This window comes from Rhinoderma darwinii, chromosome 4 (genome assembly GCF_050947455.1).
Source record: "Rhinoderma darwinii isolate aRhiDar2 chromosome 4, aRhiDar2.hap1, whole genome shotgun sequence".
Classification (NCBI taxonomy): Eukaryota; Metazoa; Chordata; class Amphibia; order Anura; family Rhinodermatidae; genus Rhinoderma; species Rhinoderma darwinii.
The window spans coordinates 249,751,409-250,039,766 of NC_134690.1; the positions used below are offsets into that span (position 1 = coordinate 249,751,409).

The 288,358-nt window shown below is 43.2% G+C and overlaps 1 protein-coding gene across 11 annotated transcripts; it reads right to left on the bottom strand.

Moving 5' to 3' along the window:
- Window positions 1–7,617: 7,617 nt before the first annotated feature.
- On the bottom strand, window positions 7,618–199,680 carry EPB41L2 (erythrocyte membrane protein band 4.1 like 2). Of its 11 annotated transcripts, XM_075862371.1 has the most exons (23): window positions 199,381–199,680; window positions 146,875–147,344; window positions 143,699–143,914; window positions 110,173–110,277; window positions 102,122–102,164; window positions 85,158–85,233; window positions 84,290–84,508; window positions 81,916–82,003; window positions 80,997–81,149; window positions 64,668–64,765; window positions 61,719–61,891; window positions 54,222–54,385; window positions 51,996–52,619; window positions 48,194–48,229; window positions 45,666–45,812; window positions 41,317–41,466; window positions 36,136–36,189; window positions 35,416–35,949; window positions 34,458–34,580; window positions 31,528–31,626; window positions 31,142–31,222; window positions 22,214–22,331; window positions 7,618–8,850 (listed from the first exon to the last, which is right to left on the bottom strand). In XM_075862371.1, exons 2-22 carry the CDS (start codon window positions 147,328–147,330, stop codon window positions 22,221–22,223), a joined length of 3,750 nt encoding a protein of 1,249 aa, XP_075718486.1. In that variant the 5' UTR covers window positions 147,331–147,344; window positions 199,381–199,680; the 3' UTR covers window positions 7,618–8,850; window positions 22,214–22,220. The 11 variants fall into 11 exon arrangements, with proteins under 11 accessions (XP_075718486.1, XP_075718487.1, XP_075718488.1 ...); XM_075862372.1 differs by lacking the exon at window positions 48,194–48,229; XM_075862373.1 differs by lacking the exon at window positions 36,136–36,189.
- Window positions 199,681–288,358: the final 88,678 nt, after the last annotated feature.

Sequence of the window (288,358 nt, forward strand, 5' to 3'; positions counted from 1 at the left end):
TGGGGACATTTTTACTGGTGCGTGCGATGGCCCTTTAGTAACATGCACCAGCACGCGCCCTATGGGCACAGTCCAGGGGGGAGAAGTCAGAGCGCCGGAGGCCCAGGAAAGGGAAACGCCGGTGGATATTCACAGTCCTGTGGCCACAGCTGCTGGTAAGAGGGGAATGCCAGCGGTCAGCAACCGTGGGCATCACAGTACCCACCACCCTTACACTCACTCTTCTTAGGTCCAGAGAGTAGAAGGAATTTCTTGTTGAGAGCTGGGGCATCAACATTTTCTTCAGGCTCCCAAGACCTCAGGACTGAAAACCCTTCCAATCCACTAGATAAAAAGGTCCTCCCCTCCTACTTTCTTGTAATTCAGAATCTCCCTCACCTCAAAGATATATGACAAACCGCTACGAGCAGTTGCAGAGTGAGGGTATGTTCACACGGCTTATTTTCGTTCGTTTTTCGTGGCGTAAACGGCCGAAAAATCGGAAGCAGAACGCCTCCAAACATCTGCACATTGATTTTAATGGGAAAAGGGCGTTCTGTTCCAATGGGCCGTTCTTTTACACGGCCGTTTTATCAAAACGGCTGAGTAAAAAACGGCCGCGAAAAAGTGCATGTCACTTCTTGAGCTGTTTTTGAAGCACTTAATAGACTGTATAGAAAAACAGCTCCAAAAACGTCTGTAAAAAAACGCAGCGAAAATCGCGAGTGGCTTAAAAAACGTCTGAAAATCAGGAGCTGTTTTCCCTTGAAAACAGCTCTGTATTTTGAAACATTTTTTATTTTGTGTGTGCACATACTCTTAGGGCACTTGCAGTACTGGTTGAGAACTACATTTCCCAGGAGAAATACGTGGAAGGAATTAAAGTGGTTGGCCACTAGTGGGCAACTGATGTCCTATCCATTGGATAGGTCATCAGTGTGAGTCTGGTACCCGGACCTCGCACTGATCAGCTGCCTGCGGGTTCCGGATGTCATTGCACAGTATGCAATGTACTGAGTTGGAAGCAGTTAGCTCTGTACATTGCATAGCGGCCGTGCTGCCGAAGGGCAGCTCTGCTCCTATTCACTTGGCATCTGCTTCCGGCATGGATGTCTGGTGCCCGGTGGCAGCTGATCGGTCCGGGGGTCGCACCATCACTGACTACCTATCCTGTGGATAGGTCATCCGTTGTCTGGTAGTGGACAACCACTTTAAGGATTTTAAGGGTAGCAGGCAGGCGTAGTTTATAGGACACAGGATTGACCTGTTGTATCACTTCAAAAGGACCGCAAAATCTGGGAGCAAATTTGTAGGAAGGAACCTTTAAACAGATATTCTTGGCGGACAACCAGACTCTCGTTCCGGGGGAAAATTGAGGAGGTGGCCTTCTCTATCAGCATATTTCCTCATCCACGCCACCGCTTGCAAGATCGCTGACTTGGTTGTTGCCAGATTTGGAGAAAGCTTCCGTAAGAAAAATTTGCTGCAGGAACTTCGGAGGTAGCAGGCACAGGGAGAGGCACACGAGGATAATGGCTGTAAACTATGAAAAACAGAGAAGTAGAAGTGGATACGCTTGTATGATTATTATATGCAAACTTGGCCCACGGAAGGAGTTGTGCCCAGTTGTCACGTTGAGCTGAAATGAAATGGCGGAGATAGTTTAAGCACTTGATTCATTTTTTTCCACTTGTAACTTCATTGGCTCGGTGAAGAACAAAATTGGGTCAGGCAACACATAGCCATTCAGGGAAGCCACCACTAGAGGTTTCTTTAGGGAAGCCTTGGGTAAGTGGAGGCGGTCTACTAAGGCCTGGTGTATGAAGTTCCCGGCCACTCCAGAATCCAGATAGGTAGAGACGGAATGTGACGCTTCACAAACTAGGATAGAGTCTGGGAGCGAAAGTTTAGGAGAGGATTTTATAGAAGACATGGGTTCACCTAGGTTAGCCTCTCCTATCAACCCTAGGTGCTGGAGGATACCAGCTTCTAAGGACACTGACGCACATAGTGACCCTTTCTCCCACAGTACATACACAAGCTAGCAGTGCGTCTGTGCTGCCGCACCTGGTCTAATATTCTGATCCGGTCAAATTGCATAGGCTCTGCAGAAGCAGTAGCGGAAGAAGGCAGCAGGGGTCTTTGAAACTTAGGCACCAGGCTAGAGAACTTTCTCTGTGGGTTTCTTGAAACCGCTCTCGGAACCTCAGGTCAGTTCGGGTGGCCAGCAGAATCAGGGCACCCAGAGAAGATGGTAGATCACGACCTGCCAGTTCATCTTTGATCCTACTGGCTAATCCTTGCCAGAAGGTCGCCACCAGAGCCTCATCATTCCAGGCAAGCTCTGCTGTGCATACGAAATTGGATGGCATACAGATATAGCCGTCTTTACCTTAACTTTTAACGCATTAAATAAACAATGGCTAGATCTCTTATCTTGACTTTTTCAATGGCTTTTGTCGTGTGATATCACGCTGCAGCAAGTTATGAGAATCAAGTTAAAGATGGCTACACCCGTACTCTCCCACAGTCTAACCTGCCTGTCATAAAGAGAGAATGGTAGTGGCGGCTCAGGATTCCTGGTTCCTCGAAGACTATATGGAAGGTGTCCAGGAAGCGCTTCACGTTTCAAGTGGAGATTCACCCATGCCAAGGCCTTGCCAGACAACACATTTTTGTCTGGTCTGACAGAAACAGATGAGAATGCAATTGAAAGTAGATCTTACATTGATTGAAGAAGCCTCGACAGGTTTTGGGATCCCCATCATAGCAGGCTGGAAGTGTAAATTAAATTCCAGCTCCAGAGCACACTGGAACTATTGCTGGCTAGCTAGAGCTACCACTTGTGGAGCTGCCAGAGTAGACACAAGAGCGATGTCCAGGCGACGGTATTAACCGCCTGCAGAAACTGGCCCTGTCGCAATTGAAGGTCTCGCATATAATCCTGCATAACTTAAACTGCAGTGTTGGGCTTGCCAGCAGGGTCCATGGCCTGAGTAAACTGTAATGTCCACCGGGGTTGTGGATCCACTGGGCCACTCTGCCCTAATGGAGCAGCAGCTGGCCAAACAAATGTAGAACAGTCACTGGTCAATGGTACCTTGATGGCAGGCTAGTGCTGGATTATCGGAAGCTGGTTTGTGCTGGATTATCAGAAGCAGAACTGATCTCGGACACTGAACTGAGATACTGGACTTGCGATGGATACTGGACATGGACACTGGAGTCAAGGCCACAGGTTTCAGGAACACATTACAGAACCTTCGCAGACTAAGACCTTATTCACACGTACGTGTCCGTTTTGCGCACGCAAAAAAAACACCGCGTTTTGCGCACTCAAATGTTCAGTGTGACGTGTATATGGTGCGTGGCTGCGTGATTTTTCACGCAGCCGGCATCATTAGGACACTCCCTTTGTATGTGACGAGAGTAGAGGAGGGGATTTTAGGTTTCCCTTCTCTTCTTTAACAGCTGTAGTGCTTCCGTGTGCCGTGCGCGATTTGCACGCATGCATTGACTTCAATGGGTACGTGCTGCGCGAAACACGGGCAAGTATAGGACATGTCGTGAATTTTACGCAGCGCACATACGCTGCGTGAAAATCACTGACAGTCTGAACTAACATAGGTACGCGCGTATCACGGACGTATAACACGTTCGTGTGAATAAGGCCTAACACTGTGTTCGCAAAAACATTGCTGAGGCACTAGGCTAGTGGGCACTGTTCCTTAACCACTTCCGGACTGCCCATAGACTATAAACATCCGGGCGGTCCGCAATTAACTCTGCAGGGCCGTTGCAGAACGTCCTGCAGAGTTAGCCACTCCCCGGCGGCATTTAGCTCCGTGATGCAGTTGTTTCTAGACAGATGTATCAAACAACTTTAACCGGAAACCACTCAGCGCTGGCTCCGGTCATGTGATCGTTATGACAACCTGTCACAACGATCACATTGCTCCTAACAGCAGCACGTACGAGGGCTGCGGCCCCTTCATTTCACTACTCGCTCACACTGTGAATCGCCGACACCGATTCAGTGTGACCGGAATGAAGGTCGTACGAGTGCTGCGGCCCCTTCAAAACAGCCGAATGGCGGGTCCCGGGAGTCGGACCCCGCCAGTCAGGGCTAATCTTACCTTCCTCTTCGGCCGCGGCGGGAGTTCTGTCGTCTCGATGCTGTGCGCGGCGCATAGCGCTGTGACGTCATGCGCTGCGCACAGCGCTTGACGTCACGACCGCCGCTGCGATCCGGAACCAGGAAGGTAAGTACTGTCTGTTACTATAGTAACAGGGGCCCACGGCCCGAGTTACTATAGTAACTATTTATTGATGTGGTGCGGGGGGCCCGGTCGCAATTGCGACCGCTGCGACCCCTGTAGCTACGCCAGTGGATGTGGCGGATTTACTGCAAATTTTACCTGCGGCTTTGCGCAGGCAAAGTCTGCAGCAGATTATAGTACAAGGCAAGTAGATGAGATTTTACACGGAAGATTTTCAAATCTTTGATAGGTCGTTAAATTCCATAAAATAATAATTTTTGGGTGTCAAAGGGGTTTCCCAGTCCACAAAAATTGATGGCCTATCCTCAGGATAAGCCATCAATATCTTATCAATGGTGGCCCGTCTCCCCGTAGGTCAGCTGTTTTGAAGGGGCCGCGATGCTCGTACGATCGTCTCTTCCCCTTCATTTCCTTTACTGCTCACACTGTAATACTGTGAACCACTGCTACAAGTGTGTCTGCGATTCACAGTCTGTTCACTCCAATGGGAGAAAGCTATAATACTGTGAACCGCCGCTACAAGTGTGTCCGCGATTCGCAGTGTGAGCTGTAAAGGAAACGGAGGGGAAGCAGCGCTCGTACGAGCACTGTGGCCCCTTCAAAACAGCCGATCGACGGGGGTGCCGGACCCTGGCCGATTAGATATTGATGGCCTATCCTGTGGATAGGCCATCAGTTTTTGTGGACTGGAAACGTCACCATCAGTAATGGTCGTATGGTGTCAGCGAACCAGCTTTGGACATTTTTGCTCTAAAAGCCAGTTTGCGCACCATTCATTGTAGGAGTTACCTTGCACCCAGCGTGTAAGAAATGCACACATATTTGGTATCATTGAAGTCGGCAGAAGTTGCCAAATATGTATTCATGTGCGTTTACCCAGTGGCATTTTTACTGGTGGGTTGGTTGGCCCTTTAAGAACATGTGCACGCCCCACGGGCACAGTCCGGGGGAGGAGACAGAGAGCGTTGGCATCCCTGGGTAGGGAGACACTGGCAGATATTCACAGTCCTGTGGTCGCGGCTTCCCGGTAAGAAGCAAATGCCGGTGGTCACCGATAATATGCATATTTACACCGTGTCAGATGTGACCACCGGCATCTGAGGGTTTTTGCTGCCCCTTTTGCTTCAGAGGCGGTGTACTCCTATAGCAGCTGGGAAACTTCTAAACGCTCCCAGCCTTGCTATAGGAAGATTGCTATTGAGACCTGCCTGTGCACTAACGCACTAATTTTGCCATTGACTGAAATATTGTGATACTGCAGTCTATGTCATAAGCTATCTAATGATCGCAGGTTCAAACCCACTTTAGGGGCTAAATAAAAAAACAAAAAGAAAATCGCTAAAAAAAATAATAAAAAACAAAATTATATAATAATCACCCCCTTCCCCTAGATCAACACATTAAGTACCCCAGTGTCCAAAAATGCCCGAACTATAAAAATATTTATCCAATATGGTGAGTAGCGCCAGTTTTTTTCCCCACTATAACCGCCACAAAAAAATTGAATAAAAAGTGATCGAAATGCCAGACATTCCCCCAAATGGTATTAAAAAAAAAACATCTTTCGATGTACAAATAGATGCTCTACACAGCTCTGTACATAGAGATCTAAAAAAAAAAAAGTTATGGTGTGTCACAATACGGCAATGCTAATTATTTTTTGTTTCTTTCAAGCTTTTCAATTTTTTTAAAAGTTATTAAAACATAACAAAAATGATATATATTTGGTATCACCGTGATCGTACTGACCCCCAGAATAAAGGTAGTGTGTTATTTTCACCGTACATTGAACACTGTAAAAAAGAATCCAATAAGAAAATGGCAGAACTACTTTTTCTTTCCAATAAAAATTAAGCCCTCATATGGCTGTCAATGAAAAAATAAAAATTATGACTTTTTGAAGGTGGGGAGGAAAAAACAAAAGCATAAAAACTAAAATGAATCTGGTCCTGAAAGGGTTAATGCTTGTAGGAATAAAAGTGGAGCTGTGGGAACGGTACAGTCCATACAGCCAAATGGTATAATTTTGATTAGTTTATTTGATAACTCAAAAGGCTATGCATTTCGATACCAGACTGGTATCTTCACCTTGCTCTGGCCTGATGAAGATACCAGTCCGTTATCAAAACGTGTAGTCTTGAGTTACCAAATAAACCGATCAAAACGACACAATGTGATTGCGTCGACTATTCCATTCCAGCAGCACCCACATCTCCACTTTTATTCCTACAAGCATCTACCCAGCGGTGGTAATATATCTCGCCAGCCGTCCCAAGAGAGGAGCAGCAGCCGACCGAACCAACATAACATTTATTCTATGCTTTTAACAGGGTCGTGCTTGCTGCTGCACAACTGCTTAGGCATATTACCTATTCAAGTATAACCACTATAATTTTTCACGGGATATCAAGGTTTTTCTATTAATCTGTACCTCGGAAAGGTTCTAAAATGAAAAGTTTTGAGTACGATCACACAGACCAGTAATGGTGTGGCAGAAAGCGCACAAATTTTTGTGATTTGGAGAAAACATTCTCCAAACATATGTTCTCAGAAAATCTTCTATAATGGAAAAACTACAGCTGGAGGTTTTTTCATACATCAATTGGGAAAACTGGTGCCAATCTGCTATGTACATAAGGCATGCAGCAGTTTACCAGAACTTGAAGACAAATGTATATTTGTAAGCGGTTTTAAGTAAAGAAAGATTTACAACAAAACAAATGTTACGTGTGGACTTTCCCCTTAGGCACTCAAATGTATCTACATCGCTACAGAGAAGTAGCACACAACAGTATATATAGAATTATGGGGAAAATCTTGATTTTTTTTATTTTAGCAGAAGGCCTCAACAAAACAAAATGTGAAAAAAGTGAAAGGGTCTGAAGTCTTTCCGAAAGCATTGTATACAGGATTGTAGCTGAGGAACATGGCCGGGATTATTTCCATCTGCCCAATGCATTTTTTCTTCATTAGATTTGGAAATATTTAAGGGTATATTTGCACGGCTTATATTTAGCCGTTTTTCGGGCCGTAAACACCCCGAAAAATGGCTGAAAATACGGAAGCTTAACACCTTCAAACATCTGCCCATTTACTTCAAAGGGGAAAACTGCGTTTCGTTCCGACGGAAAATGGCACATAAATAAATGCCCCGTAAAAAGTGAATGTCACTTCTTGAGCCATTTTTGGAGCAGATTTTCATTGCCTCAATATAAAACCAGCTCCAAAAACTTTTGTAGCTTTAAAAACGGCTGAAAATCAGAGGCGGTTTTCCCTTGAACACAGCTTTGTATTTTACAGTCGTTTTTAGTTTAGCATGTGAACATACCCCAACAAGCAGCTAAACACGTACACGTAATTCAATAGAATAAACAAACTTTATTTTAACAGTATTACAGAAAGCAAAATATTCTTAATACAACTTGTGGCTGCTATAAATCTAATTTGGCATTTTATCTATACACAGTCAACTGTAAATCAAGACGAGAGACAAACTCAATACAGATCTGCTAGTGGTAACCAAGGTGGGTGTAGTCATTGGCAAATTCAGAAAGCACAGTATCTTCCTGCATGCCAAAACATGTATTAATCATTACAAAGCATTGGAACGTACGTAAGTTTAGCTATGTTTGACAGCTCTACCATGAACACAAAGATAAAAACCAAGTGTTTTACATGTGAATTCAATAACAATGGTCTAATACGGACACTAAAACAGCACAACATTGCTTTAAGCTGCCAAATTTTTACCCCATTTTGGGAGAGATATTACCGGTGTATCACCTTTCCTGGAATGTTTGTGTTTAAGTTCTTTCTCCAAACGGGAGAGGCAGTGTTCATTGCTAGCTGGACAGAATTAAAGGGACAGATGTCTTATTATAAACCAGCTGTCTGTCGTCCCTTTGCTGGTCTACTTAAATAGGTATAAAATGTCCACTGGAAAGTTTTCAAAATGAGATTTAAAAAGTTATATTGTAACAGTTTGATCCCTCTCTTGTTTTTGTCATCTTGAAATAAACCTAACATACAAGTGCTGGTTAAAAAAACAAAAAACAACCACCAATGAATGTGAAAGTAGATTGGAAACTTTAAGAAAAGTGTACAAAAAAGTTGTTCCCTAAACATTTAGTTCACCTGAATATTCTGTATATATGTAAATGACCTCACAAAGAGGCTTCCATTAAGACAATGGTTAAAAAAAAAAAAAAAATATACATATATATATACAAAAAAAGTGGGAAAATGACATTAGTTACACAGATTTCGGCATCCTCGGTTCAGAGGTCTGTTTTGTTTCTTTTTAAAATGTTATGGTTCACAAACATACAACCAAGAATTACAAAAATAGAAAGTAGTTGTGCAAACAGAACTCTACCATAAAGCTATGAACGTTAGGAAGTGGTTATAAAAATGAAACAAGCAGAAAGGAGTGAAAAAGCAAGTCAGGTGTTAAGCTGAGGTTGTACGTTGGCATCTTAACCTTCAGGTGTCCCGTCATGCTTGCCAATCTAGGTCACATCTTTTGCAACATAAGCAGCAGGACATAGTCGTGTGGTTGAAATTCCTTCATACTGTAACCTGGTTTCTTGTTCTGAAAAGATACATAACATACAAGAAATTTGCAACGTTAGATACAGAAAAGGATGGAGGGCATAACAATCTTAGGTCCTGTTCACAATTGACGTATATGCTGGGAAAAGCTTGCAATGTTAATCTTAAAGAGGCCCTGTCACCAGATTCTGAAATCCCTATCTCCTATTGCATGTGATCTGCACTGCAATGTAGATAACCGTAAAGTTTTTTTGTTTAAACGTTCATTTTTGGCCAAGTTATGAGCTATCATATATATATATATATATATATATATATATATATATATATATATATATATGCAAATGAGCTTTGAAATGGACAACTGGGCGTTTTTTTTCCGTTATGTCCAACTGGGCGTGTTTACGTGTATGACGCTGACCAATCAGTGACCAGTCAGCATCATACACTCCTCTACATTCATTTACACAGCATAAAATGTGCAGCCACATACACAGAGATTAACGTTAATCAAGTGTCCTGATAATGAATACACATGATCATCCATCCTGTACGTCATGTGTATTCAGAATCCTGACACTTCTGACTCTTTTCTTTGAGATTTCCAGCAAGGGAAACGAAATCTCGTTTACCTCGTAATCTCGCGAGATTACGCGTGGCTTGCTGGAATCTCACAGAAAAGAGTCAGAAGTGTCAGGATTCTGATACACATGACGTCCAGGCTGGATGATCATGTGTATTCATTATCAGGACACTTGATTAACGTTAATCTCTGTGTATGTGGCTGCAAAAAACGCCCAGTTGTCCATTTCAAAGCTCATTTGCATATATATATATATATATATATATATATATATATATAATAGCTCATAACTTGGCCAAAAATGAAAGTTTTTAAAAAAAACAAAACAAAAAAAAAAACTTTACTGTTATCTACATTGCAGCGCCGATCACATGCAATAGGAGATAGGGATTTGAGAATCTGGTGACAGAGCCTCCTTAAACGTAGGCTGTGATGGGTGTCTGACAGTGGCATCAGTCGCTCATAGGCTAGATTTGTTATTTTTTTAACTCGCATGAACTCATGACCCTATGTTAAACGGATACCAATACAGCCTAAGGGTGATGGATACCACTGTTAAGTATCCGTTTAATGCAACCATCACCCATAGACTATAATGGCATCCCTTGAACAAGTCATGAACAGCCCATGATGTATATGTTTAACGGATGCATATCGAGGCATCCGTCATTCATAGGTTGCGAAGTTAAAAAAAAAAAAACGCATACGCTTAACGTATAGGTTTATATGACAATGGAGTCTTATGGACACATTCACACGTCGGGAGCTATCCAAACTTACACGATCAAAGTAAACCAAAAACGTTGTGTGAATGGGGCCTTATTCTGATGTTCAAGTGAAAATGGTCTTAGAATGCTCCCTTAACAAGTTCCAAAGTAGCAAACAAAAAAGTTACGATCCAGCACTTCGTAAATCCCAGGACTTTATTTTATACCGTGGATTTTTAATGTTTATAAAATAAAGTCCTCGGATTTCTTCACTAAGTGCTGGATCATACTTTTTTTTTTGCTACTGTGGAAGGCGCCTGGGCCAGGGCGAGGTCCGTGCACTGGATTACTAAAGACGTGAGCTGGAAAAAATCTTTTAATTTTACAACAACTTCCAAAGCCTGAAAGCACATGTATTGATTTCCTCAACATCAGTGCCAGACAGGGCTGCACTGCCTCAAATATATATGTAAAGATCTAAGAACAAGGACCGATAAGATGTAGGAATTGCAAGCTAGTGTAGACAGTACTGTACTTCGATCGTCTATGTGATGTCTGGTCCTAGGCTTACACAACATGCATTCTGCGATTCTAACAAAGAACTTCAACTCAACCCTCTGAAGGATAAAACTATAGCAGTCAGCATACATGAAATAAAAACAGTTTAAAGAGGCTCTGTCACCAGATTTTGCAACCCCTATCTGCTATTGCAGCAGATCGGCGCTGCAATGTAGATAACAGTAAAGTTTTCGTTTTTTTTAAAACTAGCATTTTTGGCCAAATTATGACCATTTTTATATTTATGCAAATGAGGCTTTCTAAAGTACAACTGGGCGTGTATTGTGTTCGTTACATCTGGGCGTTTTTACTTGTTTTACTAGCTGGGCGTGTATTGTGTGTGTACATCTGGGCGTTTTTACTTCTTTTACTAGCTGGGCGTTGTGAATAGAAGTGTATGATGCTGACGAATCAGCATCATCCACTTCTATTCACAACGCCCAGCTAGTAAAAGAAGTAAAAACGCCCAGATGTACGCACATAATACACGCCCACTTGTACTTTAAACACGCCCAGTTGTACTTTAGAAAGCCTCATTTGCATAAATATTAAAATGGTCATAACTTGGCCAAAAATGCTCGTTTAAAAAAACCAAAAAAAAACGTTACTGTAATCTACATTGCAGCGCCGATCTGCTGCAATAGGAGATAAGGGTTGCAAAATCTGGTGACAGAGCCTCTTTAAGTCCAAGGATACAGCACACATGCTGGGCAGTACAAGAAAGATACAGAAATAAAGGAGCTTTATAGTTCACCATACTCAGAGGATAGCAGAAGACAGAACAAAAGACCTGAGATTCCATAGTAGCTCGTACATAGAAGACATTTTCATTATTCTGTAATACCTATTATAAAGTTATAAATCTCCCTATGATCCTACATAATATTAAGACCCTAGTCCTACAACACTTGTCACCAGGGTCTTTTTCTTAGGGGTTCATTCACAAATAACCTATTAGACCCTATTGATTATCTTTCCTGCATGTGAAACAATAAAATGTATGATACAATTAAAAATGGACGACCAAATGTTCTGTATATGGATAGAGAAAATTACTAAGGACCCACCCTCTGTTAAGCACATTGAACCCTAGTCCGATACTGCATCCAGAGCAGTAGCTCTAGGGGGTGCAAAGGTCGCAGTCACACCCGGGTCCTAGAGCCGGAGGGGGCCCAAAAGCCCCGCATCTGCATAATAAATTATATATGGTAGATAGGGGCAGTTATAAATTTTGCATTGGGGCCCAGGAGCTTCAAGTTGCACCTGACTGCTTTCCCTTTGATTTAATTTACCTACTTACCCCCCCGACCTCCTCTGTATATATACGGCAGATGTCGAGAAGGGGTTGTGTGAAGCAGGCTCCATAAGAGGAGCATGTCGAGTCCCCTTATGCTACAACCGACACTTCAGTGCCAATGGTTGTCATGGCAGCCTGGGGGCCTAATGAAGCTCTGTTATCTTTGTGCTCCTGTTAAGCCCTGCCTCTAAAAATCCTGATATACTACAATACATTAATATCGATCTGACTATCGCTGGTTCAAATACCCTTGGAGGACTAAAAAACAAACAAACACTTGAATACTGTTAGAGTTTTTTTTAATATATAAATAAAAATATTAAAAGTAAAAAAAAAAAAAAAAACTACTGCAATATAACATTTAACCCGCATTGTGAATGTGGTAAAAAATAAATAAATAAAATGATTACTTACCGGTAATTACATTTCCTTTAACCTCCACGACAGCACCACCAGGCGGGTATCCCCGCCTCCAAAAAGGGACAGGAAACAGTTTAACCTCTTCCCGCGCTGCGCCGCAACTGTACGTCCTGGAGAGGGGTTGCTTCCCGCGCCAGGACGTACAGTTGGAGCAGTTCCCGGCGCACACTGTCTTTAACGGACAGTGTCCGGGTACCGGGAGGTTCGCTATCCCCGACAGCTGACACTCCAGTGTTGCCGATCACCGGACCATCAACGCTGATTTCGCCAATTAACCAAATAAATGCAGTGACCGATTGTGATCGCTGCATTTAAAAGGTTTGAAGCACATTTGCAGCCCCCACAAAGTGATTGTGGGGGCTGCCGATGCTTGTCGTGGCAATCGGAGGCCAGACAATGGCCTCCGGGCTGACATGTACAGAAGCCTAGGAGGAGCAGCCTCCAGCCGGTCCTCCTAGGCTTCCCGTCAGTGTGACGGTCACGTCACAATGACAGTTCGAATACATTACACTACGTAGGTAGTGTAATGTGTTCTATCAGCGATCAGAGCTGCAAGTCTAAATGTCCCCTAGTGGGACAAGTAAAAAAAAGGTAATAAAAATGTTTTTTAAAAAAAAGTGTAAAAATAAAAAAGTTATATAAAACAAAAAATGCATTTTTTTTCCTATAAGACGACTCATTATAGGAAAAAAATTAACACATTAAAAAAAGTACACATATTTGGTATCACCGCACTCTTATTGACCCCAACTATAAAACTATTATGTTATTTTCCCCGCACAATGAACACCCCCCCCCCCAAAAAAAAAAAAAAACAATAAAAATACTACACCAGAATCACTATTTTTTGGTCACCACCCCTCCCAAAAAACAGAACAACAAGTGACCAAAAAGTCGCCTGTACCCGAAAATAATACCGATAAGAACTACAACCCGTCCCGCAAAAAACAAGTCCTCACACAGCTTTTTTGACTAAAAAAATAAAAAAGTTATGGATCTCAGAAAATGGTGACATTTTATAAAAAAGTGATTTTATTGTGCAGACGCTGCAAAACAAAGAAACCTATATACATATGGTATCGCCGTAATCGTACTGACCCCCAGAATAAAGTAAAGTTGACATTTATAGCGCACGGTGAACGCGTCAAAAAATTAACTAAAAAACATTGTCAGAATTGCTTGTTTTTCGTCACCGAGCTTGCAAAAAAATGGAATAAAAAGTGATTAAAAAAAAAAAAATTGCATGTACCCCAAAATGGTACCAATGAAAACGACAGATTGTCCCGCAACAAATAAACCCTCACACAGCTCTGGTGTAGAAACAATAAAAAAAGTTCTGGCTCTCAGAATATGACAAAGCAAAATGTGCAGTGTGTTAAAAAAGCGGATAAGATTGGGCGCCATGTATCAGTGCGACACCGGCCACATATCTATGAAATATTGTGCACCGCATCTGAAGGGTTAAACAGGTGAGATCGATACTAATATCGATCTCACAGGGCAGAGCAGGGACGCCCCCAGCTGCCTCTGGCAGCTGAGAGCAGGGAGATTTCACGGCTCCCTGCTCTGTTTACTTTATTCTAATGCAGCGCCGTAGAATAGCAGCGCTGTAGAATAAAGCAAATCGATGACCGCCTTGAAAAGGCTAATCGGCGGTCATTAAGGGGTTAAAGGGGTTTCCCCATCAGGGACATTAATAACATATCCACTGGATAGGTCATAAATATCAGATAGATGCAAGTCCCACCCCTGGAACCCGCACCACTCTAGAACAGAGCCCCCTAAACCCCATTCTACCTCTCTGTGTTCCGGCTGATTTCCGACCATGAAGAAGAAAACCGCGTAGCTTGCTGATTCCATAACTACCATTCAGTTCTATGGGACTTATGGAAACCAAGTTTCTAAATTTTGGGTGAGGAGCAGGAGGGGGGGGGGGGGGGCAGATGGAGCCAAGTACTATCATTCACCACTAGTGAACGAGGATGCGGCGGTCTGAGTGAGGTCATTGCGTGCCGGCCCAGGAGTTGGCCGTCAGGTGACTGGACTGGTCCACTCATGGGCCGGCACGCACCAACCTCACTCACACTGCCGCCAGAGAGCTACTCACATTTGATGGAGCCAAGCAGAGAATGACACGGCGACAGCGACGGTCAGTGCGTGCTGTGACAGGAGTGGATAAGTCCAGTCACCTGATATCGCAGTACATGTTGAAGCGATACTAGGTTTAAGAGCTGCTGTGCTGGTCTATGCTCGCTTAAGAATACATTCTGCCTTTTATCCATGGGGTCCTTTAATAATCCCACGTCTTCAAATGGTAGAGAAGTACGTCTGAAAATTCTTGCTACCGGAGCATCAATCCTGGGGATCTTATCCCATTTTTCTAAATCTTCTTCAGCGAATGGGTATTTACGCTTGAAGTAATTAGCCTTTACTATGGGTCTGTCCATTCTTTTTTTAATTAATTCCTTAACTTTCTTTTAGACCGGAAAAAAACTCATTCTAGAGTCCAGCCCCTCAAACATTTGATCCTGGACAGACCTAGGCTCCTTGACATCCTCTATTTTCACAGTGGCTTTTAATCGCTTTAAGAAACTGCTTTGTATCTTCTGCTAAAAACAACGCTTTTCTGCGATTATCATTGGATGAATCCTCAGAATCTAATTCTCTCGCTTCCTGATCGATATCAGAATCTGACATTTCCTGTGGGATATATCTAGAGGTAAATGGCATAGGAGAGTGTATGGCCCTGAGATAATGCTGTATCCACCTGATCCCGTATCATACATCTGATGCTCTGTAGAAGGGATGGGGATTCCTCACTCAAAATCTTCTCCAAAAATCTCTGGCATAATGCTTTCTTCTGTGTAGCGGGGAAGCGATTTGGTGCAAATTCCAAATTTTTTAAATAGGTCTGACATTTTGAGATCCCTCTTTACCACCCTGAAAAATAAACAGATAAGAATTTTCCAGTAATCTACTGAGGATTTTCAGAGGGAGAGGGTTATATATAACCATAGTCTTACCAGGCTGGAGGCTCTAGATAGGTCAGCAGACTCTGCACGAGACAGTTCAGCTGAACTCATCAGAATTCAGCAAGTAGTAGCACTGAAAAACTCAAACTACTACGCATGACAAAGCAGCTCTGCTAATTTTAAAAAGATTTTGGTGGCGCCCAAAAAATGTGAAATTTGGACTCTGTACCTTTTGAGAGGCTGGAGCATGGTACGCACACGCATGGCCACCAGCCCGGTAGTTAGCGACGCCGCTCCCACATGGAGGAAGGGGATTTCCTTGTCCAAAGGAAATCCCTTAGTCTCCTAACAAAATAAATTATTCCAGCTTCCCAATATTTTATACCGTACAATAAATGGTGTCATGAAAAACTACAACTTGACCCACCAAAAAAGCCCTCATACAGCTATATTGATGAAAAAAAATAGAAAAGTTGGCGCTTTTGGAAGGTCGCAAGAAAAAATAAAAAACAGCTGCAGAGAGAAGGGGTTAACTACTTGGCAAAGAATAAAAAAAAAAAAGTAAAAAAAAAAAATCATGTAAGAAAAAAAACAGAAAAAAACCCCAAACAAAAATACTACTAACGTGCACTAGTCTGAACGCAAAAAACATACATGGAGTAAAAGATGTTGCCTCAAGATTGGTTATGCACAGATGCGATAAATGGGAAAGAAATACAGACAAAAATCATGTTCCAACCTGAAATCTTGTATCTTGTACCAGAAAAATGGAAATTGAGGGAAATTTGGGCTAGAAAGAACAGTAGAGACTGATGCCTATAACTAGCAACAACTATAGAACCATGTACATTTTTCATAAAAATAAATAAAAATGAAGCCCATTATTTTAGTAAAAGACCAAACGACTTGCCAAAATGAAGGCAGGCAGACAGTAATTTGGGTAAGGGACTTGCAAACCTTGTGTTTTTCGCTGTCAAACAAATTGCTCAAGAAAAGTAAGATATATATTTACACATTCTCATTCAGCATCTTAAAACGGTTATCACAAAATCTCCTTTTCAGGGATGTTAAGCTTAGCTGTCCGATAAATAAAGAGCCATAAACAGACAAAATTTTCCCCGAGGATTTTCCTGTTTGCTAATAAAAGAGAGATGAGTCTTGTGGTCAGGGGTTAAAAAACGGACAACGCAGTATTTAACAAAAAAGATAGAGGCTTACATTTATAACAAACAAAAAAATAAACAAACATAAGAACATTTACCATGACATAGAATTCCACAACCCAGTTCTGATTCAAATTGCAAACCAAATGCTAAAAACCTAAGAGGGGGAAAAATAGGTTCCATATACTTCCCTGAGGCATTCATTTTTTCTACATAGAGTAAATTATGTTCTTGAAACGCTATGGTCTAGTGTAAACGCTCCCGCTGGTCCGTCCATGGTCTAGTGTAAAAGCTTTATTTTCCATGAGAAAACCCCTTTAATAGTCTATGTGAAGAACATAAGACAATAGAACAGTCGCCATGCGGTGGTTGGATTCTGCAATTCATGCAATGAAAAAAGGGGATGAAATACTGGTTCCATTTTTCCCCAATCTTTTCATTAAGAATGTCTAATGATTGACACTGGCTTCTTTACCAAACATGCAATTTTATAACCGCTGAATTTCAGTGTGACCAGCATGGGACCTTACACAATTTTATAACCGCTGAATTTCAGTGTGACCAGCATGGGACCTTACACAATTTTATAACCGCTGAATTTCACACAGTGTGACCAGCATGGGACCTTACACAATTTTATAACCGCTGAATTTCACACTGTGTGACCAGCATGGGACCTTACACAATTTTATAACCGCTGAATTTCACACAGTGTGACCAGCATGGGACCTTACACAATTTTATAACAGCTGAATTTCACAGTGTGACCAGCATGGGACCTTACACAATTTTATAACAGCTGAATTTCACAGTGTGACCAGCATGGGACCTTACACAATTTTATAACCGCTGAATTTCACACAGTGTGACCAGCATGGGACCTTACACAATTTTATAACAGCTGAATTTCACAGTGTGACCAGCATGGGACCTTACACAATTTTATAACCGCTGAATTTCACACAGTGTGACCAGCATGGGACCTTACACAATTTTATAACCGCTGAATTTCAGTGTGACCAGAATGGGACCTTACACAATTTTATAACAGCTGAATTTCACAGTGTGACCAGCATGGGACCTTACACAATTTTATAACCGCTGAATTTCACACAGTGTGACCAGCATGGGACCTTACACAATTTTATAACCGCTGAATTTCACACAGTGTGACCAGCATGGGACCTTACACAATTTTATAACCGCTGAATTTCACACTGTGTGACCAGCATGGGACCTTACACTATTTTATAACCGCTGAATTTCACACAGTGTGACCAGCATGGGACCTTACACAATTTTATAACAGCTGAATTTCACAGTGTGACCAGCATGGGACCTTACACAATTTTATAACCGCTGAATTTCACACAGTGTGACCAGCATGGGACCTTACACAATTTTATAACAGCTGAATTTCACAGTGTGACCAGCATGGGACCTTACACAATTTTATAACCGCTGAATTTCACACAGTGTGACCAGCATGGGACCTTACACAATTTTATAACTGCTGAATTTCAGTGTGACCAGCATGGGACCTTACACAATTTTATAACAGCTGAATTTCACAGTGTGACCAGCATGGGACCTTACACAATTTTATAACCGCTGAATTTCACAGTGTGACCAGCATGGGACCTTACACAATTTTATAACCGCTGAATTTCACAGTGTGACCAGCATGGGACCTTACACAATTTGCCCCAACTAAAAACTTAAGTAAAACTAACGCTAACTCTAATGGTAAACAAACATCTAAACACGCTCTGAACCTCGGAGGGTATAATCTTGAAATTAAGGATTTTAAACCAGCAAAAGGTGATCTTGGAAGCCCAATGTTACACTGGGAATATATAGATCTCATATGGTAAATCATGACTATATGGTTGTTTTACTACCATTGTAATGGCACCTTCCAACAAATCTATAAAAACATACGGTACAAAGTAATTCTCATTTGTCACAACAAACCAAAAAACGAAAAATATTCTAAAATCACTTGACCATCTGTATAAGGCTCTGTTCACATCTGTGTATAGAACGTAAACCAGGAAACCGTGCCAGATCCGTTGAGCATTGACTTATAATGGGGTCTCTCATTATGACATGAAAAATCGCTTTGCATGCAGTGCTATTTTTCCCATCAGATATGACGGAATCTCCTAAGAAGAAACCGCTTTAGCTGGGAATTAAACTGAGAAAAAAAAAAGGTAAAAACAAGATCAAGAAAGTGTATATGAATCTTCTACATGGCTCTATATCAAGAGTCTATACACTTGTCTTTATTACTGAACTCAAATGTTTTGCTGCCACCTACTGGTGAAAATTTAATTATCTGTAAATGTTAATCATGGGCAGCCCATGTTGTATTTTACTGCCATTTCTATGTTCATAGTTTACCTATAATATACTGCTGAATTTGAGACATTTGGATAAAAAATACTTAAATACTTTCCATTCCTGGGTCATAACATTTGGATCGACTTATTTTTTGCCCAGAGATCTACAGAACCTGTGTGTTATTTTATTTGATTAAAAAAAAAAAAAAAAAAAAAAAAAAGGAAAGGAGACTTGTCATGTGAAGCCATTAACCAGTTAAGGACTAGGCTGTTTTACAGCTAAATGACCAGAGCAAATTTCACAATTTTGCGCTTCTTTAGATGACTATAACTCTGCAGGTGAATAAAGTTCATCTTTGAATTTTACACTCTTTTTAAAGGACAGATAGGGCTTTGTTTTAGTGGCATTTGTCAGTATATATCATTTTTATTTTTTTCTCTAAAGTGGGCAAGATTGGAAAAAAATTCAAGAATTTAGCAAATGCGTCAGTTTATGCTAGCATTTTTCACACACGGTATAGACCACGGCCAAAATTAATCTCCTTTCACATTCTACCAAATATATGGGCCTTATTATCACATAGAGATGTAGGAGGGCGGACGATAGAAGAAGATTATTTCACAAATCGCTTTTTTCAAAGCTGGTTTTACAAAACTCAACAGAGTTTCTATAACACTTCCAAAATATCTGCTCTTGAAGCAGAAATCCCAAAATATTCATCTAGGGGTATAATGGGAATTTATTTTTTTGGGTTTTCTAAAATAAGAAATTGCAGGTTTATGCAAATGGAGCTCTCCAGCAGATGAACTTTAGAGACTATGCAAACATGACATCCACCCCCCACCCATTCCCTCCCTCACCCTTGGAGTAAAATCAGGGGAAAAATAAAAAAGTAATGTAGGGCAAATATATTTTCAACGAATTAACTAAAATCTAATAATTCAGAACAGTGTGGTATTTTTTAAAACATGGCTCAATGCACAGGCCTGGTTGCGAGGGACATGAGGGACAGAAATATCGGGAATCTTTGCGGTGCCCGTCTTTTCTGCAGACGCGGCACTTTTTCTGGGGGTTGCTTCTGGTTGGTGTTGGGGGAATCCAACTGATGAAATGTCTTTCAGTCAGTCGCGTGACATCCTCAGACTGGGGGCATTCTCTGGTGTCCTGAACATCAAAAATGAGGCCTTCAATAATTTTTTCCTGGAAATCCAGGTATGTGTCTCTGCCTCTGATTTTTTTTTTTGTAGAGCACAAATGAGTTGTGGATGGCCACCTGTAACAGATAAATGGCCACTTTTTTGTACCAGGTTTTTGTTTTTCGCTTTACTAAATAGGGCTGTAAAACCTGGTCGCTTAAATCCACCCCCCCATGTACCAAATCAGATTGGTCCCTGATACTCTGCCCAGTGCCCAGAGCTGTTGGTAACAGCGTGGGCACAGGGCTGTGTGCACACGATCGCGTGCACACGATCGCGTGCACACTGTTTTATATGCAGAAATGCCTGTGATCGCTGTGATTGGTTGTCACAGCGATCACATGTTCAGGGGCCAAAAGATTGGCCCCTGACATTCTGCCCAGTGCCCATGGCTGTTAGCAACAGCCAGGGCATAGAGCTGTGTGCACGCGATCGCGCGTGCACAGTCTCTGAAGTGCTGCCGTAATTAGTCTATACGGCGGACTTCAGAGACCCTGACCGCTGGCCGTATAAATACGGCCAGCGGTCGGGAACCTGTTAAGCACCACACCATGCATGTCTATAATTACAGATTATAGATGAAAGATTTGTTTTTAAGGCTATGTACACATTTGAAGACAATGTTTTTTTAATAAAACAAGGTTTTATTTCCTTTTGAACAACTTTTTTATGTGTTTTAGTTTAATTTTTTTTAAATTGAGATCCAGCTTCTATGGATCCTGAATGCATAGAAGCTGTATCTTGCGGCGGTCAAACCTGAATCAGGACAGCGGGACCGCCTGCTTCAGTGAACGCTGGTCCTGCGTGTTTCGGACATGAAGGTTCCAGCTATTATAGATCACATCTAAGTTAATGAACTTAGATGTGATTAATACCAGCTGTATCCTGCATGTCAATCGGCGTTCACCAAAACCGTCAGTCAGAGGTCAATCTGACAACTATGTATCTTTTCAACAAAAACTAATTAAAAAGTTGTTCGAAATTATATATATATATATATACACACAGATATAGTTTTCAAAAGTGTCAAAAGATCTCCTTAGGAATCCTTTGACTTTAATAATCAGTGCGGTTCTTTGGTTATGGTTATGCCATTTCCAGTACAGTACTGATCTAAAATGTGAGGAAGAAAATCTATTAAAATATGACGAGCCAAGTTAAATGTTTAACATGTATTTGTTTCTAGAGAACTCCCTTGGCATTGGAAATACAGTAAAGTTTACAATAATTTGTCTTTTTAAATGGACTACAATAATTTGTCTTTAAATTGATACTAACATTTTAAACATCTAATAGTATACCTGATATAAAACAACTTTGTAATTTACTTATTAAAGTTTCATTGTTTTATCCATGCAGATTCTATTTACTACCTCTAGGTGTTCCTTCCTGTAAGTTGTTGTCCACCCCCTGTTAAGTAAAATTTGTCCCAAGTTACAGACAGACTGCAGAGGGTCTGTCTCCTCACAGTCTGACAATACAAGGGAGAGAGCGAGACGTTGCCAATACAAGTCTATGGAGAGGGTAGCAGGAGGAGGGAGCAGAGTGAGTCAGCCACTAACACTCTGCCCATACAAGTCTATGGAGAGGGGAGCAGAAGGAAAAACACAGAAAGACGCTGCAGATTCCTGGGAAGTGTTTTATCTCAACAGTGCTGGATTCTCAGCTACATTGCTCATTACGGCCATATATTTTCCATGTTGCTGCAGCACATATATACATATATATATATATATATAATCGTTATAGAGGAGCAGGATTCTCCTCTCTATGTGTGCAGTGCATAGAAAACATGATAGCAGTTAGTTGTCTGAGCTAGTAGGCAGAACCTAAGAATTAGAGAGAGCAGGAGGAAAAACCTGTTAAAAAAATGCATGATACAAGTCATATAATGCCCAGAAGTAGTGTTATTCCTCATATACACACATATAACCGCTTATTCTAAAAAAACATCCCCTGAAAAGTAGGGTACGCTTTAAAGGAAGACTCCACTGAAAAGTAGTTTCCCATGTGTTCCATTGAGGAATTACATGTGTCTGTTCCATACTGGTTTTATTTTTAAACAGAAACTCGGATATGCTACATACACGTGAAAAATTATTCACCATTTTCTTAAATTTGTGTTGCTTAGTAGATTTTGAGAAACATGTTCCTGATCACTTACGGTCTAATTAATCGTTTTCACCTTCTTCAGTAACCTCAGTCTCTTTGTGCACCACCACACGAGTTATTGACATGTCAGGGTGTTGCTCTTTGGCTTCCTTTATTGCTTGGGCTAATGCCTATTAAAAAAAAAAATCACAGTCTTAGGGTCACAACTCAAGTGGATTTCTTTTTTTAAATCCGTTTAATAAGACAAAATCTGAAGTCAATAAAAACCAATAAAATAAAGCAGTGTGTCTGCAAAAAATTTACACTGGAGACCTGGTAATTCTTTATCAGTAATAGAAAAACCTGCAAGCAGGGACAGAACCACTGAACCTTCTTTGATTTAGACACAAATGGAAAGACGGCGGAGGAAGATAAAATTCTTTGCCTGCTCTTTGTGGCAGCGTCAGAATGAACACAGATGCAGTTTACCGCACCAGTTTTAGTCAGAGGGGCTGTTATCTTGTCAGCACATGTCTCCAGTGAGAGAAAACAGGATGCCTAAAAAAGTTCCGGTGTTCTGCGGACCTCAAATGGGAAAGCAACAATATAAAAAAAAAATATGTAGTACTTGGTATACAAGACAAGCCAGTGCAAAAGTCTGTATATAATATTTGTAAAAAAACAGGGTCCAATTAGGAGAGCAAGTGCCCAGGGCCTCCCATCACTAAGGGGGACATAGGAGCCTCCACCAATACTGGGCCAGGAGTCTTCATGTCAGTCATACCAGTGCCACACAGCTCAGTCTCAGCAGACTGACAGAGAGGTTCAAGGTGAGCTGTGGCCCCGGCGATGCACTCTGTTCATCATGTGCGCAACGTCACACAATGTCCTGGCGCTGAGCGGCGTTTGGCAGTGGCATTTGGAGCAGGATGTACTTTTGCTTGAGTGGGTCTGATCTGAATTCATTTAAGAGAATGGATTCTGAAGTATTTATGGGGTCTGAATTTATTTATGGATCTGGAGTTTGAAATTATTTTAGGGTCTGAATTTTAGTGATTGGCCCGGGGTCTGAAAAAATGTTTGGGTCTGATCTTGTGTTTAAAGCCTCCCAGAACGATCTGATCATTTGAGTTAGGGCCTGGTCACATTAGCCTTCCCTTCCGTTGAGGGGTTCTGATGGAATATGCCGCTATTTATTCCGTCAAAACAATGGAACTCGTTCACAATGGTGACAAACGGAAACCATTAGCTAAGCTTCCATCACCACTGAGATAAATGGTGATGCAAATGGAAGCCAAGGTTTCAGTTTGCCTTTCCGTTGAGGGGTTAACCTGACAAACCTCAGACGGAACCCCTTAACGGTAGGGCAAAGCTGATGTGAACACAGCCTTATGATACCGGTTCTGTGATATTACAGCTTCCATAGTAGCCGGATGATTATCATCAATTGTCATGTTAGGAGTTACGGAATTTGTATTTTTTTTTTTTTACCATGTTTAGTCTGGCAAGTGTGCCCTCATTAAACGTTCAAAAGGAGCTGGCAAATGCTCTAGGGGCACTAAAAAAAATTGCTTAGAGGCCCAACATTTTCTAGATACACCCCTACTCTCAACTCTATCCGCGAACTCAGTCACTTATTTTGACAGTATAGTATTTGGGGGGATTGGGCAACCCTGTAGGTACAGTAATAGGGACACGTGGGGCAGCAGGTGAAAATTTGTGATCGCAGCAGGATGGGGAGTTTGTGTTATAGAGCGTGGGAGATGGGCTGCAGAAGCAAGAGGCCAAAAATGTCTATGCAGCAAACTCTACAGAGGTTGGGAGAAGTCATCATGTCGGTCAGCGCTGGATAGAGAACATAGGAAAGCAAACAATTCTAAACCAAGAAGATGTCACCTGTGAGTCACTGGATGGAATTTACATGTATTCTGATGTGAGTGTGCTGTATTCACTTTTTATAATCTACAGAATGTCTGCGTAGAATTGGTATCTGGTCACAGTAAAGCAGTATTATTGGTTATTATTAGTCTTTGTATAGTGGTATGATATAAAAGATTAGCAGTTGCTAGTTTCTATAGGGCCTAGTCTGTGTAAAAATGCCTTTTTCCACAATCTTACATTGTATATAGCGTAGCAGTCTTTATAGGGCATGCGCAAATGCAGTTATACACAGACTAGTCCCTATAGAAACCAGTGCATATGTTGAGCTCTATAATGTAAAATATATTTCTACACAGAATAATCTCTACAGAAAAAGGTTTTGAATTTAGCCTTTTTGTGCACTGTAGTAAGCCAAAAATTTGGTATTATGGGAGCCCCACCACTCTTAATCCGGCCCTATATAAACATCACATTCTGATGTCGGATTCTGAGTGAGTAAGTGCGGTTAAAATAATTCAAGGAAAGGAATCTCCCCATTGCTTTTCAAAAAGAGGGTGAATATTATAAAAGAGCAACTTTCTCCCAACTATACAATAAGAATATTAGAAATATTAGAACCAAGGAGTTCTGTGTTGAATATGATGCGTTACAATATTAACTCGTTCCCGTCGCAGACCGTTCCATACTTAATATAAATGGTATCCAATACATTCTTTGACCTGTACAAATGCACTCAGCCCGTGGCCTCGGTATTATCCCACACACAGTATATTATGGCACTGCTATAAACTTCATTGCTGAAGCACATTATGCTCGGTCTACTTTCATACACAGCTTGTGTGATTCACCCCTTCCCGTGTGCTGTCTCCCTATCTACATTATGATAAAGTTCAACTTGTCTGATCTGCCCTCCTTGAACATTTGGATGATCTGATCTGCCATGTACAAACTGCTCACACTACCTTCTCTTACACTGAATAAAGGGAGGAGAGCAGAGAGCCAACACAGCCATGAGTAGTGTGCTCTTGGATCTATGTCAGAAACAGAAGGACAATCAGCTAGGTGAAGGTGTTACAGACTCTACAGCAGCAAAATGGTAGAGAATTTTTAATAAAGACTATTTAGAAACTAACCAATTTTGCATTTTGGAAGCAGCAGAACAATTTCAGTGCAAAATGTGTATATATATTTTAACCATTTCCCTGCCAAAGACGTATTTCAAACATCCTGTCAGGAAGACACGTTCGCACTGAAGGATGTATATGTGAAGTCCTTGCTACTAACGACTAGCGTTAGATCGTAGTTCTAGCTGCAACCTAGCCGGAGTTTGTTCTAAATCCAAGATTCAAAGCTTTTAAACAAACATTGATCTAGCTGCAATCTAGCCTTCGTTTGAGCAGGTTGAAGTGGGAGCTGCGTATGTTTGCAGCTCTCAATTGAGCCGAGGCAATGAGGGCGGGCCAGCGGGGTCGTGCAGGAAGAGTAGGAAAAGCGGCCATCCTCCTAATGTCCCTGTATAGCTGTAGATGAGGAGTAACAAGCTTGTCACTTATTGGGGGACTGGACTTTTTTTTATTTTTCAGAAAAGGAGTGGGAAGATGAGCAGTGGCTCATCTAATCACCCCACCGTGCTTAATTAGGCAGTTTTTGGAAAATAAAATAAGTCGCACTAAGCAAATGCACAACATGCAATCAATAAAGTTGGTACATTTAATTTTGTCCATTCTGGACAGAAAATCCGCTGACCTCTTTTGTAGCGAGAATCAATTAGAGAAATGTCTAATATTTTTCTGATGGATGAAAAAGATTAACTAATTCCACAAGAAATAAAAATAGTCTGTATTAGTAAATGCATTAGATTAGGTAATTGCGATTATGGATTATGGTTGGGCTTTGTTTACATGTTGCGGTCAATTTTAAAAATTGTAGAAACAGAAAGCGCTTTGACTATGACGTTTGAACACAGCCTTAGAGTTTGGGGATTATATATCTAGATCATTTTTAATTCCTCTATGGAAAAATTGGTTGGTGTATTTCTGCGGTTCTGGCGTTTCTTTAACACATGCACATTTGAATGCAGACGTCTATTATATGTATTGACTCCTCACATATTACAGTGCTTTGCAGTGTATATTTTGTTTGCAGAAGGGGTCTGCTTGAGTAGTTTGTGCAATTTTTGCTTCTAATCATTCTTTAGTGCAATGATGTGTAAAAACGGTAGTTGTGTGTATAAAAGATGTAATTTATTTACATGGTATGCTGTGTGCTTTTAAAAAAAATTATATTTTGCTAGCAAAGTATGTTTGCCGAAGTGCTGGAGAGCGGTACAATAATGTGTCGGCAGACAACAGTGAAGCATGGAAGAGGTTCCTTGCAAGTTTGGGGCTGTATTTCAGTAATTGAAGTTTGGGATTTGGTCAGGATTAATGGTGCCCTCAATGCTGAGAAATACAGGCAGATACTTAAACCATCATGCAATACCATCAGGGAGGCATCGGATTGGCTCCAAATTTGTTCTGCAGCAGAACAACGACCCCAAACATACAACCTACATCAATAAGAACCATCTTCAGCATACAGAAAAACAAGGAGCCCTGGAAGTGATGATATGGCCCCCACAGAGCCCTGATCTCAACATTGTGTCTGTCTGGGATTACATGGAGACAGAAGGATTTGTGGAAGCCTAAATCTACAGAAGATCTGTGGCTAGTTCTCAAAGATGTTTGAAACAACCTCCCTGTCGAATTACTGCAAAAACTGTGTGCAGTTGTACCTACGTAGAAGAATTAATAAAGTTTGGAAGGCAAAGGCTGGTCACACCAAATATTGATTTTATTTCATCTGTTCATTCACTTTGTATTTTGGTAATTGATAAAAAAAAAAATTATTAAAACACTTCTATTTTTGAAAGCATTCTTACTTTGCAGCATTTTTTCACAACTGCCTAAAACGTGTGCACAGTTCTATATGTATGTTTAGTATGACATTTCATATTTTGTAATAAAGGTTTTATTTTACATGTCAAAAGTGTATAAAAACAGTCATGGAAGCCAGAAGTGCAAAATGTCCAAAAACCCCTGGCAGCGACAACATTAAAGGAAACCTGTTAGGTGATTTATGCAGCCCTATCTGAGGGAAAGAAGCGGAGCTCTGTACTATATAGGATTATATGATTTAAAGAAAATTGCTGAGTAAAAAAACAGAGTCAGGCCCCATGCACACGACCGTGCCCGCAATCACGGCCCGCGATTGCGGGCACGGCCGGCCGCTGACTGACAGCCGCATTTTCGGGCCGTGCTCCCATACAAAGTATGGAAGCACGGCCCGCAAAATGCGAAAGAACGGACATGTTCCATAATTCCCGGAACATTTCCACGGCACTGACACCCTTCCGTAGTGCTACGGAAAGGTGTCAGTGTTCAATGAAAGTGAATGGCTCAGTTTTTGCGGACCGCAATTGCGGTCCGCAAAAACGGAGGTTTTTTGCTGTCATGTGCATGGGGCCTAAATCCTGACAGGACTCCTAGAAGAGACAGTGAGAGTGCCGCTTACACACACAGTGATTGACAGCTTACCCTATATCAGTTTTTGCGTGTACAGAGTAGGCGGTCAATCAGTCTATGTGGCCTGGGAAAGCAGGACTCTCCAAAAAATACGTGGCGGCACAAATAAGTTTCTTTTTTTGGAAAAAGTGTTTTTATTGTGCAATTTCTTTTTATTTTATTTGGTATTGCTTTAATCGTACTGACCCTCAGAATAAAGCTAATATATAATTTGTACTGAACGTGCAAGTGAATGGGAGAAGGCTCGAATACTGTAAACCGCCGCTACAAGTGTGTCGGCGATTCACAGTACGAGCAGGTAGGAAATGGAGTGGAAGCAGCTCTCAGAGGCTGCGGATACAAGTGCAACGGCCCCTTCAAAATAGCCGATTGGTGGGGTTGCCAGGAGTAGGATCATACCGATCAGGTATCGATGGCCTTTCTTCCAGCACATCACGATGGAAGAATGGAGTCCGCACCAAGCCGCTGATTGACAGCTTTTTTTCCTGATAACTGTGCAGAGCGAGAAAACTTAATCAGCGGCTAGGCGAGAGGAGCGGCAGGTCATGAATACGCCAGATTTCTTCCTCCTAGCGTGATGCAACCGCTGCAACTTTCTAAATGTAGGTTCACAAAAATCACTAATCTATTAGATATAAGTGACAGACCGCTGAAATCAGAGTGTATGCCAGTACTTTATGATGCCCCCAGGGAGTGAGAGCCGCATAAAATGACTGACAGGATCCTTATTTAAATACCTTTTCCTGGGTTCAAAAACTAAGAACAATCATGCTTTGTGGCACATCTTCCACTGAGGTGAATACAGTAAATGTGCAGTTGCCATGTTTTTAGTCCTCAGATAAAATTGGCTCACACGCCACCTTCTTACTGCAAGATCTAAAGAACCTTATGATTCCAAAACAATTTTAGTTCTGGTTGAAATATTTATTTTTTACTTCATACTCTAACCACTAAATTAGCTTTTAATTTAAATAGGACACTCTGGTACATCCATAATTAGTAGCCCTTTCTCTCTCTAAGACTTTTCTCATACATCCTGGCAGAGAAGCAGTTCAATAGCCAAGGACATATCTGATACAAAAGGATAAACGGACCTAGCTTAGGCTAGTTTTGTGGATAGTGCCGCTATCTTAGTCTTGCATTAAAGCCAATACACCAGCACGAACTAGAGCAGGCTGAAGTGGGAGCTGCATAGATGTGCAACTGCCACTTGAGCAGGTGTGAAAGAACATAAGAGTGGGCTAGCAGAGGACATGCTGACTGCGTGCAGAGAGAGGAGTATCGGTGATCCTTCTACTGTCCCTGCATGGCTTTGAAAGACCTTTTGAGTGGGAATAATATGAACTTTTGTTCATGTAATTGCCACCATCAAATAGAGAGCATATTTGCTCACTGATTGTCACGTATGAAGCATCTTGTGAAGTTGGGCAGTGCCTTCGTTCTGGAGACGGTTGTGGCTCCCAATGTTTGACCCTCGTGAGACATTGTAGCGGATTTAGTCTGGATTTGCAGGTGGAAAATCAGTAGCGCAAGGCTATTGCAGACAAGTAAATGAGATTTTAAATTAAGTGTCATCCACATGCCGCAGAACATTTTTCACACAGAAATCAGAGAATGATGCAGGTTTTCAGATTCACAGCATACTCATTCTGTTCTGGATGTTCACTCTTTTCCATGTAAGGGGCGCAATGTGCAGCAAAATCCGCAAATACTTGCGGATATCGCTGCAGTAACCACTACAAGGCATATGTCATGTCGAATCTGGGAATACCCCCTTAAATTGTATTTTTATACATGGCATGTTGTGTGCTTCCTCAAAATAGTTTAGATTTTGGTAGCGTAGTAGTTGTTTGGGGTGAGCGCTAATGGTCAAATGCGCTTTTGAGAGCTCAAGTTTTTTTAAAGGAACAGTGTCATCACCCAAAAAATTTTTCATATGTTCAAGATGTTAGTGCTTTATTAAAAACGTTTATATTTATTTGTGTGTTTGTGTTTTACTTTTTCTTATTTTTACACTTTTTCTTCCCTATGGGGGCTGCCATTTTTTGTTCCATTTCTGTGTGTGTCGATTAACGACACATACAGACATGGAATACGGCAGCCACAGTCCCATAGGGACTGCGAACGGCTCCCGTCCCATTGACTGCAGTGTACGGCGTCTGTGTGGGAACTGCGCATGCGCCGCTCCCACACAGTCCTATTCGAAATTGGCGCCGTCCGGCGCCATTTTCCTGTGGACCGGAAGTCGCGGCCGGACAGTAATATTACTACTTCCGGTCGCGGCTTCCGGATTTGTGCACTTGCACCAGCGGCAGCAAACGGAGCGGACGGGCCGGAGGGAGCCGCGGCGGCAGGAGCAGGTAAGAGATTTCAATGTATGTTCGTGTTTGTGTGTGTTTACTACTGTATGTAAACCTACTACACTGTGGGTTAGCTCAAAAAATGGCGACACACAGTGTAGGAGGTTACATCGTTCAAACCCCTCGTTTATCCCGGCACTAGCCAGGATAAAGGAGGGGGGGATGCTGAGAGCTCACTAGAGCGAGGGCTTTTAACCCAATGTTGCAATGCTGCAATTTTGGGAACAACTCCATCTAGTGACCAAAAATGGGTAGTATTATAAATTAGAAATAATTTATAATATTTCCTGGACTCGTGCAAAAAAATAAAAAAAATTTGAACAATGTTTAATCACCCACACACTAAATGTTTAATTTTTTTTAAAAAAACATGTTTTTCTGGCAACACATTCCCTTTAAGTAGAACTTTGTGGTGTATATACAAACTTTGTAGACCTTGGTCTATTATTTTTACATTGTTTTTGTGTGTAAACCTCTGCTTGAATGGGGGTTTTAGGTGCAAATGTAGGGTCATCCATTTCGATTTGTCAAAGTTACATAAAAGGTGGTCATGGCTGTAAACAGCACAATAAGAACATTCAGGTTGTCTGCTTTCAGGAAATATATAGAGTGTGGAGGTGAACTCACTTGTCAAGGTTTGTAATCCTTGTTTTTTATACGTTCCTTTTTTTCCATTTGCAGCTTAGGCCAGATTTTTGGTCTTTTAAATTATGGCGATTATGTGAATATATGTGCAAGTAAACAAATGGCACAAGTGACATATGAACTCTAAAAAAATAAGTTTTTAGATGTGCAGAGAGGTGTTGCGTGTCTAATTTTGTACCTGGGTCAGATTTCAAGTCAAACTTAAATTTAGATGCATTTTTGTTTTTATTGGAAAAAAAAACACACTTTGACAAAATGCTAGGTATCTACTTTCAAAAAACATATGGTGGCTTAGTATGAACTTTTCTTTTTGTACATGCCTAAGGAGTGAAAATTGTCCCAGAAACAAAGGCAAAATGGCCGAAAAATTCCTAGCAGCGAAACAAATTGAAATAAGAATGCAACCTCACTGGTACCAGGGTATTATTTATGGATCATTGGCCATGAAGTCTGCCCATTCTATAGTCTGGAAACAAACATGTATATAAATGCATAGATATAGGCCCTCGTCGTTTTTGTTTTTTTTCTCTATTCCGTGAACATTTAACTTACCTCATCATGGTCAATGTCTGCATCTCCACTGATAACAATGCGTTTTTCAATTCTTGTTTCAGATATTCCACCTTTCCCAGTCTAAAAATGAAACACATACAGCACATTTAAAGTAGGAAAAGACACAACAAGATAAACCAGTTTTGTACGCTTTCACAAACATTCAATACGATTGGACAAATATATGAGACACAAATGATGTAATCCTATGGTGACTGGTATTGATTGTAGTGGTTGGCTGGTTGCAGCTAGAATCTTTAAATGAAGTAACCATCAGTACTGTAAACTTCACAAGCACATAAAAAGCAGATGATCTAGTTGTAGCAGACAAAGAATTATCTGGTCATTGGTAAATATGGGGTGTTTAAATACAAAGTTAATTTTACCTTGGTGATGTGTGTTGTTGTAGTGGTTAAAACTGAATCAGATGTGATTGTCTGAGCACTCAGTAAAATCCCTGGTTCACTGTCTCCACCACCATCCAGCTTCATCAGGAAATAAAGACAACATGAGTACAGAAATAAGCAACATACACATGCATTTCCTAGCTGAAAGAGAACCTGCCACCTTTCCTGAAATGTCAGTTTTAGTAGATTGCATTCCCCAAGAAATAACAATTGTGGACTATGTTTTTTTAAAACTAAGTTGTGCCGTTCCTCTGTTATTCCTCTTAGAAATGTATTAATAAATTGACAACTGGGCGCTACCAGTTAGAAGTGTGTCACTACAGAGACTGACCATGTCTAATCAGAGCTGACCGTGAGAATGTGTACGGACATTTGACAAGGGGAATGGTAACACCCAGTTGTGAATTTATTCATAAATTCCTTGTGGGAATAACCTAAAAATAGCACAGTGCAGAGTTCTAGGAAAATATGTTCTAGAATAGTTATTTAATGGGGAATACAAATCTTTACTAAAATATACATGTCAGGAGAGGTGACAGATCCTCTTTAATAAAAGGACAAGTTGTAAACTATTCTTAATAGGTGCAGAAATGATCCTACATGCTCCTTTAGATGGACACTCCAAAAAAATAAACCAATGCTTTAAACTGTACCCCATAAATTGTTTTGTTTTTTAATCCAAAAAGACCAAAAAGTCAATGCTGAATTAAGGGAGAGCCTAGGAGTTCACCGATTACGGATTTATTGTTAAAGAGTATCTATTACCACACACAGGCTATCAGTTTGTTTTTTTCTAAAAGTGACTCGTTAAAAAGGTAAAAAACAATACAAGAACTCTGCGTACCTGTATATAGTCTGTCAGTGTTTGGCACTGTGGTGGATTGTGGGGAGGTGCAGAGCATGCTGGAATCGTACAACCCGGAAGTTCGGACCATACTCATGCAGGGTGTCGGGTCAATTACATACATGTATGCAGTGTTTTTTTACTTAGAAAAATCGTTTTTTTGTTTTTTTTTTAGGGGGCTATTGTTTTTTTCTCTTTTTTACATAAAACGGATATCCTGTGTATGGTACTCTAAGTTCGAAAGATCTTTACAATTCCATCTACAGTAAGCTCCCCCTAGTGTTCGCTGCAGGCAGCCAGAAGGTTATCAATCAAACAGAACTTCAGCAAATGCAGAAATACACACATATATATACATATACACACACACACACTAATGTGATTAGTAACACTTTATTTAAACCCGTATACTAAATGTAAACAAATGCAGTGGGAGTTATTACCTCGGTATCTATTACGCTAAAAAATAATCAGTGTTGTTCCTAAGCAACGGCTACATGTGTTGTACTATATACGGAATGTCATTTATTATTTCTGCATTATTAATAATGCATACTCAGAGTCTGCTCAGAGTTGCAACTTTGGCACATTGCAACAAAAAATAAAAAAAATTGTCTAGTTATAGGACCAATACATTACCTTAAATCGTGGAAATTATTTTTCAAAAATAGATGTTCTTATTTTCCTCAGGCAGTACCTACATGGAACTACCGTACCATGCATAAAGTGGCATCTAATTGAAATTTTGTATCACACTATTTAAATAACCCGTTGACCGCCTCAAATGACTTAAAATTTTGCCTTTGGAAAAGGTGAAGCAACTTGCAGCGACAGGGTGTGCCTACGGCAGGAAACATTCACAAATATGTACAAGTTCCTGAGGGTTGTTAGAACTTAAGGCGGGATTCACACGACCGGGTCGTTCCCGAGCCCGAGTGTCGGCCGGTAAAATCGGCCATTTTGCCCGGCCGGTTTGCATAAAGTTATGCATCCGTGCCGGGCGGGCAGATCCGGACAGTGACATCAGCGGCAGCTCCTGAAGGGGAATCCCCATGTGTTCGGGGATTCCGCTTCAGGAGTTTCCCCTGATGTCACTGCCCAGATATGGACAGAGACATCAAGCGCTCTGTCCAGGAGCGGAATCCCCGAAAACACGGGGATTCCGCTCCTTCAAGGAGCTAAAGTGCGGCTAGCACATAGCAGAGCGGGGAGATACCTCCCTGCTCTGCTATAGTGGCGTCGCTGCAGTAGTAGCAGCCGCAGCTGCTGCTACTAGCGGCGCCATCGAAGGTGTCGCCGGGCCAGGGTGCTTTTAACAAGCAGGGGAAGGGAGCCAGCGCAGCGCTCCCTCCACCTGCTGTACACCCCGGCCCTGCAACACAGTGTACAGCGATGCCATTCGTCAGAATGGCATCAACTCCTCCTCCTCACATGCACTCTGCGCTGTGAGGAGGAGGAGATAGAGCGCAAGCGCCGGGAAACCCGGCCATCACTCGGAACACATTCCGGTGATGGCCGTGTAATACCCGGCCCCATAGACTTCTATGGGAGCCGGGCGGCCGGGTGCCCGGGCAAAGATAGAGCATGTCCTATTTTTTGACGGCCGGATTTCCCAGCCGTCAAAAAATCGGTCGTGTGAATAGCCCCATTAGGGGTCTATCATTCCTAATGCAGCCGGGTGCCGGCCGATTTATGAACGGCCGGCACCCGGCCGGGAAACCCTGCCGTGTGAATGAGGCCTAAGACAAATGGAGCAAATACAAAACAATTTCCTCTTGGAAAAAAAAGCATCATTTCAATAGGTAAAGCTCAAGATACCAAGTGCTTTTTTTTTTTCTTGTTCTAAAAAGAGGTTCGTAAAAGAAAAAGCGGTTTTGATTTCAGAAATACACAGCTTTCTGCACGTAAAGATATTATTATAATGCAGTGCGACACCTATTCGCATATGACATGACCAGGGTAGATCTGGTTGAATAACCATCATCACAGCCATGACGCATATATAGATTTTGCCATTACATCAGACAGCAAATATTAAAACATCCAGCCACCAAAGAATCTCTACCTGAGCAGATTCGAAGGTAATGGTTTTTGTCTCAGTTTGAACTATTGGGACTTCTTTTGTTGAAATTTCAGTCCTTTGTGTGGCATCAGAAATGGTGACCATCTCGGTTTTCACCACTGGAGGCTATAGAGAAACAAGCATATTATTCTTATACACAAAAACAGAACATACATAAAAAACTACTAGGCAGTTCTCTATAACCCGGGGAAGCCAGGCAATAAAGATTTAAAGGGTCAAGCTAATGAGGTCTCCTTCAAGAAGTACATCATTAAATCTTTAATCCTGTCATTTCAAGATCATTCAAATTAGAGAGTCGTACGTTTACTTGCCGAAGGCTTGATGATGATTGACCATACAAGTAGTTTCAATAGATCACCAAGAGGATATATATATAAACAGTGTAGAATTTAAAACACAGATTTTTTTTTTCCATATCCAAAAAGGCAGTGGCCTCTTAAGTCATTTATATATCTTGGGGGGGGGGGATATGAAGAATTTAGTAATATCAGTGTATACAGTAAAAAAGTATTTCACCGACGAGAGTAGACAATGGAAGAGATGTAGAAGAACTTGAATTCTAAGAAGCCACATAATTAGTAGTGATTAGGTACATATTCTGGACTAAAGTATACTTGCAGGTCAACATATAAAGCACAGGCATAGCACATTTAGAAAAGACAAGACACGATCTTAATGTATAACAAACAAGATGGAGAATTACGATGCAATTAACCATGGAAAAGGAAATATGGTATAATGAATTTATGGCCGTGTAAGGAATTGTAACAACTGGAAAGACACAGAAGCCATATTCACCAATTTGCCTTTTTGGAGAAAGGCAAATTCTCCTTAAGAAAAAAAAAAAAAATACTAATTTTTATTATAAGGGCAGTGGTAGCATCCACTGTAACAGAATGGCTAGGTATGTACTAAAACCCCATTCTGCTGACCCATTTACCTCAGAACAACAAATAATTTGGGCAGAAGCATCAACATCGATGTGAGAAACATCGCCATTAATTTTGTTTTGCTCCTCTTTGAGAACTTCATGACCTTCTTCAATTTTCTCTTCACTTTCAAAGTTACTAACTGTGATTTCCTGGGATATTACTTCACTCTTTTCTTGTATTTCTGTAACTGTTAAAGTCACAGTGTGGTCTTCACTTTTCTGAGACTCTTCAACTGGGACAACTTCCTTCACGCCTTCTGCACTTTCTTCAGGCTCTTCTGTTAGAACTTGTTCAGAAGCTCTATTTTCAGCTTTGTATTCTACCTCTTCATTCTCACTTTCGCTACTACTATCATAGGAAGACACTGACTGGGTGTCATTTTTATCCAAATCTTTTACTTCTGCACTCTGTTCATGGACATCATTATGGTGTTCAATATCCCCATTTATTCCAGATTTGAGGTCTTCCTTGCCAGTTTCAATTGTATAGTCAGAATCTGCCTGATTTTTCTCTTCCACTACGTTCTGTATCTCATCAGAGTTCTATATGAAAATGAATGAGGAAAATAAAAGTATATGAATAAATAAAATAAATTGGAAATAAAATTAAAATTTCCACATTTCATGGAGGACCAAAAAAAAAAAAAAAAAGTGACGAAAATTTAAAAGTGGAAAAATGTGATGGTGATCAAGATGAACATATTGGCACTTATAGTACAATCTGAGCACCTCAAGAGCATCACTCAGTCCAGTGCGCATCCCTCTTGTTCTGGTTAAAAGTTTCTGTGGGACACAAGTACACATAAAGGACACAATCAATACATATACACAATGACGCTAAACAGTAAAACGTACAATTTTTTCACCTCGTAAAAAAAAAAGAAAAGCCGTTGATCACGTAATACAACTTTAAACAAGTACAAAAACACAAATACATAAAACACAATGCTAGACAAACTTCAGGAGCTCAACCTGTAGGCAACATCGATGTTTTACAAATAGGCAGAGCTATTAACATCCGACCTATATCCACTGCATGTGATTCCATTACCTAAACATCTTAAGTGATCCCAAAAAGTAACAGAGATATACTCATACAGTATATATGACTACCTACTAAAGACAGTCTTTTAAGCTCAATATAAAAATAAATACTTCATTTCATATTCTTTAAATAGGCTCTGTCACCAGATTATAAATGGCCTCTCTCCTACATAATCTGCCCGGCGCCGTAATATAGATAAGTGGTTTTTATTTTGGAAAACTATAAATTTTCAGCAAGTTATGAGCAATTTTAGATTTATGCGAATTCGTTTCTTAATAGACAACTGGGCGTATTTTTACTTGTTACCAACTGGGCGTTGTACAGAGGAGTGTATGATGCTGACCAATCAGTGACTTATCAGCATCATACACTTCTCATCGGTCCAGCCCAGCTTCTCACTGCACACATAGCGATGTCTATTCACACTCCCGACACTTCGGTAAAGTTTCTGTGGGACTTACTGACACAGCACAGCGTGATCTCTCTGTGAATGACAGCACAGCGTGATCTTGCGAGATCACGCTGTATGAGCCGTGAAAGAAGCTGGGCTGGAACGATGAGAAGTGTATGACGCTGATTGGTCAGCATCATACACTTCTCTATACAACGCCCAGTTGGTAAAAATTGAAAAACGAATTTTCATAAATCTAAAATTGTTCATAACTTGCTCAAAAATGATCGTTTTTCAAAATAAAAAACACTGTTATCTACATTACAGCGCCGATCAGATTATGTAGGAGATAGGGCACTTATAATCTGGTGACAGAGTCTCTTTAAGAATGACAATACATTCAAAAATGAAACCACAACGACAACAAAACTACAGGGGAATTCGATAGAGAGATATATATATATATATATATATATATATATATATATATATATATATATATATATATATATATATAGGAAAAAGCAAAGTATAGGAGCTGCACCATAGCATGCAGTGAGTGTGCTATCCTCAGGGGACACTGGACATGAAACCCCAAATACGCATAATCGCAATCCAGAGGAAAAGAGGCAGCACTCCAATATTAGAAAGATCCCAAATTTTTATTCACCCAACATAGAGGCAACATTTCACCTTCCCATTGAAGTTTGAAAATGCCTTCAATGGGAAGGTGAAACGTTGCCTCTATGTTGGGTGAATAAAAATTTTGGATCTTTATAATATTGGAGTGCTGCCACTTTTCCTCTGGATTGCATATATATATATATATATATATATATATATATATATATATATATATATATATATATATATATATATATATATATATCCCACAATGAAATGAAATAAAGTATTTATACTCAGTCTTTACTAGGTCGTCAGAGCTGTTAACATGTCTCTCTGCCCTATAAATGCATGCCATGCTATAATGCTTTGCCTGAAAACTATGTAGTTCTATAGTTTTAAAGAAGTTAAAAGGGTCTATTCAGTAGTTTAGGTATGAAATACTTTTCAACTGTTCACAATTTTCTACTCTGAATAAAGCCACCAATGCAAAGAATGGATTTTTTTTTTCATTCTGGTTGTCATGGCTACATCCAGGAACATGTTTAGGCTCTGATCACATCTTTGCATTAAGTGTTATATACCGTAATTTTCAGACTATAAGACGGAAGTGACTAAGACGCACCCAGGTTTTAGACAACAAAAAATATGAAAAAGTTTCATATTTTACTTCTTTTACAAAGAAAAAACTATTGTTTAAAAAAAAATAATTTGTTCATCGTTTGAGCAGTGTGAGTGCTTAGTTTTCGTGGGACGAGCTGTAGTTTTTATTAGCACCATTTATTACTTTTATTTAATTCTGGGGTTTTAAATGTATTTTTTTTTTTACACAGTTCACAAAAAAAAAAAAAAAAAATTACACTACTGAAAATTTATCTCACTTTTTTTTTTTACACGTTATTAGTTTCCCTAGGGGACTTGAACCAGTGATCATTAGATCACTGGTACAATACACTGCAATACATGGATGAGTTAAGGAAACAGCATAACTCGCTGGGCTACCCAGTTTCCGTAACTCCCATAGTAGTGAATGGCAGTTACAGAAGCAGCGTAGCATGCTACGTTGTTTCTGTAACGACTATTCACTTCTATGGGAGTTACAGGAACTGCTTACCTCAGCGAGTTACGCTGTTTCCATAACTCGACCATGTAACCAGGAAGTGGCCGTTAGACAGCGGAGCCGGGTAAGACAGAACAGGGTTTAGGGGGCTCCGTTCTAGAGATAGATGCGAGTCCTAGAGGTGGGACCCTCATCTATCTGACATTTATGACATATCCTGTGGATATGTCATAAATGTCCTTCATGGGAAAACCACTATAAATGCTGCGGTCGTTATTGACCGCGGCATTTAACTAAACGGCCAGGAACAGCGCCACCACTGTTCCTGGCCATTAGAGCAGCGTGTCATAAGCGGACACCTGCAGTGTACGGAGCAGGCTCAGCGCGTGATCCCGCTCCATACATGATTCCCTACCCGCTCCATGATGTGCCGGCACATGTCGGGAAGGGGTTAAGTAAGGAGCGGTCAGGGGGCCCGGCGATTTAGTCTTGCTAAAAACTGCGTCTTATAGGCCAAAAATACGGTATTTAGCACGGCTGCCCTTACGAAATATCATACTCTATACTCCTAAGACAAGTTAAAAACCTTCATATTTTACCAGTTTTTACTTTACCTTATATCTACTGAGCATGCACTTTTCAGAATAAATGGCCAGTGGTCATAAAACCTAATAAGAAATCTAGAGCTATTTTAAAGGGAACCCGTCACCAGCATTTCACCTATTGAGCCAGCAATATCTGGTGGTAGTGGGTGATTTTTTTTTTTAATGTAACCTATAATTATCTTCTAAGTAGGCTCTGTACCTTCAGTATTCAGTTTTTTTTATAGTGTTCCTGCACTGTATGCTAATGAGCATAAATGAGTCATATCTTCAATGGAAAAGGGTCATATCTTCATTCCTCAAGCCTTTCTGAGTTAACCCCTCCTCCTTACTTTTGATTGACGACTCCTCGCCTATCCCCTGCACACACAAAATCCTGCACTTGCGCATTGATGTTCTTGTGCGTGTGCACAACGGGACATCACGGCACATGCACAGTAACTATATTTGAGGCCCGGACGAAGCAGGGAAGGGTGTCGGATCTTACATGACGGGTGCATCCGTGCTATCTTAGACACGATTTCAACATTCAGGGCGGGCCAGTTTTTGGAGGTGGGCGGGCATAATAAGAGGAACGAACGAGACTGATGGATTTTTACCATAAAAGGCGCAAAATGTTTGCAGATCGTTATTTACGGTCGGAGGAGGAGTTTAGGAGCAGGGATGACAGCAATGAACTTTTGACAGCAGCGGCCAGCGATGGGTGAGTAGAGTTCAATAGGTGAAACGCTGGCGACAGGTTCCCTTTAAGGACTCTCAAAGGACAATGAATCAAGATTAAAATTTAATTAGGCCTCATGCACACGACCGTAAAAACACCCGCTATTGCGGGTCGTAATTACGACCCGAAATAACGGGCCCATAGACTTCTGTTTTCTCACGGGAAGGTGCCCGTGCCGTTAAAAAGATAGAACACGTTCTATTTTTTTATTTTACGGGCCGTGCTACTATACTTTACAATGGGAGCACGGCTCGGAAAAATGGCCGGCTGCCCGTGGCCGGCCATGCTCGTAATTACGAGTCGTAATTACGAGAACGGTCGTGTGCATGAGGCCTTACTAAAGGAAATTTCTGGGATTGAAACATTAAAGACCTATCCAATGTTTAAACAGTGGGGACCAAACCTAGGAACCCAACTGTTCAGCAGAATCATTCTACTGATGTGTGGGTCCTGTGGTTCAGACCTCCACTCAAACATTGACGGCCTATTCTAAGGATAAGCTTTCAATTTTTAGAAAAGTACATATAAAAATAAAATGATACCCTATGAAACGTAAACAGCCAATAGTAACTAAAAGGTGTTGCCCAGTTCAGAAAAATCATTTGCATACACTTTACAAAACGCTGAGTTAATAGAGGGGGTCCCCTTTTCAAGATACTTATCTCTAAGGCAGAGTGGAAAGCAGTTGCAAAGAGTGCCTCCTGCTCTGGTGGACCTGTCCTTCACTACACAGAAAAACCATTGTTTTGAATAAGAACAGTGTAATGCTTAATTTCCTCTGTGGTAGTGCTGCAGGGAGATCGAAAACTGCCAGGTTTCTTCACAGAGAAGAGCTGATCGCTGGGGGTTCCAGCACGGGGACACACTGTGATCTGCTTATTATCAAGGAACTTTTCTAACAAGTAGGAATCGAACAAAGCGGAGAACCATTTTAATAAGAACAAATCCCTTTTTTAAAATGCAAAACAGAGTTGTACAGTATTGTACAATAAAATAGTTTTTTTTAGAGCCTGTAGCTGAATTCTAGAGGTTAGCAGAGTTGTCCTTCGCTACTGGTGACATACTAATAAAAAGTAATGCTCTTCACTGATCAGCAATATGATATGCAAAGATAGGCCTATAAATCGCTTCTCTTCTCATTTCCAAAACCAGCCAAGGACTCTCTAGCTCCACTTTGGAACTGGAATTTTGTTCCCTACCAGCCTCCAGTCCACAAGATAAATGAAAAGACAGAAATGTATTCTAGAATAGCCGTGTTTGCAGTGGAAGAACTGGAATCTTAAAGTGGAATACTATGGATCTTCACTTCTCAGCCTTACAAAACAGAAGCTATGAAAGAAATCTATTCTCTTACTGACAAATGGTCATATTATCAGGCAGACATTTTGACACTGTACAGAAATCCAAACACAAAAGGGACTGTAACGAAAGTGAAAACAGCACAGAGTATGAAAAAAGAAAGGGCACCTCAGACAGTGGTGGAGAGTGAGAAACGCAAAACGTGTCACTGGGTACACTATCATTCAAAACATTGCCATCTGTTGTCCGTTGGTTAGGAGACAAGGTGGGAAAGCGTTCTTTACTAAACAGAATGGAGGTTATCTCCTCTTCTAGGCTCTAGAGAAGTTAGAAAATGGAGAGCAAAGTTTTAAAAGAAAAGATTAGAAACCAACCAGAAAGTGAGGTTATTGTGAAGGTACAACAAAAGATTCCAAAATAAAGTGAAAACGAAGAGAGAACATTGGCAGCTACTATACAGTTGGAAAAAGATCATAAAACTGCTTAAAATTACAACTGTTCCAACAACATAACCACATAAAATTACATAAAAAGTTCCCCTGCATGTAACACACAAGAACTGGTATCAAAAATTGTGATGTTTTACATTTCAGCGTACGAGCAATCCATTAATCGTGCTATTTGCAGCAGCAATACGAACGACCCGATGTCCGAACACTGAATGAAACGGCTCCTTTATTTCACATCAGGAAGTCCTTGCACAACTCAACATAATAAGCACACTTATGCCACCTCATGGCTATGACGGTCCTACATATATTTAGTATTTTGCAAAAAACAAATGGTGGAATTCAGTAATAAAATTTGGCACAATCATTGTGCCTTATTAGTAAATCCCCTTTAATACATTTTTTTTCAAATTTGTCATACATGTTGCAGAGCCAGATGGAAAATAGCACAGACCTTACCACATTTCTAGAAACTAGAAATTTTCCCTAATACTTTTAGCTTGCTTGATGGCTGAAAACGTGGTTTACAGCAACTTTAGAAGTGACAACTTACTGTACGTCATTCTGAAGGTGTTCATAATACTGGAATATGGACTTTGGATAATTCAAATACCTATATATATATATATATATATATATATATATATATATATATATATATATATATATAAATATAAAAAAGAGAATATGCTAAAATCAGTGCCTTGTTTCAAGACTAGAAAAGTCATTACATTTTGAGAAATGCCTTTCCCTGAGAAAGTTGGAAGGGGTCCATTATGAACCAACTGTATCTCAAAAAATGTCACCAACTCAGAATGTCCCACAATTAATCTGCTTAAAGGGATTCTGAAAAAAAGTTAAAATATTTGACGTCTTTCTAGTTAGAACATTGATAAATGTTTCATTATAGCATTAAAACTTTAATTAATGGAAAGCAAATAGAGGATTAATTCGAATTTAAATGAAGGGAATAGTGTATTTTGAATATAGCGGCTATTGAAGTAGACAGAAAAAGGTTGTCCTTGGTTCTTCATGGACATCAAAGTAGGGCTGGTTGATACGGCCTTAAAATAAAATCTTGATTATTTTAAACATTATACATGTGGTTGAGGTGCTGCTATATTACTGGTACTATTATGGTTGGTAAACCGCTGTGATGCTGTTAGAACTGGTGCTAAAATAAGTACCAGTAATATAGAAGCATGATCCGATATACGTTTAGTGCTGGTCACTGGTGCTTATTAACATCAAAAGAAAAAATAAATGACATTGGCTGTTCATGGGGGGCACTCTGCTGGTGCTTTATATGGGGACATTCTGCTGGCACTTTTTATGGGGGTTCTACATAGATACACAGTTATAGATACAGACACACACACTTTGGGGTTAACTCCGGTGGGAGAACGGAGGTAATTGATGTACACACAGGCAGTCTGCCTGCATTCTGATTTATAAGCAGCCTTTTGAACACCTCAGCAGAATTCTTAGACACAGCAGTATTAGAGAACTGGTGACCCTCGGTAGCTGCATTATACATACCCTGCGCTGAGGGTCCTGCTTGTTACCCCTGTATTGCAGACATTGAATACAGGATCCACAGTTCTTCTGTAGTACTGCCGATAATACATTTATTAATATTAGGACACAGGCAGACTCCGTCCCTAGCGGTATATACAGCTCTGCCTTCTTCCCGGACACGGTTAACCTACCAGAGTGGTCTGTATTAGTCTAGGCAGGGGTTTAGTGAGGCAGATGTGCATACTGTGGGGAGTATCTGTTTATTAATAAAGCTTCTCCCTCCGCTCGCTCTCCTGCCATGGGCGCGGGGCTTATGTCGATTTAACGATTCCAGACAAACCCAGAAACGTTTTCACTTGAAGTGGCGAATTAAACGATATGATAAGTTAAGGAAAAAGTGGAGAAAAGATTACAGAAGTTGGACTGCACAAACCATGCCTTGCCTTTACGACAAACATATTTAAAGGGGTGCTCCAGCACTTTGCATGCATAGTGTCTGTGTAAACAATGAAAGGAAAGCTACATTGTGGGTTACCAGAGGTGGCATCCCCATCGAACCAACATTGATGGCCTATTTTCAGCACACATAGTTTGGGCCTTGCGCCGATTATTACAAATTCCCTCCAGTTTGTGCAGCATGCAATGCGGTGTATCCCTTGAAAAACAAATGGAATAACCTTAACCTTAAAGGTTTAAGAAATGCCACAAACCGCTTAGTTACTTTATGCTTGAAGTAAAAGTTAACTTTAAAAAGAGGCTCTGTCACCACATTATAAGTGCCCTATCTCCTACATAAGATGAGCGCTATAATGTAGGTGACAGCAGTGCTTTTTATTTAGAAAAACTAATTTTAACACTTTGAGCGATTTTTAGCTTTATGCTAATTAGTTTCTTAATGCCCAAGTGGGCGTGTTTTTACTTTAGACCAAGTGGGCGTTATACAGAGGAGCGTATGACGCTGACCAATCAGCATCATACACTTCTCTCCATTCATTTACACTACACTAGCGATATAGCTATATCACTATGTGCAGTTACATAAACAACCTATAACATTACTGCAGTGTCCGGACAGTGAATATAGATTACCTCCAGCCCGTACGTGATGTGTATTAAGAATCTGGACACATTAATCTTTTCTGTGAGATTTCCAGCAAGGCAAACGTAATCTCGCGAGATTACGATGTAAACTGTCATTTAAAACGAGATTACGTTTGCATTGCTGGAAATCTCACAGAAAAGATTCAGAAGTGTCAGGATTCTGAATACACATCACGTCCTGGCTGGAGGTCATGTATATTCATTGTCAGGACACTGCAGTAATGTTATAGTGTGTGTATGTAGCTATATCGCTAGTGCAGTGTAAATGAATGGAGAGGAGTGCAGGACGCTGATTGGACAGCGTCATACACTCCTCTGTACAACGCCCACTTGGTCTAAAGTAAAAACACGTCCACTTGGGCATTAAGAAACGAATTAGCATAAAGCTAAAAATCGCTCATAAAGTGGTAAAAATAGATTGTTTTTCTAAATAAAAAGCACTGCTGTCACCTACATTATAGCGCCCATCTCCTTATGTAGGCGATAGGGCACTTATAATGTGGTGACAGAGACTCTTTAATAAAAAGGCCTGCGTTTAGTAAAGTTACTTCTTCTAACCCCCTATGTTAATGTAATAATATTCATACCAGTCATGTCTTGATTCTAATGGATACAACATTGAATTCTTACTTTCAATTAATTTCTCAAGCAAGTTTAGAACTCCTAATAGGTTCAAAGGCTGGATTTAAAATAAACCTCGGCATTTTGTAGTTAGTGTCTGTTTAGGCCCCTGCTCTACATCTCAGAGTATTGTTAGACCTCAATTCCCATATATAGATCACTATAATTTCTACTAAAAACAGCCACACTGTACATAGACACTGCTATATGAAAATTAATAAAGCTAGAATGTAATCTCTTCACAGTACAGGGCTTTCTTGGCATATTAAAGATTTTATGGATCAACTTCCAGAAAATTACTAGTGGTATTGCAAGTTCTAATTAATTATGGGGAAGTACGGAGTTAAATTGATCTAAGGGAAGTCACTTTTAAGGTCATAAGGTACTACTACCCAGAACTACTAGATCTATAAGAGGTTGAGCTTACTGATTTGTCTCTTTTCAACCTATGCAACGGTTCTAGATCATATCTAGAACATAATTGTATCTCCTGATCAGATAAAACTGTCCAGATCTAAATGAATGAAGCTATAACGGATTTATGCCTCATTCACACATTGCAGATAGTCAGTATTTTGCATCAAAATATCAAAGCCAAAACCACAACTGGATACTAAAACACAAGAAAAATATAACGGAAAGATTTATACTTCTCTTCTTTGCATCTACTCCTGATTTTAACTTCAAAACACTTACCAAATCTGCAATGTGAATGAGACCTTAGAGGTAAATCCTTCATCAAATTACTCACACAGGTAAAGAAAATTAACTTTAACACTTAAACCACTAAACGTCACGACGCATGCACAAGCTAGATCTGTGACATACCCCGTGTGTCTGCAGAGGTAACGGAGTGATACAGCGTTTTTCCCATTCGTTGGGACGTGGCTCAGGTGTAGACTCCATGAATGTGCGCTTGAGCTCATTAATGCTAGCCTGATGTCTCAATACCTCATCTTGTGATTTATCCAGATCCTATTAATTGGTTAGGTAAAAAAAACAAACATAAAAAAACAAAAAACAAAAAGAAAGCTTGACAAGAACTTAAATTTGATGAAAAAACTAATTAGCCGTTTTTACAGTTAAAAAGTGTTAAAAAGACAAAATGTCTGACATCTTCTAATCCACAAAAAGGAGTAAATATCAAAAAACATGGGCCAAAAAGCGAAGATATTCACCAGACGCTGCTCAAAGTGTAGCAAATATGCTAAAGCTGCTGGAGAATTGATAGGATTTAGATAACAATCTTAAAGGGAACCTGTCACCAGCATTTCACCTATTGAACTTTACTTATCCCTCACTGGCCGCTGCTATCAAAAGTTCGTTGCCGTTATCCCCGCTCCTAAACTCCTCCTACGACTGTAAATAACGGTCTGCGAACATTTTGCGCCTTTTATCGTAATAATCCGGTGTCCCTTTGTGCGCACACACCAAAAGAGGACATCAGTGCATAAGCGCGGGATGTTGTGTGCTGGGGGAAGGCAAGGAGCTGTAAATCAAAAGTAAGGAGGCGGGAAAAACTTGGAAAGACTTGAGGAATGAAGAAGTGACTCTTTTCAAATGAAGATTTGACTCTTTTCAAATGAAGATCAGACTCTTTTCTGCTCATTAGCATACGGTGTGGGAACACTAAAACGCTAAATACTAAAGCTACAGAGCCGACTAAGAAGATAATTATAGGTTATATAGAAATTATTTTTCACCCACTATCACCTGGTATTGCTGGTTTAATAGGTGAAATGCTGGTGACAGGTTACCTTTAAGGTCACTTATTCAAGATCAAATCTGACTACAGGGCCAAAAACGTAAGGTTGCGTCTAGCATGCGGTTTGTATGCAATATATTTTTAAGTAATTCATATTGTAACAGTGCATCTGAAGAAGTTTGATCAAAATAATGGTGAAACTGGAATTTAATAATCTAGTATTTCGAAATTAAATATTCAGAAGTTACTACTATTCCAGTTGATTCAGTTCAGCTGCCATTATGGCTAATACACTGGAGATTACTAGCTTGATATCAAACTGAGTGAACATATGAGGTCAGACATTTCTCTTTGCAAAATGAATTGTTAAATCCTTATCAAAGTAAACTCAGACTTTCTACATGAGATAAATGCTCTTGTTATGCATAAATTAACTTCTAGGTAAAAATGGGAATAAGGAAATGCATGATTTAGAGTGCAAAAAGTCAGAGCAAATCTTTGATGCTTCAAAATGGTCTTCAAGAAACAGCTTATTAGAAAAGCTGCAAGAAGCAACCTCAAGGATTAGTTTGGTTAGAATAACTAAGAAATGACTTCGAGCAAAAAGTGGCATACCCACATTAAAACAATAATAAAACAAACTGTAAAATCCTGCTGCGACACAAAGGGGGCGGGTGACACTGTGTCCCACCTTGCAGTTTAATGTAATAGAATGGCCATATTTACAGCCAGTTTTTGAAACATGTGGCTAAGGCTCCGTCATGCACGCGACCGTAAAAAAAAAAATCTCCATAATTGCGGACCGTAAGACGGTCCGCAATTATGGACCTATCCGGTTCTATTGGCTGCGGACACACGTCCATACCGCTACTGATAGGTGTCCGTGCAGTAGAATCGTGCTGGGAATTATGGAGCATGTCTGTCGTCTCGTTTTTTACGGGCAGTGCTCCCCGAAAATGCAGCCTGCGGCCGTGATTACGGGCACGGCCGTGTGCATGAGGCCTTCGAGGTTAAAAGGAGATATGCAAACAGCATAACATATGTATTTCTTTTATCTTTAAGACAAAGGACTGGCTTTCTAAAGGGCATTGGGCATGAAGAACATTAGTAATCTCTGGGAGAAGTCTACACCTGGAGTCACAGCATGCACTCTGCACCCACCCCACCAGTCATGCATTTCATGCACTGTGCCGAGCAGCAGCCTGCATGTGACAGCCCCACTATTGAAGCGGTGGCAGACCAGATGGACAGGTTGCATTCATACAAACCTCCAACATTAAATTGCTATGCCTCACATAAATATTTTCTCCTTGTAATCTCAAGGACTTGCTCTGTGAAATTAAAATTAAACACGAAAAAAAATGAAGCAAAATAAACAAGCAAAATTTGGTATAAGTAGTTGGACTGACAACTTAAGCCGCAGACAAAATAAAGCCGCTTTAGACCTGTTCCGCAGATTGTGAAATGTCAACTAAAATTCATAAAAACAAAATTCATATTCCACAGGAACAAGTCTAGAGCTTGGCATGATCAATCCAATTAGAATACCAAGACTTCTAGGGGGTGTACCACACTGCATGTTTAACCACATACACATCTTACAGTATGGCATGGTTGGCAAGCAAAAAGGTCCAAGAGCAGCATTCAACACCTGTTTTACTGGAGTCTCATCCTCTTCTTTCTCCGGCTGGAGCCACGCATATTTAGTCACCAATAGTGAGAAAACAATTATTAGCTCTGGCTAATGTGAATGTACAAAACGTTACTCAAAAGTTTAGAATTTGCCAAGGCTCTTCATTTAACTTTAACAGGTTCACCTATGCCATGGCAGAAATGACAAGCAATTGTGAAGATGAAGTGAATGAAGAGCTCTACTACCTGCCAACCTAGATCACAATATTGTGTTGCATATTTACAACATATACGCTATACATTTACAACGTGAATAATATGCATAAAGCTTTTCAATTTAACCTTCGCTAGCCAGCGTTTTGTTTTGTTTTTTTGCAAATTTTTCCAAACATTAGTTATCGCCTTCAGGACCAAGTCTCACATTTTGAGAACCATATCTTATATTTTTTCGACGTAGCTATAGAAGGGCTTGTTTTTTATGCTATTAGTGGGATTTTTTTAATTGAACTATTTTTGCGTACATATCAACTCTTTGTGGGAAATGGGGACAAAAATGCAATTCTGCTATTGTTTTTTTGTGCGTTACAAATATTTCAGGGAAGAAAAAAAAAACTAAAAGTTTTTATGCTGCCACATTTCAAAAGCCATAACATTTGGATTTTTCAGTCTATGTAGCCGTGTGTGGGCTTGTTTTTGCAGGATGAGTCATATTTGTGGGGGCAGGGGAGGGAGAAGAGGAAAAAAAAAAGCAATTCCACCATATTTACTTTTGGACCATTTACAGTGTGGTATAACGCTATTATATGGGTCGTTGCGATTCAGGCGATTGCGAAGTTTTATTTTGCAAAAAGGAAAATAAAAATACACAAAGTGTTTATTTTTTTTAGTCCCACCAGGGACATAAAGCAATCATTTGATCGCTTCTATAATGTTTTGGTATACTCCGTATACCAAAGTATTATTGCCGGTCAGTAAAGTGCATCGTGAGTGGACAAAATGGCACCATTGGGAATAACTGATGTGGACACTGCGGAGCACCACGTGCCATTGATGTGAGAGGAGAAAGTCTGTTACGAAAGTGTGCGAGGGCCAAACGACCCGCTACAGTGGAGCAGCTCACCGTGAAAATAAACCAGGGGGATAACAGACGTGTGTCTAAAACAGTTCAGCAAACTCTACTGCGTATGAGGCTCTGAAGCAGACGCGTGGTCACTGCTCCTACGCTAACAAAGGTGCATCGGGAAAAAAAGGCTTCAATGTGCACGGCAGTATCAGATTTTAACCACTGATGATTGGCAAAGGGTTGCCTTCTTCAATGAGTCACATTTTCTTGCTTCATCGAAGGGATGCATATTGGCGTGTCAGGCGAGAAACAGAGAACAAACACCCTGCAACCATTGCTGGAAGAACACAAGCTGGGGACGGCAGCGTTCTGGTCTGGAGAATTTTTCCATTGCATTCTCTGGGCTCACTCATCCATGTGGAAGGCACTCTGAACCGATTTGGGTATGAATCTGTCATTGTAGATCACGTCCACCCATACATGCTCTTTGTCTTCCTTGGGGCAGATGGAATCTTCCAGCAAGACAATGCGACAATTTACACAGCTAGAAATGTCCACCAGTGGTTGGAAGAGCATGACCAAGACTTCCAAGGCACCCTAAATCACTAAACTTGAACCCAATTAAGGATCTGTGGGACCACCACAACCGTCTTATTAACCCCATGGATCCTCCCCCACAAACCATTCAGCAAACGTGGGATGCACTGCAGTCAGCAAATCTCCAGATACTTGAGACAACCTACCAGCACCTTATTGAGTCACTCCCAGCACGTCTAGCTGCGGGCCGCGCTGCACACGGTGGTTACTCTGGATATTAGCTGGTGGTCATAATAATGTGACGCGTGCGTATGTCTCTAGATGGCTGCTCCGCAGTTTCCACGTCAGTTATCCCCAATGGTGCCATTTGTCCACTCATGATACACTTTACCACAGTAGCACTCGAACAGTCCACAAACTGCGCTGTTTGAGAAATACTGCCACCCTTGGCCCGAAAACCAATAATCATGCTTTTTGCAACTCTGATAATTTTCAAATAGGTTTATACACAGACAATCTTAAAGAGGCTCTGTCACCAGATTTTGCAACCCCTATCTGCTATTGCAGCAGATAGGCGCTGCAATGTAGATTACAGTAACGGTTTTATTTTTAAAAAACGAGCATTTTTGGCCAAGTTATGACCATTTTCGTATTTATGCAAATGAGGCTTGCAAAAGTACAACTGGGCGTGTTGAAAAGTAAAAGTACAACTGGGCGTGTATTATGTGCGTACATCGGGGCGTGTTTACTACTTTTACTAGCTGGGCGTTCTGATGAGAAGTATCATCCACTTCTCTTCAGAACACCCAGCTTCTGGCAGTGCAGATCTGTGACGTCACTCACAGGTCCTGCATCGTGTCGGCCACATCGGCACCAGAGGCTACAGTTGATTCTGCAGCAGCATCAGCATTTGCAGGTAAGTAGCTACATCGACTTACCTGCAAACGCCGATGCTGCTGCAGAATCATCTGTAGCCTCTGGTGCCGATGTGTCCTCGCTCGTCTGACACGATGCAGGACCTGTGAGTGACGACACAGCGTGATCTCTGGAGAACACGGCTGTGTCTGCACTGCCAGAAGCTGGGCGTTCTGAAGAGAAGTGGATGATACTTCTATACACAACGCCCAGCTCGTAAAAGTAGTAAACACGCCCCGATGTACGCACATAATACACGCCCAGTTGTACTTTTACTTTTCAACACGCCCAGTTGTACTTTTGCAAGCCTCATTTGCATAAATACGAAAATGGTCATAACTTGGCCAAAAATGCTAGTTTTTTAAAAATAAAAACGTTACTGTAATCTACATTGCAGCGCCTATCTGCTGCAATAGCAGATAGGGGTTGCAAAATCTGGTGACAGAGCCTCTTTAATGATCGAGAGAAGGTTTGGACCTCTGCTGTGTCCACAGCAAAGCAAGGAATCACGTTCCTGTTCTACAGGTGCCAGCAAAAGATCTGAATATGGCCAACTCCAGGTAGATCACATCGTTGCCCTGCATGATAGGCCATATATGTCTAAAAAATAGGGGTCCCAGCTCTTGGACACGCATCTATATTGAGAAAGGGACTCACTTGACCCTCCTTTTCTGGCTGGTGAGGCGACTGCTGGCTGCAGATTCCAGACAGGAACTAGAGGAGAGGGGGCCACTTGCAGCAATTCTAATCTATGGGCGTTACGGAAATGGTCGAGCAGTGTTGCTCAACTGTTTCCGTAACTCCCATAGAATAGAATGGAGACCACTAGTCCCCACCTGAAATCTGCAGCCAGTGGCCACCTCACCAGGTGGATAGTGTTAAACCTGCCCACTTCAACACTGAATGTCTCAGGAATAGTTAGTAAAGTAAATGACAACATACCAAAAGGACTACGGCGGTACCAGGGGCATGCGTATTGCGCACATGAATTTCAGGACAACACATATGTGCCCGATGCTGCAAAACTCCTATCGGTAAGTTCTAAGTTACTTTATTAACTATTCCCAAAATAGTCTAAAATAAGACAATTTGTTTATGCAATCATTTCATTCTATTGCGCTTTGCTTGGAGAACAGTTTAAACCATATTATAGGACTTCGCCAAACACAAATTTTCCATTTAAGTGTTAATTTTACAAAAAATCTCAAAATGTTTTTCCATTTCATTTTTTAAATATAAATGTGCGCAAAATAACATACAGATGTGAAAACTAGGTGCAAGTGGCAGCTATAACAGTGTTACACACCTCTTCCCCTGCTTTCTCATTCAGGTCAGGGTCATAAAAAGAACCCAATGGATTCGCTTTAGGCTCCAGGTAGCAAAGAGACAGAGCAAGAGGAAGGGAAAGGATCAATGAAAATGGGACGGACTGAGAGGCTGAAAGGAGCAGCACAAAGATGAGGACAAGAGATGGTATGAAGGAAGGAGAGGTCAGAGGCACATAGCGCTGCAGACCTGATGGCAGGAAAGACACACATACTTCTGGGAGACTGGGCAAACTAATGTATCCATCCTCATCAAGCAAGGAAGGAAACTTTAAAGGGAAAATTTTACAAAACCTGAAGGAAAAGAAGCCACATCCCACTGCCTTGTACTTCAAAGACAAATGGCTATTGTAAACTGCCAGAGGGGAGAAACGGCTGCCTGCATCAGTGCTAGATTCCAGGATTTTTGTTAGAAAATCATTGTGGGCTGGTGTGATTTCATTCATAGTACGCTCCTTAAAATATATGCCATCACCACTAGGGGATATTTCATGTTCGTCCACTGTGTCATCGTCTGAAGGAAAGTCCATCTCAGGGATGGATGGCAGGTTTGCGGAAATGGTAGGACTGCAGTGAATGGGTGACTGTGATAATGGGTGACTGAGCTATTTCAACAACACCAGCAACAAGCAGGTGGATATGGGTGTGTATTAAAATGCAGTAGTGTAGAAAATAAAATGTGAAAAAAGAAAAAAAGAATTAAAATGTGCACGCATTAGGAACAGAGAAAGAAAAAGAAAAAAATGTTAGTAACAAATAACTTTAAAGAGATACAGAACTGTGCAATAAGAAAACAATTATTTCAGTATAGTGTAAAGGGAAATGTGGATATATATACATGCCACAAAACATATTCATGTAGAGCCCATGTGGTCCATCAAAAGATTGTGTGTCATAGTGGACACTTAGTGCCTCATGGCGGTTACACAAAATATAGCACGCTAAAGAACCCAGAAATGGTCCTCTGTTTCCTGGACTGGAGACAATAACTTGCATTGTTTATTGAAATATGCATTTATCGTTAGAGAACAATATAGATTTCTATTTTATCCAGACATAGAACTAGCATGTAGAAGAAGTAAAAAAAGATATGTACACCTTTGAAAGCCATATATATATATATATATATATATATATATATATATATATATATATATATATATATATAAAAAAAACAACACACAACAAAACACTATTTCAAAGGTGTACATAGCCTTTAAACCAGGATAACACATTGATGCAGGCAGGAGGGGAGTCAATCAGGTTTTGAGAATAAATGGATGTAGATGTTATTTCGTTATAAGAATCACGTTTGGCTGAGAAATAGTCTTAAAAAGGTTTAACTTTTTTTTTTTTTAAACAGGCCTTCAACACATTTTAGCATAATTCATTATTTGACAAGTTTAAAGAGAAACGCTAAAATAATTGTAACATAATGCAATGTGAGGCAGAGGACTAAGCTCTCAATACACAAGCGGCACAAGGAAACCTATAGGTACACACCATATGTGTTCAGAAGAGGCTTTTAGGCAAGGCAGAAGCATCGCCACTTGCAGTAGAAATCCACAACTGAATGTTTTGTAATACTAGTTTTAAACTGGGTTAACATTTTACTGCTCTTTACTTGTTGTTACTGTTATATAAAAGGCATAATGGATTTGGACAATAAGGCAAGTCATCAGGTTTTCATGTTTTTCCACCCTTACCGTCAACAAAAATGAGGGGTAAAGATGAAACATATTGCTATATGTACTTCCACTGGCTGTATAGTAGACCAATGTAGCAGGAAAGATCATTTTATGTGCAGAATTGTACAGTATATTGCATTATTCTGCATGTTAGAAAGATACACTTTGTTGTAGAAGGGATTAACGGATTACAAAGACTGTGCTCAGTGTGTCAACTATACAGATAAAAAATATAGCTAGTGAATAGTAGCAAAGCAGAACCTACCACAGGAGTATAGTAAAGCAAAAGAACACACTGTTTTATAGAGGTTTCTATGTATACAAGTGAGAAGTACTCCAAGGTAGGCATTTTTTTGGAATATGTACAATGAACGCAGCCATAGCAAACCGATACATAAGCACAAGTCGTCACACAAGTAACAGGACAAACACCAAGAGTGCCAAATAGTAGCTGGAATAGAAACAGCACTTTCCTAGCAGCCCATAAGATTCTCTTACACTGTTCTTCATTACACTTACCTTTGAATCATTGGGGAAAACTGGAGTACTGGGAGTTGATACTCCATTCAGAGCTTCTTGTGGCGCATTCTCTGGTCCGGACAATACACCATCGACGACGCTGCCTCCGCCAGGAACAGGCACATCCTTCAGGAGGCTTTGGTCTGTAATACCTCCAATTGGAGCTGTGAGAAGACCGGTTACATTAAAATATGGGCACAGTTTACTGCATCACTCATATTTGGATTAACGGTTATGAAAACAGTTTATAGAAGTCTTACAGCATTATTTCATTTTATCTAATATCTATGCGTGCTAAAATAAAATAAGCAGCAGGAGAACATTTTAAAAAAAAAGTCCAAACAAAAGTGCTCACATATTATATAGAATGCCTTACACACTGGAAAACTAGACAAACTGACTCATACAGTAACAAAGTATATTTTATCGACATGTAATATCCAGCAGGTGGCACCAAAGTATATAGAACCGAAAAGTTTCCACATAGCATGTTATGTAATACTTTATATGTTATATTGAATATCTATTATTATTTATTTCTGTTACTGATCTAGTGCTAACATTCCGCAGCGCTGTGCAGAGGTCCTTACTTACTCTCCCCATTTGGGCTCACAATCTAAATTCCCTATTGGTATGTTTTTGGGGTGTGGGAGGAAACCCGCGCAAACACAGGGAGAACATACAAAACTGTTGTCCTTGGTTGTATTCGAACATAGGACCCCAGCGCTGCAAGGCAATAGTGCTTACTAGCGTGCTGCCCTAGAATATTTAAAGTTTACACTTGGTGGACTTCTCCTTGAATACTAAGGAACTGTATTAGCAGCATTTCCCTATCAGATACCCATTATCAGAATTGTTTTGTGGGAGAAGTTTTTGTAAAAGTAATAGGAGCTTTTCTGCAGCCTACTAGCTCCATAATATACTTACTGGCAGAATTATTCTGTCCCCCGCTGTCGGTAATACTCAGTCCTGTGTGAGGACTAGGCCACAGGTCGGTTTCATCCATAGTGATGGATTGTAATGTACAGCTGTGGCCATTTTAATCAAATTGTGTGAACCCACCTGCCACAACGAGTAAACCTCTTGAATGGGTCCATAACATTAAAATACACAATATAAAGACCCAGAACAGAGGTGTATTATGTAGTCTTAGCATTTGCATTGTGCATTTTTCTTTACATGTATTGTTGGCAGTCACAGCGTACTTGCGCCTGCATTTTTCATTTTGTTAGGATGTGCTGACCAATTTTTCTTGTGTTGCATGTTGTATATGGGGGTTGGTGACTGCCTCCATTTTTGGTTGTGCACTCCTCCAATTTTGCCGAAGGGTACATTAATTAGCGTAAAGCTACCTACTCCGAGTATATTCTGCAGGCTAAGGGCTCATGCACACGACAGCGTTGAGTCCGCGATCCGCATTTATCTTACCGAACACAGTTCAAGGAGCCGGGCTCCTATAATCATAGTTACATATGATTCTGAGAGTCACTGCCTCCCCGCGGGACTACTGTCCCGTACGGAAAACATGTTTTCAGTACGGGACAGTATTCCTGCGGGGAGGCAGGGAACGTAGCGTCCTACATAAATGCGGCCGACATGCGGTCTGTAAATCATGGACCAAACACTGTCAAGTGCATGAGGTCTTAGACCCAGAACAGAGGTGTATTTTCAGGTTTGGGAGCTACTTAAAAGAGGTTGCCTCGTTGTGATCAAAATGTGCGTTAAAACCCTCACTTTTGTAAGTAAACGTAGTAGTAATGCATATTTGTTTATATATGGCGTATAAGGTAGTCTTAGCGTTCGCAGAGTGCAGTTGCAATGGTTTTTTCTTTAATGTAATATTTGGCATACTGTATGTAGTTTCAATATAAAATATAAAAGTTCCCAAAATGTTGTCACATTGTTAGTAGATATAAAGTTGTAATCCAAAAGTCAACAATTTCTGCTTATTCAGCAAGACAAGCAAGACCGGTGAATGACCATGGTTTCACTACCAGGGCCCTACATCAAGGCCATCAGTGTTGCCCTGACACCCTATTATAACTTAGGGACAGGGATTAGTGTACCCTCTGCGGAAAAGATGCTCCTGAGGACGTAGCCGCCAATTTTTGCACAGGAGTGTTAAGTGACTTTAGCAGCTTGCTGCCAACGACATTGTGGATATGCTATGACCTCCCTGCTGTCCCTCCCTATACAGCAGTAATCTGGACATAATGACACAGAGGATCTTTCCCCTTTCCCATGCATATAAATACCCAACGTATGTTTGGCTGTGCACAGATCTGAGGCGATTCTCCGTTCTTACACCATCCTTCTACTCGGGGTACTCCCATAATGGCACCCTTCAAGCAATCCAAAATTACGGACAAGATGGACGAGTCCACTAGTCCTAGATCTGGTCCCAGCGCACCGCGGCCTTCTGAGACCTCTGCCTCTCCATCCACTTCTGTCGACTCCCCTCCTGAACCTCTATGATACTCCAGTGGATATGTCATAAATGTCCCTGATGGGGAAAACCCCTTTAAGTCGGAACAACTTACTGCTGAGAGCAGTTCTTTTAAAAATTTACCAATACAAAGAGACTGTGCTCCAGGCTGACCAACGCAGTAGCATCATCATCAATACCAGCTAACATCACACGCCTCACCAAAGGGAAGCAGCTCCAGCCATCACATTAGAGGCGAGTGAATTAAATATTTGACCAAATATAGCAGGCTAATTTTTAAGTTGTTAATTTTGCATGGCCTGCAAATAAGGTTATAAATATCTAAATGGCCCTTTGCAGAAAAAAAAAGGTCCCCCACCCCTGCTGTACACCATGGAACATGTTCCTACCTTTGCTCATATGTAAAGATTTTGATCTACCTCGCTGATGTCTTCAGTCAATGATGGGTGTCGGGAGGTATACCAGGACTTGGATATATTACCCTAATTCGCCAGTCGTCCATGCTGTAGCTCTAGTGAGCTTATTAGTTTGATTTGAGAATCCTTGCTGCATTCTAGGAGAGTGGAGCTACCCTTACATGTTTTTGCCTTTCATACTTGTATATGTACATAATCTGCTTGTATATGTACATAATCTGCTTGTATATGTATAGATTCTATGATCATGTGGCCTGGTGATCTGATCTCTGGGAGTGCTGGAGTTGGAAATACCCATAGGGGGAACAACTTCTGTATGCAACCCCTTATATAGTTATCCTCCGGGACTGTATTGACCTATATATCACTCATGGAGATACTACGCCATCTTAAAGTTATCTCCTGGAATGTGCGAGGACTTAACAACAAATTTAAAAGGTCCTTGGTTCTCTCCACATATTATACTCATTTACTTGGTCCCAAATTGAGAGCTCTTGCAAGACCTTGGGTCTTATTCCAGTTACGCCTTTGGGATCCCGTTGCTGGTCCACAAATCTTTACAATGTGAGGTTACGTCTGTTAAGATAGATACTAGGGGGCAGATTCATTGTACTGTTATGCCAGATCCATTTTACATACTTTATTATAGTGAATGTCTAATCCTCCTCCGGTCACTGTCCACTTACTCACTGAATGATGCTGTTGACACAGTTTGGTCCTGCTCCTCTCCTGCTCCTAGGGGACATCTTTTGCGGTGCTCTAACTTAGATAAACTCTGGGGAGTCAAAGATGTGGTTCCCCTCTGGCTGACTGGGCCGCAACATATCACGGGAAATTTGGCGGGCTCGTTACCCTCATTCTGTAGATTACTCATGCCAGTCACCCGCCTATAGGTCCTTTTCCCGAATTGACTAGGCGTTTGGAAATTATGCCTTTTTAGTATATGTGGTAGATTCACAGAACCTCCCTCAGGGAACCTCGAACCACTCTCCCCTTATGGTCACTCTGGGATTCCCTGAAGATGCCAAACGTAAGATCTGGAGATCGAGTCCCCTATGGCTCTCCTATGTTGCAACCTCCTTAGAAAGAGAAATTACAGGTTTCTGCAGGGTTTGACAAAGGCCGGATTGCGGCCGAAACGTTACTTATCTCTGTAGATTGCCTCCTTCAAATTAAATCTATTTTCTGCATATTTACCTGAGGAATGCTTGAGTTTACCTTCTAAATACAGACAGGGCGGGAATCTTACTCATAGCACCCAGACAACGAGTGCCACAGATTTGATCTTTACTCTAAAGGTCTGGCAGGATCATTATTACTCCTTAATGCAGAAGAAGTGTCCTGTCACCTTGGGCACCATAACTGTGGCAGAAGCGGGTGGTACCAAAGGGAAGACTTCCTAACCCTAGTGAGTGGGCAACCCCGGGTATATTGACCTTGGAGGATGTGGCGGTAGAACATAAAGAAGCTACTTTTGTACAACTTCGATCCAAACAGGAGATCCCGACTCATATCAGGTTCCGCTAAATCCAGCTTAGACACGCTCTTTGGTCGCAATTTGCGGGATATAATGTCAGACTATGTACATCCCCGATGGAGGATTGGGTGACGCAGGCGACATTGGCAAAACCATTATCCATACTTTACAGACAGTTGTTAACTGTATATTCTAATAAACTTGATAGAGCCCTGGACCGAAGGTCTCAGACTCTCTTCCATTTCTACAGATGATCATAGGGAAATGCCATCTGCTTTAACAGGTCCCTTGATATTTTCAAGAGAACGACTTATCCAACTACAATTTTTCCACCAAATTTACTATGCACGTTCCAAGTTATTTAGAATGGAACCTATACCTTCTCCTGTCTGCCCACGTTGCCAAGAACTCCTTCCTACATATGTTCTGGGACTGTCCTATTAGTAATAATTTCTGTGCTGAGGTAATGGAATTTTTTGAGCTTAAAATTAGTACTCCCTCATATACTGGAACCCAGAACTTGTCTTTTAATAGTAGTAGAAGAAATTATACCTACTGTGGCGGTTAGGTCTCATGACATTTCTATTCTATGCTAATAAAAAATCCTACACTCCTAAATTGGAAACAGCCAAAGGTTCCAACGTTGTCAGAATGGATTGTGTTAGTTAATTCTACTTTGCCACTTTTTAAACTCCCTTATGAAGCACGTGGATGCCCTGACACATTTTTGAAGCGCGGAGCTTTGATAGCCAGCCCTCATACTAGCTCATGACTTGACATTGCTCGGGCCTGAAATTTGCTGACATATCGCTGTGGTCCCCCATTAAACTCTACCATTAACTGGTCCTCACCAGACTTTATTGTGCATTTTCTCCTGTTAAGGAAAGGCTGTTAGTTAAGGTTTTGTTTTTGTTCTCTAATATATATGCATATAGATATGTGAAGAAATGTATCCGTATTTTTTATGTTCATAATTGAAATTGTTTTCTGTATGACACTATTCAATCAGTGCCGTACAGCTCTCTTCCCAGCCCAGCAACACTGAATGATCATACAGTATACAGCTTCCAATCCCGACTGTGATATCTCCGGTTGTTTTACAGCTAGAACTGCGATCCTGGTGCCATATGAAAGATTAGAATGTCATCTTCCACTGTTCTAGGTGGTCCACAGCCCGAGATATGGATGTTTTAAGTAATCCCCGTTACCTCCAGCCTCAGTCTTCTCACACTGTGTGAAGCAGATTCATGCTGATAGGACAGCGTCAGAGGCTGTGAGGTAGCTTCACCTCAGGAGAATCGCTGGTGTTGATGCCCACTTGTCAAGTATAGCCTCATTTGCATATTTAGAAAAAAGCTCATAACTTAAAATATTAAATGTTTTGGGACACAATTTTCACTAGCATTATCAGTGTGACAGCGCCTAGTAGATTAGCTAGGAGATTGGGCATTACTAAACTTGTGACAAATACTGTTTAAAGCATATCTCTAAGGATATAGGAAAACTATTTTAACCCCTTAAAGACCGGGCCAATTTGAGTTTTCCATTTTAATTTTTTCCTCCCCGCCTTCCAAAAGCCATAACTTTGTTCCTTCGTCGACATATGAGGGCTTGTTTTTTTGCGGGACAAGTTGTAGTTTTTTATGGCATTTATTGTACCGCATAGTTTAATGGAAAGCTGAAAAAAAATTCATTGTGGAGTGAAATTGCCAAAAAACAGCGATTACGCCATTTGGTGGTTTTATTTTTGCGCCGTCCATTAGGCGCTAAAAGCTACACATTCACCTTATACTACAGGTTGATACGATTACGGCGATACCAAATTTGTCTTTCGTTTTAGGTTTTACCACTTTTAGGAAAATAAAAACAAAATTTGCTAAAAGGAAAAAAACAAAAAAAAACTGTGATACTGAAGGAGTACAAATATGGCAGACCTGGGGGCATTCATTAGGCTTCAGGGGGCCCCCCTGATTCTAACAATTTAAATGGAAGGTGTCACGGGAAAAAAATTTTTTTAGATGTTTTTGCTTTTAGTATGTTATTAAAATACATTTTATTTATTTGTGTTTTACTTTTTTATTTTCTTTTACTTCTCTATGGGGGCTGCAATTTTTTTTCCATCTCTGTATGTGTCGATTAACGACATACAGAGACGGAATACCTCACATACATCCCCATAGTGAATGCGAACGGGAGCCGTTCCATTCACTATAGCGTACGCCGTCTGTGTGGGAAAGGCGAATGCGCCGCTCCCACACAGTCCAAAAGGAAGGTCTTCGGCCGAGCGACATCCGGCGCCATTTTCATGTGGACCGGAAGCCGCGGCCGGACAGTAAGAGAACTACTTCTGGTCGCGGCTTCCGTCCATATGTTCAGAAGCAAGGACTAGGAGCGGAGGGAGCAGAGGCGGCAGGAGCAGGTAAGTTATGTTTGTGTGATACCACTGTATCTAATCCTCCTACACTGTGCATTCGCTCAAACAATGGCGGCACACAGTGTAGGAGGTTTGAACATTCAACCAGCCCTCCTTCTCCTGGCACTAATCAGGATAAAGGAGGGGGGATTGTTTGAGGACGCTAGAGAGAGTGTGTCTTCTCCAATTTTGCAGCATAAAGCAATGAGGTTGCTTTACCACATGCCAATGCTGCAATTTTGGGAATTGCTCCCTCTAGTGACCAGCACATGGAAATGTTATAAATTAGGAAATATTATAAATTAGATTCTAACTTGTGAAAAAATTAAAACAATGTGTAATCATTTATATACGAACAGTTTAACTTAAAAAAAAAAAAAATATTCTAGCGACACATTCCCTTTAAATGCCGCGGTCGTGACTGACCACGGCATTTAAGGTGTTAAACGGGTGGGATCAAAGTGCTGTTTGATTCCGCTCGTTGCAGTGAGTATGGAGCGCGGTCAGCCCGTTCCATACTTCCCCTTAACGGCTGATACGTACATGTACATGACATGTCATTAAGGGGTTAATGTCTAAGGAAGTTCCATATGCCTAATTAACTTAATAGAATAAATTAAAAAAATAAACAGCCTAACTTCTTCTATAGTCATTTGTCTAAATAGGTTTGCTCAACTCAAAAGAGGAAGATTAATAACTCTAAATAAGACCTTTTAAATCTACACACTGTATATGATCGTTTTACCTCCATCAAGACTCCTGGAAACACGCTTGCTGGATGTGCGTTCAAAATAAGGGGCAGGTCTGTCTATCCTTGTGCTCGCTTCTCGAGTCTGTGCCTGCGTGCGACCACTGTACCGAAACTTAGATCCCAGAGTCAAGAACCTGGCTTTAGGTGGCTGTTCCTGATTTGAGAGCCTGGAAGGAATATAAACGTAAGATAATGTGAGCTCCATCAAGGACATTCTTGCCGAAGCCATATTATTATTATACTGAACATCATTGTGGTCTAGAGCTGAGCATAACGGGCCTCAATTATCAAAACTAACAGAACTGCTCTCGTTTCCCATAGCAACCAGAGCGCCGCTTCAATTTTTCAAACGGATTTGGAGAATTGAAAGCTGCAATGAAGAGTTCTTGTTTTGTGGTGTTACTATAATGAGAAGCAGGTGATGCAATAAAATAAGAAAAGGGACCTCTCTAAATAAGACCCCTCGAAACGTATAACTGCAAGTGACTCAAGAAAACAAAAAAAGCTGTCCAAGAACTCGAAGGGTAAAGCAGAAACGCTGAAGATCTTCTGTGTGGATTGGTGCAGATAATTACAATGCCAGTCATGTGAATGAGATGTAACCAAATCTAATCTACAAGCAGTGCAGAATAAACAAAAACAGCAGCAAGTCAATTTCTGTTACAGATTTTAACGCATTTCAATATAGGGGAGTAAAATCTGCAGCAAAATTTCCTTAAATTTTGCTGCGGATTCCCAGAGAGAACTGCAGGCGGATTACCCTCGTGTGCGCTTACCCCAAACAGTATGACTAATAATGATAAACCATGCTTTAGGTTGCGTGCAGGGATCTTCCAAATTCATTGCAAAAGATGCACATGCAGAAGCGGGGGAGTTGGTAGAATAAAGCGATTAATACTTTCGGACTACGTCCATGGAAAAGCATAATTACTCCCTAAATACCAGAAAAACAACGTCTGAAGAAACTATGCAAATGTGGAACTCATTGTAAATGGCCAAGTCAGAGATCTTTAGGATTACTTTCTGCAAAACATTATTGGCTGCAATAGACGTTGGAGATTTGCTTCAGACCGAGTTATTTCCATTTTTCTGTTCCATAATAGGAATAGAAAAACCAGAGCAATGGCAGTGCCAGATACAACACTTGATTTTAATGGGATACGTTGGGTTTCCGTCACAGTGTCCATCACTTTACCAGAAAAAAATGGTCCTGTGTTACATGCAGATTTCACTGCAGATTTTGGTGAAGACATAAAAGCGGCTTTTACGCTTTGCATAAAAATCAATTAAATCTGCGGTATTTACATAACAGATAGGGCATGCTGAGGGTTTGAAAATCTGCAGCATGCCTATAATCCGCTACGCATTTTTTACGCTGTAAGCAAAAGGGGTTTGTTAAAACTGCATTCACTTACATTGTATTGCACTTTATTGCAGAAACATGGTGTGGATTCCGCAACAAATGTGTAATGAGTGAACATAGCCTAAAAATACAGAACTGTTGTCTCCGTCTGGCTTCTTAAGAGTCTCCACGCACATTCATTTGCTTAGAATCTACGTTGAAAATGTAAAATCATTCACAATTGGAGTGCTATTGTGCTAGACACCAATGGATAGTGGAAATAAATTAATGAGTAAAAAGACTTAGCAATTTGCTATTCTTAAAGAGGCCAATGTATCTGCTAAATAGACTAAAAACTATAAGGTTGCAAAAACCTCATTCACATGCATAGTACGGTGCTTTAATTGTGGATTTTGGGTGTGAACTCCGCACAGAAAATCTGCAACTAATCCGCTGCATGTGCTTATGGCCTAAGCCCTTCGCTTCTACCCAAACATATTGAATCACCTGTACTAACAGTGAAGGGTAGAGAAGGAGAGGGGCCCAACATGGGCGACTTTACCGTTTTATATTTTGATATTGGACAGATCAGGTTTTTGCCCCACTTAGGTTAGGCTAAATTCACACTTGCGTTGTAAAATCCGTTACTCCGATTCATTTTTAGATCAGAGTAAGGATAAAAACAGATCTGTTTAAAAGCTAATTGAAATCAATGATTTTTAATTGCATCTGTTAGCATCCAATTGTGTCTGTTATGTTAGTCATCTGTTTTATTGTATTCCGTTTGCATCCGTTCTTTTGATATCAATGGGATTTTAAACAGTTCCATTTTTATCCTTTTCCGGATCCAAGCAACGGATGATACAACGCAAGTGTGAACTTAACCTGATCTGTAATCCAGATGTCAATACAGTAGAACAAATACTTGTTTATGCATTACGCTTACTATTTAGATGTTTTTTGTCATTGGGGGACAACTCAGATTTTTTTACTGTAGCACCTGGATGCGAAGCTAGACCAAGTTTGGTGTGGGCCCTCGGACAAGTGGCTAAATGGTGGGCCACTTCCCAGTAAAGCATCAGGTTGTCTGTTGACCCAGTCTCATATGTATGACCAGTTTTAAGAGGTTTTTTGGGAGCGGGGAGGGCGCTTTGTTAATAAGGAGTGACAGGGAAACTGAAGGGTATTGGTTAGGTTAAAGTACATTTTCCACATACAAGTGCTTTAAATCCCCAGAAAACCCCTTATAAGTGCTGCCAAACAGCACTATTATTGGCCGGATCCATGGATAATCTAATGGGATTTGTCCGCTTTTGGGCATGTTGAGTTATAAACTTTGAATCTGGCAGTGGTTGCCTCTCAGTAGTACAAACTCCCATGTCAGTTCTCGGAAGGAGTGGAGTGAACTAAGTGGGGGAGGTAGGTGGAGGTTTCTCCTCCCTATAATCCAGTTCTAAATGAATTCTGATATGTATCGTTATAATAACCACATCAATTATTAACAAGCTGTTTAAAACCAATTAAGACCGTTTTTCATAAATGTAATGGGGAATTGGTGCAAAAATGCTTGAGCTTCAAGGTAACATAATTATGAACAATACCTGTAGAATGTATGATGTTCCACACAAACTTTCCACAATCTCTTAGCCGCACGATGGTTTGGCAGTTTGAACCCAATGGTACTCTCAAACTGTTCCAGCTAGAAGAGAGACTATCAATTAGACTTGAAAATTCAGGGAATATACAAGTTACATACACACAGACCTGTTTTATTGCTAACCCGACAATTTAGTTTTTCAATCTCTTAACGAACGCATTTATTCTTTTTACAGGTGACACACATTTTTACAACTCAAACTTTGAATTTGTTCATTGTTGTGTTGTGTTTTAAAAGAGGAACACACAAACCAGTTAAACAAGTACAATCATATTAGGCTTCGTTCACAACTGCGTCAAGGCTCCGTTCCAACGTTCCGTTGAAACGGAGCCCTGACTGACAAACAAACCATAGGTTTCCGTTTCCATCATCATTGATCTCAATGGTGACGGATACGGTGCCAATGGTTTCCGTCTGTCTCCATTGTGTAAGGTTCCGTCGTTTTGACCGTCGACTACGGTAATTATCCAGTCAAAATTACGGTACCCTTGCACAACGGAGACAAACTGAAACCATTGGCACCGTATAAGTCACCATTAAACACTGTCCGCGGTTTTATACTGACCCATTCAGTTCTATTGGCCGCGGACACCTTTCTGTATCGCTACGGCTGGGTATCCGTGCCGTAGAACTGTGCCGGCAGTTTTGGAGCATGTCCGTTGTTTCGTGTTTTACGGGCCATACTCCCATACAAAGTATCCTCAGGATAGCTGATGGGTCGGTGTCCAACTCCAAGGACCCCCGCTGATCAGCTGTTTTGAAGGGGCCGCAGCGCTCATACGAGCGCTGCTTCCCCTTAATTTCTTCTTGCTCAACGTTTTACACGCATTCAGTGGCAATTCACAGGTATTGCAGCCTTTTCTCCCATTCACTTCAATGGGAGAAAAAGCTGCAATACCTGTGAATTGTCAATAAATGTGTCGAACATTCACAGTGAGCAAGAAGAAATGAAGTAGCACTCGTACGAAGGCCCCTTCAAAACAGCCGATAGGCGGGGGTTCCGGGAGTCAGACCCCGATCCATCAGCTATTGAAGGCCTATCCTGAGGAGAGGCCATACATTTTTAAAAATCGGATAGAAAACCCCTTTAAGCCTCGTATACACAAGCATAGGGTACCATTAAAGTAAATGGGCTAGCCTGCACTTTATGCATACGAGTGGTGCTGTCAAGGTTGGATTTACTCTGATAGCGCAAAACAATAGGACCATTTGAATCTACGGAAAAATTTTAAAAAAGTTACGGCTTTTCCTTGTAAAAGTATTAAAATATAGAAAAAAAAGGGGGCGTGGCCTAGCAGCAGATGTAAGAGGACGTGTGTGGCTGGAGCTCCTGCTGTATTCATCCTGAAAGTACAGATTTTCCCTGAATTACCCGGTAATATTCACCGATCTGGAGGCTGGGAGGCTGGAGGAGTCGGTACCGCTTAATACAGCTACAATGACCCGTTCTAAGAAGCAAAAAACGCCGCCGGCGAGTCCGGGGCCGAGGAGGCAAGATGGCGCCGAGGAGACTGAATGCAGGAGCAGGCACATGCGGTCTGAGGCGGCAGACAGGCTGGAGAGATTTGCAAGAACCCCTCGTGCGAGCGGATCTGCAGCAGGCAAGACGTCGGTGGCTGGCAGTGGGAAGGCAGACAACTTGGCCTCCGGTTCCAGATACTCCGTGCTGGGAGAGGACACGGTGAGTGAGGAGGAGGAAGAGCTGGGGAGTCAGCGGCGGGACAGGCATGTGGAGGAAGATGGCGGCAAAACGCATAGCAGGAGAGACCAGGTGAAGGAGCCTTCCCTTGCGGATATATTCGCTGCGGTAAAGCAGAACTCCTCAATTTTATCTGTGCTGACCGGGCAGGTGGGAAGCCTGAAGGAAGATATACTGCTGTTACGTAATGACTTACAGAAAGTGGCAGAAAGAACCACAGTTATTGAGGGGAGAGTGTCTGAAGTGGAGGATGTTCTGCCGGAGCTCAGGCGGGATGTGCAGTCTCAGTCCTTGGCGGTGGTGGCCCTGCAGGCTAAGGCGGATGATTTAGAGAATCGGCTACGCAGAAACAACGTGCGTTTGGTTGGAGTGCTGGAAAAAACGGAGGGCAATAACTCGGATGAGTTCTTTGAAAAATGGCTGCTGGAGCAGTTTGGCCGGGATGAATTGTCTCCTTTATATGCCGTTGAAAGAGCGCACAGAGTGCCTACCAGACCGGGACCACCGGGGAGGCCCCCGAGGCCGGTCCTAGTGAAGCTGTTGCACTACAAGGACAGAGATAAGATCCTGAGGAAGGCAAGGGAACGGCAGGATATCTCCATCAATGGCGCCAAAATATCCTTTTATCCGGATTTCTCCGCGGAGGTGCAGAAGAAGCGGCTGCAATATTGGGATGTAAAGAAACGTCTGAGGAACTTGTACATACCATATTCCATGATGTATCCGGCCAAATTGCGGGTGGTTGCTTTTGGGACTGCTTCATTCTTTGAGAACCCCAGAGAGGCTGCAAGATGGCTGGATAGCAATGAGGCACGGTTGCGGAGACCGGCTGGAGAAGAAGATGCGTGAAAGCCCGCCTGGGCGGTGAAGTCTGGAGCCATGTTGGCGTTTATGGGACTGTAGCATATTATATGTTATTATGCAGGTCTCCGAAGTGTGTGAACACCCTTGTCTGAAACACCGCAGGGTGGTATCCTTTTAACAAAAATGGCCGCACCTGACGGCAATGTTATTGAGGGAATGTTACTGGGTACCTAATGTATCTGTAAACTCTGCTCATTGTGTGGGAATGTTTAATACATGCGAATAGCAGTGGGAGCCAGCGCTCACTGGAAGTGGTGAGAAAGTTAAACGGTTCAAAGAGAAGATGCCAGTAGGGCATGTTAAAAGTTCGCACTATGGTGCGTTTCTGCTGGATAGGAGAGACAGTACATGTCGCTCTGACCCTTTTCGGAGGGGAGGTTTTGTTGGGGGGGGAGGGGAGGAGGGAGGGAACGCACGGCCTAATATCTTGACTGGAGCAGGTTGGAGGAGTAACAGATTTCTTAAAAATATGACGCCTGATGGGATCGGTTAAATGTCTATCCTGGAACGTCCGGGGAATACGGGAAGCTAGGAAACGGCAGGCAATCTTTAACTGGGTTAAACAACAAAATGCCCTGATAGTGGGGCTGCAAGAAACGCATCTGACTAGAGAGTCTGTATCCTTATTGCAGAGAGTGTGGATCGCACATGGGTTTCACTCTTTTCATACGACTTATTCCAGGGGGGTGAGTCTGCTGATACACAGGAGTCTCCCCTTTGTCTGTCATTCATCCTTTTCTGATGAGGAGGGGAGGTATGTGGGAGTGCATTGTACTATATATCACTGGGAGTGTATTCTGGTAGTGCTGTATATCCCTCCGCCATATTCTAGCACTGTACTGAAACGAGTTACGGAGAAACTCTCCAGGTGGCCTGAGGTACCGCTAATTGTGATGGGGGATTTTAATGCAGTGATGTCTGAAGGGTTGGACAGGTTTCATAGAGGAGGAGGAGGGCAAAGAAGAGATCTGACCGCCTTTGGAAGATTAATGGAGGAATTGGGTCTGCGGGATATTTGGAGAGATAAACATCCAGGGGTGAGGCAATACTCGTGTGCATCATCCACATTTCAGTCACTTTCCCGAATAGACATGGTAGCATGCTCAGCTTCAGCGGTGCCGTACATAGCGCAAATAGAGTACCTACAGAGGGCATTGTCAGACCACTCTCCGATGGCGGTGACGCTGGAAGTGGGTGTAAGGCATACCAGGAACCCCGGGAATTGAAAGCTGAATGCGTTTTGGTTAAGATTAATGGATGGTGAGGAAATACGGAACCTGATAAAAGAATATTTTAATTTTAATACGGAGTCGGTGCCGCGGGGAGTGTTGTGGGATGCCATGAAAGCCTGGCTGAGAGGAGTATTCATTCAAAATATTAAACGAATTAAAACTAAATCCAGGCAGTTGGGAGAAAGTTTAGAGGAGCGGGTGACAGAAACAGAAGGGAGACATGTAGAAGAGGGGTCCGAGGAGGTACTCAGACATTGGGTGGAGGCACAGACGCTGTTAAAAAAATCACCAACTAACAATGGCGGATAATAAACGACTATTCCTTAAACAGCAATATTATGAAGAAGGGGAAATGGCGGGGAGATTACTCGCTAGGATGGCAAAACCGCATGGGGGCAATAATTTCATTCATGGCCTTAGGGGGGAGGGTGGAGACAGACACGGGGCAAATCCTGCAAATATTCCAGCGGTTTTATACTGACCTATATACATCCAAAGTGCATTACAACACACAGCAATTGGACGAGTACCTGGGAAACATTAATTTGCCTACCTTGGGCCGGGAGGACCGTGAAAGTTTGGAGACCCCTATTTCACTAGAGGAGTTGGAACAGGCGATAAGAGATATGGCAAATGAGAAAGCTCCGGGTCCAGATGGGTTACCGGGGGAAATTTATAAGGAATATGGGTCGGAACTAGCGCCAGAATATTTGAGTACTTTGCAGGATAGTTTTGACAGAGGTAAATTACCAGACTCCCTATATGAGGCTACGATAGTGGTTCTCCCAAAAGAGGGGAAAGACAGCCAACTACCGGAGTCCTACAGACCAATATCCTTGTTGACATCGGATGTCAAGATCTTGGCAAAGATATTGGCACTGAGGCTGAACAGGGTGGTACAGCATGTTGTGCATGAAGACCAATCGGGGTTCATGCCCTCCAAATCGACAGCGGTCAACCTCAGGCGGCTGTTTTTAAATCTTCAGGTGGCACCGGATGAGCAAGGAGGAAGGGCGGTGCTAACGTTAGATGCTGCAAAAGCGTTCGACTGCGTAGAATGGGGGTATTTATGGCGGGTAATAGAAAAGATGGGATTCGGCCCTAACTTCGTAAAGTGGGTACAGTTGCTGTATGTGGCCCCTACAGCCCGCATACGGGTGAATGGTACAATGTCTGAGAAATTTTCACTGGCCCGGGGTACACGACAGGGGTGCCCACTTTCACCATTACTATTCGCCTTGGCGGTAGAGCCACTGGCGTGCCTCATAAGACAGGAGGAACGTATAAGAGGCTTGCAATATGGGGAAATGGAGGAAAAAATTTCATTATATGCAGACGACATTTTAATATATATGACGGACACGGAGAATACACTGCAGGTAGTAATGGATACGATCACAAGGTTTGGGGAGTTCTTGGGATTAAATATTAACTGGACCAAGTCTGCTTTGATGCCACTTGATACAGTGAATATTGTAGATACTGGAGGGGGGATCCGGATTCCGATAGTTTCTGAATTTACGTATCTAGGGGTTAAGGTGACAGCTAGGGTCCAAGACTATATGTCTTTGAATGTCTCACCACTGCTGCTTAAGGTGAAACAAAAAGGTGGATGTCTGGAACAGGCTCCCGCTCTCTGCTCTGGGGAGGACTAACCTAATCAAGATGATCCTCATGCCTCAAGTTTTATACATTCTTCATAACTCCCCAGTATGGATACCTAAGCACTGGTTCAGACGCTTGCACAATCTCTTTCGGGATCTGGTATGGAAAAAAGGGGTTCCAAGGATTAAATTAGAGAAATTGCAATTGCCCAAAGATGAAGGGGGGGTCGGGCTGCCAAATGCCTGGATATATTACCTGGCTGCCCAGAGCCAACAATTTAAGGGATGGGAGGACACAGAGACTTGGGGTGCCAGTGCACGTTTATTGTCATACATGGGGGGAGGACATAATCCACTAGAGAGTCTGGAAGCGCATACCTTTAAGAGATTGGCGAGTGCTAAACCAACGTTACTCCTGATACATAAAGTATGGTGGCAATGCAAACAGATCCTGGGAGTGGGAATGTGCACCAAATATACTCCCCTATGGCATAATCCGGTCCTGTGGGAATTATACCAATTAGAGGGCATGCAAAACTGGGAGTTGGCAGGGGTTAGACGAATACAACACTTATATGATGATAACGGGCTGAGATCATTTCAGCAGTTGAAGGACCTATTTCCACTAGAGAACAATATGTTTTATCAATATTTGCAGATCCGTCATGCCCTACAGGCGCAGGTAGTGGACCTGACGGTCTGTGCTCTCGGGGTCCTGGAGTATGCGGGAAGGGCTGACACGACCAAAGGCCTGATCTCAATGGCGTACAGGAGCTTGCTGTCCAAACACCTGGGAAATCCAATGATGCTGGTAAAAGCGAAATGGGAACGGGATGTTGGTCCATTGACTGAGGAGGAGTGGGAGGAGATATTAGCATCCACATGTCACTTATCGCTCAGTCTGGCGCAGAGGAGATCACAACTCTTCCTGATACACAGAGTGTATCGAACCCCGTGGGTATTAAAGCAGATGGGTATTAGAGCGGATGCTAAATGTCCTAGGTGCACGGAAGAGAAAGCGGATATACTGCATATGTTTTGGTCATGTGAGGCTCTGAGGACCCTATGGGGGGAAGTATTGGATCTGATAAAACAGGTGTATGGTCGGGAATTGGCGGCAGACCCTAAAGTTATGTTGTTGGGAGTAGTGGGAGAAATGGAGAGTGACAGAATGGCAAACCTGGCAATTGCCAAGATATTATATCAAACAAGGAAATGCATTGCTAAACACTGGCTGGATGAGGAGCCACCAGGGATGAGGGAAATTGTAGGAATGGTGAACTATAATATCCTGATGGAGCATAAGATATTTTCTAAAAGGGGCACGGAAAAAAAATTTGAGAAACAATGGAGCAGATGGATGGCTTGTCCTGAGGTGCTGTCACCTGAACTAAACAGAATAAGGGCGGGAGTTGTCTGAGGAACTGGAGATGGTAGAGTCTGGAGCAAAAAGGGGTGGTGGGGAAACTTGATAAGAGAAATGTGCTCTGGCCAGGATTGGTACTAGAAACAAAGGGCAGAGATATAGTGGGGGACCGTGCGGGGAGGGGGGTAAGGGGGGGGAAGTTGGGGATTTTCTGATATGCTGTCATTATTGTATACGATGCTGGAAAATTGTAATGTGAATGTTACTATGTTATTTCTTTTATGTGTTCGTAACAATAAAATTGGTTTGATTTTAAAAAAAAAAAAATAGAAAAAAAAAAAACTATATATACACTTGGTATCGTTTTAATTGTACTGACCCAAAGGATAAAGTTAAATGGTTTTAATTGCACAGTGAATTCTGTAAAAACGAAGCGCAAAAAACAATGGAGGAACCGCTGCTTTTTTCCATTTTCTACGCCAGAAATAAATTTTTTCCCTATTATCTAGTATATGGCACAATAAATGGTGCTACGAAAAACTACAACTCATCACGCTAAATTCAAGCCCTCATAGGACTATAGATGAAAAAATGAAAAAGTTATGAATTTTGTAAGGTGGGGAGGATAAAACGAAAATCTGAAAGTTGTTTACGACGGGAAGGGGTTAAAGACCGTTGACAGACATTCACTGGTGTTTTGTATTAGAGCGGGGGTAATGTCTTGGGAAGAGGAATTGGGTGTCCTCAATGTAGAGATGGTACTGTAAGTCAAATCTGCTGATGGTTTGTTTAATAGGGGCTGTGTAGAGAGAAAAGAGGAGTGGAACTATAAAATGCGTACAAGCCATTATTGTCTAACACTGGGGCATTATATCAGAACTCTATGAAGTCTGCTCTCCACATACTCAATGTCTTCATGAGAATGTTGCTCTGAAAATATGAGCTTTAAAAGGTGTAAATAGATTTGCTTCTCTGGAAACCACTATTTAACACCTAGAGGTTTAAAAAAACGAAAGGCGAAAATAAATACTGGCATCTGAAATAGGTGCTTGTTGGTGGAAACTTCTTTGGGAGTAAATGGATTATCCTTATCTCCATGAATAAAAAAAACGACACTTCTCTGTCCTGGGGAGTGTAAAGGAATTTCCCTTTATGAATGTTAACGTTCTGTGCACATATTGTTTTCGTCATAGGATCATACTAAAGCCTTGGTTAACCTACTGATGTATGGGAGTTGCATATTACAGAAGTTTTCAGGAGTCACAAGCATGTTGAGGTTTTACAAAGTGCTGAATCATTAGTTGCGTGGCTTGATAGCTATTTGAGCAGACATGCAGTGACCGAGCTCCCAGGGACCGTTTGCTAATCCCGTAGTTATCCCTGCGATCCTGATCTTTACAACCTGCAATTACCTTGTGGGTGTAGCTAGACCAGCTCACCAAGTTTTCGTCTAATCATCTTTGTCTCCTTCCCGTTTACGGGCACGAAGTTCCCTAAGTTGCCATCCTTGTTAGTCTGGTAGTGTGAGCACCTTCCCTCTGGGACTGCCATTAACGGGACTTCCTAGTCACCCGCATGGCATCAAAGTACTCGGCTTCTTCTACTTTCTCCCTTCAGGGGTCCAGTGGCGCAGACTCAAGTGTTGCTCCTCGCAGCCGCTTCCTAGTAGGACAAATGAACGGCACACGAGCAGTGCTGTAACCGAACGTGATATTATTCTCCTGCCTCACAGTAAGCGGACTAGCAATCACCTGCTTGCCACTACTATAGTCTGCCGCCTCAGACATTCCTGCATCTGTCAGGTGGCGTGGGACTGGGCGGTACTTACCAACTGCCGATGCCATCTTGCTCTGGCCCAGCTGATGCCAGGACTGACCATAGACCACAGAGAGGCCTGGATACAGAACAGTGTGCAACTCCCTATCCCAGGTGACACCCTTTCCATTAGGAGTTGGGAGTGAATTCCAACCTACCCTACCTGAAATCCCCTTTAATTTGTGACTGTAAGACTTTAAAGTGTAGCTAAACGTTTGACAAACTTCTGACATGTCATAGTGACATGTCAGAAGTTTGGTGGGGGTCCGAGCACTGTGACCCCCACCAATTTCTAGTATGAAGCATCTGAAGTGCTCCTGTGAGCGCTCAGTCGCTTCGTGTCTGTTCGGCTTTTACCGGAAATAAATGTATCGGTGTACGGACTCAATAGAAAGTCTATGAGCCTGTACTCGATACATCGGCCTTCCGGAAAAAGCCGAAGAGACACGAAGCGGCTGAGCGCTCTCAAGTGCTTCAGCTGCTTCGTTCTAGCGATTGGTGGGGGTCTCAGTGCTCGGACCCCCACCAATCCAAACTTCTGACATGTCACTTTGACATGTCAGAAGTTTGTCAAGCGTTTAGCTACACTTTAAAGAGGCTCTGTCACCAGATTTTGCAACCCCTATCTGCTATTGCAGCAGATCGGCGCTGCAATGTAGATTACAGTAACGTTTTTATTTTTTTTAAACGAGCATTTTTGGCCAAGTTATGACCATTTTTGTATTTATGCAAATGAGGCTTGCAAAAGTACAACTGGGCGTGTTTACAGTAAAAGTACAACTGGGCGTGTATTATGTGTACACATCGGGGCGTTTTTACTTCTTTTACTAGCCCAGCTTCTGGCAGTGCACAGACACATAGCGTGTTCGAGAGATCACGCTGTGACGTCACTCACTTCCTGCCCCAGGTCCTGCATCTTGTCGGCCACATCGGCACCAGAGGCTACAGTTGATTCTGCAGCAGCATCAGCATTTGCAGGTAAGTAGCTACATCGACTTACCTGCAAACGGCGATGCTGCTGCAGAATCAACTGTAGCCTCTGGTGCCGATGTGTCCTCGCTCGTCCGACACGATGCAGGACCTGGGGCAGGAAGTGAGTGACGTCACAGCGTGATCTCTCGAGAACACGCTGTGTGTCTGTGCACTGCCAGAAGCTGGGCGTTGTGAAGAGAAGTGGATGATACTTCTCGTCAGAACGCCCAGCTAGTAAAAGAAGTAAACACGCCCAGATGTAACACACATAATACACGCCCAGTTGGACTTTAGCAAGCCTCATTTGCATAAATACAAAAATGGTCATAACTTGGCCAAAAATGCTCGTTTTTTAAAAATAAAATCGTTACTCTTATCTACATTGCAATACCGATCTGCTGCAATAGCAGATAGGGGTTGCAAAATCTGGTGACAGAGCCTCTTTAAGCCATCTTAAAGAGACCAAACAAATTCCACAGCCTCCATATTGACTGCCGACTCCCCCTCACTTTAGAAGTTACAATCTACTCCCCGTTTGCACGCTTCCCGAGCAGTTAATGTTTTTTTTCCTCAGAGGTGGTACAAATGCATTATTTTCTCATTGTTGGTGACGCCACTTCTCCGCTGACTTTGAGAGGGTACTGTGTTTAACTTTGTGCTCAAATGGTGGGAGGAAACAGACAAAAGCAGGTCTCGCCAAAATCGCTCTGCCATTGGGGCTGCAGCTTACTATGCGCTTGGTGAGGACCCAATGCCTCCAACTGACCAGTTTGTTACAGATAAATTATTATTTCTAAATGACTATGGTACAGTACAACGCATAGGCTCCAATGCAGCGGAGAGAACCCTCCACCTCATTATTTGAAGGCTTCCCGAGCACATCTCCACAACACTCCCCTTGCTTATCACAGCCTCCCTCCGGTCAAGTTGACCTAAGATTCTCTGAAACCCTTGCTGCCATAAATAGGTGCCAAAATATGCTGGTGACTAAAGTTGATGACCTCAACTAGCATTTTGTGACCCATAAGCACGACCTTCAGAAATTGCACGAAAGAAATAAAGAATCCGAAAGACGCATCTTTAATATAAAAGACGCCCAGAGACCTATCCCTGATCAAATATCCACCCTGCAGAGGGCAGCTTCCGTTGACCATGAAAAGAATTCTGAGAATCGACTGGCGGAACAATGTTCGGATTGTGGGCCTCCCAGAAAAAAAGGAGTATGAGATGACTAAGTCCCCTTTCTGGCTGAAAGTTTTGCTGGACAAGTCTATTTTTCCCCCTGTCGTCACCAATGGGATGGCACATAGTGTCTCAGCACGATCAGGCCCTACCCTAGACCTCTTCTTGCTAGTTTGCTATAAATCAGGATGCTATCCTGAGAGCGGTCTGTATAAAAGGTGAAATTATCTATACTGGATCTAGAGTCTCCTTTTATCCAGTCTTTTCTGTCGCTATTCGGAAGCGGCACACTAGCTTTAAGAAAGCTTGAAGTAAACTAATAGAAGATAATATATAAATAATCAGAGCAACACCAAATAATAGTCAATGGTGGGTGCAAAGCCCACAGCTTGTAGCCTGCATGCCTTAAGTATACAATAATATGAAGATAGGCAGAACTCCAAAGAGAAGTGAGAAAAAATTTTGGACTTTGGCAGCGTTTTTTGTCTTTGTGTCCAGGTCCTCTCGAGAGATATAGGGAGGGATCAGTCTTGTCCTTGTCTGCCGACAGCTGAAAAGAGAGCGTGCGCGCACACACACACTCTCCTCTCTCCAGCTCTTGCTCTAACACGGTCCATAGCGGATTGGACAATGTCACAGCCATAGTAACACGCCCCCTTGCCATTACACGCTCCATTGACAGTTCAGGGGGTTATTTAAATATTGGGCGCCAAATATAACGGCACCGATATCTAATCGGAAGAGGGTAGAAAAAAAAAAAAAAGTGCCCAAGGGTTTGTGCAGCCCTGCCCATTACATGCTGCACATGTATGGGCAGGTGAAAGGTTCTCTTTAAATTATAGTCCCAGGAGGGTTGCTAGAGTTTATTAGCTCAGACATATCCCAATCCTTTCCCTTGAGGAGAGGCACAAGGCATGGGTGTCCTCGACTCCACCCCCCCCCCTCCGTCCGTTTTCCATGGCGATCAAGCCATTGGCTGTAGCAATTGGTCAGTCCAAATCCACCAAGGGCATTCCCTGGGGCTCCATTATTGGAAAAGTCTCTGTAGGTTGTTGATACCCTGGTTTATCTCGAAGGCGCTCGTCCTTTCATGGTTTCTCTGTTGGACCTCATTGGACTGTTTGGCTCCTACTCTGGCCTTTGAGCCAATTGGTCCAAACGCGCTCTCTTTGTTGAGCCCGACAACCTCTACACTTTTTGTAACCTAATGATCTGCTTTATGTTAACCAATTAAACATTTAGGCGTTCAGATAGCTGAATTTGGATCTTCTCCTTGAGGCTAATGATGCTTCCTTTATCTCTGTTGGGCAGAACAAACCTCTTCAAATTATTTGTACCTCTCATGCTAGTCCGGTTTCCCTTACCCTTGCATACTTCCACAGAATAGACTGTATTCTTTGTTCAGGGGAAACCACACCGACTTAGCTTAGCGACACTAAAGGTGTCCATAGATACAGGTGGTCTTGCAGAGTCTAATTTGAGGTTCCATTTTTCGGCTGCCCAAATATTCTATGCTAACTGGGGGCTAGAGACAAAATTTGAGCAATGCTGCTACAGCCCAGTACAGACCCTTTCTCGGCTCTTCTCAGTGTCTATCTATTTTCATTTACCGATCTAAAACTTCCTGTAGGTCTCGTCTGCTCGAATTGAAAGTGGTGGCTTATGCATGGACAGTGGATAGGACTTCCTTCAGAAGCAACCAACTCGAGCAATCTCCTTTGTGGCACAATCCCCAACTTCCACCATTCTCAGACGATTCAGCAGGCAGGTTCTAGGCAAGAAAGACCTAGGTTGAAATACCTAGGCCAAATAGGACTTCGCAACCTTTCCCACACCTTTGCTTCCTTTCTTCAATTGCCTAATTTTGCACCCCTTCAATACATCCAGTTCGTCACGCAGTTCATGCACAGTTTGTATCTCTCCAAGTGCCGCTGGCTTCCTCTAAGCCGGCGGCTTGGTCTCCTGACCTAGTAAAGCTCTCGATGTGTATTTACTGGTCATTCCAGTGTGACCAAGCCATTTGATAAAGCCCATCTAAATGGAGAGAAGATCAGCAAAGCTAGAGTATGATGACTAAGAAGTAGTAATTGTTTATTTCCTGCCCACCATAGTGAGTTCTAGGGATATCCTCATACTGTACAGATTTACCCACAAGGTTTATTGCACCCTTGTTTAACTGTGGAAAATTGGCATCTCGCACTCCGATGCCTGTTTTTGATGTGGTGGCATTACTGGGACTTTAACCTGGAGCAGGACCAAACTGCATGAATAATGTCGTGCTGGTCCTGTATGTTACTTTCTGCACTCCCTCTTTCATGTTACTAAGATCCTATCCCCCCAAATCTGCCTTTTAGGGAACACCGATTATGTGGTGCAAACGCCTTATAAAATAAATTTTTCGGATGTTTTTTTTCCCACTAGGAAGCTAGTAATAATTACACGAAATCAACTAACACACCATAGATATCAACTTGGATTGGTCTGGTAAATGCATATGTGCGTTTTCTACAAAATCCTTTAGATGTCTAGGAAATGCCTGCATAATTTTGAAAAAGTTTGGACTTCCTGGCTTGCAGGGCCCGAGACTGTTCCTTAAGGGACTCCTCCTTTGGTTGACAAGTAAACAGCTGCAATTTTTGGAATACTGTGATGGTGCATATACTGTGTTGCCAGAGTGGGTGGTTGGTGTGTTAAGGTGCCGACTGTTGTCTTGGTCTGTTATGTGGATGTGTATAATTTTTTTTTATCTGGCACTGTATTAATGCAATGGGATGGGGAGGAGTATCTTTGACACCTGCTGATCTATATGTAATGAATCCAATTATTAGTTATATGAATGCCGTTCACTTAATTGATAAATTGACTGCCTGATTAGAACGATTAAAATTGAATTTTAATAGTAGATTATAAAATATGGCTCATATGGCCCAATTACAAGATATGTTCAGGCTCAGACGAAGTGGTCAGGGATAGGAGATGATAAAGCTCTCCTCTTATAGTATAAAGCCTTGACGACAACTTGCTGAGAAAAATGAATGATTCCAGCCCACCGGGCTCACAGCATATGGTCAAAGTGAAAGAAGTCAGTCCTGGTTGTAAGACTGCTCCTAGGAGATACTCCGATCAATGCTGCAATACTTGTAACAACCCTACGCGTTTCAGTGTCACTGATAAGCGTGACACATCATCAGGGATTGTGTGAATTAATTAGTTGCCGGTTTAAGCACAATTTTGTGCTAACATTGTTTCTGCCGGCTCGTGCACGACTGATACAAATGGCCGCACACGAGCCGGCGAGACTGGGAGCATATGAAGGGCTAGAGCCCTCTCCCTGCACTGACGAGGCTGTCAACTCACCACCAATCGCATGCAGACACGTCACAGCAGTGACGTATCGGGACTGTGGCGAGCCCCCTGACAGCCCGGCCAATCAGGCTGAAGTATGACGACAAGGCGTCTCGTAACCCTGGAGACCTAAAGCTGACCACAAACAGACTACGGGACAATCATAGACTTGGTACAGATGGTAAGGGAAATAATATAGCGACGATCAGCAGACCATCCTATATATTCTAAACGGATCGATCTTGTAGAGATGCAAAATCCGGCCATAAGATGCACAAATAGCCCTAATTAACAGTACCCATTATCAAAAGAAATAATGTTAATAAACAATCGCAAGAGAACCCTGTAGCAGTGTAAATAAGGGTCACCAATAGTTATTGAAGATAAACACTATAAAAAAAATCTGTATAGAGAATCTGAATTCAGGTACTGAATTGAGCCAAATAGCCATACATTATCAATTATCAATGAGTATGATGTTATAGGAAAAACGCATGAGAACCCTACAACAGTGTGAACAAGGGTCCACCAAAGTTCATTGTACACAAACACGGTTAATGTTGTTAGAAACGCCAAGTATAATAGTTGGGACAGATAAACCACTCACAGAAACGGATATATGACACGTAGAAATGTCGCATCTCATCCACACATGGTGTAGCTCTTAAATTGACGCTCACAGGAAACATGCATAGGAGATCTGCTCATTAAGGCCAGCAGGGCTCATGGTTTGCATGCGAAAGATCCACTGCGCTTCCTTCTGTAAGATCTTTTTATCATGGTCACCACCTCTTGCCAAGGGTTTAACATGTTCAATCCCTTGAAATTTTAATACCAGAGAGTCACCATGATGACATTCCCATACATGCCGCGACACCGGGGTGTCTTCCTTTCTCCTTATATCCCCAATGTGGTCCCTGATCCTTCTCCTAAATTCTCTCTTGGTTTTACCTATATACTGTAGTTGACACCCACACGTAATAAGATAGACTACACCTTTGGTCTTACAGTTGATATAGGATCTATTTTCAAAGACCTTGCCAGTCTTGGTGCTTTTGAAGTTTTTACTGCAAAGAATCGAGTCGCATGCCTTGCAAGAGCCACATCTATAGCTACCATTAAACCCCCTGTCCAACCAGGTGTTAGGTTTATTCTGTGTGCTCATGTGGCTATGTACCAGACGGTCTTTTATATTGCGCCCTCTTTTGTATGTTATAAAGGGAGAGTCCCCTACCAGATTCCCGACATCAGGGTCAGCTTTCAAAATGCCCCAGCACCTCTGCAGGATTTCTCTAATCTCCTTATTGGCAGAGTCATAGGTACCAATAATACGTATAGTGTCGTCATCCTTAATACGTGATTTATTGTGAAGGTCATTTCGGTTACAACCAAGTGCATTCTGATAGGCTTGTTTGAGAACATGTTTCGGATACCCTCTTCGTTTAAACCTATCCTCCAGTTCACTCGCTGATATTTTATAGTCCGATATTGTGGAACAATTTAGTCTCGCCCTAAGGAACTGGCCCTTGGGTATTCCACGTTTAAGGTTAACCGGATGGCAACTTTCCCATCTGAGGAGACTATTCGTGGCAGTTTTTTTACAGAACATATTGGTTTGAATATTCCCAGATGGTGTTTTGGAGATCATAATATCAAGGAACGTGATCTTGCGGTCATTGATCTCACACGTAAAAAATAGACCCAAATCGTTCACATTTAGAATCGCCACGAATTCCTCAAATTGTGCCTTCGTACCTTTCCAGAGAATCAGAATATCGTCTATGAATCTCAGCCATAGCAAAATGCACGATGTCCATTTTTCCATTTCCTCATTAAAGACAAATTCTTGCTCCCACCAGCTCAGGTAGAGATTGGCATATGTGGGAGCACACGGGCTTCCCATAGCTGTTGAATATTTCTTGAAGGGCAAGGGCACACAGTTTCAGACTCATAATGATTTCGTTGGAATACTGCTTAGATTCATTCTAGAGCATAATTTTTTCATGTTTGACCAAAAGATGTACCACCAGCTCAGGGGTGTGGCTATGGGAAGCCCGTGTGCTCCCACATATGCCAAAACTTCAATCAGCAGCTTATTCCCCTTTTCCTCTAAATAAACATTCCCCCCTCCGCTTTGAGAGCGAGAGCTGTCTATTCGTCTAAAAACTATCCAATGTGCTTTAGCTCAACTTACCTCACCAGGTCTCACTTTAATGAAAAAATTGCTGCGCTTGTAAGAAATTTTCAGAATCTTGGGCCAGGCAAAACGATTAATTCGAAGTCTGTCTTTATAAATGAGTAGTCCATTTGCACAAACACCCAGCATTATATCCACAGCTTCAGAGTCCTATAAAGGTAGAAGAAGGTTTATAGTGTGCAATGAAAACAATGTGCAAACGTGTGGTATAGAGGTTTCATTTTGATCATAGGCCCTAGAATAAATAGAACCCGTACATAATTTACACCTACAAAATGTCTGGAGCCTTAAAATACTGGCATACATAGTATGGTAGATCCTAATAAATCCCATTTACTGATCAAAGGTTAGGAAGGTTTTTAGTTTTTTTTCTTAAACTGGTAGAATAGCACAACATACTAGACTATTCTGTCCCTCAAAAGCAATAAAAAGTGTGGAAGTGTGAACAAATGGTCAGTCCGAAGGCCCTTTTACACAGGCCAATGAGAAGTCGAACAAGCGGTTGTACGAATGCTCGTTGGTTGGCTGATAGCGTATTTTATGCGGCTCAAAAAATGGTCGCTTTTCGGCAGCACATCTCTGCGTGTAAACAGGGATGTGCTGCCGACAAAATACAAAATGTATCGTTGGGCCCCATGCATTCCGATCATTGCAGAAGAAAGCACACAAATATAGACTACACCAAAAAATTCTGCAAAAACTAGCACATAATCTGTTTGTATGTATATTTTTATTACCATGGATATGAAATAGATGGATAATGTTATAATATATTTACACTACAGCGACAAATATTCGTCACCAGTCCTGTAGAGAAATGATAAAGGTTAAAGTTGGTCTGTCCTTTTGATACGAATGTACAGAGGTCCAAAAAAAAATAAAAATAAAAAAAAAGTAGTAAAAACAAATACTATACCTTAGCACGATGCAGATCCACGCCATACATTGATAATTTCTTTGCATTTTCTACAAAAGTAATATCCGATTGCGCTGGTGTAAGACCTCTAGAAAGGACAATAACAAGTTTCAACATACAGAAAGGGGCACCAAGAAGTGATTCTTAACAAATGACTTTTATATTTGTATATTACAGGGGTTGTCGAAGTACATATTTGTATGTTACAGGGGTTGTTTTATCCCACCAGATTAACTGATCACCGATCCAAGTGTTTGATCGCCACTGATCAAGTGTACTGGGGTCCCGAGCCCCCTGAATGACCAGAGGGGCGGTCGCACATGTGAGGAGATATAAAAATGTGTTTAAATGTAAAAAAAATAATTAAATAGACCATTTTCTGAGGATACATTCCCTAGTCAAGGACTGCATTATGAGGCACCTGACCCCAAACCGTTTGAAAGCTCAATAATAAAATGAAAATTGATAATCATATAGAATTTTGTCAAAGTTATAGGTTTGCTCAACCAAGGAATCGGATGTTCACCAATTTGCTTTATTGGTACATCAAGGCCCCGTGCACACAAGACGGAAATGCTGCAGAATTTATGCGGATTCTCAGAATGTCAATTTGTCTTACGTAAATGAAGTGAAATTTCCTGACAGAAATGCTGCAGCATGTCCATCCTGTGTGCATGTAGCCCAAGTATGAAAGGCCGTTTATGACATTTATCTGACTCTCTATGTAACCATTGGTTTCATTCCATACTGAAAATATCAATTGAAATTCAACTTAAAACTGGTTTCCAATTGTAAAGATTCATCAAAGAGTTAAAGAATCTGCAAGCTCTAAGCGTCTGAATATGCACCAGAGGTTCGATAGCCGCCTAGCAACAGGCCTAGCCACCAGTAGTATCACGGTACATCACTAATCTCAATGTACAGACAAGTGTTAACAGGAGTGCTGGTAGCCATGGTGCGAATGCCCACTACCAGTACTACTTATCCCCTACATCATGGAGGTTAAGATGGCAGGCCCAAGATTCCAGTCCCCAGTGTTGAAATGAGAAGTAAATGGAAAGTGCAACTCTTTTTTGGAGAAGGAGGGTGTCCGAACAAAACAGATTCATTTTTGTTCTTGTTGACATTTGTATACAAAAGACACCCTGAAACAGTTGCAGGTTGTCCAGTTGTTTTGGGAATATCACAAGAAACCAATATTGCTGGAGAGGTCAGTGTTATTGTAAGTGTTCCATTTGTATCACCAAAGCTCTACATAAAGAATACTGCAAAGTGTTATACTGGCAATATACATGAAAAACTGCCAGCCGAACACTTGATGAGCCGACCGTTATTTCTCCCGACTCCACCATAAACATGAATGCTTGTGCCCAATTTGGCTCTACTGCTCTGTTGGGCTGTTCTAGACTGGAGGACCTTCTAGGTGCTCCTGACCTTACGAGAATCCGCACACAAACTTATGTGCTACTGCTGTCCTATGGACGGAGACCTTTGGAAAGGTAATGGGTGGGATTAAAAAGATATCCCTGACCTGGAGGAGGAGTGGATCTCTAATTTTTTGATTCAGTTACAAGTGCTAGAGATTTTCTGATATAAATCGGATATACTACACACCGGTCAGACTCCAGAGAATTGGAGCTTCTACTTCAGATAGATGTTTTAGGTGTCAATCTGATGTTGGCATATATTTACATTGTGTGTGGCTGTGTCCTAGGATATAATCGCCCTTTAGGTCAGAGGTACTGGAGTTCCTTCATGTCCACTTCGGGTTCCCTCGACTCCTCACCCCCCAGACATGCCTATTGGGCATTATGAATGAGGTTGTGCAAGACTATTATGAAAAAAATATTCTTTAGATTTGTTTTGTTCTGTGCTAGAAAAGTTACGATTATGGCTTGGAAAGCCACAGTGTGTCCAAGTAGGGAACAGTGGTTGCAGCTGGTAAATAAATACGTACCTATGTATCAGAGATTGTAGCTCAAAAGAAAATGTCCTGATAAATGTAGGGAGATCCGGTCCAGGTGGTTGGAGACCTCAGAAACTGCAGTTTATTTATGCTTACAGTGATAGTGGGGGTGGGAATAGTTTGGGAGCACTTGGATGAATGGAGGGTGAATGTGCATTTTTTTTGTTAAGCAATGGATAGAGGCACCGTTATTCTTTTGTTTAACGGAGACTATTACCAATGGATGCCACTTCTTACTGAGGCCTGTAATATAAGTATAGTGCCTTATTTATGGCCACTACTTTGTGGATTGTATTTCTCTGGACTTGTTTTTGTACTACTAAAAATCTAAGTTATTTAATAAGTTTATATTGCAAAAGTAACTGATCCTTAGTTATTTTCCGGATGCCATAATAAGATCTTACAGACCTGTGTGTTTTGTGTAATTCCACAACTTTGTCTTCCAGTTCCTTTGTTTGATTGGGTGCAAACTGAAAGTCATTGATATAGTCAGCGCTGTGCTCATCTGCATCATAATCTCCAACCTCAGCCTGCAACGTGAGGGAACCAAGTAGTGCATGTGTGACAAATGAACATGGCAGACGTCCAGAAGCAATATCCTGACGGAGCTGAAGGCACAGGTAGTATCTGTGAAAACATTTCAGAGTATTGAACAATAATATGCAGCGGATCTATAAATGCAGCCATAGCATATCTTAGGAAAATGCTTGTAGTCATTGCCCATTTTATTTATCCAACTTCTACCCCATAAGAATGCTTTTGAACCAAGCGACTCCCATCATGTGTTACACTTGGCGAGGTACCAGCCTTCATGATTTGGGTGTTTCTTCAGTAGCCTACATGACATCCAGCATTGCCTTTGAGTTAAAGAGACTGAGCAACTCCACAGATGACTAAAGCAGGCAGCCAAATAAATGGTACGTGAAAAGGCTGAGAGTAGAACACAGCAGAAATGTTGTGTGTTCCAGCGGAAAGTCCCAACTAAATAAATTGCAGCGTTGCAACATCACTAGTGTGTAAAATAACAACTCTACATAAAATAACTTGTATGGCATGTGAGGTATGAACCCTATTGCTGGAAATTTCTACAACTTTGGGCAACTATCTGAAGTATTTGCCAGGACACATTAATATTACATCGATGTCCGAGCTGTTTAACTGCATATCTCTAAACAAAAATACCTTGCAAAGAACATTCAAATACTGCACAATGAATAACGCACAACCTATCGCAGAAAGAAACAAATAATCAAATGCTGACTAAGGTCATGGCTACCTTGTTATGTCTTCAGTCAACTGAGAGGGATCTGGTGGATAAAACTTGACATTAAATACAAATTGCCAAGGTGAACCTGAAACAACAAGAGGAAAAATGTAAAAGTCCTGTACAATGAAAAAAACCAAAAACAAAATAAAACCGTGAGAGAGAGAGACAGTCATGTCTTACTAGACATGGGTATATTCATCTCCGGATACGTGATAATCTGTCAAGCTTTTACCACATTGCATCAGTAGTAGCTGCAGAATGTGCAGTGTCGAAATCTGTGTCTCCCCAGGTAATGGTCACACTCCCCTTCTTTTACAAAAGTATAAAAAGGGAGCTCTACTGGTTGGTGCAGAAGAAAAGTCCAGGCTCAGCATGTTTGAACTTGAGGCAGGATTTTTATTCTTATTTTTAACTATCACCCTGATGATGTAGTTTGACACACTTTGCCCTGAATGAAGAGTAGAGAGTCATAGAACACTTATTATGGGTTCACTGTATAAGTACGGCTGGATTCACACGACCATGTTACGTCCGTAATGGAGGGAACGTATTTCGGCCGAAAGACCCGGACCGAACACAGTGCAGGGAGCCGGGCTCCTAGCATCATAGTTATGTACGTTGCTAGGAGTCCCTGCCTCGCTGCGGGACAACTGTCCCGTACTGTAATCATGTTTCCAGTACGGGACAGTAGATCCACGGAGAGGCAGGGACTCCTAGCGCCGTACATAACTACGATGCTAGGAGCCCGGCTCCCTGTAGTGTGTTCGGTCCGGGACTTTCGGCCGAAATACGTTCCGTCCATTACGGACCGAACATGCTCGTGTGAATCCAGCCTAACTGGAGTGTCAGAAAATCACAGTACTTTTTTATGTAGAGCGGCCAAAAACACAAATGGCTAAAAAAGAAAATCTTGAATAAATCGTGTGCACATGGCCAGTGTCTACTTGAGTATATATCGGTCAATATTCTGCTGTAAGTAATTAGTAGGGGGGGGGGGGAGTACTTTCAATACCCTTCTTTGTCCCGAATTCAAGAAAAGGTCAGGCATTTCAAGAAGGTAGGAAATGACAACATTTTGAAGTATTTATAGATACTAAGGTCATTCTCCACTTCTGAAATTGTAAGTTATGTAATGACTAAAATGTCAAGAATTTGTCCAGACAGCATAGATCATTAGAATCATTGTTTAAATGGCAGAAATTCAAGGGCTAAATGGTAAACAACCAAAATGACTTATAGTGGGCACCACGAGAATGAATGGTTTACCCCTGGTGAGGACAATCCCTTACTGTTGTCTCTTTCTGTGTTCCTATCATGGCCAAGTAGAGAAATGTAACGATACAAGACAAAAATAATAATAATAGACTGTTACTAGTTCATGATTTCAAGCAAGCAAAACTTAAAATCTCCAACACTGGAAGATTCAATGGAAGGCACAACATTTGTTTTAGTAAATCATAAAATGTAGAATGACTAAACACAAAAACGAATAATAATGGAATAGAAAAATGAATAGAAAATATCTGGAAAATATATACCTGCAAGTATGCTTTGCAAATCTCTCTTCAATAAGTAACGTTTGTCATACTTAGGAGGACTTGTCACCAGGCCCTAGCATCCAATGTACATATATATCCTTTACCCTGCTCTCTCCCTGTTTCCAGGGCTGCTTTCTTTTGTTCTGCCCCCCCCCCCCCCCGCCCTGAGTAACGATGCTCCGTACTTCGGGAACCCAATATGGCAATTCCCTGTAGTTGGACAACATGGCGTGGACTACAGTGAATCTCCCTGAGTGGAGGCCTCTTTACAGCCTCTGACACTTGATAAGCAGCCTCGTGCTGATTGGACAAAGCTTTGCCCAGCAAGACCACACTGGGCACGACTTCTAATCAAACATTTGTCATAAGCTTTGTGTTGCCACAATCTTAAGGTGTGATGTAAGGACTTGTTTTTTTCAAGATGTGCTGTGTTTATTCTTGGTACCATTTTCGGGTACCTACATTTTTAGTCACTTTTTATTCCTTTTTTTAATAGAGCTACGTTGACAAAAAAAAAAAAAAAAAAAAAAAAGGAATTCTGCCTTTTTTTTTTTTTACACCGGTTATCTTGCAGGTTAAATTATATTATATTACAATAGTTTGAACTTTTGCAGACACGGCGAATGATGTTTATTTTTTACATTTGTTTAGGGGGGAAATGGGAAAACTTTTTTTTCTTTTAAAAATATATAATTTTTTTAATACTAAAAACTAAAAACTTTAAATATTTTTTTTTTAGTCCCACTAGGGTACTGAACAAGGGGTGGTTTGATTGCTGACACAATACTTACATATTGCAGCGTATTGTTCTGTTAACCAGTTCCTATTAAGCCCTTAATTAGGCCCCCAGGTTAACACGACAACCATCGGTAGCATGCATCCTTGTCGTCGGCCTAACGTAGTAATCTCCGATCCCGGCATTAGTGCGACGTGTCAGCGGTTATACACAGCTGTCACTAGCGGAGTATGGAGCGGGCTCAGCCCGTGAGCCTGCTCCATACTTCTCCCTCTGCGTCATGACGTAGTTACATCGTGGAGAAGGGGTAAAATAATAAGTTTAAAATAAAAGGATATCACTGGGTATGGCCCAATTAAATGAAAGCATCTAAAAGTTTCTCTGAAGAAAGTGAAGTTGATGGTTGCAATCATCTCAAGCACAAATCGGAGCGGTTTAGTCCAAGTACCCACGTTGTTGCGGCAGCCGCAAACAGACGACACTACACAGTGGTAATAAAAAGTTGTGCAGCCATTGGCCACAAGGTGTGGGCGTGGTCTCGTCCACCGCATTGTGTCCTTACTTGGACACACTGACACACAAGCTCTTTGAGCACCCCAGATTGACACAGGATATCAGCACTTTGGATTGCAGTTTAGTGGGTGAAATTGCAACCACTAACATTATCTTATAAATGCCATCATGTAAAGGGGTCTATCTACTGACTAAATATATATTAAAAAAAAGTGTGTGTAAACAGATGGCGGCAGAAAGTGAAGACAGACTTCATGAGTTAATAAGGACACGGTCAGCGTGACTTGATAGATTCAGTGCAGAGCTGGCAAATGGTTTTTATTGAACTCTGAGACCCTGAATCTCCTGCCTTTCGGAGTATTGTTCCATGCATTTTCATTTACTGCAAATGTTGCGGTTATAAAAATAGTTGGGTTTGAATGATTGGTTTCATTTTTTTTCAACTCTCCTCCCCACCCCCTTCCTCTTTTCTTTCTAATTGGTTTCTTTCCTTTCTTAAAGTCCAGTGATAATCTCAGCTCTGGGAACTCTCTCGCTCTCACAATTATGTGGTCTGATGACCAGAGGATCCGCTCTCCAGGGCATTTCAGTACACACTTAGAGGCCCTGTAGGGGCGGTAAATGAGCACAGGATAGTTACTGTACTAGCGGCGTTGCTGTAGGTTTAGTTTCAGAGGGACAAAGATTTAAGGTCATCTCCCTTAATATTTTCCCCTCCATTTAGCATTTGTACTTCTACAGTATTTATGCATTTATACATTGCATTAGCACTTGACTTCTTTTAACTATTCCGGTGTAATATAAGTTTAATAAAAGTTATATTATGAACAAAAATTTGTAAAATCAAGAAACTGTTTAAGTGGATCTGTCAGCCGAAAATGCTGCCTCAGGTAGGGCAGACTATTACAGCTACAGGGCTGTACTACCATGATCCAAAACGGCACAAATACATTTTTGTGCCGTTTGGGTAATAGGAGCGAAGAATACAGCGGACTAATAGTTAGGAACTATTCATGACCGGGGCAGTGACTTACAGGCTGCGGTGTATGCACATATACATAGCAGCCTTTCGGTAACCATGTAGAAGGACATGGTAAAAGGAGTGGGGAGGGCTACTCATGAATACACTCAGTCCACTGTATTCTTTCATTGCTCCAATTACCCAAACGGCACACATTTTTTGAGACGTTTTAAATAGTAGTACAGACCCATGGCTGTAAATATGCTGCCCTTACATAAGGCAGCATATTCAGTTGACAGATCCACTTTAAAGCTATAAAAATAATTTATCGAGTTCCAGCAAAACCTAGAACGAATATAAATATTAAAGGGGTTTTCCACCTTCTGACAATGGATGACCTATCCACCGACACCCAAACCCTGCACAGATCAGCAGATCCGGTGCCTCCCTGCATCGGGCGTACATGTCGGAAGCACTTAGCTCCGGCCATGGAATAGCGGCCAAGCTGCAGTACTGCAGCTCTGCTCCTATTCAAGTGAATAGGAGCGGACCTGCAGTTCTGCAGCACGGCCGCTATGCTATGTACGGAGCCATCTGCTTCCAGGCTCCGTACGTAGCATTATGTGCCACAACATCCGGTGCCCGCAGGCTATCGGTGCGGCTCATCAGTGCGGGGTCTGGGTGTCAGACCCGCACTGATGATATACCGATTACCTATCAGGTGGATAGGTCATCAGTTGTAAGAAGGTGGACAAACCCTTTAAGTCCATATATAAAATATAGTAGTTACTGTAATTACAGTAAGGCCTCATTCCCACGACAGGGTTTCCCGGCCGGGTGCCGCCCTTTCATAAATCGGCCGGCACCCGGCTGCATTAGGAATAATAGACCCCTAATGGGGCTATTCACACGACCGATTTTTTGACGGCCGGGAAAACCGGCAGTCAAAAAAAATAGGACATGCTCTATTTTCGGCCGGGTACCCGGCCCCCATAGAAGTCTATGGGGCCGGGAAATACACGGCCATCACCGGGATGTGTCCCGAATGATGGCCGGGTTTTCCGTGGCTTGCGCTCTATCTCCTCCTCCTCACAGCGCAGAGTGCATGTGAGGAGGAGGAGTTGATGCCATTTGGACGAATGGCTGTACACAGTGTGGCAGGGCCGGGGTGTACAGCAGGTGGAAGGGAGCGCTGCGCTGGCTCCCATCCCCTGCTTGTTTTAAAAGCGCCCTGGCCCGGCGACACCTTCCATGGCGCCGCTAGCATCTGCTGCAGCTGCTACTACTACTACTGTAGCGACGCCACTATAGCAGAGCAGGGAGGTATCTCCCCGCTCTATGTGCTAACCCCACTTTAGCTCCTTGAAGGAGCGGAATCCCCGTGTTTTCGGGGATTCCGCTCCTGGACAGAGCGCTTGATGTCTCTGTCCATATCTGGGCAGTGACATCAGGGGAAACACCTGAAGCGGCATCCCCGAACACATAGGGATTCCCCTTCAGGAGTCGCCGCTGATGTCACTGTCCAGATCTGCCCGGAACGGATGCAAAACTTCATGCAAACCGGCCGGGCAAAACGGCCGATTTTACCGGCCGACATTCGGGCGGCACCCTGTCGTGTGAATCCCGCCTAATACTGGAACAGCTTCAATAGGAAGTTATTTTAAATTAGAAATAGCAAAACCAAAATAGTTTTCCCAGCTTGGGTTAAGTAGAGTAAACAAGCACATACATTGTGGAATTCCAAACATCTCCCAAGTTGACCAGTACAGTACACTTTATTTCCTCCAAAAAAAAAAACTTTGATCTTGTTTATAGAATAAAATGGCACATTTTGACCTAGTGACACAAATCATTAATCTTTAACTTACTAAAACGAAAGGCGGAACATACATGAATGTCTTTGTAGCACGTAAAAACAATGTTTTTTAAAGGAAATGTAAGAACTACTATGATCCCCTATATGTGGTTGGAAAGATGTATGCTAAAGAATAAAAGCAGCATCCTTCCAGAACCTCTTGGTGTCTCGCTAGGGTCAGAACCATATTACTGGTAGGTGATACCAGGCTGAACATAATATCACTAGCATCTGGCTCAGGATAGCTTCATTCAGCACTTTAAAACTGGATTTTATCATTTTTCAGTATGAAAGGTTCTGTTTGGTTGTTTCATTTCTTATTAGCAGTTTGTTGTAAATGGGCGCAATTTAACATTTACTCAAGGTAATTTCAATATATTTGAGAGACTTTTTATTCTTAAATACTGAATATGGCTCAACACAACCTAGTACATGTGGATATAACAGGCGCACAGAACATCGGTTCCGCAGGTAAACCCACAGAAACATTATAATATATATATATATATATATATATATATATACATACACATATACCTGGAATATTGGAAGAACAGGAGGCGAAAGTGATCGAAAACAAATACGGTTGCTTCTTTAGCACCCATCAAGATTGTGGGTGGTTACCCGGCAGTGCATTAAAGGGTAACTAAACTTTCAACAAACTTCTGACATGTTAGAAATTTTGATCGGTGGGGGTCTGAGCACTGAGACCCCCACCGATCGCTAGAACTAGGCGGCAAAAGTGATCTGGTGAGCGCTGAGCCGCTTGGTTTCTGATGGGCTTTTCTCGAAAAGCCGATGTAGCCGTGTACAGACTCAAAAGAAAGTCTATGGGCCTGTACACCAGCTTTTTTCGTAAAGCCGATGTAGTGATCAGAAACTAAGCGGCTCAGCGGTCCCCCAAGCGCTTCTGTCGCTTAGTTTTAGCGATCGGTGCGGGTCTCAGTACTTGGACCCTCACTGATCAAGACTTCTGACATGTCAGAAGTTGGTTGAAGGTTTAGTTACACTCTAAGAATAGGTTCTGAAATGCCAATGTAGATGCTGCCAAGTAAAAGCCTTTCTGAATGTAGCCTGTAAGAAGGACTCTACAAAAAGCTAGTAATCTACAGCTCCTCTTAAGGGGGTTTTACACTGGCCGATTATCGGGCAGACAAGCGTTCACAGAACGCTCGTTGTCAATAATTGCGCTGTGTAAACAGGGCAGTGATCAGCAGATGAACCAGCAAACGCTCGATCATCTGCTGATCGTATCGTTTTAAAAAAGTAAAATATTATCGTCGTCGGCAGCACATCTCCCTGTGTAAACAGGGAGACGCGCTGCCGACATAACGTATGGGGACGAGCAATTGGAGTAACGACCACTCATCCCCCATCCACAGCTCCGCCTTGCAGGAGCAAACGAGCGCCGATCAACGGTGTCTCCTTAAATCGGTACTCGCTGCACAGGCCGATTATCGGCCGGTGTAAAAGGGCCTTTAGAAGAAACACATCTTAATGAAAAATAAATTCTACATAGAAAATGCTTACAAGTGAATCTACATATTGATTATCTCTGCCTATTCTTGTGAGATTACAGATTAGCAAATTAGAGGAAGAAGTTAAAATTTTACAGAATATGTACTAAAGAAGATAAAGCCTACATTCTCAAAAGATGTCATCACAGCCCTGGCTTGGGAAAAATGTATGGTGTACAAAAAAATAAAACATGCTAGGAAAACACTGCACAGGAAATTGCAGTCACTCAGACTCCATCCAGGCAATACATGAGGAATATACATTGGCAACACGTGACTCATTACAGAATTTACATTACAAAAGTTACGTGGCAGCCCCAGTTCTAGATAACAGCTGTGACAGCGTGTGTGTTTGCCGACAAAGTATTCTAGAAAACATAAATCTTTATGGAAATGTCAAGAGGAATAATACTCAATGTTTGTCTATCTACAGCGTGTTCTCGTGTCTATATAGGTTTACTTCAGTTAAAACAACACAAATGAAGCCCGCCATCACAGATAGGTCTGCTCCCATATTTCTTCCAGATGAGGGTATGTGAATCTGGCTGGATTCCACCGTTAAGTCTGTGTGCGCACAAAAGGGAGGGAATGAAAGACATGATAGAGAACAGCCAAACAATGTGTCATGAATTAAAAAGTTGGGTGGAAGGAGAGTTTTGTGCTGCCGCAGCTTTAGAACATTTACTTTTTTTTTTCCTCCTTTTCAAAGCTGCATGTAAAGTCAGGACTCAGGAGGCTATCAAAAAATACAATATGCAATCTGGTTACTACAGCGAGCTTCCTGGTAAAGCCACTTTTTAATGCGCCAAACCCTTTTTTTTCTAAACCACATGATCCCAAGAGAAATTGTTATCCACTGCAACATGAGCCTAAGTTCTTCCACAATCTCGTCATGACAGAATTCAAGAATGTGCAGAGGTCACCAGCAGTATCTGCAAGGGTTTTTGTATTCACTGTGGATCGGTTCCAGGTCTGTGAAGAGCAAAACGCAGAACATGGAAACAGGTCTGGTTTCCCCTCACATAGAAAGTATAGTAGCTATATCTAAACAGCCATACAACACAGGCAGGCCCATCACATACTTCATGGATGGGCAACAGAAGCACGCCTAACGTTTCACATGGCTTATTTTCGGCCGTTTTTCTGGCCGTGCACGGTGGGGGGCATCTATGGAGGGTGACTATGTACAAGGGGGCTGTGGCAGTATCTGTAGAGGGTAGTGTGCGACATTATGTATAGAGGGCAGTGTGTGGCAGAAAATGTACAAATGAAATTCATCAGTTTTTAAAACGGACAAGGAAAAAAAATGGATGCAAAACGGGTCAAAATCCGCCATTAAAAACGGAAACATGGCCCGGAACGGAAGCAAAACGGCAGTGAAAAATGGACCAAAACCACAGTTTTTATCGGCCAACACTCGGACCCGGTCGTGTGCATAGAGCCTAAAAGGTAGTTGATGCCGCGGCGTGTCTACACAGTCAGAAGTGTTGTCTTAGCAAAGACACGGAGCGTCAATCATAGAACACGCCCCCTCCTCCTATCTCGTCGTCCACACCTCTTCCTTCACTTGGATTTTCTGTTCTGCTTGGCCGTCTGGTCTCTCCTCTAACACGCCCCCTCCTATACACACACACACACACACACATATATATATATATACACACATACACACACACACACACACACACATATATACACACACACACACACACAAAAGTTTGGGGTCACCCAGACAATTTTGTGTTTTCCATGAAAACACACTTATATTTATCAAATTAGTTGCAAAATGACTAGAAAATATAGTCAAGACATTGACAAGGTTAGAAATAATGATTTTTATTTGAAATAATAATTTTCTCCTTCAAACTTTGCTTTCTTCAAAGAATGCTCCATTTGCAGCAATTACAGCATTGAAGACCTTTGGCATTCTAGCTGTTAATTTGCTCAGGTAATCGGGAGAAATTTCACCCCATGCTTCCAGAAGCCCCTCCCACAAGTTGGATTGGCTTGATGGGCACTTCTTGCGCACCATACGGTCAAGCTGCTCCCACAACAGCTCTATGGGGTTGAGATCTGGTGACTGCGCTGGCCACTCCATTACAGATAGAATACCAGCTGCCTGCTTCTTCCCTAAATAGTTCTTGCATAATTTTGAGTTGTGCTTTGGGTCATTGTCCAGTTGTAGGATGAAATTGGCTCAAATCAAGCGCTGTCCACAGGGTATGGCATGGCGTTGCAAAATGGAGTGATAGCCTTCCTTATTCAAAATCCCTTTTACCTTGTACAAATCTCCCACTTTACCAGCACCAAAGCAACCCCAGACCATCACATTACCTCCACCATGCTTGACAGATGGTGTCAGGCACTCTTCCAGCATCTTTTCAATTGTTCTGCGTCTCACAAATGTTCTTCTGTGTGATCCAAACTTCGATTCGTCTGTCCATAACACTTTTTTCCAATCTTCCTCTTTCCAATGTCTGTGTGCTTTTGCCCATATTAATCTTTTCCTTTTATTAGCCAGTCTCAGGTATGGCTTTTTCTTTGCCACTCTGCCCTGAAGGCCAGCATCCCGGAATCGCCTCTTCACTGTAGACGTTGACACTGGCGTTTTGCGGGTACTATTTAATGAAGCTGCCAGTTGAGGACCTGTGAGGCGTCTATTTCTCAAACTAGAGACTCTAATGTACTTGTCTTGTTGCTCAGTTGTGCAGCGGGGCCTCCCACTTCTCTTTATACTCTGGTTAGAGCCTGTTTGTGCTGTCCTCTGAAGGGAGTAGTACACACCGTTGTAGGAAATCTTCAGTTTCTTGGCAATATCGCGCATGGAATAGCCTTCATAGACTGTCGAGTTTCACATGAAAGCTCTCTTTTTCTAGCCATTTTGAGAGTTTAATCGAACCCACAAATGTAATGCTCCAGATTCTCAACTAGCTCAAAGGAAGGTCAGTTTTATAGCTCCTCTAAACAGCAAAACTGTTTACAGCGGTGCTAACATAATTGCACAAGGGTTTTCAAGTGTTTTCTAATCATCCATTAGCCTTCTAACACAGTTGGCAAACACAATGTACCATTAAAACACTGGAGTGATGGTTGCTGTAAATGGGCCTCTATACACCTATGTAGATATTACATTAACCCCTCAATGACGAGCCTATTTTAGACCTTAATGACCAAGCCATTTTTTACGTTTTTCCATCGTCGCATTCCAAGAGCTGTAACTCTCTCATTTTTGCGTCGACATAGCTGTATAAGGTCTTGTTTTTTGCGGGACAAGTTGTATTTTTTAATAGCACCATTTTGGGGGACATCTTATTTGTTGATTAACTTTTATTAACTTTTTTTTGGGTGGGAATAGAAAAAAAACCTGAAATTTCACCACGCTTTTTCGCGTCTTAAATCTACGCCGTTTACCGTGTGATATAAATAACACAATAACTTTACTCAGCGGGTTTTTACAATAGCAACGATACCAAACTTGTATAGTTTTTGTATGTTTTACTATTTTTACACAGTAAAAACGCTTTTTTTTTCAAAATTATTTGTTTTTGTGTCTCCATGTTTGAAGAGCCGTAACGTTTTTATTGTTCCGCCGATGCAGTTGTATGAGGGCTTTTTTTTTTGCGGGACGACTTGTCGTTTTTATCGGTACCATTTTGGAGTAGATCCGACTTTTTGATCACTTTTTATAAAAAAAAATTTAAGTCAGGATTCACAGAAAACAGCAATTTTTCCATAGTTTATTAAATTTTTTACGACGTTCACCGTGCGGGTTAAATAATGTAATAGATTTATAGTCGGGGTCGTTACGGACGCGGCGATACCAAATATGCGTAACTTTAATTTATTTTGGTTTTTTAATAGTAAAGCATTTTGTAAGGGGAAAAGGTGGGTTTTTCATTTATTTTTTTTTATTAACTTTATTAAACTTTTTTACTAGTCCCATTAGGGGACTATTATATGCGATGGTCCGATCGCTATTATAATACACCGCAATACTTCTGTATTGCAGTGTATTACTGCCTGTCCGTTTAAAACGGACAGGCATCTGCTAGGTCATGCCAGAGCTCCGTCCCTCTCTCCAAAACCACTCAGATGCGGTGCTCGCTATTGCGCACCGCATCTGAGGGGTTAAACATGTGAGATCGATACTTATATCGATCTCACACAGCTGAGCAGGGACGCTCCCAGCCCTTAGCTGCCTCTGGCAGCTGAGAGCAGGGAGATTTGACGGCTCCCTGCTCTGTTTACTCATCCTGATGCAGTGCCGTAAAAAGCAGGCAGGTCAAAATCTGCCTCAAAATTCAAGACCGAATTTTGAGGCAGAGTTTTCTGCCAGCAAAAAAAACTCAGTGTGAACAGGGCCTAATACAGGATCTCTTGGAACAGATCCAGCAGCAGGTGAGGAAAATGTGCTGACTGAATTGTGTGTACCAAGATGTCTGACATAGGTGGAGTGGGCAGACTTACATTTATCAGGCTGTGAAAGGGGTGGGGGAGGGAGATGGCTGTTACTTAGATCAGGGATAGATGGAGGCACAAAGGATACTGATTACTAGTCTGCAAGACAGTGTGCAGGGAAGGAGCTGGCTGCCTGGAATTTGTAATTAGAGCAGGGAAGGACACTGACAATAGAGGGGTGTGGCAGTATGCAAATAGCTGAGATGCTTTGGAGGGGGGGTGCAACGGTCTCCTCAGATGCAGCAGAGGATCATGGGTATTGGTGGGTTACAAGACCGGAAACAGACAGCAAGTGATGTAAACAGAGCAGCAGTGACGATGGAGATCAAACAGAAACTGGTTAGACGTTTAATAAGGGGTATTAGGGAAGGCAAACCAAGGCTGGGGACACTTCAGAATTTTTTTTTTCCCTGGACAACCTCTTTAAAGAGGCTCTGTCACCAGATTTTGCAACCCCTATCTGCTATTGCAGCAGATCGGCGCTGCAATGTAGATTACAGTAACGTTTTTATTTTTAAAAAACGAGCATTTTTGGCCAAGTTATGACCATTTTCGTATTTATGCAAATGAGGCTTGCAAAAGTACAACTGGGCGTGTTGAAAAGTAAAAGTACAACTGGGCGTGTATTATGTGCGTACATCGGGGCGTGTTTACTACTTTTACTAGCTGGGCGTTGTGTATAGAAGTGTCATCCACTTCTCTTCACAACGCCCAGCTTCTGGCAGTGCAGCACTGTGACGTCACTCACAGGTCCTGCATCGTGTCGGCACCAGAGGCTACAGATGATTCTGCAGCAGCATCGGCGTTTGCAGGTAAGTCGATGTAGCTACTTACCTGCTGATGCTGCTGCAGAATCAAGTGTAGCCTCTGGTGCCGACACGATGCAGGACCTGTGAGTGACGTCACAGTCCTGCACTGCCAGAAGCTGGGCGTTGTGAAGAGAAGTGGATGACACTTCTATACACAACGCCCAGCTAGTAAAAGTAGTAAACACGCCCCGATGTACGCACATAATACACGCCCAGTTGTACTTTTACTTTTCAACACGCCCAGTTGTACTTTTGCAAGCCTCATTTGCATAAATACGAAAATGGTCATAACTTGGCCAAAAATGCTCGTTTTTTAAAAATAAAAACGTTACTGTAATCTACATTGCAGCGCCTATCTGCTGCAATAGCAGATAGGGGCTGCAAAATCTGGTGACAGAGCCTCTTTAATGTTGAAGTTAGACCCTTGCAGTGGAAACGGTCACAAGGGGTTCACCAGTCACTTTTCAGAAGCACTCCGTCCATTCTTATAGTATTGTAAGATTTCTATATGCCGTAACAGGGGATGAGGGATGGAGAGGAGATATATTGGTTAGGTATCCCAATCTAGAACACTGGTCCAGCACCATTTGTTACAAAAAAAAACAATAAAAAAAAATAACGTCTTTAAAAAGATTGAAGGTTTACAACATGAGAAATAAAGTTCTGCATTCAAAGCATGTGACATATTTAATGACCTAGCAGTTGCCAGAACCGCACAATATCAAATACAGCTGTCCTAAACATTTTTAAAACAAAAAGCTAGAACTTTACCACACAAGGCGGCTGATAAATATCATATGTTGACCATGGCCATCAACGTAATTGAAAATGTGTTAATTTGAATCATTTTGCTAATTTATTGGGTTATTTAAAAAGAAAATAAAAACATTTGGGCAGTATATTTATCCCCATTTCATTTTTGTCAGTCTGTAGCTCATGAAAGCAGAGACTGTCACCAATCATATCTGTCTCCAATGGGGCTCACAATCTAATGTCCCTATCTCATACATAAAGACTGATCGTATAATTGGCTTCCTATGAAATTGACCCAAGTGTGTTTTTTCAGTGTTTGAGGAAACCAAACTAACAAGAGGAGAACATACAAACTCCATGCAGAAGTTGCCCTTGGTCGGATTCTAACCCATGGCCCCAGTGCTGCAGAATATGCCAGGGCTAATTTTACCCAGACCCATTGCTCATATAAATCAGTGACTGCAGCAAAAAAAAGTTTATATAAATTTGTTTTCTTTGCTTATTGCCACTCGTAAAATGTACCTATAAAGCAGATCAGTCACTATAATGGTTAACAACCACATTTTATAAAGTCAAGATCAGAAGGGCTGCTGTGTCAAAAGGCACAAATTGAAAAAAACATTAAAAAAAATACCGTGAATTTATTATCATTTAAGTTTTGTTATCAGGCACTACTCCCGCCTCTCCTTGCCCTTCTCTCTATCGAGTGACGCCAATCGGTATACAAACTTTGTACAGGGGGCTCACCAGCTAGAACATGGTGATGCCTGGGCCTTACCATTGGTGGTAGTCCATGCCAAATTTGTGAAAATGACTTCAATTTATCTTGTGTGTCGCTTGAAACCAGTAGAAATTTTAAATTAGCACAAAATAAGTCTGTTAGGTTGCTACACCAGAGATTGCGCAATCTAGAGAAAGGCCTGTTCAGCATATATTTTCTTCTGTCAAAACCACCCCTCCAGATGAGTCTCACCAATAACTGGGGTCCGCCGCAGAGTTTGAGAAGCACCGCCCTATAAAAGCAGAACCTATCAATCATTAGTAAGGAGGGCAGGAGGAGATCAGGAACGGTGGGATGCCGTTCTCCTCATGAAAATAGCGGACTCATCCACTGTATTCTTGCAATGGTGTTATATCATCTTTTATGTACAATTTGTCATAGTAGCTCTTTAGACCTGAAAAGTTTTGTTTTTTGTGGGACAAGTTGTATTTTAATTGCAACATTTAGGCTATGTTCACACGGAGTATTTTGGGGGAGGAATATCTGCCTCAAAGCTCCAAACGGAATTTTGAGGCAGATATTCCTCCCCCAAAATACTCCGTGTGAATAGCAATGATCGCGCCGTTTTTCGCCCGCGGCCATTGAGCGCCGCGGGCAGAAAACACGCTTTCTCCTGCCTCCCATTGAAGTCAATGGGAGGTCGGAGGCGGAAGCGCCCGAAGATAGGGCATGTCGCTTCTTTTTCCCGCGAGGCAGTTTTACTGCTCGCGGGAAAAAGACGCCGACGCCTCCCATTGAAATCAATGGGAGGCGTTCTCGGGCCGTTTCTGCCGAGTTTTGCGACGCGGTTTCCGCGTCAAAAAACTCGGCAAAAGACCCCGTGTGAACATAGCCTTAAAGTCCCATATAATGTACTTAAAAACTCAGAAATTCTGTCTTTGATTTTTTGGGGTTTTGATTTTGGGGAATTCACCGTGTGATAAAAATTACTTCACTTTATTCTACAGGTCAGTACAATGACAGCGAAACCAAATATTTATGTTTATTGCCAGAAAAAACATTTGCTTTGTGTCGCCATATTCTGAGAGTCATATTTTTTTTTATTTTTACATCAATGGAGCTGCATGTGGGGTTGTTTATTGCTGCGCTAGCTTGGGGTACATACAACTTTTTAAAAGCTTTTTATTCTATTATTTGGGAGGCAGGGGGACCAAAAAGCATAGCCTTGAAGCAACGACTGAAGGACGAGTTGAAGGAGCTTCTCCGAATCTGTCATGACTAGGTCACATTGCAGCCATAAGGCTATGTTCACACGGGGTATTTTGCCGAGTTTTTTGACGCGGAAACCGCGTCGCAAAACTCGGCAAAAACGGCCCGAGAACGCCTCCCATTGATTTCAATGGGAGGCGTTGGCGTCTTTTTCCCGCGAGCAGTAAAACTGCCTCGCGGGAAACAGCAGCGACATGCCCTATCTTCGGGCGCTTCCGCCTCTGACCTCCCATTGACTTCAATGGGAGGCAGAGAAAGCGTATTTCGCGCTGTTTTATGCCCGCGGCGCTCAATGGCCGCGGGCGAAAAACGGCGCGAAAATCGGCGTGCAGGGAGAGGAAAATCTGCCTCAAAGTTCCAAATGGAATTTTGAGGCAGATATTCCTCCCCCAAAATACTCTGTGTGAACATAGCCTTAAAATGACCTTCCTACCAAAAATATTATATATTATTGTTGTAGCCTACCAATCGATGTGCCTGCAACAGATTTAAAACAATTACAAATAGTTGTCTTATCATTTGTTTGTGGTCCTGAACAGTGTAGAGTACATCAGAATACTTTATATGTGCCGAAAGCCTATGGTGGTCTTGGTCTTCTGAATTAAACAAAATATTATTACGCAGCTCGCTTGGTGCCTTTTGTGTCATTACATCAAGAGGTCCACTTTGCTTCGCTAAGCACCTATAGAACAAACTGCTACTACACCAATTAATCTGCTCCTATGGATAAAATCTAAGAAATGACTGGTTACTATGTGCCCCCTCCTCGCTTGCCTTATGAAATAGACTGAATAGATTCCTTTTAAATCTCTGCATACCCCTGCTGCAAGATTATTCCTATATTTGGACCGGGGATGCAACTCCAGACCTTTAAATGGTAGCTGGATAAAAATGTATACAGAATAGAGAACTTCTGATAGATTGGGCATTCGACCAAGACATACGGATACACATAAAATGCCAGGTTCCTTAGTGTTTAGATACAATAAAATCTACCATTTCTTACAATTATCGAAGACTCGTTCAGTAGAGGTTACCGATTATACCCCTTTCAAAGGTCTGTGCTTGAATAATCCGAATGGCCACCATATCCTCTGCAGTATTCATTCTTTATTGGAGTCTCCTTTGAATAAGTTAACTTGTATGTCTATGTGGGAATAAGACCTGTCTCGATCTTTCTTTACTCAAGACAGGACCTCTAGAACTGCTAAAATATCAATCAGTAGGTCTTTGTTAAAAGCTAATTTTAAAGACCTTTTGCGATGATACCTTGGTATCTGCAAGGCAGACTCCGATGTTCTTTTCTCAGTTATGTTTTAGGAATCGTGGAGGAATGGGAACTCCTCTTCATATTTAGTGGGAATGTTAATTTGCGTTGGTCACCCACTCAAGCTCTGGTAAACTGTTCTAAACATGCCCATAAATTGGTTTCCTATCTGTTCCTAGTGGCCAAGATTGCCAAAGCTACTTCATAGAAGAAAGCAGTGGTTCCACTGGATCTAGTTAAAACAAAATTAAATTGGATAATGATCGCTTACATAGAATGGTTTTGAATAAGGAAGACCGGTTTATTAACGTTCAGCAGTCGTGGCTGGATTACTGAGGGACGGCCTCCTAGGATGATGAGGGGAGAGGAAGAGTGGAGGAGAATTTGACGAGAGATTATGTGGCTTTCCCCACCACCTTTTTTTTCTCTTCTCTTGCTTATTTGACAACATTGAGTAGACAATTACACTGTACACATTCCTTTGTTATAATATATTTGCTGTCAAATTCTGTTCAAAAGTTAAATGTTTACTGGGCCTCCACAGATGTAAAAGAAAAAGGGAGGGAGAGTACTTACTTCTAATTTGTCTCTTTATTTCCTTTGCAGGATCCAACCAGTTCTGAAGATTTAAAAAAAATAAAAAGAAGAAGCAAACGGTTAAAAAAACTTTTAGTTTAACATATTTAAATCAAGCACAAATAAAATTATTTCAACAGTTCATATTTGTATCCAGATACCATGAAATTCCTTCTCAATGTCATCCAATACACCAGAAAGTCTGAGAATCTGGAACTTATTACCAGAACACAAATTTGCAATAAAATGTGAAATTTTAAAAGATCAGATGCAAAAGACTGAGCAGAGAGTCAGTTAGAAAGCGTATCTAGTTCCAATAGACATTTCCGTGCCAATTTTAACACTACTTCCAATAGGTTTTCAACCACTACAGTTACGTTTTAGGACATTTCTACTGTTCAATAATCCAGAATACCTGATAATATGCCACATATCAAGACTTCTTGATGCATGAATAAAGACAATTTACTGGTCATATATTGTACATAATACGCTGAAGCAAGCAATATCAAAAGTTCGTCTGGTTGTAACTAATCTTACGGACCATCTGAAAATTGTGTTGTAAGAAACAGTACTATTACCAGAATCATTTGTATCAGCAGGAGGAGAAATCCAACAGAGAAGGCCAGGGACAGTCAGGGTATGCTCCAACATGGCAGATGTGCTGCAGATTTCTCACTGACATTCCAAAATAAATGACCGTACAATGCAAGTGAATGGGGTTTTACACAACCCCATTCACCGACTGCCTACAAAATCAGTGCAGATTTTAGGACATGCTGCAGATTTTCAATTCAGCCGCATGCCTATATGTCGGAGATTTCTTCCAGAGCTTTGCTTTGCAATCAATGGATGAAATCTGCGGCAAAATCCGACGTAGCACTGTTGTGCCGGAACATACCCTCAGATTCAAGATAGACGGTCTGCCTTCTAGTTCCAAACTATATCAAGTGCCTTACACAGTCGTCCATAGCCTGGTGACATTTTTTTTTAGGGCAGCCAGAGATATTTAAACAAACCCATTTCCCCTCTTTTTTTGCCGTTTTAATCATTTTATAGAAAGACTATGACAGGTTCTCTTTACACTAAGTGGGGTGATTCCAGAAATACAAGTTAAAACAGTGAAATTGAATTGCCCATAAAATACAAGCTGGTGCCTTGAAATCTACATTAGGGTTGTCACGATAACAGAATTTGGATACCGATACTACGTGTAGCATTTCGATACTCGATACCAAAATGATACTTTGCAACATTATAAAAAAGTTCTTCCATTTTCTGATGAGACGCGTGGTATGATGAATTTTGAACCTCTGTGTGCCTCACAATAAGGGTATGTTCACACGGCCTATTTTCAGACGTAATTTGGGCGTTTTACGCCTGAAAAACGCCCCTAATAAGCCTACAAACATCTGCCCATTGCTTTCAATGGGTTTTACGGTGTTCTGTTCTCACGAGCCTTCATTTTAGGCGTCACTGTCAAAATACGGCGCGTAAAATGATGGCTCGTCAAAAGTAGTGCATGTCACTTCTTGGGACGTTTTTGGAGCCGTTTTTCATAGACATTTGAAAACCGCTCCAAAAACAGCCCTAAAAAACGTAGCGAAAAACGGGAGTTGCTCAAAAAAACGTCTGAAAATCAGGAGCTGTTTCCCTTGAAAACCGCTCCGTATTTTCAGCCGTTTTTTGTTAAGCGTGTGAACATACCCTATGGGTATGTGCACACGAGAACTGTCTTTTACGTCTGAAAAGACACTGTTTTCAGGAGAAAACAGCTGCGTCGTTTCAGACGTAAAAGCTCCTCCTCGCATTATGCGAGGCGTCTTTGACGCCCATAATCTTGAGCTGCTCTTCATTAACTTCAATGAAGAACGGCTCAAATTACGTTGCAAAGAAGTGCCCTGCACTTCTTTGCCGAGGCAGTCCATTTACGCGTCGTCGTTTGACAGCTGTCAAACGGACGCATAAATGACAGGTCGTCGGCACAGTACGTTGGCAAACCCATTCAAATGAATGGGCAGAAGTTTGCCAACGTATTGTAGCCCTATTTTCAGAAGTAAAACGAGGCATAATACGCCTCGTTTACGCCCGAAAATAGGTCGTGTGAACCCAGCCTAATAGTAATTAACAAATGTTCAAAGTGAGAAAATAATAGGCACTGCTTTGGCGTTTGATTATTGAGACTTGTAGTGCTCCAAACAACCACATAGGTCTAAACGGGTTCAATTGAATCCACAACAGGAGGTGCTCAGTGGTGTGATTAGACAAGCACAGGTATAATAGTAAAAAGTAGAAAAAAAGTCCACAGCACTCACCATTCAGTAGAATTTTCATTTCATGTTGCGGCAGGCAAACAAAAGGCAGTATGGACGTGGGGCACAGGCCTATGGACGTTTCGAGTGTACCCACGCTTTGTCAAGGCCTTGACAAAGCGTGAATACTCACGAAAAGGCAGTAGGCCTGTGCCCCACATCCATACTGCCTTTTCTTTGCCTGCCGCAACATGAAATGAAAATTCTACTGAATGGTGAGTGCCCCAGAATTTTTTCTACTTTTTACTATTAACCGTAATTAACCTCATCATGTTCCTTCAAAATAATCGACAACATTGGGTTAACGTGTGAGGTACAGGATGGGGTTAATTACTATTGTGAGGCACCTGGAGGTTCAAAATTCACCACACCTCGTGCCTCACATTAATAAGTGAAAGAAAGCAATTTATTGTGTAACAGAATAAACCTCAAAAGATTCTATAAATTTGTTATTACGGTTGCGACGATACTGAATGTGTGTATATTTTATGTATTGACTTATTTTAATGCTTATTGAAAAAAGTGTGTATTTTATTAATTTTTTTTTATTTAACATTACTTTATTTTTAAACTTTAAAGGGAACCGGTCATCTGCATTTCACCTATTGAACTTTACTTATCCCTCACTGGTCGCTGCTATCAAAAGCTCATTGCCGTTATCCCCGCTCCTAAACTCCTCCTCCGACTGTAAATAACGGTCTACGAACATTTTGCTCCTTTTATCATAATAATCCGGTGTCACTTTGTGCGCACACACCAGAAGAGGACATCAATGCACAAGCGCAGGATTGTGTGTGCTGGGGGAAGGCGAGGGTGCTGTCAATTAAAAGTAAGGAGGCGGGGTAAACTCGGAAAGACATGAGGAACGAAGATTTGACTCTTTTCAAACTAACATTTGACTCTTTTCAAACTAACATTTGACTCTTTTCAAACTAACATTTGACTCTTTTCAAACTAACATTTGACTCTTTTCAAACTAACATTTGACTCTTTTCAAACTAACATTTGACTCTTTTCAAACTAACATTTGACTCTTTTCAAACTAACATTTGACTCTTTTCAAACTAACATTTGACTCTTTTCAAACTAACATTTGACTCTTTTCAAACTAACATTTGACTCTTTTCAAACTAACATTTGACTCTTTTCAAACTAACATTTGACTCTTTTCAAACTAACATTTGACTCTTTTCAAACTAACATTTGACTCTTTTCAAACTAACATTTGACTCTTTTCAAACTAACATTTGACTCTTTTCAAACTAACATTTGACTCTTTTCAAACTAACATTTGACTCTTTTCAAACTAACATTTGACTCTTTTCAAACTAACATTTGACTCTTTTCAAACTAACATTTGACTCTTTTCAAACTAACATTTGACTCTTTTCAAACTAACATTTGACTCTTTTCAAACTAACATTTGACTTCTGCTCATTAGCATACGGTGTGGGAACACTAAAAAACTGAATACTAAAGCTACAGAGCCAACTAAGGAGACAATTATAGGTTTTATCAAAATAATTTGTCACCCACTACCACCAAGTATTGCTGGTTTAATAGGTGAAATGCTGGTGACAGGTTCCCTTTAACGTACGGCATATATCTGTATACTGATAGCACACAGGCAGTTGTTAGGACATACCCAAGTATGCCCTAACAGGAAATATAGGCAGACAGCCCTGGGGTCCTTCAATGGACCTTGGGCTGTCTGCCCATATATGGTATGTCCCTCAATCGCGTCACAGGGATTCCATGTGACGCAATCCAAAGAGCATCCCCCCATCTCATTTACCCCTTGAACGATGCTTTGATCGCAGCATTCAGGGGAATAGCGGTGGAGATGGGAGGCTTCTCTGATCTCTGCCGTTAGAGCGGGTCTGCGGCTGTGTAATATAACACAGCTCCTGACAACAAGTGCGCGCGGTCAGCATAAGGTGATGCAGCCAGCGCTGCACTAATGAGCGGCGGCTAAGGCACTAAAGACAGAACATGGGGGTGTTTTTAGTGCGCCCCCAAATGTTCTATCTTCAGTGCCGACGCTCATTAGTGCAGCAGTGGTCGCATTACATCGTGACAGAGTGCACACACTTGTCAGGAAACAGGAGCAGGGCAATGGCTGTATTACACGGCTGTAGCCCAGCTCTAACAACATTCATGTGTTACTAGACTAAGCTGTGCGGCCGCACAGCTTAATATCGAAATACATGAAATAACGGTTTGAGGGTGCACAGTATCGAAGCTTCGATGCACCGTACATCCCTAATCAACATACATGTTAATTTACTGGATTATTGTAGCTGTATGCCCTAACTAGAGTCCGCATCTACCAGCTGCTCAGAATACTGATGTCAGGGGTTGCTTTGATCCCAATCTTCTGGTACTTTTACAATTGTGTCTGGATGTCTCTGTGCTGCTCAACACACAAGAGTGCCTGGCATTCAGTTTACCCATTCTGCAGCTGCAATCCAGCACAACAGCTGGCTCATAAATGGGTCACTGTACTGACTGCACTAAGACAAGTGAAACAGATCATTCAGCATTCAGAACATCTTTGGCTGAAGGTCACAGAAGTGAGGCATTTTAGACTTGAAATGCAACAACCCCGACAGGAAAAACTGAATCAGAGGAAATCTGTGCCAAGAAAGAAACACACTTCTGTATATTTTTAAGACTATAAACAAGTGGCATAAATGGAAGGAAAAGAAAAGAAACGAGAGATACTCCTGACATCAAAACCTCTTACAGCATCTCACATGGAAGCCCACTGAAGCACTGAAATGTGTCAAATTCACATGTGAACAAGCACAGACTTTCCCCCAGGAAAAATCAACAGAATGAATATGTTTAGGCAAAGAACTGGAATTTGCATCATCATATGAACAGGAATAGATATAAGGGTAGACGCTAATGCAGTGAATACCAAAAAAAATAAAAATATAAAGAATCAGCAGATTTAGTCCAAAGGTCAAACAGGACAAAAATATTCTGCCTTGTATTTGTCCAGAAATCCATGGCAAAACCTGCACGTCTTACATGCGGATTTTGCATCAGTTTTCATCCTTTGCAATATAAAAAAGAAAACTGTGGTAAAACTCTGTAAAGTACGGAGCATGATCTATATGTGGCGTATTAGTTTCACAGTGTGGAAAAAACCTGTCCACATTTAAGGGCACGCTGCATGTTTTGAATAGGGGTTGTGTAGAAAAAATAAATATTACGTTTGCATCGTGCTGTAATTTGCTGCAAATATTTAGTCCAAAATTATGCCGTTTTGTGCCAAGAAAGAATTTTTAATAAGAATGGAATAGCATGCGCTGAAGTCTACTTTTCATGTTATTTGGGGACATTTTGACGGTCTCCTGAAACAGACTTTGCAGCTCCCAGTTAAATGTATTTAAAGGCTATGTACACCATTGACGTGATTTTTTATTTTATTTTTTCAATAAAATTGTGCATCATTGTGATTGGGGCAACTTCCTAAATACATTTTAATACTTTTTGATCTACAGCTGCTTTGTGTCCTGTATACAGAGCAGCTGTATCTTGCACTGAATCCTGTATCCATCAGGTCAGCGGCACTGACTGGTTTAGTGACAGCAGAACATCGAGCGGCTACCGATCACAGGACCTGCTGTCACTGAACCAGTCAGTCCCCCTGACCTGACGGATTTAGGTCTTCGCAAACTATACAGCTGCTCTGTATACAGAATACAAAGCAACTGTTTCTCAAAAAGTAAAAAATAATTTTTTAATAAAACGGTATTTAGGAAGTTGCACCAATCAGTGATGCACAATTTTATTTAAAAACAAAACATGTTGCTTTAACCCCTTAGTGACCATCCTATTTTAGGCCTTAATGACCAAGCTATTTTTTACGTTTTTCCATCGTCTCATTTCCGCCGATGCAGCCATTTGAAGTTTTTTTTTTGCAGGACGACTTCTAGTTTTTAATGGTACCATTTTGGAGTACATGCGACTTTATGATCACTTTTCTTTTCAGTCAGTGTACACAGAAAACAGCAATTCTTGCATTGCATTTTATTTTATTTTTTACTGCGTTCACCGAGTGGGTTAAATAATGTAATAGCTTTATTGATCGGGACATTACAGACGCGGCGATACCAAATATGTGTAACTTTGACTATTTTTTTCACAATGAAGCATTTTGTAAGGGAAAAAAGTGTTGTTTTTTTTTTACTTTGGATTTTTATTTATTATAAACTTATTCAACTTTTTTTAGTCCCAGTAGGGGACTTTATTATCAAAGCGATCAGTGTATTACTGCCTGTCCGTTCAAAACGGACAGGCATCTGTTAGGCCATGCCTCTGGCATGGCCTAACAGGCATTAACTAGAGGCCACCCTGGGGGACTTTTAGGCCCCCGGTTGCCATAGAAGACACCGGCACACTGCGATCTTAAACAGGGTGCCAGAGGGGTGACAAATGGAGCCCCCTCCCTCCAAAACCACTAGGATGCGGCGCTCGCTATTGAGCGAGTCATCGGAGGGGTTCAACACGGATATCGATCTTGCCCGTTAGAGCAGGTCTGCTCCCAGCCCTCAGCTACCAGAGGTAACAGAGCAGAGAGATTTAACGGATTTCTGACCTATTTATTCCGATACAGCGCCGTAAAAAGGCTACTGCATTTGAATAAAGCCAGTTAGTGGCCGCCATAAAAACACTAATGGGCTGTCAATAACTGGTTAAAGAACGCTGGTGCTCTTATATATCTATATATATATTTATATTTTTATGCTACAGTTGAGTGAGATTTGAACAAATCTCATCCACACTGCGTACATAAGCGGAAAAAAAAACCGCAGAAATTGAGCTGCGCTGCAGGTTTTTTTTAATCCATAGCATGTCAATTGGATTTGTGAATTCGCTGCTTTATTGTTGCAGGTTTTCCCCAGTAAATACAATGGGGAGGTAAGACCTAGAAAAATTGCAGCTCTGAAAAAAACAAAAGAAAACAAAAAAACTTATTATTCTGTGCTTCTTCGTCTAGGCCAGCCTCGTGGGATGACATTTCATCCCATGAGACCGTTTGCAGCCACACAGGCTACAGTGGTCAGAGGTGATAAATCATCATCCCAGGAGGTGGGGATGCTGGACGGCAGAGGGATGTGTTGACATGGCTACGGGTAAGTATGGAACTTCTATTTTTTTACATGCAGTTTTCCGCAGCGGACATTCCGGACGAAAAACTGCACCACAATTTGGTGGTTTTTCGTCCGGAATTCCCTACGGCAGCCAGGGCGGATACGTGGTGTGCTTTTACGCAGCGTATCCGCCCTATGTGAATATACCCTTAGGATGAATTGGAATGTGGGTTCCATGCTAGACCTTCTTGTCCAACATCATCTGGCATCACACATGCTCTTGACCTCATCTGAATGGGCACAAATAGAAGGGATTATTGTCGTTTTTTTACATTAACCTTGAGTTGTGTGCTTTGGTGACTTACAATAGATTGCAAATAATGAAGGCTGTGTGAAATGTGTGGTTATAATTAAAAATGTTGGCCAATCTGGACAACATACTACCAAAGCAGTAATCTGACTAAAGCCAATAAAGAAGAGAGCAATCTGGGACACCAAAGCTCAGACAGACTTGACCCACATTAACCATACATCATGTGACTGCTAATTTGTAGGTCTTAGAGATACTATGACAAATACTGTAAGAAATGCTACATCTTTATTTCTACACATTCTATAGAAACATTATTCATACCTTCTGGTCTACATTGTCATAGTAGATCAATCCAAAATAATCTGTTTCCAGTAGGTTGAGATGTTCACAGACCTTCAAAAACAAGGACTGTCCTTTTGCACGTTTCTGAAAAAGAAAAGCAGGTAGAGTTGGTCGATCTGATAAAGGACTATAGGATTTTGCACAGACTACACGACCCTGAGTATGTTGGTAGAATAAAGTTATGTTTTAATGTTTATCAGGTACATATAGATAAGCATGTGGGGCACACTAGCAAAGCTACACATGAATAACGTACAAAATGGGCTCAACACCACCTGGGTCTAACAAAACCCTAATCTTAAGAAAACGCTATAGAGCCAAACAATGAAATATTCTCTAGTTGTGGTTTGTGTGCAGAATCTCGGAAAAAGACAAAGCAACCAAGCCCTTATTTACTCAGCAGCACAAACTTACAACTACATTTGCTGCAACCGATCAAACATGAAAAGAAAACAAGGACAACTTTCTCAGTCATGACAGAATATAGCAAAAAATAAAAAATAAAAAATAAAAGCCTAGGCCTAATTTACAAAAGTAAAAGATATTACAGATCATCATTTGTAAAAATGTAAGCAGTAATGCAAGTCTTTGCAAGCCTTGGAGCACAAAAAGTCACGCCAATCACGAAGCAAATCATTTTTATTTACAAAACAATACTGAGGATACAGTACAGTGCTGTGAAAGTATTCCACCCCCCTTCTAGGTAAGACGTTATTGAAAATAAAAAGGACACTAAACAGTTTCGGATCTGTAAACCTATTGTAGATTAGCTCATTTTGATTCTACAGTCCCATAACGTGTAAAAAAAAACAAAAAAAAACGACAACATATTGCCATTATTAATCTAACGAATAACAATGAAGCCCCCGAGGGACTATTTTATTTCACTCTTAGAACAACTATTTTGTCCAGAAAAGAAGTTGTTCTCCGTGGCTTTTCTAGTTCATGCCACAGACCGGCACAAGAATAGATAAACCAGACATACAGCACCCCAGATATCAAGCCACCCAGTACAAAATAGAGGGACGTTGTGCTTAAAGAGGCTCTGTGACCAGATTATAAATGCCCTGTCTGCTACATAATCTGATAAGCGCTGTAATGTAGATAAGTGATTTTTATTTTGAAAAACGATCATTTTTCAGCAAGTTATAAGCAATTTTAGATTTATGCTAATTAGTTTCTGAATGGACAACTGGGCGTGTTTTAACTTTTGACCAAGTGGGTGTTGTAAAGAGAAGTGTATGACGCTGACCAATCAGCGTCATACACTTCTCATTGTTCCAGCCCAGCATGATCCACAGCACAGAGTGATTGTGCAGTGAAAGAAGCTGGGCTGGAACAATGAGAAGTGTATGTCACTGATTTGACCAAGTGGGTGTTGTAAAGAGAAGTGTATGACGCTGGCCAATCAGTGACCAATCAGCGTCATACACTTCTCATTGTTCCAGCCCAGCTTCTTTCACTGCACAATCACTCTGTGCTGTGGATCATGCTGGGCTGGAACAATGAGAAGTGTATGACGCTGATTGGTCAGCGTCATACACTTCTCTTTACAACACCCACTTGGTCAAAAGTTAAAATACGCCCAGTTGGTCATTCAGAAACTAATTAGCATAAATCTAAAATTGCTTATAACTTGCTGAAAAATGATTGTTTTTCAAAATAAAAACCACTGCTGTTATCTACATTACAGCGCCGATCAGATTATGTAGGAGATAGGGCACTTATAATCTGGAGACAGAGCTTCTTTAAAGCACAACCCATCCTAAAATTTTGGGGAGACTGAAGTTAAAGAGCACTTCTATTCAGATAACATACAAAAATAATTTTAACCCCTTCCCGCTTTGGCCACTTTTGACCTTCCTGAACGAGCCTCATTTTTCAAATCTGACATGTTTCACTTTATGTGGTAATAACTTCGGAATGCTTTAACCTATCCAAGCGAATCTAAAATGGTTCTCGTGACACGTTGGACTGGCAAACTTTGCTCGATACATTCAGTATTTAATTGTGAAAAACACCAAAATTTAGTGAAAAATTGCAAAAATCAGCATTTTTTTCTAAATTTAAATGTAACTGCTTGTAAGACAGGCAGTCATACCACACAAAATAGTCACTAGATATCCTCTTAACGCCGAAGGACGGATATATCAGTCCTCTGCAGCTGCTAGTTTGCGCAGGACGACTGATATATCCGTCCTGTGATGGTGCGGGTACTGCCAGTGTACCCACGCAATAAGCGGCAAGAGCACGGCTGTTCTACACAGCCTGGCTCCTGCTGCAACTGCCAGAATCGAAGCGTGCTCCGATTCCGGCAGTTTAACCCATTAAATGCCGCTGTCAATAGTGACAGCGACATTAATGTGTTTGACAGAGGGAGGGAGGGAGCTCTGTCACCCCATCGGCGCCCCCGCAAAGAAATCGCGGGTCACCGTCGGGTTTCAATGGCAGCCGGGGGCCTAACAAAGACCCCCAGGTCTGCCTTTAGCATCTGCCTGTTAGGCCATGCCGGAGGCATGACTTAATAGCTTGCCTGTCAGTTTTACACTGACAGTATACCAAAGCATTATTGCCTAAGTATACCAAAGCATTATATAAGCGATCAGCAGATCGCATAGTGAAGTGTCCTGGTAGGACTAAAAAAAAAAAAATGTAAATCAGTTAAATAAAGTTTGTGAAAAATAAATAAAAAAATTACAGTCAAAATCAAATAAAACTATTTTTTTTCCCCAAAAAGTGGTTTTATTTAGTAACAGTGTCAAAACAAATCGCACATACACATATATGGTATCCCCGCGATCGTAACAACTTGACCAATAAAACGAACACATTAAACCGCCGGATGAACGGCGTCCAAAAAAAAACCGCAAAAAACAAGAGACAAAATTCTCTTTTCTCCCATTCCCCCCCATAAAAAATAAAAAAGTCAATCTATAAATCCTATTTACCCCAAAATAGTACTAATGAAAACTACACATTGACCCGTAAAAATCTAGCCCACATACGGCCACAGACGGAAAAATAAAAAAATGACGGCTCTTGGAACGCGGCGATGCAAAAACAAGTAATTTTTTTCTAAAAGGCTTTTTATTGTGCAAACGTAGGAAAACATATAAAACCTTTACATATTTGGTATCCCCGTAATCGTGCCGACCCATAGAATAAAGTTAACATGTTATTTACGCTGCATAGTAAACGGCGTAAATTTATAACGAAAATAAGCAGCTATTCCAGCATTGATTTTCACAATTCTCTCCTAAAATAAAGTTAATCAATATATTATTAGCATCTAAATATGGTACAATTACAAAATACAACTCGTCCCGCAAAAAACAAGCCGTTATACAGCTATGTCGACGGAATAAAAAAAAAAAAGTTACGACTCTTGGAATGCGACCGTGAAAAAACAAAAAATAATCCTTGGTCATTAACGTGTAAAATGGCCTGGTCATTAAGGGGTTAACATCCCCCATATGTGTACATTAGATTGACATCGTTTTTTGAACATCCTTTTATTTTTCTGGGACGTTACAAGATTTCGAACTTTAGAAGCAATTTCTCACATTTTCAAGAAAATTTCAAAAGGCGATTTTTACAGATTCCAGGTAAGTTCTGAAGCGGCTTTGGAGGGCCTTATATATTAGAAAACCCCAATAAGTCATCCCACTTTAGAAACTTCACCCCTCAAAGTATTCAAAACTGCATTTAGAAAGTTGCTTAACCCTTTAGACATTTCGCAGGAATTAAGGCAAAGTAGAGGTGAAATTTACAAATTTCCTTTTTTTCTTGTTGCAGAAATTCCTTTTTAATCCATTTTTTTGGTAACAAAGAAGGTTTTACCAGAGAAATGCAACTCAATATTTATTGCCCTGATTCTGCAGTTTTAAGAAATATCCACATGTGGCCATTGTGTGCTATTGGACTGAAGCACAGACCTCAGAATGAGAGGAGCAATTAGTGGCTTTTGGGGCCTCCTTTTTATTAGAATATATTTTAGGCACCATGTCAGGTTTGAAGAGGTCTTTTGGTGCCACAACAGTGGAAATCCCCAAAAAGTGACCCCATTTGGGAAACTACACACCTCAAGGAAATTATCTAGGGGTATAGTGAGCATTTTGACCCCACAGGTTTTTTTTAAAGAAATTATTGGAAGTAGGCCATGAAAAATTAAATCCAAATTTTTTCAAATGAAATGTAGGTTTAGTTAATTTTTTTTTCATTTCCACAAGGGCAAGAGGAGGAAAAGCTCCACAAAATATGTAAAGCAATCTCTCCAGAGTAAAACAATACCCCACATGTGGTCATAAACGGCTGTTTGGACACACGGCAGGGCTGAGAAGGGAAAGAGCACCATTTGGCTTTTGGAGCTCAAATTTAGCAGGAATGGTTTGCAGAGGCCATGTCGCATTTGCAAAGCCCCTGAGGGAATAAAACATTGGGAAACCCCCCAAAATTGACCCCTTTTTGGAAACGGACGCTCAAGGAAATTATTTAGGGGTATAGTGAGCATAAAACGATCCAATTAAAAATCCATGGATGTGTGATAAACTTTGAAGCACTCCTTTATACACAGGCCAGGTTTGTCGGGGCAGGTGTCGCACTGATAAATGGTGTCTCGTCGTCTTCCCCTTTTGTAGCACACTTTGCACCTTTTTTGGGTCCTTCCCTTTTCACCAGTGGAGGGGATTTTGCTGGGAAAGTGTTGTCCTGGTACAATACGTGGACCATTGCTTCTAGAAGTACTGGGGCCCTCCCCTTCTTGGTTCCCAAATACAAGGGCCTTGATCACCACCTCTTGAAAATTAAGGAATGTCCCTGTCCGGCCTGCACATTGGTATAGCGCGTAAGCGTTATACAATGCCATCTGCACCATGTGCACAGCCAGCTTTTTGTACCACACCTTTGTTTTCAGCATGGCAGTATGGCTTTAGTACTTGATCAGAGAGATCAACCCCTCCCATGTACTTATTATAGCCCAGGATGCAATCTGGCTTGGGGGTCATTGTAGTGCTACCTCAGACAGGTACAGGGGTGCTGCCGCTACCGTGTATTGTGGTCAACATAAGGACATCCCTCTTGTCCTTATACTTGACCAGCAACATGTTCTCGCTGTTTAGTGACCGGCTTTCTCCCTTTCTTATTGGTTGCCCAATCAGAGTTTTAGAGAGGCCTCTGTTTTTTGCGCACGGTGCCGCATGCTACAGTACTTCTGGCGGAGAGGCAGTTAAATACTGGGAAGCTGGTGTAGAAGTTATCCACGTAGAGGCGATAACCCTGGTCCAGCAGTGGGTACACCAAATCCAACACTATTTTCCCACTAACTCCCAGGACAGGGGGGCATTCTGGAGGTTCTATCCTGGTGTCCTTCCCTTCATAAACCCTAAACCTGTAGGTGTACCCTGAGCTGCTCTCGCACAGCTTGTACATTTCAATTCCGTACCTCGCCCTCTTGCTTGGGAGGTATTGGCAGAATTTTAGTCTCCCCTTAAAATGTACAAGGGACTCGTCTATTGCAATGTTCTTTTCGGGGGTGTAAGCTTCTTGAAATTTGGTGCAGAAATGATCAATGACTGGCCTGATTTTGAATAGGCGGTCGTATGTGGGGTCATCACGGGGTGGGCACTGTGCATTATCATTATAATGCAAAAATTGCCACTTAGCAAATGATGACGTGGGGTTTTGGTCTAAAAATTGCTGGGCGTATAAATTTGTCTGGGCCATCATTAAATTAACAAAATCCTCACAGAAAAAGACTTTGAAAAAAGTCAATTTCTGTGAGGCCTGCAGTCTCTAACCGAATTCCTGAGCTCCCTGTGAAATCCGGAATGTGAGGCTCATAATTATCAGGGGATGGGTTCCACATGGTATCACTCATTTGATGGGTTGCCTGAGCTGATGTCCTGGGCCGCCTTTGTGGGGGTTCCTCATCACTGGATGAGGATGATGAGGAGGAGGAGCTCAAGAGGAATGGGGCAATTTCCTCTTCTCACACGCTGGCTGATTCAGTGTCAGAGGCCAGGATGGCGTATGCCTCCTCGGCGGAGTAGACCCTTTGGGATGATTGGGACATTTTTATTAGGGGGGGGGGGGGGATGTGTAGTGCTTCAAAACGTGCAATACTTAATTATTATAGAGGTGGTTGTGTGTGTTGTGCTTTTACACGTGTAAATGAAAATTATAAAGAAAAAGATAAAAAAGTGAAAGAAATTTACTGAACGTCCAATATAAAACGGTAAAAAATTCCTGACTACCTGACACTAACAAATGAATAACTAACGCTAACTATAACGCTGTAAATTTACTCTAAAACGGTCGCTACGCTATCAAAAATTGAGTGAACGAACTTCAGTTAAAAAAAACTGAATGTCCATCACTAACGGACGCTGACTATAAGCTGTAAATTTACTCTAAAACTGTAGAAAAAAAAAAAAAATGTATTAGGTAAAACTTCTGCTATATATTTTTTTTTTACAAAACGAACATCCGTAAACGTCCGCTACTCTAACGCCCTAAAGTAACTTTTTTACAGTACTATATAAATAAAAAAAGTCAACAAAATTACCACGAAGGCCGATTATAGACTCAGCACTTCGTAGCCGCAGTGCGCACACGAAAGATGGTGCAGTAAAGGATAAAAAAAACCTGCGCCAAAAATTGTCAAAAAAATTACTACAGATGCCGATCAGTGATGGCGGTCACTGATCGGCACTCAGTGGCTGCAGGGCGCACACAGGGAGACTGCATAAAAAAGAAAAAAAAATCCTGTGCTAAAAATTGAGCGCACAGAGCGACCAGTGATGGCGGTCACTGATACGCACTCAGCGGCCGCAGGACGTAAAAAGGGGGGGAGGGGTACAGGGATAAGTAATTTAGGGACAAAACTAGTGCTGCTGCTAAAAAAATAATAATCCACAGCAGACGTGATCACACAGCAGCAGGAAGCAGACGGCTGAAGACGTCACAGCAGGATTGCAGAACAGAAGGCCTCAACGGTAGCGATGGGGGGGGGTGGCATCACCGGCATTTTTTACATGGAACATGGTAGGGATCAATCACCACCATATCACTGTGCCCTGTGGCACAGTAATTGGCTAAAGCCGCTAACGGCCGCAATTGGCCAGTCTGAATTGACCGGCCACTGGGAGCGATCGCCGATGCAGGGGGGAGACAACACCCCCCTGGGCATCGTGTACAGATGGCCTACTGTTATGAACAGCAGCCATCTTTATTTTAAAACATTCTTATTTTTTACTATAACCGTTTTCCCGTTTGTCGTAAGTATATTAAATTTTGCGGGTAGCACTGGCTTTCCGTGACGTATACTTACGACAAATGTCGGGAAGGGGTTAAACCCGATTTAAATGAACTCAAAACACATTCAGGAATGGCACAGTGGAAAGCAAAAATAGGTGTTCTATAGAAGTCTGACCTCTAAATCCTTCTGATTCTCAAACTGACAAGTCAGAGGCAGACTTTTGAATGAGAAGTGTACAGTAGATCAAGAACACAATTGTACACTTCAAGTCAAAGAAATGTATCGCCCCCCTCCATTTGGAATTTGACTGGCGTCTGAGTTTGTAAATCCCCACTTAAAGAGACACCTCAGAAGATAATTTTGAGGTGCATGTCATTGCCAATATTTTTTGTTCCACTGTGGCCAGTTGGTTATAAAAAAAATAAAAAAAAATGTCTTCCTTGTAGCACTTCTGTCATTGCTGGTGGATTTCTCAAACTCCAATGCAGTCCTTCTTTAGAAGCACCACTAAGCTCCTTGGTACGGTGTCGAGGCGTGGCTCATAAGGGCCCCAAAAAGCACTAGGCCCGAAAACAGCTAAAAAAAATAAAAATACTAAAATGAGGAGGCTCTTTTTCTCAGGGAATATAGGAATCTAACAAACTCCCTCGGCTCCCCAAGATGTTCGACATATCAAGGGATGGCAAGCAATATCAATGCACCTTGGCCCAAGAAAGGTTTTGAAAGGGAAAGAACAAAAAAGAAATAAAGACTTATAGGATATTCATATTTACTGGACCCGGACCCACCCCCACACACACACACCCAAATATGGACACCATTTACTGTGAGTATTAAAGCTGCAACAATCAGACCCCCGCCAGTCCTACTGAAATGAACTTCATAGAGTACTATGAAAAACATCCCAAGACCACTTTTACACGGCAGGATTTTGCATCAGTATTTGCAAGCCAAAGCCAGGAATGGATACAAAACATACAAATCTCTCTAAGGGCCAGTTCACATTGAGTTTTTTTACGCTTTTTTTTAAGCGGAAACGGTCAGGAAAACACCAAAAAACTTCCGAATGGCAGGCGGAGGGGTTTCCCACGAGTGGAAAAAACAGTTTGCGGGAAAAATCAACATGCCCCATCTTCGGGCATTTACGTCTCTGACCTCCCATTGACATCAATGAGAGAAAGCGTATTTCAATGGTCAGCCTCAATACTCAGCCTTAGGGTAGGTTCACACAGTTTTTTGCAGGCAGAAAATTTGCCTCAAAATTCCGTTTGTGCAGGCAGAGCAGAATCTGCCTCAAAATTCCACAGATTTTCGCGGCGCTTTCTGCCTGCGGCCATTGAGCACCGCAGGAAAAAAACCGCTGCGAAATACGCTTTCTCTGCCTCCCATTGATGTCAATGGGAGGTCAGAGACGTAAACGCCCGAAGATAGGGCATGTCCCTCCTTTTCCCCGCGAGACGGTTTTTCCGCTCGCGGGGAAAAAATACGCCTCCCATTGAAATCAATGGGAGGCCTTTTCGGCAGATTTATGGCGCGTTTTCGGTGTCAAAAAATGTGAACCAAAAAAAACGGGTGAACTTACCCTTATAATTTCTCTGTGCAGGTTTCAGTCCTGGTTCTAAGTTACAAGAACTGATGCAAAATGCTGCCAAAAATACTGCCATGTGAAAGTGGCCTAAGTCAGTTAATGGAGGATAAATCTCCCAAGTTATCCTACATGGCGCATTGTTAGCTGTGGTATGCGTGATCTCGCCCAGAAATCTAACATTTTGTAATGTGCCAGCAGAGTAATGCTGCATGAAATGCTAGTCTGCCCTTCTGAACAGACTCCATGAGACAGTGTCACTTCAGTGAAACATTGCTATCCTTCTCTGTGTAGGACTTCTCCACACTAAAGCTATTGTGCTTCTTAGCTGACAAGGATAAAAAGACTACAATAGAACAAGCAGTGAATTCCCCTTTGGTGACTAAGGTAGGGTGCACAGAAATTCCACGAAGTCTAAGGAATGTATTGAAAGTGGTACGTTTCAAGAACAAACAAAACAAAAAAATACATACATACGACTGGACAACTCAGGGCCAGTTCACAAAGAGTTTATTTAAGTGTTTTTTTAAAGCGGAAAACGCGCCAAAAAAACTTCCGAAAATGGCTCACATTGATTTCAATGGGAGACGGAGGCGTTTTTTTTCCCACGAGTGAAAAAACAGTCTCACGGGAAAAAGCGGCATGCCCTATCTTTGGGTGTTTACATCTCTGACCTCCCATTGACATCAATGGGAGGCAGAGAAAGCATATTTCGCAGCGTTTTTTGCCCGCTATGCTCAATGGCCGTGGGTGAAAACAGCCGCGAAAACCGCGGCAGCGGCGTGCAGGCAGATCAAAATTTTCTGCATGCAAAAGAAAAAAAAAAAACTCTGTGTGGACATAGCCTAAGGCTTCGTTCACATCTGCGTTGGGGTCCCGTTCTGATGTTCCGTCTGAGGTTTCCGTCAGAACGGGACCCTGAGCAGACACAAACTGACACCGACGGATACTTCAGTTTCGAGCACCATTGATTTCAATGGTGACGAATAAGGTACCCATGGTTTCCGTTTGTATTTGTTGTGCACCAGACGCACGCTGAAATAAGATTTTTGTTTCACTATGATCATTGCTGGGGGGCAAGAGAAGGAGTACTGAAAAGGTACAAGGATGGGACTAGGAGTTCAATGCAACTATCCCATTGTATCGTAAGTAACTGGAGGGGGGGGGCAGACTACACTAGGAGTATCAGGTAACCACAGGTTACACTGCTGGTATTCTTGAAGATAATTCTGCAACAATGCAAACAAACACAGAAGCAGATATATCCTAAATATTTTCTCCGCTCCATCCCACCAGGTGTGTGCTCAAAAAACATTGTCTGATATCTTGTCTACAGAGTTGCACTTTCCATACCTCAGGAGTGTATGGTTCTCAGGAGCCACTTGGCCAATGCACTAATTCGAATTTAGGATGAATAAAATTATTCCCACGCTCCAATGCTCGTCATCAATACACACAACAAGAAAGATGGAGAAAGAATGCCAATAATTTGTGCACCTAATAAAGTATACAACAATCACATGAGAATTTATTTTGCATAATCACGCGGGTGTTGGGGCTCACGCACATGGCCTATTATTGCGCCGTACAAAATCCAAGATAAACATAGCAATAATACGGCACCCATAAAAGTCTATAGGACCCTATTGTACCTCCAATTTCATACAGAGGCAAATAGAGATTGTGCCGTACTCCATTGGTTTCCCTATTGAAGACCAATCGCCCCTTAGAATAATTTCTTCTAGAGAACAGCTCCATAACACAACACCTTATGAAGGCAACGTATGTCAGGACACAAAGCGCTAAGACTCCGTAGTCTAGAGCCACAAAGGTAGACCATTTGCTTCTGTACGGGCTCCGCGCACACAACTTCAAAAGGCAGTACTCTGCTATGTAGTAAAAGCAGGTGAATACGGTGCAGACAATGGGATCTGTAAACTACCATTTATACTGTGTACTAAAGAACGGAGCAGATTTTATGGAATGTTTTGTTTCAAACTTCAATTTAGTTCAATAAAAAAATAAAAATGCTGCTTTGGCAAAATAAAATCAGATTTGCAGATATTTGATTTTACAATAATCATAAGGCTTTACCTGTACACGTATGTTTTGTAAGCCAGAATAAATACATGATAGGTTGTCATATTCTTTATATCCAAAGTGATTCAAATAGAGGAAAAAATCCAGCACGAAAAAAACAAAACACACATCTAGTGGTAGAGCTAAAAAATATAATTTTTTAGAAACTGTGCAGAGGGAAGCCATTTCCTTGGGGTGTGCGACAAATGGTCTTGAACCGCAAGAAGCAATGAATCCGATGTCAGCTTTAATATGCATCAGTTGCTCAGACGTGCCTAACTAATATGCAGCCGTGTAAGGCGGTCTTACAGCCTTCTGCAATCAAATATTCATTGTAGAGATGCAGCAGCATTAGAGAAGACTCCAGCACGCCTGCAGGTCATAAATAAGCTTCTTCTCCGTTACATAATCAGATTGCACAATTGGCTGTTTCCAGGTGGATGAACGGCATATAAAGGACTTGTAAGGGATTTAGAAATATAGGTCAGCGACAGTCCCTCTCATCAGGTTATGGAATAGCTACACTCTAGAACTGCCAACTATAACCTGCAAGAAAAACCAATAACCAGCGATGTGACCTGAAAAGACACTTCGCAGCCGCCATTACAAATACTACATAGCATTTGCATTCAACAAGAGTACAAATAGTTTATCATTGTGTGTGGTTGCAAAAAACATGTTTTGAGTCTTTTCCTTGAACAGCACTTAGAAAGTTAAATTATTATTAAACTCTGCTTTTGTAGGGATTTCCTTAACCCCTTAATGACCAGGACTATTTTGGTCATAACCACGAAATTGCTAATTTTTTTATGGTCACGTTCAAAGAGTCATAACTTTTTTTGCCCGTCGACGTAGCATTATGAGGGCTTGTTTTTTGCGGAACGAGGTGCATTTTTCAATATTGCATTATTTTGGGTACATATGATATATGAATTCGCTTTTATTATTTTTTTTCTGGGGGGGGGGGGGATCACATATATATACGTCATTAAAACCGGATCACGTATATATACACGTCATTAAAATCGGTGGCTTACCGCCTTTTCACGTAAATATACGTCATGGAGATGAAGCTGGCTCAGGAGCTGAGCCAGCGACATCACCACCGGGTGACAGCTGTATGTTACAGCTGGCACCCTAAGGTATCGGCCAGGACCGGAGCTAGCATCCGATCCGACCGATTAACCCCTCACATGCTGCGTTCAATAGAGATCGCAGCATGTGAGGAGTTTATAGCCACCGGCACCCCAGCAACGTGATCGCTGGGTTGCCGGTGGCTGCAAAGGCGATCGGAGGGCTAATGCTTACCTCCCGATCAGCCTGTAACGGAATCCTCCTATGCCCCGTCGTCGGCGGGGCCCAGGAGGCTTCCGGTAACATCGGCAAGATGGCGCCGGCTCAGCTTCCGGCTCAGAAGCTGAGCCGGCGTCATCAGCAGTGGGTGTCCGCTGTATGTTACAGCGGACACCCCGATCTATCGCCAGGAACCGGAGCTAGCTCCGATTCCTGGCATTAACCCCTTCGATGCAGCGATCCATTGTGATCGCTGCATCCTAGAGGTTTGTAGAAAATCGGCAGCCTTGCCATGCGATGGCAAGGCTGGCGACTGCTACCATGGCAACAGGAGCCCTAACAATGGACTCCTGTCTGCCATTACGTAAGCTGATTAGGCCCCGCCCAGAGGCGGAGCCTAATCGGCTTGCTGTCAGTGAACAACTGACAGTTCCAATACATTGCACTACATAGGTAGTGCAATGTATTAGAACATCAAACAAATAGTTGGACATTCAAGTCCCCTAGTGGGACTAAAGAAAAGTGTAAAAAAAGTAAAAATAAAAGTTGGAAAACATACAATAAAAGTTTCAAATAATAACACAAAACACAATCGCCCTTTTTCCCTTATAAGTCATTTATTATTGAAAAAAATAATAAAGCCATACATATTTGGTATCGCAGCGATCGTAACGACCTGAACTATAAAAATATTATGTTATTTATTCCGCACAGTGAACGCCGTAAAAAAAAAAACTCAAAAATACTGCCATAATTACTGTTTTTTTGGTCACTGTCTTCCAAAAATTGAAATAAAAAGTGATCAAAAAGTCGCATGTATCCAAAAATGGTACCGATAAAATCTATACCTCGTCTCGCAAAAAAATCAAGCCCTCATACAGCTCCATCGACGAAAAAATGTAAAAGTTATGGCTCTCACAACTTGGCGACAGAAAAAATACATTCTCTTTCCAAAAGTAATTTTATTGTGCAAAAAGTTATAAAAAAGTTCTATAAATTTGGTATCGCCGGAATCGTACTGACCCGCAGAATAAAGGTAACATGTAGTTTATAACGTACGGTGAACGGTGTATATTAAAAAAAAAGTGGCACAAGCTGGGCATGACATTTGACACTGAATTGGCATATCTAGGGAAACTATTTAATTTGTACCTTCCGCAGCGCAATCATTTATGGAAAAGACACGTGGGGTGAAAATGTTCACTACACCTCTTAATAAATGCCTTGAGGGGTGCAGTTTCCAAAATGGGGTCACTTCTCAGGGGTTTCTTTTATTATTTCACATCAAAGCCTCTGCAATTGTGAACCAATACTTTATAAGTCGCCAAATTAGGCCTCAATTTTACATGGTACTCTTTCACTCCTGAGCCCTGTCGAATGTCCAGGCAAAAGATTAGGGCCACATGTAGGGTGATTCTAAAACAGGGAAACACCGCATAATAATTGAGAGCTGTCTTGTTATGGTGGCACAAGCCGGGCACCACATATTGGCGTATCTAAGGAAAAATTCCCATTTTCATTCTCCCACATCGTGTGCACACGAATTTCTGCAAAACACCTGTGGGGTTAACATGCTCACTACACCTCTAGGTGAATACCTTGAGGGTGTTTTTCCAAAATGGCGTCACTTCTGGGGGGGATCCACTGTTTTGGTCCCACATGGACTTTGCAAATGCAACATAGCGACCAGAAACCAAATGCAGCAAAATCTGTACACCAAAAGAAAATGGCGCTCCTTCCCTTCTGAGCCCTGCCGTGTGCCCAAACAGCATTTTACGACCACGTGTGGGGTATTGCCGTACTCCAGAGAAGTTGCTTTACAAGCGTTGGGGTTCTTTTTTTCCTTTATTTGTTGAGAAAATTAAAAATTTGGAGCTAAAGCTACGTCTTATTGAAGAAAAAGGATTTTTTTTATTTTCACTGCCCAATTCTAATAAAATCTATGAAACACCTGTGGGGGCAAAATGCTCACTACACCCCTAGATGGATTACTCAAGGGGTGTAGTTTTCTCAATGGAGTCACTTTTTTGGCGTTTTCACTGTTTTGGTACCTCAGGGGCTTTGCAAATGCGACATGGCCTCCACAAACCATTCCTGCTAAATTTGAGCTCCAAAAGCCAAATGGCGCTCTTTCCCTTCTAAGCTCCGCCGTGTGTCCAAACATCCGTTTATAACCACATGTGGGGTATTGTTTTACTCGGGAGAAATTGCTTTACAAATGTTGTGGTGCTTTTTCTCCTTTAGTCCTCGTGGAAATTAGAAAAAATTAGCTAAACCTACATAATCTTTGAAAGAATGACGATTTTTATTTTCACGGCCTACTTCCAATAATTTCTGCAAAAAACCTGCGGGGTCAAAATGCTCACTATACCCCTAGATAATTTCCTCAAGGGGTGTAGTTTCCAAAATGGGGTCACTTTTGGTGGATTTCCACTGTTTTGGCACCGAAAGAGCCCTTGAAACCTGACATGGAGCCTAAAATATTTTCTAATAAAAAGGAGGCCCAAAATCCACTGGGTGCTCCTTTGCTTCTGAGGCCGGTGCTTCAGTCCATTACCACACTAGGGCCACATGTGGGATATTTCTAAAAACTGCAGAATCTGGGCAATAAATATTGAGTTGCATTTCTCTGGTAAAAACTTGTGTTACAAAAAAAATAGAATAAAAATGAATTTCTGCAAAAAAAAAATGAAATTTGAAAATTTCACCTCTACGTTGCTTTAATTCCTGTGAAACGTTTAAAGGGTTAAGAAACTTTCTAAATGCTGTTTTGAATACTTTGAGGGGTGAAGATTTTAAAATGGGGTGACTTTTTGGCGGTTTCTAATATATAAGGCCCTAAAAGCCGCTTCACAACTGAACTGGCCCCTGTAAAAATAGCCTTTTGAAATTTTCTTGAAAATGTGAGAAATTGCTGCTAAAGTTCTAAGCCTTGTAACGTCCTAGAAAAATAAAAGGATGTTCAAAAAACGATGCCAATCTAAAGTCGACATATGGGGGATGTTAATTAGCAACAATTTTGTGTGGTATAACTGCCTGTCTTACAAGCAGATACATTTACATTTAGAAAAATGCAAATTTTTGCAATTTTTCACCAAATTTTGGTGTTTTTCACTGGTAAATATTGAATTTATCGACCACATTTTTCCACTATCATAAAGTCCAATGTGTCACGAGAAAACAATCTCAGAATCACTTTGATAGGTAAAAGCGTTCCGGAGTTATTACCACATAAAGTGAAATATGTCAGATTTGAAAAAATGGGTCTGGTCCTGAAGGCCAAAATGAGCTTGGTCCTGAAGGGGTTAAAAGTTAAAAAAAAAAAAAAAGCTGTTCCGGCATGGTCTTTTGCCTTTTAGATTTGTAATACGTTACCTTTATTCTATGGGTCGGTGCGATCACAGCAATACCAAATATGTATAGATTTTTTTTATGTTGTACTTCTTTTGCACAATAAATACATTATTAACCTCTTCACGCGCTGCGCCGAAACAGTACTTCCTTCCTAGTATCGGTTCTGCTCCGGGACTCTGGAATTCCCTGACATCGCTGTCCACATATGAACAGCGATGTCTGGGGCTTAACCAGAGCCGGAGTCCCGGGCAGAGCGCTAGTTCAGGCTCTGCTCCGGGACGCTGTGGAATTCCCCGACATCGCTGCCCATATATGGACAGCGGTGTCAGGGTCTTCCCCAGAGCGGAGTCCCGGGCAGAGCGCTAGTATCGGCTCTGCTCTGGGACGCTGCGGAATTCCCTGACATCGCTGTCCACATATGAACAGCGATGTCTGGGGCTTCCCCAGAGCCAGAGTCCCGGGCAGAGCGCTAGTACAGGCTCTGCTCCGGGACTCTGTGGAATTCCCTGACATCGCTGCCCATATATGGATAGTGTGTCAGGGTCTTGCCCAGAGCGGAGTCCCGGGCAGAGCGCTATTATCGGCTCTGCTCCGGGATTCTGGGGAAGCCTCCGACATCGCTGTCCATACACCCACAATGATGTCAGGGGCTTCCCCAGAGCAGGAGTCCCAGTGATGTCAGAAGCACAGCTGGAGTCCCAGGAAGAGCCTACTAGCGCTCTGCCCGGGACTCCAGCTCTGGGTTTGCCCCTGACATCTCTGTCCATATATGGACAGTGATGTCAGGAGCAGTGCTGGATTCCCAGGCAGAGTGCCAGAAGCTGCTCTGCTCCGGGACTCCACTCCAGCTCTGGGCAAGCCCCTGACATCACTGTGGCCGCATCTGCGGGGGGCACTGTGGCCTTATCTAGGGGTGTGTTGCAGCATCCCCAGGGGGCACTGCGGCAGCATCCCCAGGGGGCACTGCGGCAGCTCATCGGTTTCTCTGACGTTGAATGGAACAGATGAATGGAACCCGAAAGCGGATGTGAACATGCCCTTACCATACAACACTCAAATTTAGTGAGCTCTTCTTCCACAAATGTTTGTAAAGGTAGACTGCATGCCAAGGTGCTTGATTTTATACACCTGTGGCAATGGGACAGTAGGTGTCCTAATACTTTTGTCCATATAGTGTACCCTTCCATTATTCACACGTTGCACAGACTGCGGATTTTCCGCGATGGAATTAGTTGCGGAAAATCCACAGCAAATACAGTAGCAGCAAAGTGGGTGAGATGAAACAAATCATCCACACGCTGCGTAAATACGGAGCGGAAAAAAACGCTCAGAAATGGACCTGGAGTGCGTTATTTTATTCTGCAGAATGTCAATTGTCTTTACGTAAAAGCTGCTTATACGTTGTGGGATATTCCCATTGAATTTAATGGGGATGTAAATCCCGGATCAAATAGCAGTTCCGTTTTTTGCGACGGGATCACAGCGATCCCGCCGCAAAAAACAGAACTCAAAAAATAAAAATATTAAACTTACCTAGGAGTCTGTTTCATCCTCCTGGGATGACGCTTCATCCCATGAAATCGCCGCTGCAGCCAATGACAGGCTGTAGCAGTGGTCACAGAGGGAACGGCATCCCAGGAGGCCAGCCATGACGGCGTCAGAGGGGCGGCCTCCTGGGATAACGCTTCATCCCATGTGACCGCTGCTGCAGCCAGTCACATGCTGCAGCGGTCTCCTGGGATGAGACGTCACCCCAGGAGGCCGGCATGCCAGCATGCTGACTAAGCGCTGCAGTTTTTCGTAGCGGACATTCCGGGTGAAAAACTGCACCAGTTTGGTGCGCTTTTTGGCCCGGAATTCCATGCGGTGCACAGGGCGGATGCGCTGGGTGCTATTACGCAGTGTATCCGCCCCGTTTGAACTCAGCCTAAGGCCTAATTCACACGACCGTGTTCGGTCCGTGATATATGGTCCGTGTGTCGGCCGCATTTCCTGGACCGAACACACTGCAGGGAGCCGGACTCCTAGCATCATAGTTGTCTATGACGATATGTGTCAGAGCCTCGTTGCAGGACAACTGTCCCGAACTGTAATGTTTTCAGTACGGGACAGTAGTTCCACGGAGAGGCAGTGACAACTAGCGTCAGAGAATTATGATGCTAGGAGCCCGGCTCCCTGCAGTGTGTTCGGTCCGGGAAATGCTTCCGACACACACGGACCGTATATCATGGGACCGAACACGCTCGTGTGAATTAGGCCTAAGGCTCTGTTCAGATCTGCCTACGACAAACCCCATTGATTTCCAATAGGGTCAATCTGTTAGGTTTTATTGGTTATACAGGGACACTTCGTTTCATTAGTGTCCATTTAATTACAAAAGATGGCTTTCAAGACTGCAGTTTGACAGCTGAAACACATTGATAAAACTATCCTAGTATTTCCTGAGCTGTGGTGCTTGAAGTGACTGCCCTTTCCCATGAATTCTTTATCACAGCTCATCCTGTCACGTTAATTTTTTTTTTCTTCAGCAGACAAGTCCTTCAAAGTAAAATCATAACCTTCAATTATAGATAGAGCTTTGAAGCAATGCAAAGTCAGAAATAATTTGGCACGACAAACATGACTTATGACTGTGAGCTGTGCTATTCCCCACTAGGCCCTCAATTTCAAGAATTTTTCTCGCTTATGCAATTTAAACACATAGCTGTAAATAAAAAAAAAACACGATAGAAAAGGGAAAGCCTGTACAATATAATACTAGTAATGCAATATTACACAACATAGTTTGCTTAACCTCTTAAGGACGCAGCCTAGTTTTGGCCTTAAGGCTCAGAGCCCATTTTTCAAATCTGACATATTTCACTTTATGTGGTAATAACGTCGGAATGCTTAAACCTACCCAAGCGATTCTGAGATTGTTTTCTCGTGACACATTGGGCTTCATGTTCGTGGTAAAATTTGGTCGATATATTCAGTGTTTATTGGTGAAAAATTGCAAAATTTAGAGAAATTTTGAAAAAATAGCATTTTTCAGAATTTAAATGCATCTGCTTGTAAAACAGACGGTTATACCACCCCAAATAGTTACTAGTTCACATTTCCCATATGTCTACTTTAGATTGGCATCGTTTTTTGAACATTCTTTTATTTTTCTTGGACGTTACAAGGCTTAGAACATAAACAGCAATTTCTCATATTTTTAAGAAAATTTCAAAAGCCTTTTTTTTAAGGTACCTCTTGAGTTCTGAAGTGGCTTTGTGGGGCCTATGTATTAGAAACCCTGATAAAACACCCCATTTTAAAAACTAGACCCCTCAAAGTATTCAAAACAGCATTTAGAAAGTTTTTTAACCCTTCAGGCATTTCACAGGAATTAAAGCAAAGTGGAGGTGAAATTTGCAAATTTCATTTTTCTTGCTGAATTTCAATTTTATTCATTTTTTTTTCTGTAACAAAGAAGGTTTTACCAGAGAAACACTACTATATATGTATTGTCCAGATTCTGCCGTTTTTAGAAATGTCCCACATGTGGCCCTACTGCGCTCGTGGACTAAAAGACAAGCCCTAGAAGCAAAGAAGCACCTAGTGCATTTTGAGTCCTCTTTTTTATTAGAATATATTTTAGGCAGCATGCCAGGTTTGAAGAGGTGTTGAGGTGTCAAAACAGTAGGAATCCCCCAATAGTGACCCCATTTTGTAAACTACACCCCTCAAGGAATTCATTTAGGGTTGTTACCATTTTGACCGCACATTTTTTTCACAGCACGTATTTGAATTGGGCTCTGAAATGAAAAAAATGTCATTTTTTCCAATAAAATGTCATTTGTGATCAAAATTTCTTATTTTCACAGGGAACAAAATACCCCATTTTGTTGCCCAATTTGTCCTTAGTGTGGCAGTACCCCATTTGTGGTGATAAACTGCCGTTTGGGCCCATGGGAGGGCTCAGAAGGAAAGGAGCGCTATATGTTTGTTGGAGTCCAGATTTTGTTGGATTGGTTTTCGGGTGCCATGTCGCATTTGCAGAGCCTCAGAGGTATCAAAGCAATGGAAACCCACCAAAAGTGACCCCATTTTGGAAACTACACCCCTCAAGGAATTCATTTATGGTTGTTAGCATTTTGACCGCACAGTTTTTTCACAGCACCTATTTCAATTGGGCTGTGACATTAAAAAAATGTCATTTTTTCCAATAAGATGTAATTTTTTACCAAAATTTCTTATTTTCACAGGGAACAAAATACTCAATTTTGTTGCCCAATTTCTCCTGAGTGCATCAATACCCCATTTGTGGCAATAAACTGCCGTTTGGGCCCATGGGAGGCCTCAGAAGGGAAGGAGCGCTGTGTGTTCTTTGGAGTACAGATTTTGCTGGTTTGGTTTTCGTGTGCCATGTCGCATTTGCAGAGCCCCAGAGGTATCAAAGCAATGGAAACCCACCAGAAGTGACCCCATTTTGGAAACTACACCCCTCAAGGAATTCATTTATGGGTAATGTGACCATTTAGACACCATAGTTTCTTCACAGAACTTATTTGAATTGGGCTGGGAATTTAAAAAATATATATTTTTTCCAATAATATGTCATTTTAGCTCAAAAATTCTTATTTTCACAAGAAATAAAATACTCAATTTTGTTGCCCAATTTGTCCTGAGTGCGGCAATACCCCATTTGTGGTGATAAACTGCCGTTTGGGCCCATGGGAGGGCTCAGAAGGGAAGGAGCGCTGTGTGTTCTTTGGAGTACAGATTTTGTTGGATTGGTTTTCGTGTGCCATGTCACATTTGCAGAGCCCCAGAGGTATCAAAGCAATGGAAACCCACCAGAAGTGACCCCATTTTGGAAACTACACCCCTCAAGAAATTCATTTATGGGTAATGTGACCATTTAGACCCCATAGTTTCTTCACAGAACTTATTTGAATTGGTCTGGGAATGAAAACAAAATTATTTTTGTCAAATATGTAGTTTTGGCTGAAAATTTCTTATTTTCACAAGAAACAAAATACCCCATTCTGTTGCGCAATTTGTTCTGAGTGCCGCAATACCCCATTTGTTGTGATAAACTGCCGTTTGGGCCCATGGGAGGGCTCAGAAGGAAAGGACCACCATTTGGCCTACTCGGGATTTTCTAGTGCGAAGTCATGTATGCAGAAGCCCCTGAGGTACCAGTACAGTTGAAACCCGCAAGAAGTGACCCCGTTTTAAAAACTACACCCTTAAGGCATTCATCTAGAGGTGTAGTGGCCATTTTGACCGGAGACCTACACCCCATAAACTGTAATGTGGGTTCTCCCGGGTATGGCAATACCCTACATGTGGCTGTTATCAGCTGCCTGGACACACAGCAGGGCCCAGAGGGGAAAGACTAGGGGGGATAAGCTGTGCGGAGTGCATCAGGGTAAGTAAAATTGGGGTAAATTATAAACCAAGGGATGTATGATAAATTTTAAAACACTTTCATACAGAGCTCTGGTTATTCGGGACACGTGTCACATTGATATATTGTGTCCTCCCTTATCCCCCTCTTATAGCAGACTTTGCACCTCTTTTGACTTTTTCCCTTCTTGCCAGTTTGGGGAACTTCCCCTGGAAAGTGTTGCCCCGGTACGATGCGTGTGGGCTCGCTTCCAGAAGTACTGGGTGCCCCCCCTTCTTGGTCCCTAAAGATTAGGTTCTTGATAATCACCTCTTGAAATTCCAGGAAAGTTCCCGTCTGGCCTGCACATCGACGTAGCACGTACGCATTGTACAAAGCCATCTATATGATGTTCCCGGCCAGCTTCTTATACCACACCGCATGGCGTTGTAGGGCTTCAGGGCTTGATCTTACAAGTCCATCACTCCCATGTACCTATTGTAGTCCAGGATGCAGTCTGGTTTGGGGGTGGCCTTTCCTTCATATATCCTAAACCTGTAGGTATACCCTGATGCACTCTCACAGCTTATACATCTTCACGCCATACCTTGCCCTCTTACCCGGCAGGTACTCGCGGAATTGAACCCTCCCTTTAAAATGTACCAGGGACTCATCAATAGAAATACACTTCTCGGGGGTGTATGCTTGGGAAAACCGGGCACTGGAACGGTCTAATAGGGGTCTCCGTTTAGACAAACGGTCAAAACAGGGGTCATCTCGGGGTGGGCACGGCTCATTATCAGTATAATGTAAGAAGCGAAGTATTGCCTCATTTATTTATTTTTTTAGGTTCCAGTTCAGTTCTGAAGTTGCTTTGAGGGGCCCATATATTAGAAACCCCTATCAAATACCCCATTTTAGAAACTAGACCCCTCAAAGTATTCACAACAGCATGTAGAAAGTTTATGAACCCTTTAGGTGTTTCACAAAAATTTAGAGCAAAGTAGAGGTGAAATTTACATTTTTTTTTTGTCAGAAAATCCTCTTTATACCATTTTTTTTATAACACAAAAGGATTTATCACAGAAACGCAACTTAATACGTATTGCCCAGATTCTGCAGTTTAGAGAAATATCCCACATGTGGCCCTAGTGCGGTAATGGACTGAAGCACCGGCCTCCGAAGCAAAGGAGCACCCAGTGGATTTTGAGGCCTCTTTTTTATTAGGCACCATGTCCGGTTTGAAGAGGTCTTGTGGTGCCAAAACATTGGGAACCCCCCAAAAGTGACCCCAATTTGGAAACTAGACCCCTTGAGGAATGCATTGTAGTTTTCTTGGGGTGCATGCGGCTTTTTGATCAGTTTTTATTCTATTTTTAGGTGGCGTGGTGACTAAAAAACAGCAATTCTACTATTGTTTTTTTTTTCGTTTTTTTTTACAGCGTTCACCGTGCGCTATAAATGACATATTCACTTTATTCTGCGGGGCGATACGATTACGGCGATACCAGATGTTTATAGTTTTTTTTGGTCTTATGGCGTTTGCACAATAAAATACGTTTTGTAAACAATCATTCACTTTTTGTGTTCCCTTATTCTAAGAGCCATAACGTTTTTATTTTTCAATCAATAAAGCCGTGCGAGGACTTATTTTTTGCGTAACGTAGTTTTGATCAGTACCATTTTTAGGTACATGCGACTTTTTGATCTCTTTTTATTCCATTTTTTGGGAGGTGAAGTGACCAAAGAATTGTGATTGTGGTTCGGTTTATTATTATTTTATTTTACGGCGTTCACCGTGCGGGATAAATAATGAAATAATTTTGTAGTTCAGGCCGTTACGGACGCGGCGATACCAATTATGTATAGTTTATTTGTTTGTTTATATATTTTTATTAATAATAAAGGACTGATAAGGGAAAAGGTGGGATTTTTACTTTTATTACTTTTAAATCTTTTATTTTCTAATTTTTACACATCTTTTTTTAACTTTTTTTTCACTTTATTACTTTGTCCCACTAGGGGACAAGAGGGCAGGAGGCTCTGATCGCTATTCTAATACACTGCACTACATGCGTAGTGCAGTGTATTAGAGCTGTCAGCTACTCACTGACAGCAAGCATAGTGGGTCCTGACGTTGTCAGGACCCACTAGGCTTCCGTCTATGGCATAGCCGGACGCCATTGTTTGGTGTCCGGTTGCCATAGTCACCATCGCCGGCCGCTATCGCGTAGCAGGCCGGCGATGGCAGCTTAACCCCTAAAAAGCCGCGATCTCTATAGAACGCGGCTTTTAAGGGGTTAATCAGCGGGGACACAGCGATCGGTCCCCGCTGTAGGAGCTGTGACAGCTATTACGGCATGGAGCGCGAACTATACAGCTGCCATGACGTAATAGTACGTCAAGGAGCGGGAAGGGGTTAAGCATATTTTAAGAGCTTGTATTAGGTTTATGTGCTTATTTGCATCATAGTGTAACCAGCGGGCAAGAGCTGCAGTGCTGGACACAGCCCATGGACAAGAATGGCGCTGCTTTTATCTAATCTAGGACCCTTTTAAAGGAACAGTGTCACCAAAATTTATTTTTTTTATATCAGTTTTATGTTAGGGTTTTATTAAAAACGTTTATATTTATTTGTGTGTTTGTGTGTTACTTTTTTCTATTTTTACACTTTTTCTTCCCTATGGGGGCTGCCATTTTTTTTTCCATTTCTGTATGTGTCGATTAACGACACATACGGACATGGAATACGGCAGCTCCAGTCCCATAGGGACTGCGAACGGGGCCCGTTCCATCCACTATGGTGTACGCCGTGTGTGTGGCAACGGCGCATGCGCCGCTCCCACACAGTCCGATTTGAAATGCGCGCCGTCCAGCGCCATTTTCCTGTGGACCGGAAGTCGCGGCCGGGCAGTAAGATTACTACTTCCGGTCGCAGCTTCCGGACTTGTGCACATGGAGCAGCGGCAGCAGACGGAGCGGACGGACCGGCGGCGACTGGAGCAGGTAAGTGATTTCTATGTATGTTCGTGTTTCAGTGTGTTTACTAGTGTATGTAAACCTTCTACACTGTGTGTTAGCTCAAAAAATGGCGACACACCGTGTAGGAGGTCTGACCGTTCAAACCCCTCATTTCTCCCGGCACTAGCCAGGATAAAGGAGGGGGGGATTCTGAGAGCTCACTAGAGCGAGAGATTTTTTCCCAATTTTGCAGCATAAAGCAATGTGGTTGCTTTACCACATGCAATGCTGCAATTTTGGGAATTGCTCCATCTAGTGAACAGTGCTGGGAAATATTATAAATTGAATCCAATTTATAATATTTCCTGACTCGTCAAAAAAATAAAAAAAATTAGAACAATGTTTAATCACCTACACACTTATTGTTTAACTAAAAAAAAAAAAAAAAAAACATGTTTTGCTAGCAACACATTCCCTTTAAGATATATAGGATTTTAAAATATTGGTCTGCTCTCAAAATAAAAGCAGAACTTTGTGGTATACTTCTTAACATCTAGCTCCCTCTGCAGCCTTTCCATTATCCCTACTGGGTATACTCCTCGGACCCCACAGAACTCAAAATACACATAAGAAAACAGAAGTTGGAGCAGGACTGATTTCACGCCAGCAAGGCCGGTACTAAGCTTCATACCAAAGAGTGACCCCTCCTTGTACGATAGATATCAAATAGAAGGCGAAGCAGCACTCAAAATCAAATGGGTTTATTCATCCAATATCACCTTCTCTATGAAGGCATTTTCAAGCCTGAAAACATGTTCATAGAGAAGGTGAAACGTTGTATTGGATATTGGCTGAATAAGCCCATTTGATTTTTAGTGCTGCTTCGCCTTCTATTTGATATCGAAAATACACATAATTTACAGCTATATGCACACCCCTACCTCTGTGTCCTATTAATGTTGATTGACGACCACTGCGTATACAGGCAGAAACCTCAGCCACCATTATCATTAGCGAGTGGACGGGAAGAGGTTAAGGGAGCGCTATGTTCATGAATATTGATGCTGTATTTTTTCACTATATCTTTTTGTACTGTTTTGTAGAATAGCCCAGCGGACAGGTCTTCATAATATACTGCCTTCAAGTAGGAGAGCATGTTCTTATGACAGAAGCTTTAACCCCTTAGTGACTAGCCTATTTTAGGCCTTAACCACTTCCCGACGGCAGTAAATTCACGTCGGAGCTTGCTGGGCTCTGTGCAGCACCAACGTGAATTCACGTTAGGTGTTAAAAGGGCGATCCAGGTGTCTCAGAGTAGGACTGACACCCGCTGTTATGAGACATGATCGGGACCGAATTGGCTCAGGTCCTAATCATGTGATCGCTGGGAAAGTTTGTTGTAGCAACGAACTGGAAAGTGTGTTGCTACGACAAACTTTCCTGGGGACCAATTGCGGGTGCTGCAGTCGGTTGCATGGCAAAACCGGAGGCCATACAACAACCTCCGGGTCTGCCATGCACGGCAGCCTATGAGGACCAGCCGGAGGCCGGTCCTCATAGGCTTCCTGTCAGTGTCAGTCTCAGGGCGGATTTACACGAACGTGTAATACGTCCGTGCCACCGGCGTGTTTTTCACGCGTGTGGCACGGACCTATGCAAGTCTATGGGGCAGGGCAGACTGTCTGATTTTTGCGCAGCGTGAGTCCGCTGCGTAAAACTCACGACATGTCCTATATTTCAGCGTTTTTCGAGCATCACGCAACCATTGAAGTCAATGGGTGCGTGAAAATCCCACGCGCCACACGGAAGCACTTCCGTGGGACGGTCGTTATTCGCGCAACAGCAGTAAAAGAATGAATGTAAACAGAAAAGCACCACTGTTTACAAACATCCAAACGGAGTGTCAATGATGGCGGCTGCGCAAAAAGCACGCAGCCGCGCACCATATGAACATGACACGGAGCTGTTAAGCGCCTTTTGCGCTCACAAAACGCCAGTTTTTGCGTGCGCAAAATGCACACGCTCGTGTAAATCCGCCCGTAGCGTCACACTGACAGTTTATAATACATTACACTACCTAGGTAGTGTAATGTATTATAGCAGCTATCAGTGCTGCAGGTCTTCAAGTAAAACAAGTAAAAAAAGAAAATAAAAACAAGTTTCATAAAAGTGTAAAAACAAGTTAAGTTATCAGAAAAAAAGCATTTTCCAGTACATCCCTCATGACAGCACCACAGGAGGTTGCCCTATTGACCTCTGTAGGGACAGGAAGACCGAGAGGTTAAAAGGCCCCTCCCACCACCCACTTGCCAGTGTTCTTCCTGTCCCTACAGGGTCAGGAGCAGAGAGATGTCGCTCCTGTGTTACTGCAGGGGGAAAAAAATCTCGGGCAGGGGGGCAAGATCGGGGGGGTCCGTGCACTCCCCATTCTCTTCCCCCTAAAGCCTAGGCTAACACCCCTCGAACGAGAGGTCCCTTAGCTCCCAACCTAAGACACCTACCGGAGGAATCCTAGGCAGGGTTCCGGTAGTGTGTGGGGTTCGGGATTCCCAAGCAGGCTTCGGCCTGGCCGCGTGACCAGGCGGGGACCGGCAGCTCCATAGGTTTGGACGCACCGGCAGGGATCCTCGCTGCGCCGCATAGCAGGCCTCAGTCGCCGGCTATGAGCGGCTACACCTCAACGAATAGCCGACCAGAAATGACGTCGGGCTACTTCCGGTCCGCGGCAATCTTGGAAGGCGGGAAATTCAAAACGCCCGCATTTAAAAGGGACACGCACAGGTATGTAGTTAAAGCTGATACCTCTAACTTGGATTGATTTTGTGGATTGCATATTGAATTGCCTGTTACCTATCGCGGTATGGAACTTCCTCGTCCTGACGGAACTCCAGATATGTCACAGGGTCACGTGAGTCTCATCCTTGGGGTAAGGGTTATGACTCCTTATGTATGCACACCATATTTTACCTACCTTCTGTTTTCTCTAGGATAAAGATTCCTCTCAGAGACAAACTGATAAAAAGAAGGTTAAAAAACGTGCGACTTGTGCAAAAAAATTGCCAGAGTCACATAGGAAACAATTGTGTCAGGATTGTACAGCAAAAATACTAAAAGAGGAACAACCAACGTTTATGTCTGAACTTAGGGCTATGATTCGTGAAGAAGTGAGTCAGTCAGTAGCCTCCCTCGAACCTCCTCAAGAAACTCCCTCACACTCCCGGGCAAAAAGACCACGGATTGAAGTGGATCAAAAATATTGTCCTTCTCAGGGGTCTGACTCGGAGCAGGAGTGTTATTACCTATCGGAGGGTGAGTTAGAAGGAGAGGAACTCTTGCCTTCAACTTCATCCACTCAAGAGAAAAAAAATGTCTTCTCTTCCAAGATGTCTGATACCTTAATTCAGGCAAAACGGGAAACCATGGATATTCCCGAAGACCCCTAGAAGAAGCCAGAATGCTGGCGAAACGCGCGTCGGGTGCTCATTCTTTTTAACTGTCCTTGGTGCAATACATGGCTTGGGCTGCCTTCTCAGGCTAATTGATTCATATCTGCTACTGCTCTCCGCAATACCTGGCTGATAACTGATAGCCTGCAGCGCGACTGTGCTGCTAGTGCGGCGTACCCAGCTGTCATAACACGAGCGGCAGGTTGTGTTATTTCTCCCAGCCGCCGCTCCTGTCTGACCGCCGGTGTAACTGCCGCGCAGCTCCCTCTATGCTGCAAACTCCGTTCCAACACGGGACAGGGCTACATGTGTAATCAGGTCCACCTATAGTGGACCTGAACTCTGGTATAGAGCTAGTGCCGCGTCTCAGTTGATTACTGGACGCGGGCACATTCAGGGAATCACAGCCTACAGCACGACTGTGCTGCTAGTGCGGCGCACCCGGCTGTCATAACACGAGCGGCTGGTTGTGTTATATCTCTCAGCCGCCGCTCCTGTCTGATCGCCGGTGTAACTGCCGCGCGGCTCCCTCTATGCTGCCCACTCCGTTCCAACACGGGACAGGGCTACATGTGTAATCAGGTCCACCTACAGTGGACCTGTGCTCTGGTATAGAGTTAGTGCCGCGTCTCAGTTGACTACTGGGCGCGGGCACATTCAGGGAAACACAGCTGATCTCCACGCTGCCGCCCCGATAACCAGGGACAGCGGCGTGAGAGTGCAGCTGCATGCTGTCATTCACACGTACTGCGGCAGACACATATGAAGGTGCGCTGGGACACCCACTCTGACAGCATGTCATGCTCTGCAGGAGACTGCAGGCACGAGTGGCTCTTATGTATCCAACCAGTGTAATTCAAAAACAACACACCGCTACTTCATATTGCTTTCACTGTTTGTTTATAATAAAATTGTTGCTTTTCAAACAGTTTGTCACACCATAGCATCATTGTTATGGTTTCTAGTATTCCATAGCAGTGCAGTCTCGGGCTGTGATTTGTGTTCTTGCTCCAGCGCAATAGACATACAGCTTAGGGCGCTGCTTGCAGGCTCCTGTTCACACCACACTGCAGTGGAGTGCAACTACATAGTGGTACAGCAGGTTACATTGCTCAACCCTGCTGTATTGCCACTTTACAATTCACAATAAATCTGCAAGCTCAGCACATCATGTGTTCTTCGCATGAACACTTTTGACAATCATAATAAACATATCCCAATTTATTTAGCCTAGGTATGCGAGTATGGGGGTCACTCGCACATACCTCTTGCACCTAGGATTTTTATAATTTATCTCTTTTTTAATGCATATTAATAAAAGTTAAATATTATTACAGATCACATACTTTCTCCCTTTCCCTTTCCTCATACATATAGCTTTACTGGGTGGTGCACACCTATGTGATCTGTCTACCATACTGTGTGATAGGTGGTCTTCCACACTTTGCTACTTCCCGAAGAAGACCAACCACATACCATCCAGGATGAGATGTTTGGAGGTCTAACGAAAAGAAAACTAAGGTTTTTCCGGTAAACGAAAATCTCAAAAGAATGGTGACAACTGAATGGGAGGATTCAGAAAAAAGGCTCTTCATTTCAAGAGATTTTAAAAACAGACTTCTCTTTGATTCAGAAGACACTAAACCTTGGAATGAGATCCCAAAAGTAGATGTCCCAGTAGCTAGGGTTGCTAAAAAAAAACGCTATCCCATTTGAAGATTCCTCTCAGTTGAAGGACGCCATGGACCGAAAGGCAGACGGGCTACTGAAAAGAGCGTGGAAATCTTCCTCTGCTTTGATCTCGACTAATATCGCGGCCACATCAGTAGCAAGAGCAATGTTTATATGGTTAACCCGTTAGTGACCGGCCCATCGTGTTTCTACGTCGGTCACTAACGGGCCTTATTCCGATGCCATAGACTTTTTACGTCGCGGCATCGGAATAAGTAAACAGCTGAGGGCTGGGAGCGTCCCTGCTCTGCCATGTGAGATCGATATTAGTATCGATCTCACACGTTTAACCCCTCAGATGCGGTGCTCAATAGCGAGCACCGCATCTGAGTGGTTTTGGAGAGAGGGAGGGAGCTCCCTCTCTCCCCCACCGACACCCGTCGATACGATCGCAGAGTGTCTGTTTCTCTAATGGCAGCCGGGGGTCTAATAAAGGCCCCCAGGTCTGCCTGGACTGAATGCCTGCTAGATCATGCCGCAGGCATGACCTAGCAGATGCCTGTCCGTTTCAAACGGACAGGCAGTAATACACTGCAATACAAAAGTATTGCAGTGTATTATAAATGCGATCGCAGAATCGCATATTATAGTCCCCTAATGGGACTAGTAAAAAAGTGAAAAAAAAGTTTAATAAAGTTAATTAAAAAAAAAAAATGTAAAAAAAAAAATGAAAAACCCAGCTTTTCCCCTTACAAACTGCTTTACTATTAAAAAAACAAAATAAAGTTAAAAAGTTACACATATTTGGTATCACCGCGTCCGTAACGACCCCGACTATAAATTACATTATTTAACCCGCACGGTGAACGCCGTAAAAAAAATAAAAAAAAAATTAAAAAAAAATAAAAATGGTACCAATAAAAACTACAGCTCATCTCGCAAAAAATAAGCCCTCACACCGCTCGATCGACCAAAAAATTCAATAACTGATGCCTCCCTGAACGTGGTAAAACAAAACGTTTTGTTTTTTTAACAGTTAGTAGTAAAATGGAGGAATCGCAGCTTTTTCCAATTTCAGCCTGCAAAGAATTTTATTTTCCGTTTCCCAGTACATTAAATGGTACTTTAAATGGGGTCACTAGAAAGTACTACTCCACCCACAAAAAATAAGCCCTCACACCACTCTACTGATGGAAAAATAAAAAAAAGTTATGGCTCTTGGAAAGCGGGGAGGGAAAAACTAAAATGTAAAAGAAAAAAAATGGATCAGTCCTGAAGGGGTTAATTAATTTCTACTGAAACAGCATAGATAGATTCCTTAAGGGGTGTAGTTTTCCAAATGGGTTCAGGTTTGGGGCGTTTCCACTGTTTTGGTACCTCAGGGACTTTGAAAATGCAACATGACACCCAAAAACAATTCCAGCTAAATTTGAGCTCCAAAAGCCAAATATTGCTCCTTCCCTACTGAGTCCTGCCGTGGGTCCAAACAGCAGTTTATTACCTCATATGGCATATTGCTGTAATCAGGACAAATTTCAGATTTTAATTTTCACGTTCTAATTCCACTAAATTCAGCAAAAGAAACTGTGGTGTCAAAATGCTAACTATGCCCCTAGAAAAATTCCTTGAGGGGTCTAGTCACCAAAATGGGGTGACTTTTGGGGGTTTCCACTGTTTTGGTCCCTCCATGGTGTTGCAAATGCGATATGGCACTGAAAACTATTCCAGCAAAATCTGTGCACCAAAATCCAAATGGCGCTCCTTCCCTTCTGAGCGCTGCTGTGGGTACAAACAGTTTAGTAGCACATTTGCTGTAATCGGGAGAAGTAGCTTTACAAATTTTGGGGTGCTTTTTATTCTTTATTCCTTATTTTTTTTTATATTTTAACAGGAAAAAAAGTAGATTTTCACTTTCACAGACAAACTCCAATAAATATAGCAAAAGATCTGTCGGGTCAAGATGCTAACTATACCCCTAGATAAATTCCCTGAGGTGTGGAGTTTCCAAAACCGGGTCACTTTTGGGGGATTTCCACTGTTGTGGCCCCACAAGACCTCTTGAAACCAAACATGGTGCTTAAAATATATTCGAAAAAAAAAAAAAAAGGAGGCCCCAAAATCCACTAGGTGCTCCTTTGCTTCAGAGTCCTGTGTTTCAGTCCAGTAACACGCTAGAGCTGCACGCGGGATATTTCTAAAAACTGCAGAATCTGGGAAATAAATATTGAGTTGCGTTTCTCTGGTAAAATCTTCTGTGGTACAGAAGAAAATGTATTACAAATGAATTTCAGAAAAAAATATAACAATTTGTACATTTCCCCTCTACTTTGCTTTAATACCTGTGAAACGCCTAAAGGTTTAAGAAACTTTCTAAATGCGGTTTTGAATACTTTGAGCTGTGCAGTTTTTAATATGGGGTGATTTATTGGGCTATCTAGTACATAAGGCCCTCAAAGCCACTGCAGAACTGAACTTGTCCTTGAAAAATAGCCTTTTGAAATTTTCTTGAAAATGTGAGAAATTGCTGCTAAAGTTCTAAGCCTTGTAACGTCCTAGAAAAATAAAACGATGTTCAAAAAACAATGCAAATATAAAGTAGACATATGGAATATGTGAAATAACTATTTTGTGTGGTATTACTATCTGCTTTACAAGCAAATACATTTAAAATTAAGAAAATCATAATTTTAGCAAATTTTCTTGAAATGTTGGTGTTTTTCACAAATAAGCAATGAATTCATTGACCAAATTTTTCAATATGTCACGAGATAATCTCAGAACCGCTTGGATAGGCAAAAGAATTCCAGAGTTATTACCAGATAAATTGACGCGTCAGATTTGAAAAAAATGGGGCGGGTCCTGAAGGCCAAAATGAGCTCGGTCCTGAAAGGGTTAATGACCAAGCTATTTTTTAAATTTCTCCATCAATCTCCTTCAAAGAGCTATAACTTTTTTATTTTTGCGCCAACATAGCTGTATAAGGTCTTGTTTTCTGCGGGACAAGTATTTTTTAATAGCACCATTTTGGGGTACATAGAACTTAACTATTAACTTTATTGGGGAGGAATAGAAAAAAACAAACAGCAATTTCGTCACACTTTTGCATCCCAAATTGTTGTATAAATAACACTAACTTTATTCAGCGGGCTGTTACAATTGCAACAATACCAAATTTATATAGATTTTGTATGCTTTACCACTTTTACACAGTAAAAACATTATTTTCAAAACTATTTGTTTGTGTGTCCCCATATTTCAAGAGCCATAACTTCTTTATTTTTCTGCCGATGCAGTTGTATGATGGCTTTTTTTTTTTTTGCGTGACGACTTGTAGTTTTTATTGGTACCATTTTGGAGTTCATACGACTTAATGTTTTTTTAAGGCAGGATTCACAGAAAACAGCAATTTTTTAAGGCGTTGAACGTGCGGGTTAAATAACGTAATAACTTTATAATTGGAGTCGTTACGGACGCAGCGATATTACATATGTGCAACTTTTTTTAATAATTAAGCATTTTTGTAAGGAGGAAATGTGGGTTTTACATTTTTTTTTACACTTTGTTTTTTTAAATTACATTTTACTTATCTACTAGTCCCACTAGGGGACTTCACTATGCGATCCTCCGATCGCATTTATAATACACTGCAATACTTTTGTATTCCAGTGTATTAGTGCCTGTATGTCTAAAACAGACCGGCATCTGCTAGGCCATGCTGCTGGCATGGCCTAGCAGGCATAAACTAGTGGCAGACCTGGGGGCCTTTATTAGGCCCCCCGGCTGCCATAGAAACCACCTACACCCTGCGATCTTAGATCTTACTCAGGGTGCCGGTGGGGTGAGAGAGGGCGCTCCCTCCTTCTCTCCAAAACCACTCAGATGCGGCGCTCGCTATTGAGCACTGCATCTGAGGGGTTAAACTGGCGAGATCGATACGGATATAGATTTCGCCCATTCGAGAAGGGCTGCTACCAGAGGTAGCTGAGAGCAGGTAGATTTAACGCCTCCCTGCTCTGTTTATTTATTCCGATGCAGCGCCGTGAAAAGGCGTGTGAATCGGGAAAAAGCCCATTAGTGAGTGCTATGAAAAGGCGTATTGGCGGTCACTAACAGATTAAGTCTTCCATAATACTTCAAGATTTATCTTCTTCCTGTAATGGAAACAGCAAACAGACCAATGCTCATTCAATGTAAAGGAAAAAAAATCTAGCTGGAAGAAAAAGAGTTCTGTCTCCTAGACATCCATATGAAGTACGGAGCCACTGTTATAAATAAAAGTATGTGACAAAAACTTATTTACATACGATCATCACGTTATGTTTAACTTAGAATTTGAAGTACACTTCAAATACAGCAGATATCATAATGGCTAATGCAGTACATCACATTTGCAAAAACAGACCACCAAAAAGTGTGGCGGTGAAATCTGCTCTTAAAAAAATAGCTTTCAAGTGAGAGTAGAGTAGCCATAGAGTTAGGATATAGATTATCTTAGTACCTACCTCTATTTCACAGCTGTATTCCGTTTTATCTAACAAGATCACTTTACATGGGACAGTTTTCACTTTTTTGGGGGATTTAGAGGGAATCTCCTTAATCTCAGCTGGAAGCTTCTCCTTTATCTCTTTATCTACTTTCTTGTCTTTTTCCTCTTCTTGCTTGTGTTCTTTTTCATCGAGCTTTTGTGTTTCGAGCTCTTTGTTCTCCTCTATAGACAACTGTAAGCAAAAGAAACAAATTAAAACTGACTAAAATTGGATGATCAAAAACACAACAAAATACAGTGCCTATAGTTGTGTTTTGTACAATCAGGGTCGAATATTTTACAAATTACTGGTTGAGACAGTGGCGGATAGGAGCCCAGGGTCTACACGCTGGGTTTCCCCATACATCATAGGCTATGTGAGCAGTTTGTTCTTGTTAGGGATTTTGAATGAAGCCTGAGTGACACCTTATTTGGCAGATGGCAGCTCCTAACACCATGCCTAAAGCATTTGCTAAATGAAATTAGTTTTTTATATATAACGACTGCAATTTGCTCAGAAAACTCAAATATAGTAAAAGAAAAAACATTCTGCGCTTAGATAAACCACTCTTAAAGGGGGTTTCATGCGGTCACCAAACAAAAAAAACAAAAAAAGCCCTAACAGATCTGAAATGCTTCGCTAGTATGAATACCTCCTTATCCATCTATCTACCCATCTAATAAATACATTTTAGTAGCAGTAACTTACCCCCCGATATCGTGTCTTAAACGGCACTTCCTGTTCGAAGGCAGGACTTGGCCGCTTAGGCACTACATGTACCAGCATAGTTAGTACAGTTGAGAACAAAAAAAAAAAAAAAAAAAGACACGTCCATCGAGAGACAGACACACGTCCATCGAGAGACAGACACACGTCCATCGAGAGACAGACACACGTCCATCGAGAGACAGACACACGTCCATCGAGAGACAGACACACGTCCATCGAGAGACAGACACACGTCCATCATGACTCTCTCTGATTTCTGCAGACTAATGTCTGCCCTCTTTACTATATGACCAATAAGTCTGCCAACACCTGAGCTCTGTACGTCCTCCCCAATAAAGTCACGTACTCCTGCATTTTCCACCAGCCCAGCACAGACCAAATGTCTCGGATACCATTACTATTGTCAATGGAAAGCCGTGCCCGCTATAATAAAATTATTTTTTCATTGTCAGAGGTATTAAGCATGTGCAGTCAGTACAGGAGACAAACGCTAGACTTCTATCTTGCAGAGAGAGCAGAAAATTAGCCGTGTGACCTAACGGGGGCTGGCACTGACTGCTCCTTTCCTAAGCTGGCCCCTTTAAGTCATATGTTTGATGACGCTGTAGGTTTAAACTACTGCGCTTTCGAGATCACATGATGGGGGTTCCGTTTGGCGATTCTAGACAAAAGTTTAAATTCATCACTATTGGTAAGTAAAAACACTTCTGGTCAGTCACTAACTAATTAATGGCCGTTTGTCATCAGTTTTTCATGGCCGTTTTGCATCAATGTCTCCAAATATTCAATAATTTTAAGTCCGTCTGACTGCTTTTCATGGCAGTTACAAAAAATAAAAAACACGGATGGATTTCAGGTTTTTTTTTTGTCCCAACCCCCTGAAAACACCACAGTGACCATGCAGATCACACCACACCCCCCCCAAGCCTGTAGAGAGACACACACACACACACTAGACCGTGCCATTGGGGTTCCCTCTAGGACCGGAATCCCCGTCCAGAGCAGCAGCTACGCTCTGGCCTAGGATTCCGCTCCAGGAGGAGCACCTGTTGTCACGGTCTATATATGGCTAGTGACGCTAGGGGCTCTTCCATGAGCAGAATCCCCTGCCATATATGTACAGTGACGTCAAGAGCTATCCCAGGCTCAGCGCTTAAAGTAGCACTGTGCCCAGGGAGTCTTTTTGTGAGGGCCAGGATTAGTTTTTAACGACCGTCACAAGGATTGATTCCTGAAAAAAAACGCGTTAAAAGCTGATGGGGCCGTGAATATGGACAAAAATAGGACTAGTCTTTTTTTCTGATAGCCAGCATTCACAGTCGTTAAAAAAAAGGACCATGTGAATACAGCCATAGAACTACACTGTTCTGACAATGGCCATTACCTGTTGTCTGAATATAGCCTAAACCGGATTTTCAATATTTTCCTAGATTATGCTTGATGGTCAACAATGCAGGAATCTTTCATTACTCTTGCTCTCTCCTAGGCTGCCTCATTTAGATCATGAACCCTTCATCACTTGCATTGCGTGCAGTCATAATCAGTCCTGTATAAAGAAATACTCTACTATATTTAAAGATAGGAAATGATAGATTATGACCATGAAAGAAGGTAGTTAAGTAACTATGATCAGGATGAAGACGACGAAGAGAACCACATTATTTCCGCTTCATAAAATCTATGATAACTAAGATTTTAGGGCACGGTTTTCCCAACCCTAGGGTTTCTCATAACATGGAAAACAGCAGCAGCAAGACCTGCCACTTCTACAGTAGGGGTGGCAAACTGCTCTACCCATCAAAGATGCTCGTCAAAGCAGTCAACACACCTAAGCCAGAATATAGTGTTAAGAAAGAATTCTAAAAACACTTCACAAGCCACCACACCAAGAAAGGTAGGGGTTCTTCAAAAGTGGGAAGATTGTTCAGGAGTTCCTCCATGGTAATGAAAGTCTGGGAGAACAAAACTAAGACTGTCCACAACTGCTATGGAGGCTTCATCAGGAGTCTCAATTGCAAATTCCGTCACATTTGACGGAAACAAATGGTGCAGGATGCAGCACTTTTTAAAAAAAAAAAAAATCTTATTTAGAACGAGAGACGCGGTCAGTCAGGTGCCGTTTGTGTTAGTCGTTTGACAAATCAGCCACAGCTTAAATTTAGTTTGTGTTCCTATGACAGAACAGAAAAATGGCATTCACAAAACAGATGTGAACTTAGCCAAAGGCAACAAACACAATTCCATTTTATCCGGGAAATAAGCCAAAAGTATTATTTCATTTACAAAATATTTGACCATTATTTTATTCCACATTATGCAAATATACAATTGACGGATTTATGTGTTTTGTTTTTTTATATTACGTAGGGAGTAAATATAACTAAGGAGCAAAGGGGATGCATCGCATGGAAAGCATTACACACCTGTAACTCTGCATTGCCAGCATCAGAAGATTTCTCAGGACTTTCTGCCTCAGCCACCACAGGCTGAACTTCTGTTGACATTTCATCTTTATTGTTCACTTCACTCTCTAATTCACGTGATCCGTCAGCTGAACCATCCATTTTGTCAGTGCTCTCCTCCTTAGACTCCATTTGGCTTTGGGATTTTTGCTTCTTTAGCCATGGCGGCAGAAAACGGGAAATCCTTTTGCCTTCATGTGCCTCCTTTTTCTGTTTCCCTGGACTCTTATCCCCAGGACTGGTTGGGGAAGATGGGGATTCACTTACGTTCGCTTGCTCCGCCTCTCTGGGGTTTTTATTCCCAGAGCGATCAGTAATCTCTCCTGCGTTTTCTGCTGGCTGAGGATCCTGCTCATTCGGTGTGTCAGAGTTTTCGGAACCATTTACTTCAATAACTGTAGCTGCTTCAGTTGTCATGGTCTCAGATTATGCTGAAATGACATTGAAGATAGTTACTTAATATCTGGTGTTTAAAACATGTAAATCAAATACAGTACATAACTTGTGAGCTTGAGCAAACCGTGGTTATCCTCTTAGTAGACAAAAAGCTTGTCCTCTAAGCACAGCATGATCTGAAGAAGATATATTTACTAAGAACGTAAGCAGAAATGGAATGTAGGAAGGAAGGATATATATGTTTAAGAATAAGAGAAGGAAGTTTGGGGTTCAGAGTGACGTAAATGCACTCTATCCCTGATCACCAGATGACCTAAGCCATATGATAAAGTTATAAAAAGTACCTTAGTCTCCAGTGATTTTAAAGCGCTGCTAACATTTTAGGTGACTTTTCAGAATAAGCAGTCATATGTGTGTACATGAGGAATAGGCAGGCAGGGAGAGGGAGAAGAGAGAAGAAGAGATGGGAGAGAGAGAGTCTATGGGGTCAGGTATTACACGGCCATCACCGGAATGTGTCCCGAGTGATGGCCGGGTTTTCCGTCGCTTGCGCTCTATCTCCTCCTCCTCACAGCGCAGAGTGCATGTGAGGAGGAGGAGTTTATGCCATTCTGACGAATGGCTGTACACTGTACACTGTGTGGCAGGGCCGGGGTGTACAGCAGGTGGAGGGAGCACTGCGCTGGCTCCCTTCCCCTGATTGCTTTAAAAGCGCCCTGGCCCGGCGACACCTTCCATGGCTGATGGTGCCGCTAGCAGCTGCTACTACTACTGTAGCGACGCCACTATAGCAGAGCAGGGAGGTATCTCCCCGCTCTGCTATGTGCTAGCCCCACTTTAGCTCCATGAAGGAGCGAAATCCCCGTGTTTTCGGGGATTCCGCTCATGGACAGAGCGCTTGATGTCCCTGTCCATATCCGGGCAGTGACATCAGGGGAAACTCCTGAAGCGGAATCCAAGAACACATGGGGATTCCACTTCAGGAGTTGCCGCTGATGTCACTGTCCAGATCTGCCCGGCCCGGAACGGATGCAAAACTTTATGCAAACCGGCCGGGCAAAATGGACGATTTTACCGGCCGACACTCGGGCGGGACCCTGTCCTGTGAACACAGCCTTAAACAAATGCCTAAAAATAGACGCCCGGGCCCTGATAGGCTCCCTCCACATTATTACCTCACCTTCCAAGATCCCGTGATCCACTATTTATCGTGCCTGTTAAACAATGCTCTAGATCAGGGGTCTCAAACTCGGCAGGGTAAGTGGGCCACATAGAGAAAAAAATGGGAAGTTGCTTTCAAATTTGATACAATACAAAATTATTGTTAATCAATTAGTTATTTGAACTACTATAACACTATATTACTATAATACTACTACAATACTATAATAATAGCGCTAGGTTTAAAATAGGAGAATTCTCCACGTGCTTATTTCAACAATCCAGTTTAAGGCCCCATGCACACGACCGTATTTTTGTCCACCCGTAAATACGGGTCCTTGGTCACACGTATTCGACCCGTATTGCACCAGTATTTACGGACCCATGTTAAATCCCATATCTTTATCTTACATAAAACAATTTTTCATGATACGAATTCAATATTGCGCAATCCAGTAAAAAATATATGTATTACATGCTAAATGTTTACGGTTTAACTAAGGTAGTCCATTGGCGACAGGTGGCATTCGTTGGAGGTACTTTTTTTGTCAAATTTTTGTTTACCATCTCGCGAAACACATCACGGAATACGTTGAGTTTGTGGAGAAGTTAAAAGGAGGACACATCTGTAGCTGCCACTGGTCCTTCCATACAATATGCCATACGACACCAGCCCCGCCCTTGCCCTAACCAGGAGATGGTCTGTACCACGGAGCTACTGCCTTCGTGTGAAGGTATAACAGAAACTTCATTCTCCGGATGCTGGCCTCCGCTTGGATGCAGTTTGACCCTAGCGCTACAAATCAGTGGGATGCCGCAGGCCAACTAAGCCCTCCTGTATGGAAACAGGAATGCTCGCACTGCTCAAACATGGTAGGAATCCTACCAACAATAACTCCAGACCAAGGCAGCTGAAACACCAGGACGTCGTCGTGCCTGTCTGCGCCGAGCCACACAAAGCACAGACCGGAGGAGCAGAGGTATTTCCGCCATTTGTCATGGGAACAGACAGAAGGGAGTATTTATTATATTGTTTTTATTAGGAACTACTGGGACATGTCTATAAGGAATTATTTTTGCAGCTATGGGAGCATTATACTGCGTGGGGAAATCTTTGGGAGCAATATACTGTGTAGGGAGGCACTATAGGGACATTGTACCGTGTTGGGGCAGTTATTGGGACAATGTTCGGGGGCATATTTTTATACAGCAGGCTCCGGGGATAATTCAATGGCTTGACATGCAAATAAGGGGAATGGTCAAATTAATCCTTCATTAATTGGTTACATTTTCAATTAATCGTGACTGATTCAGGCCATGATCGCCCAGCCCTAATTCAAACTCTGTATGAATTGATCCCAACTTGATTTGAGAGAAGAAACTAGAAAACATACAGCACAAATATAAAAACAAAGAGCAAACCAAATATGCTTTCAATAAATAAAAAAAAGGTTTTAATAAGCATATTAGAATTCAGACAAGACTACCTATACCATGGTGATCTCTACTAAAAATTGTAAATTGTATCCTCGCAACTAATTTCTACAACTTAATCCCAGTTAACAATCATAAATGAAAATGAATGCTCAACAGAAGTTTACAGGCAACACGCCAATTATCTATTTTGCTAAACAACCCAGCTGAAACTGCCATATTCCAGAATGAAATCCATTGGAGAAAAAAAAAAAAAAAAAAAGGCTCTGCAATGGAAGGATTCTGTGGGAATCATGGAACGTGGTCTTGCAAAGCCATGCCCAAGTAGGCAAACGCTTGGGAAGAATGAAATATTCAAAACTCCCACAATGAAAGGTTGTGTGTGGTTTACCCTTACTACTCGGTTTGCCTTTATAAATGCTCACAATGTTGTTTCTAGAAAGAAGTGTGCAGCTGCATGAAGATGAAGGCAGAAATGCTGGAAATCGGCTTTACAGAAACGTATTGTCGAGCATCACTGCAATGGACTGCATGCACGTACAATCGTTCAGACTCTAAACCAAAAACGTACATTTTATGAATAAAAAAAAAAAAAAAAAAAAAAAAGGACTGGCAGACCAATTAGGAGTTAAAAATATATTAGTATCTGTTCCAAAACAGATCGGTTATTAATACTTTGAAAACAGAACACTACATTCACGTTTGTTTTTTTTTTTTTTTGCATCCAATTGACCAGATGTTACATTCTTTCAAAAGCTGTTTTTGAAAATCATAGGCCGGTTTTACAGCTAGTCTTTTATACTTACCATGTTGCCATAGTAGGCTGCAAGTACCCTTTTATTACTTTAACCTCTTCCCGCGCTGCGCCGCAATAGTACGTCCTGCAGCGGGGTTAGTTCCCGCATCTAGACGTACTATTGCGGAGTAGTTCCCGGCGCACACTGTCCTAACGGACAGTGTCCGGGATCCGGGAGGTCAGCTGTCCCTGACAGCTGACACTCCAGCCTTGCCGGTCAGCGGACCATCACCGCTGATTTCGGCAATTAACCCCATAAATGCGGCGACGGATTGCCGTCGCCGCATTTAAGGGGTTTGAAGCACATCGGCAGCCCCCACGAAGTGATCGTGGGGGCTACCGATGCTTGTCACGGCAATCGGAGGTCAGACAATGAACTCCGGGTTGCCATGTACAGAAGCCTCGGAGGAGCAGCCTCCACCGGTCCTCCGAGGCTTCCTGTCAGTGTGACTGTTACGTCACAATGACAGTTGGAGTACATTACACTACGTGTGTAGTGTAATGTACTCCAACAGCGATCAGAGCTGCAAGTCTAAGGCTATGTTCACACGGAGTATTTTGGGGGAGGAATATCTGCCTCAAAATTCCATTTGTAACTTTGAGGCAGATTTTCCTCTCCCTGCACGCCGATTTTCGCCCGCGGCCATTGAGCGCCGCGGGCATAAAACAGCGCGAAATACGCTTTCTCTGCCTCCCATTGAAGTCAATGGGAGGTCAGAGGCGGAAGCGCCCGAAGATAGGGCATGTCGCTTCTTTTTCCCGCGAGGCAGTTTGACTGCTCGCGGGAAAAGACGCCGACGCCCCCCCATTGAAATCAATGGGAGGCGTTCTCGGGCCGTTTTTGCCGCGTTTTGCGACGCGGTTTAGGCGTCAAAAAACTCGGCAAAATACCCAGTGTGAACATAGCCTAAGTGTCCCCTAGTGGGACAAGTGCAAAAAGTAAAAAAAAAAAAAAAAAAAAGAATAAAAATGTTTTAAAAAAAGTGTAAAAATAAAAGTTAGAAGTGACATAAACAAGCACTGCATTTTTTTCCTATAATAAGTCTTTCATTATAGGAAAAAAATGAACACGTTAAAAAAAGGACACATATTTGGTATCCCCGCGTTCGTAACGACCCCAACTATAAAACGATGTTATTTTTCCCACACGATGAACACCCCAAAAAAAAAATCTATGAAAAACTACACCAAATCGCTATTTTTTGGTCACCACCCCTCCCAAAATAGAGAATAAAAAGTGATCAAAAAGTCGCATGTACCCGAAAATACCACCGATAAAAACTACAAACCGTCCCGCAAAAAACAAGCTCTTACACAGCTTTTTTGACTGAAAAATAAAAAAGTTACGGCTCTCAGAATATGGTGACACAGAAAAGAAATTATTTTATAAACAAGTGATTTTATTGCGCAAACGCTGCAAAACATAAAAAAACCCTATATACATATGGTATTGCCGTAATCGTACCGACCCGCAGAATACAATATAATGGTCATTTATAGTGCACGGTGAACGCTGCAAAAAATAAACAGAATTGCTTGTTTTTGGTCACCCGGCTTGCAAAAAAATGTAATAAAAAGTGATCAAAAAAATCGCATGTACCCCAAAATAGTACCAATGAAAAGTACAGATTGTCCCGCAACAAATAAGCCCTCACACAGCTCTGGTGGTGAAAAAATAAAAACGTTCTGGCTCCCAGAATATGGCGATGCAAAATGTGCAGTGTTTTCTAAAAGCGGGTAACATCCGACACCATTTATCAGTGCGACACCGGCCACATATCTGTGAATTATTATTTACCGCATTTTTATACCCTCTTATGCCCTGATGTTCTCCGCAGAGATTACATATGTCCCCACATTATAAACTGAAATACCAGCGAAACCCAAAACAGAAAAACTACCAAGCAAAATCTGCGCTCCAAAAGTAAAATGGCGTCCCTCCCTTCTGAGCCCTGCAGCTTGCCCAAACAGCTGTTTGCGTCCACATATATGGCATCGCCATACCCGGGAGAACCCGCTTAAAGCTTTATGAGGTATTTGTCTTCAGGGGCACAAACTGGGCACGACATATGCACTAAAATGGCATATCAGTGGAAAATTGCAATATTCACACCATCCGCTGTGCATTAACCCCTTTGAGCACTATGACTTAATAGCACGTCATGGTGCGGGGGTTGATGTATGAAGCGGGCTCACGTGCTGAGCCCGCTCCATACGCTGCGGGTGTTGGCTGTGTATTACAGCTGACACCCGGGACGAACGGACAGGAACCGCGATCGCGCTGTTACAGGAGTCTGTAAAAATAACAATATACTGCAATACATTAGTATCGCAGCATATTGTACCCGCGATCCAATGATCGCTGGTACAAGTCCCCTAAGGGTACTAAAAAAATGTGTAGAAGAATTAAAGTTATTAGTAGTGAGAAAGAAAAAAGTTTAGTTAAAAAAAACAAAACTTTACTTTTGAAGAAAAATGGGAAATGTAAAAAAATAAAACAGAATTGTTATCGCTACGTCCGTAAAAGGCCGAACTATTACAATATGCCATTATTGAACTCGCACGGTGAACACCGTAAAAAACGTAAATAATTTAAACCGCCAAAATCGCTGTAGTTTTTGTTTTTACTGCACGGCGTAAGCTTTAAAAACGAAAAACCCCAAAAAATGGAATCAGATTTTTTACCTATATTCCCCTATTTTTTATCAGTTTCCCAGTACTTTTTATGGCACTTTAAATGGTATCAATAGAATCTACAATTCCTCCCGCAAGAAATAAGCCCTCACATCACTCTACTGACGAAAAAAGAAAAAAAAGTTATGGCTCTTGGAAGGCGGGTAGTGAAAAACGAAAATAAGAAAGCAAAAAAATGGATCAGTCCTGAAAGGGTTAATTCATTTATAATGAAAAAAAATGTATAACCACATGTGGGGTATTTCCGTACCCGGTAGAAATAGCTTTACAAAAATTGGTTGTTTATTTCTCCTTTATCCCTTGTGAAAATGAGAAAATTCAACATTTTAGTGGAAAAAAATTGTGATATTAATTCTCTCCACCTAATTCTAATAAATTCTGCAAAAGACCCGTGGAGTCTAAATGCTCACTATACCCCTAGAAAAATTCCTTGAGGGGTGTTTCCAAAATGGGGAAACTTGGGGGGCTTCCACTGTTTTGGTCCCTCCAGGTCGTTGCAAAGGCAGCATGGCACCGAAAAACAATCCAGCAAAATCCGTGCTCCAAAATCCAAATGGCACTCCTTCCCTTCTGAGCGCTGCCATGGGTCCAATAAGCAGTTTATTACCACATATGGGGTATTGCCGTAATCAGGAGAAAATGCTTTACAAATGTTGTGGTTCTTTTTTCCTTTATTCCATGTAAAAATTTAACATTTCTATGCTTTTTCAGAAAAAAAAGTTGATTTTCATTTTCATTTTCACAGACTAATTCCAATATATTTAGCGAAAAACCTGTGTGGTCAAAATGCTAACTTTACCCCTAGATAAATTCCTTGATAGGTGTAGTTTCCAAAATGGGGTCACTTTTGGAGGGTTTCCCCTGTTTTGGTCCTTCCAGGGTGTTGCAAACGCGACATGGAACCGAAAACCAATCCAGCAAAATCTGTGCTCCAAAATCCAAATGGCGCTCCTTCCCTTCTGAGCCTTGCTGTGGGTCCAATCAGCAGTTTATTACCACATATGGGATATTACTGTAATCGGGAGACATTGCTTTACATATGTTGGGGTGCATTTTCTATATTATCTCTTGTAAATATTAAAAATTTTTGTTTTTTCAGAAAAAAGTAGATTTTCATTTTTACAGACTAATTCTGATAAATTTAGCGAAAAACCTGTGCGGTCAAAATGCTAACTATACACCTAGATAAATTCCTTGAGGGGTGTCGTTTCCAAAATGGGGTAACTTTTGGGGTGTTTCCACTGTTTTGGCACCACAAGACCTCTTCAAACCTGACAAGGTGCCTAAAATATATTCTAAAAAAAAGGAAGCCCAAAATCCACCAGTTGCTCCTTTGCTTCTGAGGCCGGTGCTTCAGTCCATTATCACACTAAGGCCACATGTGGGATATTTATAAAAACTGCAGAATCTGGCCAATAAATATTGAGTTGCATTTCTCTGGTAAAACCTTCTGTGTTACAAAAAAAAATGTATTAGAAATGAATTTCGGCAAAAAAAAATTTAATTTGTAAATTTCACCTCTACTTTGCTTTAATTCCTGTGAAACGCCTAAAGGGTTAAAACACTTTGTGAATGCTGAGTCGAATACCTTGAGGGGTGCAGTTTTCAAAATGGGGTGACTTCTGGCGATTTTCTAATATATAAGGCCCTCAAAGCCACCTCAGAACTGAACTGGTCCCTGAAAAAATAGCCTTTTGAAATTTTCTTGAAAATATGAGAAATTGCTGCTAAAGTTCTAAGCCTTGTAACGTCCTAGAAAAATAAAAGGATGTTCAAAAAACGATGCAAACATAAAGTAGACATATGGGAAATGTTAACTAGTAACTATTTTGTGTGGTATTACTATGTGTTTTATAAGCAGATCCGTTTAAATTTAGAAAAATGCTAATTTTTGCAATTTTTTTCTAAATTGTGGTGTTTTTCAGAAATAAATACCAAAATTATCGACAAAATTTTTTCACTAACATAAAGTACAACATGTCACGAGAAAACAATCTCAGAATCGCTTGGATAGGTAAAAGCATTCCAACGTTATTACCACATAAAGTAACACGTCAGATTTGAAAAAATTGGCTGGGTCCTGAAGGCCAAAACAGGCTGGGTCTTGAAGGGGTTAAATGCAGTATATACCCCTTTATTTGTGCTCTATTGTTAAAAAAAAACACATTGTTTATATTTTACCAAAAAGGACATTGTGAATTCAAACAAGATGCTATTGTTATGCAAAATAAATTGACAGCTCGCATAAAACTTAAGTTAAGCAACTGCTTGCATTTAAGACTATTTAGCTGAAAACATTTGGAAGCAATTCTACAGAAACATTACTTCCTCAATTACAAGAGTCCATTATCACATCATTTCTCATCAGAAAACTTCCCTGCTGTGCTGGCACACACATTCATTTGAGATAATTAAATTGTATTCGGAAATTTTCAGCTAGTCACATGCAGCAGATTTGGTGAAGAAATTTCTACAACTGTCCCATACATCTGAGTAGGATTTGCAATAATGCATGCACAGAAGAAACCCCATTGAAATGTATGGAATAGATTTTAAGTCACGGAAATTTCTGCAATGAATCTGCCATGTCCTGACACACACTGGCACACACTTTTAAACCACCAGCATGCCTTTATGAAGCTGGGGTTTATAGCGTACCAAACCAGTCTACGTCCAAATTAACCGTTTTGGCAACAGTTCGTAAAGGAACCTTTCAATTTACCTAGATGATCGCAGGAGCGGAATTGGGCGCGATAGGATTGCACACATGGAGAGGACAGTACAACGCACATGTGCAGTGAAGAGAGGTGTATAGTCCTCGACGTCATGTGCACAATGTGCCCGATCCCGCCGTACTTCTCTTGGCAAGTTGCAATTTACTAACTATGAAGCTAGTAGCCCGGCTCCCTGCAGTGTGTTCAGTCCGGGAATTGCGGCCGAGAAACGTTCCGTCCATTACGGACCGAACATGCTCGTGTGAACCCAGCGTTAAGGTATGTTCACACGCTTAACAAAAAACGTCTGAAAACACGGAGCTGTTTGCAGAGGACACAGCCTCTGATTTTCAGGCATTTTTGAAGCAAAAAAAATGAAGCTACTTTTAATTTGGAGCTTGTTTTGAGGCATTTTTCATAGTGTTCAATGGAAAATCAGCTCCAAAAAACGCCTCAAGTGACATGCAACTTATTTTTATGTAGCGTCTTTTTATGCTCCGTTTTTTTAAAAACAGAGGCGTAAAAAGACACTCCATATGAACTAAATGCTGTTTTTGCAATTAATTTCAATGGGCAGATGTTTGTAGGCGTTCTGCTTCAGTTTTTTCAGGCGTTTTTCGAGGCGTTAACACCCTGAAATACATCTGAAAACACAGCGTGTGAACATACCAAAATTCTCCACAGTTTATACCCGCAGGCCAATAGACATTGTAGAAGCGAACCTAAACTAGCAGCCCCGCTAGCTTATTGGGGTATTCCATTTTTTTTATTAATGGTTTTAACTTATAAAATGGAGAACCACACAAGGGTACATACATGTGCTAGCTAAATACACTAAACATGGCATCGGTTAGGTGACCACCACGCCACATCATGTGACCCATGGAACTCAAACGAACGTAGCCATCTTTATATATCCTGCTGGTAACCGAATGCCATGGAAGCAGGGGGTCACATGATCAACCCAATGTTTAGCACTATTCAGATTGCCCACGGATGCACAACACAGGAAAGTGGAATACCAGTCAACTGTGCAGAGGCCAGTCCTTTACTCACTGGTACAAGCACGTTATGCGAGCTGTAATTTAAACTCCTATTAGAAAATTAGATCGTTCTCCTATTTATAAGTTAGATTTTCATATCAGGTCTGTTTTAGTAAATACTTGCATTATCTATTAGGGAATAACTATAAATCGGTGACTCCTTCGCTACAGCGCCTACAGGAATCCTGAGGTAGTCTTAAAGGGAATGTGTCGCTAGAATTTTTTTTTATTTTAGTTTAACATTTAGTATATAAATGATTAGACATTGTTCTAATTTTTTCACAAGTCAGGAAATATTATAAATTAGATTCTAATTTATAACATTTCTATGTGCTGGTCACTAGAGGGAGCAATTCCCAAAATTGCAGCATTGCAACGTGGTAAAGCAACCTCATTGCTTTATGCTGCAAAATTGAAGATACACTCGCTCTAGTGAGCTCAATTAATCCCCCTCCTTTATCCTGGCTAGTGCCAGGAGAAAGGAGGGGGTTGAATGTTCAAACCTCCTACACTGTGTGCCGCCATTTTTTGAGCAAATTCACAGTGTAGTAGGCTTACATACAGTAGTAATCACACACTAAAACACGAACATACACAAACATAACTTACCTGCTCCTGCCGCCGCTCCCTCCGGTCCTAGTGCTTGCTTCTGAACACATGTCTGGAAGACGCGACCGGAAGTAGTCCGGCCGCGGCTTCCGGTCCACATGAAAACGGCGCCGGATGTCGCTCGGCCGAAGACCTACCTTTTGGACTGTGGGGGAACGGCGCGTGCGCCGTTCCCACACAGACGGCGTACACCATAGTGAATGGAACGGCTCCCGTTCGCATTCACTATGGGGATGTATGTGCCGTATTCCATCTCTGTATGTGTCGTTAATAGACACATACAGAGATGAAAAAAAAAATGCAGCCCCCACAGTGAAGTAAAAGTTAGAAAAAAGAAAAAGGTAAAAACACAAAACACACAAATAAAATGTATTTTAATAAAACACTGAAAGCTAATTTATATAAAAGAAAAAAAAGTTTTGTGACACCTGTCCTTTAAACCCACCTCCTGTCTAATTGGTTCAGGCTGCTGCTCCCTTTCTCCCCAGTACAGGTCTGCCTTTTCAGATTGACTACCGCATATAAACAAGTGTATCACAAGCTCCCCGGGAAGTTATATTTGATCGGTATGAGGGTATGTTCACACAGGCTATTTTCAGCAGTTTTTCGGGCCGTAAACGTCCCGAAAAACGGCTGGAAAAAATAAAAATAAAATAAAATCAGAAACAGAACGCCTACAAACATATGCCGATTGATTTCAAATGGAAAATACCGCGTTCTGTTCCGATGGGGAGTTTTTTTTACGCACGTAAAAAAAAAAGACACCCCATATGAAGTGCATGTCACTTCTTGAGCCATTTTTGGAGCAGTTTTTCATTGACTATAGAAAAAACCCGCGCCAAAAATGGCCATTAAAAAAAATTCCACAAAGAACGCTAGTTTGATTTAAAAAAAAAACGGATGAAAATCAGGAGCGGTTTTCCCTTGAAAACAGCTCCGTACTGTATTTTCAGCTGTTTTTTGTTAAGTGTGTGAACATATCTTAGGTTTATATTGTGTGTTCGAGGCACACAGGACCCACTGTCAGCTGAGCAATCAGCCCGATTTAGCTTACAGAGGTGCTATGCAGCTTCTATGTATAGTGGGGGTATGTAGAAGCTGCAGCGCAAAAACTAAAAGCAACATTTTTGAATTAGAAAAATGTTTAACACACACTAAAAACATACATTTGAAAAAAGTAGAAAAGGCTACAAAAAAGGTTTACATAGTTTAGTAGCATCTACTTAGGCCACATTTACACGAGGGTATCCGATTCACAGTCCTGAATTGGATCGGTGTGTTGCGTTAGGCATCAGTTTTTTTTTATTATTTTCAACTGAATTGATACGCAAATCACGCACCGCACACGCATGTGCATCAGTGTGCGGTGCGTGGTTTTCACACACCCATTGACTTCAATGGGCGCGTAGCTGTGTGATAACGCACCAATATAGGACATGCAGTGAGTTTCACGCAGCGGACTCTCGCTGCAAGAAAAATCACGTACGTGTGAATGGCCCCATTGAAATCAATGGGTTCGTGTGCTGTGAGTTTCAACACACAGCACACGGATGTGACTCACGCTTGTGTGAATGGGGCCTTAGACGAACAGTGCAATGGGGATAATTTTTTTTTTTTTATTCAAATTATCTGGGAACTGCTACACATATACGGAGTTAATCGAGCCTTAGGCTATGTTCACACAGAGTTTTTTGCAGGCGGAATTTCTGCCTCAAAATTACGTTTGGAAGTTTGAGGCAGATTTTCCTCTCCCTGCACGCCGATTTTCGCGGCGTTTCTCCCGCAGCTATTGAGCGCTGCGGGCATAAAACGCCGCGAAATACGATTTCTCTGCCTCCCATTGAAGTAAACCCCAAAGATAGGGCATGTCCCTTCTTTCTCCCGTGAGGCGGTTTTACCGCTCGTGGGAGAAAACCACCCCCGCCTCCCATTAAAATCAATGGGAGGCATTTTCGGGGCGTTTTTGACGTTTTGCAGCGCAGTTTCCGCGTCAAAAAAAAAAAACTCTGTGTGAACATAGTCTGAAGAAAGCGGAAACCTGGAGAGTGGCTTTAAAATGCTAACGTAATGTATCAAAACTTTTAAAAGCAAAAAAAAATTGCCAGGTGATGCACCGAAAGCCCTACTAACAGCAATGGTACCAATATTAAACAAAAACGGTTTAGCATCAATGAAATGGTCATCCATGGGAAACAGATGTTGGGCTCTGTACAGACCATGCTTGTGACCTACGTCAGACACATACATCTATACACCAGAAATAGTGTGTGTATATAGACATATGAAAACAAAACATGTATACTGTAACATTCCCATAGCTACACCATTTATAGAGGGTATGAGCAGCAATCTCTCTACCCTGCCCACTATATCGTTTATGGAAAGTAAATCACCCATCTACTAAGGTATAAAATTAAAACACGTGGAAAAGTAGTGTGAAATCAGAACACTGAAAACAATCCATGCTGTATTAATGCAGATAAACATCATTGCAGTGAATTTAGACACTATATACAGTACTTAGACACTAAAATAGAAATAATGACCTTATGTAGCAGAAATAATTACTAGCTTACTCAAATAACACACTGTATAAAACAAAAAACATTGCAATGTCCCATACACTATGAATTCTGCAAGCATCGTACCATCAAAGAGCCATCAACTAATGAGAGCACCAGACAAAGTAACATTGTGACGGTGTATTCACAGCATACAATGGAGGGGAATAGATTTTTACCTACTGCAGAAGTGTTCTCTGAATGGATTACCTTCTTTACTTCTCTCGGCAAACTGGAGTTCACAGACTGCTGGTCAGTCACTGACTCTGGACTAGCCAAAGCTGAGCCACTAGAAGTTAAATGGGAGACCCCACCCAAGCACTAACATTGCTGGAGACAGAGGAGGAGGAAAAAAAACAAACATTCACAGAATTTCTCAATTCTCCCAAAACAGCTTACTACTCTTCATAAAGCTAATCACAGTCTGTTTCATTAGATGGATGGACGGATAATGGATGGACTGATAATGGATGGACGGATAATGGATGGACGGATAATGGATGGACGGATAATGGATGGACGGATAATGGATGGACGGATAATGGATGGACGGATAATGGATGGACGGATAATGGATGGACGGATAATGGATGGACGGATAATGGATGGACGGATAATGGATGGACGGATAATGGATGGACGGATAATGGATGGACGGATAATGGATGGACTGACTTGTGGATATGCAATAACACCGATACGTGGAGTCATTTTAAATTGTCACTAACCTTTGAATTAACCAATAGTACAATCAAATAGAAGAAACTTTGTAATATATATTAGAGAAAAATGATGCTTTCTCCCCTTACCAGGCTCTTTTGCTCCTCCCTCCTAAAGCTGGTTTTACAATGAGCGCAGATCAACTATATAGCATCGATGCTTGTTTAGCTCCATCTAAATAGGTCAGAACGCATGGGGATTACCCATCGGTCACACGATCAGTTCTCATACATTTTGCATCGTCGGCAGAACATCCCGTTTACAGGGGGAGATGTGCTGCCGACAAGCAACCATTGTTTTTGGCCATATAAGAGATGCGACCATTTCACAAACAACTTCATCAGCTGACCTGCTTACACAGGCTAATGATTGGGAACGAGTACGCACAAATTTCCACCCAATCATTGGCCCGTCTAAAAGGCCTTAACTATTCACACTCTGAATTTACTGCTAACTGTCATGAGAGACAGATTCTCAACTCACTGAATGATTAGTTTACATGCTGCCTATAGAAGTTTACGAAGTGGGGAGAGGGAGTAGAGAGAAGAGACTAAATTAAAAGGAAGCAGCGCGCGTACAAGCTATGCAGTCCCTTCAAAACACCTGATCGGCGTTGATTGCCTATCCAGAGGATAGCTGAAGGGAGGAAGATGCTTGAGAGGTCCTGCTGGACTGAAACATCGCATTTGTGGGTAAATAAAAATTCCTATTTTTGGATGTGCTGCCTTGTTCCTTGAAAACTGTTGTATCCGGAGGATAGGCCATCAATTTTTAGTGGCTGGAAAATCCCTTTGTGTGCCCAAAGCTTGCACCATTATACACAAGTCAAAACTGATTTTGTTGCATTGTCTGTGCGCCATAGTGGTTTCATGATAAACCGAGCGCAATATCACCAAGGTCCCTCCATGTGTAAAACTAGCCTAAGGCCTCACACACACACTACCATATTACAGATTCATGGGCACTCCTAACATGGTGTCCATACTGTATCCTACTATGCAACAGCTTTGTATATTAAAAGCAGACGGGTCCTCATTCTCATGATCAGAGAGGCCGTCAGCGATCATACATCAACTATCCTGTGGTTAGTTGACAAATATTTTGTTGTGAACCAACCTCTTTAAAAGGGGTGTAACCTATGCAACATGGCCAAAATGAACGAATAAAAATGCAGAATGCAACCGACTGTCATGGAGAAAGCTGCTAGTCGACTACACTATTCAGTTAGTTACAAAATAAAAATAAATGGAAACTTTACAGAACGAGAAACAAACAGAAACCAACTGCAACGGAAGCTACAGTTTCCGTTCATCGGTTCCTGCGATAGAAACCTTGCATAGAACCGATGAACGAAAGCCAAACGCTGATGTGAACAGGCCCTTAGAGGTTTTTACACCCAGTTCATTCCCCAGCAAGCACAGCACTGGGGAAAGGGGAACTTCGGTCTAGTAAACCTCCCTTGAATTACTGGTCACCTTGCTCCAATACTGACAAAGCTTTGTACATCCCCTGAATTAGGTCCGCAGAGTTGCTGAGGCACTTTTGGCAGGTATCCGACTCGCTTACGAATCCGAAACAGAAATTGTGACGTGTAGTACAACATATGCACTGTATACTAATCTGATATATTACACATTGCATTAGGGGGGAGTTCACACAGAGGTTGAAAAGTTTTTTTTACGTGGAAACCACGCCAAAAAGATGGCCGAAAATGCCTCCCATGCCCTACCTCTCATTGACATCAATGGGAGGCAGAGAAAGCGTCTTTCGCCGCGTTTTTTGCCCGCACTCAATGGCTGCAAGCGAAAAACACCACGAAAAACGGCGTGCAGGCAGAGAAATATCTGCCTCAAAATTCCAAATGGAATTTTTAGGCAGATTTTCTTCCTGTAAAAAACTTAGTGTGAACCCAGCCTTAAAAGTGATGTTAGAGGTAGAACGAAAAATTCTAGTGCCACTTCTCAAAACATCTAAAAGGAAAGCTCATTACCAATTCATGAATTAACAGAGTAAAGATTCTAAATAATCCTTTTTTTACACGTGTATCTGTACAAAATATAGTGAATTTCTCAAAGACATATCCAGACAGAGAAAGTCTGAGTTTTCCTTTCCAAATCACCAATTAAGGAGTCAAATTTCAAAAGAAAAATGTTAATGGAATCCTGATTTGACTCTCACACTACAAAGATTATCTGCAGCCAGTGATTTCGGTAGATATGTCCAAATCTCATCTTAGTTCTTAGTCTATGGATCAATGGTATTAGCTGAATATCAATAATTCTCCATTCTCCTAGAAATCATCACCCAAAAATATTTAGAGGCGAAGTGGGCTGTATGAAACATAGGGGGACATCCGGGAGGCACGTATTTGAATCAAATCGGGAACCAAAAACTGATTTCTGCCAATTAATAGCATAGAAAAGACAAAATTTATCCAAGATATTGAAGTCGCCACCGGAGGCGTTATAGACATACAATAATAAATCATCCACATAGAAAGAAACTCTTTGGCTTGGCCATATCTAATCAAATTTCAATAAGATGGCCCAAAGATATCTCCATTCAATACTGTCGAATGCTTTTAAGGCATTGAGTGACAGTATTGAGCGGTCTCCCAAATTGGTAGAGTCAACTTGTAGGTTCAGTGAGAGGATCCTAAAATTATCACGGATCTACATGACTAGGAAAAAAACCACACCGGTCAGTGTTAACTAGTTCACCAATGACAATATTTATCTTTGGCGACAATACCTTAGCCAACGGCTTAAGATCTAAAATTTAATAAAGAGATAGGCATATAAGAAACTATAGAGGATGAACTCTTATCAGTTTAAAAAAAAAAAACAGTAATCAAGGCCTCCTTCATAGGGTCTGGTAATGTCCCCTCAGCAAGGGAAGCATTGCACATTTGCATTATTTGAGGAAGAAGAGCCTCTTGATGTTTCCTATACACAAAAGGGATCCCATCTATGCCTGGCGTTTTATTTGTGGGCATAACCTTCATTGACTTTAATAGTTCCTCAGTAGACAATGGGGCACCCAGGATATCCCCTTTATCGCATGATAAAGATGGAAAGTGGAACAAGTCCAATTACGTAGCTCGGCATCTGTGTAAGTAGCCTTAGAAGTGTAAAGGGATTCATAGTGGGCAACAACTTCCTGGAGGATATTAATAACAATCTGCTTCTTAAATAGTAAAAATGCAAGTAAGCTCTCTGATTGATAAGGGGGAGAAGGTGATAAAGAAAAATTCATATCACCTCCTCCCTCTGGAGTTATTTACAGCCATTCAGGGACAGCAGGAGAAAGAGAGCTTCTCCTCCTTTCCCTGCATGCTGCCAGAGTGTCCCCCCCCACCAGCCCCCCCTCTGCTCCTCCACACAGGTTGAAGTCAGGGCTGTAAGTATATGCAGCTCCCACTTCAATCTGTTCTAATTCAGGCTGTGTCCCAGCTTTCAAGCAAAACCAGAATCTCAACTCTAGGACCAACCTAGCTGGAGTTCGAGCCGTCAGAAGCACATGTTGAAGTGAGAGTTGCAAGTATATTCCGCTCACCTTTCATCCTGCTCTACTCTGTTTTTAAAGAGAAACTTTCACCTGCCCATAAATGTGCAGCATGTAATGGGCAGGGCTGCACAAACCCTGGGCCACTTTACATTTTTTACCTACCCACCTCCGTTATATTTGGTGCCCGATATTTAAATAGCCCCCTGAACGGTCAATGGGGCATGTAATGGCAAGGGGGTGTGTAACATTATTTTGACACTGTCCAGTCAGCTACGGGCAGTGCCACAGCAAGAGCTGGAGAGAGGAGCGCACACGATCGAGAGATCACACAGTCTTGTACTTGTCTGCAGAGAATTGAAGAGTGAGTGAAAGTGCGCGCAGCTCCGAGCTGCGCGTGCATACGCTCTCGTCTCTCCAGCTCTTGTACTGTCCGTAGCGGATTGGACAGTGTCACAGTCATGTTAAACGCCCTCTTGCCATTACACGCACCATTGACAGTTCAGGGGGCAATTTAAATATCGGGCGCCAAATATAACGGCACCGATATCTAAATAACGGAGGAGGGTAGGAGAAAAATTTAAAGTGCCCCAGGGTTTGTGCAGCCCTGCCCATTACATGCTGCACTCAGCTGAGCATGTATGGGCAGGTGAAAAGTTCTCTTTAAACAAGACCTGGATCGCAGTTCTGGCTGCGACACAGTCCGAGTTAGAGCCATCCTTGGCTAAATAGGAGGCTCCCTGACAGGACTATGAGAAACGTCCTTTACCGGCCAAAGGGTTATGAAAGAAAGCTGCATAAAATACAAAGTAACTTTTCTTCTAATTTTATTATATCTAGGGCTATATTGCAACAGTTCGTTGCATGGGTAACAGAGTAAAATTTGTGGGATTACCGCAACCTCAATGTGTATATCTAAAAAAGGTTGCAGGCAAGCTTGCAACCTTGCTTTTTCAGACCACTCAGGCTGCATTGCAGTTGCAGTCGCAGTAATACTGCATCTCACCAAAGAAGCAAGCGCAAACATTTTTCCTTCCCATAAAACAAAAAAATTAACTTATGGCTATGTTCACACGGAGTTCTTTGACAAGTTTTATAATGCAGAAACTGTGCCGCAAAACTCGTCAAAAACGGCCCGAAAATGCCTCCCATTGATTTTAATGGGAGGTGGAGGCGTCTTTTTCCCGCGAGTGGTAAAACAGTCTAGCGGGAGAAAGGGACATGCCCTATATTCGGGCGTTTACGCCTCTGACCTCCCATTGACTTCAATGGGAGGCAGACAAAGCGTATTTCGCAGCGTTTTATGCCGGCGGCGCTCAATGGCCACGGACGAAAAACGCAGCGAAAATCAACGTGAAGGGAGAGGAAAATTTGCCTCACTTCCAAACAGAATTTTGAGGCAGAAAATGGCGGCACACAATGTAGGTGGTTTAAAGATTCAACCCTCTCCTTCTCCTGGCACTAGCCAGAATAAGGGAGGGGGGATTGTGTGAGGACACTAGAGCGAGTGTCTATCCCAAATTTGCAGCATAAAACAATGAGGTTGGTTTACCACATTGACCATGCTGCAATTTTGGGAACTGCTCCCTCTAGTAACCAGCACATGGAAAGGTTATAAATTAGAATCTAATTTATAATATTTCCTGACTTGTGAAAAAATGAAAACAATGTGTATTAACTTAAATTGTTTAACAAAAAAAAAAAAAAGTTTCTGGCGACACATTCCCTTTAAGTTTATTTTGAGAAAAAAAAAAAGAAGAAATCAGCAGGTCAGTAGTGAGGAGAACAATTCGATTCATAATAAAAAATTAAATATTTTCTGCCGGTTGCCCTTTTTTGTGTAAAAGGCAGTTTTTCTGTGGATGTTGGCTATGGGCTGAAACACTCCTCACGGATGCAGACAATCTTTGGAACCTTTTACCTTTAGAACAACAAGAGCACTGAATTGAAAAGGTCAAAAAACAAAAGAATTCTCATCTTCATACTTGGCTATAACATCTGTGCAGAATGTCAACATAGCTGCACCGAGATGAACAATGCTGGATACTCTAGAGACAGGAAGAGGTCTTCTTTCTTTCTCCATGATGTCCGTTTCAGAGTAAGATCTTAAAAGAGACTGTCACCACATTATAAGTACCCCATCTCCTACATAATCTGATCGGCGCTGTAATGTAGAGAGCAGTGGTTTTTATTTTGAAAAACTATCATTGTTGAGCAAGTTATGAGCTATTTAAAATTTATGCGAATTACTTTAATGCGCAACTGGGCATTTAACTTTTGACCAAGTGGGCGTTGTAAAGAGGTGTATCCTGAAACTTCAGAATCCTTTCTGTGAGATTTCCAGCGAGGAAAACGAAATCTCGCGAGATTTCGTTTCCCTTGCTGGAAATCTCAAAGAAAAGAGTCAGAAGTGTCAGGATTCTGATACACATGACGTCCAGGCTGGATGATCATGTGTATTCATTATCAGGACACTTGATTAACGTTAATCTCTGTTTATGTGGCTGCACATCGCTGCTGTGTAAATGAATGTAGAGGAGTGTATGATGCTGACTGGTCACTGATTGGTCAGAGTCATACACGTAAATACGCCCAGTTAAAAACACAATACATGCCCAGTTGTCCATTTCAAACCTTATTTGCATAAATATAAAATAGCTCATAACTTGGCCAAAAATGAAAGTTTAAAAAAAACAAAAAAAACGTTACTGTTATCTACATTGCAGCGCCGATCACATGCAATAGGAGATAGGGAATTGAGAATCTGGTGACAGAGCCTCTTTAAAGGGAACCTGTCACCAGCATTTCACCTATTAAACCGACTATACCTGGTGGTAGTGGGTGCAAAATCATTTCTATATAACCTATAATTATCTTCTTAGTCGGCTCTGTAGCTTTAGTATTTAGCGTTTTAGTGTTCCCACATCATATGCGAATAAGCAGAAAAGAGTCAGATCTTCATTTGAAAAGAGTCAAATCTTCATTCCTCAAGTCTTTCCAAGTTTACCCCGCCTCCTTACTTTTGATTGACAGCTCCTCGCCTTCCCCCAGCACACAACATCCCGCGCTTGTGCATTGATGTCCTCTTCTGGTGTGTGCGCACAAAGGGACACCGCATAATTACGATAAAAGGCGCAAAACGTTTGCAGACCGATATTTACAGTCGGAAGAGGAGTTTAGGAGCGGGAATAACGGCAATGAACTTTTTATAGCAGCGGCCAGTGAGGGAGAAGTAAAGTTCAATAGGTGAAATGCTGGTGACAGGTTCCCTTTAACACACCCATACACCTTTTTACAATAAACATTAAAATAAGCGTCAAAATAAATTATAGCGTCATTGATAATGTGTACTCTGTAAAAACAAAAACAAACAACTGGTCTTTCAATTATTAACCCCTTCCCGACATTTGCCGTACATGTACGTCATGGAAAGCATTGACTTCCCGCATCTTGCAGTACATGTACGCCGAATGTTTGGGACCGGCTCAGAAGCTGAGCCGGTGCCATCATCACCGGACCTCAGCTGTATCTTACAGCTGACATCCGGCTGTAACGGCGGGGACCGAAATTAGCTTCGATCCCCGCCATTAACCCCTTAAGTGCAGCGCTCAAACGCGATCGCTGTGCTTAAGGTGTTTGCAGCTCATCGGAACCCCAGTAATGAAATTGCCGGGGTTCCGGTGGCTGGTCTGCCTAGCACCGAAGCCGGTCAAGATCCGCCCGGAGGCGGAGCCTGATCGGCTTCCGTAGCTGCCGGCAAGATGGCGCCGGGTCAGAAGCTGAACCGGCGTCATCAGCGGTGGAAGTCAGCTGTACTGTACAGCTGACATCCACCTGTAACGGCAGGAACCGGAGCTAGCTCCGAACCCTGCCATTAACCCCTTCGATGCAGCAATCGAAAGCGATTGCTGCATCGTAGCGGTTACTAGCAGATCGCCAGCCCTGACAGGCAATCAGGACTGGCGACTGCTGTTATGGCAACAGGAGACACAATGGTCTCCTGCTCTGCCATTACGGAAGCCGATTTAGGCCCCGCCGGGAGGCGAAGCCTAAATCGGCTTGCTGTCAGTGAATGAATGACAGATCTAATACATTGCACTACATAGGTAGTGCAATGTATTAGAAAGAAAAAAATCTGACCATTGGACCTTCAAGTCCCCTAGTGGGACTTGAGAAAAAGTGTAAAAAAAAGTGCAAATAATACAAGTTTGAAAACAATAAAAGTTTCAAGTAATCAAATAAAACACAATCCCCCTTTTACTCTTATCAAGTCCTTTATTATTGAAAAATAATAATAAACCATATGTATTTGGTATCGCCGCGACCGTAACAACCTGAGGTATCAAAATATTATGATTTATTGCACGCGGTGAACAGCGTAAAAAAAACGTAAAAAACGTTACCAGAGTTTCTGTTTTTTAGTCACTTTGCCCTACAAATGTTAGAATAAAAAGTGATCAAAAAGTCGCACGTATCCAAAAATGGTACCTATAAAAACTATAGCTCGTCCCGCAAAAAACAAGCCCTCATACACCTCCGTCGACAAAAAAAATTAAAAAGTTATGGTTCTCACAACTTGGCGACAGAAAAAATACATTCTTTTTACAAAAGTAATTTATTGTGCAAAAAGTTGTAAAACATAAAAAAGTGCTATAAATTAGGTATCGCCGGAATCGTACTGACCCGCAGAATAAAGTTAACATGTAGTTTATAATGCGTGGTGAACGCTGTATAAAAAAAAAACGAAAAAAGCTGTGCCAGAATTGCGTTTTTTTGTTTACCTGGCATCCCAAAAAATAGGATAAAAGGTGATCAAAAAGTCGCATGTACCCCAAAATGGTACCAATAATAACTACAGCTCGTCCCGCAACAAACCAGCCCTCATACCGCTACGTCTATGAAAAATAAAATTAGTTATGGCTCCAATAAGTCAGGAAATAAAAAAATATGCAGTTGTGCCAGAGGGGAACATTTCTTCTGTTTGAAGAGGCGATTTATCAAGGACCTAAAATTAGGGAACCAGGAAAGGGAGGGCCCAAACATATCCGCTGGAAGCGACGGTGCCCGTATTATACCAGGACAACACTTCCTAGCAAAATTCCCCAAACTACAAAGGCGCGGAGTGTGGATCAAAAGGGGGATAATAAAGGACGCCATATATCAGTGCGACACCGGCCTGTGCAGAAAGGATTGCTTCACAGCGTAACACACATCTATGGATTATTTTATTGTTTTTTTTTACCCCATTATTATACCACCTGACTATGCCCCTTATATACTCCGCCCGGCTTACATATGCCCTACATTATAAACGGAAACACCAGTAAGACTCCAAACAAAACTACTACCAAGCAAAATCCACGCTCCAAAAGCCAAATGGCATTTCCTCCCATCTGAACCCTACAGCGTCCCCAAACAGCAGTTTCCTTCTACATATATGGCACCGTCATACCCGGGAGAACCCTTTTAGCAATTTTTGGGGTGTGTGTCTCCAGTGGCATAAGCTGGGCACGACATATTTGCCACTGAATGGCATATCTAGGGAAAAATATACATTTTTAATTTGCACCATCCACAGCGCATTCATTTATGGAAAAGACCTGTGGGGTGAAAATGCTCACTACACCCCTTAATAAATGCCTTGAGGGGTGCAGTTTCCATAATGGGGTCACTTCCCAGGGGTTTATTTTTATTATTTCACATCTGAGCCTCTGCAGTTGTGAACCAATACTTTGTAAATCGCCAAATTAGGCCTCAATTTTACATGGTACTCTCTCACTCCTGAGCCTGGTCGACTGTCCAGGCAAGAGATTAGGGCCACATGTAGGGTGTTTCTAAAACCAGGAAACCCAGCATAATAATGAGAGCTGTCTTGTTATGGTGGCACAAGCCGGGCACCACATATTGTCCACATATCTGTGGAAAAAATCCCATTTTCACTCTGCAACATCGAGTTCACACTAATTTCTATAAAACACCTGCAGGGTTAACATGCTCACTACACCCCTAGGTAAATGCATTGAGGGGTGTAGTTTCCAAAATTGGGTCACTTCTGGGGGGGTTTCCACTGTTTTGGGCCCACAGGCGCCCAGAAACCAATCCAGCAACATCTGCACTCCAAATGGCGGTCCTTCCCTTCTGAGCCCTGCAGTGTGCTCAAACAGCAGTTTATGACCACATATGGGGTATTGCCGTACTCGGTAGAAATTGCTTTACAAATGTTGGGTTCTTTTTTTTTTTCTTTTATTTGTTGCGAAAATGAAAAAATTTGCGCTAAAGCTACGTCTTATTGAAGAAAAGGGATTGTTTTTATTTTCACTGCCCAATTCTAATAAATTCTATGAAACATCTGTGGGGTCAAAATGCTCACTACGCCCCTAGATGAATTCCTCAAGAGGTGTAGTTTCCTAAATGGTGTAACTTTTTGGGCATTTTCATTGTTTTTCCCCTCAGGGGCTTTGCAAATGTGACATGACCTCCGCAAATCATTCCTGCTAAATGTGATCTCAAAAAGCCAAATAGCGCTCTTTCCCTTCTAAGCCAAGCCGTGTCTCCAAACAGCCGTTTATTACCACATGTGGGGCATTGTTTTACTCGGGAGAAATTGCTTTACAAATTTTGTGGTGCTTTTTCTCCTTCAGTCCTTGTGGAAATGAGAAAAAATAAGGTAAACCTACATTTTCTTTGAAAAAATGTTGATTTTTATTTTCAGGGCCTACTTCCAATAATTTCTGCAAAAAACCTGTGGGGTCAAATCGCTCACTATACCCCTAGATAATTTCCTCAATGGGTGTAGTCTCCAAAATGGGGTCACTTGTGGGGGGTTTCCAGTTTTGTCTCCTCAGGGGCTTTGTAAATGTGACATGGCCTCCGCAAACCATTCCTGCTAAACTTGAGCTCCAAAAACCAAATAGCGCACTTTCCCTTCTCAGCCCTGCCGTGTCTCCAAACAACCGTTTATTACCACATGTGGGGTATTGTTTTACTCGGGAGAAATTGCTTTACAAATTTTACAGTGCTTTTTCTCCTTTAGTCCTTGTGGAAATGAGAAAAAAAAAAATCACTAAACCTACATTTTCTTTGAAGAAATGTTGATTTTAATTTTCACTGCCTACTTCCAATAATTTCTGTAAAAAACCTGTGCGGTCAAAATGCTCACTGTACCCCTAGATAATTTCCTTGAGGTGTGTAGTTTCCCAGATGGGGTCACTTTTGGGGGATTTTGACTGTTTTGGCACCACAAGAGCCCTTCAAACCTGACATGGTGCCTAAAATTTATTCTAACAAAAATAAAGCCCCAAAATCCACTAGGTGTTCCTTTGCTTCTGAGGCCGGTGCTTCAGTCCAGTAGCACACTACGGCCACATGTGGGATATTTCCTAAAACTGCAGAAACTGGGCAACAAATATTGAGTTGCATTTCTCTGGTAAAACCTTCTGTGTTATAAAAAAAATTGTACTAAAAATTTATTTCTGCAAAAAAATATGAAATTTGTAAATTTCACCTCTACTTTGCTTTAATTCCTGTGACATGTGTAAAGGGTTAAGACATTTTCTAAATGCTGTTTTGAATACTTTGAGGGGTGAAGTTTTTAAAATGGGGTGACTTTTTGGGGGTTTCTAATATATAAGGCCCTCAAAGCCACTTCACAACTGAACTGGCCCCTGTAAAAATGGCCTTTTGAAATTTTCTTGAAAATGTGAGAAATCGCTGCTAAAGTTCTAAGCCTTGTAACATCCTAGAAAAATAAAAAGGATGTTCAAAAAACGATGCCAATCTAAAGTACACATATGGGGGATGTTAATTAGCAACAATTTTGTGTGGTATAACTGCCTGTCTTACAAGCAGATACATTTAAATTGAGAAAAATGCTAATTTTTGCAATTTTTCGCTAAATTTTGGTGTTTTTCACAATTAAATACTGAACATATAGAGCAAATTTTGCCAGTAACTTAAAGTCCAATGTGTCACGAGAAAACAATCTCAGAATCGCTTGGATAGGTGAAAGCATTCCGGAGTTATTACCACATAAAGTGACACGTCAGATTTAAAAAATGAGGCTCGGTCAGGAAGGTCAAAAGTGGCTAAAGAGGGAAGGGGTTAATGTGAGGCACGAGGTGTTATGAATTTAGTACCTCTACGTGCCTCACATTAATAGTAATACCATGTCCCTCACACATTAACCCAATGTTGTCCATTATGACTGAGAAACATGATGGGGTTAATTACTATTAATGTGAGGCACATGGAGGTTAAAAATTCATCACACTGTGTGCATCACATCAGAAAGTGGAAAAACTTTTTTTAAATTAATATTATTGTTGGGAAAGTATCGTTTTGGTATCGAGAATTGCAATACGACACAAAGTATCGGTATCGAAGTCCAAATTCTGGTATCATGACAACCGTACCAATATAGACCTGACGGATCAAAACACCATGTGAAGAGGGCCAAACAACCGATCAGCTGCATATTATTAGGAGCTTGAAATAAGCAGAGCGTCACATGCAAGGATGAAAACCACAGACCACCACTGCATGCGTCTCACACAAAGAGGCTCTGTCACCAGATTATAAAATCCCTATCTCCTATTGAAGGTGATCGGAGCGGCAATGTAGATAACTGTAAAATTCTTTTTTGTTTTTTTTTAAAACGATCATTTTTGCCCAAGTTATGAGCAATTTTAGATTTATGCAAATGAGTTTTTCAATGGACAACTGGGCGTGTATTCTGTTTTTACCAACTGGGCGCGTATTCTGTTTTTACCGACTGGGCGCGTATTCTGTTTTTACCAACTGGGCGTGTATTCTGTTTTTACCAACTGGGCGTTGTGAATAGAAGTGTATGACGCTGACCAATCCGCGTCATACACTTCTCATCGTTCCCATCCAGCTTCTTTCACTGCACAGACACACAGCGTGTTCTCGTGAGATCACGCTGTGACATCACTTCCTCCCACAGGTCCTTCACCATCGCGTCGGACGAGAGAAGACATCGGCTCCATGCATCCGAGAGGGTACAGTTGAATCTACAGCAGCATATCTCGGACGCATGAGAAGTGTATGACGCAGATTGGTCAGCGTCATACTCTTCTATTCACAACGCCCAGTTGGTAAACGAGTAAACACGCCCAGTTGGCAAAACAGAATACACGCCCAGTTGGCAAAAACAGAATACACGCCCAGTTGGCAAAAACAGAATACACGCCCAGTTGGCAAAAACAGAATACACGCCCAGTTGGCAAAAACAGAATACACGCCCAGTTGGCAAAAACAGAATACACGCCCAGTTGGCAAAAACAGAATACACGCCCAGTTGGCAAAAACAGAATACACGCCCAGTTGGCAAAAACAGAATACACGCCCAGTTGGCAAAAACAGAATACACGCCCAGTTGGCAAAAACAGAATACACGCCCAGTTGGCAAAAACAGAATACACGCCCAGTTGGCAAAAACAGAATACACGCCCAGTTGGCAAAAACAGAATACACGCCCAGTTGGCAAAAACAGAATACACGCCCAGTTGTCCATTGAAAAACGAATTTGCATAAATGTAAAATTGCTCATAACTTGGTCAAAAATGATCATTTAAAAAAAAAAAAAAAAAAAACTTTACTGTTATCTACATTGCAGTGCCGATCACATTCCTTAGGAGATAGGGATTTTATAATCTGGTGACAGAGCCTCAACTATTTTTGTAATTAAAAAACAGTTCAGTAGTGTGAAAAAGAAAAAAAAAAAAAAGTTGCTCCCAAATGCTGATTTTAAGGCTTGGTTCACACGACGTGTACTCGACGCATTTTAAGTGCCGAAAAACGAGTAAAAACCGCATGCTTAAAGTTTTTTTATGCGCCATTCAAAAAAAAGACGCGTCCGGTCAATTTTTTGGCGCCGAAATCGTGCTCACTTCCCATAGTCAATGGGAATCCTAATTACGCGCCAAAAAAAACGCACAAAACAAGTAAAAAATGCTTGTATTTTAAAAAGCTCTTTACAAAGACGCTAGCATTTGACATGTTCACACATTGTTTTTTTGAGCGCCGTGTGAACAAGGCCTTAAAAGGAAAGCAAGTTTCTCTGATGTCCTCATATAGCCTCAAATTTGTAAACAAAAAATAACTAACCTATGTAACGGGGAGGAAAACCCTTTTCTATTACATAATTGCACTGGTCAAAGTTAGTTAGTGAAACACACCAATCACAATATGATGGTCTCATTTAACAGGGCATGCTGGCGGGACGGTACCTTGGAACTATAGCGGCAAACAATTTTGCAATTAAAATATGCACACATGAATGATTTGGAATGAAGAGAGAACTAGGGAAGATTACTGGTACACAATTACACCCACTGTTACGTCTTCGGAGCAAACTCCATTTTACCATATTAAGCAAAATTGATAACAAAAGATGTCACAAATATAAAACCTATATCGTGCCAGCAAAAGGACTGAGAATTATGTATCAATTGAAAGGTTTTCCAATTAATTTACAATGTTTTCCTCTTTTTAGATTCCAGTAGTATATTGATGAATAGTTGTGTTATAGTAATTTTATGAAAGTCAATATATACAGTCTCCCTGACTTCCTTTATGTGGTCCACATAGGTTAAATAAATTTGTGGTGGTCATATTCAGTTTTCTTTTAAGCCAATATTTGGCAACACTGAATTTGAGCCCTGATGTAGTCAGACCTCCTTTGGCAGCCCAAAAATCATTAGAATAGTTTATAGGCGGAACTTGCCCCCCGATTAGATTTGTCTGGGCAAACGAGGAGAGGACATGTTAGATTTCAACATGCCAATCCTTTTGTTTTGACGGAAGTAAACCTCTGTCAGAGGTGTCTGGCAGCGGGTTGCCTTAATCCCCCTATCGGAACAAATACGGAACAAATACGCATATAGCTGAGCTATGTTTATGGGAAGGTTGAGGGACATAGCATTCGGCTGACCGCTTTCTTATTTGCACAGCTAGCTTTACCCACGCTATCTATCATGGTTCGGCCAAGTGTTAAACATACATTCACTGTTGCCTTTGTGATGCCATGTGCCAAAGATCATCTTTTGTCTTCATACACTAGAAGCTCTAGGATTCCACAAAGGCATCCAAAATATTTAAAAAAGGAACATAACATCTCTATTGCAACGCCCCATACAATATTGGGATGGGCAATATATCAGTGATAGTTGAATACATTTACCCTCTCTGCAAGAATCTGTTTAAAGAGGCTCTGTCACCAGATTTTGCAACCCCTATCTGCTATTGCAGCAGATAGGCGCTGCAATGTAGATTACAGTAACATTTTTATTATTAAAAAAACTAGCATTTTTGGCCAAGTTATGACCATTTTTGTATTTATGCAAATGAGGCTTGCAAAAGTCCAACTGGGCGTGTATTATGTGCGTACATCGGGGTGTTTTTACTACTTTTACTAGCTGGGCGTTCTGACGAGAAGTATCATCCACTTCTCTTCAGAATGCCCAGCTTCTGGCAGTGCAGACACACAGCGTGTTCGAGAGATCACGCTGTGACGTCACTCACTTCCTGCCCCAGGCCCTGCATCGTGTCGGCCACATCGGCACCAGAGGCTACAGTTGATTCTGCAGCAGCATCAGCGTTTGCAGGTAAGTAGCTACATCGACTTACCTGCAAACGCCAATGCTGCTGCAGAATCAACTGTAGCCTCTGGTGCCGATGTGTCCTCGCTCGTCTGACACGATGCAGGACCTGTGAGTGACGACACAGCGTGATCTCTCGAGGACACGCGGTGTGTCTGCACTGCCAGAAGCTGGGCGTTCTGAAGAGAAGTGGATGATACTTCTCGTCAGAACGTCCAGCTAGTAAAAGTAGTAAAAACGCCCCGATGTACGCACATAATACACGCCCACTTGGACTTTTGCAAGCCTCATTTGCATAAATACAAAAATGGTCAGAACTTGGCCAAAAATGCTCGTTTTTTAAAAATAAAAACGTTACTGTAATCTACATTGCAGCGCCGATCTGCTGCAATAGCAGATAGGGGTTGCAAAATCTGGTGACAGAGCCTCTTTAAAGAGACTGTCACCACATTATAAGTGCCCTATCTCCTACATAATGAGATGGGTGCTGTAATGTAGGTGACAGCAGTGCTTTTTATTTAGAAAAACGATCTATTTTTACCACGTTAGGAGAGATTTTTAGCTTAATGCTAATTAGTTTCTTAATGCCCATGTGGGCGTGTTTTACTTTAGACCAAGTGGGCGTTGTACAGAGGTGTATGACGTTGACCAATCAGCGTCATACACTTCTCCCCATTCATTTACACTGCACTAGCGATATAGCTATATCACTATCTGCACCCACATAAACACACTAACACATTACGGCAGTGTCCTGATAATGAATATACATTACCTCCAGCCAGGACGTGATGTGTATTCAGAATCCTGACACTTCTGAATCTTTTCTGTGAGACTTCCAGCAAGGCAAATGTCATCTCGCGAGATTACGCTGTAAACGGTCATTTAAAACTAGATTACGCTGGCCTTGCTGGAAATCTCACAGAAAAGATTCAGAAGTGTCAGGATTCTGAATACACATGACGTCCTGGCTGTAAAATAGGTCATAACCGTCAAAACTGATAGCTTTTCTAAATAAAAAAAACACTGCTGGAATCTACATTCCAGCGCCGATCACCTTATGTAGAAGATAGGCCACTTATAATGTGGTGACAGAGCCGCAACAGTGTATGTATGTATGTACAAACACACATATATTAAAGTAATTAAACGTTTCACGTCTGCTCAATAAAAATGTAACATGAAAATTAAATCAATCTAGAAAATGAAAGCCCCATAAGTCTAGTAAAAAAAAAAAACGAAGTAAAAATAGTTAGGATATTCAAAGCGGTTGCAAAGTTATTATCGTTTAAAGAAGTGCATATCAAAAATGGAAAATTTTACCTAGACATAGGGGCATCAAAGACCCTCATTCATGAAAGGGTTAAGGTTACAAAAAGTCTTGCCACTTAACTGGGTGTTTTTTCTGCTGTCGTGGTTCCCTCGTTCTCTCTTTCCATTCCAAACCAGGGCTCAGAAAAATGTTATATAAACCCCTTAAGGCTAAAGCCAATCTTCGTTTTTTTTTTATTTTAGTTTTTTCCTCCCCGACTTCCAAAAGCCATAATTTTTTTATTTTTTCGTCAACATAGCCATATGAGGGCTTGTTTTTTTACAGGACAAGTTGTCGTTTTTCATGGCACCATTTAATGTACCGCATAATGTACTGGGAAGCTGAAAAGTTATTTGTTGGGTAAAATGGGCAAAAAAAAACCTCAGATTACGCCATTTTTTGTGGGGTTTTATTTTTACGGCAGTAAAAGCTACACTTTCACCTTATTCTACGGGTTGATACAAATTTGGTATCACCGTAATCGTATGTTTCTTTTTTAATTCGTCCCCCTAGGGGACTCGAACCAGTGATCACTGGATCGATTGCATGATATACTGCATACTAATGTTTTGCAGTATATCACTATACTGACGGAGGCAGGGCTTCAAAGTAGTACAAAGATGGCAGACCTGGGGGCCTTCATTAGGCCCCCAGTCTGCCATGACAACCATCTGCACCCGACAATCGCGTCGTGGTGGGGCAGAAAGCACGTCGGCCGTTACAAGGCTTTGAACTTTAGCAGCAATTTCTCACATTCAAGAAATTTTCAAAAGGCTATTTTTACAGGAGCCAGTTCAGTTGTGAAGTGGCTTTGGGGGCCTTATATATTAGAAACCCCCAAAAAGTCACCCCATATAAAAAACGTCATCCCTCAAATTATTCAAACAGCATTTAGAAAATGTCTTAACCCTTTAGACATTTCTAAAATAAATTTTCAAAAAGCGACGTGTATAAATACATTTGTATAAAAAGGGCCAAGGGGCGGTGTAGCTGAGAATCCAGCACTGGGGTGAGTTATAACTTACCAGAAGCTGCAGCACATCTGGGTCTCCTCTCTCACAGCTTCTTCTCGCCTCTCCATAGACTTCTATGGGCAGCATGTATGTCTTTCACTGCTCCTCTTTCAAGTGGTGTGGGACGATTGTGCGATGCCTCCTGTTAATCGAGGTGCCAGTTATTGTCTCTTGTTGCAAACTGGGAGGGACAGAAACCTTGAACTGAGAGACCTTGGTTAATCACCCCGGCAGATCGCTACTAGTCTAGGCTGAGATGTCACGACTGTTCAACGCTGCGTGTCCCGGAGGTTGGGAAAACAACAACGACTGGGAATGACAGCAAGTGGTGCGCGGAGGCGAACCTCTGCATTGACGGATCATCCGATTGGAAGAATGGTGCGTAGTGATTCACTCTGCATTGCAAGTGAAATTGGACGCCACATCTCATGCCTAGGGTGGCAACCAGTGTCGGCACAATCCATCAGAAGGTTTTTGCATGACATTGCGCTACTCTAGTCTATGGGGTATGCGTGATAACGGGTGCACCTCGGGCGTGAAAAACTGCCGTTTTTCACGTCCGAGGATGGCCACGTTCGTGTGAATGTAGCCTAACCAGGTGGTCCCGGTAGGATTGTAATACACTGTTAATTTCAAAGTTCATATTCTCTCTATTCTAAGGTAATTACTCCTGGACCAGCACTTTAAAATATACAGACATCACACAATCCCAATACAAAAAGGTTTTAATATCGGCCATAACAAAAAAAAAAAAAGTCATAGTAAACCTACCTTTACAAAGCAAGAAGCGTAGCCAAAACTTTTATAGAAATCAGTGCCGAAACAGGAGATGCGATGATCACCCCCTTGAGGCAAATAAAAGATAGCTACAGCCAACCTTACTGCTAAAACACTGAAAGAACTTAAGCCAAGACCTCTTGTCATCTTGGCACGACCACTAAACATAAAATACTTTCAGATGGTTAAGCTATTATTCTTGCTTGGAATTTGAAAGCAACAAATTTGAAAACATCTGTGAAGTATCAGTGATGTTCCTCTTAAATCTGAAGTCTATTCAATGGACAGCATACATTATTAATTGAATGCAAAATTTACTTTAGCCAAAAATTATGAATCATAATTTAGCACTAGATGAAGCTGTAAAAACCCAGTTTGCAGGCTTACACTGCTTTTATTAGTAGAGACTGGAAAGAAAACCTATAAAAAAAAAAAATTAAAAAAAAAGGGGGGGTACATATGTTCATATACACCATGTCAAGATACACTTCGCATAAGTAAAAAAAATAATCCATATTAATAAAACGTAAGATCTGATATAACATTAACACAGGGCATGTGGTTTTAGAATAAAACACATGAAAAGAACGCCATAACTGCTGAAAATCTGGGAACTCATTTACAATTTTTTACCATGATATAATTTATCCTTCCTGTTATTTTCCCTGCTCTCCTTCAGAATCTGCAGAGGTCGCGAACTGCTGTTCTTTCGTGATGTGGCCAGATAGATCTGTGATTATCTAAATAACAATCTAAATGATCATAGAAACAACCAAACCACACTGATCGATCTATGACCTTAACTTGAAACCTAACACTACAGAATAAAATTAGTATGAGGAGAGACATTCATACAAGTCCATTTTCTAGAACAGATAATTTCATTGAAACATCCACTTATGCTTTGGAGTCTGTACCTCGGTGAGGTACTGTATATGCACTTCAAACCATGACACAAAGAATGTTTGGTATATTGAAAATTCTGAGTGTTCACGCAGATCCCAAAAAAAACAAACAGGAATAAAATAGTAACCAGCGGAAAGCAAACGGAAACCTCAGCTCCCATTTCCCTCACCATTGGTAACGGAAACCTAGCTAATGGTTTCCATCAGTCGCCGATATTACAGAGTTCTGTTCTTGACGGGACCAATAGCGCAGTAGACTACGCTATTGATTCCGTCAAAACGACGGAAACCTGTCACAACTAGGGATGTCACAATACCATTATTTGGACTTAGATACCGATACTTCATGTAGTATTGCCATAGATACCAAAACGATACTTTTCCAACAGTAATAAAAAATTTATAAAAAGTTCTCCATTTTCTGATGTGAGGCGATGAATTTTGAATGTGCCTTATATTAATAGTAATTAATCCCATTAGGTTTCTCAGTCATAATGGGTTAATGTGTAAGGTACATGATGGGGTTAATTAACCTCCATGTGTCTCACATTAACAGTAAATTCATCACACCTTGTGCCCCACAATAAGTGATAGAAAGCAGTTTTTATTTTATTTTCTTAGTGTACACATCATAAATTATGCAAAAAAATAGTTGTGAAGGTTATTGCGGTTAATACCGAATGTGTATATTTTATGTATTGAGACTTATTTTAATGTTTATTGTAAAAAACGGTGTAGGAGTATTTTTTATTTATTTACTACTACTTTATTTTTAAACATTAACCCCTTAAGGACGCAGCCTAGTTTGGGCCTTAAGGCTCAGAACCCATTTTTCAAATCTGACATATTTCACTTTATGTGGTAATATCGTCGGAATGCTTAAACCTGCCCAAGCGATTCTGAGATTGTTTTCTCGTGACACATTGGGCTTCATGTTCGTGGTAAAATTTGGTCGATATATTCAGTGTTTATTGGTGAAAAATTGCAAAATTTAGAGAAATTTTGAAAAAATAGCATTTTTCAGAATTTAAATGCATCTGCTTGTAAAACAGATGGTTATACCACCCAAAATAGTTACTAGTTCACATTTCCCATATGTCTACTTTGGATTGGCATCGTTTTTTGAACACTCTTATTTTTCTTGGACGTTACAAGGCTTAGAACATAAACAGCAATTTCCCATATTTTTAAGAAAATTTCAAAAGCCCTTTTTTTAAAGGTACCTCTTGAGTTCTGAAGTAGCTTTGAGGGGCCTATGTATTAGAAACCCTGATAAAACACCCCATTTTAAAAACTAGACCCCTCAAAGTATTCAAAACCGCATTTAGAAAGTTTTTTAACCCTTCAGGCATTTCACAGGAATTAAAGCAAAGTGGAGGTGAAATTTGCTAATTTCATTTTTCTTGCTGAATTTCAATTTTATTCATTTTTTTTTTCTGTAACACAGAAGGTTTTACCAGAGAAACACTACTAAATATGTATTGTCCAGATTCTGCAGTTTTTAGAAAAGTCCCACAGTTGGCTCTACTGCGCTCGTGGACTAAAACACAAGCCCTAGAAGCAAAGAAGCACCTAGTGCATTTTGAGTCCTCTTTTTTATTAGAATATATTTTAGGCAGCATGCCGGGTTTGAAGAGGTGTTGAGGTGTCAAAACAGTAGGAATCCCCCAATAGTGACCCCATTTTGGAAACGACACCCCTCAAGGAATTCATTTATGGTTGTTGTTACCATTTTGACTGCACAGTTTTTTCACAGCACCTATTTCAATTGGGCTGTGAATAGAATTTTTTTTTTATTTTTTCCAATAAAATGTCATTTGTGATCAAAATTTCTTATTTTCACAGGGAACAAAATACCCCATTTTGTTGCCCAATTTGTCCTTAGTGTGGCAATACCCCATTTGTGGTGATAAACTGCCGTTTGGGCTCATGGGAGGCCTCAGAAGGGAAGGAGCGCTGTGTGTTCTTTGGAGTGCAGATTTTGCTGGTTTGGTTTTCGGGTGCCGTGTCACATTTGCAGAGCCCCAGAGGTATTAAAGCAATGGAAACCTACCAGAAGTGACCCCATTTTGGAAACTACACCCCTCAAGGAATTCATTTATGGGTAATGTTGACCATTTAGACCCCATAGTTTCTTCACAGAACTTATTTGAATTGGGCTGGGAATGAAAAACATATATATTTTTTTCAATAATATGTCATTTTAGCTCAAAAATTCTTATTTTCACAAGAAATAAAATACTCAATTTTGTTGCCCAATTTGTCCTGAGTGCGGCAATACCCCATTTGTGGTGATAAACTGCCGTTTGGGCCCATGGGAGGGCTCAGAAGGAAAGGACCACCATTTGGCCTACTGGGGATTTTCTAGTGCGAAGTCATGTATGCAGAAGCCCTTGAGGTACCAGTACAGTTGAAACCCGCAAGAAGTGACCCCGTTTTAAAAACGACACCCTTAAGGCATTCATCTAGAGGTGTAGTGAGCATTTTGACCGGAGACCTACACCCCATAAACTAATGTGGGTTCTCCCGGGTATGGCAATACCCTACATGTGGCTGTTATCACCTGCCTGGGCACACAGCAGGGCTCAGAGGGGAAAGACTAGGGGGATAAGCTGTGTGGAGTGCATCAGGGTAAGTAAAATTGGGGTAAATTATAAACCAAGGGATGTATGATAAATTTTAAAACACTCTTTCATACAGAGCTCTGGTTATTCGGGACACGTGTCACATTGATATATTGTGTCATCCCTTAGAGCAAACTTTGCACCTCTTTTGACTTTTTCCCTTCTTGCCAGTTTGGGGGGGAACTTCCCCTGGAAAGTGTTGCCCTGGTACGATGCGTGTGGCCTCACTTCCAGAAGTACTGGGTGCCCCCCTTCTTGGTCCCTAAAGATTAGGTTCTTGATAATCACCTCTTGAAATTCCAGGAAAGTTCCCGTCTGGCCTGCACATGGACGTAGCACGTACGCATTGTACAAAGCCATCTGTATGATGTGCCCGGCCAGCTTCTTATACCACACCGCATGGCGCTGTAGGGCTTCAGGATTTGATCTGACAAGTCCATCCCTCCCATGTACCTATTGTAGTCCAGATGCAGTCTGGTTTGGGGGTGGCCTTTCCTTCATATATCCTAAACCTGTAGGTATACCCTGATGCACTCTCACAGCTTATACATCTTCACGCCATACCTTGCCCTCTTACCCGGCAGGTACTCGCGGAATTGAACCCTCCCTTTAAAATGTACCAGGGACTCATCAATAGAAATACACTTCTTGGGGGTGAATGCTTGGGAAAATCGGGCACTGAAACGGTCTAATAGGGGTCTCCGTTTATACAAACGGTCAAAACTGGGGTCATCTCGGGATGGGCACGGCTCATTATCAGTATAATGTAAGAAGCGAAGTATTGCCTCATTCATTTATTTTTTTAGGTTCCAGTTCAGTTCTGAAGTGGCTTTTGAGGGGCCCATATATTAGAAACTCCTATCAAACACCCCATTTTAGAAACTAGACCCCTCAAAGTATTCACAACAGCATGTAGAAAGTTTATGAACCCTTTAGGTGTTTCACAGAAATTTAGAGCAAAGTAGAGGTGAAGTTTACATTTTTTTTTTGTCAGAAAATCCTCTTTATTCCATTTTTTTTACAACACAAAAGGATTTATCAGAGAAACGCAACTTAATACTTATTGCCCAGATTCTGCAGTTTTGAGAAATATCCCACATGTGACTCTAGTGCAGTAATGGACTGAAGCACCGGCCTCAGAAGCAAAGGAGCACTTAGTGGATTTTGAGGCCTCTTTTTTATTAGGCACCATGTCCGGTTTGAAGAGGTATTGTGGTGCCAAAACATTGGAAAGCCCCCAAAAGTGACCCCAATTTGGAAACTAGACCCCTTGAGGAATCCATTGTAGTTTTCTTGGGGTGCATGCAGCTTTTTGATCAGTTTTTATTCTATTTTTAGGTGGCGTGGTAACTAAAAAACAGCAATTCTACTATTGTTTTTTTATTCTATTTTTTTACAGCGTTCACCGTGCACTATAAATGACATATTCACTTTATTCTGCGGGGCGATACGATTACGGCGATACCAGATGTTTATAAGGTAAAAAGGGGGATTTTTACTTTTAAAACTTTTATTTTCTTATTTTTACACATCTTTTTTTTTACACTTTATTACTTTGTCCCACTAGGGGACTTGAGGGCAGGAGGCCCTGATCGCTATTCTAATACACTGCACTACATGCGTAGTGCAGTGTATTAGAACTGTCAGCTACTCACTGACAGCAAGCATAGCGGGTCCTGACGTTGTCAGGACCCACTAGGCTTTCGTCTATGGCATAGCCGGACGCCATTATTTGGTGTCCGGTTGCCATAGTCACCATCGCCGGCCGCTATCGTGTAGCAGGCCGGCGATGGCAGCTTAACCCCTAAAAAGCAGCGCTCTCTATAGAACGCGGCTTTTAAGGGGTTAATCAGCGGGGACACAGCGATCGGTCCCCGCTGTAGGAGCTGTGACAGCTGCTTAACAAGACAGCAGCTGTCACAGCTCCTGTATGTGTCAGGACCCTGGGCTGTCTACCCATATATGGTACGTCCCTCAATCGCGTCACAGGGATTCCTGTGAAGTGATCCAAGGGGAATCCCCCCTTCTCACTTCCTCTTGAATGCTGCAGTCAGCTTTGATCGAAGCATTCAGGGGAATAGCGTCAGAGATGAGATTTCTCTGATCTCCACCGTTATAGAGCGGGGCTGCGGTTGAGTAATACAGCCATTGCCCCGCTCATGACAACAAGTGCGCACACGGTCAGCATGAGGTGATGCGGCCGGCGCTGCACTAATGAGCGGCAGTTCAGGCACTGAAGACAGAACATGGGGGTGTTTGCAGCGCGCCCGCTATGTTCGGTCTTCATTGCCGACAATCATTAGTGCAGCGCTGGCCGCATCACATCATCCTGACCCTGCGCACTTATCAGGACTCAGGAGCAGGGCAATGGCTGTATTACACAGCCGTAGCCCCGCTCTCATACATTCATGTATTACTATACTTAGCTGTGCGCTCGCACAGCTAAGGGCCTGTTTACATCAGCGTTGGCTTTCCGTTCCAGGGTTCCGTCGTAGGTTTCCGTCGGGTGAACCCCGCAACGGAAAGTGAAGCTGAAACCACAGCTTCTGTTTCAGTCACCATTCATATCAATGGTGACAAACATAGCTAATGGTTTCCGTTCGTCACTATTCCGGCAGGTTTCCGTTTTAACGATGGAATCAATAGCGGAGTCGACTGCGCTATTGATTCCGTCAGAAAAACGGAAACCTGCCGGAATAGTGACGAACGGAAACCATTAGTGATGTTTCCGTCACCATTGATATGAATGGTGACTGAAACAGAAGCTGTGGTTTCACTTTCCGTTGCGGGGTTCACCCGACTGAAACCTCCGACAGAACCCCGGAACGAAAAGGCAAACGGTGATATAAACAGGCCCTTAGCTAGGTTTCCACATAAACACTATAACGTTACTGCAGTGTCCTGACAATGAATATATATTACCTCCAGCCAGGACGGGATGTGTATTCAGAATCCTGACACTTTGCTGATACAATCCAGACACTACAGCACAGCAAGTGTAATCTCGTTTGAAATTAGTTTACAGTGTAATCTCGCAAGATTACGCTTCCTGTGCTGTAGTGTCGGGATTGTATTAGCGAAGTGTCAGGATTCTGAATACACATCACGTCCTGGCTGGAGGTAATGTATATCCATTATCAGGACACTGCAGTAACGTTATAGTGTGTTTATGTGGCTGCACATAGCGATATCGCTATGTGCTGTGTAAATGAATGGGGAGAAGTCAAAAAGTCAAAACACGCCCAGTTGTTCATTAAGAAACTCATTAGCATAAAGCTAAAATAGGTCATTTTAGAAAAAATGATATTTTTTCTAAATAAAAAAACACTGCTGTAATCTACATTACAGCGCCGATCACACTATGTAGAAGATAGGCCACTTCTAATGTGGTGACAGAGCCTCTTTAAGTAGCCACTTAAACATCACCTCTGCAACATGTATTAAGAATCTGGTTTACAGTGCAAGGAAGACTGTAAACTTACTTTTATATACATGATGTTCTGATGGTATTTCAGACAAAATGACTGAGCAAATCTATGACAATCAGCAAAGTAGCAGGAATTCAGGGTTAGATAATGATATACCAAAACTCCACAGCCCATTAACCAAACATCTTGTACTTAAACAGTTGAACAAATTCTGAACAAACACTGCATGCAAACAGTAATGTTGGCTTTAGGAGGGACAGCAAACTGCTGCAGTGTTAACCCATTCCCTGTGTGCGCCCAGAAGAGGGCTCTTACCACCATGTTGCCATCTGAAGCAGCCAGTTTGGTTTCCTAGTGCAGCAAATAAACACAACCGCTGCTGTTTTTTCCCTCAATATAAACATATGCATGCATAAGGAAGGATGTGCTTACTCCTGGCTCTTACAGTATACAATAGAATAAATGATGTGCAAGGAGATGGGCTCAGGAAAGACCCAATCTCAAGTCCTGCAGACTAAAGAGAATATACTGAAGTGGACTTCCTCGCACACAGAACATGGAAACGAATAAACATTGCGATAGCTGATACATTTTTGTTAGTGTAAATTTGAGCTTTTTTCCCCAATTCCTCAGACTTCGGTTCTGTAGTAGAATGGGGGCGTAAAACAGACTGAAGATGACAGCCATGCAGAGACTGGACTCAGACAGCAGATGTCAGGCCATTTAACACTGCTCCCCACGCACTAAAGCTCAAACTGGCTGCTGTTTACAGTCCGGATGCAAGCAAAGCTCAGGGGAGCAGCATGCAGGGCTATAGACGATGAAGATGGATGAGATAGATTGAGAGAAGAGATGTAGGGGGAGGGAAAGGGAAGTGACAATTCACCCACAGCTGCCTGTGCTGTAAGGCCAGATGCCTATATGCTATAAGAGCTAGGGACCGGAACAGCAGCTACTCTCAACCTGATCATCTCCCATTTCTGCTGCTTCAAAGCATCACAATCCTACATGCAATGCAGCTACATTAACAGAATTCAAACTTCATTTTTTGCAACTCACAGAAGCAAGAAGGGACTCATTTACGCACTTCCTTTCAAGAAAACACAAGACACACACACACACACTTTAGTGGAGACAGATAGGAAGCAAACAGCAAACCAGTCAAAATAATCTTCTGATAGGTCAGACACATGAGAAGACCATATTGGAGAGGTCTCTGGTCTCAGACCCCCACTGATTTCCAGAATAAAAGTGATGCAAATAGGCGTGACAGATGCCAACCGAAGGCAGATATCTCTGGAAAATTGGAATTGCGGTGTTGTACTTTTCTGGTTGTTTCCCATTAATAGAAGCCCAGACAAGGAAGGCCACAGTCCAAGTAGGAGATGGATCGGCAATTTGTTGTCTTAACCTATGGAGTAGTGTAAAATGATAGCCTTCACAAACAAACCATAAACAAGTCGTTCAGAAAGTGGCCATCTGAGATCCCGAATGTATGGCCAGATTTATTTAAAAAGGTGTCAGATTTCTAGTAAAAGAAAATCAGAATAGGAGGTGGTGGAGTAAGGTTTGAGCATTTAAAAAAATATATATATATATTTTTTTTAAAAACCTGCACACAAATACATGCAAGTGTACTTGGTCGTTTCCATTTATTCGCCATCTCCACATGGGTGAGGGTACCAGCATTCGGACACCACCAGCCTGCAGAGTAGCATCTGTTCTATGAACATGTAATAAAATGTTTATTGCTTATAATCTTAATTTATTTTTCAACACAAATATACAGTTGCAAGAAAAAAGTAAGCAAACCATATGGAATACCCTGGATTTCTGCATTGATTACTAATAGAATGTGGTCTGATTTATCTGTCACAATTATAAACACAATGTAAGTAAACTAACACACACCGTTGTAAGGTTCGTGTTTTAGGCTTCGTTCACATCTGCGTCAGGGTCCTGTTCTGACGTTCCGTGATTTCAACGGTGACTGATCCGATGCCAATGGTTTCCGTTTGTCTCAGTTGTGAAAGCGTTCCATCGTTTTGACGGAATCAATAGCATAGTCGACTACACTATTGATTCAGTCAAAACGACGGAACCCCTGCACAACGGAGACAAACGAAAACAATTGGCACCGGATCTGTCACCATTGAAATCAATGGTGATGGAAACGGAATCCTAGGTTTTCTGATTGTGTTACGGCCTGTTCCCATCGGCGTTCGCTTTCCATTCCGGGGTTCCGTCTGAGGTTTCCGTCGGGTGAACCCCGCAACGGAAAGACAAACTGAAACCACAGCTTCCGTTTCCATCACCATTGATATGAATGGTCACAGAAATATTGCTAATGGTTTCCGTTTTAACGACGGAATCAATAGCTATCTTGCTTCTACTCCAAGCTGCTGGCTGCTCATAACTTTTTAGAGGGAGACAGTTTCCTACTCATCTCCATGGCTCCTAGATCCAGAACGGCTGTTCGGACTATAGCGTGGACGGCCATTCTGGATACTGGAGCCCAGCAGGATGCTCTGTCTTCCACTGAAAAGTTATGAGCAGCCGGCAGCACAGACTTTACACAGTAGAGGTATGCTTTTAAGGGAAAGTGTCACGAAAAAAAAATAATTTTATATGTTTTTGCTTTTAGTGTGTTATTAAAATACATTTTGTGTTTTTGTATTGTACTTTTTTATTTTTTATTTCTTTTACTTCTCTATGGGGGCTGCAATTTTTTTTTCCATCTCTGTATGTGTCGATTACAGAGATGGAATACGGCACATACATCCCCATAGTGAATGCGAACGGGAGCCGTTCCATTCACTATAGCGTATGCCGTCTGTGTGGGAACGGCGCATGCGCAGCTCCCACCCAATCCAAAAGGAAGGTCTTCGGCCGAGCAGAGGGAGCGGCGGCGGCAGGAGCAGGTAAGCTATGTTTGTGTATGTTCATGTTATACTGTGTGATTACACTGTATCTAATCCTCCTACACTGTGCATTCGCTCAAAAAATGGCGGCACATAGTGTAGGAGGTTTGAACATTCAACCCCCTCCTTTCTCCTGGCACTAGCCAGGAGAAAGGAGGGGGCATTGTGTGAGCACACTAGAGCGTGTGTGTCTACACCAAATTTGTAGCATAAAGCAATGAGGTTGCTTTACCACATTGCAAAGCTGGAATTTTGGGAATTGCTCCCTCTAGTGACCAGCAAATGGAAAGGTTTTAAATTAGAATCTAATTTATAATATTTCCTGACTTGTGAAAAAATGAAAAAAAATTAGAACAATGTGTAATCATTTATTGACTAACAGTTTAACTAAAAAAAATATATATATATTTTTCTAGCGATACATTCCCTTTAAGGTCAGGACTCTAAATTGGCCATTCCAATATACAAATCTTTTTCAACTATTGTTTAGTTGCTTTACGTCATTGTCTTGTTGCATCTCTTCAGCTTGAGGTCATTGACTGCTGCACTTACATTCTCCTGTAAAATGTTTTCATACACCTTTGACCTCATTGTTCTCTCAATGATTGCAAGGCACCGCAAAGCAGCCCCAAAACATGATGCTCTCTCTCTCTCCACCATACTTCATAGTTAGGATGAAGTTTCTGTGTTGGTGTGCAGTGTTACATTCTCCAAACATAGCGTTGTGCAAAAAAAGTTCCACTATTTTCTCATGCGCCCATAGATCATCTTCCCAGAAGCGTTGTGGAACATCCAGGTGGTCTTGGGCCATCTTGATATGGGCTGCAATGTTTTTCAGAAGCTGCCTTCATTGTGCGGTCCGTCTATGAACACCATTCTAGTTCAGTAGTCTTCTCATAGTGGAGACATGAAAAGAGTCGGCAGTAGGTCTATTGCGGTTACACTTGGGTTCTCGGACATCTTTCAGGATTGCCTGTTGTGTTCTTTCAGCGATCTTAACAGGATGCTCCTAGGGAAACTAGCAATACTCCTGAATGTTCTTTATTAATCTAGCCATGGATTGATGTACAACTATGCGTCTCTATAACATCTCCTAATAGTTACTAGCCTCAAGGCATGGTTCACAATAACCAATCTTTCTTGAGAAGAACAGATGTGTCAGTAACCAGACTGTGTGTGGACTTAGTTAGTGGGCAAAGCACCCGTGATTCGCACACTTCCAGTCGCAATGCCTTATTAAAACACATTTTGCCAATTCGCTGTTGAAGTCACTAACACAAAGGTTCACTTCCTTTTCCTCCCTGCACTGTGGATTTTCACTCAATGTGCTCAATAAAAGACATGAACAGTACAAACTTGTGTGTTTTTAGTTTACTTAGGTTGTGTTTGTCTATAACCGACTTGGATAACAATCAGATTACATTTTATTAGCACTCCATGCAGAACCCAGGTAATTCCATAGTCACTTTTTCTTGCAACACTGTGTACTAAAACATTACTTTATTATAGATTTCAATGATGTAAAACTCACTAAAATTAGGACTAAACATGTTCAGTAATAACTGCCTTTTATCATGGTATATGACTTACATAGGGGTGTTTTCACACCGTGCAGTATTGCTGCAGGGCCAGAAACTGCAGCGGGAAAAAAAGCACCAAAACCGCATTGTGCGAGTACACCGTGGTAAGGATAAAGTGTTAGGCTCCTAAATGTGTTTTTGTTAGCGTGGCCCCTAGAAGGTTGGTGATTGGTGGGGGTACAAAGGGGAAGAGAAAAAAAAAACAGCGCTAATGGGGACATTCTTATAAGCAGCAGCCATCATGTCTGTACTGGTAATCTAGAAACCAAAGGGAGTGAAAGAGGATCTGGAAACACAGCATCCTGTTTACCCTACACATCACTCATGAAGCCATGTCACACATAGCAGGTTCAGTGCAGAGATTTCTTGGTCTATGCTCCATTGCCTCATGCTACGAGCAACAGTGCAAACCTGAAGCGGAGAGCAGTCATTTCTCACAGTAGCATTCATAATTGGCACAATGGATTAAAGTCCAGATCCTCCTGTATTATAAAAAAAAAAAAAAAAAAAAAAAAAGGGGCAAACGGTTAAACATGTGTAACCCAATACTGTGTTGTTAAGAGAGTGGAGGTTGTCCCAACTGGACAACTCATTGACAAAGAATCCACAGGGGTCATCATCTGACAGTCTAGTTGCTGAAACCCCAGGATAAAAAAGGGGAGTGGCCACCATACGCAGGTTTTGCATTCGGCTCTATCACCTTATCTTCTCAGTCACAGGTGAAAAGCCGGGAATAGGCCCTTCTGCAGGCCCCTATCCTGGACATCCCAAAGGGAGGAAACGTATTTAATTTATCTGCAAGGCAGCCAAACTGGCAATAGCGAGAAGTTGGAAAACCCAGTCGGTCTCTCTGGACCTGGCCAAACAAAAAATTTGGTTTGATCATGGCAATCGATAGACTCACCGTGATAATTAAAGCCACACAGTCTGATACAGTGTGGGAACCTTGGATTTCATACTTCGGAGGACCGCCACGTTAATTGCCTCCACTCATTGTGACTACTCCATTGTCACTTTTTTCCCTTCCTCTTGTCTGTCTTGTTGAACCACTTGTGTCTAGGGTTATGGACAGTGTCCCTGGGAAATTGCCCTTGTATTTGATTTTCTACAGAATGTATTCCAATCTTTAGTCTGCTTTAAAGGACAACATAATCTAAGATTGTTGGCTTTATCCATATGTTCGATTACTTTCTATTGCCTGCACGAAATGCTGTGCATGCCTGTTTTAACTTTTAGATAATGTAATCTTGAATGTGCCTACTGTGGATGACAACCCCATCGGTGATCATGTTGGATTGTTCTGGTTTGCTAATGCTTTTATAAAAAAATAAACTTTCAATAAAAATTTGAAGTAAAAAGGGGAGTGTCCAAAAGAAGCCACTAGGTGGCTATAACCATCAGTCATACACATTAGCTCAGCACCAGCTAAAGTAATGCAGCCATCAAACAGCGCTTTCTCTTGCTTTGTTAACAAGAGGGCAATGTAGTGTTTTTAAAGTAGGACTTCCAATTTGTTGGTGCCCACTGCCAAGACAGCAACTTGCCCCCCTCCCACCATTATACTCACTTTGTTGACTTTCTACATGTACAACGTTACATATATGGTGATTTAGAGATGAGTGGTTTATGGGAATTCATATTCATGGGAATATCCGTAGTGGTCTAAATTTTATTAACCTAAATAGGTCAATAATTTATTTTGTTAATTTTAGAATACATTTTTTACGGTTTTATGAAGGCTCTATATATCGCTAGAGTGCTAAATCATTAAATTCTGGCTGCCTGAAGTCTCCACCATTATTTCTCATTCATGAAAGTTTACAGTCACGCAACCCTCCTCTCTGTTCCTATACTACCTTCCCCACCTCTCTCTTTGGTGCCCAGCCAATCCACTCAGCTGGCACTTTGCTCTTTCTCCCTCCTATCCTGGCAGCCTGGGAAACTCAGTCTCCCTGATAACCAGAAATACTACAAAGTGTTCAGTGGCGCTGCAGTGAGCCGCACACCACTGAACAGAACTACAGGACGGAGAACGGCCCGGCTAACACAGAAGGGTAGAAGGAAGACAGACAACCAATGAAAAATGCCAAGGCCAACTGGGGATACATCCTGGAAGATACACAGCACTGCAGCCCTCCCAGCTACCCCTGGTTGTCTGCACACAAACCTCCCCTTCTTAGGCCCCATGCAAACGACCGTGTTCTGTCTGTGATATACGGACCGCATATAGGCCGCAATTCCCAGACCGAATACAGTTAAGGGAGACTGGCTCCAAGTATCATCGTTCCGTATGATGCTAGGTGTCCCTGCCTCCCCGTGGGAATGCTGTCCCGTACTGAAACATGTTTTCAGTACGGGACAGTGGTCCCACGGGGTGGCAGTGACTCAGTGTCTACATAACTATGATGCCAGGACCCCGGCTCCCTGAACTGTGTTCGATCTGGGAAACGCGGCCTATATGCGGTCCGTATATCAGGCAGAACACCGTTGTGTGCATGACGGCTTACACTTTTTAATCTGTGCCTACGTCCAGAAGACGCAAACACAATTGAATATGGTACTACCCCCAGGGAGCACAGTTTGCCCTCTAGTTAAAGCGGCTCTTACTGGGCATATCTGCGGTCATCTCACAACTGCTAGAGTGAACAGGAAGACCGTATTGAAGGAAAGCACTTAACCCCTTCAGGACACAGCCTGTTTTGGCCATGTGGACACAGCCTATTTTTTCAAATCTGACATGTGTCACTTTATGTGGTAATAACTCCGGAACGCTTTTACCTATCCAAGCGATTCTGAGATTGTTTTCTCGTGACATATTGTACTTTATGTTAGTGAAAAAATGTGGTCGATAAATTCAATATTTATTTGTGAAAAACTTCAAATTTTAGCAAAAATTAGCATTTTTCTAAATTTAAATGTATTTGCTTGTGAAACAGATAGTAATACCACACAAAATAGTTACTAGTTAACATCCCCCATATGTCTACTTTATGTTTGCATCATTTCTTTTCACGTACTTTTATTTTTCTAGGACGTTACGAGGCTTAGAACTTTAGCAGCAATTTCTCATATTTTCAATAAAATTTCAAAAGGCTATTTTTTCAGGGACCAGTTCAGTTCTGAAGTGGCTTTGAGGGCCTTATATATTAGAAAGTCCCCATAAATCACCCCATTTTGAAAACTGTACCCCTCAAGGTATTCAAAACCACATTCAGAAAATATTTAAACCCTTTAGGCGTTTCACAGGAATTAAGGCAAAGTAGAGGTGAAATTTACAAATTTCATTTTTTTTGCCGAAATTCATTTGTAATAAAAAAAAAAATCTGTACCACAGAAGGTTTTACCAGGGAAACGCAACTCAATATTTATTGCCCAGATTCTGCCGTTTTTAGAAATATCCCACATGTGGCCCTAGTGTCCTAATGGACTGAAACACAGGCCTCAGAAGCAAGGGAGCACCTAGTGGATTTTGGGGCCTCCTTTTTTTAGGAATATATTTTAGACACCATGTCAGGTTTGAGGAGGTCTTGTGGTACCTAAACAGCCGAAACCCCCCCAAAGTGACCCCATTTTGGAAACTACACCCCTCAAGGCATTTTTCTAGGGGTATAGTTAGCATATTGACCCCACAGTTTTTTTACAGAATTTAGTGGAATTAGTCTGTGAAGATGAAAATCACCTATTTTTCTGTGGAAACATAGAATTTTTTCATTTTTACAAGGAATAAAGGAGAAAAAGCACCCCAAAATTTGTAAAGCAATTTCTCCCGATTACGGCAATACCCCATATGTGGTCGTAAACTGATGTTTGGAAGCACAGCAGGGCTCAGAAGGGAGGGAGCGCCTTTTGGATTTTGGAGCGCAGATTTTGCAGGATTGGTTTTCAGTGCCATGTCGGGTTTGCAACGCCCCGGAGGGACCAAAACAGTGGAAACCACCCAAAAGTGACCCCATTTTGGAATCTACACCCCTCAAGGAATTTTTCTAGTGGTATAGTGAGCATTTTGGCCCCTCAGGATCTTTTTTTTAGAGCTAAGGTGACCAAAAAACAGCGATTTTGGCGCTTTAAATTCATTATTTATTACAGCGTTCACCGTGCGCAATAAATTAAGTTTTAATTTATTCTGCCGGTCGGTACGATTACGCCGATACCATATGTGTATAGTTTTTTTTTAAGTTTTGCAGCGTTTGCACAATAAAATTAAGTTTCTATAAAATAATTTATTTTCTGGGACACGCTATTCCGAGCCGTAACTTTTTTATTTTTTCGTCAAGAAAGCTGTGGGAGGTCTTGTTTTTTGCGGGACGGGTTGTAGTTTTTATTGGTACCATTTTGGGGTAAATGGGACTTTTTGATCACTTTTTATTCTATATCTTGGGAGGGGTGGTGACCAAAAAATAGCGATTCTGACAGTTTTCCGTTTATTTTGTTTGCGGCGTTCACCGTGCGGAAAAATTAACATTATAGTTTCATAGATTTGGTCGTTACAAACGCGGCGATACCAAATATGTGTACTTTTTTTTAACGTTTTCATTTTTTCCCTATAATAAATGACTTAATTATAGGAAAACAAAACCTTTTATTTTTACACTTTTATAAAACATTTTTATTAACTTTTTACACTTTATATTTTTGTTTATTAACTTTTTTTTTACTTTTTACACTAATTTTTTGACCTGCAGCTTTGATCGCTGCTAGAATACATTACACTACCTAGGTAGTGTAACGTATTCCAACTGTCAGTGTGACGTCACAGTCACTCTGACAGTTGGTCTACGAGGATCAGCAGAGGCTGATCCTCATAGGCTGACATACATGGCAGACTTGGGGGCCGTTGTCTGGCCCCCGGGTGCCATCACAAGCATCAGAAGCCCCCACGATTGCATGGGGGCTGCTGATGTGCTACAAACCCCCTACATGCGGAGATCGCAATCGAGCCCCGCATGTAACGGGTTAATTGCCGAAATCAGCGGCGAGGAGCCGCTGATCGGCAACACTGGAGAGTGTCAGCTGTCGGGGACAGCTGATCTCCAAGTTCCCGATGCACACTGTCGCCGACAGTGTGCATCGGGAACGGCACAGTGACTTTCTGTCACTCTGACAGGAAGCCTATCAGGACCAGCCGAAGGTTGGTCCTAATGGGCTTCCGTCCATGGCAGACCCGGAAGCCATTGTTTGGCTTTCGTTTGCCATACTAACTATCGGCAGACCCCGCGATTTCGGACGGGGGTCTGCCTATATGTTAGAAACCCCTAAAATTAGGCGATTGCACCCGATCGCCGAATTTAAGGGGTTAATGCGCCGAAATCAGCGGCAAAGGACCGCTGGCCGGCAAGAGGGGAGTGTCAGCTGTCGGCGACAGCTGACCTCCTGGTTCCCGGTGCACACTGTCGCCGACAGTGTGCACCGGGATTAACTCAGTAACTGTACGTCCTCGTGCGGGAAGTAACTTCCCGCAACGACGGACAGTTACGTCCTGGTGCGGGTAGGGGTTAATATAGCAGTTACCTACAGCATATACAATGAATTCAGAAAGTCTTCAGACCCTTTCCATTTTTTTTACAACTTGTTATGAGGCCTTGTGCAAAAAAAAAAAATGCACGTGCGGCTCTCCATTGATCTCTATGGAGCTGCGGAATAGAAAACCCGGAAACAGAATCCGCAAGTCCAGGCTTCTCACGTAGCGCTTTGGGTGACTTTCGGTCCCCTGTTCTCCTTATCGCTGGGGGTCCCAGAGATCTCACATGTAGCCCCTTACCTGTGGATAGGGGATACATGTGTTTTATGGCAAACCCCTTTAACTAGTTAAATGCCGCGACATTAGCGACCACGTCATTTATATGGGTTTGTCTATGAAAGACATTTATGACACATCCACAGGATATGTCATAAATGTCAGATAGGTGCGGTTCCCAGAGGTGGGACCCGCACCTATCTCTAGAACGGGGCCCCCTAAACCCGGTTCTGGATTTCTGTGCTCTCCTGGCCACTTGGTTATATGTGGAGTTACAGAAACTGCGTAACTCGCTGAGCTACGCTGTTTCCGTAAGTCTCATGGAACTGAAAAGCAGTTACGGAAACAGGGTAGCTCGAATGCTACGCTGCTTCCGTGACTGCCATTCACTACTATGGGAGTTAGGGAAACAGCGCAGCTCAGCGAGTTACGCTGTTTCTGTAACTTCACATATAACCAAGTGGCCAGGAGAGCACAGAAATCTAGAACGGGGTTTAGGGGGCCCCGTTCTAGAGATAGGTGCGGGTCCCACCTCTGGGAACCGCACCTATCTGACATTTATGACATATCCTGTGGATGTGTCATAAATGTCTTTCATAGAGAAACCCATATAAATGACGTGGTCGCTAATGTCGCGGCATTTAACTAGTTAAAGGGGTTTGCCATAAAACACATGTATCCCCTATCCCCAGGTAAGGGGCTACATGTGAGATCTCTGGGACTGGGACCTACATCTATTTGACATTTAGGACATATCCAGTGGATATGTGTCATAAATGTCCTTCATAGAAAAACCTCTAAATGCCGCAGTGGCTGTGCTGTGGATCAAGCTGGGCTGGAATGAAGAGAAGTCTATGACGCTGATTGGTCAGCGTCATACACGTCTCTTTACAACGTCCACTTAGTTAAAAAAAAGTGAAACACCCAGTTGGGCATTAAGAAACCAATTAGCATAAATCTAAAATTGTTCATAACTTGCTCAAAAATGAGTTTTTTTTAAATAAAAAACTAGTTATCCACATTACAGCGTCTCAGATTAGGTAGGGGATAGAGCACTTATAAACTGGTGACAGAGCCTCTTTAAGCATCAGTATAATTTTGTTCTCCCACCTGAACGGACATTGACTGTGGAGACACAGGGAGCACGCTGGGTTCTACAGCTGACAAAGCAATGGTACGACACCCAGGGTCTTAAGAACGGATATTATTAAATATTAGGCAGGAGGATGAAATTATAGAGACGCTAATCTAGATAAATTGTCGCCCGTAGCCATCAATTAGACAAACTAGTTGTCCAAGACCTTTTTGGGTTGCCATAGATCAAACCTCCATTTTTCCTTTGCACTAGCCTTGATACCTCACGTAATTTTTAATCTAGGGCTAGACAGCGACTTTGGCCACGACACAGGTCGAACAGCCAAAGATCGCTGCGTTGCGCTGCCTGCACCGCAGATAATGAACATTAATGTGGTCACTTTGCAACCGGCACGTTGCCATGTTCACAACACCAGCTGCAAGAAGGGCAGCGGGTTTTGACTCCTCGCAACGGTTCATTACCTGCAATGCATGAAGCGCAACACAGCGATCATGGGCCAAGCAGCCGGTGTCGCAGCCAAAGTCGCCGTGAAGCCCTACTCTCCACTCTGGCTATCACCCCTTCTATAAAGTCGATCGGTCTTAAAAAGGACAAACCCTTTAATATCAAAAAAATCAAACAGATGCGTGCAAGTCAGTCTGACTTCTAATGACCTTTAAAAGGATTGTCCCATGAAGACAACCCGTCCATGAAAATAGCAGATCTTCTTTCTATAAGGGTTGTCCAGGTTTCTTCTACGATTTAATGGCAAGAACAGTGTAGTAGTTAGTAGCACTATTCTGGATGCAAAAAATAACAAGGCATGACTCAAATACAAAGGAGTCATTTTTCATACAATTAACTCATTTTCTATCAGGATCACATGTTCATATACAACATTGTGTGCCCGGCAAGCTGTTGGGTGTGGCACAACACAGGTCATTTTGGTGACAAAGGTTGCTCTGTAATCCTTGCCTATAACCCACCCGCTGGCTTGTTTATCTGGTAGATGCCCTAAAGAAGTGTGTAGTCAATGAACGCCAGGCTGCCATGAAACAACCAATGTCTGATGACCAAATTGGGAGGGAAATGGCAGTGAATTTAAAACCCTTCTCTTATTATGGGAGCGCTCCCACCGCTAAAGGGACAGAATCTGGTAACAGCGTATTGAAATTCAAGTCCTCAAATACACGCTAGACATTTCGCTAGAACCTTTCGCTAGACATTGAAGTGCTAAAAGTAGGGAAACTACCTTCACTTCCACAATAGCATAGCAGAGGGACCATGATGTGGGATAGAGAGGGTAAGAGACCAAGCAGAGGTTTCCTTCACACATAAGGAGAGCTGGGTGACAAAGCAGCTGTAATGGTGGTCATCCGGCTTTCCCAAAAACAGGTTTTTTTTTTGTTTTTAAAAAAAAAAAGGGGTATTGCTCTTTAAACCATAAGAAATAAAAATTACACAAGTCAGCAAACAGTGGTCGTGTCTTTGAGGTAAACGAGACAGCTGTTGTAGCAAGCCAAAGAAAGTCGTGCAACAAACCAATGGCCACTCTACACAGAGGTCCATAGTACCGGGCTCCGTATGTATAAAGAAACATCAGCATGTAATACAGGCCAGGGCTGCCATATACACATGTGCTGCCGGCCCGGAGCCCACCCTTTCCCCAGTCCACACACATCTGAGCTCTATTAACCCCCTTCTTCCACAGTCACAGCATCTGGGCGAGGGAAGACTCCTATGCTCAGATTTATCAGACGCCCCAAAACGAGCGCTACACATATACAGTATACGTATCCCCCTCCTCACGGACTCGGTGACAGCTCCATCCCTCAGCCGCGTACTTACCGTATGAAGAGACACGATAGCCGCCCTGCAGCAATGCACTCAGTGAAGATGTCCGCCGTCCAAACCGTGACGTAAACAGCGCGAGAGAACTATCGAGCAAAGATAAGGCGATACAGCGACGTTGTTTCCCTAATCAGTCTGTCAGAAATGAGCCCGCCAACCGACGCAAGCACGGCACGGCCACTTCCACCATTCAAATTCCCTGACACGAAAGCAAACAGACGCTACTACTGATTGCAGCTGAAACCACGCCTTCCACCTCAGCTAACCCCACCCACAAAACTGTGCGACACGCTCTTCTCAAACCACTACCACAACACTGCATAAGCCACGCCCACCCGCCGCAGCGGCCGCCTTCTGTTGCTGAGCGGTGTCTCTCGAATTGACCTAGAGGCCTTTTAAGCCACGCCTACTGACGACGCACGCCCGTTTACCGAATGGACCAATTTTTTTCCGCGTTTGACATTGACGTCTTCAAATGCCGCTCATATTTTTTTTCTAACGACTTGCTCATTGTGGTTCTCTTGTTTAACTGCATTACTGACTTCACTCATGCAAAGGGTATGTGCACACACACTAATTACGTCCGTAATTGACGGACGTATTTCGGCCGCAAGTCCCGGACCGAACTCAGTGCAGGGAGCCGGGCTCCTAGCATCATACTTATGTACGATGCTAGGAGTCCCTGCCTCTCCGTGGAACTACTGTCCCGTACTGAAAACATGATTACAGTACGGGACAGTTGTCCGGCAGCGAGGCAGGGACTCCTAGCGTCGTACATAAGTATGATGCTAGGAGCCCGGCTCCCTGCACTGTGTTCGGTCCGGGACTTGCGGCCGAAATACGTCCGTCAATTACGGACGTAATTAGTGTGTGTGCACATACCCTAAGGGTATGTTCACACGGCCTATTTACGGACGTAAATCGGGCGTTTTTGCCCCGAATTACGCCCGAAAATAGCGCCTCAATAGCGCTGACAAACATCTGCCCATTGAAAGCAATGGGCAGACGTTTGTCTGTTCACACGAGGCGTATATTTACGCGCCGCTGTCAAATGACGGCGCGCAAATAGACGCCCGCGTCAAAGAAGTGACCTGTCACTTCTTTGGCCGTAATTGGAGCCGCTATTCATTGACTCCAATGAATAGCAGCGCTAATTACGGCCGTAATTGACGCGGCGTTCAAGCGCCTGCACATGCCGGTACGGCTGAAATTACGGGGATGTTTTCAGGCTGAAACATCCCCGTAATTTCAGCCGTTACGGACCCCCGCCGTGTGAACATACCCTAAAGCATTCTCCAGCACTACACCTTCCAGAGCTTGCTGGTGGTTGTAGTTTCACTGATGTAAAAAGCACTGGATATATTCTTTTAAAGAGAAGTGTTAATCACAGAGGTGGGCGAAGTAGAAATATACTTGGACTCATATGGTGCCTTGCGAAAGTATTCGCCCCCTGGTGTTCCTGTTTTGTTGCACTACAACCTGGAATTAAAGATAACCTTTCACCTGCCCATACATGTGCAGCATGTAATATGGTGGGCTGCACAAACCCTGGGGTACTTTACATTTTTATCCTACCCTCCTTCGATATTTAGATATCGGTGCCGTTATATTTGGCGCCTGATATTTAACCCCTTCCCGTTTTGGCCATTTTTCACCTTCCTGACAGCCTCATCTTTCAAATCTGACATGTTTCACTTTATGTGGTAATAACGTCGGAATGCTTTTACCTATCCAAGCGATTCTGAGACGGTTTTCTCATGACACATTGGACTTTATGTTACTGGCAAAATATGCTCGATACATTCAGTATTTATTTGGGAAAAACACCAAAATTTAGCAAAAATACCAAAATTTAGCGAAAATGTAAAAAAATTTGCATTTTTCTAAATGTAAATGTATCTGCTTGTAAGACAGGCAGTTACACCACACATAATTGTTGCTAATTAACATCCCCATATGTCTACATTAGATTGGCATCGTTTTTTGAACATCCTTTTATTTTTCTAGGACGTTACAAGGCTTAGAACTTTAGCAGCAATTTCTCACAATTTCAAGAAAATTTCAAAAGGCTATTTTTACAGGGGTCAGTTCAGTTGTGAAGTGGCTTTGAGGGCCTTATATATTAGAAACCCCCAAAAAGTCACCCCATTTTAAAAACGTCACCCCTCAAAGTATTCAAAACCGCATTTAGAAAGCTTCTTAACCCTTTAGACGTTTCACAAGAATTAAAGCAACGTAGAGGTGAAATTTACAAATTCCATTTTTTTTTGCAGAAATTCATTTTTAATCCATTTTTTTTGTAACACAAAGTTTTACCAGAGAAACGCAACTCAATATTTATTATCCAGGGTCTGCAGTTTTAGGAAATATCCCACATGTGGCCCTAGTGCGCTACTAGACTGAAGCACCGGCCTTAGAAGCAAAGGATGACCTAGAGGATTTTGGGCCTCCTTTTTATTAGAATATGTTTTAGGCACCATGTCAGGTTTGAAGGGCTATTGCGGTGCCAAGACAGTGGAAATCCCCCAAAAGTGACCCCATTTGGGAAACTACACACCTCAAGGAAATTATCTAGGGGTATAATGATCATTTTGACCCCCAGGTTTATTACAGAAATTATTGCAAGTAGGTCGTGAAAATTTAAATCTAAATTTTTTCAATAAAAATTTAGGTTTAGCAAATTTTTTCTCATTTTCAGAAGGACTAAAGGAGAAAAAGCAACATTTGTAAAGCAATTTCTCCCGAGTAAAACAATATCCCATATGTGGTCATAAATGGCTGCTTGGACACACAGCAGGGCTTAGAAGGGAAAGACCGCCACTTGGCTTTTGGAGCTCAAATTTAGCAGGAAAGGTTTGCGGAGGCCATGTCGCATTTGCAAAGCCCCTGAGGGACCAAAAAAGAGAAAACGCTCAAAAAGTGACTCCATTTAGGAAACTACACCCCTTGAGGAATTAATCTCGGGGTGTACTGAGCATTTTGACCCCACAGGTGTTTCATAGATTTTATTAGAATTGGGCAGTGAAAATAAAAACAATCCTTTTTCTTCAATAAGACGTAGTTTTAGCTCAAAATTTTTCATTTTCTCAACAAATAAAGGAAAAAAAGAACCCCAACGTTTGTAAAGTAACTTCTGTGGAGTATGGAAATACCCCATATGTGGCCATAAACTGCTGTTTGGGTACACAGTAGGGCTCAGAAGGGAAGGAGCGCCATTTGGCTTTTGGAGTGCAGAATTTGCTGTATTGGTTTCTGGTTGCTATGTCCTGTAGGACCAAACAGTGGAAACCCCCCAGAAGTGACTGCATTTTGGAAACTACACCCCATAAGGCATTCATCTAGGGGTGTAGTAAGCATGTTAATCCCGCAGGTGTTTTGCAGAAATTAGTGTGCACTCGATGTTGCAGAGTAAAAATTGGATTTTTTCCGTAGATATGCCAATATGTGGTTCCCAGCTTGTGCCACCATAACAGGACAGCTCTCTAATTATTATGCTGTGTTTCCGAGTTTTAGAATCACCCTACATGTGGCCCTAATCTTTTGCCTGGACATTCGACAGGGTTCAGGAGTGAAGTTGCGGCCTACCATGCGAAGTTGAGCCCTAATTTGGAGATTTACAAAGTATTGGTAAACAATTGCAGAGGCTCAGATGTGAAATAATAAAAGAAACCCCTGAGAAGTGACCCCATTTTGGAAACTGCACCCCTCAAGGGATTTATTAAGGGGTGTAGTGAGCATTTTCACCCCACAGGTCTTTTCCATAAATGATTGCGCTGCGGATGGTGCAATGTAAAAATTTCAATTTTTCCCCAGATATACCATTTCAGTGGCAAATACGTGTCATGCCCAGCTTGTGCCACTGGAGACAAACCCCCTAAAAATTATTAAAAGGGTTCTCCCAGGTATGGTGATACCATATATGTGGAAGTAAACAGCTGTTTGGGCACTCTGTAGGGTTCAGAAGGGAGGGTGCGCCATTTGGCTTTTGGAGCATGGATTTTACTAGGTACCATTTTAGTTTGGGGTATTACTGGTATTTCAGTTTATAATTTGGGGGTATATTTAAGCTGGGCAGTGTACATCAGGGGCATAGTCAGGTGGTATAATATTGGGGTAAAAAAAAACAATAAAATAATCCATAGATGTGTGTTACGCTGTGAAGCAATCCTTTCTGCACAGGCCGGTGTCACACTGATAAATTATGTCCTTACTTATCCCCCTTTTGGTCCACACTCTGCACCTTTGCAGTTTGGGGAATTTTGCTGGGCGAGTGTTGTCCTGGTATAATACGGGCGCCCTCGCTTCCAGCAGATATGTTTGGGCCCTCCCCTTCCTGGTTCCCTTATTTTAGGGCCTTGATAAATCGCCTCTTGAAACATAAGAAATGTTCCCCTCGGGCCTGCACAACTGCATATTTTTTATTTCCTGACTTACTGGAGTGTTAACTAATTTTATTTTTTCATAGACGTAGCGGTATGAGGGCTGTTTTTTTGCGTGACGAGCTGTAGTTATTATTGGTACCATTTTGAGGTACAAGCGACTTTTTGATCACTTTTTAACCTATTTTTTGAGAGGCAAGTTGACCAAAGAACAGCAATTCCGGCATAGGTTTTCAGGTTTTTTTTTATACAGCGTTCCCCATGCGTTATAAATTACATGTTTACTTTTATTCTGCGGTCAGTACGATTCCGGCGATACCTAATTTATGGCACTTTTTTATGTTTTACATCTTTTTGCACAATAAAATTACTTTTCTAAAAAGAATGTATTTTTTCTGTCGCCATGTTGTGAGAACCATAACTTTTTAATTTTTTCATTGACGAAGCTGTATGAGGGCTTGTTTTTTGCGAGACGAGCTGTAGTTTTTATAGGTACCTTTTTTGGATACGTGCGAATTTTTGACTTTTTATTCCAATTTTTGTAGGGCAAAGTGACCAAAAAACAGAAATTCTGGCATTGTATTTTCCGTTTTCCTTTTTTTACGACATTCTTTCTCATGGAATTAATCACATAATATTTTTATATATCAGGCCATTACGGACGCGGCAATTCCAAATATGTATGGTTTATCTACATTTTTTCAATAATAAAGGACTTGATAAGGGAAAATGGACAATTGTGTTTTATCTTATTACTTGAAACTTTTATTATATTTTTGCCAACTTTTTTTTCACTTTTTTTTACACTTTTCTTTAGTCCCACTAGGGGACTTGAAGGACCAACTGTCAGATTTTTTTTTCTAATACATTTCACTACCTATGTAGTGTAATGTATTAGATCTGTCAGTCATTCACTGAGAGCAAGCCAATTAGGCTTCGCCTCCGGGCTGGGCCTAATCAGCTTCCGTAAAGGTAGAGCAGGAGGCCATTGTTAGGCCTCCTGTTGCCATAGCAGCAGATCTGCTGCCAACCACTAAGATACAGCGAACACTTTCGATCGCTGCATCGAAGGGGTTAATGGCAGAAATCGGAGCTAGCTCTGGTTCCTTCCGTTACAGGGGGATGTCAGCTGTAACATACAGCTGACATCCACCACTGATGACACCGGCTCAGCTCTTGAGCCAGCGCCATCTTGCCGATGGCTACGGAAGATCACACAGTCTTATCCTTGTCTGCCGAGAGCTGAAGAGTGAGTGAGAATGCGCACACACTCTCCTATCTCCAGCTCTTGCACTGTCCGTAGCTTATTGGACAGTGTCACAGCAATGTTACACGCCCCCTTTGCCATTACACGCCCCATTGACAGTTCAGTGGTTATTTAAATATCGGGCGCCAAATATAACAGCACCGATATATAAATAACGGAGGAGGGTAGGAAAAAAGTTTAAAGTGCCTCAGGGTTTGTGCAGCTCTGCATATTACATGCTGCACTCAGCTGCACATCTATGGGCAGGTGAAAGGTTCTCTTGAAAATTTATTTTTGTGGGGTTTTTTCCTTTTGATTTGCACAACGGGGGAATTTATTAATACAGGCATTTCATACGCCAGTCTTAATAGTAAGAGAAGTTAGAGTAAAGTGTGACATTTATTAAGAAACGAAAGCTTCCTAATAAATGTGCCTCATGCCTCAGTCAGAAGCATGCGCCACAATTGTGGCGCAATGACTGCGACCATGAACCATATATTTCCCCCCATCATATATAAAATAAGAAACCATTTAATGCAGGGCCCCTCTTCTCCCCTCCAGCTCCCTCTTCGCTCCAGCGCCGCTCGTACAAGGTCCTGGCGCCGAGCGGCGTCAGGGCCTTATATGCGAAGCAGCGTTTCAACGTCATCAGTCGCATACAACGTCCTGACGCTGCCCGGTGCCATTACTTTGTATGTGCAGCGCTGGAGAGATGAGAGAGCCGTAGGGGAAAAGAGGAGTGAAGAAGAGAGTATACATTTTTTTTATTTATTTAATTAATTAATTTTTAATGTCCTTTAGGGGGCCAGGGTAGTCTAATTGAGGAGGGGCAAGGTAGGGCCCCAGCATGGTACATATATTTCCACTATAATTTATGCCAGTTTCTGGCATAATTTAGAATAAATTTGTTGTGGCTCTGTTGCGACGCCCCCCCTTCTCTGAGGCCACGCCCCATCAAACAAAAAAGACGAGGCTGTAAAAAACCCCACAAAAGTAGCAATATGTACCACAAATTGTGACTTTTTGGCCATTTTGCAACTTTTCTTTGGCAGAAAACTGGCATAGAACTGTTCATAAATTACTCCCAACATGCCTACCACTTAGAAGGTGCAAAATATTATTTTACTGTGAAACAAGCAATATTAAAAAACAAAGGACTTTAATGTGCATAAGTATTCACCCCCTGAAAGTCAATACTTTGAAGCCACCTTTTGCTTCAATTATAGATGCAAGTCTCCTGGGGTATGTCTCCATTAGCTTAGCACATACAGATACTGACATTTTGCCCATTCTTCCAGGCAAAACTTCTCCAATTCCTTTATGTTAACCTCTTCCCGCGCTGCGCCGCAATAGTACGTCCTGCAGAGGGGTTAGTTCCCGCATCAGGACGTACTATTGCGGAGTAGTTCCCGGCGCACACTGTCCTAACGGACAGTGTCCGGGAACCGGGAGGTCAGCTGTCCCTGACAGCTGACAATCCAGCCTTGCCGGTCAGCGGACCATCGCCGCTGATTTCGGCAATTAACCCCATAAATGCGGCGACGGATTGCCGTCGCCGCATTTAAGTGGTTTGAAGCACATCGGCAGCAATGTCATGGCAATCGGAGGTCAGTCGTGGCAATCGGAGGTCAGATAATGACCTCCGGGTTGCCATGTACGGAAGCCTCGGAGGAGCAGCCTCCGGCCGGTCCTCCGATGCTTCCTGTCAGTGTGACAGTTACATCACAATGACAGTTGGAGTACATTACCTACGTGTGTAGTGTAATGTACTCTAGCAGCGATCAAAACTGCAAGTCTAAGTGTCCCCTAGTGGGACAAGTGAAAAAAGTAAAAAAAAGAATAAAAATGTTTTAAAAAAAAGTGTAAAAATAAAAGTTATAAGTGATATAAACAAACACTTCATTTTTTTCCTATAATAAGTCTTTCATTATAGGAAAAAAATGAACACGTTAAAAAAAGTACACATATCTGCTATCACCGCGTTCATAACGACCCCAGCTCTAAAACTATAATGTTATTTTTCCCGCACGGTGAACACCGTGAAAAAAAATCAATAAAAAACTACACCAGAATCGCTATTTTTTGGTCACCACCGCTCCCAAAATAGAGAATAAAAAGTGATCAAAAAGTCGCATGTGCCCGAAAATAATACCGATAAAAACTACAACCTGTCCCGCAAAAAACAAGCCCTTACACCGCTTTTTTGACTGAAAAATAAAAAAGTTACGGCTCTAAGAATATGGTGACAGAAAATAAATTATTTTATAAAAAAGTGATTTTATTGCGCAAACGCTGCAAAACATAAAAAAAACCTATATACATATGGTATCGCCGTAATCATACCGACCCGCAGAATAAAATATAATGGTCATTTATAGTGCACGGTGAGCGCCGCAAAAAATATACTAAAAAACATTGTCAGAATTGCTTGTTTTTGGTCACCCGGCTTGCAAAAAAATGTAATAAAAAGTGATCAAAAAAATCACATGTACCCCAAAATGGTACCAATGAAAAGTACAGATTGTCCCGCAACAAATAAGCCCTCACGCAGCTCCGGTGGTGAAAAAATAAAGACGTTCTGGCTCCCAGGAATATGGCGATGCAAAATGTGCAGAGCGTTCTAAAAGCGGGTAACATCCGACCAGTGGCGGATTATAATATAGGCGTTTCGGGCGGCCGCCCGGGGCCCAAGCTTTTAGGGGGCCCATCGCAACCCGAAACGCACATCATTTTAAATCCGGTCGGACTCACTAATGGCCGTTCACAAGAAGCGTCGCTAATGGCCGTTGAGAGGGAGGGGCGGGCGGACTGCAGCAGAGGGCAGCGCAGTGCTGATGAGGAGGAGGGGGATGGATATCAATGTCTGGATAGGACTAGCAGACGTGCGTCTGCTAGTCGTGGTAGAACACGCCCCTCTGACGCTTCACGTACCGCCAGTGAGGAACAGACGAGAAGGGCGGTGGTCGAGCAACGAGGAGGTTAGTGTTCATGTTCGTCTCCATCTTAATTTACATCTAAGTGACTCCAGAGGACTCCATGAAGGGGGGAATAACCCCCCATCCCATCCCCCATAGAGCTCTCAGGATTTCAGTATTTATTATACAGCAGGGGGGGTTTGAGCGGTGTAACTCACTGCAGAGGACTCTATGGGGGGACAATAATTTCCCTCCATAGACACTCAGCAGTGAGTTACACGCTCAAATCTCCCTGCTGTATAATAAATACTGAAATACTGAGGGCTCTATGGGGGATGGGATGGGGGGGTTATTCCCCCCTTCATGGAGTCCTCTGGAGTCACTTAGATGGTTAGAACCCCCCTCCCCCATTCAGTATAATCCCCCCTTCTCATAGAGCCCTCACTAGTTACTAATATATTACAAGGGTAAGTCAAATTGTCTGACTTCTGGGGGCTGTATAGGGGGGTCTGAGCAACGGGCTCTATGGGGGGGGGGGGGGCTACCCCCCCCCCCCACAGAGATGTCAGAATCAGACACTCAGACCTCCCTATAGAGCCCCCAGAAGTCAGACAAACTCACCTCCCCTTGCAATATAATCCCCCCATACAGCCCTCAGTTTTCCCATAAGAAAAATGTATGACATATCCACCATCCGTAAGTCCCATAAAACTGAATGATGGTTACGGAAGCAGTGTCTCTCGCCGACTCCCTCTGATCACTAAAACTAAGCGTCGGAAGCACTCGTGTGAGCGCTGAGCCACTTGGTTTCTGTTTCCGGAAAGCTGAGCAGCTTATGTACGGTCTCATAGAAAGTCAATGAGCCCGTACACCGCTACTTTGGCTTTCCGGAAAAAGCCAAACAGAAATGAATTGGCTCTTTGCTCACATGAGCGCTTCTGCCGCTTAGTCTCCGCACCCGGACCCCCACCCATCAAAAGTTCTGACATGTCACTATGACATGTTAGAAGTTTGTTAAAAATTGACTTACCCTTTAGGCCTCATTTACACGAGCGTGTGCGTTTTGCTCACGCAAAAACTGCGGCGTTTTCCGTGCGCAAAAGGCACTTAACGGCTCCATGTGTCATCAGTGTATGATGCGCGGCTGCGAGATTTTCGCGCAGCCGCCATCATTATGACTAGAGATGAGCGAACTTCTGAAAAGTTCGGTTCGGCTAGTTCGCCGAATTTCACGAAAAAGTTTGTTTCGGACCGAACCTGTAATTTCCGTGCGCCGAGCATGGTACTGTCCAGGGTGCTGATAGAGTTAATGGGCTGCACTAACTCTTTCAACAACCTTGACAGTACATGCTCGGCGCACGGAAAATACAATTTTAATGTAATAAAAAAAAATAAAAAATACGTTCATACTTACATTCCTCCTGTCCGGCCTCCAGCGGTGACGTGTCATCCATGTCGCCGCTGCAGCCAATCACAGGCTGTAGTGGCGGTCACGCACGTCAGGATGACGTCAGAAGGCCGGCCTGCAGGGATGACGCTTCATCCCACGTGACCGCCTCTGCAGCCAATCACAGGCTGCAGCGGCCTCTGCAACCAATCACAGGCTGCAGCGGCCTCTGCAACCAATCTCAGGCTGCAGCGGCCTCTGCAGCCAATCACAGGCTCCTCTCCTGAAATACTCTGTGCTGCCTTAAACTCTGTGGACAGGTCAGGATCCTGTTTCTTTTAAATGCTGCTGGGGAACCCGCTCGATCCATTATATAAGGCTGCGCTACAGTGCAGCATTTAAAAAAAAACAGGATCCTGACCTGTCCACAGAGTTTACGGCAGCACAGAGTATTTCAGGAGATGAGCGTGCAGATTCAGTGCTGCTGTAAACTCTGCTCTTACCATTACGTAGCTCAGTCTGTTACCACTCCTCCACTCCTGTCCTCAATAACACCTTCAAATGATTGGCAAGTCACCACGTAATGGTAAGAGCAGAGTTCACAGCAGCACAGAGTATTTCAGGAGAGGAGCGTGCAGATTCTGTGCTGCTGTGAACTCTGTGTGAGGGGGGCCCAAGTTGTATCAACAGCCCAGGGCCCATGGTACACTTAATCCGCCACTGCATCCGACACCATTTATCAGTGCGACGCTGGCCACACATCTATGAATTATTATTTATTTACCGCATTTTTATACCCTCTTATTATGCCCTGATGTTCTCCGCACAGATTACGTATGCCCTGATGTACTCTGCACAGATTACATATGTCCCCACATTATAAACTGAAATACCAGCAATACCCCAAACAGAAAAACTACCAAGCAAAATCTGCGCTCCAAAGGCAAAATGGCGTTCCCTCCCTTCTGAGCCTTGCAGCGTCCCCAAACAGCAGTTTGCGCCCACATATATGGCATCACCATACCCGGGAGAACCCGCTTAACGTTTTATGAGGTATTTGTCTTCAGTGGCACAAACTGGGCACAACATATTATGCACTAAAATGGCACATCAGTGCAAAATTGCAATATTCACACCATCCGCTGTGCATTAACCCCTTTGAGCACTATGACTTAATAGCACGTCATGGTGCGGGGGTGATGTATGGAGCGGGCTCACGTGCTGAGCCCGCTCCATACGCTATGTGTGTCGGCTGTGTATTACAGCTGACACCCGGGACTAACGGACAGGAACAGCGATCGCGCTGTTACAGGAGTCTGTAAAAATAACAATATACTGCAATACATTAGTATCGCAGCATATTGTACCCGCGATCCAATGATCGCTGGTACAAGTCCCCTAAGGGGACTAATAAAATGTGTAGAAGAATTCAAGTTATTAGTAGTGAGAAAGAAAAAAAAGTTACAAAAAAGAACCTTTTCCCATTTTTCTTCAAAAGTAATGTAAAAAAATAAACAGAATTGATATCGCTACGTCCGTAAAAGGCCGAACTATTACAATATGCCATTATTTAACTCGCACGGTGAACACCGTAAAAAACTTAAATAATTGAAACCGCCAAAATCGCTGTAGTTTTCGTTTTTACTGCACGGCGAAAGCTGTAAAAACTAAAACCCAAAAAAATGGAATCAGATTTTTTCCTATATTACTATATTTTCCTATTTTTTTTCAGTTTCCCAGTACTTTTTATTTCACTTTAAATGGTATCACTAGAAACTAAAATTCCTCCCGCAAGAAATAAGCCGTCACATCACTCTACTGATGGAAAAAGAAAAAAGTTATGGCTCTTGGAAGGCGGGTAGTGAAAAACGAAAAGAAAGCAAAAAAATGGATCAGTCCTGAAAGGGTTAATTCATTTCTAATGAAAAAAATGTATGACCACATGTGGGGTATTTCCGTACTCGGGAGAAATTGCTTTATAAAAATTGGTTGTTTATTTCTCCTTTATCCCTTGTGAAAATTAGAAAATTCCACATTTTAGTGGAAAAAAATTGTGATATTAATTTCCTCCGCCTAATTCTAATAAATTCTGCAAAAGACCCGTGGAGTTTATATTCTCACTATACCCCTAGAAAAATTCCTTGAGGGGTGTTTCCAAAATGGGGTAACTTGGGGGGCTTCCACTGTTTTGGTCTCTCCAGGGCGTTGCAAAGGCGGCATGGCACCGAAAAACTATCCATCAAAATCCGTGCTCCAAAATCCAAATGGCGCTACTTCCCTTCTGAGCGCCGCCATGGGTCCAATCAGCAGTTTATTACCACATATGGGGTATTGCCGTAATCAGGAGAAAATGCTTTACAAATGTTGTGGTTCTTTTTTTCCTTTATTCCTTGTAAAAATTTAACATTTCTATGCTTTTTCAGAAAAAAAATTGATTTTCATTTTCACTGCCTAATTCCACTAAATTCTGCAAAAAACCTGTGTGGTCAAAATGCTAACTATACCCCTAGATAAATTCCTTGAGAGGTGTCGTTTCCAAAATGGGGTCACTTTTGGGGGGTTTCCCCTGTTTTGGTCTCTCCAGGGCGTTGCAAACGCGACATGGCACCGAAAACCAATCCAGCAAAATCCGTGCTCCAAAATCCAAATGGCACTCCTTCCCTTCTGAGCCCTGCTGTGGGTCCAATCAGCAGTTTATTACCACATATGGGATATTGCTGTAATCAGAAGACATTGCTTTACAAATGTTGGGGTGATTTTCTTCATTATTCCTCGTAAATATTAAAAATTTCTATGTTTTTTCAGAAAAAAAGTAGATTTTAATTTTTACAGACTAATTCCAATATATTTAGTGAAAAACCTGTGTGGTCAAAATGCTAACTATACCCCTAGAAAAATTCCTTGATAGGTGTAGTTTCCAAAATGGGGTCACTTTTGGAGGGTTTCCCCTGTTTTGGTCCCTCCAGGGGGTTGCAAACGCGACATGGAACCGAAAACCAATCCACCAAAATCCGTTCTCCAAAATCCAAATGGCGCTCCTTCCCTTCTGAGCCTTGCTGTGGGTCCAATCAGCAGTTTATTACCACATATGGGATATTACCGTAATCGGGAGACATTGCTTTACATATGTTGGGGTGCATTTTCTTTATTATTTCTTGTAAATATTAACAATTTCTATGTTTTTTCAGAAAAAAGTAGATTTTCATTTTTACAGACTAATTCTAATAAATTTAGCGAAAAACCTGTGCGGTCAAAATGCTAACTATACACCTAGATAAATTCCTTGAGGGGTGTAGTTTCCAAAATGGGGTAACTTTTGGGGTGTTTCCACTGTTTTGGCACCACAAGACCTCTTCAAACCTGACAAGGTGCCTAAAATATATTCTAAAAAAAAAGGAGGCCCAAAATCCACTAGGTGCTCCTTTGCTTCTGAGGCCGGTGCTTCAGTCCATTATCACACTAGGGCCACATGTGGGATATTTCTAAAAACTGCAGAATCTGGGCAAGAAATATTGAGTTGCATTTCTCTGGTAAAACCTTCTGTGTTACAAAAAAAAAATGTATTAGAAATTAATTTCTGCAAAAAAAATAAAATTTGTAAATTTCACCTCTACTTTGCTTTAATTCCTGTGAAACGCCTAAAGGGTTAAAACACTTTGTGAATGCTGATTCGAATACCTTGAGGGGTGCAGTTTTCAAAATGGGGTGACTTCTGGGGATTTTCTAATATATAAGGCCCTCAAAGCCACCTCAGACTGAACAGGTCCCTGAAAAAATAGCCTTTTGAAATTTTCTTGAAAATATGAGAAATCGCTGCTAAAGTTCTAAGCCTTGTAACGTCCTAGAAAAATAAAAGGACATTCAAAAAACGATGCAAACATAAAGTAGACATATGGGAAATGTTAACTAGTAACTATTTTGTGTGGTATTACTGTCGGTTTTACAAGCAGATACATTTGAATTTAGAAAAATGCTAATTTTTGCTAATATTTTCTAAATTAAATACCAAAATTATCGACAAAATTTTTTCACTAACATAAAGTACAACATGTCACGAGAAAACAATCTCAGAATCGCATGGATAGTTAAAAGCATTCCAACGTTATTACCACATAAAGTAACACATGTCAGATTTGAAAAAATCGGCTGGGTCCTGAAGGCCAAAACAGGCTGGGTCCTGAAGGGGTTAAATTGGTTGTGTTAGTGTACAGCAGTCTTCAAGTCATGCAACAGATTCTGAATTGGATTGAGGTCTGAGCTTTCAATAGGCCTTTCCAAGACATTCACATGTTTCCCCTTAGGCCACTCCAGTGTAGCTTTAGGCTGAGTTCACATGTCGTGCATTTGTCACAGATTTTGTTGCAGATTTGACACAGATCTCACCCTTTTGCATTGCAAAGGGTAAAATCTGCAAAGAAAATCTGCGACAAATCCACGACAAGTGAACTCAGCCATAGCAGTATGTTGAGGGTTATTGTCCTGCTGGAAGGTGAACGTCCGTCCCAGTCTCAAATCTCTGGCAGACTGAAACAGGTTTTCCTTAAAGGATAACTAAATGTTTAAAGGAAGGGTGTCGCGAAAAAAAATGTTTTTATATCAATTTGCTTTTAGTGTTTTATTAAAATAAATTGTATTTATTTGTGTGTTTGTGTTTTGCTTTCTTTTTTTTCTAACTTTTTCTTCACTATGGGGGCTGCCGTTTTTTTTTTCATCTCTGTATGTGTCAATTAACGACACATACAGAGATGGAATACGGCACATACATCCCCATAGAGAATGCATTCACTATGGTGTACGCCGTCTGTGTGGGAACGGCGCATGCGCCGCTCCCACACAGTCCAAATGGAAGGTCTTCGGCCGAGCGACATCCGGCGCCATTTTCTTGTGGACCGGAAGCCGCGGCCGGACAGTAAGATGACTACTTCCGGTCGCGTCTTCCGGACATGTGATTAGAAGCAAGCACTAGGAGCGGACGGACCGGAGGGAGCGGCGGCAGCGGCAGAAGCAGGTAAGTTAAGTTTGTATATGTTCGTGTTTTAGTGTGTGATTACCACTGTATGTAAGCCTACTACACTGTGTATTCGCTCAAAAAATGGTGGCACACAGTGTAGGAGGTTTGAACATTCAATCCCCTCCTTTCTCCTGGCACTAGCCAGGAAAAAGGAGGGGGGATTGTTTGAGGACGCTAGAGCGAGTGTGTCTTCTCAAATTTGCAGCATAAAGCAATGTGGTTGCTTTACCACATGCCAATGCTGCAATTTTGGGAATTGCTCCCTCTAGTGACCAGCACAGGGAAATGTTATAAATTAGAATCTAATTTATAATATTTCCTGACTTGTGAAAAAATTAAAAAAATTAGAACAATGTCTAATCATGTATATAATAACTGTTTAACTAAAAAAAAAGAAAACATTTCCAGCGACTCATTCCCTTTAACAAACTTCTGACATGTCATAGTGATAGGGGAGGTTATAGTGGTGCGCTCTATGGGAGTGAGCCACGGGCGGGAGCAGTACATGCCGGCCCCCCTGGGGAGGAGGGAGAGGACGCCGGCACAAGGGTAAATGATGCTGGTGGTCGCTTGAGGAAGCTGGATAGCGGCAAACGGCGGCCACTAGTGCTACAGTACTACAGATGCTACAGATACTACAGTGCTACAGATTTGGTCCTGATGAGAGATCATGGGAACCTGAAGAGAACATTGATGCTCCTGTGCTCATCAAGAGGTTCCTTCTGCGTTCTGGTCCTAAGAAGAGAAGGCGTAAAGGCCCCCCTTTGCGCCCTCTCTTCTTTAGGACCAAAACGCAAAAGGAACCTCTTGATGAGCACAGGAGCATCAATGTTCTCTCCAGGTTCCCAAGTTCTCTCCTCAGGACCAAATCCCTTCCAGTCAACCTGGTAGAAGATTTTTCCTCCTACCCTCTTAGGGTATGTTCACACGACTTATTTACGGACGTAATTCGGGCGTTTTACACCTCGATTTACGTCCGAAAATGCGCCTCGATAGCGTTGGCAAACATCTGCCCATTCATTAGAATGGGTCTTACGATGTTCTGTGCACACGGTCATTTTTTTTACATGCCGCTGTCAAAAGGCGGCGCGTAAAAAAGACGCCCGCGTCAAAGAAGTGCCTGTCACATCTTCAGACGTAATTGGAGCCGTTTTCCATTGACTCGATGGAAAAGCCGCTCCAATTACGTCCGTAATGGACACAGCGAAAAAGCGCCTCAACATGCCATTACGGCTGAAATTACGGAGCTGATTTCTCCTGAAAACAGCCCCATAATTTCAGCCGTTACGGATGCTGCCGTGTGAACATACCCTTATAGTGCAGAATTTCCTTGACTTTGAAGATGTCAGAAGAACTACTGGGAGGAGTTGCAGGGCCAGGGGATTTGCTTTAGCGATTCAGGACCATCGGCTGTAGGAGGGACTCAAAGAAGGAGTTGGGAATTTTGAGAGTCGGAGGCAGTTGTAGCTTATATGAAACACAGGATTGATCTGTTGGAGAACCCTAACAGGACCAAGAAATCTGGGAGAAAATTTGTTAGTGGGGATTTTCAAACGAATATTCTTTGATGACAACCAGACTTTGGCTCCGGGAAGAAACTAAGGAGAGCTTTTTCTTTTTCTATCAGCATTTCTCTTCATGTGATCTACCGCCTGCAGGATAGAGGACTTGGTCTGCTGCCAGATATGAAGAAAGTCTCCAAATGAAGAGTGTAGCGCCCATGGCCGCGGGACGTCGGGTTCACTCACCTCCCGACGCCCGCAGCCATGGATCTGTGGCCTCCGTCTCCCTCCTAGGAGATGCCAGCGCTCACTTCCGCTCCGTCCGGCCGGGTCCCCTAGGGTGCGCGCGCACGCTCGCGCCCGCTCTTAAAGGGCCATAGCGCGCACATGAAAACAATGTTCATTAACCCACATGATTTCCTGCCCTATAAGAATGCCCCAGCCCTTCTGATCCTTGCCTGAGCGTTGTTAGTCTTTCCCTGTCTGTCTCGCAAATGGTCCCTTAGTGTCTCCCGTTCCAGCTGTTACACGTGCCCTGTTACCGTTCCTGTATTCCGCATTGTTCCTGTGCCTACCCGTGTTCAAGTGTCATCTGCCACGTCAAGTGTCATCTGCCACGTCAAGTGCCATCTGCCACGTCAAGTGCCATCTGCCACGTCAAGTGTCATCTGCCACGTCAAGTGCCATCTGCCACGTCAAGTGCCATCTGCTCATCGGATACTGCCCGCCACGTCTGGCGCCACTTTCCGCACCTGCCTCCATCCGTGCTGAAGCCACAGTCACCGTCCGGACTATTTCAGGTACCCAAGCATTACTGTCTGCTATCTTGCTTTCACATAGACTGTGACCTGGTCAGCTGCCTCCCCGCTACGGCGGAGCGGCCTAGTGGGTCCACAAACCCAGTGTCCGTGACAGTACGCTCAGGCCATGGAACCCGCTGGCCAGCCCAAGACCCCAGTACAGAAGATTCAGACAGAGATGCATGACCTACGCACTCGTCAGGATCAACTCCTTGAGGCGGTGAATTCTATTCTGGCCCGCCTGGATCTACTCGCTGTTCCACCCCCGGTTCTTCCTCCAGAAGCTGTTGCCGTGCCACTGCCTGTTGCTCCCCCTGTTTGTTCCGGATCCTCAGTTCCTCTGCCTCTTCCTCCTCGCTATGACGGTGACCCCAGAGCATGCAGAGGATTTCTCAATCAATGCACGGTGCATTTTAGGCTACGGCCTCATCTCTTCCCCTCCGAGGAGGCTAAAGTAGCGTTCATTATCTCCCTCCTCGCTGGCAAGGCCCTCGCATGGGCAAACCCAATCTTCGAGCAACAAGGACCTGTATCCGCGGACCTAGCCTTGTTCCTGCAGTCCTTTCGTGCCGTGTTCGAGGAGCCGGGTCGAACATCCTCTGCCGCAGCCACTCTGTTGACCCTCAAGCAAGAAGGCTCCACAGTAGGGGAGTATTCGATCTCCTTCCGTACCCTAGCAGCCGAGCTGGCATGGAACAATGAAGCACTGGTGGCGACCTTCTGGCAGGGACTGTCCTCTCACGTCAAGGACGAACTGGCAGCCCGCGACCTTCGTTCTACCTTGGATGCCCTCATCCTGTTATCCACCTGGGTTGATATGAGAATCCGGGAGCGCTCTCAAGAGGTTCGTCAGGAGAGCCGGGCCCACAGACCAGCACCCCCTGCCCACAATTGTCCACCCCTAGTGCGCTACCTGAGGAACCCATGCAGGTAGACAGAGTCCGGTTATCTGAACAGGAGAAGCAGCGCAGACGCTCCTCTGGACTTTGCATGTATTGCGGCCTCAAGGGTCATTTTGTGCGTCAATGCCCACAGAAACCGGGAAACTCCAGTACCTAGGGTTGGTTGGAGAGGCAACTCTAGGTGGAACGTCTCCAAACGTTAAAACCTCTTCCAAATTATCGATACCTGTGGCCATCGTCACCGGACAGGCATCACATCCTTCCTCCGCCTATCTTGACTCTGGAGCGGCTGCTAATTTTATCCACCAAGATCTAGTGGATCGGTTTCAACTACCCACTGTAAAGGATCTGCCAGGCACAGCTTCGGGGTTAACTCCCAGAACTAATCAGTCAGCACCTGAGAATACATCCCTGAGACTGACTCCTGCTTCCACCATTCAGGCTGGCAGGCTTAGGAGTGGGAGAGCCTATCGTAACCTGGCCAGACTCAGCTAGCTCCCGCCCTCGGTCTATTTAAGCCTGCACTTCCTGTCCCTCGGTGCTTGTGATTCTTTCCTTGTGGTTTCCTGGCCCAGCTTCAGCTCCTGCTATTTTGATCCTGCTCCATACAGACCCTGGCTTACCGACTACTCTTCTGCTTTTCGTTTTGTACCTCGCACACTCCTGGCTTGACTCGGCTTGTTCACCACTCTGGTTGCTCACGGTGTTGCCGTGGGCAACGGCCCCTTTTCCTTGCTTGTGTTCCTTTGTATGTTTGTCGTGTTTGTCGTGCACGTACTGAGCGCAGGGACCGCCGCCCAGTTGTACCCCGTCGCCTAGGGCGGGTCGTTGCAAGTAGGCAGGGACAGAGTGGCGGGTAGATTAGGGCTCACTTGTCCGTCTCCCTACCCCCTGCCATTACATAATCACAAGCCCATACCTAGTCTACCCCTGGTCCCTGACACCACTATGGATCCCCGTGAGACCCTGGCTCAGCAAATGCAGGGTCTCTCCCTACAGGTCCAGGCCCTGGCTCAGAGGGTCAACCAGCCTGATGCTACCCTGGTAGTTCCCCTCACCGCACCTCTTGAACCCCACCTCAAGTTGCCCGACCGGTTCTCAGGGGACCGGAGGGCTTTTCTCTCCTTTCGGGAGAGTTGTAGGCTTTACTTTCGTTTAAAGCCTCATTCCTCAGGTTCTGAGAGCCAGCGGGTGGGTATAATTATGTCCCGGCTCCAGGAAGGGCCCCAAGAGTGGGCCTTCTCCTTGGCTCCTGATGCCCCTGAACTTTCCTCCGTTGATTGTTTCTTTTCTGCTCTCGGACTTATTTATGACGAGACTGACAGGACTGCCTTTGCCGAGAGTCAGCTGGTGACCTTACGTCAGGGTAAGAGACCTGTTGAGGAGTATTGCTCTGACTTTCGGAAGTGGTGCGTAGCTTCTCGGTGGAATGACCCTGCCTTAAGGTGCCAGTTTAGGTTGGGTCTGTCGAATGCCCTGAAAGACCTGCTAGTTAGCTATCCCTCTTCTGACTCCCTAGACCAGGTTATGGCTTTAGCGGTACGACTTGACCGACGTCTCAGGGAACGACAACGTGAACGTTTATGTGTTTTCTCCTCCGACTCCCCCATGATGCCTCCCGAAGCTCCGTTGCTTCGTTCCTCCCCGAAAGATTCAGAGATACCTATGCAACTCGGGGCCTCCGTGTCCCCCCAACAACGTAGAGAATTCCGCAGGAAGAATGGTCTCTGCTTCTACTGTGGGGACGACAAGCATCAAGTGAACAACTGTCCTAAGCGTAAGATTGCAGCCAGAGAACTTCCGCGTCTAAGTGATCATCGGGGAGGTCACTTGGGCGCACAGGTATTTCCCGTAAATATGAAACGTACTAAGATCTTGCTTCCCTTTCAGGTCTCTTTTGGTGGTAGGTCTGCTACCGGCAGTGCCTTCGTGGATTCAGGGTCCTCTACTAATATCATGTCTGTGGAATTTGCTATGTCCCTTGCTATGCCTCTGATTGATTTGCCTAAACCTGTCCCGGTAGTGGGTATCGACTCCACTCCTCTTGCTAATGGTTATTTTACACAGCATACCCCTGTTTTTGAACTCCTTGTTGGCTCCATGCATTTGGAGCAATGCTCTGTACTGTTGATGCAGGGATTATCATACGATTTGGTTCTAGGTCTTCCCTGGTTGCAGTTGCATAATCCCACGTTTGACTGGAATACTGGGGAGCTAACCAAATGGGGTAATGAATGTTGTACGTCATGTTTTTCTGTTAATTCTATTTCTCCCCCTAAGGAGGCGAATACGCTACCCGAGTTTGTTCAGGACTTCGCTGATGTTTTCTCTAGGGAGGCCTCCGAAGTGTTACCTCCTCATAGAGAATACGATTGCGCTATCGAATTGGTACCAGGAGCTAAGCTTCCTAAGGGTAGGATATTTAATCTTTCTTGTCCCGAACGTGAAGCTATGAGAATGAGAGTGTATATCCAGGAATGCCTGGCCAAGGGTTACATTCGCCCCTCTACTTCTCCGGTAGGTGCTGGCTTCTTCTTCGTAGGGAAGAAGGATGGTGGTCTTAGGCCATGCATTGACTACCGTAGCCTGAATAAGGTCACGGTAAGGAACCAGTATCCCCTTCCTTTGATTCCTGATCTCTTTAATCAGGTTCAGGGGGCCCAATGGTTTTCTAAATTGGATCTACGGGAGGCGTATAACCTTATTCGCATCAAAGAGGGGGATGAGTGGAAGACTGCGTTTAACACGCCCGAAGGCCATTTCGAATACCTCGTCATGCCCTTTGGGTTGTGTAATGCCCCTGCGGTCTTCCAGAATTTCATAAATGAGATTTTGAGAAATTACCTGGGGATTTTTCTGGTAGTGTACCTTGATGACATACTGGTGTTTTCCAAGGACTGGTCCTCCCACATTGAGCATGTCAGGAAGGTGCTCCAGGTCCTTCGGGAAAACAAACTGTTTGCCAAAACCGAAAAATGTGTGTTTGGGGTACAGGAGATTCCATTTTTGGGTCAAATCCTCACTCCACATGAATTCCGCATGGACCCCGCCAAGGTTCAGGCTGTGGCGGAATGGGTCCAACCTGCCTCCCTGAAGGCGTTACAGTGTTTTTTGGGGTTCGCTAATTATTACAGGAGATTTATTGCTAACTTCTCAGTCATCGCTAAGCCCCTTACGGACCTCACTCGCAAAGGTGCTGATCTCCTCCACTGGCCTCCTGAGGATGTCCAGGCTTTTGAGGTCCTTAAGAAGTGCTTTGTCTCGGCCCCGGTGCTGGTTCAGCCCAACCAAATGGAGCCATTTATCGTGGAAGTTGACGCATCTGAGGTGGGAGTGGGGGCTGTCTTGTCCCAGGGTACCAGGTCACTCACCCATCTCCGCCCCTGTGCCTACTTCTCCAGGAAGTTTTCGCCAAATGAAAGTAACTATGATATTGGCAACCGCAAACTCTTAGCCATTAAATGGGCATTTGAAGAGTGGCGCCACTTCCTGGAGGGGGCTAGGCACCAGGTAACGGTCCTTACCGACCACAAGAATCTGGTTTTCCTAGAATCTGCCCGGAGGCTAAACCCGAGACAAGCTCGATGGGCGTTATTTTTTACCAGATTCAATTTTTAGGTTACCTATAGGGCTGGGTCTAAAAATATTAAGGCTGATGCACTGTCGCGTAGCTTCATGGCCAGCCCTCCTTCGGAGGAAGATCCTGCTTGTATTTTGCCTCCAGGTATAATCATTTCCTCGATCGATTCTGATTTAGTCTCTGATATTGCTGCTGATCAAGGTGCAGCTCCCGGGAACCTTCCTGAGAACAAGCTGTTTGTTCCCCTGCAATTCCGGCTAAGGGTACTTAGGGAAAATCATGACTCCGCACTATCTGGCCATCCAGGCATCCTGGGTACAAACACCTCATTACCAGAAATGATTGGTGGCCTGGGTTGCCTAAAGACGTTAAGGCCTACGTCGCCGCTTGTGAGGTTTGTGCTAGGTCCAAGACTCCCAGGTCCCGACCAGCGGGCTTACTGCGTTCGTTGCCCTTTCCCCAGAGACCTTGGACACATATCTCCATGGATTTTATCACCGATTTGCCTCCATCCCAAGGCAAGTCGGTGGTGTGGGTGGTGGTGGACCGCTTCAGTAAGATGTGCCACTTTGTGCCCCTCAAGAAGCTACCCAACGCCAAAACGTTGGCTACCTTGTTTGTCAAACACATCCTGCGTCTCCATGGGGTCCCTGTCAATATTGTTTCGGACAGAGGGGTACAATTTGTTTCATTGTTTTGGAGAGCCTTCTGTATGAAGTTGGGGATTGATCTGTCCTTCTCCTCTGTCTTCCATCCTGAAACCAATGGCCAAACGGAGAGGACTGATCAATCTCTAGAACAATACTTAAGGTGTTTTGTCTCTGACTGTCAATTTGATTGGGTCTCTTTCATTCCCCTCGCCGAATTTTCCCTTAATAACCGGGTCAGTAACTCGTCAGGGGTCTCTCCTTTTTTTTGTAATTTTGGGTTTAATCCACGGTTCTCCTCCGTTTCACCTGGTAGTTCCAACAATCCCGAGGTAGAGGTCGTTCATCGGGAACTGTGCACAGTCTGGGCCCAGGTTCAGAAAAACCTAGAGGTGTCCCAGAGCGTACAAAAAACTCAGGCTGATAAAAAACGTTCTGCTAACCCCCTGTTTACGGTCGGGGATCTGGTGTGGTTGTCGTCTAGGAACTTGCGTCTCAAGGTTCCGTCCAAGAAGTTTGCTCCCCGGTTTATTGGGCCGTATAAGGTCATTGAGGTCCTCAATCCTGTCTCCTTCCGGCTGGAGTTACCCCCGTCTTTTCGGATACACGACGTGTTTCATGCCTCCCTCCTCAAACGCTGCTCCCCGTCCTTGGCTCCCTCGAGGAGACCTCCTGTTCCCATCCTCACCCCTGAGGGGGTGGAATTCGAGGTGGCCAGGATTGTGGAAAGCAAGATGGTCCAAGGCTCCCTCCAGTACCTGGTCCATTGGAGAGGATACGGGCCCGAGGAGAGGACTTGGGTACCCGCCCGGGATGTTCACGCTGGGGTATTGGTCAGGAGGTTCCACCTGCGTTTCCCCAGTAAGCCAAGTCCACTTAGAAAGGGTCCGGTGGCCCCTCATAAAAGGGGGGGTACTGTAAAGGATCTGCCAGGCACAGCTTCGGGGTTAACTCCCAGAACTAATCAGTCAGCACCTGAGAATACATCCCTGAGACTGACTCCTGCTTCCACCATTCAGGCTGGCAGGCTTAGGAGTGGGAGAGCCTATCGTAACCTGGCCAGACTCAGCTAGCTCCCGCCCTCGGTCTATTTAAGCCTGCACTTCCTGTCCCTCGGTGCTTGTGATTCTTTCCTTGTGGTTTCCTGGCCCAGCTTCAGCTCCTGCTATTTTGATCCTGCTCCATACAGACCCTGGCTTACCGACTACTCTTCTGCTTTTCGTTTTGTACCTCGCACACTCCTGGCTTGACTCGGCTTGTTCACCACTCTGGTTGCTCACGGTGTTGCCGTGGGCAACGGCCCCTTTTCCTTGCTTGTGTTCCTTTGTATGTTTGTCGTGTTTGTCGTGCACTTACTGAGCGCAGGGACCGCCGCCCAGTTGTACCCCGTCGCCTAGGGCGGGTCGTTGCAAGTAGGCAGGGACAGAGTGGCGGGTAGATTAGGGCCTACTTGTCCGTCTCCCTACCCCCTGCCATTACACCCACAGTCCGTCTGGAGAGACCCCTGGCTGTTGCCTCTGTGAATGGTCTACCGCTGCCTGATCCAATCATGCTCATCACTGAGCCGGTGACATTACGGGTCGGAGCTCTTCACTCAGAACAGATCTCCTTATTGGTACTACCCAAGGCTATCAATCCTATCCTGCTGGGTCTGCCATGGCTCCGTCTACACTCCCCGACACTCGACTGGAGTTCTGGAGAAGTTCTTCAATGGGGTTCCAGATGCCATAGCCCCTCTGCCGCAGTCACTCTCCAATCTACCTTCTCAGTATGCCAGTTTTGCGGATGTCTTCTGCAAACGAGAGGCTGAGACGTTGCCTCCACATCGGAATTATGACTGTCCCATTGAACTGGTTCCCAATGCTTCTCTTCCCCGTGGACGAGTATATCCTCTCTTCTTGCCAGAGACTTTATCGATGTCAGCCTATATCAAGGAGAACTTGGAGAGGGGTTTTATTCGAAAATCTTCATCCCCGGCCGGGGCAGGATTCTTCTTCGTTAAAAAGAAAGATGGATCTCTCCGACCCTGCATTGATTACCGTGGTCTCAATCAGATCACGGTCAAGAACAAGTACCCGTTGCCACTCATTTCCGAGCTGTTTGATCGCATACGAGGAGCCAAAATTTTTTCCAAGCTAGATCTGCGAGGGGCCTATAATCTAATCCGGATTCGCCGGGGTGACGAATGGAAGACGGCATTTAACACCCGCGATGGGCACTACGAATACCGAGTGATGCCCTTCGGACTGTGTAATGCTCCCGCAGTATTTCAGGAGTTCGTTAATGACATCTTCCGAGATGTCTATATGTGTGTTGTAGTTTATCTCGATGATATTCTAATCTTCTCCCCAGATCTGATGACCCATCGGAGGCACGTTCGTCAAGTTCTTCTGCGACTAAGAGAATCGCTTGTATGCCAAGTTAGAGAAATGCACCTTTGAAAAGAGGTCTCTGCCCTTCCTGGCTATGTCATCTCGGATCAAGGCCTTAAGATGGACCCTGAGAAGTTAAAGTCTGTCCTGGAATGGCCACGTCCTCAAGGCCTAAGGGCCATACAGCGGTTCCTTGGTTTCGCCAATTTCTACCGGCAGTTTATTCCGAACTTTTCTTCTCTGACGGCCCCCATCTCTACCCTTACCAAGAAGGGTGTGAACGCCAAGGTGTGGACTCCGGAGGCAGAGTCCGCATTCATTAGCCTCAAGAAAGCCTTCACTTCAGCTTCGATCCTCCATCACCCTGACATATCTCGGCAGTTCTCACTGGAAGTGGACGCTTCCTCTGTTGGTGCAGGCGCACTTCTGTTCCAGAGGAGCTCCAAAGGAAAGGCAGTAGTGTGTGGCTACTACTCAAGACTGTTTTCCTCTGCTGAGCGCAATTATTCCATTGGAGATCGGGAGCTACTGGCTATCAAATTGGCCCTGGAGGAGTGGAGACATCTTCTGGAGGGCGCTGCTCACCCCATTCTGATCTTCACCGACCACAAGAATCTCACTTACCTTCAGTCCGCTCAAAGACTGAATCCTCGTCAAGCCAGGTGGTCACTGTTCTTCACCTGTTTCCAATTTCTGCTCCACTACCATCCCGCTGACAAGAACGTGAGGGCCGATGCCCTGTCCAGATCATTCGAAACGGAAGACACGGTGGAGTCCCTTCAGACGATCATAGACCCATCCTGCGTTGTCACCGCCAATCCCCTGCAGCTTAGACATATCCCTCCAGGAAGAACTTTTGTTCGGTTGGCGGACAGAAAAAGAATTCTCCGCTGGGGACACAGTTCTAAACTAGCTCCGCCGGTGTCCGTTAGACCCAAGACCTGATCGCTCGTCACTTCTGGTGGCCCACGCTACCTAAGGATGTTCTGGACTTTGTCTCTGCTTGCACGGTGTGTGCCTCTAACAAGGTGGCTCACAGCAAGCCTGCCTGCTTCAACCCCTGCCTGTACCTAGTGCCCCCTGGCAGCACATCGCTATGGACTTCGTCACGGACCTTCCTCTCTCGGCAGGATGCAACACCATCTGGGTGGTGGTGGACCGGTTCTCTAAGATGGCACATTTTATCCCGCTGACCGGCCTACCCTCTGCTCCTCGACTGGCAAGCTTCTTCATTCAGCACATCTTCTGCTTGCATGGCTTGCCTCTTCACATTGTGTCCGACCGGGGGGTTCAGTTTACCTCCAAGTTCTGGAGAGCCCTTTTTCTCTGCCTATCACCCCCAGTCCAATGGGCAAGTTGAGAGGATCAACCAGATCATGGAAAATTATCTCCGCCACTTCATCTCTTCACAGCACGATAACTGGGTACAGCTTCTACCATGGGCGGAGTTTTCTTATAATAACCACACAAGTGAGTCCACCACCTCCACTCCGTTTCACATCGTGTACAGTCAACATCCCAGAGTTCCTCTTCCAGTGTCGACTTCATCTCAGGTACCCGCTGCTGACTCTGCATATGGGGACATGCAAATCTGGCAACAGACCCGGTTCCTCTATTTTGCAGGCGGTAGATCGCATGAAGCGTAAGGCAGATACCAAAAGAAGAGAGTATCTTCCTGGGACTAAAGTCTGGCTGTCCTCTCGAAACATTCGCTTGAGGGTGCCTTCATACAAGTTTGCTCCCAGGTTCCTTGGTCCCTTCGAGATCCTGCAACAAATTAACCCTGTTTCCTATAAGCTGCGGCTGCCCCCTACCCTCAAAATCCCTAACTCCTTCCATGTGTCCCTCCTGAAACCAGTGGTCCTGAACCGCTACAGCAAGACCCCTAGTTCCACAGTTGCTTCCAGCGGTCCTTCTGATGTATTCGAATTAAAGGAGATCCTGGACCGCAAGAGGGTTGGAGGAAGGACTTTCTATCTGGTGGACTGGAGAGGGTTTGGTCCTGAGGAGAGGTCCTGGGAGCCAGAAGAGAACCTCAGCGCCCCTACTCTTATTAAAAAGTTCCTCTCTCACTCTGGTCCCAAGAAGAAGGGGCGTAAGAGGGGGGATACTATAGCGCCCATGGCCGCAGGACGTCGGGTTCACTCACCTCCCGACGCCCACAGCCATGGATCTGTGAGCGCTGGCCTCCGTCTCCCTCCTAGGAGATGCCAGCGCTCACTTCCGCTCCGTCCGGCCGGGTCCCGCTCTTAAAGCGCCAGCGCGCGCACATGAAAACAATGTTCATTAACCCACATGATTTCCTGCCCTATAAGAATGCCCCAGCCCTTCTGATCCTTGCCTGAGCGTTGTTAGTCTTTCCCTGTCTGTCTCGCAAATGGTCCCTTAGTGTCTCCCGTTCCAGCTGTTACCCGTGCCCTGTTACCGTTCCTGTATTCCGCATTGTTCCTGTGCCTACCCGTGTTCAAGTGTCATCTGCCACGTCAAGTGTCATCTGCCATGTCAAGTGCCATCTGCCACGTCAAGTGCCATCTGCCACGTCAAGTGTCATCTGCCACGTCAAGTCCCATCTGCCAAGTCAAGTGTCATCTGCCACGTCAAGTGCCATCTGCCAAGTCAAGTGTCATCTGCCACGTCAAGTGCCATCTGCCACGTCAAGTGCCATCTGCTCATCGGATACTGCCCGCCACGTCTGGCGCCACTTTCCGCACCTGCCTCCATCCGTGCTGAAGCCACAATCACCGTCTGGACTATTTCAGGTACCCAAGCATTACTGTCTGCTATCTTGCTTTCACATAGACTGTGACCTGGTCAGCTGCCTCCCCGCTACGGCGGAGCGGCCTAGTGGGTCCACAAACCCAGTGTCCGTGACAAAGAGTAGGCTACAGGTACTTGAGATGTAGCAGGCACAGGATGAAAAACATGTGGATATTGGCTGTATACAATTAAGAATGGGGAAGAGGCGGTTGATGTACTGGTTGTTGTAGGAGAACTCGGCCCAATGAAGGAGCTGCACCCAGTTGTAGTGTTGAACAGAAATAAAATGACAAAGATAATTTTCCAGTATTTAATTAATCGTTTCAACTTGGCTGTTAGATTGTTTAACGGCCACGGTCGCATCCCTCAGACCCCTTTTATCCTGCCGACATCTTCCTCCCCAAAGATGCCAGCACACGCGGCTGTCCTGTCCTGCAGTGACTACTAAGGTGCGCGCACAAGCTCATTCCCGGCCTTAAAGGGCATGCGTGCACAAATGTTAACAATTAACTAATTACTCCCAGATCACCCTGGACTATAAAAAGAGCCCTGCCCCTTCACTCCTTGCCTAAGCATTGTTTGTATTCCTCTGTTAGTCTTGAAAATGGTTCCTTAGCCGTATCCTGTTCCCTGTGTTCCCCTGCTTTATTTGTTCCTGTGCCATCTCTAATGTTGGAATCGTCTTGTGCCGTCTACTTCGCCTACTGACTTACACCACGTCTGGTGTCATCTGCCACGTTTTGCATCACCTGCTGCCAAGGTCCCATCTGTGCCATTGCTACTGCCTGGACTATTACAGGTACCCTTGTACTCTGATTTTATATTGACTTGGTACTCTGTATTTTGGACAGCTGCTGCCCTGCTACGGCAGTGCGGCCTAGTGGGTCCACATACCCACAGATTGTTACAGACTGTGGGTGATAAGCAGAAGGAAATTCCAATTTCACATGAAGAAGTTTACAGAGGGCTCTACAGAATTTAGATCAGGCATGCTATGGAGGGGCAGTCCGTGCAGACAAAAGATATGGTGTATAAATAAATCTGCCAGACGAGGAGCAGAGGGAAGACCAGTTAGTGGGATGAAATGTGCTATCTTAGAGAAGTGATCCACCACGACCCAGACAGTAGTACGACCTGCAGAAGGAGAAAGGTCGGTGATAAAATCCATGGTTATGTGTTGCCAAGGTCCATCAGGAACAGGCAGAGGTTGGAGCAGACCAGCAGGCATGGAATGAGAGGAATTGTCTCGGGCACAATTGGTACAAGAAGCAACATAGTCCACATCTCTGGGCAGCATGGACCACCAGTAATGAAGAGATATAAAGTCCTGTGTCTTACGGACATCAGAGTGTCCAGCCAGTTTGGAATTGTGTCCCCAGAGGAGAATTATCTTCCTGTCTGCAGGATGAACAAAAGTCTTTCCAGGGAGAATGTCTCTAATTTGCAGAGGGTTAACGGCAATAATCCTGTAAGGATTTATGATATATTGGAGAGCCTCCTCAGAGTCATCGGTCTCAAATGACCGGGATAGGGCATCGGCCCTCACATTTTTATTTGCATGGTGGAAGTGGAGCAGGAACTGGAATCGAGCGAAAGACAACGACCATTGGCTTATCGAGTATTTTGTTGCGCAGACTTTAGGTACATGAACTTCTTGTGGTCCGCATAGATGATGATGGGGTGAATAGCGCTCTCCAGCATATGTCTCCATTCCTCTAAAAAAACAACAACTTAGGTATATGTAAAAGGTGAACCCAGAAATAGCGCTGCTACCATCCATGGAAAGTCATATAAGTAATAGTATAAACTTTTTTATAGCGCAGACTATACGTTTCAACGCCGAACAGGCGTCATCCTCAGGTCAGGAACAAAAGGAAACCAAACACACTGGCTTATATAATGAATGACAGCATTATCAGAAACACATTGACTCGGAAAGACTGCCAAATAACAGTTCGAAAAGAACAGCTGTGATGCAATGTCAGAACAGAAATATAAACACAGTTCAATTGTGCAATACATTAGAGAAACATCAGAAATAGTACAACAATATTAAGGAAATAAAAGATGCAGCACAAAGTAATAATCAAATCGTTAAAACATTAAATACATGAAGGAGTTGGAAATAAATCGATATATATGGAGTGTCACGTAGGGTTTGTGGACCCACTGGGCCGTACCGCCTTGGCGGTATGGCAGCTGGCCAACAGGGCGCAGGTCAAAGTCTATAGTTCGTATAGGGTACATGTGGCAGCTCGGACAGTAGCAAGGCAGGCTCCGCTGGGACTAGGCAGCGGGTAGATGTCAGGCGTGGAGTAGCAGGACAGGCGTGGAATACAGCTGTAAAGGATCTGCCAGGCACAGCTTCGGGGTTAACGCCCATAGATAATCAGTCTGCACCTGCTTCTATGTCTGTGAGACTGACTCCATCTTCCACCACTCAGGGTGGCAGGCTTAGGAGTGGGAGAACCTATCACAGCCTGGCCAGACGGAGCTAGCTCCTGCCCTCTGTCTATTTATACCTGCCTTTCCTGTTCCTCCTTTGCTTGTGATTCTTTTCGTTTGGTTTCCTGGCCCTGCTGCAGCTTCTTGTACTATTGTCCTTGCTTCATATTGACCCCGGCTTGCTGACTACTCTCCTGCTCTGAGTTTGGTACCTCGTACACTCTTGGTTTGACTCGGCTTGTTTACTTCTCTTGTTGCTCACGGATTTGCCGTGGGCAACTGCCCCTTTCTCCCCCTAGCTCTGTGTACCCTTGTCAGTTTGTCTGTCGTGCACTTATTGAGCGTAGGGACCGTCGCCCAGTTGTACCCCGTCGCCTAGGGCGGGTCGTTGCAAGTAGGCAGGGACTGAGTGGCGGGTAGATTAGGGCCCACTTGTCTGTCTCCCCACCCCCCGTCATTACAACAGCACAGCACGACTACAGCACAGCACGGCACTTGACCAGGATAGCACGGGATACAGGATACACTGGGAACTGGAAAACACTGGGAGACCATTTGCTTAGACAAACTAGGATATGACAAACAATGCTCAGGCACTGCAGGAAAGGGCTGGGCCATTCTTATAGTCCAGGGTGCTCACGGGCTAATTTAGCATTAAAGTCCGGTGTGCGTGCTGCACCTTTAAGAACGGCCACGAGCGTGTGCGCGCACCCTACGGGACCCGGCCGAGGTGAGTGGAAGTGAGCGCTGGCGTCTCCTGAGGAGGATACTGGGCCCAGCGCTCGCCGACCCATGGCTGCAGCCGTTAGCAGGTGAGTGAACTTGATGGCCCGCTGCCATGGACATGACATGGAGTATCCGATGTACGGGAAATGTCATCTAAAACAATGGTGCATCGGTCTTCAAGGTGTCACGGTGCGGGGTGTGGACCCACTGGGCCGTACCACGTAGCGGACAGGCACCTGGCCAACCAGGTACAATACAATGTCTACAGTCCTTAAAGGGTACCTGTGGCAATGTAGACAGTAGCGGTGATTCAGGCTAATGATAAGGCTCTGGCTGCAGACAGACACCCGGTGGGTGTAACACAGCAGATGCAGTGGAAGACACAGCTCGACTTCAACTCTAGACGGCACAGAGGCACGGTAGCACGGGATACAGGGTACAGGCAGCAGGAACGGGTAACTCTGGGAACTGGAAAACACTGGGAAACCATTTGCAAGACAAACTTTAGGTATACAACAACGCTCAGGCAAATATCGAGAGGGCAGAGCCCTTTTTATATTCCAGCAGCATTCTGGACTGATTGCAGATTAGCTGCAATAGTGCTTGCACTGGCCCTTTAAGGCCGTGCGCGCACCCTGCGGGAAACAGTCTCTGATGCAGGAAGTGAGTGCCGGCGTCTCCCTGGAGGGTGATACTGCCGAGAACACACATGTCCATTGCCGCGGCCGTCAGAGGCTAAGTCAGAAAGACGGGCCGCGGCCATAGACGTTACAGTATCCTCCCTCTTACGCCCCCTCTTCTTGAGGCCAGAGCGGGAGAGAAACTTCGTCACGAGGATAGGAGCATCGATATTCTCCTCTTGCTCCCAAGACCTCTCTTCTGGACCAAATCCCCTCCAATTCACCAGAAAAAATGTCCTTCCTCCCACTTTCCTTGTGGCCAGGATCTCTCTTACCTCGAAAGTCCCCGACGAGCCGTCAGGAGCCACTGCGGAACTAGGAGTCCTGGAGTGGCGGTTCAGAACCATGGGCTTCAGCAGGGAGACATGGAAGGAGTTAGGGATCTTGAGAGTAGGAGGCAGCCAAAGCTTGTAAGACACAGGGTTAATTTGTAGCTGCATCTCGAAGGAACCTGGGAGCAAATTTGTAAGACGGCACCCTCAGCCGGATATTCCTGGAAGACAGCTAGACCTTTGTACCTGGAAGACACTGGGGAGGCTCTCATCTTCTAGTGTCTGCCTTTCTCTTCATGTGGTCCACCGCCAGCAGAATAGAAGATCGGGTCTGTTGCCATATCTGCAGAAAATCCCTGAAGGTAGAGTCGGCTGCAGGCATCTGGGACATAGTAGAGACAGGAAGAGTTATTCGAGGATGTTGGCTGTAGATGATTAAGAACGGAGTAGAGGTGGTGGACTCACTGGTATGGTTATTATAGGAGAACTCAGCCCACGGGAGCAGCTGCACCCAGTCATCATGCCGCCTGGAGACATAGTGCTGCAGATAGTTCTCCATAATTTGGTTAATCCTCTCAACTTGTCCATTGGACTGAGGATAATAGGCTGAGGAAAAGTCCAACTTAACACCGAGGACACAGCAGACTGCTCTCCAGAACTTCGAGGTCAACTGGACCCCTTGATCCGAGACAATATGCAGGGACATACTGTGCAGACGGAAGATGTGTTGGACGAAGAGATCGGCCAGTCGAGCATCAGAAGGCAGGCCAGTCAGGGGAACAAATTTTGGAAAATCGATCCACCACCACCGAGATCACACTGAATCCAGAAGAGAGAGGCAGATCCTTGACGAAGTCCATTGCAATATGTTGCCAGGGGGCATCGCGGAGAGGCAGTGGCTGGAGCAGACCAGTTGGTCTGGAGTGTTCAGCTTTATTTGCTGCGCATACCGTACATGAGGAGAAGTCCATGACGTCTTTGGGCAGCGTGGGCCACCCGAACGGACGGGTAATTAGGTCTCGGGTCTTACAGGCACCCGTGTGACCTGCCAGCTTGGAACTGTGACCCCAACGAAGGTTTCTTCCTCTCTCTGCCAGACGTACAAAAGTCCTTCCCGGAGGAATGTCTCTTACTTGCAGAGGATTGACCGAGAAGATGCAGGAAGGATAAATCGATAGGTCAGGTTCTTGTGGTCCGTGAGGACCAGGATTGGATTAGCTGTGCCTTCTAGTAGGTGTCTCCAGTCCTGCAGGGCCAGCTTGATGGCCAGTAACTCCCTATCCCCAATCGAGTAGTTGCGCTCTGCGGGAGAAAACAGCTTAGAATAGTAGCCACATACCACAGTCTTGTCTTTCGAAACTCTCTGGGAAAACAACAGTGCACCAGCGCCAACAGAGGAGGCGTCCACCTCTAACGAAAACTGTAGGGAAACATCAGGGTGACAAAGAATAGAGGCTGACGTGAAGGCTTTTTTAAGGTTTTAAAAAGGTCTCTCCTAGCAACCCTAGGCTTTGGGATTTTTGAGGACACAGGCCCACAAGATGGCCACCGAGGCCGCAATATAGACAGAGTCCCGAAGTACGTCTGCGTTGTCTCTCCTGGGTGGATAGCTTACACTGGTCCAACATCACAGACTCCTTAGGAGGATCGACATCTGAGGACAGCAGAGGTTGCTGCAAAGTAGGGACCAGACTAGGAAGGCCTCCCTTCCGACGAAACTCTAGGAGGCGTTCTCGGATCCGCATATCAATCCGGGCGGACAGAAGGATGAGGTCATCCAGGGTAGATGTCAGGTTCTAGTGGTCTGTGAGGACCAGGATTGGATTAGCTGCGCCTTCTAGTAGGTGTCTCCACTCCTGCAGGGCCAGCTTGATGGCCAGTAACTCCCTATCCCCAATCGAGTAGTTGCGCTCTGCGGGAGAAAACAGCTTAGAATAGTAGCCACATACCACAGTCTTGCCTTTCGAACCTCTCTGGAACAACAGTGCACCAGCACCAACAGAGGAGGCGTCCACCTCTAACAAAAACTGTAGGAAAACATCAGGGTGACAAAGAATAGAGGCTGACGTGAAGGCTTTTTTAAGGTTTTAAAAAGGTCTCTCCTAGCAACCCTAGGCTTTGGGATTTTTGAGAACACAGGCCCACAAGATGGCCACCGAGGCCGCAATATAGACAGAGTCCCGAAGTACGTCTGCGTTGTCTCTCCTGGGTGGATAGCTTACACTGGTCCAACATCGCAGACTCCTTAGGAGGATCGACATCTGAGGACAGCAGCAGGGGTTGCTACAAAGTAGGGACCAGACTAGGAAGCCCTCCCTTCCGACGAACCTCTAGGAGGCATTCTCGGATCCGCATATCAATCCGGGCGGACAGAAGGATGAGGTCATCCAGGGTAGATGTCAGGTTCTTGTGGTCTGTGAGGACCAGGATTGGATTATCTGCGCCTTCTAGTAGGTGTCTCCACTCCTGCAGGGCCAGCTTGATGGCCAGTAACTCCCTATCCCCAATCGAGTAGTTGCGCTCGAAAACAGCTTAGAATAGTAGCCACATACCACAGTCTTGCCTTTCGAACTTCTCTGGAACAACAGTGCACCAGCGCCAACAGTGCACCGTCCACCTCTAACGAAAACTGTAGGGAAACATCAGGGTGATGAAGAATAGAGGCTTACGCGAAGGCTTTTTTTAAGGTTTTAAATTCCGGCTTCTGCCTCTGTAATCCACTCCTTGGCATTCATGCCCTTTTTGGTGAGGGGAGAGATGGAAGCTGTCAATGAAGAGAAGTTGGGAATGAACAGCCGGTAGAAGTTGGAGAATCCCAGGAAGCGTTGTATGTCCCTTAAGCCTTGAGGGCGTGGCCATTCCAGGACAGCCTTTACCTTCTCAGTGTAACGTCCTTAGTCGATGACCACAAACTCCTTCCATCCAGTCGACGCCCTTCTCTCAAGAGATTTCTGCACATATGGCCGTCCTGCTCCATAGTGGCCACCAGGGTGCGCTCACGAGCTCAGTCCAGACTTAAGAAGCCAGAGCATGTTGGAGATTGAGCTAATTGCTCCCAGAGCACCCTGGGCTATAAGAAGGTCCCAGCCCCATCCTCCCACGCCTGAACGTTGTTGTCGTATTTCAAGTTTGTCTTGCAAATGGTCCCCTAGTGTTTCCTGCTCCCAGTGTTCCCTGTTCCTGTATCCTGTATCCTGATCTAGTGTCGTGCTGAGCTGTAGCCGTGCTGTGCTGTATACCACGCCTGTCCTGCTTCTCCACGCCTGACGTCTACCTGCTGCCTAGTTCCTGCCAAGCCTGCCTTGCTACTGTCCGAGCTGCCACAGGTAACTTATATGAACTATAGACTCTGACCTGCACCCTGTCAGCCAGCTGCCATACCGCCAAGGCGGTATGGCCCAGTGGGTCCACGAACCCTACATGACAGTACACTCAGGCCATGGGCCCCGCTGGTCGATCCAAGACCATGACGACGTCAAAAGAGATGACCAACTCCTCCAGGCCTTGAACATTCTCACACGTCGGCAGGAGGCACGAGCTGCAGTTCCTCCTACTACACCTCCTGGCAGTGTTGACCCGTGTTTTTCTTTGCCACTTCCGGACCGCTATGATGGAGACACAGGTACCTGTCGTGGATTTATGAACCAGTGCCAGATCCATTTCAGCCTGTATAGTAGGACATTTTCGTCTGACGGCGCAAGGGTCGCTGTCATCATCTCTTTCCTCACTGGCAAGGCTCTTGCATGGGCAAACCCTATCTGGGAGAGACAAGGACAAGAGATCCGTGACTTCCAGAGCTTCCGCCGGACTGTTCGCATGGTGTTTGAGGAGCCTGGATGGGTCTCATCTGCAGCGGCTTCCTTGATTAACCTACGCCAAGGAGACACCACTTTCGCACCCTGGCGGGAGAACTGTTATGGAACAATGAGGCCCTGGTGGCTGCATTCTGGCATGGACTGTCTCCTAAAACTAAGGACGAACTTGCCGCTCGAGACCTGCCATCTACCCTGGATGACCTCATCCTTCTCTCAGCCCGGATTGATATGCGGATCCGAGAACTCCTCCAAGAGGTTCGTCGGAAGAGGAGGCCTTCCTAGTCTGGTCCCTACTTTGCAGCAACCCCTGCTGTCCTCATATGTCGATCCTTCTAAGGAGTCTGTGATGTTGGACCAGTGTAAGCTATCCACCCAGGAGAGACAACGCAGACGTACTTCGGGACTCTGTCTATATTGCATGCTCGGTGGCGATCTTGTGTGCCCGTGTCCTCAAAAATCCCAAAGCCTAGGGTTGCTAGGAGAGACAACCTTGGGTAAGAAAGGACTTCTGTCTAAATTGTCCATACCAGTGACCATAGTATCCGGCGAGAGAACGCATCAGGTCTCTGCGTATCTGGACTCTGGATCCGCTGCTAATTTCATCCGTAGAGACCTGGTGGATCTTCTTCAATTACCCACCACCCCCCTGGAGAGGCCGTTGACGGTTGCATCAGTGAATGGACTATCTCTGCCAGACCCAGTTATAGCTGTGACCAAGCCGTAGAGGCTCCAAGTGGGAGCTCTTCACTCTGAACTCTATGTCGTTCTATGTCCTATTCAAAGCCGTTAACCCTATGTTGCTGGGCCTGCCTTGGCTCCGACTACATGCCCCAGTCCTGGACTGGAATTCTGGAGAGGTTCTCCAGTGGGGCCCTGAGTGTCACAGCCGTTGCCTGGTGGAGATTCGTTCGGCTCAGCCTTCGCTGCCTCGGTCATTGGCAGGATTGCCGGGTCATTATGCTGCATTTTCAGATGTCTTTAGCAAGAGGGAGGGGGAGACATTGCCTCCACACCGGGCGTATGACTGCCCTATCGAGCTGATTCCTGGTGCATCCCTTCCCAATGGTAGGGTATATCCTCTCTCCTTGCCAGAGACTCTGTCCATGTCCACCTATGTGAAAGAGAACTTGGAGAGGGGCTTCATATGGAAGTCTTCCTCCCCAGCAGGAGCCGGGTTCTTTTTCGTCAGAAAGAAGGATGGTTCTGTTTGTCCTTGTATTGACTACCGAGGTCTCAACCACATCACGGTGAAAAATAAATATCCGTTGCCATTGATCTCAGAACTGTTTGATCATGTACGTGGTGCCAAGATTTATTCCAAACTATACCGGCATGGGGCTTACAACCTAATCCGGATTCGCCAGGCTGATGAATGGAAGACTGCATTTAACACCCGTGATGGACACTATGAATATCTAGTAATGCCCTACGGCCTGTGTAATGCTCCCGCGGTCTTCCAGGAGTTTGTTAATGACATTTTCCATGACCTACTCTATGTTTGTGTAGTATTCTACCTTGATGACATATTGATTTTTTCTCCAGATCCTAGGACGCATCAGAGACATGTCCGTCAAGCTCTGCTGCGGCTAAGGGAGAATCGTCTGTACGCTAAGTTGGAAAAGTGCGTGTTTGAAAAAGATGCTCTACCCTTCCTGGGCTATGTCATCTCGAATCGAGGTCTCGAGATGGATCCTGAAAAGGTAAAGTCTGTCTTGGAATGGCCACGTCCTCAAGGCTTGAGGCCCATACAGCGCTTTCTGGGATTCGCCAATTTTTACAGACAGTTTATTCCAAACTTCTCCTCACAGACTTATCCTATCTCTAACCTCACTTAGAAGGGCATGACAGAGCTGCCACAGGTACCCTAATTGAACTATAGACTCTGACCTGCGCCCTGTTGGCCAGCTGACATACCGCCAAGGCGATACGGCCCAGTAGGTCCACGAACCCTACGTGACTCTCAGGTTCCATTTTGAGGCCCTGATCGGAGATGATGTAGCCCAGGAAGGGGAGAGACTTTATTTCAAACATGCACTACTCCAGCTTGGCATATAGGTGATTCTCCCTTAATAGAAGCAACACCTGGCGGACATGACTCTGATGAGTTACTGGATCTAGCGAAAAAAATGTAATCGAGATACACCACAACACAGACATAGAGGAGTTCACGAAAAATGTAACTGACAAATTCTTGAAACACTGCGGGAGCGTTACACAGGCCGAAGGGCATGACCAGGTATTCGTAGTGCCCATCACGTGTATTAAATGCAGTTTTCCACTCGTCACTCTGACAAATCCGGATTAGATTGTAGGCCCCACGCAGGTATAGTTTAGTTTAAATTTGTCCCCTGTATGCGATCAAACAGTTCCAAAATCAAAGGCAATGGGTACCTGTTCTTCACCGTGATCTGGTTGAGGCCTCGTTAGTCAATGCAGGGTCGGAGGGATCCGTTTTTCTTTTTGACAAAGAAAAACCTGGCTCCGGCTGGGGATGAGGGTTTATGTATGAAGCTCCTCTCCAGATTCTCCTTAATGTAGGCCGACATAGACTGGGTTTCAGGTAAGGAGAGAGGGTATACTCTACCGCGAGGAGGGGACAAATCAGGAACCAAGTCGATAGGACAATCATACGCTCGATGTGGTGGCAACGTCTCTCCTTCCTTTTTGACGAAGACGTCTGAGAACAGAGAGTAACAAGGAAGCAACCCTGCCAATGACTGATGAAGAGGAGATTGAGCCGGATGAATATGCCCCAGACAGCGGTTGAGACACTTGGGGCCCCACTGGAGAACTTCACCGGAGTTCCAATCCAGGACAGGGGCGTGTAGACGGAGCCAAGGCAAACCCAGCAGCACGGGGTTGATGGCCTTGGGCATGACAAACAAGGAGAAAAGCTCAGAGTGAAGGGATCCCACTTGAAGCCTCAATGGCTTGGTCACAGACAAAATTGGGTCAGGCAGTGGCAGTCCATCTACCGAGGCAACGATCAACGGCCTTTCCAGCAGAACAGTGGGTAACTGAAGAAGATCTACAAGGTCTTGGCAGATGAAATTGGCTGCAGAACCAGAGTCCAGGCAGGCAGAGACCGGGTGGGGCCTCTCGCCAGCAACGATGGTCACAGGAATGAACAGTTTGGAGGAGAGTTCTCTATTAAATGCTGTATCGCCCAGGGTTGTCTCTCCAACCAAACCTAGGTGTCACAGACGCATGATATAGCCAGCGAGGCCGCAATATAGGCGCCTGCGCTGCTTCTCCTGGACGGACAGTTTAATCCGGTCTACCTCCATAGGAACCTCGGGTGGAGCAGCAGAAACGGGGAAGAGGGGTTGCTGGAAGTCGGGCGCCAGTCTATTAAGCCGTCTCTCTTGTCGAACCTCTTGAGATCTTTCCTTGAGCCTTATATCCACTCGAGAAGCTAGTAGAAATAGGTTGTCCAAGGTAAATGGTAGATCCCGAGCAGCAAGTTCGTCCTTGATCTCAGGTGATAGGCCATGCCAGAAGGAAGCTACCAATGCCTCATTGTTCCAAGACAGTTCTCCTGCCACGGTCCGGAACTAGATGGTGTACTCGCCCACGAAGGTGTCTCCCTGGCAAAGGTTCAACATAGCAGTGGCCAAGGAACTTGGGAGCAAACTTGTATGAAGGCACCCTCAAACGAATGTTCCGAGAGGACAGCCAGACTTTGGTACCCGGAAGATACTGAGGCGGCCCTCTTCTCCTAGTATCTGCTTTCCGCTTCATGCGATCGACTGCCAGCAAAATAGAGGAACGGGTCTGTTGCCAGATTTGCAAAAAGTCCTTATAAGCAGTCAGCAGTGTGTACTTGAGATGTGGTCGACACTGGAAGAGGGACTCTAGGATGTTGACTGTACACAATCTGAAATGGAGTGGAAGTGGGGGATTCACTTGTGTGGTTGTTGTATGAGAACTCGGCCCATGGAAGAAGCTGTACCCAGTTATCGTGCTGTGAAGAGATGAAGTGGCGGAGATAATTCTCCATGATCTGGTTGATCCTCTCAACTTGCCCATTGGACTGGGGGTGATAAGCTGAGGAAAAGTCCAATCTCACATCCAGGAGTTTACAGAGGTCTCTGCAGAACTTTGAAGTAAACTGAACCCCCCCCGGTCGGACACAATGTGTAGAGGCAAGCCATGTAAGCGAAAGATGTGTAGAATGAAGAGACTCACCAGACGAGGAGCAGAAGGTAGGCCGGTCAGCGGGATAAAATGTGCCATCTTAGAGAACCGGTCCACTACCACCCAGACAGTGTTGCATCCTGCTGAGGGGGGGGAAGTCCCCTACACAGTCCGAAGGGCATAAGTAGGTATTCGTAGTGTCCGTCCCGGGTGTTAAATGCCATCTTCCATTCATCACCCCGGCGAATCCGGAGTAGGTTATAAGCCCCCCGCAGATCTAGCTTAGAATTTTTTTTGGCTCCTCGTATGCGATCAAACAGCTCGGATATAAGTGGCAACGGGTATTTGTCCTTGACCGTGATCTGGTTGAGACCACGGTAGTCAATGCAGGGTCGTCCCGCTTTTTAACAAAGAAGAATCCAGCCCCGGCCGGGGAGGAGAACTTTCGGATGAAGCCCCTCTCCAAACTCTCCTTGATATAGGCCAACATGGATAGAGACTCTGGCAAGGAGAGAGGATATACTTGGCCACGGGGGAGAGAGGCATTAGGAACCAGTTCAATGGGGCAGTCATAAGTCTGATGTGGAGGCCGTGTCTCAGCCTCCCTTTTGCTGAAAACATCTGCAAACTGGGGGGGGGGGGGAGTCCCGCCAATGACTGAGGCAGAGGAGGCTGGACAGGATGGATCTGCAACAGACAATGACCAAGGCACTTGGAGCCCCAATGGAGAACCTCTCGAGAATTCCAGTCCAGGACTGGGGCATGTAGTCGAAGCCAAGGCAGGTCCAGCAGAACAGGATTGATGGCCTTGGGCAAAACAAGGAAAGAAATCAGTTCAGAATGAAGGACTCCAACCTGGAGCTTCAACGGCTTGGTTTTAGAAACGATAGGATCAGGCAGAGGCACTCCATTCACTGAGGCAATAGCCAAAGATGTCTCCAGGGGAACTGTGGGAAACTGAAGATTATCCACTAGCTCCTTTTAAATGAAGTTTTCCGCAGACCCAGAGTCAAGATAGGCAGAAACCCGATGCGTCCACTCGCCCGATACAAGGGTCACAGGAATAGTCAGTTTGGCACAGAATAAAGTACAGTGAAGTTTACCGCTCAGACGGCACTGGTAACAGTCCAATATCATTCAGTATGGGCTCTCTCCCAGAAAAATGCAGTGGACAGTCCGCAATCCAATGAGGGTGTGGATGGTAATTCTTATCCTTGTAGTTCCACCAAGCTCCTTATCGTCTCTCTCCACATTCAAAGAACTCCTGGTAGGAAAAGGATCTTATGTCTCTAATAGATGGAAAAAGGAAGACACATAGTGCAACACCCTCTGCAAAAAGATTGCTCCACGCCAAGTTCAATCCATACTCACAGAAGTAACAAGAAATAAAAGCATCAAGGTAAGTAAAAATCTTTAAAATTTCTAGGCGGCATGCTCTATTAGGTACCGTTCCACCTAGGGTTGTCTCTCCAACCAATCCTAGGCAATGGGGTCTCTCTGGCCTCTGGGGACACAGACACACAATAAGGCCTCCGAGGCTGCAATACAGACTAAGTTCAGAAGTGCGTCTGCGCTGTCTCTCCTGAATAGAAAACTTGGCCTGGTTACTCTGCACAAGATCCTCTGGTGGGACGACTGAGGAGGATTGCTGGAAAGTAGAATCCAGCCTAGGATGTTCTCTCTCCCGGAGAACCTCTTGGGAACGCTCCCAGATCCTCATGTCAACCCGGGAGGCGAGTAGGATAAGATCATCCAGGGTAGATGGCAGATCGCGAGCAGCCAGCTCGTCCTTAATCCCTGAAGACAGTCCCTGCCAAAATGTGCCCACCAAAGCCTCGTTGTTCCAGGTCAACTCAGCAGCCAGGATACGGAACTGAATAGCATACTCGCCCATGGAGAGCTCTCCCTGGTGTAGGGTCAGCAGGGATGCAGCAGCCGAAGAAAACTCTCCCAGGTTCCTCAAAGATCGAGCGGAAGGCCCGTAAGAAGCACTGTAAGTCACGGGTCTCTGGTCCCTGGTTTCCACAGAGGATTAGCCCATGCCAGGGCTTTGCCAGTAAGGAGAGAGATAATGAAGGCAATCCTGACGTCATCCGAAGAGAAGGACCTGGCATGTAGTTTGAAGTGGATCTGGCACTGATTCAAAAATCCCCTGCAGGAACTCGGATCTCCATCATAGCGTGGAGGTAGCGGCAGGAAGCACAGGGGATTGGTACTGGTACTGACAGGAAGTGTAGCAGGAGGAACAGCAGGAATGGGTGCGGTGACGACGGTGGTTGGAGCAAGCAGCCGATGGGCTATGGCGTTCACCGACAGGAGGAGTTGGTCTTGTCGTGACTGGAGATCCTCCATCTCGGTCATCACGGCTTGTGTCGTCAAGGTCTCAGGTTGCCCAGCAGGGTCCATGGCCTGAGCGTACTGTCACGTTGCGGGTTTGTGGACCCACTAGGCCGTACTGCCATAGCAGGGAGGCAGCTGACCAAACAACAGGGAACCCCAGCAATACAATGTCCCGTACAAGGGTACCTGGATAGTCCAGACAGTGGACACAGCTCTGGCACTGATGGAGATGGGTGCAGCAGGTAACGCCAAACGTGGCGGATGACACAGGTGCCGCAGGTTGCACCAGATGTGGAGTATTCCTCTGGACGTGCAAGATGACACAGGACGTGACACGACTCCGAAACTAGTAGGCATAGGAACAAGAACAGCACGTGATACAGAAACAGGTAACAGGGCACGCGTAACAACTGGAACGGGAAACACTAAGGTACCATTTGCAAGACAGACTTGGGATAACTAACAACGCTCAGGCAAGGATCAGAAGGGCTGGAGCCTACTTATAGACCAGGAAATCATGGGCAGTTCATGATGATGATTTCCTCTTGGCACGGGACACAGCAGACCGGAGCGGAAGTGGGCGCTGGCGTCTCCTAGGAAGGAGATGGAGACCAGCGCTCACGGATCCATGGCTGCGGGCGTCGCGAGGTGAGTAAACCCGACGGCTCGTGGCCATGGACGCTACACTCAGTACATATATACAATACCAGAAGAAAGATCAGTACATAAATACATTCCCAGAACCAAGCTCAGTACATAAATACAGCACCAGAACAAAGCTCATTACATATACACATCCCCAGAACCAAGCTCAGTACATATATACAGAGCCAGAACAAAGCTCAGTACATATATACATCCCCAGAACCAAGCTCAGTACATACATACAGCACCAGAACAAAGCACATACATGTATACAGCACCAGAACAAAGCTCAGTATTTAAATACATCATAGGAACCAAGCTCAGTACATATATACAGCTCCAGAACTAAGCTCAGTACATATATACAACACCAGAACAAATACAGCTCAATGTAGTGCAACCCCTTCCGTATAGGTTTGTGCGGTGTAAAACTACAGCACCCAGAATGGTCCGAACAATAGTAAGGATATGCTGGGAGATGCCGTTTCATAAAAAAAAACATACCACCAGTCATCTTACTGCAGATCATACAGCGACTACAGTACTGATTAGAGGCAGAATAAACATTTACATTAAGTGACTCACCGGTGACATCTCAGATTCTAGTTATTTTCTTCTCCCTCCGATCCAGACCTCTATGATGGATTTCTTCCGGCCATGACCCATTTCTGCAGTTTTGTGCTCAGATGTCTTCAGCTTCTCACTTTTAAAACATTTCTGCACCTATAAACGAAGTTAAAAATCTCAAAGACCTCTAAATATAATAAAGCGCCATACACTGCACCTCTAACTATAATAGCTCCATACACTGTGTCCCTGATTATAATAGTACCATACACTGCACCTCTAATTATAATAGCGTCATACACTGTGTCCCTGATTATAACAGTACCATACACTGTGTCCCACACACACACACACACACACACACACACACACACACACACACACACATACCGTGCCCCCTGTAGATAGTGCCCCCATAGCCCACTGTAGATAGCAGCCCCCTGTAGATAGTGACCCCCATAGAGCCTCTGTAGATAGTACCCTACATAGAAGCACCTGTAGATAGTGACCCACATACAGCCCTCTGTAGATAGTGCCCACATATGGACTTCAGAGCTGCAAGGCAATAGTGCTAACCACTGAGTCACCGTGCTGCCCTACATATAGCTTCCCCTATAGATAGTGGTCCACATATAGCCCACTTCTGTAGACAGTGCCCTACATATAGCCCCCTGTAGATAGTGCCCCACAGGTAACCCACCCCTGTATATAGTGTCCCACATATAGCCCACACCTGTAGAAATTGCCCTACAAATAGCTGCCCTATATTGCTCCACATATGGCCCACCTCTGTAGATAGTACCTCACATATAGTTCCCCCTGTATACAGTGTCCCACATATAGCCCACCCCTGTAGACAGTGCCCTACATATAGCCCCCCTGTAACTAGTGCCCCACAGGTTACCCATCCCTGTATATAGTGTCCCACATATAGCCCACCCCTATAGATAGTGCCCTACAAATAGTTAACCTATAGATAGTGCTCTACATATAGCCCACCCATGTATATAGTGTCCCACATATAGATGGTTCACAATTGCAGTGCTCTTATTTGAAATAATAATAATAGAAACCCCTGAGAAGTGGCCCCATTTTGGAAACAACACCCCTCAATGTATTAATTAAGTAGTGTAGTGAGCATGAAATTGACTCCCATTGATTTCAATGGGAGGTGGAGGCGTTTTTTTACCGCGAGCAAAAAAAAAGCTTGCAGAAAAAAGCGACATGCCCTATCTTGAGGCATTTTCCGGCTCAAAAAGCCCATTGAAATCAATGGGAGATGGAAAACGTTTTCTTAATGCTTTTTTTTGCTGCAAATTTTAACGCGTTGTTCGGCAAAAAACGCTCGCGAATATTCCATCTTTCTGTTGGAGAGATAGCTAAAAAAAATAAAAGCCGCAAAATAATGCGCCAAAAAAACCGGAGCTGATTTTTCAAGGCAGAATTTTCTGCCTGCAAAAAACAACGTGTGAACATATCCTAAATGTAGCTGCATGTCAGTCCACAGTCTAGTGCAAACGCTGCGGCCGGTCAGTTCACAGTCCAGTCTGAATGCTGCCGCCGGTCAGTATACAGTCTAGTGTAAATGCTTTCTTTATATAACATGTAGTTATGTTCAGGGGCGTAGTTAAAGGCTCATGGGCCCCGATGCAAAGGTTCTTCTTGGACCCCCCCCCAAACTTCTCAAGGCCAATGGCCCGCAGCTTTCAGCTGCATCGCTGGGTCTCCTAAGTGATCCAACAATGCAGCACTAGCAGCCAGGGGCGTCACTAAGGACTTAAAACATCAGGGGGAATAGCCCCAATACATATGTGCCCCCCCCCCAAAAAAATATGTGTGTGTGTATGAATACGTGCATATATAGATATATATATGAGACAGCATATCTATAGCACTACGACCCTAAAGCTATGGATAAGATTAGATACATTGGCTTAGCAGACAGTAGCACACATTATAGGATTAGATACAGTGGCTCAGCAAACAGTATCACACATGATAGGATTAGATATAGGGCCCAGCAGACAGTATCACACATGATAGGATTAGATATAGGGCCCAGCAGACAGTATCACACATGATAGGATTAGATATAGGGCCCAGCAGACTGTATCACACATGATAGGAGTAGATACAGTGACTCAACAGACAGTATCACACATTATAGGATTAGATACAGTGGCTCAGCATACAGTATCACACATGATTGGATTAGATATAGGGCCCAGCTCGCTGACATTGCAGCTCCAGCCCTGGACCCAGGAAAGGTAAGAATAATAATTATTTTCCTTTTTGATGTGATACTAATTATTTTTGTGTGTTTGTTTTTTTACAAGTTCGGTTGTTGGACTACTTCAGATTCGAGGACTACTTTGATAACTGCGTTTTTTTTTATTCTCAATAAAATAGATAACAAGGATTGTGTGGAATTTTTATTTCAATAAAATATTTTATCTATGCCTTTGTATTTGTTTAAACAACTTTATAACTACTGCCCTAGTAATTGTCGCTGGCTGATTCACAACGCCCATTACTAAGGGGTGGACTTAATGTTAGACATGAAGAGGTTAACACTAATCCCCATTATTACCCTGGTACCCAGCGCCACCAGGAAGAGTATGATCTAGTACCCGACCATCTGTAGTGACAGAGGGGCACTGGGGCGGCCGCAGTCTGGTTTTATTAGGCTGGGAAAGGCCAAAAACTGTGACCCTTCCCACCCTGGTAATGCTAGGCTGCTGCTGCTATGTTGTATCTGGCTGGTTATAAAAATGGGGGAACCCTACATCGTGCTGTCCAATTATTTATAAAAATATGACGTGGGGTCCCCTCCATTTTTCATAACCAGCCAGATACAACACATCAGCAGCCGGCTAGCATTACCAGGGTGGGAAGGGCCACTGTTTTTGGCCTTTCCCAGCCTAACAATACCAGCCTGCGGTCACCCCAGTGCCCGAACATCACTACAGATGGTCGGGTACTGGATCGTACTCGGCTCTTCCTGGCACCCCTGGTGGCGGTGGGTACCAGGGTAATAATGGGGGTTAGTATTAGCCTTTTCACCGGCTAACACTAAGCCCCGCCTTAGTAATGGACGCTGTCAATCTGTCAGCGGCCATTAGTAAGTTGGCAGCGATAAAGTTAAAAATAGAAATACAAAGACATAGAAAAAATAGATTTATTAGGGTATGTTCACACGGCCTATTTACGGACGTAATTTGGGCGTTTTAACCCCCGAATTACGTCCAAAAATGCGACTTGAAAGGGTTGACAAACATCTGCCCATTGAAAGCAATGGGCTGACGTTTGTCTGTTCACACGAGGCGTATATTTACGCGTCGCTGTCAAAAGACGGCGCGTAAATAGACGCCCGTGCCAAAGAAGTGTCATGTCACTTCTTCAGACGTAAATGGAGCCGTTTTCAATGGACTCCATGGAAAACCAGCTCCAGTTACGTCCGTAATGGACGCGGCGTTCAAGCGCCTGCACATGCCGTTACGGCTGAAATGACGGGGCTGTTTTCTCCTGAAAACAGCCCCGTAATTTCCGCTGTTACGGACGCTGCTGTATGAACATACCCTTAAAAATAAAACACCTCCACACAACCCTCATTAACCATTTTATTGAGAATAAAAAAGCCGTCATCGAAGTAGTCCTCGAATACGACGTAGTCCAACAACCGAACCTGTAAAAAAAACACAAAATAAAACATTAGTAAAGGCCTGTTCACATCACCGCTGCCCATCCGTTGATGGGTTTCGTCGGGTTAACCCCTCAACAGAAAGGCAAACTGAAACCTAAGCTTCAGTTTCCCTCACCATTGATCTCAATGGTGACGGAAACGTTCCTAAAGATTTCCGTTTCTCACCGTTGTGACAGGTTTCCGTTGTTTTGTATTGTCGACTGCGCTATTGATTCCGCCAAAACAACGGAACCCGTTCACAACGGTCACAAACTGAAACCATTAGCAAACTTTCCATCACCATTGAGATCAATGGTGATGCAAACGGAAGCTAAGGTTTCCGTTTGCCTTTACGTTGAGGGGTTAACCAGACGGAACCCCTCAACGGAAGCGCAGTGGTGATGTGAACAGGGCCCATGTGCATGTGTGATACTGTTTGTTGGACCCTGTATCTAAACCTAATGTAGGCTTAGATACAGGGTGCAGCAGACAGTATTCTTATGCAGTATAAGCTGGGGCCCTGTATCTAAGCCTAACACACAGTAGGCTTTAAAGGCTGTCCAGTCCCTAAACATTGATGGCCTATCTTCAGTATAGGCCATCAATAGCTGATGGGTTGGGGTCAGACACCCGGGACCCCCGCCAATCAGCTGTTTTGAAGGGGTTGCAGCTGCTTGTATGAGTGCTGCTTCCCCTTCATTTCCCTCACTTGCTTACACTGTGAATCGCTGACACGTCCGTGTCGGCGATTCAGTGTGAGAAAGTGACCGGAATGAAGGGGAAGTAGCACTCGTATGAGCGGTTGCAACCCCTTCAAAACAGCTGATTAGCGGGGGTCCCGGGTGTCTGACCCCAACTCATCAGCAAGACACTAAAATGAAAACTCCTCTTCGGCCACAGGTCCTCGCTCCATCAAGTGTCGGGATGCTGTGCGCAGCGCATAGCATCGTGACGTTATGCACTGCGCATAACGCTGTGACGTCAGAACCTCTGATGCGCTCCAGAAAGAGGAGGGGTAAGTACTGTCAGTTACTATAGTAACAGGGGCCGTGTAGTTTATTACATAGGCCCCAGTTACTATAGTAACTTTTCATTGATGTGGTGCGGGGGGCTGCAGGCCCCCTTGGCTTCTGGGCCCGGTCGCAATTGCGACCGCTGCGACCCCTATAGCTACGCCACTGGTTATGTTTAATTTTAATTAGGAAACACGTATATCAGACTGCACCTCTAATATAAATGGAATAATTTTATTAGAGCATTAAAAAATACAAAAAAAGGCACAAAAAAAATTTAAGAACATTTACAAATCCACAACCATGTGCCAGACCCAAGTCCTATCGCCCAATAAGGCCCGAGGACAAATCACTCATTCATATATCAATGACTTATCCCTTTTAGCAAGATCCCTACGATGATAGCAGGGCAAATATAATAAAATATAGCAATATATATGACCTCACAAAAAGTATCAGAATCGGTACATGACTGGCTCCATTAAGTTGAGAGGATCCCACACGTATCGCCGTGTTACCGTCCTCCCAGGTGCCGTAAAAAGTCGTATTGATGGGCATGCTGGTAGTTGTAGTTTTCCTAAAAGCTTGTGAGACACAGATTAACAACCATCAGTTCATCTTTTTACAGTTCTGCCAGTTATTAAAGGGGTTGTCCTATCTGTTTGTAATCTTCAACTCCCAGCATACCCAGAGAGCTGCATACCTTCAGGGCATTATGTGAGTTGTAGTTTGACTAAAAGCGTGTTATTCCAAAGGATATTGTGCACGCCTAAACAATTTAATCCTGGATGGAGTCGGGTCGGAATTCCCGGTTCTGCGGATTGGCGGTTTTGATTTTCATGAAGCTGTAGGGTGGGCCTCATAATCAATTCCACTGGTGGGCCCTAGGCAGTGTTACATTCATGCCAATGTTCTGGGATGTACATGCCAAAGTATGGATGTATATAATATATGTATTTGATCCCTTGCTGATTTTGTAAGTTTTCCCACTGTCAAAGACATGAACAGTCTAGAATTTTTAGGCTAGGTTAATTTTATCAGTGAGAGATAGATTATATTTAAAAAAAAAACAGAAAATCACATTGTCAAAATTATATATATTTATTTGCATTGTGCACAGAGAAATAAGTATTTGATCCCTTTGGCAAACAAGACTTAATACTTGGTGGCAAAACCCTTGTTGGCAAGCACAGCAGTCAGACGTTTTTTGTAGTTGATGGTGAGGTTTGCACACGTTAGATGGAATTTTGGCCCACTCCTCTTTGCAGATCATCTGTAAATCATTAAGATTTCAAGGCTGTTGCTTGGCAACTCGGATCTTCAGCTCCCTCCATAAGTTTTCTATGGGATTAAGGTCTGGAGACGGGCTAGGCCACTCCATGACCTTAATGTGCTTCTTTTTGAGCCACTCCTTTGTTGCCTTGGCTGTATGTTTCGGGTCATTGTCGTGCTGGAAGACCCAGCCACGAGCCATTTTTAATGTCCTGGTGGAGGTTATCACTCAGGATTTGACGGTACATGGCTCCATCCATTCTCCCATTGATGCGGTGAAGTAGTCCTGTGCCCTTAGCAGAGAAACACCTACAAAACATAATGTTTCCACCTCCATGCTTGACAGTGGGGACGGTGTTCTTTGGGTCATAGGCATCATTTCTCTTCCTCCAAACACGGCGAGTAGAGTTAATGCCAAAGATCTCAATTTTAGTCTCATCTGACCACAGCACCTTCTCCCAATCACTCTCAGAATCATCCAGATGTTCATTTGCAAACTTCAGACGGGCCTGTACATGTATCTTCTTGAGCAGGGAGACCTTGCGGGCACTGCAGGATTTTAATCCATTACGGCGTAATGTGTTACCAATGGTTTTCTTGGTGACTGTGGTCCCAGCTGCCTTGAGATCATTAACAAGTTCCCCCCTTGTAGTTTTCGGCTGAGCTCTCACCTTCCTCAGGATCAAGGATACCCCACCAGGTGAGATTTTGCATGGAGCCCCAGATCGATGTCGATTGACAGTCATTTTGTATGTCTTCCATTTTCTTACTATTACACCAACAGTTGTCTCCTTCTCATCCAGCGTCTTACTTATGGTTTTGTAGCCCATTCCAGCCTTGTGCAGGTCTATGATCTTGTCCCTGACATCCTTAGAAAGCTCTTTGGTCTTGCCCATGTTGTAGAGTTTAGAGTCAGACTGATTAATTGAGTCTGTGGACAGAAGTCTTTTATACAGGTGACCATTTAAGACAGCTGTCTTTAAAGAGGCTCTGTCACCACTGTCGTGGAAATCCATCGCTCAAAATATATTAGACTGAAATTTATACGAGTACAAACAGACTCTCAAGGCCAGACTCCATTAGTCAGTATCCTAATTAGGATATTTCATCGATATATATCGAGAGAGGAGAAGAAAACACACAGACACGCTGAAATGTTCAAAATGCTCCTCTGAAGGATTTATTACCAAACTCAAACTGTTAAACTGAAATTCAGAAGGGGTGTAGGCTTGAGGTAAAACAAACAGAGACAATATAACAATATTTGTTATTCAGTAAAAAGCATACAATAAAATACATCCCAGATACATCATTATAATTCTTCACACATCAGGTTTTGCAGGTGTCTAATCTCTTTTGGACAGAATGTCCTCGTGGAGATGGGGGAGACCTTCCTTCACGCATACTTGCCACCCTCCCATCTCCCTCCCTGTCCAACTTCACATGGGAACCAAGGTCAAAGATAAAACATACGAAATCAACATTACTTGTATTAAAGGAACAATGACTTTCCTATTCACTAAAATAAAACCAAGATGGGAACTCCAGACAAGATGGCTGCTGCACGAAACTAAATCATTTAAACATTATCATCACTTTCACATATTACATATCTTAGTAATTCGGCATCCTGCTTGATAATTCACAATGTAATTTCATACAGAGAATATAAGCAAATAAATCATCCTTCACACCACATTATAAGTGCCCTATCTCCTACATAAGGAGATGGGTGCTGTAATGTAGGTGACAGTAATGCTTTTTATTTAAAAAACCGATCTTTTTTCACAATGTTAGGAGCGATTTTAGTTTATGCTAATGAGCTTTCTTAATGCCCAAGTGGGCGTACTTTTACTTTCGACCAGGTGGGCGTTGTACAGAGGAGTGCATGACGCTGACCAATCGGCATCATGCACTCCTCTCCATTCATTTACACTGCACTAGCGATATAGTTATATCACTATGTGCAGCTACATACACAAGCCCTAACATTACTACAGTGTCCTGATAATGAATACACATGACCATCCAGCCTGGACGTCATGTGTACTCAGAATCCTGACACTTCTGAATCTTTTCTGTGAGATTCCAGCAACGGATACGAAATCTCGCGAGATTACGAGGTAAATGAGATTTCGTATCCGTTGCTGTAAATCTCACAGAAAAGATTCAGAAGTGTCAGGATTCTGAGTACACATGACGTCCAGGCTGGATGGTCATGTGTATTCATTATCTGGACACTGTAGTAATGTTAGGGCTTGTGTATGTAGCTGCACATAGTGATATAACTATATCGCTAGTGCAGTGTAAATGAATGGAGAGGAGTGCATGATGCCGATTGGTCAGCGTCATACACTCCTCTGTACAACGCCCACTTGGTCGAAAGTAAAAGTACGCCCACTTGGGCATTAAGAAAGCTCATTAGCATAAACCAAAATCGCTCCTAACGTTGTGAAAAAAGATTTTTTTTTTACATAAAAAGCATTACTGTCACCTACATTACAGCGCCCATCTCCTTATATAGGAGATAGGGCACTTATAATGTGGTGACAGAGCCTCTTTAATGCAGGCACCAAGTTGATTTGGAGCGTGTAACTGGTCTGGAGGAGGCTGAACTCTTAGGGTATGTTCACACGGCCTATTTACGGACGTAATTCGGGCGTTTTTGCCCCGAATTACGTCCGAAAATAGCGCCTCAATAGCGCTGACAAACATCTGCCCATTGAAAGCAATGGGCAGACGTTTGTCTGTTCACACGAGGCGTAATTTACGCGCCGCTGTCAAAAGACGGCGCGTAAATAGACGCCCGCGTCAAAGAAGTGACCTGTCACTTCTTTGGCCGTAATTGGAGCCGTTATTCATTGACTCCAATGAATAGCAGCGCCAATTACGTCCGTAATTGACGCAGCGTTCAAGCGCCTGCACATGCCGTTACGGCTGAAATTACGGGGATGTTTTCAGGCTGAAACATCCCCGTAATTTCAGCCGTTACGGACGCCCTCGTGTGAACATACCCTTAATCTCACTGGTAAAATTAACCTAGCCTAAAAATTCTAGACTGTTCATGTCTTTGACAGTGGGCAAACTTACAAAATCAGCAAGGGATCAAATACTTATTTCCTTCACTGTATATATATATATATATATATATATATATATATATATCTATCTGAATACTCCAAAAGTTTTAAATAATATGAACATATTACAAACAAATGACACATTATCATGAAAGATCAATAAGCAGCTGTTATCTCAATAAAATGTTACATATTCTTTGCCTTTCTACACAGCCAAGGAATTTGAACGCAAACCACACATTTAGCAGACAATGAAGCATTCTGCATCGCTGTTCTGCTGCACAATGACATTTTATCCCAACATAATGCTGTATTCAGTACTGGCATAAGGTCTATTTTTCGCAGCAGTTATCATTTTGTGTGTATAATTTTCCAGTCTCTTGATATAGTTGACTGGCTGTTCATATTAACACTTGTGGCTGTGTAAAATGTCAGCAAAGCCAGTCATTGTTGAATCGGAAAGTCAAGGGATAAGCTAGACCAATACATGGGGAATACTGCAAAAAGAAGGATTGTTTTGTAATATTGTACAACTTCACTATTCTAAAGTTCTTTTATGTCTTGTACACTGATAATTAAATTGTATCTGGCACGAAGTTTTCCTAGTTAGAGAGAGAGAGTTGCGTATTTATATGTACATTGAGGTAGACATTTTAAAACTGGTGCAAAAGATAAGAAGTTTGCTGCTTTCATTTTTTAAAGGGCTCTAAAAAATGAGGTGGAATCTGATTGGTTGTCATGGGCAACAACACCACTCTTCTGACTGAGGAAGCCAGAATCCGCCCTTTCTTACGGAGGAAACAGCCAAAACTCTCATTGTTGCTCTGATTCACTGTCGTCTTGACTACTGTAACTCATTACTAGTCGGCCTTCCCCTACCTAAACTCTCCCCTCTCCAATCTATCCTTAATGCAGCACCCAGGCTCATATTTATGACCAACTGCTACACCAACGCCTCTAATCTGTGCCAGTCACTGCACTGATTGCCCATCCCGTTCAGAATAAAATTCAAACTTATTACTCTCACCCACAAAGCTCTCCACAGTGCTGCACCTCCTTACATCTCCTCCCTCATCTCTGTCTACCACCCTACTCGGGCTCTACGTTCTGCCAACGACCTTAGATTAAAATCCTCCATAATCTGAACCTCCCACTCCGGTCTCCATTTTTCTCGTGCTACACCAGTCCTCTGGAATGCGCTACCCCAGACAATCAGATTAATTCCCAATACAGTTTTAAACGTGCCCTGAAAACACATCTATTTAGACAGGCCTATAACATTCCCTAATCGTCCGCATGGCCCTCCTTTTAGATTAGTCATCAGAATAAGATTCCCTCACACTCCTTCTCTTCATGCCCATCATACACGTTACTGGCTGGTGACCGGCTCATGCAGCTTTATGTCACCACCCCATGTGTATAAAAATGGCCGGACTATTGTACAGAACAAACACTGTTACACTTTGTGTCTCCTTTATTTCCTCATAGATTGTAAACTCTTGCGAGCAGGGTCCTCACTCCTCAGGTTTGAATTGTAAATTAGCTTTGTCACTATGTAATGTCTGATATTGTCTGTTTTATGTTCCCTCTAAATTGTAAAGTGCTGCGTAATATGTTGGCGCTATATAAATAAAGATTATTATTATTATTATTATTATTATTATTATTATTATTATTATTATTAACTAGTGACACAGCTCCTTCACAAATTTTCGGCTACGTTCACACAGGGCGGATACGCTGCATATCCGCCTGCGTTGCCGCAGGGCATTCCGGCCGAAAAAACGCACTAAATTGTGGTGCGGTTATCCTGCCGGAATGTCCACTGTGGAAATCCTGCACTGAAAAAAAAATAAAGAATGATTATATTTACCATGGTGACACGTCCCTCTGACATCCTGAAGTTCTGCAGCCCTGGGATGACGTTTCATCCCATGTGACTGCTGCAGCCTGTGATTGACTGCAGCAGTCACATGGGATGAAACGTCATCCCAGGAGGCCGGCCTGGACGAAGAAGCACAGAATTCTGTGTAAGTTTAAGAGGTTATTTTTCCAGAGATGAGATTTATGCGGCGGAATCGCAGCTTTTCATCCATAAAAATCACAACATCTGCTATTTTTTGTGGGTCTTACCTCCCCATTGAATTCAATGGGGAAAACCCGCAACAAAAAAGTAGCGATTATGCAAATACAATTGACGTGCTGCGGAATAAATAGAATGCACCGCAGGTAAATTTCTGAGCGTTTTTTTCTGCTTATCATCTATGCAGTGTGTGGATGAGATTTGTGTGGATGAGTTTATTATGCTGCGGATTTTCCACAACAAAACCCATTGCGGAGAATCTGCAGTATTTACACTACGTGTCAACTTACCCTACCAGCATCGCTTCGGTCTACTCGGTGTGCAAGGAACTGCAACACAGCCCCATTCACTTCAATGGGCCTGTATTTAAATTCCCTGCACAGCGGCTAGACGGAAGCACCACTGTGCAACGAAAGAGCTGAAGGGCCTTCTGCCCCCTCGTTCACGGGATTGTCAGGAGTACCAGCGATAGGAATAACCCCTTAAAACCCACAGAAAACCTGAAAATCCATGTATAACTGGAGTTAACCCTAAGCTCCTACTCACTCTCATGTACAGATCAGACAAATATAATCAAGTACATACCTTATCTTTAATCGTCACTCCGTTCCGGGGACAACATTTTAGGGTATGTTCACACGCTTAGCAAAATACGTCTGAAAATCCGGAGCTGTTTTCAAGCGAAAACAGCTCCTGATTTTCAGACGTTTTTCTAACAACTCGCGTTTTTCGCTGCGTATTTTACGGTCATTATTGGAGCTGTTTTTCAATGGAGTGAATGAAAAACGGCTTCAAAAACGTCCCAAGAAGTGTCCTGCATTTCTTTTTCGCGGGCGTCTTTTTATGCGCCGTATTTTGACAGCGACGCGTAAAATTAAGCCTCGTGGGAACAGAACACCGTAAATCCCATTGCAAGCAATGGGCAGATGTTTGGAGGTGTAATGGTGCCGTTGTTTCAGTCGTAATTCGAGGCGTAAACGGCCCGAATTACGTCTGAAACCACTGCGTGTGAACATATCCTTGAATATGATGGTGTATATGGAGTAATAATATCCGATGCACTCCAGCTGTGCCCCTCTGACGTGTATCTACCATTTTAGGTTCCCCTCTGTGCATTCCAAAAATGGCTGCAGCGCTTCTTAGGCTACAAGTCTGAGACACTCCCACTGTTCTCGGATTGGCCAGAGCTGCTCACGTGAGTAGTTATGTCCGATCTGTGAACAGAGGGAGTGTCTTAGACTCAGTCTGAGAAGCTCTGTTGCCATTTTGAGACAACACAGAGGGGATCCTAAAAGATCCACGGCATAGGGGGACAACTGGAGGGCACTAGGCAAAATTACTCCATATACCCCATCACATTTATAATTTTGTTCTGAAACCGGAGGGTCGCTTCAAACCCCCCCCCCCCCTTCTTTATGTGATCGGTGACTACTCAAAAACTACTGCAGCAAAAGGTGAAAAATATATTATTTTACTAACAAGAATAAAAATATACAAGTACGAATTAGAATGTAAAACACATATTCTGCTATGTGCAGCTCCTCGTTTTGTAATAACAGAAATGATGTTGCTATGGTGCTGCAAAGCATTACATCAGCTATATTAAAGTCCCATGGGGATTTTCTGCCTTGAAAGTGTTTGTAAGTAAAGACTCACACCATGAAAACGTGTCTGGGGGAAAACACTCTAGAGGTAGAGAAAACATTGGTGATGTTGTAGACACAATGCTTAGGATTACATCATCACAAATGTGTTGATCTTCTGACTCCTTATATTTAATCTACATCACAGCAAGAGCTGTCTACATCTGTGCTTTTAGGGGTGACTAGTCAGGCAACTCCATTACGTGCAGAGTAAGTAATCCCAAGAGAAATATCCCCTGCCTTGTTTCATAAGCATCACACAATTGCATACAAACCTCCGAGACGAGATCTGTTTCTACACTCACTAGCTGTACATGCCGTATTCAACTTCTTTTTAGCGCTCAAGAGTTTTGCGTGTATCCTCCAATAACAGAAGTGACTTATTTAGTTTTTATTTTGTTTTATTTGGCATGTTCTCTCACATACCAAAACATGATTTATACCCTAATTATTAATGCAACGTAACGACTAGGGCTACATAGCTACTTGTGGCATATGACATAAGAATGCAATGGTGCGCTGCTAAAATAGACATAAAATACACATAATAAATGTTCTCTTATATAAATACTTGCATGGAAACTTTTTTATGACATAATAATCATACAAATACCAAGATGAAGAGTAGAACTAAAGTATTAAAGTTTTTTTTATTTATATATTTATTTTGCTGATTAAAACTCTCTGAACAAGAACCAGCTTGACTGATAGAGTGGAATGACACCCTTGGGATATTTTATGCAAATGTTGGATGTCTAGTTATCACCAGACGGTTTCCATGTGTTTCAATTTCTCTCAGGTATACTGACAGATGGATCCTACTCATACTGAAAGCTTCATTCATTATTCATGGCCCTTTAAAAGGGTGTTTTTAAAAATGGAAGACTGTGAATCAAATTTCTGGAAAGGTTAAAACTTATATGCATTATTACATAAAATTATTTACATATATATCAAGCAGAGAAAGGACAATTCGCTGTCTGGGCAAATAACAAAAGTTTAACATGTACTCATTATTTAAAAAAATAACATAAAAATTATATATATATATTTCCCTTCTACAGCATCTGTAGATGTAAAATAAATATGGTGCAGCCAGAAATTTTGTGTCTAACCTGTGTTTTTAGGTATTTTCTTTCCCACTGCATTCCTTTAGGAAAAGCTTATTATTCTCTCCACGCTTGCAGAGTAGATAGGCCGTTCCTAGTGTGATGCTGGTGCTTAGCTCAGAACTCTGAGGCAATCAAAAGTCCCTGTCTTCCTCCTATAATTGTATTACTATGGACTCAGGGCCGGTTTTAGAAAAAGTGTGGCCCTTGGCAAAGTTAAAAGTGGGGCCCCAAATGCTGAATTATTGTATCAATGATGCATTCAAAAAAATTATCTATATACATATACAGTTATTAAATCATACCACTATACCAGATGAAATATTACCAGGATACGGTTACTGAACACAACTCACTATTATAAGACCAATATTACTAATAACAACACAATATAAGTTCCAAATAATACCGCTACACTGAATAATACCCTCATACTGTTACTGAATAATACCGCCACACCATAACCACATACTGAATGAATAATGCCCCATACTGTTACTGAATAATACCACCACACCATAACCACATAGAGACTGAATAAATCCCCATACTGTTACTGAATAATACCGCCACACCATAACCACATAGTGACTGAATAATATCCCCATACTGTTACTGAATAACACCGCCACACCATAACCACATAGTGACTGAAAAATACCCCCATAATGTTACTGAATAATACCACCACACTATAACCACATAGTGACTGAATAATACCCCCATACTGTTATTGAATAAAACCGCCACTTAATAACCACATAGTGACGGACTAATACCCCCATACCGTTACTGAATAACACCGCTACTGTAATGACAGGGATAGGGAAACAGACAAGTGAGCCCTAATCTACCCGCCACTCAGTCCCTGCCTACTTGCAACGACCCGCCTTAGGCGACAGGGTACAACTGGGCGACCGTCCCTACACTCAGTAAGTGCAAGACAGACAACCAGACAAGGAAACACAGAACAAAGGGAAACAGGGCAGTTGCCCACGGCAACACTGTGAGCAACAAGAGTAGTAAACGAGCCGAGTCAAACCAGGAGAGTACGAGGTGCCAAACGCAGAGCAGGAGAGTAGTGAACAAGCCGAGTCAAACCAGGAGTGTACGAGGTACCAAACGCAGAGCAGAAGAGTAGTCAGTAAGCCAGGGTCAATACGAAGCAGGGACAAGTAGTTCAAGAAGCTGCAGCAGGGCCTGGAAACCAACAGAGAAGAATCACAAGCAAGGAGGAACAGGAAAGGAAGGTATAAATAGACAGAGGGCGGGAGCTAGCTCCGTCTGGCCAGGCTGTGATAGGCTCTCCCACTCCTAAGCCTGCCATCCTGAGTGGTGGAAGATGGAGTCAGTCTCACAGACATAGAAGCAGGGCGGGTACCCAAGTCCTCTCCTCAGGCCCGTATCCTCTCCAATGGACCAGGTACTGGAGGGAGCTTTGGACCATCTTGCTGTCCACAATCTTGGCCACCTCGAATTCTACCCCCTCAGGGGTGAGAACGGGGACAGGAGGTTTCCTCGAGGGAGCCAAGGACGGGGAGCAGCGTTTAAGGAGGGAGGCATGAAACACGTCGTGTACTCGAAAAGATGGGGGCGACTCCAGTCGGAAGGAGACAGGATTGAGGACTTCAATGACCTTGTACGGCCCTATAAACCGGGGAGCAAACTTCTTGGACGGGACTTTAAGGCGCAAGTTCTTTGACGATAGCCACACCAGATCCCCGACCATAAACAAGGGGTTAGAAGAACGTCTTCTATCTGCCTGAGTTTTTTGTATGCTCTGGGACACCTCTAGGTTCTTCTGAACCTGGGCCCAGACTGTGCACAGTTCCCGATGAACGACCTCTACCTCGGGATTGTTGGAACTACCAGGTGAAACAGAGGAGAACCGTGGATTAAACCCAAAATTACAGAAAAAGGGGAGACCCCTGACGAGTTACTGACCCGGTTATTAAGGGAAAATTCGGCGAGGGGAATGAATGAGACCCAATCATATTGACAGTCAGAGATAAAACACCTTAAATATTGTTCTAGAGACTGATTAGTCCTCTCGGTTTGGCCATTAGTTTCAGGATGGAAGGCAGAGGAGAAGGACAGATCAATCTCCAACTTTTTACAGAAGGCTCTCCAAAACAAAGAAACAAATTGTACCCCTCTGTCAGAAACAATATTGACAGGGACCCCATGGAGATGCAGGATGTGTTTGACAAACAAGGTAGCTAACGTCTTAGCATTGGGTAGTTTTTTGAGGGGCACAAAGTGGCACATCTTACTGAAGCGGTCTACTACAACCCACACCACCGACTTGCCTTGAGATGGAGGCAAATCGGTGATAAAATCCATGGAGATATGGGTCCAAGGTCTCTGGGGAATGGGCAAAGAACGTAGTAAGCCCGCTGGTCGGGACCTGGGAGTCTTGGACCTAGCACAAACTTCACAAGCGGCGACGTAGGCCTTAACGTCTTTAGGCAACCCAGGCCACCAATAGTTTCTGGCAATGAGGTGCTTGGTACCCAGGATGCCTGGATGACCAGATAGTGCGGAGTCATGATTTTCCCTAAGTACCCTTAGCCGGAATTGCAGGGGAACAAACAGCTTGTTCTCAGGAAGGTTCCCGGGAGCTGAACCTTGATCAGCAGCAATTTCAGAGACTAAATCAGAATCAATAGAGGAAATGATTATACCTGGAGGCAAAATACAAGCAGGATCTTCCTCCGAAGGAGGGCTGGCCATGAAGCCACGCGACAGTGCATCAGCCTTAATATTTTTAGACCCAGCCCTATAGGTAACCAAAAAATTGAATCTAGTAAAAAATAACGCCCATTGAGCTTGTCTCGGGTTTAGCCTCTGGGCCGATTCTAGGAAAACCAGATTCTTGTGGTCGGTAAGGACCGTTACCTGGTGCCTAGCCCCCTCCAGGAAGTGGCGCCACTCTTCAAATGCCCATTTAATGGCTAAGAGTTTGCGGTTGCCAATATCATAGTTACTCTCAGTGGGTGAAAACTTCCTGGAGAAGTAGGCACAGGGACGGAGATGGGTGAGGGACCTGGTACCCTGGGACAAGACAGCCCCCGCTCCCACCTCGGACGCGTCAACCTCCACGATAAATGGCTCCATTTGGTTGGGCTGAAGCAACACCGGGGCCGAGATAAAGCACTTCTTAAGGACCTCAAAAGCCTGGACAGCCTCAGGAGGCCAGTGGAGGAGATCAGCACCCTTGCGAGTGAGGTCCGTAAGAGGCTTAGCGATGACCGAGAAGTTAGCAATAAATCTCCTGTAATAATTAGCGAACCCCAAGAAGCACTGTAACGCCTTCAGGGAGGCAGGTTGGACCCATTCTGCCACAGCCTGGACCTTGGCGGGGTCCATGCGGAATTCATGAGGAGTGAGGATTTGACCCAAAAATGGTATCTCCTGTACCCCAAACACACATTTTTCGGTCTTCGCAAACAGTTTGTTGTCCCGAAGGACCTGGAGCACCTTCCTGACATGCTCAATGTGGGAGGACCAGTCCTTGGAAAACACAAGTATGTCATCAAGGTACACTACAAGAAATACCCCCAGGTAATCTCTTAAAATCTAATTTATGAAATTCTGGAAGACCGCGGGAGCATTACACAACCCAAAGGGCATGACGAGGTATTCGAAATGACCTTCGGGCATGTTAAACGCAGTCTTCCACTCATCCCCCTCTTTGATGCGGATAAGGTTATACGCCCCCCGTAGATCAAACTTAGAGAACCATTGGGCCCCCTGAACCTGATTAAAGAGATCAGGAATCAAAGGAAGGGGATACTGGTTCCTTACAGTGACCTTATTCAAGTTACGGTAGTCAATGAATGGCCTAAGACCACCATCCGTCTTCCCTACGAAGAAGAAGCCAGCACCTACCGGAGAAGTAGAGGGGCGAATGTAACCCTTGGCCAGGCATTCCTGGATATACTCTCTCATGGCTTCACGTTCGGGACAAGAGAGATTAAATATCCTACTCTTAGGGAGCTTAGCTCCTGGTACCAAATCGATAGCGCAATCGTATTCTCTATGAGGAGGTAACACTTCGGAGGCCTCCTTAGAGAAAACATCAGAGAAGTCCTGAACAAACTCAGGTAGCGTGTTCACCTCCTCAGGGGGAGAAATAGAATTAACAGAAAAACATGACGTCAAGCATTCATTACCCCATTTGGTAAGATCCCCAGTATTCCAGTCAAACGTGGGATTATGCAACTGCAACCAGGGAAGGCCTAAAACCAAATCAGACGATAATCCCTGCATCAACAGTACAGAGCACTGCTCCAAATGCATGGAGCCAAGATGGAGTTCAAAAACAGGGGTATGCTGTGTAAAATAACAAGAGGATTGGAGTCGACACCCACTACCGGGACAGGTTTAGGCAAATCAATCAAAGGCATAGCTAGAGACATAGCAAATTCCACAGACATGATATTAGCAGACGACCCTGAATCCACGAAGGCACTGCCGGTAGCAGACCTACCACCAAAAGAGACCTGAAAGGGAAGCAAGATTTTATTACGTTTCATATTTACAGGAAATACCTGTGCGCCCAAGTGACCTCCCCGATGATCACTTAGGCGCGGAAGTTTTCCGGCTGCTTATTCTTACACCTAGGACAGGTGTTCACTTGATGCTTGTCATCCCCACAATAGAAGCAGAGACCATTCTTCCTGCGGAACTCTCTACGTTGTTGGGGGGACACGGAGGCCCCAAGTTGCATAGGTATCTCCGAGTCTTCCGTGGAAGAACGAAGCAACGGAACCTCGGGAGGATTCATGGGGGAGTCAGAGGAGAAAACACATAAACGTTCACGTTGTCAATCCCTGAGACGTCGGTCAAGTCGTACCGCTAAAGCCATAACCTGGTCTAGGGAGTCAGAAGAGGGATAGCTAACTAGCAGGTCTTTCAGGGCGTTCGACAGACCCAAACCTAAACTGGCACCTTAAGGCAGGGTCATTCCACCGAGAAGCTACACACCACTTCCTAAAGTCAGAGCAATACTCCTCAACAGGTCTCTTACCCTGACGTAAGGTCACCAGCTGACTCTCGGCAAAGGCAGTCCTGTCAGTCTCGTCATAAATGAGTCAGAGAGCAGAAAAGAAAAGATCAACGGAGGAAAGTTCAGGGGCATCAGGAGCCAAGGAGAAGGCCCATTCTTGGGGCCCTTCCTGGAGCCGGGACATAATTATACCCACCCGCTGGCTCTCAGAACCTGAGGAGTGGGGCTTTAAATGAAAATAGAGCCTACAACTCTCCCGAAAGGAGAGAAAAGTCTTCCGGTCCCCTGAGAACCGGTCAGGCAACTTGAGGTGGGGTTCAAGAAGTGAGGTGAGGGGCACTACCATGGTAACATCAGGCTGGTTGACCCTCTGAGCCAGGGCCTGGACCTGTAGGGAGAGACCCTGCATTTGCTGAACCAGGGTCTCAAGGGGGTCCATAGTGGTTTGAGGGACAAGGGTAGAGTAGGTATATGGGCTTGTGATTATGTAATGACAGGGATAGGGAAACAGACAAGTGAGCCCTAATCTACCCGCCACTCAGTCCCTGCCTACTTGCAACGACCCGCCCTAGGCGACGGGGTACAGCTGGGCGACGGTCCCTACACTCAGTAAGTGCACGACAGACAACCAGACAAGGAAACACAGAACAAAGGGAAACGGGGCAGTTGCCCACGGCAACACCGTGAGCAACAAGAGTAGTAAACGAGCCGAGTCAAACCAGGAGAGTACGAGGTGCCAAACGCAGAGCAGGAGAGTAGTGAACAAGCCGAGTCAAACCAGGAGTGTACAAGGTATCAAACGCAGAGCAGAAGAGTAGTCAGTAAGCCAGGGTCAATACGAGGCAGGGACAAGTAGTTCAAGAAGCTGCAGCAGGGCCTGGAAACCAACAGAGAAGAATCACAAGCACGGAGGAACAGGAAAGGCAGGTATAAATAGACAGAGGGCGGGAGCTAGCTCCGTCTGGCCAGGCTGTGATAGGCTCTCCCACTCCTAAGCCTGCCATCCTGTGTGGTGGAAGATGGAGTCAGTCTCACAGACATAGAAGCAGGTGCAGACTGATTACCTATGGGCGTGGATACAGAAGCTGTGCCTGGCAGATCCTTAACAGCTACATCATGACACATAGTGACCGCATAATACCCCCATACTGATACTGAATAATACCGCCACACCATAACCACATAGTGACAGAATAATACCACCATACTGTTATTGAATAATACCTCCACACCATAAGCACATAGTGAGTGAATAATACCCCCATACTATTACTAAATAAAAACGACTATACAAAGACCAATATTACCACCATATAGTAATAATTTTTTGGTAGATGACAGTTATACACAGGAGCTCTGCAGACATATAAGTGATATCAGCACATTTATATCCAGTGACTCACAGGTGATGTTTTCTCTGATTAGAGTTGTTCACTTTCCCCTATTCCAGACACGACTCGTCTCTGTAGAAATTGACACACAGACATGTTGGTTTCTCGCTTTTCCAGAATCATCTCGACCTATACTCCATCCTCTAAAACAAACTCGTAATCCACAGTGCCCCAGATGGTAATAATGATCCCTCAGTGCTCGACACAATAAAAGTGCCCCATCAGTAACCATGCGCCCTTTGTGCCCCACAAAAATAATGCCCCTTTTGAGCCCGCTGTATATAGTGCCACAGCATCCCCCCTAGATAGTACCACACACAGCCCCCTGTAGATAGCGCCACACACAGCCCCCTGTAGATAGTGTCACACACAGCCCCTATTGTATATAGTGCCATACAGTCCCCCTTGTATATAGTGCCACAGTCCCCCCTTGTATATAGTGCTGCCCTTGTATATAGTGCCACACAGCCCCCACTCTCTTGTATATAATGCCAAACAGCCCCCTTCCTTGTATTTAGTGCCAAACAACCCGCTCTCCCTTGTATATAGTGCCACACAGCCCCCTCCCTTGTATATAGTGTCACACAGCCTCCTTCTCCCTTGTATATAGTGCCACACAGCCCCCTCCCTTGCATATAGTGCCACACAGCTTCCCCTTCTCCTTGTATATAGTGCCACACAGCCCCCTTGTATATAGTGCCACACAGGCCCCTCTTTCTTGTATATAGTGCCACACAGCCCACTCCCTTGTATATAGTGCCACACATTCATCTCCCTTGTATATAGTGCCACACAGCCCCTACCTTGTGTTCTTCCTGCAATGGTTTCAGGCAGTTTGTTCTCTGATGTTTCTTGCCTGACATGCCAACGTCCATCCGTTCGATGAAGCAGAAAACATGACTCATCAGAGAAGGCAATTCTTTGCCAATCATCGGTGGTTCAATTCCGATACTGTCGTCAAAATGGAAGCCTTTTTTTCCGATGCACCTTTGTTTGTATAGGAGAAGTGACCATCCATCTGCTTCGGAGCCCTATTCTCTGAACTGTTGTTTTAGACACATGTCTGGTAGCCCCCTGGCTGATTTTCACGGTGAGCTGCTCCACTGTATTCTGTCGTTCATCCCTTGCGCACCTTCGTAGCCGACGTTCACTTCTCACATCAAAGGCACGTTGTGCTCCGCAGTTTCCACAACGGTTATTTTCAATGGTGCCATTTGTCCACTCACCATACACTTTCACCACAGCAGCACGTGAACAGTTCACTAACTGCGCTGTTTGAGAAATACTGCCACCCTTGGCCTGAAAGCCAGTAATCATCCCTTTTTGCAACTCTTATAAAACGCCCCATGGCAATAATGAGTGATATCGCACATAAGGCTAGCACAAAGGCATAAAAAATATTGCATCATACCGTAAGCATGGTTGTGACATAGGTACAAGATGTAACGTCTATGGCCGCGGACCGTCGTCCTGACTTACCCTCTGACGGCCGCGGCCATGGACGAGTGAGTTCCCAGCGGCATCTCCCTCCTGGGAGACGCTGGCACTCACTTCCTGGTCCGGATACTGTTTCCCGCAGGGCACGCGCACCCGCGCGTGCACGGCCTTAAAGGGACAGTATGCACACAGTTGCAGAATACTGCAATTAGCCCAGAATGCTTAGGGACTATAAAAGGGGCTCTGCCCTCTCGATCCTTGCCTGAGTGTTGTTGTGTTACCTTAAGTTGGTCCTTGCAAATGATCTCCTAGTGTTTTCCAGTTCCCAGTCTTACCCGTTCCTGCTGTATGTACCCTGTATCCGTTGCTACCATGCTGGGTGTCTGTCTACTGTCGGAGTCTCATCTTAGCCTGAATCCACCGCTACTGTCTACATTGCCTCAGGTACCCTTTCTGAACTATAGACATTGCATTGTACCTGTTTGGCCAGCTGCTATCCTGCTACGCGGTACGGCCCAGTGGGTCCACACCCCGCGCCGTGACAGTACGCTCAGGCCATGGACCCCACTGGTCAATCCAAGGGCCTTTCACCTTCCAAAGCCATGCATTCAGACCTGCACGACCTGCGAACACGACAGGATCAACTCCTTGTGGCATTAAACTCCATGGCACTACAGCTAGGGGCGCTAGCTGCTTCCTCCTCTGCTCCTGTTACAGCTTCTCCGACTGATCCTCCGGCTACACCTCCTGTCAGCACTCGTTCTGATCCTCGGTTCTCGCTGCCATCACCACCTCGTTTCTACGGAGACGCAAGCGTGTGCAGAGGATTTCTCAACCAGTGTCATATCCACTTCACCCTGCACGCCAGAGCATTTCCCTCAGACGGCGCCAGGATCACCTTCATTGTTTCTCTGCTAGCCGGCAAGGCCCTTGCATGGGTGAACCCAATCTTGGAATGACAGGGACCCGAGACTTCCAGGGGTTCCTGCGGTTATTCGAAAACTGTGTTCGAGGAGCCTGGACGAGTTTCATCGGCAGCTACTTCTATAATGAACCTTCGCCAGGAGGACACCTCCGTGGGCGAGTACACCATCCAGTTCCGGACCCTGGCAGGAGAGCTGTCCTGGAACGAGGCGTTAGTAGCTTCCTTCTGGCATGGTCTGTCATCCGAGATCAAGGACAAACTAGCTGCTCGTGATCTACCACCTACCCGGAACGACCTCATTTTACTTGCCACCCAGGTTGACATGAAGCTCAGAGAAAGAGCCCAAGAGGTTCATCAAGAGTGAAGGCTTCCTAGGTTGGCTCCCAACTTCCAGCAACGCCTCTTGTTCTCATCTGTTGCTCCACCCTAGGACCCGATGCAAGTAGATCGGCTTAGACCATCTGCCCAGGAGAAACAGCGCAGGCGCACTTCTGGGCCCGATCTATATTGCGGCCTTTTTGACTATGTCATGTGTCTGTGTCCCCAGAAGCCAAAAAACTCCTAGGATTGGTTGGAGAGACAACCCTGGGCGACACAGCATTTGACAAAGAACTCTCCTCCAGGATGTCCATCCCTGTGATTATTGTCGCTGGCGAGAGGCCCCATCTGGTCTCTGCCTATCTGGACTCTGGCTCTGCAGACAATTTCATACGCGGAGACCTTTTGGATCTTCTTCACTTGCCCACTACCCTTCTGGAGAAGTCATTGATCGTTGCCCCAGTAGATGGACTGCCACTTCCCGACCCAATATTGTCTGTGACCAAGCCGCTGAGGCTTCAAGTAGGAGCCCTTCATTCTGAGCTCATCTCTCTGTTTGTCCTTCATACGCAAATCCTCATGCCGGGGACGGGTTTTTCCTTTGTTAAAAAGAAAGACGGATTTCTCCGACGCTACATTGACTACCGGGACCTCAACCTGATCACGGTAAAGAAAAGATACACATTGCCTTTAATCTCTGAACTGTTTGATCGCACACAGGGGGCAATTTTTTTTTTCCAAACTAGACCTGCGGGGGGCCTACAATCTAATCCCGATTCATCAGGGTGACGAGTGAAAGACAGCATTTAATACACGTGATGGGCACTACAAATACCTGGTCATACCCTTCGGCCTGTGTAACGTCCCCACGGTTTTTCAAGAATTCGTCAATTACATTTTCCGTGATCTCCTCTATGTCTGTGATGTGGTATATCTCGATGACATTTTGATTTTTACCCAAGATCAAGTAGGATTAAGGAAGAATCACCTATATGCCAAGCTGGAGAAGTACGTTTTTCTAAAGAAAGTCTCTACCCTTCCAGGGCTACATCATCTCCGATCAGGGCCTCAAAATGGATCCTGAAAAGGTAAAGGCTGTCTTCGTATGGTCACGCCCTCAAGGCTTAAGGGCCATACAGCGCTTCCTGGGATTCGCCAACTTCTACCGGCTGTTCATCCCCAACTTCTCCTCACTGACAGTCCCCATCTCTACCCTCACCAAATAGGGCATGAATGCCAAGGTGTAGACTCCAGAAGCAGAGGCCACATTCAAGAGCTTAAAGAAGGCCTTCATGTCAGCCTCAATCCTTCATCATCCCGATGTGTTCCTACAGTTTTTGTTGGAGGTGGACGCCTCCTCTGTTGGTGCTGGCGCACTTCTGTTCCAGAGAGGTTCCAAGCTGGCTCTGCAGGAGTGGAGACAACAACTAGAGGGCGCAGCTCATCCAATCCTGGTCTTCACAGACCACAAGAACCTCACTTATCTCCAGACGGCCCAACGGCTGAACCCTCGTCAGGCCAGGTGGTCGCTGTTCTTCACTCGGTTCCAGTTTGAACTCCACTACCGCCCTGCCGACAAGAATGTGAAGGTAGATGCCTTGTCTAAGTCGTTTGACACAGAGAACACTGTTGGGGTCCCCACAGAATATTATTGACCCTTCCTGCATCATCTCTGTCAACCCTCTGCAAGTTAGAGACATTCCTCTGGGAAGGACCTTTGTACATCTGGCAGACAGAGGAAGAATCCTTCTCTGGGGACACAGTTCCAAGCTGGCAGGTCACGCGGGTGCCCATAAGACCAGAGACCTAATTGCCCGTCAGTTGTGGTGGGCCACGCTTCCCAAAGACGTCACAGATTTTGCCTATTCCTGCATGGTGTGTGCAGCAAATAAAGTTGTCCACTCCAGAACAGCTGGTCTGCTCCAGCCACTGCCTGTGCCTGATGCCCCCTGTCGACATATTGCAATGGACTTTGTCACAGATCTGCCTCTCTCTGCTGGATGCAGTGTGGTTTAGGTGGTGGTGGATCGATTTTCCAAGATGGCTCATTTTGTTCCGCTGACTGGCCTGCCTTCTGCTTCCCGACTGGCCGGCCTCTTCGTCCAACACATCTTCCATCTGCACGGCTTGCCATCTGCATATTGTCTCGGCTCAAGGGGTTCAGTTCACCTCACAGTTCTGGAGAGCACTCTGCGGTCTCCTCGGTGTAAAGTTGGACTTCTCCTCGGCCTACCATCCCCAGTCCAATGGTCAAGTCAAGAGGGTTAATCAGATTACGGAGAACTATCTGCAGCACTTTATCTCCAGGCAGCATGATGACTGGGTGCAGCTGCTTCCTTGGGCTGAGTTCTCTTATAACAACCATACTAGTGAGTCCACCAACTCAAGCCCGTTCTTCATTGTCTACGGCCAACATCCACAAATACCTCTTCCTGTTTCCACTATGTCCCAGGTGCCTGCAGCGGACTCTACTTTCAGGGACTTTTTGCAGATATGGCAGCTGACCCGATCTTCTATTCTGCTGGTGGTCGACCGCATGAAGAAAAAGGCAGACACTAGAAGACGTGAACCTCCCCAGTTTCTTCCAGGTACTAAGGTCTGGCTGTTTTCCAAGAATATCTGGCTGAGGGTGCCATCTTGCAAATTTGCCCCCAGGTTCATCGGACCCTCCGAGATTCTGCTGCATATAAATCCTGTCTTTTACAAGCTTCGGCTACCTCCCACCCTTAAGATCCCAAACTCCTTCCATGTCTCCCTGCTGAAGCCTGTGGTCCTGAACTGCTACTCCAGGACACCTAGTTCCGCAGTGGCTCCTGGTGGCTTGTCAGGGACATTCGAGGTGAGAGAGATCTTGGACACCAAGAAAGTAGGAGGAAGAACGTTTTGTTTGGTGGATTGGAAGGGATTTGGTCCAGAGGAGAGGTCTTGGTAAGCTAGAGGAGAACATCAATGCTCCTGCCCTGAAGAAGTTTCTCTCCCGCTCTGGTCCCAAGAAGAGGGGCCGTAAGAGGGGGATACTGTAACGTATATGGCCGTGCACTGTGATGCTGACTTACCCTCTGACGGCCGCGGCCATGGATGAGCGAGTTCCCGGCGGCATCTCCCTCCTGGTAGACGCCGGCACTCACTTCCTAGTCCGGACAATGTCTCCTGCAAGGCGTGCCCACCCGCGCGTGCACGACCTTAAAGGGCCAGTATGCGCACAGTTGCAGAATACTGCAATTAGCCCAGAATGCTTAGGGACTATAAAAGGGGCTCTGCCCTCTTGATCCTTGCCTGAGCGTTGTTGTGTTACCTTAAGTTTGTCCTTGCAAATGGTCTCCTAGTGTTTTCCAGTTCCAAGTGTTACCAGTTCCTGCTGCCTGTACCCTGTATCCCGTGCTACCGTGTTTCTGTGCCTTCAAGAGTTGGAGTCGTGTTGTACCCTCCGCTGCATCTATTGTGTCGCACCCCGCCGGGTGTCTGTCTACTGTCGGAGTATCATCTTAGCCTGAATCCACCGCTACTGTCGACATTGCCTCAGGTACCCTTTCTGAACTATAGACATTGCATTGTACCTGTTTGGCAAGCTGCTATCCCACTACACGGTACGGCCCAGTGGGTCCACACCCCGCGCCGTGACACAAGATAGCCAAAGCATGGGATAAAGGTGTCTGAAAGTAGGAGGTGGTCATAATAATGTGACTCAACTGTGTGTATATATATATATATTTATACAGTTAGGGCCAGAATTATTTAGACAGTGACACAAGTTTTGGCATTTTAGCTGTTTACCGAAACATATTGAATATACAGTTATATAATCAATATGGGTTTAAAGTGCAGACTCAGGTTTAATTTGAGGGTATTGACATCCTAATTTGAGGAAGGGTTTAGGAATTACAGCTCTTTAATATGTACCTGCCTCTTTTTCAAGGTAATTGGACAATTATCTCAAAAGCTATTTAATGGGCTGCATGGGCTATTCCCTCGTTAATCCATCATCAATTAAGCGGGTAAAAGGTCTGGAGTTGATTCCAGATGTGGCATGTGCATTTGGAAGCTGTTGCTATGAAAAACCCCTTCACAACATCTACCCAAGTGAAGAACACTCTCCTGGAAGTAGGTGTATCAGTATGTAAGTCTACCATAAAGAGAAGACTTCATGAGAGCAAATACAGAGGGTTCACAACAAGGTGCAAACCATTAATCAGCCTCAAAATAGAAAGGCCAGATTAGACTTTGCCAAACAACATCTATAGAAGCCAGCCCAGACCTTATGCACATGGAGGACCTGACCTCCACCGTGACTGACTCCCATGCTAAGTTCTGCGGTCTCCTTGGATTGTTTTTCAGAGTTCTGATTCCTACAAAGACATTCTAGGTGAGATGGACCTTGCTCAGTAGTCTGAGTATGCCTTTCTCTTGTCGTTGGTGCTTATCTCAGTGGGAAGATCTGCCTTTTCCCCTCTCTGTCTCCAGCCTCTCCTACATTTCCTTCTTTCATTTCCTTCTTCTGCTGGTCTTGTATTTTTTGTTACATGCACCACTTATCGTGGATTTGAATACCATCGTCTCACTTACTTCTGTGAGCATATTATATTGATCAGTGGTAATCTGCATGCATTTTGTCTTTATATTCTTTGTCATTTCTGTATAAGATGTAACCCTATTGTTTGGAAAACTTGACCTCAGGTCGTAAATATAAAGAATTTCTAAAAAAAAAGAAGTCAACCCAGTTCTGGGACAGCATTCTATGCACAGATGAAACTAAGATCAACCTGTACCAGAATGATGGGAGGAAAAAGTATGGAGAAGGCTTGGACCGACTCATGATCCAAAGCACACCAAATCCTCTGTAAAACATGGTGGAGGCAGTGTGATGGCATGGGCATGCATGGCTGTCAAAGGCACTGGGTCTCTAGAGTTTATTGATGATGTGACTGAAGACAGAAGCAGCCGGATGAATTCTGAAGTGTTCAGGGATATACTTTCTGCTCAGATTCAACCAAATGCAGCAAGGTTGATTGGACGTCGCTTCACAGTACAGATAGACAATGACTCAAAACATGCAGCGAAAGCAGCCCAGGTGTTTTTTAAGGCAAAAAAAAAAGTGGAATATTCGGCAATGGCCAAATCAATCACCAGCTCTCAACCCGATCGAGCTTGCATTTCACTTGCTTAAGATAAAACTTAAGGCAGTAAGACCCACAAATATGCAACAACTGAAGACAGCTGTAGTAAAGGCCTGGCAAAGCATCACAAAGGAGGAAACCCAGCGTTTGGTGATGTCCATGGTTTCCAGACTTCAGGCAGTCATTGCCTGCAAAGGATTCTCTGCAAAGTATTTAAAAAAAAACATTTTATTTATGGTAATGTTAATTTGTCCAATTACTTTAGAGCCCCTGAAATGAGGCTGTGCAGAAAATGGTTACAATTCCTAAACGTTTCACAGGATATTTTTGTTAAACGCCTTGAATTAGACCTGAAGGTCTTCACTTCAATTGCATCTCAGTTGTTTCATTTCAAATCCAATGTGGTGGCATGAAGAGCCCAAATCATGAAGATTGTGTCACTGTCCAAATAATTCTGGACCTAACTCTCTTTTTATATACTCTATTAAGCAATTTTGAGGAGGGGGGTCCTCTATTTAGGATCCTCATGTTTTCGCAAGACTGGAGAGCAGTTACAAAGAGCGCTATCGCTCTTGAGGACTTGTCTTGTCCTGCATTATACAGACACCCTATTTATATGCATGGGGACTATGTAATGCTTAATTTCCAATGTGGTGGCACTGCAATGAAATTTAACACTTACTGAATTGTATCCCCACAGCTGATCACTAGGGGGGGCAAGCAGGGCGACACTTTGTGATCAGCTTATTGTTAAGAAGCTCATCTAATAGGTAAGCATTGTCCAAAGCGGAGGACCCCTTTAAGGAAACAAGAAGCACAAAACATAAAGTGCACATAGGCAAGGTTTGGGCATTACAGATTTCGGCCCCATGCACACGACCGTATCCGCAAATACTGTCCGTAAATACGGATCCGTAGTGCTTTATAGTCATCAGCAACGTACCCTTTTCTGCTGAATGGTATCCGCAAATACGGTCTGTAGTGCATCCGTATTACATGCGTATATACGGATCCGCAAAAAGAGACCTGGTTGATGGGAAATCCCCTTTGTGTCGTTTTTTACACATACAGAAAATATATAATGCAGTATACAAGGAAAAAACACAAAGTCAATAGCTACAACAATAGGACAGTACTACTCCCCATGCAGAATAAGTTCAAGCGGTATGTACCTAAACCCGTAAAAGGTTGTGACACTTCTTGAATTGCTTTCCTGTTTGTCAAAAAGAGCAAAAGGTGTTAAAGAAAATCAATTGATTACTTAATGCACTGCATAAACTGCATCTATTTCTACATTATAAGAAAAGGTTTGCTTTTATATTTTTCTTTTTGAGAAATAGTTTTTTTTAAAAATAAAATATAAAAATAATTTCAAAGGTGTACATTGCCTTTAAGGGTTAACTAAGATGGGTAAGGATAAAAAGTGAAGGAGAAAGCCTGCCACATCCACATAACCCCACTGGGTTCATCTTTATAATTAATTTTCAATCGTCTAGTACCCTCCACCCCACTCTCATGGGATTGTCCAGAAAATAGTTTTCTCAGCAGCTTCCTTCCTTCTTTTCTTAACTAAGCCTAGTCATTCCTCACCAGTAGGTGTTCTATTACCCCCAACACCACAGTGCAACCAGTTAAGGATTCCCATGTGACTTTTCTTATATTTGCCCCTGCTGTTATAGCGAACAGCATTTAAGAAGTCCCTATTACTTACAGAGCAAAGCTGAGACCCCATGCACACAACCGTAATTTTGATCCGCAATTACGTATCCGTAATTGTGGCTCAACATACAGATTCATTAATTTCTATGGAGCACGGACACCTTCCCGTATATTTGTGGGAAGGTGTCCGGGCTGTAGAAATGACCCGCAAAAAATAGGACATGTCCTTTTTTTTAAATTTACGGACCGTGCTTCTATACTTTATAATGGGAGCAAGGCCCGCAAATGCGGATGACAGTCCACGGCCATCCGTGCCCATAATCTCGAACCGTGGTTATGGCTACGGCCGTGTGCAAGGGGCCTTACACTTTACTGAACAGTCATCAGGTACAGCCTGTCCTCCAGCCTGCTTCACCTACATCGTGTTAGCTTCTTAGGGCTCAAGTCTAAATATGCCTGCTCATTTGCAACTCCACTCCCGGGATCAGTCACTTAATTAGGAGTTTATACAAAAATGTGTTTTCTTTCTTCCTTTTTAAGTTTCATAATTTTGTATTAAGTTTTACAATGTTATAAATAGTAAGTGTATAACGGTTACTTCTACAGGCTTACAACAAGTTATAATAGACCTTTCTTCCTTTTAAAGGGGTACTGCATTTTGAACTATCTCCACTTGTTAAAAGAGTCCTTTGAATAGATCACAAAGTGTCCCACTGCTAGCACCCCCAGTGATCAGCTGTAATCTGCTGGGGAAAAAGTGTTAATTTCTCCTGCAGCGCCACCACAGGGAATTTGATGCATTACACAGTGCCCATTCATATCAATGGGTTGTTTTTGAAATGCAGGACAGGTTCAACAAAGCAAGAGATGCTCTTTGTAATTGTCCTCCACTCTGGCCAAGTGATGTGGGTCCTGAACAGATGGCCCCCTCTATTACCTCAGAATTCCACAATAGGGTATATGAAAATGGGTTTTCTAAACTGGACAACCCTAAATTAGGACTTTGATGCCTGAGGGTTGAAGACCAGACACAAAGGATTATAAACTTGTACGAAATAGAAATGGCTACTGTGAAAGAAGACATAAATTTAACCATTTAATACCTAGATCAACTCTAAGACGCCCTAGTAAAACTACAATACTCTGTCACTCAACAAGATACGTAGGCTCTTGATTACCTTTGGCTGAGAGATGACTTGGAAAATAAAACATGTTTAAGAAACATTAATCACAAAGGTCTAAAGTTGATAATGATCAATGCTAGTGCTCAAATGGATCTCCAACCACATATATCAAAATAGATCTATACTGTATGTATGACGTACAGTCTGAAGGTTAATGGAATCCAATATGGATTTATCTTAGTAAATCTGTAAACCAGAAAACTGAGTTTTAACAAAGTACACCAATAAGTAATTGAAAGACTATGTAAACCTTTGTAACCTTATTTTAAATGAAATATATGTGTAATGTTTTTATATACATTTTTCAAATTGACATTTATTAACCCCTTGAATTCCAAGCCATTTTGTTTTTTCGTTTTCATTTTTCACTTGTTTTTTTGCGGGAGGAGTTGAAGTTTCTATTGCCACTATATAAAGTATAATTCACTGTATTATCAAAGATATATTCAATTGTGCTCCCACAACATAATAATTTTAAAGGATTCACTGGTGTAATATATGAGTAAAATATAACATTTATTTATAACTCTCTAAAAACAGGGGTACAATCACCACTGTGAAAAAGCCCCACCGTGTGTATAAAAACGTATTAAATAATAAACACTGAGTTCTAATTCAATTGTGAACCTCCTATAGCTCAGTGTTCAACAAGAATATCAATACGGAATCAGCATATTATCAGTGCAGTTGTTTTATCAATGGCAGTCCAGCTGCGGGTTTTGAGCTGATCCGCAACACTTACCCAAACTTTAAATATCGATATACTCCTTCTTTGCAGTGGTGAGTTCCTGGCAGCATGGGCGACTCGATTGTGGCCTCTACTGCGCCTGCGCGTTCGGCTTTTGATGCGGTCGATGTTGGTTCCTGGCTGTCAGCTGATGGCCGGGAGTCACATGGACAGGTGTCACGAATTCGATTGGTGAGTGTGATTGGCTGTTTCGATTGGCGGTGCTGAGGTCAGGGGGGGGAGTCAGATGCTTTAAATAACTCAGAGTCCCAGAATGAAGCATGCCGCTGACATCTATGCGAGCATGCTTCCGTGGAGTACAGCAGAATACCTGCTGCTGAACTAAATATCGCTGGCATCCCGGCCAGAGTGACCAAGCTACAGACCCCTGATGATGAGTATTGAAACGCGTAGGGTCGGTTGTGAATAGGAATTTTTTAGCATTGGGAACACTAGCATTGTTTGTATACCTCAACATTAGGAGCTTCCGGTGCGGTTATCACGGACTCTAGTGTGAATTAGGGTCAAGACTATTGTTATGCCCATTTTTCAAATGCTGATTCCGTATTGATATTCTTGTTGAACACTGAGCTATAGGATGTTCACAACTGAATTAGAACTCAGTGTTTATTATTTAATACGTTTTTATACACACGGTGGGGCTTTTTCACAGTGGTGATTGTACCCCTGTTTTTAGAGAGTTATAAATAAATGTTATATTTTACTCATATATTACACCAGTGAATCCTTTAAAATTGTTATGTTGTGGGAGCACAATTGAATATATCTTTGATAATACAGTGAATTATACAAATTATACAGTTCTTTATATAGTACATTTCATCTGGGTATGGCAGCCTTTGCACTCTCTGATTTGAGTACAGAGGGATGGATGAGTGAAGCAAAAAGTGTCTTCTCTGAGTGTGAACTGGTGTATACAACGCAGGGTGTGTCCCTGAAATCCTCCTTTAAAAACCTGACTAGACTACACAAGGATTATAGAAGGAGTTGGTGGGAGATCCAGAGTCTGGAGAACTATCTCAAGAATAAAATAGTACCTAGAGGCCTAAGAATACCTATTGCCCCTGCTTCCAGATTAAAAACATCTAATATAAAAGAGAGGTGGGAACAGGAGATCACATGGAGTTCACTGAGACTAATGCAAATTTTGGTTGAGGAAGAGAAAATCCAGTTTGATCACATTAGTGCTGACCTTAAAAAAGAAATTGAGACGGCTAAGACTCTGGTCGATACCCCTGGCTTTGAGAAAAAAGATAAAATCCTACAACAAACTCTAGAGAGGTTCACCAATCATTTAAAAGAGCGTAAGCACTTCCAGTTCCAGAGAGATTTGCAGGAATTTAGGGAGAAAAAAGCTTACGATTTTGTCAACGAACAGCAACAACAAACACCAACAACCCAATAGGGGACCAAGAGAATCTGACCCATCTACATCTGAGAGTGAGACAACAGACTCTGAAAGAGTGGGTCCTTTCTTTGGGACGGGTGGTGGTAGACAGAGATTTAGGGGCGGTGCTAGAGGCAGGAGTAGAGGTAGGGCCAGAGCCTCTTCCAATAGTGGCAATAATTTTTTAGCCAACAATCCCCCCATTTCGCGCTACATGCTGAGGGGACAAAAGGATTAGTGAAGGGAATAGATACAGATATAGATAAGTTACAAATCATCAATTTATCTGAGTATAGTCTTAGCGCATCCGAGACTATGTTATTAGAGAAGGGGCTTTCATTTGTCCCCACAGTGAGGTTTGATTCATTCACCTGGATAAAGGACTTAAATTTGTTTGCTCGTAAACTCAAATGGATAAAAAAATGTAAACATCATAATAGAAAAAAATGTATGGAGATGGGTTTAGAAATATCCGACCTGGAAGGCCTTGAGGCCTTGGAGGGGCTATTGGAGGAGTCAAGAAGAGCCCCAGGACAAGGCCCGTTTACTAATTTAAAGACTAAGAGTAGGAAGCTGCCACCAATAGGAGATTTCACTAATGTAGACTTATTTGTTGACATGGTGGGAGAGGAGATTAAACTATTGAGTCAGGATATGAGGGGTATTGACAACAATTTGTCTAGGTCTGAACGGCTAGCCCTAACCACATTGGAGAAAAAACAAAATATTGTTCTGAAAGCATCCGATAAGGGTGGGAACATCGTGGTTATGAGCAGGGAAGACTATAAAAAAATGTGTGAGGACATTTTGCTCAATCCTGACTGTTATACCATCTTAAAGGATAATCCCACAGCACTTTTCAAAAAGGAGCTTTTGGGCATTTTGGGTGATGCAAAAAGCAGGTCCTTGATCAGTGCTAGTGAATTTAATTTCCTATTTCCACAATTTCCCATCATGGCATGTTTTTATAGCCTGCCCAAAATCCACAAAGGGTACCCCCCCTTACGTGGTAGACCCATTGTTTCAGGCATAAACAATCTAACTCAAAATGTAAGCACTTATATTGATCAGGTGCTGCGTCCGTTTGTACTGGGTTTAACATCATATGTACGTGATACCATGGATGTTTTGAAACAAATTGAAGGTATCACTTTGGAACGCAGTACCTTTTTGGCTAGTCTGGATGTAGAGGCATTGTATTCCTCCATTCCACACAAACTTGGCTGTGAAGCGGTAGAGTACTTCTTGAGATCTAGAGGTACTCAATTTGTGGCTCATAACCAGCTAGTTCTGAAGTTATTACATTTTGTGCTGGAGAAAAATTTATTTATCTTTGAAGACAGGATTTTTCACCAGCAATGTGGTACTGCAATGGGGAGTCCAACTGCTCCCACCTATGCAAATTTATTTCTTGGCTGGTGGGAGGAGACAATTGTTTTTGGGGAGAGTTTTTCCAAGTGGACTTCGTCAATAGGGATCTGGATCAGATATATTGATGACGTGCTGCTGTTCTGGAATTCAACAGTGGAAGAATTCAATAGTTTTGTGGCTGCCCTTAACCAGAATGATCTAGGGCTAAGGTTCACATGTGAAATCAGCAATCAGGAACTGTCTTTCTTAGACCTTAAAATTACAAAAACATCAGAGGGTACAATCCGTACTCAAGTACATCGTAAAGAAACAGCAACCAACAGTTTCCTGCAATGGAACAGTTGTCATCCTTATCCCCTTAAACGCGGTATTCCCAAGGGTCAGTTCATGAGAGTACGCCGGAATTGCAGCTCCATGGACGACTTCGAGAGACAGGCTCAGGAACTTACAACCAGATTGAAGGATAGAGGTTTCCCTAAGGGAGTAATCAGAAAGGCCTATGTGGGAGCGAGAGATGCGGACAGGCAGAGTCTTCTTGTTCCTAGACAACGAAGGGAAGAGAGAGTTACGAGACTTATAGGCACTTATGATTCTAAACAATGTGAAATTATGCAGATCCTGAAGAGGTATTGGCGTATTCTTAGTACTGATGTAGATTTGATAGATCAGATTACGCAATGGCCTTCAGTCACATTCCGGAGAGGGAAAAACATCAGGGACAGAGTTATGCATAGTTGTTTTGATCCCATTGTACCTAAAGGAACATGGCTGGACAGACAAATACCAGGCACACACAGATGTGGCAGGTGCAAGGCTTGTGATTTTATTCAAAAAGGTGACAAGTTTAGGAGTGTCGTTACGCAATTGGAATATGACATTCGTGATTTTGTCAATTGTAAAACAGCAGGGGTGGTATATCTGATAACATGTCCATGTCCACTGAATTATGTGGGAAAAACGGTGTGGCAGTTTCGGCGCCGGATCAGAGAACATGTTGGCGACATTGCGAATTCTAGAGATACTCCTATATCCAAACATGTACACGCTACACATCAGGGTCGTGCAGAATGTCTTAAATTTCAAGCAATTGAACTCATTAGGCCTCCCAAACGGGGAGGTGACTGGGATAACCTCATACTACGAAAGGAAGCCCAGTGGATCTATAGATTGGCGTGCACACAACCAGGGGGTTTAAATGAGCAGACAAACTATGCATGTTTTATTTAAACATTCATTTAAACATGCATTTCCATGGCCAGTTATCCCTTCAGGATAGCAAGAGACCCACATGGTCGTCATGACAGGTGGTCTCTTAATTATCAATGATCATCATGTGGGCAGTCTGGCTATGGTTCCTTATTCAGTAGGTGTTATAATGACACTTTATAGTGGGGTAGACATTCATTTATCTACACAATATGTATTATCAGTGCAGTTGTTTTATCAATGGCAGTCCAGCTGCGGGTTTTGAGCTGATCCGCAACACTTACCCAAACTTTAAATATCGATATACTCCTTCTTTGCAGTGGTGAGTTCCTGGCAGCATGGGCGAGTCGATTGTGGCCTCTACTGCGCCTGTGCGTTCGGCTTTTGATGCGGTCGATGTTGGTTCCCGGCTGTCAGCTGATGGCCGGGAGTCACATGGACAGGTGTCACGAATTCGATTGGTGAGTGTGATTGGCTGTTTCGATTGGCGGTGCCGAGGACAGGGGGAGGAGTCAGATGCTTTAAATAACTCAGAGTCCCAGAATGAAGCATGCCGCTGACATCTATGCGAGCATGCTTCCGTGGAGTACAGCAGAATACCTGCTGCTGAACTAAATATCGCTGGCATCCCGGCCAGAGTGACCAAGCTACAGACCCCTGATGATGAGTATTGAAACGCGTAGGGTCGGTTGTGAATAGGAATTTTTTAGCATTAGGAACACTAGCATTGTTTGTATACCTCAACACTAGGAGCTTCCGGTGCGGTTATCACGGACTCTAGTGTGAATTAGGGTCAAGACTATTGTTATGCCCATTTTTCAAATGCTGATTCCGTATTGATATTCTTGTTGAACACTGAGCTATAGGAGGTTCACTATATAAAGTACCATATAATATACTGGGAAATGGAAAAAAAATTCTATGTGGGGTGGAATTGGAAAAAACTGTGATTCCTCCATTTTCTTTTGGGTTCCGTTTTTATGTCTTTCACCGTGCGGTAAAAATGACAAATTAACTTTATTCTGCTGGTCAATACGATTACGGCGATACCAAATGTGTATAGCTTTCTTTAATGTTTTACTACTTTTACAGAGAAATGACTATTTGAAAGCCATAACTTTTTTAGTCGATTGAGCAGTATAATAGCTTATTTTTTGCGGGACAAGCTTTAGTTGTTATCGGTTCCATGTTCTGGTACAACGACTCATTGACCACTTTTTATTAAAAACATTTTAAGCGGTAAGTTGACGAAAAAAACAGCGATTCTGGCGTTCCATTTATTTGTTTTTTAGGGCGTTCACTGCGCGATTTAAATAATTTGATATTGTAATAGTTCAGACTTTTACGGATGCAGCGATACCAATACTTTTTTTTTTTTTACTTCAGAGAAAAAATGAGAAAATGTTTTTTTTTTGTAACGTTTATTATTTTTTTAAAATGTTTTAATGCTAAAAACTTTAACTTTTTTTTTACACTTTTTATTGGTCCCCCTAGGGGACTTCTAACAAGTTTAAACATACACTGCAATACTTGCTCTCTCTGCAGGTGCTGTGTTGCAGCGCCAATGGTTGCCATGCAATACTGCACTAGATAGAGTAGGGACCCACTTAAAAGAGATCACCGTGAATTGGCAAGTGGGATTATACAGTTTGATCAAAATGTAAACTAAGAACCTCATGTTCTTAAATGTTTTTCATTTTGCTGAGCCGCAATAGATCAAGTATAGCAAGTGGATGTGCCGTTTAGGTTTCCTTCTCTCCCTTGTGGATATACTTTATATAGCCTGTCTCTTTTTTTTCTGGTACCAGCAGTCCACCCATTCGACCCAGGTGTTTTTTAATAGCAAGAGACTGCATAAGGGTTTCTACCTATTTGTCCTCAATTTGGCCACTGAGACTACAAGGAAAGGTGAGCTTTTTCCATCTGTTCACTTTTATATGGTGTTGTGTGGTAAACTTTGTTGCTGTGGTGCTGTATCTCTGGGGAAACATGGCTCAGAGCCAAGCTGGCTTAGACTGGCAGCATGGGTGCTGTTTGTGTCCTGGGTTGCTCCCTCTGCAGGTGCAGTGTTGCAGCAGCACTGGTTGCCATGCGATATTGCACTTGATAGAGTAGGGACCCACTTAGAAGAGGTCGCCATGAAGTGGCAAGTGGGCTTAAACAATTTAATCAAAATGTAAATGAAAAACCTAATGTTCATACATTTTAAAATTTTGCTGAGCTGCAATAGATTAAGTATAGCAAGTGGTTGTGCGGTCCAGGTTTTCTTCTCTCCCTTGTGGACTAATGTATTGCCTTTATTAGGCCACCGGGCTACCATGACAACCGTTGGCACCCCGCGATCGCATCGCGGGGCTGCCAGAGGGGGCCGTCCCCTGTTTCTAATGCCTAGCATGCCGCGGTCGTGACTAATTGCGGCACTTAAGGAGTTAAACGGCCAGGAAGAGTGCGATCGCTGTTCCTGGCCGTTAGTCCAGGGTGCCAGCTGTAATACTACAGAGCTGACACCCGCAGCATATGGAGCAGGCTCAGCGCGTGAGCCACTCCATACTTCTCCCCCTGCATGACGTACCGGCACATTATGGTGCATCAAGGGGTTAAAATGCACTATACATAGAACCTGCATAGCATCACTGTAAGTCAAATCCGCCAGTCAGCGGGACAGACGACTCAGCTGACAGCAGATCCTGTGTGTCTCTAACGCACAGGATCGGGGCCGCCATCCGGGCAGTACTAGTGGTACTGCCGTCAGGGGCCCGGCCACATGCATGAAAAATAGGGGCCCATCCGACTGGTGTCACCCCCCTCGCAGGCACCTCGCAGCCCCCCCCCCCTCGCTGATCTGCTGTAACTTCTCCCTCTCCTGGCAGGCTGTCAGGAGAGGGAAAATAGTAATAGTAATAATAAAACACATTTTTTTTCTCCAATATCTATCTATCTATCTATCTATCTATCTATCTATCTATCTATCTATCTATCTATCTATCTATCTATCTATCTATCTATCTATCTATCGATCGCATAGTTTTAGGCTGCGGCTACACGGCCACTTTGGCCGCGACACAGGTCACACAGCCAAAGATTACTATGTTCCGTAGCCTACATGGAAAGTAATGACAGTGGATGTGGTCGCAGTCATTTTACTTGCGATGTAGGCTACTGGACAAAGCGATTTTTGGCCATGGGACCTGTGTCGCGGCCAAAGTCGTTGTGTAGCTGCAGCCTAGAACTATACTATATATCAAGATAGATAGACAGATGTTAGATAGATAGATGGATGGATAGAAAGATAGATACAGGGCCGCCATCAGGAATTTCTGGGCCCCATACAGCCAAGATGTCTGGGCCCCTCCTCCATTACATGGGATGGGCAACGGAAAGTGTGGCACTCACGTTTGTATGTTATACGCATTAACTGATTTTGGTGCTGATGTCAATTACAGTGAAGGAAACCATGGAGCAGTCAGTGACCGGTTAGGGTATGTTCACACGTAGTCAACAAAAACGTCTGAAAATCCAGAGCTGTTTTCAAGGGAAAACAGACCCTGCTTTTCAGACATTTTTTGACCAACTCGCATTTTTCGCGGCGTTTTTGCAGCGTTTTTTACGTCCGTTTTTGGAGCGGTTTTCATTGGAGTCTATGAGAAAACAGCTCCAAAAACGTCCAAAGAAGTGTCCTGCACTTCTTTTGACGAGGCTGTATTTTTACGCGTCGTCGTTTGACAGCTGTCAAACGACGACGCGTAAATATCAGGTCGTCTGCACAGTACGTCGGCAAACCCATTCAAATGAATGGGCAGATGTTTGCAGACGTATTGGAGCCGTATTTTCAGACGTAAAACGAGGCATAATACGCCTCGTATACGTCTGAAATTTGGCCGTGTGAACATACCCTTAATGATCTGGATTTTGATCTATTTAGCCAAAACGTATCCGACTGAATGGCATACAGTGGGATACGACGTCCGGGGAATGGCCCAGGGGAAACAACTGAAGTCACTGTTCATGAACAGGGCTGGAGCCTTCTGAAAGCGCTCTGCCCAGGGACTATGGCGCTGTTCCTGATGTCCATATACGTAAAGTGACGTCCGAAGCTTTTCAAAGCCTGGATACACGGCCGGAGCGTCGGCAACGCTCTGACCGGGGATTCCGGCCCTGGAGAATCCCCTGACATCACTTTACATATAAGGGACAGTGATGTCAGGAGCTTTCCCAGGGATAAAGTCCACGAGTAGAGCACTTGTAATGTTCTGCCTGGGGACTCCAGAATAGCAAAGTCTACTACGCTATTCCATCCTTCAAAAATAAGGTATATCGACGTCTACAAGCCCGACGTAGGCAAAAAGGACATAATGGAGCCCTGTAAATTATCGTCCACGTTGTTTATTGTGTACGTTAGAAGATTTCCTGACGTACACGATAAACTTAGGGCAACAACATGATGTGAAGGGAGCCTTAACCCCTTAATACCGAAGGTATTTTAAACATTAATGACCGAGCAATTTTTTAAGTTTTTTCATCGTCGCATTCAAAGATCTATAACTTTTTTATTTCTAAGTCGACATAGCTGTATAAGGTCTTGTTTTTTGCGGGACAAGTTGTATTTTTTAATAGAAACATTTTGGGGTACATAGAATATATTGATTAACTTGTATTAACTGTTTTTGGGGGTGACCAAACCTGCAAATTTACCACACTTTTTTGCGTCCTAAATTTACGCTGTTTACCGTGTGGTATAAATAACACAATAACTTTATTCAGTGGGTTGTTGCGATTGCAACGATACCAAATTTATATCGATTTTGTATGTTTTACTATTTTTACACAGTGAAAACACTTTGTTTCAAAATTATTTGTTTTTGTGTCTCCATATTTCAAGAGCTATAACTTTTTTTTATTTTTTCGCCGATGCAGTTGTATGAGGGCTTTTTTTTTGCGGGACGACTTGTATTTTTTATCGGTACCATTTTGGAGTAGATGCGACTTTTTGATCACTTTTCATCAAATTTTTTTTAAGGCTGGATTCAAAGAAAACAGCAATTTTTGCATGGTTTTTTATTTTATTTTTTACGACGTTCAACGTGCGGGTTAAATTATGTAATAACTTTATAGTTGGGGTTGTTACGGACGTGGCGATACCAAATATGTATAACTTTTTAACTTTATTTTGTTTTTTTAATAATAAAGCAGTTTGTAAGGGGAAAAAAGGGGTTTTTCATTTTTTTTTCACTTTCTATTAAACTTTTATTTTAAACTTTTTTACTAGTCCCACTAGGGGACTTCAATATGCGATCATACGATTGCATTTATAATACACTGCAATATTTCTGTATTGCAGTGTATTATGCTTGTCTGTGTAAAACGGACAGGCATCTGCTAGGTCATGCCAGAGGCATGACCTAGCAGGCATTCACTACAGGCAGACCTGGGGGCCCTTATTAGGCCCCCCGGCTGCCATAGAAGACAGACACTCGGCAATCTTATTGCCGGGTGTTGGTGGGAGAGAGAGGGAGCTCCCTCCATCTCTTCAAAACAACTCAGATGCGGTGCTGCATCTGAGGGGTTAAACGGGTGAGATCGATACTAATATCGATCTCACACGTTCAAGCAGGGATGCCCCCAGCCCTCAGCTACCTCTGACATGTCCTTTTTTTGGGCATTTCCATCTCTGACCACCCATTGACATCAATGGGAGGCAGAGAAAGCCTGAAGGAATTTCTAGGCAGATTTTTCTGCCTGCAAAAAACTGTGTGAACAAGGCCTAAGTCCCATTGTCATTCAAAGTTGCTTATCCTTGGCTTCTCCATGCAAAATAAGTAGCATGCTACTTATTGCTGTGGTGGATTTCTTATCATGGTGCGGACAAAAATACACGTAAGTAGGCTTCTATCAGCATAAGGCTACTTTAACCCCTTCCCGACCAGCCCACGTAGATTAACGGGCTGCAGCGCTGGTCCTTGTGCCTGCAGCCTGTTAATCTACGTGTGCTTCTAAGGGTATGTTCACACGGCCTATTTTCGGCCGTTTTTCAGGCCGTAAACGCCTGAAAAACGGCTGAAAAATCGGAAGCAGAACGCCTCCTAACATCTGCCCATTGATTTCAATGAGAAAACGGCGTTCTGTTCTGACGGAGCGTTTTTTGCGACGTTTTTTTACGCGTAAGAAAACGGCCGTGAAAAAGAAGTGCAGGTCACTTCTTGGGACGTTTTTGAAGCCGTTTTTCATTGACTCTATCGAAAAAAGCTCCATAAAAAGCCGTAAAAAACGCTGTGAAAAACGCCGCGAAAAACGCAAATGAATTAAAAAACGTCTGAAAATCAGGAGCTGTTTACCCTTGAAAACAGCTCCGTATTTTGAGACGTTTTTGAGTTTGTGTGTGAACATACCCTTACGGAGCGCACAGGCATTCCTTTTCAGCCCGGCATCTCTCAGTACTGGCTGCTACTAGCAACCTTAGTATTGACGGTAGACATCTGGTGGGAACTGCCGTGATCCCCGCCAATTAACCCCTTAAATGCGGCGGTCAATAGCGACCGCCGCATTTAAGGAGTTACAACAATATCGACACACCGCTACGCGTCTAACAAAGGCCTCCGGGTCTGCCATCTACGGAAGACGATTAGGTCCTGCCTCAGGACCATGTATACCCCCTGTCAGTGTGAAACTGACAGGTATAATACCCTGCAATACATAAGTATTGCATGGTATTATAACATTGATCCAACAGTTGGATCTTCAAGTCCCTAGTGGGACTAAATAAAAAGTTAAAAAAGTAAAAGTTCTAAGTAATAAAATTAAAAATCGCCCTTTCTCCTTATAAAGTCCTTTATTGTTAGAAAAACATGAAAAAAATAAAAATAAACTATGCATAATTGGTATCGCCGCGTCCGTAACGGCCTGAACTATAAAAATATAATGTTATTTGTCCCGCACGGTGAACGTCGTAAAAAACAAACAATACCAGAATCGGTATTTTTAGTTACTTCAGCCCCCCAAAAATGGAATAAATAAGGCTCAAAAGGTCACATGTACCCAAAAATGGTACCAATAAAAACTAAAGTTTTTAACACAAAAAACAAGCCCTCACATGACTTTCATGATGTAAAAATAGTTAGTTATGGCTCATAGAATATGGCGACACAAAATCCAAATAATTTTTTCTAAAACCGTGATATTATCGCGCAAACACCGTAAAACATAAAGAATCTATATACATATGGTATTGCCGTAATCACATCGACATAAATATGTTATTTATAGTGCACGGTGAAAATGCTCACTATACCCCTTGATAAATTGTTTTAGGGCTGTAGTTCCCCAAATGGGGTAACTTTTGGGGGGTTTGCACTGTTTTGGTATCTCAGGGGCTTTGCAAATGCGACATGGCACCCGAAAACCAATCCAGCAAAGTTGAGCTCCAAAAGTCAAATGGTGCTCCTACCCTTCTGAGCCCTGCCGTGGGTCCAATCAGCAGTTTATCACCACATATGGGGTATTGCTGTAATAGAGAGAAATTGCTTTTCAAATTTTGGGGTGCTTTTTCTCCTTTATGCCTTGTAAAAATTGATAATTTCTACTTTTTATTGGAAAAAATTTAGATTTTCATTTTCACGGTCTAGTTTCACTAAGTTCAGCAAAAAACCTGTGGGGTAAAAATGCTCACTATACACCTCTAAAAATTCCTTGAGGGGTGTAGTTTGCCAAATGTTACTTTTTAGGGATGTTCCCACTGTTTTGGCCCAACCAGACCTCTACAAACCTGACATGGTGCCTAAAATATATTTGAATAAAAAGGAGGCCCCAAATCCACTAGGTGCTCCTTTGCTTCTGAGGCGGGTGTTTCAGCCCATTACCAGACTAGAGCTACATGTGGGATATTTCTAAAAACTGCAGAATCTGGGCAATAAATATTGAGTTGCATTTCTCTGGTAAAACCTTCAGTGTTACAGAAAAAAAAATTGATTCAAATGGCTTTTCTAAAAAAAATAAAAAAATGTCACCTTCACTTTGCTGTAATTCCTGTGACCTAAAGGGTTAAGAAACTTTCTAAATGCTGTTTTAAATACTTTAAGGGGTCTAGTTTTTAAAATTGTGTGACTTATGGGGGTTTCTAATATATAAGGCCCTTAAAGCCACTTCAGAACTGAACCGGTCCACAGAAAAAATAGGTTTTGGAAATTTCCTTGATAATGTGAGAAATTGCTGCTAAAGTTCTCAGCCTTGTAAGGTCCTGGAAAAATAAAAGGATGTTCAAAAAACTATGCAAACATAAAGTAAACATGTGGGAAATGCTAACTAGTAACTATTTTGTGTGGTATTACTATTTATTTTACAAGCAGATAGATTTAAATTTAGAAAAATGCTAATTTTTGCACATTTTCTCTAAATTTTGGTGTTTTTCACAAATAAATTCTGAATTTATCAACCAAATTTTTCCACTAACATAAAGTACAATATGTCATGAGAAAAAATTCTCAGAATCGCTTGGATAGGTAAAAGCATTCCAATGTTATTACTACATAAAATGACACGTCAGATTTGAAAAAATCAGCTGCGTCCACAAAGCCAAAACAGGCTGTGTCCTGAAGGGGTTAAGTGCATATAGGTGTCCTTTCTGCAGAGCGGTCCAAAGACCTAATAGAAAAATGTAGGTCTCTGATCAGCACATTCTTTTGCCTAAGAAAAATTGTGGGCACCGATTGGTCTTGTACTTCTCTATAGGAAAGTATATATGCCTATGTAATATACTTTTATAGACCTTAAATTGAGGAATGTTTAGTTATGTAGGCTGCTTTTGGGAACTATAATAATGTATAACTGTCAGGAGCATCAATAAGCATAGAAGCACATTCCATGGCAAATGTTTTATGTGTACACTTTTATTATCTTGGCCATACTTCCAAAACCAATCCATCTAATAACCTCAAGGTAATATGGCAAATGACTGGGCACCTATTCTACTCCACATCTACACAGAAGTACTGGATGTTCCCATTTTTATAAATTTGTCCTTCTATGCCAGGTGCACTAATGACTGTAAAATAGTGATGCATATGGCTGCACTGTTCCTTTGTATAAAGGATTCTTATCTTATACATAGTGGTCTAGCCCTTGGCTTGCTGATGTATAGATATTAGGACTAGTAGGACTAGCATTCCGGATACTCATTTAGATCAGTAAATCATTTTTATTTGTGTGTGTTTCTATATTTGCAAATTAACTGATTTCATGTTTGATGAGAAAAGAAAAATGTAATATCTCATTTGCTATTATATGACATATTTATTAGCAGATAAGATAGTTGCAGCTTAAAAGCTCTAGTATTGAAAGGATTTTCGAGTACGCTTTGTTTACTTGCTGAGGGTGATTCATACATCTGTGCCCTGATTAGCAGTGTATTAGGCTCATCTAAGGACACTGGCTTCGACAGACAGGAGCTGTTATGTCTGACTAGAAGTGATCATCACAGGTCACTGAGCATTCTGAACACATTGGGCAGATTTATTAGGCAAAATGAGACGGAATTCTAGTGCACTGCATTTATTAACAATTTTAGACACTTTTTACACCTCACTCAATAATGAGACATGGCCTAGATGATTTGGGGATGTTAAAGATGCGTTGGTCAAAATGCACCGGCATGCACAATTTTTTGTGCAAACATTTTTTTCATAAACTAAGTCAACCAAGAGGTGGTATAAGAAAGTGAAAAGTGTCTAACATGTCTAGCAAGATGTGCCAAATTTATTATACAGCATGAACTACTATGATGAATTTGAAGCATCTTCGATCTGCCTGGTTTAGTTTTATGCTGTCCAAATCTTAGACAGTATTAGTAAATCTGCCCCAGTGTTTGAATATTAAAAGAAATGCATGATAAAAAAAAAAGTCTGTGGTTATAAACCTCTTCAAAACGTACTCTTTGTGTTGTAGTTTAACCCCTATCCGCACCAGGACGTAACTGTCCGTCGTTGCGGGAAGTTACTTCCCGCACGAGGACGTACAGTTACTGAGTTAATCCCGGTGCACACTGTCGGCGACAGTGTGCACCGGGAACCAGGAGGTCAGCTGTCGCCGACAGCTGACACTCCCCTCTTGCCGGCCAGCGGTCCTTTGCCGCTGATTTCGGCGCATTAACCCCTTAAATTCGGCGATCGGGTGCAATCGCCGAATTTTAGGGGTTTCTAACATATCGGCAGACCCCCGTCTGAAATCGC

What these genes read in the sequence shown, in the direction of transcription:
- EPB41L2 (XM_075862371.1), bottom strand. Translation starts at nt 147,330, where the DNA reads ATGACAACTGAAGCAGCTACAGTTATTGAAGTAAATGGTTCCGAAAAC. An exon ending in ATGACAATGTAGACCAGAAG is followed by an intron (nt 102,165 to 110,172) that starts GTATGAATAATG and finishes TTAAATCTTCAG; the next exon opens with AACTGGTTGGATCCTGCAAA. An exon ending in CAGACATTGACCATGATGAG is followed by an intron (nt 22,332 to 31,141) that starts GTAAGTTAAATG and finishes TTTTTTTAATAG; the next exon opens with GCATTAGCCCAAGCAATAAA.